The 288358-nt window shown below is 42.4% G+C and overlaps 1 protein-coding gene and 1 pseudogene across 1 annotated transcript; one reads left to right on the top strand and one right to left on the bottom strand.

Annotated features, from left to right (window-relative positions):
* The first annotated feature begins 111415 nt into the window (after nucleotides 1-111415).
* LOC124789716 lies at nucleotides 111416-237812 on the top strand. The gene is made up of 14 exons (XM_047257166.1): nucleotides 111416-112019; nucleotides 119320-119714; nucleotides 128224-128356; nucleotides 134397-134548; nucleotides 139632-139849; nucleotides 139951-140136; nucleotides 148931-149082; nucleotides 161084-161374; nucleotides 177698-177808; nucleotides 198471-198621; nucleotides 208921-209056; nucleotides 214493-214695; nucleotides 232803-232959; nucleotides 237651-237812. The coding sequence occupies exons 1-13, from the start codon at nucleotides 111822-111824 to the stop codon at nucleotides 232940-232942; spliced, it is 2466 nt and encodes an 821-aa protein (XP_047113122.1). The 5' UTR covers nucleotides 111416-111821; the 3' UTR covers nucleotides 232943-232959; nucleotides 237651-237812.
* LOC124790627 lies at nucleotides 150105-150222 on the bottom strand (annotated as a pseudogene).
* Nucleotides 237813-288358: the final 50546 nt, after the last annotated feature.

Here is a 288358-nt window from a genome sequence, read left to right as displayed (position 1 = left end):
AATAATGTATCGCTTGGCATGTGTAGTTGGTCATTCAACAGGATTTTCCTCTCTGCTTTGGTTTTCTGTATGTGGTAATTTTCTTGCATGGATAGGAGGCGTTTTTTATTGTTGATTCTAATTATTTTCATGTCATCTTCTCTAGTAGTTGGTTTGTCGTCATTCTCTCTCTAAAACTAACAAAACTCTACCGTTATAATTGCACTGATGATGCCTTAGAACAGGAGAAGGCGAAACGCATATGGGATAAATAAAGTAACTAGCAGCAGGAAAAGGCAGTTTTGTTTACAAAACAAGTATTTATATGCTTGATGCGGAGGATGGACACACAAACAAACTCGTAGTCATTTGTTTGTGTACACATGCACATCACATCAACCGATTTTTGTCCCATTCGGATGATTCCTTCGTGGTGCGTCCTTTTTTGCCTTAGGGTTTATTTTAACACCGGTCAGTATTGAAAGGCTGTCAAACTGCCATCTACGTATTATTTTAAAACCAAAATTATGGTCTCATTTGTTTCGTGTATTTCAATGTTTGCAAATGTGTAACACAACTGTGGCCGTAGGGTGGTTTTATCTGCTGCCAGTCTACCCCTTTGTGTGGAATTGAAACACCAATAAAAGGAAGAAAACCAAAGACTTTGGCATCTGTTCGTCGAGAATCGGCCACTGTCTTTCATCTGCAGATGGCGACCAGGTAGAATGCTGAAATACAGTGTAAGTTGGTTTTAGGATCAGACAGCAAACATCAGAAGAGTACCATGTTTATTTTTTATTTGCTTGATTAGATAGCTTAAATTAGATTGTTTAGTTTTATTATTATTTCTCAACTAACATACATTTAATAAAAACGTTTAATGTCAAATTTTATTGAAAGAAACACTCATACTCATAAAAGCAATACTCTTTCACGATTCATTCTTTACGCAAGAATTGTGTGGTTTAGCCTTGGAATTCCATGAGAACCTCCTATTCTTTTTCATTGTTTGCGCGACAAACTTGTTGAGAGTTATTAGCGCCACCTGTCTAGGATGCAGTGCTGGTGTCCTTCACTATCGGTCGAGGACGGCAGCTTGTTGGGATATCTTCGATGGCTAAGATCCAAGAGCATCCGTTCATATATCAAGAGCTTTTCACCAGACTGGAGAGGTTTGTGAAGAAGACGAGAATCATCTTTAATCGATACGATGTTCGGCATAAACCTTGCCTTCATACACCCTGAAAGATTGTGAGTCCAGTAAAGAAATTGGGTAATCCATCTTCAACGCTGTATCATACCTGTATGTGTCCTAAGCCGATAAGGATTTCATTTCAAATCAGGTATTTGTAACCGTTTCAAACGTGCATGTGACGCATTGTCGAGGATGTGGCTTTGCTTCTCATTTGGCAGCTGGACCCTTCATTGGATGTTTAGAGTTGTCAGTTGCTTCTTGTTAGTGTCATTGGAGTAGCATGTATTCTGACGTCTGATCGTTATTGCGGTGGTGTCTTGTATGTAAATCATTCGATCGTCCGACTGGAAGGAAGAAATGTGGTTACAGTAGCGTGTGTGTGTGTGGTTTGGGTATCTTATGGGCGCCCAACGGCGAGGTTATCAGCTCCCTAACGATGATTAAAATAAACGAATGTGGATAAGAACGAAAACTGTCGTACACGGATGCACCGAAATGACCACACAATTACTCTATCGCACAAAATAGCAAAATAGCAAAACACAGAAGAGCTAAAAGAACAGCACAGGGATATGTGACTGGCTGACCACTTAAACGTCCGTCCCCGATAGCTGATTGGTCAGCGCGACAGACTGTCAATCCTAAGGGCCTGGGTTCTATTCCAGGCTGGGTCGGAGATTTTCTCTGCTCTGGGACTGGGTGTTGTGTTGTCCTAATCATCATCATCTCATCCCAAAAAAAATGGTTCAAATGGCTCTGAGCACTATGGGACTTAACATCTGTGGTCATCAGTCCCCTAGAACTTAGAACTACTTAAACCTAACTAACCTAAGGACATCACACGCATTCATGCCCGAGGCAGGATTCGAACCTGCGACCGTAGCGGTCACGCGCCTAGAACCGCACGGCCACACCGGCCGGCCCATTTCATCCCCATCGACGCGCAAGTTGCCGAAGTGGCGTCAGATCGAAAGACTTGCACCAGGCGAGCGGTCTACCCGACAGGAGGCCCTTGTCACACGACATTAATTAAACCACTTAAACAAAAAACTTGGGTGAGACAGCCACCCTGTTGACACTTTCAAAACATCTCCCCAAAATCTTGTGAAAAACGTGGGACAATTCAAAAAACTTTAAAACACGAACCACATTCGTTTGATCATTGAATAACATAGATTGCAGATCCGCCGGCAAATCCACTGCCGTCCGCTGGTCAGCAGATAAAATGCAGTCCAATAAAATGTGGTACGCCGTGATCTTCACGCCACAAGCACCACACATCGGAGGGTCCTCTCGCCGGAGTAAAAATCCATGCGTCATAGTGCTGTGGTCAATGCGAAGACGAGTAATGAGGACCTCGTTGTCGGTCACTTCTGGCCACTCATGTTCCCAGCGATACAGGACTTTATACCGCAACAGCGAGGTGAGGGCATGCAGTGGGACGGCACATTGAAAGACCTGACGGTCACGACAAGCCTCCTTGGCTGCTCGATCAGCCCTTTCATTCCCCAGAATTCCCACGTGCCCTGGTACCCAGCAGAAAGACACCTCCTTCCCCAGTCACTGTCGTTGGAGGAGGGCGTCCTGGATAGTCTCGCTTACAGTAGCAAGCGACTACTTAGTCTCGCCTAGTCGACGACAATGTTATTAGAGACGAAGCTCTAGCTCAGTTGAATGAGGAATAGAGAAGCAAAAATCAGTACTTTCTTTGGAGAACCACCTGTCTGGAATGATTCGGGAAGCCCACTGGAAAATCTAAGCCATGTTGGCTACAGGGCCATTTTAATCAACATTCTATGGAACAGAGTCTTCAGGTGGATGCTCGATTGGCTCCTGCAACGGGTTCACGTGCAATAGCCTCTACAATTCTGTTACAACCTAGCGAGATGCTGCAGTGGCGAAAGTTGTGGACGAGCGTAGTTCAAATCCTTATACAGCCATTCTCATTTAAGTTTTCCATGCTTTCCGCAGATCGATTAAGATGAATGCCAGGATGGCTCCTTTGAAAAGTAAATACAGTTTGCCTACACTAGCTAGTACTTTTTCTCTAAAGACGACGATCAATCGAATTTTGTCAACCGCAATGTCCTATTCCTTGCTATTTCCATGGTAGCATATTGCCTCTCTCAGATCTGTCACATCCCATTATCGTCTACGTTTGCTTCTTTTCCCTCCTAGCTTGTCTTCAATGACAGAATTTTGCAGGGAACTTTTCTTTAAAATATTTCCGACCCATTTCGCTTTCCTAATTTTTATTTGCAGAGTGAACATGGACTCTACCGACAAAATTCCAAAAGTTATTCGAGTATATTTTTCTGAGTATTTTGGTATAAATATCCTCTGGTATCCAATGCCTCGTAACTGAAACATAATTTAACTACGATTTATTCGGTTTCTTACCCAGTTACCTTTATTGCTCTCAAAATATCTTCACAACAGTGAAAAGTACGTAATTTGCAATCACAAAGACATGTAACACAAAACATGGTGTAATGGGGTCGTCGTCGTTGCGGGTGCAGTCGTCCGCTGCTGTGGCCGAGCGGTTCTAGGCGCTTCAGTCCGGAACCGCGCTGCTGTTACGGTCGCAGATTCGAATCCTGCCTCGTACATGTATATGTGTGATGTCCTTAGGTTAGTTAGGTTTAAGTAGTTCTAAGTCTAGGGGAATTATGACCTCAGATGTTAAGTCCCATTGTACTTAAGCCATTTGAACCATTTGAGCGGGTGCAGTTCAGCACACAGCTTGGGGTAAAAAGTTCAGAGACTGATTTTATTGCTTGCATATAAACGACGTCAGCACTGTGAAAGATGTGGCTGCTTAAACTAGCAACTACAAACAACCGATGTGCATTCGACCAGCCAGTTGGAGCATACACTGTTAGACAATGGACGTGGGGCTGGTGTTTGTCAACGCCATTGTCTCACGAATCACAATGGAACGTCTCTAAATCAAGTGCTTAAGGCATTCTCTAGAATAGTTTGAATAACAGAAAAGTGTGTCCAAAGTTCGTCCCGCACTCTTTGACTCCCAAAACCAAAACAATGACGAGTGGACGCCTGACGCTGCTTGGCTGAAAAGCAAAACGTGAACTGTTCTGTCCCGGAGAAAATAATCACGGATGATGAGACTTGATGTTATCAACATGAACCTGGCTGAGAACGACATGAAGGGTCAACGCTTTGACGACATACGGGACATTCAAGCCAAGGTGGTGTGCGATTTGAGCATATTCCCATGGAAGGACATTTATGACAGTTTTACATGATTGTTAAATCTTTTGTGCGTAGTACTCATGCTGGGGATAGTACACAGAACACCGTAAGCATTCAAACCACGTATTTAATTTTTCTCTATTTTTTTTACTAACCCAGTGTCGAAAGTTTTTGAATATTATTCATAGTGGATATTATTAACCAGCGGAAAAATGCTGCTATCCGAGCACAAAAAATGCTAATATGCGTATGTACCTGTTTATTTTAAAAGACTCTGAGCGAAATGTGGGTTACCAGCTGCTTCTTTCTACCTTCCTCAGCACCTTAAAAAAATATCGGAACTATTTTGGAGAGTGAACATATTCAGTGACATGTGATATATTAAATTAAATTATTTACATTAAAATGTTGTGCTGCCCTTCCACTGCGCTCAATGAACTCATACAAGTGGTGGATATCTACCAATTATCCATGAACTCCTTTCATACTAATGTGCAGCGCTGTTAACGTACAACTAACACTACCGGGAAAGCAAGACTGGGCCAGAATCAAAAACGTGCCCGTTACTGTTGTCAACAGCAAGTACGGTGACCGAGTAGAACTAGTTTGAACTCCGCGATACATCATGGTCCCCTGGACATTACAAATGGCGAGACAAGGTTCTCAAAATGTTCGCGATCACCAAGGGCTGTGCAAGTGCTTCCATGTCGGCCAGAAGGTTGGTAAGGATTTCTTGTGAGAGGGAGTCCCATTCCTCCACCAGCATAGTTGACAACTGGTGGCTGGTCGTTGGTACACGTGGACGTGCTGCAGCATGTCCACCCAACGTGCTAGATGGGATTTAAATCAGCGGAGTGTGCAATACCACAATCACTTTTGGGATCCTGTATCCTTTTCCAGTCTCATCCCCACTCTCCCAAAGGGGGAGTATATATGCAACATCAGTAATTCAGAGCAATTGAAACTGCTGCTTTGACTGTGTCTTTTCTGGTTATCTGGATTCAAATACACCGTAGTTTTTTTGTGCAGCAAATTAGTAATTTGCTCTAATTTAAGCTATTGTTTTGACATTGTTTACGTTGAGCCTCACTAGTATGTAGAATGAAGGAAGCATTTTGTATTAAAAGCTAATGTACCCTCACAATTTGCACGTAATACGAACTACGGGCACATGGTAGGAATAAAATTGCTATTGTAATTATGGTGCAATTAATGATTAAAGTTCCGATATTTCTATGCTTTTTTACCTCAAAAAACTATTTGTATCCACAATAAAACATGGACGATAAATAGTTTAGACAAGAAGAGAATAGAAGCTTTCGAAATGTGGTGCTACAGAAGAATGCTGAAGATTAGATGGGTAGATCACATAACTAATGAGAAGGTACTGAATAGAATTGGGGAGAAGAGGAGTTTGTGGCACAACTTGACTAGAAGAAGGGATCGGTTGGTAGGACATGTTCTGAGGCATCGAGGGATCGCCAATTCAGTACTGGAGGGCAGCGTGGAGGGTAAAAATCGTAGAGGGAGACCACGAGATGAATACACTAAACAGATTCAGAAGGATGTATGTTGCAGTAGGTACTGGGAGATGAAGAAGTTTGCACAGCATAGAGTAGCATGGAGAGCTGCATCAAACCAGTCTCAGGACTGAAGACCACAACAACAACAACAACAACAATAAAAATATGACATGATCATTTTTCAGTCAGAATTAAGCATACTCACGTTTCAATTGGTGTTACTTAACAGAACTCTAATTACGACTATACAGAAATGTAAAACTTTACTCGTGCAAAATTTAATTAGTTGAATCTAGGCACTGGCCGCTGTGGCCGAGCGGTTCTAGGTGCTTCAGTCCGGAACCGCGCGACCGCTACGGTCGCAGGTTCGAATCCTGCCTCGGGCATGGATGTTTGTGATGTCCTTAGGTTAGTTAGGTTCAAGTAGTTCTAAGTTCTAGGGGACTGATGACCTCAGATGTTCAGCCCCATAGTGCTTAGAGCCATTTGAACCATTTGAATCTAGGCCTTCTGTGCAATAAAACTAATTGCTCTGTTAACCTGAAAATGATAAGATGATATTCCTTTAAGTCAGTAAAATAATATATGCAAAGTAAAGAAATACATCGTCGCAGTGATAAAACACCTAATTTATAGTCTTAATAGAAACAGATTCTTTCCTATCTTTGTATGATATTATTCACTTTTATTTGATGCAAATGTCTATGTAATTTGGGAAAATGTATGTAAAAACTTTAATTGTATAAATCCCAAATTCAATATGTAACAATGACAGTAATTGTTTAAAACCATAAAAATAGAGGCTATTTGTGCGCCGCCCTAGGTCAGTCTTAAGTCAGTCTTGGAGCGCATTTCGTTTTAATAGCATGTAGTCAGGCTTTGCAGTTTCGCCTCCGAACATCTAGCATGCGAAATAAAATTCTCTGTGAACAAGAAGTACTCAAACTTATTTCTACCATTGCATGATTCCCGTGTGGCGATGCAGTAAGATTAAGATGATCCTACAGCAGCATTAAGAAGCAGCACCCCGGATTACACAAGATACACATTATTTTATTGGTGGAGGATAAAACAGGCTATATTAATCATTATTTTTCTTGTACTAAGCAACGATACACATCCCAAACTTCACCCACAAAAACATGTTTTTTGCCATGTTATATATCCGAATATTCTCTCACTTCAAGAGCTCCTCTAGTTGCACTGTTCGATGCACTGAAAAAGAGGCACATGGGGGAAGGAGTACAGTATCACAATAACGTTAACCGATGATTGTAACATGTTGAAAGATTTGGAGGTCAGAACGCCCATGCAGTATCATCCCTCTCACTCCATTGTAGCTGGACCACCCAAACGATTATTTTGATAGTGTTTCTGGGCTCACTACCTGTTCCCACTCTCTCCTTCTGAGGGAACGTCCAGCAGTTATCAACTGCGCTGCAGGAAGAATGGCACGTCCTAGCAAAAAAACTCTTTAACAGCCTTTTGGCCAGCATGGGAACATCTTGCAGAGCATCCATTACGATCCTTGGGGACCACAGTACTACACAATCAAAAAAAGTTTTCCATCACCGCGGTTCCAAGAACTCCAGAACCTGAACAGATAATTGGAATAGAAATCAACATAAACATCATTTCCGCCCTTTTTATTGTCCATGAAAACCACACATTGCATGTTGTACCAACATGCAGCGAGACCTTCAGAGGTGGTGGTCCAGATTTCTGTACACACCAGTACCTCTGATACCCAGTAGCCCATCCCCTTGCATTGATGCATGCCTGTATTCGTTGTGGCATACTATCCACAAGTTCATCAAAGCACTGTTGGTCAGGATTGTCCCACTTCTCAACGGCGATTGGGCGTAGATCCTTCAGAGTGGTTGTTGGGTCACATCGTCCATAAATAGCCCTTTTCAGTCTATCCCACGCATGTTCGATATGGTTCTTGTCTGGAGAACATGCTGGCCACTCTAGTCGAGCGATGTCGTTATCCTCAAGGAAGTCATTCACAAGATGTGCACGATGGGGGTGCGAATTGACGTCCATGAAGACGAATTCCTCACCTATATGCTGCCGATATGGTTCAGTATCGGTCGGAGGATGGCATTCACGTATCGTGTAGATGCTACGGCGCCTTCCATGACCACCAGCGGCGTACGTCGGCCCCACATAATGGCGCCCCAGAACAGCAGGAAACCACCACCTTGCTGCACTCGCTGGGTTGTGTGTCTAAGGCGTTCAGCCTGACTGGGTTGCCTCCAAACACGTCTCTGACGATAGTCTGGTTGAAGGCATATGCGAGACTCATCGGTGAAGAGAACATTATGCCAATCCTGAGCAGTCCATTCGGTATGTTCTTGGGCCCATCTGTACCGCGCTGCATAGTGTGGTTGTTGCAAAGATGGACCTCGCCATGGACGTCGGTACTGAAAGTGCGCATCATGCAGCGCATTGCGCACAATTTGAGTCACGTATCCACCTATGGCTGCACGAAAAGCATTATTCAACATGGTGGCGTTGCTGTCAGGGTTTCTCCTAGCCATAATCCGTAGGTAGCGGTCATCCACTGCAGTAGCAGCCTTTGGGCGGCCTCAGCGAGGCATGTCATCAACAGTTCCTGTCTTTCTGTATCTCCTCCATGTCCAAACAACATCGCTTTGGTTCACTCCGAGACGCTTTCCTGCAAAAAGTAACAATGCGGACGCGATCGAACTGCGGTATTGACCGTCTAGGAGTGGTTGAACTACAGACAACGCGAGTCGTGTACCTCCTTCCTGGTGGAATGGCTGGAACTGATCCGCCGTCGGACCCCCTGCGTCTAATAAGAGCTGTTCATGCATGGTCGTTTACATCTGTGGGTGGGTTTAGTCACATCTCTGAACAGTCAGACGGACAGTGTCTATGATACAAAATCCACAGTCAACGTCTGTCTTCAGGAGTTCTGGGAACCGCGGTGATTCAAAACATTTTTTGATGTGTGTATTACGAACTATGTCCTTCCTTTTGTAATGTCCGTAAACTATCATGAACAACGGCGAATTCAACGTAATTACTGTCTTTGAATGAAAGTTTCATTTCTGTTCATCTCACGTGGTCCGAGTGTCATCGAGCTGTGTTACTCCGTAGTGACAAATCACGCCAACGTTACTTTGCGCACCAGCGTATTTTGTAGTAACAACGTTGTTTCCTGAGCACTACGTAATTGACAAGGCGGTCTTTTTTTGTGGGTGAAGCAGAACGCAGGGAATAGTTTCAGCTGTCTAATGTCATCTTCCTCATAGGGTCTATGGATGGCGTTCACACTTGCAACGAGATGACGAAACAAAGTAGCATGAGCATTTTGTGTTAACCATTTGCGTTCTCCTTTTGTCGCATAAGTGGGTACCATTTGCAGAATGAGATTTTCACTCTGCAGCGGAGTGTGCGCTGATATGAAACTTCCTGGCAGATTAAAACTGTGCTTCAAAGGTCCCGAGTTCGAGTCTCGATCCGGCGCACAGTTTTAATCTGCCAGGAAGTTTCATATCAGCGCACACTCCGCTGCAGAGTGAAAATCTCATTCTGGAAACATCCCCCAGGCTGTGGCTAAGCCATGTCTCCGCAATATCTTTTCTTTCAGGAGTGCTAGTTCGGCAAGGTTCGCAGGAGAGCTTCTGTAAAGTTTGGAAGGTGGGAGACGAGATACTGGTAGAAGTAAAGCTGTGAGGACAGGACGTGAGTCGTGCTTGGGTAGCTCAGTTGGTAGAGCACTTGCCCGCGAAAGTTCGAGTCTCGGTCGGGTACTATATATTTTACAAGTCGGCGCTGAATTTTTCAGTCCTCTGAAGAACACTCGGCTGTAGATGTACGTGTTCACAGGGAAATGAACAACGACTCAGAGCACACCAACGTGTCTTGGACGTTGCAGTGTCGTTTTGAGAAGATAGTAATCATACGTCGATATTGTCGTCAACGAATTGCTCAGTATAGTAGAATGTATTTCTAGTACCACGATCTTCCAGACATATGTGCGCTTACTCGCATTCCACGAATAAGAAGCTACTCGTAAGCTACATATGTCAGGACAGTAGAATCTCATTTCGTGTAATGAGAGATGGCAATGGATCTTGTAAGTACTGCGTAGCTGCGGGTTATCCGAAAAGCCGTGGTTGTTTATAGCTACTATCTGCGAGAGGTGGTGGGGGGGGGGGGGGGGGAGGGGGGGAGCAGAGATGTGGAAACAGGCACTTTCCTCGTTCTGAGTTGTAAAGAAACAACTGCGGTAGTGTGTCAGTTGCCATCTATAATTGGTGCTGAGAGAGACGAGAATAGACAAGGCGCAAGGCGGTGAACGCGGGGGGGGGGGAGGGAAGTGGAGCTTGACGGGAGGGAACAAGGTGCATCGCAGCTTTCAATTCTCAACAATATTGCGTGCCTCGTCTCGGTGCTCAGCAAAGTAACGCAAGTAACGCAAACAAAACTAGGTCGTTCGGCCAAGGTTCCGTAGCACGCAAAGCCTAACACTGGCGAACTTGCTTCAGATTCGGCAGTGGCTATCGATAATGTAATCCGCTCTCTGAAGTTGCTAATGAGAAAGCTACTTTCATAATTGGACAGTCAGTTCCTCTTTGTCTTAACGGGGTAAGCAGTCCAGGATGCCGCTCCATATTCACGTCTTTTTTTTCAGTAAAATAACAAACAAATTAAAAAACTGTCTTTAGACCGTTATTGTACAGTCTTAAGATTGTACCATGTATTATTAAGTGAAGAACTTGCACCCAGACGACACTGCACGACATCGACGAAAAGCCCTCGTGGAGTACGAGGGCGGCTGGTGGGATCTCTGAACGCCGTAATTTTCATCCGAAAGCAAGATTTCGAAAACTGCTTTGAAACTGATTATACTGTCTAAACTAGTACGTAGGGATATTTAGATAATAGTTTTTAACAAAATAGTGGCACTTGAAATAAAAGCCAATGTTTAAAAAAGTCGTTTTAAAAAAGTACACCAAAAATCGAAATTAAAATATGTTTAAAAATATTACGTGCTACATGAGAATAAACACCTACTCATAAGTTACGAAAGGTATAATGTAATTTCGCCAACTCGAAAAATGTTGTGAAAAAACAGGCGTTTAAAGTTTCAGCTTGTGTTTTTTAATGTTTAACCGGCAATGTCAGCACCGTACAGTTGGTCTTCTTTCGCCGAAGTCGTAACACTCTCATTTTGATAAAATTATATCGATTAACTAGCTTCCGCTTACTAATCGAAGGTTTTCTTTTTTCCCCATTGGAATTACTTTTCGAACCTTTTCTATCCGTATAAATACGTTCATTCGTCATTTTCAAACACTCACGTTTTACTTCGTACAAAGAACAAGCGAAATGACGAAGGTGAGCAGACGCGAGACAAGTACGAGCTTTCACACTGTTTGCCATAAACAAATGATGTTATGAAGCGAAATCTTGTTCAGAATAGCACTTTAGTTGATACTAATAACGTCTGTGATATTATCCGAAACTAACAGGACCTTTGTTCCGTTGGTAACTATTATAGTACTACATCAGCTGCATTCGAGCGCTCGGATGTGCCAGATCGAGATTCAGTAAATCACGGTTTTAACGTGTTTTAACGTTTGTGGCAAACTTTATATGAATAAATCGCAAAAATAGACTTTCTAAGGAACATTTTAAGCCAATAAAAACATTAAGCCCAAAAAATTCTACCCTGTCTACGCCACTAATAGAGAACGATGTTCGTATTGCACTTCAGGAACTATTGGCTTCCAACTGAGATGGTTTCATTTGTCTAAGAGTGGCATACATGCTGTTATCACTGCTTTCAGCACGCAGTAGTTCTTTATCACATGAGGGAATGGAGGAAGGAATTTAATTAGATGACTGCCTCAATACGGACGAAACGAAGTTCGGAATAAGAAAGTAGGAGAATCGAATTTTCAAAGGGACAACGCTGTCATTTCCCGTAAGAAATTTAGGAAAACCATGTAGAACTAAAATCCGGATGGCTGAATGTTATTTGAACCGCCTCTCAGAATCAGAATCCAGTGTCCATCCCTTCCCCACATCGCTCGTTAATCTTCAGCGTCACCTCTAAACGTAATGACGCTTGAGTTTAAGTATAATGAGCAGGCTGTACTGGAGAACAATATTCGTATCCTGCGTACTTGGCTGTAACTACAGTGCCGCCTTGATGTTTTGCATGGAGGCGTCAATGGAGATTTCAGTGACGCAGCTTTAGAAATTTTCTTTGCCGCGCGGTAGCCGCACGGTCTCAGGCGTCACATCACGGTTCGCGTGGCTCCCCCCGTCGGAGGTTCGAGTCTTCCCTCGAGCAAGGGTGTATGTGTGTGTGTGTTGTCCTTAGCGTAAGTTAGTTTAAGTTAAAGTGGTAAGTAAGCCTGGGGACCGATGACCTCAGCATTTTGATCCCATAGTCCTCACTACAAACTAAAAAAAAAAAAATTTTTATTTTCGCTCGTGAGCGGTGTCGGCAGTTAAAGGCTATTTTCTAGAGTAATATATTTTTTCTACGTGTATAAAAATAATAAAAGATACTGTTTCGGAATCGAGACGACGATGTGAATGGAAAATTAAATAATGAAATGTCATCGCGATGAAAACGCCAGTCTCTAGAAGATTATACAGTATCGGCAGAAATGGTATAAAAACTGATAAGGTTGCTGCACGGTGGGCAGAGAAGAGAAACAATTGGCTTCCGACAGGCACCTGTCTAAACATATTACTAAAATGAAAGTCTCCCGCCATGTTTTCCCGTCCGTGTGTGAAGGCTAATCTCAGGAACTACACCACTGACCATTAAAATTGCTACACCACGAAGATCACGTGCTACAGACGCGAAATTTAACCAACAGGAAGAAGATGATGTGATATGTAAATTATTATCTTTTCAGAGCATTCACACAAGGTTGGCGCCGGTGGCGACACCTACAACGTACTGACATGAGGAAAGTTTCCAACCGATTTCTCATACACAAACAGCAGGTGACCGGCGTTGCCTGCTGAAACGTTGTTGTGATGCCTTGTGTAAAGAGGAGAAATGCGTACCATCACGTTTCCGACTTTGATAAAGGTCGGATTGTAGCCTATAGCGATTGCGGTTTATCGTATCCTGACTTGCTGCTCGCGTTGGGAGAGATCCAATGACTGTTAGCAGAATATGGAATCGGTGGGTTCAGCAGGGTAATACGGAACGCCGTGCTGGATCCCAACGGCCTCGTATCAGTAGCACTCGAGATGACAGGCATCTTATCCGCATGGCAGTAACGGATTGTTCAGCCACGTCTCGATCCCTGAGTAACAGATGGGGACGTCTGCAAGACAACAACCATCTGCACGAACAATTCGACCACGTTTGCAGCAGCATGGACTATCAGCTCGGAGACCGTGGCTGCGGTTACCCTTGACGCTGCATCACAGACGGGAACGCCTGCGATGGTGTACTCAACGAAGAACCTGGGTGCACGAATGGCAAAACGTCATTTTTGCGTATAAATCCAAGTTCTGTTTACAGCATCATGATGGTCGCATCCGTGTTTGGTAGCATCGCGGTGAACGCACATCGGAAGCGCGTATTCGTTATCGCCATACTGGCGTAACACCCGACGTGGTGGTTTGGGGTGCCATGGGTTACACGTCTCGGTCACCTCTTGTTCGCATTGAGGGCACTCTGAACAGTGGACGTTACATTTCAGATGTGTTACGAGTCGTGGCTCTACCCTTCATTCTATCCCTGCGAAACCCTACAGTTCAGCACGATAAGGCACGACCGCATGTTGCAGGTCCTGTACGGGCCTTTCTGGATACAGAAAATGTTCGACTGCTGCCCTGGCCAGCACATTCTCCAGATCTCTCAGCAATTGAAAACGTCTGGTCAATGGTGGCCGAGCAACTGGCTCGTCACAATACGCCAGTCACAATACGCCAGTCACTACTCTTGATGAACTGCGGTATCGTGTTGAAGCTGCATTGGCAACTGTACCTGTACAAGCCATCCAAGCTCTGTTTGACTCAATGCCCAGGCGTATCAAGGTCATTATTACGGCCAGAGGTGGTTGTTCTGGGTACTGATTTCTCAGGATCTATGCACCCAAATTGCGTGAAAATGTAGTCACATGTCAGTTCTAGTATAATATATTTGTCCAATGAATACCCGTTTATAATCTGCATTTCTTCTTGGTGTAGCAATTTTCATGGCCAGTAGTGTAGTTTAAGAATTTTGATACTGTTTTTACTAATACACTGACGGAAAAAATCCAACACCAAGAAATAATTAATGCAGAGTAATGAAATTTCGGGTAAGGTATTTAAGTGATGAACGTTGCAAGTTCTCCGGTTAATGTAAAGGCGAGAAAAGCCATTGCAAATGTGAAATACCGACATATTATTGAGCGGTGTAACAAACAGACCCTTGAATGCAAACATGCAAACGTGCATTCTTTGTGTCGCGGAGGGGCCGGATGTCTGTCTGTGGGATGGAGTTTCATGCCTGTTGCACTTGATCGGTCAATACAGGATTGGTTGACGTTGATTGAGGATAACGCTGGTGTTGACGTCCCATGATGTCTCTTACGTGCTCGATTGGAGACAGGTCTGGTGATCGAGCAGACCAAGGCAACATGTCGACACTTTATGGAGCGTGTTGGGTACGTGGGCGAGCGTTATCCTGTTGGAAAACACCCCCTGTAATAAAATGCCGTGTGGCTAGGGCCTCCCGTCGGGTAGACCGTTCTCTTGGTGCGAGTCTTTCGAGTTGACACCACTTCGGCGACTTGCGTGTCGATGGGGATGAAACCATGATGTTAAGGACAACACAACACCCAGTCCCTGAGTGGAGAAAATCTCCGACCGGGAATGCTGTTCATGAATGGCATCACAACACGTCGAAGCAGCAGACTGACGTATAAGTTTATTGTCAGTGTACTTGGGATAACTACGACAGTGCTCCCGCTGTCATACGAAATCGCACCACATGCCATAACACCCAGTGTAGATCCGGTGTATCTAGGTTGCAGACAAGTTGGTTGCAGGCGCTCAGCTCCCATCCTTTTAACCAATATACGACCATCACTGGTGCCGCGGCAGAACCGTCTCAGCAGAAACCACAACAGACCACTCCGCTTTCCAGTGATCTCTCGCTTCACACCACAGAAGTCGCAAACTGCCGTGGTTTGGGGTCAGCTGAATATACGCCACAGGACGTCTGGCTTGGAAAGTAACCGTAGTTATGTCACTGTTGTCCCATTTGATGTTCCAACATCTGATGCAGAGGCAGTACAATGCGCCACAGCCAGAAGCCGAGTACGACGGTCTTCCATCGCAGCAGTGCCACGGGCCGTCTGGAGATCGGTCTTCTTGCAACCGCACCTTCACATCTACATCTACATCTACATCTACATCTACATCTACATGGATACTCTGCAAATCACATTTAAGTGCCTGGCAGAGGGTTCATCGAACCACCTTCACAATTCTCTATTCTTCCAATCTTGTATAGCGCGCGGAAAAAATGAACACCTATATCTTTCCGTACGAGCTCCGATTTCCCTTATTTTATCATGGTAATCGTTCCTCCCTATGTAAGTTGGTGTCAACAAAATATTTTCGCATTCGAAGGGGAAAGTTGATGATTGGAATTTCGTGAGAAGATTTCGTCGCAACGAAAAAAGCCTTTCTTTCAATCATGTCCATCCCAAATCCTGTATCATTTCTGTGACACTCTCTCCCATATTCCGCGATAATACAAAACGTGCTGCCTTTCTTTGAACTTTTTCGATGTACTCCGTCAGTCCTATCTGGTAAGGATCCCACACCGCGCAGCATTATTCTAAAAGAGGACGGACAAGGGTAGTGTAGGCAGGCTCCTTAGTAGATCTGTTACATTTTCTAAGTGTCCTGCCGATAAAACGAAGTCTTTGGTTAGCCTTTCCCACAACATTTTCTATGTGTTCCTCCCTCGGGCATGTGTGTGTGTGTTTGTCCTTAGGATAATTTAGGTTAAGTAGTGTGTAAGCTTAGGGACTGATGTCCTTAGCAGTTAAGTCCCATAAGATTTCAAACACATTTGAACACATTTTTGAACCTTCCCATTAAGTTGTTCGTAATTGCAATATCTAGGTATTTAGTTGAATTTACGACTTTTAGATTAGACTGATTTCTCGTGTAACCGAAATTTGAACACTTCCTTTTAGCACTCATGTGGATGACCTCACACTTTTCATTATTTAGGGTCAACTGCCAATTTTCGCACCATTGGGATATCTTTTATAAATCGTTTTGCAATTTGTTTTGATCTTCTGATGCCTAATAAGTCGATAAACGACAGCGTCATCTGCAAACAACCTAAGACGGCTGCTCAGATTGTCTCCAAAATCGTTTATATAGATAAGTAACAGCAAAGGGCCTATAACACTGCCTTTGTGAAAACCAGAAATCAGTTCTGTTTTACTATATGACTTTCCGTCAATTACTTCGGAACTGTGACCTCTCTGACAGGAAATCAGAGATCCAGTCACATAACTGAGACGATATTCCATAACTACGCCTCTTCACTACGAGCCGCTTGTGCGGTACACTGTCAAAAGCCTTCTGGAAATCCAGAAATCTAGAAATCCCTTGTCAGTAGCACTCAACACTTTATGTGAATAAAGAGATAGTTGTGTTTCACAAGAACGATGTTTTCTAAACCCATGTTGACTGTGTGTCAATAGACCGTTTTTCTTTGAGGTAATTCATTATGTTCGAAAACAATATATGTTCTAAAATGCTGCTGCTTATCGACGTTAACGATATGGGCCTGTAATTTAGTGGATTACTCCTACTACCTTTCTTGAATATTGGCGTGAGCTGTACAACTTTCCAGTCTTTGGGTACGGATCTTTCATCGAGTGAACGATTGTATACGATTGTTAAGTATGGAGCTAATGCATCAGCATACTCCGAAAGGAACCTAATTGGTATACAGTATGGACCAGAAGACTTGCTTTTATTAAGTGATTTAAGTTGCGTCACTACTCTGAGGATATTTAGATCTATGTTACTCATGTTGGCAGTGGTTCTTGATTCGAATTCTGGCATATTTACTTCGTCTTCTTTTGTGAAGGCACTTCGGAAGGCTGTGTTTAGTAACTCTGCTTTGGCAGCACTGTCTTCTATAGTATCTCCATTGCTATCGTGTAGAGAAGGCAGTGATTGTTTCTTGCCGCTAACATACTTCACATACGACCAGAATCTCTTTGGATTTTCTGCCAGGTTTCGAGACAAAGTTTCTTTGTGGAGCCTGTTATAGGCATCCTTCCCTTGACCACCACTGCCACTAATCATCTACATTGCCTACATTCCTGCCAAGTCTTTCTCCAGTATTGCAGATGGAACATAGAGCGTCTGCTAGCCCTATTACACGACCACGATCAAATTCAGTGAGCTGTTGATAACAGTGTCTTCGGCGTCTTGAAAGTGTTTACTATGTGCAATCTCAAAGGTAACTAAGTCTCACGGCCATCAGAACGGATTATGCATGTAATTTATAATTACAGTAGTGCTGAGTGTGTAATATACAATTATTCTTATTTACACCATATTTATTAAGCGTTTGGAGTGACATCTCGTAGCAATCATGGGAGTCATAAGATACTCAGCTACAGAGGAGGTGGTACCCCGCAGCTCCAGAGAGCCCCGAAGCCTGACCGGACTCTATACACACAGGAAATAGGAAAAGCATTCATTATCATGCCTAGTGTTGTGGACTGGCAAGACAGCCAATCCACAACGACGGGTAGCCGAAAGGCACGCGTTTAAGCTCACACAGAATGGCGTGAGGTCTGGAACAGGTCAGGGATATGAGACTAGCAAAAATAGTACGTATCTGTTGGAATACTTAACTTTAATCCATAATTGGTGAACATCGGTCTGACGGTACATGCATCACAAGATAAATAGCAAATTCTAATGGCGCCTTGCTAGGTCGTAGCAAATGACGTAGCTGAAGGCTATGCTAACTATCGTCTCGGCAAATGAGAGCGTAATTTGTCAGTGAACCATCGCTAGCAAAGTCGGCTGTACAACTGGGGCGAGTGCTAGGAAGTCTCTCTAGACCTGCCGTGTGGCGGCGCTCGGTCTGCAATCACTGATAGTGGCGACACGCGGGTCCGACGTATACTAACGGACCGCGGCCGATTGAAAGGCTACCACCTAGCAAGTGTGGTGTATGGCGGTGACACCACACCTAGTACGGTGCAGGATACCTGTTAGCATTCAAAACCTCTTCCATTCATTTCAGAATGGCTAAATACAGGTCCCGTATGGTTTCCTATAGAATCTAGTTTAGCATCCGACTGCACTATAATCTTCCGCCGCTAAGGGTGCCGCTAACGAAACAGTTTCATAGTAATTATTCATTGCCACAGTACGCAGCGGTTTAAAGAACTGCACGCTACCCAAATGGACTGAAAATAAAATGAGTACACCTTTATTCCAGCTCACTCTAAAAAATAAACTGCCGATTTTCACAGACATGGAATAAGCATAAAAAATGTGGCTCTGTTGTGTCTTAGCATGGTAAGTAGGTCCAACTTTTAACATTTTTACCAGTGTAGATATCTGTTGGTGACTGTAAGAAAAGGGGAAAAATCAGCAGCTGATTTGTATTTCACGTTTTTCAGGGTTTATGGAACGGAATTTAAGGCGAAAATCGTCTTCAGCAACGATATATAGCTTCCAAACAAATGAGTTGTTGTTGTCAGTAGTGAAAACATATTTGACAATACTTTTTTACATAATCCAGTTATTTTAGGCATTCAATTAGCGCAAACGTAACATTTCTGATAAATGTTTCAGTTCGTTCAGATATTTTTCAGCAGAGCAAAGGTGAGGCTTCGTTCTGATTCGTTCTTTTAGTTAAATGACTGCTAAAATACTAGACCCTGATTGGAGGAGATAGCATATAAGTAGTGCATTATGCAGCTTGTGTTTATGCAGTTTTTCGTAAATATCATAGAAATAATGCAGTTTTGTGTCATTTTTATGCATAATTTTAATTTTACGCCCAGGCAGTTGGAAGTCGAATGGAAGGGGTCATGAGGGTGTAAAATACAATTTAGCTAATTCTCCCATCTTGGATTTTCCAGCTGGCTGTTTCATTTTTAATACTACACCCTGATTGGGTGGTGGATGGAAAGAGGATGGAGAGAGGACTTTTAAATTTCCCATTATTATCTTTTTCATTTTCAGTACTTTACAGGCACTGGCTGGAGATAGGGATACACATGGATTAGTTCCCTTATTTTTGATTTTTTGATTAGTTCTTTCATTTTTAATACTACAATGTATTGATTGGCGATAGAAAGAGTGGAGAGGGAGACAGTTTTTAATTTACCATTAACACAACTCGATTAGTTTCACCATAATGAGTTTTTTATTGATTGATTCATTTTTAATACTTCACTGAGACTGGTTGGAGATAGTGGGACAGTGTGGAAGGGGAGAGTGGGTGGTAAGGGGCACGGCTTCCCACTGATAAGGGTGATGAAATCACTGAAATCGCTGATGATATCATTGCAACTGTCCCTGCATGAGGCAACCCAAAAGCAAAGGTTAATGTGTGCTGCAACAGTACAGCTTCACATCTGGAGAGGATCCAGAACTGAACCTTGTGGAGCTCCCTCCATGATTTCTCCTTGTCACTAAATTTTTTTCACTTTTCAACAGAGTGTTAATATGTCAGCACAGAGCATTTTACACTCTCTCTGTTAAATACGACTTAAACCAGGTGTGTGTAAAGACATCAGTTTCATAAAACTAAAAGTTTTTCTAACAGAGTAAATGATCTACACAATCAAACGCCTTGAAAAGATACGAAAGATATCAGCTGGCAGTATTTTGTTATTTATATCACTGTGTGAGACTACATCACAAATTACCGTTTGCAACATGTTTACTAATGCATAGTGCTTCTTATTTATACTCTTTCAGTGCCCATTTATGGTCGTTACAACCAAGACAATAGCCCACGCGGAGAGTTCCACACTAATGGCTGCTTCGACACAAAAATTGCAGAAGTGACAGATCTAAAAAAAACCTGTAGATGCAAAGCTTTCATAAATATTTACAATAACACTACATCATGATCCCTTGCTAAGGCTCCGAAACGACTGAAACACACTGTGTGTGGGAAACGTAACCGGAAAGAAGCGGCAGCAGCTTTTTCCTCCTAAACTACCTGCCACAGAGGGCGGCCTCGACCTCTGCAAACTGTCGCAGAACATTTGCATTGCCTGCTTGCACGCAACGCCGTAATCCGGCAATCTTCCATTGTTCCTCTCTGGCTGCGCGAATATTATTTTCCTCGGATGTTCCGCTAATTGCCGCAACAGTTGTATCAGCGGCAAACTAACTTCGAAACAGGGCTTCGTAATGGAATTTGCTGAGCGTGTGGCTTCATGTTGCTCGGAGAACAAGTGAGCGCAAGTTCTCAAAGAGTACCACTCTGATTGTTGCTAGACGTAGACTTCTAGAGTTGCCCATGGCCGCTGAACGTTCACACAAGGCAAGGTTTTTTGTTTTATTTAAATTCATCCGTGTTATAAGGAACTCAATGAGGTCAGCGCCTGTTTTACGAATTTTATAAACACCAAAATGTTCTTATCCAGCCATGTTTAAATAACAATATTTAACTTGTTGGGATGGTAACATTTCCAGCAGTAACAGTGTATGTGTTCGTATAACTTCTCTGGTTGTTGATAAAACTTCTCCAACGTTGTACTGTAGTTCCTCCTGCCCGGGTTTACCTAAATAGATTCTAAAGCCTTGGAAATATAGTATGTTTCGTATGTCTCCTACGTTGGTATCTAGCACTGTACAACTTGTCAGCTTCGACACAGTACCCATTTACTGCTCCTAACACAAAAATGCTATTACCTTGGTTATGTTTCCGAAGACTGCATCGATGCAGCTCTCCACGCTAATCCACCGTGTGCAATTGAAGAAGAATATAAAGCTAACTAATTCATATGCAAAATAATCATACTATAAAATTCACGAAGTTTCTTTTTCTAAACATTGGTCGTAATAGTGAATCAAACGAAAGAGGGCCATAACTCTGGACCACCATACTTCCTCTCGGACTGGTTGGTAGCGCTGCTTAGCGAATGCTGTCAAGAGGATGTATAGCACATTTTTCCTTGTACATATCCGCAACGTATTGTCTGCAAATTGTCTGTACTTTCTGCAAGCGATGTTTCCGTATGCATGGAATAATCACCCTGCATACTCGTACCTTAGCTCTTTGCAAGCAGTTTTCCGATGTATTATTTAAATTAATCGGTGTTATATGGAACTGGATGAGGACGCCGATTGTTTTACAACTTTTACAAACACCCTCAATTTTCTTATCCAGCCACGTGTAAATAAATTTCGGTGGCATAATACAGTTACTAATTATGCACTATTTCGTATGTTTACATTTACTACAACAGTTGTTGTTGTTGTGTGTGTGTGTGTGTGTGTGTGTGTGTGTGTGTGTGTGTGCGCGCGAAATTTCGTTGTTGCTGCCGCTTAACTACATTGTCATACATACACTCACAACAACGAGATATACTAGTATAATGCTTATGGCAAATATAGATGTACAAAATAATGTGTAATTAATTGGTTGGTACTTGATGACGGACCATGATGACGAAACACAATAGGACAAACTAGACTTTGTTACTAAAACTTGACTATGAATGGTGTCTACTCAGCCTCCTTAAATTATCTCTGACGTCTTTTGCATGTAGGTGTACCTTTATGCAGTTCTATTTGTTTTGACATTTCAATGATCGTTCACTTTGCTGACATGCACAATATACGATAGCATGCCTTGCTACTTTCCTCACTGCACATAACTATGGGCTAACAGTGAACAGATAGATAAGTTTTTTTACAAAGGTGAACATTGAAAATGTTGTGCGTACGAGTTGAAAGTTGAAAAAGCGACGAACAAGACGCAGTACCAGTAAACAAATAAGCGTTAATTTCGGAGTTCCAGCTTCATTTGCTATCGATATAAATGTAGTAAAAGTGGAATAAGATGCATTAGGAAAGCATCCTTTTCACATCACATCCTTCTCTGTTCGGTTATTAGAAATATACCAACAAAAACAAGCTACATTAACGAGGCCGAATGTGTCGTATTACTAGAGCAAATACAAATTCAAGAACAGAAAAATGTTCGAAATTGCTTTCATTAGACTATGTTATTCACGTAAACACTGTAATTTTTAGTATTTAAAACAGCTTGTAACACCGGAAATGCATGTCCTCCTATTTCCATCTATTGTACTGCAATTTTTTTTCCTTATTTTGTTACCTGAAGATATAACATTTCTGTGTCTTTGTATATTGTAATTGTTTTACTATTTGTATATATATATACATTTATGTCGATGTATAATTGGTTTGTTTTGTGAATATTATTTGTATTTATACGCTGGGTCTGGCCTAGGGAAAACTATACTATCGAACGAATACATCGATAGGTCGTGTGGAGAACGAAAGTGTTTAGGATCTTTGGCAGTGTTAACTCTGTCGCGTGGAGCGCGGGCAGAAAGGGTCTGGCTGGAGTAGTGCAGTGGAGCAGGTGTGTTGTGTGACGCTCCCGCGAGTTGCCGCGCGTTCGGGGTTGGGCAGCATGTAATTGCGTTCGACTGGCTATAACAGTTTCTAGCACGGTGTCGCGGACGGGAAGCATTAGCTGGCACACATCAAGAGCCCGTTTCGCCTGGTGACCGTGTCGAGAAGAAGGCGCGCCAGCATCCAGCTTCTGCAACAGCGACGACCGACAATGAGTGACTGTCGCCACCTCCTCGATCGACGACTTCAAACTTTCAATCAACCAACAAGGAAGACTAAATGCACGTAAAGTTTCAGAACTGTATGGCAGACCTCAGCTTTTAAAATTGTTGCATCACAAAATTACAGCAACTTAGCATGAACCTTTGTTGCTCATTGTCCCAATTGCATTGCCAAGCAGGGTCCCTTCCTTTTCCGAAATGAACCCGAGTGTCGTTGAAATTCAAACGCCAGCATTAAAATAATATAATTCGATTTCACTGCTTTAATTTCAAAGTCCAGTTAAAGTATTCATAGCTGGCTACAATATTTAGATTACACGAGCACAAATTAAGAGTGCGAGTTTTGTTAGCATATTTTAGCTTACCTGTGACTGCAGCTCAGCTTGGTACGTATTAAATTTTACTATTGTTAATTGTTCAGAATCATTTAATTCAAGTTCGAAGTTAAATCTCTTATTTCTAAATTGCGTAGATTCAAGTAGCTTTTGAAATGATTGTTGAGGTAGCCCAAGACTAACTGTATTTTACTGAATTTCGATGTGCTTCAGAAAGAAAGCATTAATTTCCACCAGTTCCATTTGCATTTTTCCTTTTCATTTAGATGTAACCCTTTCATCCCTCTTTACCGACAGATTAACTTCGGTGACGATTGGTTTTCCCAAATTTCCATTAGGTACACGCGGTTTAATTTTTCACTGTCATTAAGGACGATAAGTGAGGGGGAGGTTACAAGCTGTTGCCTACACATGACAGAAATAATGAAGAAGAAGCAGTCATGGGTTCGAATCCCGGTCCAGTACACTTTTTCGCCCGTCGCCGCTAATTTCACGTAATGTCTCGATGCAGCTGACGTCACTAATCTTCTTTCTTTCCTTTCCTCCCCTCTCCCCCCTCCCTCCACCTTCAATTTTCATATAATGTGCCTCAGCTGCGGATTCCGCGTGTTGTCTGTTCTTTCGGACATGTTACCTAGGAGGCCATTAATTGGTGATCCCATTGGATGTCCTTCATTTTGGAAATAAAGTTATTTGTTGAACATAAAGGATTTTGTGTCGTTATGGTCTTGAGTACAATTGCTATTTCATTAATGTGTGAGTCTGCTGTGTTGCCTTGTTGTTTTAGTCTTTGTATGAATAGCCTAATTGTTTCATTAATTGGAAAGCAAGTGAATACTGACGTGACATCAAACGATATGAGGCCTCCTGTGTTTGGTATGGAAATGTTCTTGATTCTCTCTACTAGTCCATTTCAGTTTTGTAGGTTCCTGTTGTTTTCAAGGGTGTATATTTTCTTTATAATGCGTGTGTATGTCGGGCTAGATGGTATGCTGGAGCATTTTTGAAGTTAATGACTGGTCTTGAAGGCCTATGTTCTTTGCACACCTTTGTTAGGGATTATAGAGTGGGTGTCTTTGTATATTTTTGTGTCATTCCTTTTATCTGACCCTTTTGAGGATGTATTTTTGATGTTTTTCAGTGTTTGTTGAATGTTTCTCTAGTGTTTTACTGTTTGGTCAGTTTGGTGTTGTTGTCCATCAAGAAAAAAGGGAACATTATTGTGATTATGAATGAAAAGGAATGAATAGATACAATATTAACGTATTCATGTATACTTGCGAAAACAACAGGAACCTAGAAAACTCAATGGAACTAGTAGAGAGAATCAAAAAAATGGCTCTGAGCACTATGGGACTTAACATCTGTGGTCATCAGTCCCCTAGAACTTAGAACTACTTAAACCTAACTAACTTAAGGACATCACACACAGCCATGCCCGAGGCAGGATTCGAACCTGCGACCGTAGCAGTCGCGCGGTTCCGGACTGCGTGCCTAGAGAGAATCACCAACATAAACATTCTAGAAACAGCAAGGCTCATAGCATTTGATGTCACATCAATGTACACTTGCAGTCCAATAAATGAAACACTCACCGTCATCATATAAAGACTAAAACAACAAGGAAACACACCAGACTCACATATTAATGAAATATCAACTGTACTCAAAACTACTTTATTTAAACAAAGAATTTTATTCCCAAGATGAAGAACTGCCAATTGGATCACCAACTAGTGGCCTCATAGGCCACATATTCATAAACGACTTACAGAATAAGATCTTCCCATACATAGTAAAACCGAGAAAATACAAAGTTATGTATTGGCACCGTTATGTCAATGACATAATATGCCTAAGTGATGATCCACACAGACACACGCACGCACGCACACACACACACACACACACAAACACATAGGAGAGCTACACAATGAAATAAGCAACTTGAATCCAAAAATTCACTTCACTTTACAAACAGAAACAGACAATACACTACGTTTTATGGATTTCACTGTACGAAAAACAAACAACACCCTTAACTTCATAATATCCAGGAAATCGACAATCACGAGCACAGCCATTCACATCTATCGGACCACCCGGTGGCACACAAGCAAGCACGCTTCAGACTCCACAGACTGAACAGAACACTCTTAGCAAACAGAATTACACACAAACAGCAGAGGGAAATGGTTACAAGTCCTATATGATAGAGAAATTAAACCAACAAATTTTCAAACAGAAAAGGAATGAAAGCACAACACACACACAAAACCTTACACAACACAGAACGACACATCACAGAAACAATGATCACATGCAAGACACAACTGTGCAAGAACGCACACACAAAATAAAATGGCACATATGTGACTGTAGGATTTCCCGGCGTAAACTATTAATGAAGGTTTCTCGGGTCTCCAGCCAGGTGATAGCGTTGATATCTCGCGACGTTTCGGGAAGTGTCATACTGCCCATCTTCTGGCGCATACTCACCTACAATAACAAAATTGTCCCCAGAATAGGCAACATATTGAGGAAACAGGGACCTGAAATGGGATACGGGACAGTTATCACAAGACAGAATTACTGACCACTTAATAGCTCGTAACTATCAACCCAACTACAATAGCAGGTCTTCAGCCTAGAGACTGGTTTGATGCAGCTCTCCATGCTACTCTATCCTGAGCAACCTTCTTCATCTCCCAGTACCTATTGCAACCAAAATCCTTCTGAGTCTGCTTAGTGTATTCATCTCTTGATAAATAAAAGAAGTTAATACCAACGATAAGTAGCGCTATAGTTGGGCAACTTGGGAGGTAATCTCCAAACAGCTGTAGTGAGGTCAGTAGCACGCTATGAGGGAAGCCGTTAGCAAAACCAAAGTGCGAGGCTCATCATGGGGCCGCAACCTATAACTGGAGTAAGTGGAGACACATTTCTCAGTCATTGGCTAATATTAAGTGTCGAAAACTTACCATAGAGGAAAAGAATCGCCAGCACAATTGTATTATAGTATAACAAATAGTACTGGAATAAATGCAGTTCATAAGTATGTTTCGTGAACCGAATTGTAATTATCTGCAATATACCAGTTATACAGAACTGTAAATTTTAGGACAGATCGCTGAATTGAAGTAGAGCTGTCAGTAGCATATCAGGAGGAAAAACGACCGGGCAAACAATGCGGCAGGTGCACCAAAGGGCAGAAACAATAAATGGAGTAACTGGAGACACAGTTCCTAATCGGTAGCTAAAGCGAAGTGTCAGAAATAACTATCGGAGAACGGAAACGTGGACATAGTTGTGTACTTTTGTTACAATGGAAGTAGTGCTGGAGGGAATTGACAACACGAATACTGCAGGGGTGTACATAATTCCGTAGGGTACGACAGCGTGGAGATCTCTTCTGAACATCACGTTGCAAGCCATCCCAGATATGCTCAGTAATGTCCATGTCTGGGGAGTTTGGTGGCCAGCAGAAGTTTTTAAACTTAGAAGAGTGTTCCTGGAGCCACTCTGTAGCAATTCTGGACGTGTGGGGTGTCACATTGTCCTGCTGGAATTGCCCTAGTCTGTCGGAATGCACAATGGGCATGAACGGATGCAGGTGACCAGACAGGATGCTTACGTACGCGTCACCGGTCAAAGTCGTATCTAGACTATCAAGGGGTCCCATATCACTCCAACTGCAGACGCCCCACACCACTACAGGGCCTCCACCAGCTAGAACAGTCCCCTACTGACATGCAGGGTCCATGGTTTCAGAAGGTTACTCCATACCCGTACACATCCATCCGTTAGATGCTATCTGAAATGAGACTCGTTCTGCCAGGCAACATGTTTCCAGTCATCAACAGTTCAGTGTGGCTGTTGACGGACCCAGACGAGGTGTAAAGCTTTGTGTCGTGTCTGCATCAAGGGTACACGAGGGGGGCTTCGGCTCTAAAGCTCATATCGATGATGTTTCGTTGAATGGTTAGCACGCTGACGATTGTTGATGGCCCAGCACTGAAATCTGCAGCAATTTGCGGAAAGGTTGTACTTCTGTCAGGCTAAACGATTCTCTTCAGTCGTCTTTGGTCCCATTCCTTCGGGATCTTTTTCCGACCGCAGCGGTGTCGGAGATTTGATGTTTTATCGGATTCCTGATATTCACGGTACACTCGTGAAATGGTCATACGGGAAACTCTACCTTCATCGCTACCTCGGAGATGATGTGTCCCATAGCTCGTGCCCCGACTATAACACCACGTGCAGTCTCAATTAACTCTTAACAACCTGCCATTGTAGCAGCAGTAACCGATCTAACAACTGCGCCAGACAATTGTCTTATATAGGCGTTGCCGACCGCAGTGCCGTATTCTTCCTGTTTACAAAAAAATGGTTCAGATGGCGCTAAGCACTATGAGACTTAACATCTGACGTCATCAGTCCCCTAGACTTAGAACTACTTAAACGTAACTAACATAAGGACATCACACACATCCATGCCCGAGGCAGGATTCGAACCTGCGACCGTTGCAGCAGCGCGGTTCCAGACTGAAGCGCCTAGAACCGCTCGGCCACAGCGGCCGGCCCTATTTACATATCTCTGTGTTTGAATTCACATAACTATACCAGTTTCTTCGGCGCTTCAGTGTAGTTCAGAAATGTGTACAAAGTCCTAAATATACTTCGTGAAGTAAATATAACCAGTGACATTTACATCAGCTATATGAAATAAGTACATCAGGTTTGACTTCTTGACCCTGAATGAGTAATAGTGTTTATTAACCGTAAACACTACTTTTCACTATAAATTAAAGTACCTCTAACTTAAAATAGAATGTATACGTGTCATTGTTTACATATAGCCATAGCAGAAACAAATCACCATCTGTATGCTGTAATGGCTTAGTGTCTGCAACAATAAATAGTTAACTACCTGGCAATGTAAATGGCTAACCACGTAGAGCTGAAAATTCTTCACTACTTAGAACGTAGATGCGTAATAACCTGTAACTATAGATCATCAAACTGCTCAAAATCTGTCTCAAACCGTTAAAAAATTAACTACATACATAAGAAACTTATCTATAGAAAAAAAGCTGACCAATTGTAGCTGTGAGCAGCTGCTTAAATTTGGTTCTATTTAGAAAACTAATAGCAACTAAATGCAAGAATCTGTGGCCTAGCCAATAGCGTGTAAGATACTACTGAAATTTACTCGTTATAAATATCAAATGAGTATCTATCTGAGTATAGCCACTTACTGCAAATTATTGAAACTAGTATATTGATCGTAACCTACTACCTGCAACTTAATGAATATAAATGCAGACAAATATTTGTAGTAGTGACAGTAACCTAACAAATGACAATATTCTACCTATGAAAATTAATAGGTTCATACAATTAACTATCTGCACCAAGGGAATCGAGTTATATATCAGAGGCTGATTGTACGGCGCTGAAGTCGTAACCGACCAATAACAAGAAAAATGTGAGGGAGGGGAGATCTGGGGAAATTGAGAGGCGAAAGGGTAGGGTAATTGGTGGAGGGAAGGGAGCAGGTTAGTTTCAAATACACAGAAAGTGGAGAAGAAAGAGAGAAGCGAAACTGTATACGCAGAACAGTGTGCGCAAAACATAATGTGTGTGGAATGGGAGAGGGGGGGAGGGGGGCGAGAGGGGATGGGTGGGTGGGTTTGGGTGGGAAGTTCTTGGAGGAGAAGGATGATGGGGGTGGGAGGGAGATATGGGGGAGACGTCATGAACAAGAACAAAATAGGCTTATAACAGCTAAATTCTTACAATAGTCAAGGTGTGGCAATCATGTAATTAGTTGCTTCATGATTATACCAACACACTGCAAACTATTGAGAATAACATACTAATTGTAACTTATGGAGTGTAACCTACTAATTATAAGAGCAATGAAATGATTATGGCATACTAAGTAATTACATTCTTCCTAAGAAGGTTGACAGATTCCTATATAAGTAATTATAAATAAGACAGGAATTAATTTTATATCTGGGACTGATCATGAAGCACTGCAATTACAACATACCAATTATGAAAAAATGGTGGGAGGGTAAGAAAGAGAGTGAAGATGTGGAAAGGTTTTTAAAGATACAGAAGGAGATAGACACAGAACTAATTGGTGAAACTCGGTGAGCAAGAAATGACATGTGATGCTGTGTGGTGGGCTTGTGGCAGGGTAAGATTGGGGGAGAAGTGTGATAATTGACTGGGGGGGGGGGAGGGAAGCGTTCTTGGAATGATGGGGGCAGGAGGGAGAAAAGGGGAAGAAATGATAAACAGGAACAAATGAAGAAAATTGGATTATAACAGCTAGATCCTCATGACTGATAATGTGCAGCTGGTGAGGTAACTAGTTGCTACCTGATTATACCAATTTTCAGCACTCTATTGAAGCTAACATACTAATCAGAAAATACTGGGTATAGTCTACTGATTGTAATTGTAGTTAAATAATAATAGCACTAATTGTGGTCAACTGTATGATAAAATTGTACCCATGAAAGTTAATAGGTACTTATAAATAACTATCTGTAACTTAGGAAGAAAATTTGTTATATATAAGAGATAGAATATGAAGCACTGTAATCATAGCAGAACAACTGAGAGACATTGTGGGAGGGAGCAGTTGAGAGGAGTTGGGAGAAGAAAATTACGGAACTGTCTTAAATAAACAGAAAGGATGAGGGTTAGGGGGAAGAAGGGAGGGAACAGCTTAATTATGTGGACAAAACTGCATGAGTAAACCACACGACGTGGGGGGAGGGGGAGGCTGTAAGGGCATGAGAATTTGGAGGGGGCTGAAATTCTATAAATAAGATTAATGTAAGTGATGTCTGCACTTAGAGTTTTACAAAAAACAGTTACAAACAGGAAGGTATAGGTTACAGTATCAAGCAATGTTGCTATGTAGTAAGCATACAAATTTAAAATAATAAATGAAGAGTCTCCTAGAAGTGTAGATATACAGAATCTTAAAAAAAACTGTTTTTAAAAGAGTTTGTTCATTTCACAAATGACATTCTTGTAGCTTGGGTTGCCTGTATATTTCTATTTCTTCCAGGAATTCATTTTTCCTCCTTCATTAAGAATCTAGTTTTAAATCTCTTTCAGTCTGGCTGATATACATGGCTGCACAGGTTTCACAATTCATTTAATATGTGCCAGATTCGTTTAATGCATTACATACTGGTTGCTCATTGTGAACTAGTAACGGACTGATTTTGTTCTTGGTACAAAAGGCTGCTGTTACAACATTTCTTAAAGCAGGTTGGCAATTTGCTAAGAAATATTGCTGAGAAAAGGAATAGCTATATAATTTGGTTTCTCTGTATTGTGGGCTGAAGTAATGGGTTTAGATGCATGTGTTCTTTGTTTAAATAACATCTTGACTAAATTTAGATCATAGCCCTTATTAACTGCCAAATATTCCAAATTCTGCTACTCTCTCTGAACAGCATCTGCAGCGAGCAGACTTTGAATAACTCCATCAATAATAGAATTAAAACAGCTAATTTTACGACTTTCTCAATGGCAATAGGGGCTGTTAACAATGTTATCTATGGTAAGAGGTTTTATTACCTTTGCTCTTGCTGGACAAATCTAAGTAATTAATACTGCTTGCTTCATCTTGTAATTCCCAGGTGAAATTGATACTATTATGCACCTTATTTAAAGTCTCTTGAATGTGTGGATTATTTGCAGGTGGCCCCTGGTGTATGATAAAATGTCATCAAAATATCGTTTATAGAACATAATATTTTTACCAGGGTTCACGAACTGATTAAAAATTTATTTTCCAAGATGTTAATAAAGATACTGGCCATGCACCCAGCTAGGCACTCGCTCATCGCTAATCCTTCTTCCTGTTGATGTAGTTTGCTATTGAAGGAGAAAATATTGTATTTAAGTGCGGTGTACAATGAATTAAAAAGTTCATCTATTTCATCTTTTGTGGAATATTATGATTTGGATAGTTTCCACAACAGGTATATTTGCATACAAATTTTCAATATCAAATGATACTAAGATAGAGCTGTTAGTCTGTTTAATGTTGCTAAGAGTGTCGATAAGTCCTTTACGACTTTTGATTGTATAAGTGTTTTCATATTTATAAAAGTTGTCTAATAAAACTTCTAGTTTTTTACATACCTGATAAGTTGCTATGTCAATAGAATTAACTTTTGCTATAGGTCAGTATTTTATACGAATCTTGAGTTGCACTCTGAGTGAAGTTCTAGGATTCGTATAAATAAGTTTATATTTATCTTTGGCCTGAAACAGGTGCTGACTAACATTAATTGGTCCTCTGATTTTTTTACGAGCATTCACCACATTGCTGTTTGCTAGCTTAATGTTGTTACCATTAAAAACATTCTCTGTTTATGCTGCATCGTCTTTTTTATACAAAATCACTGCTGTGTTCTTCTTGTCTGCTTTGATTGCTAGTGCATCATTATTTTTAAATTTCTTTTAATGTCATTCAATGGCCTCTGGTCAGCAGTACTGTTCTTGCTTCTAGAATCCACATTCCCATCAACAGTGACACTCATTTTGCATGTGACTTCATTTTGTTCTTTTCTAACCATTTTAAGTAAGTCCAGTCCTCGTTTAACATCAGAAAACAATTCTACAACACTATTTTGATTGAATGTTGATTTGATAGAATATTTCAATCCTTTATCAAGCAATTCAGATTCTCCATCATTAAATGAAATGTCATTCGTATTAGTAGTTCTACTATGAAATTCAAACTTATTTGATAAAACTTATGTGAAAGTCACTGGTTACATTTCCTTCACGAACTGTATATAGAACTTCGTATTCCACTGTAATGAAAGTGTACAATGATGCCCACATTTCTTTTCATCCGTAGTTATTTTTGACTCATCAGTTTAGCCACTCACGAGGAACTGTTTCACAGTTTATTCCAGTTATTGTTTCTCGGCTCTTTTCAGCGACGTGTTCTAAAACTTATAGTACCGTAAAATTGGTATAATGACGCTAGTTACAATTCTTTCATGAAACATACTTGCGACATGCATAGATTTCAGTACTAGTTGTTTCATTATAATATAATTGCACCCACGCTTCTTTTCCCTAGAGTCATTTTCCGACACTTAATATTAGCCAATGGCTCAGACATGTCCCTCAACTTACGCCAGTTACAGTTTCCAGCCCCATGATGTGCTTCGCACTTTGTTTTTGCTCACAGGTTCCCACCAAGCTTGCTACTGATCTCACTACAGCTGTTTGGAATTAGCTCCCAAATTGCCCATCTATAGCGCCACTTGTTGGTATTTTAACATTGGGTTTTTATGCACTACTTACTGCACTGCTTATGCGCACTTACATTTTTTGTTTATGCCATATGACAACTATAGTTGTGTAAGGTTTTCTTTTGTTATTTTATCATACCCACATCCTGACGCCAACCACAAGAAACGCATATCATGTCATTAGCTGATTAGCTTATGTGTGCCCTTGTTGTTTGGATTCTTTATACTATTTTTGCACACGAACTATGAACCACATATCAGCATTTACCAGCTCTCCTTGTATTAATGGATACATTATGGTATTACTTGTTGCTCTTTTGTCATTCATTTTGATACCGATATGTGGCATATTTTTCTGTATAACGTTCTGAAGAAGGGCACTAAGTCCCTGAAACCTGTTAAGGAAATAAATTTTCTTTTATACAGCTGGTTGCTGATTATTTCTATATCTGCATAGATATCTAAATCTACATAAACACTCCGCCAGCCACCACATGGTGTGTGGCGGAGGGTACCTTATACCACTACTAGTCATTTCTTCTCCTATTTCACTCCCAAATGGAGCGAGGGCGAAACGACTATCTACATTTCTCTGTACAAGCCCTAATTTCTCTTCTGTTATCTTTGTGGTCCTTAAACGTAATGTACGTTGGTGGCAGTAGAATCGCTTTGCAGTCAACTTCAAATGCCTGTTCCCTAAATTTTCTCCACAGTGTTCCTTGAAAACAACGTCGCCTTCCTTCCAGGGAGTCCCATTTGAGTTCCTATAGCATCTCCATTATACCTGTGAGTGTGTAGATCGAACCTACTGATAACAAATCTAGAAACCCGCCTGTGAAATGCTTCGGCGTGTTCCTTTGATTCGACCTTGTGAGGGTCCCACACACTCCAGCAGTACTCAAGAACGAGTCGCACTAGCGTTCTATACGCGGTCTCTTTTACCAATGAATCACACTTACCTAAAATTCTCCCAATAAACCGAAGTCGATCATTCATCTCCCATACTACAATCCTTACACCCTCGATCCATTTCATATTGCTACACAATGTTATTCGTTGATATTAAATCGACATGACTGTGTCAAGTGGCACATTGCTAATACTGTAGTTCAACATTACTGAATTATTTTTCCCACTCATCTGCATATACTTAATTTTTCAACATTTAAAGCTATCTGCCATCCATCACACCAAACAGAATTTCTGTATGAATCATCCTGTATCCCCCCGGCATCACTCACTCAACCATGACAAATTTCCGCACACCTCAGCGTCATCAGCAAACAGCCGTAAATTTCTGCTCAATTTATCCGTCAGATCGTTTACGTATATATACAATAAAATCGGTCCTATCACACTTCCCTGGGGCAGTCCTGGTGAAACCCTTCTCTCTAATGAACACTCGCCATAGAGGATAATATGCTGAGTTGTGGTACTTAAGAAGTCTTCGAGTCACTTATATAACTGGGAACCTAATCCTACTGCTCGGACTTTCGACAACAGTCTGGTGAGAGACACCTTGTCAAATGCTTTTCGGAAAGCTAGAAGTATGGAATCTGCTTGTTGCACTTCAATCATTGTTGTAAGGTATTATGTGAGAAACGGGCAAGCTGAATATCGCACGAGGAATGCTTTCTAAATCCATGCTGATTTGTGCACAAAGCTTTTCTGTCTCTTTTATTCTAACTGAGAAAATGCTTAAAAATCTGCAGAAAACCGATGTTAAGGATATTGGTCTGTAATTTGAGGGTCCATTCTTTTACCCTTCTTATCTGCAGTAGTCAACTGCGCTTATTGCAGTCCCCTGGGGCTTTGCGCTAGGTGAGAGATTTGCGATAAATGCAATCTAAATAAAGGGTTAATGCCGCCGAGTACTCTTTTAAGAGGAATTGGGATTCCATCAGGACCCGGCGGCTTATATGTTTTCAGTTCTTTCCGTTGCTTCTTTAAGCCAGGGACGCAAATTACTATGTCCTTCTTATGGGAGTCTGCCCAATGCTCAAACGACGGTATGTTTGTACTATCTTCCTGGATGAACGATTGCTTAAACGCGAAATTTAAAACTTCAGCTTTCTTTTGCTACCTCTCGTTACCACACCAGACTGGTCAACTAGTGACTGACCGGATTCGGTTTTGTAGGGCTGGTTGGAGAGCATTTTCCCAAGGAAGCGACTTATCCTCTACCACCTCCCCCACCGTTCCCCCATTTTGCCTCCCACGCTTTCACTAATCTCTAACTGTGGTACACAGTGTCCATAAATCACGTACAGCTTCGCACCCCAAGCGGCCACTACTAAATGTCAAACATTCTGCATACAAGCTGCTCTAAAATTCTCCTAGGATTTGTAGAGGGGACGGAGGAGACAATAATTTAAACTGGAACTCATGTTCGGACTGAAAATACACTACTGGCCATTAAAATTGTTACACCAGGATGATGACGTGCTACAGACGCGAGATTTAACCGACAGGAAGAAGATGCTGTGATATGCAAATGATTAGCTTTTCAGAGCATTCACACAAGGTTGGCGACACCTACAACGTGCTGACATGAGGAAAGTTTCCAATCGATTTCTTATACACAAACAGCAGTTGACTGGCGTTGCCTGGTGAAACGTTTTTGTGATGCCTCCTGTAAGCAGGAGAAATGCGTACCATCACGTTTCCGACTTTGATAAAGGTCGGATTGTAGCCTATCGCGATTGCGGTTTATCGTATCGCGACATTGCTGCTCGCGTTGGTCGATATCCAATGACTATTAGCTCAATATGGAATCGGTGGATTCAGGAGGGTAATACGAAACGCCGTGCTGGATCCCAACGGCCTCGTATCACTAGCAGTCGAGATGACAGGCATCTTATCCGCATGGCTGTAACGGATCGTGCAGCCGCGTCTCGATCCCTGAGTCAACAGATGAGAACATTTGCCAGACAACAACCATCTGCACGAACAGTTCGACGACGTTTGCAGCAGCATGGACTATCAGCTCGGAGACCATGGCTGCGTTTACCCTTGACGCTGCATCACAGACAGGAATGCCTGCGATGGTGTACTCAACGACGAACCTGGGTGCACGAATGGCAAAACGTCATTTTTTCGAATGAATCCAGGTTCTGTTTACAGCATTATGATGGTCGCATCCGTGTTTGGCGACATCGCGGTGAACGCACATTGGAAGCGTGTATTCGTCATCGCCACACTGGCGTATCACCCGGCGTGATGGTATGGGGTGCCATTGGTTACACGTCACGGTTACCTCTTGTTCGCATTGACGCCACAGTGGACGTTACATTTCACATGTGGTACGATCCGTGGCTCTACCCTTCATTCTATCCCTGCGCAACCCTACATTTCAGCAGGATAATGCACGACCGCATGTTGCAGGTCCTGTACGGGCCTTTCTGGATACAAAAAATGTTCGACTGCTGCCCTGGCCAGCACATTCTCCAGATCTCTCACCAATTGAAAACGTCTGGTCAATGGTGACCGAGCAAGTGGCTCGCCACAATACGCCACTCACTACTCCTGATGAACTGTGGTATCGTGTTAGAGCTGCATGGGCAGCTGTACATGTAAACGCCATCCAAGCTCTGTTTGACTCAATGCCCAGGCGTATCAAGGCCGTTATTACGGCCAGAGTTAGTTGTTCAGGGTACTGATTTCTCAGGATCTATACACCCAAATTGCGTGAAAATGTGATCACATGTCAGTTCTAGTATAATATATTTGTCCAATTAATACCCGTTTATCATCTGCATTTCTTCTTGTTGTAGCAATTTTAATGCCCAGTAGTGTATGTTTGCCAGGTAGGTTCGCAACAGGGTAGTCATGGTGTGAGCTGCTTACGTCGGATTGGCTGATGTCACTTGATGCCTGTCCTACGTCTGTGACCTAGTTCGACTCTTCTTCACATGTGTGTGAGTGTTAGAGTAACATGGTTGAGTACATGTTCGCAGAATACACCGATATGATCCCTCTGTATGGCGAAGCTCACGGTAATGGAATAACTGCTCGTCGCCTTATCAAGATCGTTATCCACCATGTCCGACACCATCGCGCACTTTTCTTGCCACAATTACGCAACGGATTCGAAAGGATGTACCTTCACTGTCAGCAAGCGTGACTGTGGTGCTCCAAGGAGACGCTGCATCACGTCAAAGACAATCCGTCAACGAGTACGTGAGCAATAGCGCATGTGATGGATGCTGCTCCCAGCGTGGTCTGGTATTTTCTGCATGAACAAGAATTACATCCTTACCGCCTCCAAAGGATACCGTCGATAATGGCAGCCGATCGTGCCCCACACCTTGAGTTCTGTAAGCAGTTTCTGCACCACTACGTCAATGAGGCCCTAATATTTCCACAGTGCATTCTCTTCACAGATGAATATAAATTTATTAGCGATTGTGTTCTTGATCCTCGAAACAGCCATGTCTGGGCAGACGAAAACCCACATGCCACGCGTATCCAGGGATTCCAACACAGATTTGGTATCAACGTGTGGCCAGTTATTCTGGATGGTCATGTGATTGCACCATACATGCTTCCACCCAAGCTCACGGGTCCCACCCACTTGCCCTTCCCACAAAAAGTTTTGGGCATGTTGTTGGATGCTGTGCCATTGAACGCCCATGTGGTTCCAACACGACAGCACATCCACTCACTTTTAATGTCATGTTCAGGAACACCTGGGCGAACGATTCACGAGGTGGTTCAATCACATAGTCTCCACGATGACTGCATTTGATTCCATAAGTCTTTTTCCTGAGGGATCGAATGAAGTGTTTGGTTTATAAAACTCCTGTAGAGGCAGATGAAGATCTGGCGGCACGAGTTGTGGTCACTGCAGGATAGATTACACAGAAACCAGGTGCAATAGAACCTGCGTGCCTCAATATCATTCGTAGGTACAATGTATGCTCCGAACGTGGTGGTCGCAACATCGAACCTAACTTGTAGTGGATCACAATGCTAACCCTCCTTTGAAAAGAACAAAAACGGTTTAAATTTCACTGTAAACAACAGTGTTTGGGAAAACTGATTAAGTTTCCTTTTTATTTCTTTCTTTATTAATGAGTGATATTGTCTAACAAGTGATGTGCTTGGTTCAGAGCATGATGCACAAATTACTGTGCTGCACATGTTAGCCCCGTATTTAGCCATATTTGTAATTTTTTCTTTAGGAATGGTCAGTTTCCTGAACGATTAAAGTACTCAGTAGCAAAGCCAGTTTATAAAATGGGAGAAAAGGATAATGTAGACAATTTTAGACCTATTTCTACGCCATCAGTGTTTGATTAAGTTATTGAAAAGACTGTGTATGTAAGGATAATTGATCATTGTTTTTTGTCACACGATTTGCTGTCAAGTGTACAATTCAGCTTTAGAAGTTGTTTAACAACTGTAAATGCTATTCTCTTTTCTCTCTGAGGTACTGGATGTGTTAAAAAAAAGGCTTGGAATGCTACGCCAATTTTTTGTTTTAACTAAGGTATTTGATTGTGTTGATCACAAAATATTACTCCAGAAGTTGGACCATTACAGAATATGGAGAGTAGTTCACAATTGATTCATCTCTTACTTTACCACCAGACAGCAAAAGGGCATTATTTACAATGTTGATAATGGCTGTGATGTGGGTCTGAGTGGGGTAGAGTCAAGTGGAGAGGGGGGGGGGGAGGTGCCCCAGGGATCAGTGTTGGGGCCACTCCTGTTCCTTATTTATATAAATTATATGCCCTCTTGTATTACAGGTAACTCTAAAATATTTCTGTTTGCTGATGACACTAGCTCGATAGTAAAGGATGTTGTGTGCAACATTGGCCCAGTTCAAATAGAGCGGTTCATGACCTAAGTTCATGGCTTGTAGAAAATTAACACTAAATCACAGTGAAACTCAGTTTTTACAGTTTCTAACACACAATTGACCAAAACCTGACGTTTGAATTTCACAGTATGGGCATATGATTAGTGAAACTGAACAGTTCAAATTTATAGGTGTTCAGATACATAGTAAACTGTCGTGGAAAGCCCGCATTCAAGATCGTGTTCAAAGACTTAATGCTGCCATTTTTGCTATTCGAACAGTATCTGAAGTGAGTGATCGTTTGACACGAAAATTAGTCTACTTTGCCTATCTTCATTCGCTTATGTCATATGGTATTATATTTTGGGGTAACTCTTCACTTTCTAAAAGAATATTTTTGTATCAGAAACGAGCAGTCCGGGCAATAAGTGGTGTTAAGTTCACGAACTTTTTGTCGACCCCTCTTCACGAGTCTGGGTATTTTGGCAATATATATATATATATATATATATATATATATATATATATATATACAGGGTGGCCCAAAAAGGATGGTCACATTTTAAATAACTATAACTCCATCAGTTTTACAAATTAATTTTATTCAATTACGTAACTAAATGCTCCCAGGCACCCAATTACAAGAACTAACCACAAAAAATCATGTACGGAAAATGACTTCCGGAAGATGGTGTCCTTCCTCGGTGATGCATTCCACAAGTCTTTCCTCGAAATTTTCCATCACTTTCACTACTGTTTCTTCTTGAATTGCCATAATTTCCGCACTGATTGCCTCCTTCAGATCAATTAAGTTTCGGGGCTTCTTTACGTAGACTTTTGACTTTAGGTATCCCCAAAGAAAAAAATCACAGGCTGAGAGGTCAGGTGATCTCACGGGCCAGTGGACATCTCCAAAACGCGAGATGATGTGGTGGGGGAACATCCGCCTTAAAACACACATGGAGTCATTGGCTGTGTGGGCCGTGGCCCCGTCCTGTTGAAACCAAATTCGATCTCGATTTACATGTAACTCTCGCAGTTTCGGCACCAAAAAGCTACGTAGCATGTTAACGTAATGTTTCGAGTTCACTGTGACTGTAGCGTTGTTCTCCTCAAAAAAATAAGGACCAACAATCCCCAATCTTGAAATTCCACACCAGACTGTTACCTTAGCACTATGAAGAGGCTTTTGGTGCAATTCTCTGGGATTATCTGCTGCCCAATACCTGCAGTTTTGTTTATTGACATAGCCGTCTAAATGGAAATGGGCTTCATCTGACATAAGAAGCACAACATCATTATTAGAGTACAAAATGTCAAGCATTGATTCACAAAATCGTCTTCGCTGCTCAAAATCACGATCATACAGCTTTTGCGTGATCATAATTTTGTATGGGTGAAACTGTAACTCACGGCTTAAAATACGCTGCAACGAACTACGGCTGAGGCCTAAAGTTTGAGCACGACGCCTAGTGGGACGACGCGGGCTTTGCAGCACTGACGCTCTAACATCATCAATGTTCTGTGGAGTAACTGCCGTACGTGCACGCCCTGTAGATTTACCACTTTTGACAGACCCTGTTGTCCGGAATGCAGTCACCCAACGTGATATGGATCTGCGATCTGGAATGGGTCCATCACGCGCTACACCAAAACGTTGTCGAAACAATCGTTGCACAGTAATAAACGATTCATCATTTCTGAAAAACTGTTCCACAGCAAAAACACGATGCTCGACCGTCTACTGCGCCATCTCGTGGCAAACTGGGTGTAATGGCCGACTTGCAGACGGCCGGCAGTGGTCCCCCCTCCTCACCTTTCAATGGTACTACGCAGTTCAAATCCGACCATCCTTTTTGGGCCACCCAGTATATATATATATATATATATATATATATATATATATATATATATATATATATATATATATATATATATAGAAGTGATCACCTTACTAACACGTTCGTTAATAGTTGTGGCAGGAAGCAATACGTTTTCGGAAATGGGTTCTAATTCAAAGCATCATCTAGTCAGTCCCCTCTACGAGTCCTAGAAGTCTGTAAATAGAATTTTAGGGGACCTAGTATGAAGACTATTCCGAAAGTAAGGTCCGATCGGTTGCGAAATGGAAACTACTGTGAGAAACAAAACCGCTTTATTTGCTACTGTTAGCTATAGCTTCCAGCTACTCCTCTACATAGTTGCCGCTCCGACTGAGACCTTTGTCCTAGCGGGTGTACCACCTTTCCAGTAGCCTCGTCATAGAAGGCAGCACCTGTGCTTTCCGCCTGCTCTCTACGCTTATGTACAGCTCGTTGACTGTGCCAAAAAGTTGTCTTCAAAGCCAGCGGTTCATGGGAGCGGAGGCAACCAGTTACTGATTGTATTGGGGGTGATCGAACACTTCCCATCGAAAACGCAGCAGGAACGTCTTCACTGACCCTGCAGAGTGCGGCCGAGAGAATTGTCATGAAGAAGGAACAGCATAACAGTTGTGTTATCCCCGCCTCCCCCCCCCCCCTAAATTCTATAAGTCCCTCCAGATCCTCCAGCGCCATGCACTCCACCTCGCCTTCCGTATACGCCTCTCGTCCCCCACGCAGATCCTCTATGACAGGCTGTTCCAACCGAGCTCCAGGGAGCTGGAGCGCTCCGGAGCGCTCACTGCGGCAGCTCGGAGCCCGCGTGGAGGGGAAAGCGAATTCACTGCCGCCTGGCCGCATGCAGCCGCAACTGACACGATAATCCGTGTTCAATGACAGCTATGACTAGCCGCGGGAGCCCTGTACCTCTATTGGAGGATACCTTTCTATTCATTGAGAGGGATGGGCGTCCGCAATGTCTTGTATGTCATAAAGTATTTAATTTTGCGTAAGGTACAATATACAATGACATTATACACGTCTTCACGCAGCGCACTACGATCAGGTAGAAGGTGTTGCACGCAGAGAACTGGTAGCCAGGCTTAAGAATGATGTACCAGGAGACGTAAGTTCAAAAACGATTTCGTAATACGGAGGGTATCAAAACATGCAACATAGTTCGTGTTCTGTAATGCGTTTATAGTTTTCAGGTGAATGAGAGCGGAGAAAACACTACTGAATCTGCAATTCGAACAAGCTACAGGGTCGCTCACATCATTGCGACAAGTGGCAAGCCATTTTCGGTGGGACCATTCGTAAAATCGTGCATGGTAGCAGTAGCAGAATGTTTAATTCCAATGGAGGTGCAGGCAATTGAAGGGGTTTGCCTGTCGAAGCAAACAATGTCTCGTCGAATGCTGGACACGGCAGCGGATTTAGAGACACAGCTCAGGAAAAAAGCGGAGAGCTTTGTTGCATTTTCGCTAGCACTTGACGAAAGCACCGACATATCGGACTGTGCTCAACTTGCACTCTTTTGTGCGAGGTGTCGACATGGAGCTGCAAATAACTGAAGAACTCTTGGATGTGCTACCACCGCAACAGGACGTGACATTTTTGAAGTTGTTTGTGAATCAGTGGACAATATGAATTTGCCGTGCAATAAGCTCCATTCTGTAGGGACAGATGGTGCACCACAAATGATCGGGCGTCACCAAGGTTTTGCCTCTCGTTTGAAAAATAAACTCAGGGACGAATTCGGGAAAGACATTTTGACTCTTCATTGTATTATTCACCAAGAGGCACTGTGTGCTGAAACAGTAGAGCTAGGTGGCGTAATGAAAGATGTCGTGAAGTGTGTGAATTTTGTGCGGCGTCACGGTGTGAATCACCGCCAATTCAAAGGATTCCTGAAAGATATGGAAGCGGAGTATGGGGATATGCCTTACCACAGTACAGTTCGTTGGCTGAGTCGGGGAAAAGTTCTTGATGTTTTCTTTGACATTCGTGAGGAAATATCCCTTTTTCTCGAAATGAAAGGGGAAGAATCGCGTTGTCTGAAAGATATAAAATGGATATCAGACCTGGCGTTCCTAGCTGATATAACTATGCATCTGAATAATTTAAATCTGTCATTGCAGGGCAAAGGGCAGTAAATCGTTGACATGCACGACCAGAGATCAAAGTGTTCATGGAAAAGTTACTTTTATTTGTGAGGCAGATGAGTAATGGACATTTAACGTTCTTCAATCGTCTTGCTTCTGTAAAACTACCTGAATTACTACTTTCGGCGATTACCAAGCACAGTTAAAGCAGCTCATCACGTTGTTTGAAACACGACTCCGAGAACTCACTAGTTTGGAAATGGAACTTCAGGCGTTCAGCACTCCTTTTTCAGTTTCCCCCGATGTCTTGTCACCGTCACTTAAATTGGAGACAACTGATTTGCAAAATTCAACTTTGTTGAAAGAGAGGTACTACAACACGTTGGATTTGTCACAATGGTATCGTTCATTACAGCAAAAAACATTTCCCAAGCTTCACAACAATGCCGCTCAGATCATGTCCATGTTTGGATCTACGTATTGTTGTGAGCAGCTTTTCTCAGCAATGAAAAGAGAAAAGTAAGGAACGATAGTTTCTTCAGGATGCAACAATGAAGGCTATCCTCCGCATTAACGCTGCGAACACTTTGACGCCTGATATTTTTGCTCTTCTAATGAAAAGAAAATGTCAAGCTACAGAGGCCCAATAAATTTAGTATGCAATTTCTTGTAAAACAGTTGTTTCTTATTTATTTCCTGGTGTAGCATGTCACCACGTCTTAGCAGCTAAGAGTATGAGGTTGTCGATCTTGTAAGACGCGGCTGGCACATCAAAACGCTTGCCTTGCCGCCTGCCTCAGCCAGCCGTGCCACGTTCCGGTGTGCCGGCCCACTTGAATGGTCACAGCGAGCGACACAGCTCCCTGGAGCAGGGAGCGCTCCGCGGCTCACAGCGGAGCCGACGAGCTGGAACAGCCTGCTCTATGATCTGATTCCTTTGCCCCATCTGCTCCTATTCCTCGAACATATCCGCATACTCTACACCTCCCGCCACCTTGATCCCCCTCAAACCTTTCCTTCTGCTGCACCTTCACTGTTGTGTCCCCCCTACCCTCCATCTCTACACCCTTCATCTCCTTTCCCAAGGTGGCTTCTGTCAACTTCCCCTCCCGGATGATGCGGTCTCTCCCTCCATTTATCCCTCCTATCAACTCTGATCCTCATCTCCCCCTCCTTTCCTCTGTCCTTTCCCAGGGCTCCCTCTCCCCCTCCCTTCCATCCTGTTTTTTCTCCACTTTACCTCTCTCTGCCTCTCCTTCCCCCCCTTTTCTGTGCATCTTTCCAAAGTGTTGCGAACAGAAATCATGCTGTCGCTAGGTGTGATTTTTATATCTCTTGCGAACAGAAACCAGACTGTCGCTATGTTTTTTAATTGTCTGCTTCCTGTGTATTTTATTAGCATCATCAACCCTTTGTTTTATGTTTTAAGTTCCACAATTTTCCGCCATTTTACCATTTAAGTCGCCGATTTTATCGCCTACTTTTATTATTTATTAATTTCATTTTTTGAAACAAATTCTGTAGGCTGAAGAGCGGCGTACTAAGCTGCTGCCAGCCCGCCCCCTTCGGGGGGAATCGAAAAAAAAAAAAAAAAAAACAGTTGTGCTATGTGAGCTGCAAGACACCAGGCGAAATCTCTCACTTAGTGGGAGACACTGTTTAGCTAGCCATCTTTATGTACTCGCTGTGCGCCCAGAACTGGAAAGAGCGATGTTAGGCGATCGACGGACACACTAAAGACAATGCCGAAAACATCTGTGCAACGCTCAATCGGATTTTCACTGTGGTTTTCATTTCGCGCCCAATTGGACCTTAGTTTCCGAATAGCCCTTGTAGAAATCTACAGTTGCGGTGCCTCTCTCAGCTTAGTGCTCAAAGATCGACTTGTGTCGCTCGTGTCTTAGACGGACCCCAAGTCCAGCAGAAAAGTGGCTGGTCTGCAGAGACAGGTCGAGGATATAGAGTCAGTGTGTAGTGGGAATGTCCGTGTTACTGATAAGTCGCATATATGTACAGTATTTAACAATCACTTTCTGAATATAGCAGGTGAACTAAATAGAATCCTAGTCCCAACAGGGAATTAATAGCGCTCTTAGAAAAAAGTGCTCTGACACTGTTACCTGAAATGCTCCTCCATGATACTGACAAGAGAGAGATTGAGTTAATAATTAAATCACTAAAGACCAAGAACTCTCATGGATATGACGGAGTATCTAACAGAATACTGAAGTATTGTTCTATGTATGTTAGACCAGTACTTAGCCATATCTGTAACTTTTCCTTTAGGAGTGGTCGGTTTCCTGACCGATTAAAGTACTCGGTAGTGAAGCCACTTTATAAAAAGGGAGACAGGGATAATGTTGACAATTATAGACCTATTTCTATGCCATCGGTGTTTGCTAAAGTTATCGAGAAGTTTGTATATACAAGGTTACTGGAGCATTTAAATTCACATAATTTGCTGTCAAATGTTCAGTTTGGTTTTAGAAATGGTTTAACAACTGAAAATGATATATTCTCTTTTCTCTGTAAGGTTTTAGACAGATTAAATAAAAGGTTGCGAACGTTAGGTGTTTTCTTTGATTTAACGAAGGCTTTTGACTGTGTTGACCACAAAATATTACTGCAGAAGTTTGACCATTATGGAGTAAGGGGAGTAACTTACAATTGGTTCGCCTCCTACTTTAAGAACAGAAAGCAGAAGGTAATTCTCCGTAATATTGAGAGTGGTAGTGATGTTCAGTCCCAATGGGGCACTGTTAAGTGGGGCGTTCCCCAAGGGTCGGCGCTGGGGCAACTGCTGTTTCTTATTTATATAAATGATATGCCTTCTAGTATTACAGGTGATTCAAAAATATTTCTGTTTGCTGATGACACCAGCTTGATAGGAAGGATCTTGTGTGTAATATTGAAACAATATCAAATAACGTAGTTCATGAAATAAGTTCGTGGCTTGTGGAAAATAATTTGGTGTTAAGTCACAGTAAGACTCAGTTTTTACAGTTTCTAACTCACAATTCAACAGGAACCGATATTTTGATCAGACAGAATGGGCCTATTATAAGCGAGACGGAACAGTTCAAGTTCCTAGGCGTTCGGATAGATAGTAAGCTGTTGTGGAAAGCCCATGTTCAGGATGTTGTTCAGAAACTAAATGCTGCTTTATTTATCATTAGAACAGTATCTGAAATAAGTGACACTTCAACACGAAAAGTAGTCTACTTCGCCTATTTTCATACGCTTATGTCGTACGGTATTATTTTTTGGGGTAATTCTTCTGATTCAAAAAGGGTATTTTTGGCTCAAAAACGGGCTGTTCGAGCTATATGTGGTGTAAGTTCGAGAACCTCTTGTCGACCCCTATTCAATAGTCTGGAAATTCTGACATTGCCCTCACAGTATATATTTTCTTTAATGTCGTTTGTTGTTAGCAATATTAGCCTATTCCCAAGAGTTAGCAGCTTTCACTCAGTTAATACTAGGCAGAAATCCAATCTGCTTGTGGAATGCACTTCCTTGACTCTTGTGCAGAAAGGAATGCAGTATTCTGCTGCATCCGTTTTCAATAAGCTACCACAAGAACTCAAAAATCTTAGCAGTAGCCCAAACTCTTTTAAGTCTAAACTGAAGAGTTTCCTCATGGCCCACTCCTTCTATTCTGTCGAGGAGCTCCTGGAAGAGCTAAAAAATTAAGCAAATTCCAGTGTTACATTGTTGATTTTCTTTATTTAAATTTACGACTTGCCACCTGAATATGTTTTTTTACATTTCGTTTTAGCTGTTTCCAGTATCGTGTTATAATTTCATGTATTGACTCGTTCCGTGACCATGGAGACTTCTCCCTAATTTGGTCCCACGGAACAATAAGTAAATAAAAAAAAGAAAAAGACAAAAAGAAAAAGTGTGTTGTTTGTAAGACAATAGTGTTTTAACAGCCCCCCCCTGTGAACCTGCTACTCGATGCTAGCGTCCGTTGCGTGACTTCTGTGACCTGAGCGAATTTACCGCAGCAGGTCGCCGTAAACTGGCGGAAGTGGGTAGGTAGGCTGGAGGGCAGGCCGTGAACTTTTTACGGCATCGCGGCGCCACGTGCGCCTGGGGCAGTGGGTCGCCTGCCAACTTGTCGAGTGCGACGGCAGCGTCAGCCTACCTAGGGCGAGGCCGGTGCGTGCGGCGGGGTTAGGGAGACGCCGTTGGGTAGGGCCCGTTGGTCCCTCTCTGAGCTTGGTACGGCCGGTTCCCCGCGACCCTCCGCCCTATTGATTAGGCCGCCAGCGGGCGACGCGGCGTCGCAGAGAACACAGTCGGCGCCGGAGGCCGCCACGGCGAGCGTCCAACAGCCACGGCGTCGCGACGCCTGCCGCCCTCACACGCTCTGCACGTGCACACAGGTACGGTCGCCATTACTCTGTTTAGCACGGTCTCTGCAAGTAGTACACGGCTGTAGCCTACACGCTGGTCACAACCGCTTGTTATATGACGTTTGTCACGTGGCGCTACAGTGTTGCCACATCCACTGCCACGTGCGCGTCCGTTAAAGCCCCGACAGCAGCGAGCGGGGCCGTAGAGTATAAATATCTATGGAGCGAGCATTCGGATGCGCAGAACGAGAATTCTATCCGCAATGTCTCCTGCAGCTCAAGTCACGTGATTTTCCGAAGGCGCTTTTTAGCGCGGATAGTGCTTAGCGTATTTTGGATGTTATTGCTTCGCTGCTACAGATAGATCACCTACACAGTTTCCGTGGCACGTGCACACAGGTACGGTCGCCTTTACTCTGCTTAGCACGGTCTCTGCAAGTACTACACGGCTGTAGCCTACACGCTGGCCAGAACCGCTTGTTATATGACGTTTGTCACATGGCGCTGCAGTGTTGCCACATCGACTGCCACGTGCGCGTCCGTCAAAGCCTCGACAGCAGCGAGCGGGGCCGTAGAGTATAAATACCTATGGAGCGAGCATTTCGGATGCGCAGAACGAGAATTCTGTCCGCAATCTCTCCTGCAATTCAAGTCACGTGATTTTCGGAAGGCGCATTTTAGCGCGGATAGTGCTTAGCGTATTTTGGATGTTATTACTTCGCTGCTACGGATAGATCACCTTCAGAGTTTCCGTGGTACTTTGTATACTCGTTTTATAGACGTCTTAACATTTTGATACTCAGTACAGAAGTTGGCTTAAAGATGTGAAGAGGAATGGTATTGTGTTTTTTTGCCGCAGTGTTGTTGTTGTTGTGGTCTTCAGTCCAAAGACTGGTTTCATACAGCTCTCCATCCTATTCTATCCTGTGCAAGCTTCTTCATATCCCAGTACCTACTGTAACCTACATCCTTCTGAATCTGTTTATTGTATTCCTCTCTTGGTCTCCCTCTACGGCTTTTACCCTCCACGCTGCCCTCCAATACTAAATTGGTGATCCCTTGATGCCTCAGAATATATCCTACCAGCCCATCCCTTCTTCTAGTCAAGTTGAGCCACAAACACCTCTCCAACTGTATTCAATACCTCCTCATTAGTTATGTGATCTAGCCATCTAAACTTCAGCATTCTTCTGTAGCACCACATATCGAAAGCTTCTATTCTCTTGTTGTCTAAACTCTTTATCGTCCACGTTTCACTTCCATACATGTCTACACTCCATACAAATACTTTCAGAAACGACTTCCTGCCACTTAAATCTATACTCGATGTTAACAAATTTCTCTTCTTCAGAAACGCTTGCCTTACCATTGCCACAGTGTTATAACTCAGATTACACTTTACGTTTGTTCGGATACTGGAAGATGTAACATCCAACATTTTTTTTTTCTTGTTCTATTGCACTTCTTCGTGTTGTCGAATCTCTGTTCTAATTAATTACGTTTCAATGATACTACGTAGGGCGCCAGAGTGTCACGAAAAAATAACGCATTTGGAACTTTTAAATTGTTATAATAAACACAGCAAGCATTTTGCACCTGCTTGTTCATTATTATTTTCAGTGTTCTGTTTTTAGCCGGCCAGAGTGACAGAGAGGTTCTAGGCGCTTAAGTCTGTAACCGCGCGACCGCTACGGTCGCAGGTTTGAATCCTTCCTCGGGCACGGATGTGTGTTGTGTCCTTAGCTTCGTTACGTTTGAGTAGTTCTAAGTTCTAGGGGACTGATGACCTCAGCTATTAAGTCCCATAGTGCTCAGAGCCATTTTGTTCTCTTTTTGTCCTTCTGCTTTTTACAGACAAGTATATTAGGTATATCACTTTTTCGCCATCTCGTCAGAAAAGTAAACTAATTCACTATGCACAAAAAATACATGGTCAGTGCTCAAATTTGGAGTACCATAAGAAGTGAGAGCCAACAATATTTCTATTAGGTTTGAAACGTCCCCTTTGAACAATTATACAAGACTGTGCTTAAACTGACACACAATATTTTGTTAGCGCAACGCAATCTGACTTTCAAAATTCCCTACGAAAGAATGGCCCTGACTAACATTAAACTATACCTTTCACAAATCACTTACCTCACAAAAATCTTCGCTGCTCAAGCTACTGCAATACAGCGAGCGCCACTACTGCCAGCTAAATAAAAGATTCAAACTATGGAAGGCACTAACTACTGATAGGGATAGTTAGCAAATGAAAGATATTAATAGAGAACAAACAATGTATTTACCTTGATATCATCATATATAAATATAGCAGTTCATGACAAATTTCAAAACTCCGCCATCTCTCTCCCCACATCCACCACTGCTGGCGGCTCACCTCCAACTGCCCAACGCTACGCGCTGTTCACAGCCAGCTGCCTAACACTACAATGGCGAGTATTGCAACAATGCAAAGCAGCCACAGACTGCACACAGCACAGCCAGTGATTTTCATATTGAGCGCTACGTAACGTTGCCAATAAGAAAACATAAACAGCCTACTTACAGGTTTTCCGTGTCCTGATTCATGTTGTCGAATCTGTTCTAATTAATTGCATTACGATCACACTGTGTGGGAAAGTGTCTCACTCAGAAATACTTAGATACCCACAAGGGTCTGACATTGGACGAAATAAACTGGAGGAAATTAATCAGACTGTCATGTATACATTTTATCAGCATGTGAACATAGCACCAATATGAATACAACGGCTGGCACTTTACTCAGACACACTTGTAGATTTATCTAGCACTTGCCTCGTAAACAAATGGCCTCAAAACAATACAAGACTTTGTAATACCGTGTCTCAAAGTTTTTCAACATTTAAAGTGCCTCATATTAATATGACATTTACAATTGTACATTTGTCGTATTTCCTACTCCTCTATCCAACCGTAGCAACGATAATACTGCATCTTAGCTGTTACTAAAACTCAAACGTGCAAAAAAATGTATAACATGCGGCGAATACGTGTAATATTCAAGTTCCACTATTACCGCAAGTTGTTGACAAGCAACGTTGACCCATAATCAAGTGACTAACTTAATTCGATGTTGAGAACACTCGCAGTAGGCTATGCTCACTCCATAGATATATATACTCTATAATACGGCAGACGGCGGTTTTGCCGTCTATGGATGGTGACAGTTGAAGGGGCGATTCACACACGCCCATCACGTAACAGTGCCCCGATCTAGCGGCGCTTCTTACGGCGAAGTTCAAAGTGTTCTTCTTATAACAGGGCTGGCTGTATTCGCGGGTGACCGCGTCGGTCCCAGAACAGCTCTCGATGTCACCTTGCAGCAGGACTATATCGGCTGGGGGGCAGGGGGAGGGGGGAGTTTGGTAAGATACGACCCCACCAAGGGCACACTCATAGAAAAATGGCTCTGAGCACTATGGGACTAAACATCTGAGGCCATCAGTCCCCTAGAACTTAGAACTACTTAAACCTAACTAACCCAAGGACATCACACACATCTATGCCCGAGGCAGGATTCGAACCTGCGACCGTAGCGGTCGCGCGGTTCCAAACTGAAGCGCCTAGAACCCCTCGGTCACACTGGCCGGCAATCATAGAAAAATCTACGTAAAAAAAGCAAGAATGTGGAAGGCTGTATTAAAAAAAAAAAAAATTCGACGAGCACTAGAGTAGCGAAAACTGAGCTTTGCTTTGCGAGTGCTAGTTTGCAATTCGACAATAACACCCGTCTTATCTGGCGGCACTTTGCATTGGAAAAGATTTCTGACTTTTGTAGGCTTTAATTTGATTAATCTGAACGTTTATATTTGACACGTGTAGCAGGTTCATATATCGTTGATTGGCGACTCCATGTTGTCTTGTGCACTACGACCAGATAACAGTCTGTGATTGCCGTAAGCTTAGTGACAACAGTGCATCCCAATTTAAGTTATACAATATAGCACTGAAGATGGTCACTCAGTGACAGAAAATCGATTTTGCGATAGTAAAAAATATACGACCAATGCTGTCTCTTTTTTCAAGGTTCATATATCAGCAAAATAAAACTAGTCTGATTAGCGATTATTCTAGGCTACCAGATAAGATCACGAAACTTGTACGTCTAATTTAAGTTAGTCATCTTTTTTAGACTGTAACCCTTTTCCTTTCTTAACTAGCTCAGTAAGTAAGTAAGTCACACGTATAGTTAATAGCTATTATCACATATTATCTGATCGATTCATAAAATCTAATGCTGTAATAGGACCTAAGCAAAACCTATCGCAGAAATCAGCTCTAACACAAAAGTGAACGCTATCCAGAAGTGCGACTAATAAAATTGCGGCTATATCTTTTACACAGCACGTTCGGAAATTTCCGTTACAAACTTCTAGGACCTGTAGAGGGCATTGAGTACATAACATTTTGAAGAGGATCCCATGTCCAGAAACGTACCGCTTTCATTCTAAGACGGTTTAATTCAGCTGTGTAACGCGTTCGCGTCTGCCGCACTAGAAATTGAAGAGACACGAGGTGGGATGGAGAGCGTGTACCAGCCCAGGCTTCGTAGGTATAGTGTCTGCAACAACGCTGGTGGTGGCCACATTGAGCCGCTATTGTATTGCATCAGTATTGTTCTGCACGTACAGTATGCTGGGTTCCTTTTTGTTTTGGAATAATGTGAACGTCTGATGTGTAAGCGTTAATACAATCAAATGCGGTTAAGTGATAAATGGACGTTTCGTTTTGTTTCCTTTCGAACTGGTACCTAATAGTTGTACTGCGTCACGCCTAAGTCAGTTCCTAGAACAGAAGAGGATGAGTTAAACATCTGAATTGAAACCGTAGTAGGACGGAAACCGTACGTTTCCGGACATGGGTTCCTATTCAGAATATTATGTATTCACTCCCCTCTGCAAGTCCGAAAGTTTGTAACAGGAGTTTCCGAACGCACTGTATTTTATAATAGTCAGGGAGCATGGCGAAAATGACTACAGCGATGTTTAAATTACTCACGCAAGCGTCTCTACAATCTACGAGCCGTGATTTTTTAAGTAAGGTCCGTTTGAACATAAGTACACAACGAAACGTTATATCAGAAAAGTAAATTTATTTTCAGAAAGTACATTCTTCACTTTATTTTTCGACATAGTTGCCAAGTTTGTTGAAACACGTATCATACCTCTCAACCAATTTTAAAATACCCTCTTCATAAAAACTTGCAGCCTGCTCCGATAACCAAGAGATCACTGCCGTTTTCACGTCATCGTCATCATTGCAACGGTTGTCACTGAGGTATTTTTGACGTGGAGGAACCGATGGTAATTGCTCGGCGTAAGATCAAGACTGTAGGGTTGGTGGTCTAAAACTTCCCAGCCAAAACTGCCCAATAAATCACGGGTCTGATCTGCAGTGTGAGGTCTTGCATTGTCATGGAGAAGGACAATTCCCTTTGTCAGCATGCCGAGTCTTTTGTTTTGAATCGCCCTGTGTAGCTTTCTCAGGGTTTGGCAGTATGCTTCTACATTGATAGTGGTTTCTCTTTCCTGCTTCTACCATCCCTTGTGATTTTGCTTCCCAGGTAGGTAAATTCCTCTGTCACTTCAAGCCCCTCTCTTCCAATCCTCATTCTCAGAGGTTCAAAAATGCTGCTGAGGTCATCAGTCCCTAGACTTACACACTACTTAAAAGTAACGTAAACTAAATTATGCCAACTTAGGCTAAGAACAACACACACATCCATGCCCGAGGGAGGACTCGAACCTCCGAGGGGAGGAGCCGAGCAATTCGTCACATGGAGCCTCTAAGCCGGCCGCTGTGACCGTGCGGTTCTAGGCGTTTCAGTCCGGAACCACGCTGCTGCTACGGTCGCATGTTCGAATCCTGCCTCGGGCATGGATGTGTGTGTTGTCCTTAGATTAGTTAGGTTTAAGTAGTTCTAAGTCTAGGGGACTGATGACCTCAGATGTCAAGTCCCATAGTGCTTAGAGCGATTTGAACCATTTGAATTTGACGCCAAATTTATTTGCAATCTTCGAATATGTTTCGCAATATTTAATACAGCTATGAATGGTCAGCAATATTTGTCCCTTCAGATATGCCAAATGAGCAGTATTCTCTTTTCTGCTTCTTTTCATTAGTTTCGTCTTTTTCCGCTTTACTCTCAATCCATATTCTGTACTCATCAGACTGTTTATTCCATTCCACACATCCTGTAATGCTTCTTCACTTTCACTTACACAAACATACCATTACGAAGCTTATCTGTCAACAAAAAAAATTCAGATGTGTGTGAAATCTTATGGAACTTAACTGCTAAGGTCATCAGTCCCTAAGCGTACACACTACTTAACCTAAATTATCCTAAGGACAAACACACAACCCATGCCCGAGGGAGGCCTCGAACCTCCTCTGGGACCAGCCGGAGAGTCCATGACTGCAGCGCCTGAGACCGCTCGGCTAATCCCACGCGGCTTATCTGTCAACAGTGCGCTTGGATACACAGCTGTAGAACAGAAATGGTTGTACTTGAGAGATGGGAAAATGTCTTCTTTACTCTGTTCGGCTAAGTCGGATCATCGTGCAAACAAACCTAAAAGAGATATTCTCTCAACCCTCAATTATAAGCATTTTTCTGGAATATCTAATTAGTAATTTTATGAGGAGCAAATAAACTCCGTTGCTTATTTTACATTTTACTACAACTAATGAAAAGTTGTTTTCGTAATCAATAGGACACAGATTTTGTTTTACTTTCATTTTTGTAGGTAGTTTACACAATTTGTTGTTTATTTACTATATGTTTAATCTGTTGTGTGCTATATTTTTCGTGTATACAGTCCATTTAATTAATACTTTTCAGTAATAGTTCACTTTCATTATACTTATCTTGCTAAATCCGTTGAGGAAAAATCGCCAAAAGATAATTTTACGGAAGAGGGAAAGGTTCTCCTGGTCTCCCAAGAGCGTACTATCACCTCCATAGGACTCTGCGATACAGTGCAGTGTCGGCGCATTTCCTGTCCTTGTCGTCATCACCACAGTGTGATTTCTTTCACGGCCGTGCGACTTGTAAAGTGGTACAGTTTTCAGATTATTTATGTTATAGGCTAGTGTATCATTTATCATCAGAAACAATAATGACAAAAAGTTTACTGAGTCGAATCGCAGCTATCTCGTGATGTATCAGCTGTCCAGTCGACAATACATGGACACATACTTGGAGAATTCTTTGTTGAGTAAGAGTGCAGTGTAAATGGAAACAAATGGCACGACGTTCATGCATATTTGTGCACTATTGCACCATTAGTAGCAACGCCTTAAGGACCAAGATTTCACCTCTGCCTCATACGGCGTATTTCAAACTTACACTAACTTATATCGAGGGGCACAGCATCAGGATTGAAGTTTCAGCGAATGTTTTCTCAAGAGAAATGCGTCCGTCATTGCGTTTCCTCCTTCAATATATAATTGTTCTGGTGTGTGACACCTGTTATTAAAATTGAGTTATTGCGTGATACAATTGCACATATGCAGTAAGCAACTGGCTAAAATTGTGTAATTCATGTGTTCTGGAAAAAGCCTGTATCGCCCTCTTGTAAAGTCTAAATTTTTCAGTCATAATACCAAAAATATTTTCAGATGTCCTCCTAGCACAACTCAAAGTATGAGTAAAGGTCGGGACACACACGTCCGGGCCGTGTCAGGGCCGAGCGTCGGACGAGTGACGGCCGTGCTCCGGTCCGTTCCTGCAGGGGCCGCACATGACCGGGGCACGTCCGTGTCTTTGTTGTTCCTTGTAGTGACTCGGACGCGGTGATCTGTGTTTCTGTTTGTGAAATCTGTAAAACATGTTCACTAAGTTTCGTAATAGTGGATTAGGACTTATAGCACTTGCTTTAGACGAAGAGGAAAAAGAACGAAAGCAAACAGGAAGAACAAAATTGTGGATCCACAGTGCCTGGAAAACAAGACCAGTACAGGCAGAGTTTCGAACATTATTTTATCATCTCATAGATGATGAGACTAAGTTTTATGAATATTTTAGGATGACGCAGTACACCTTCTGTGAACTTTTAAAGAAACTAGAACCAAGACTGAGAAAATACGACACTTTCTGGAGAGTATCAGTTACATCCAAAGAACGACTGGCTGTTTTTTTTAACGTAGGTTAAAGAAAAGTACACAGAACACAAATAAATATGAAGTTCTAAGGACAGCATTTTTATTTTATTACTTTAGTAATTGAAAGATAAATACATAAGTTAGTAAATAATACAGTTAAATTTCTACTACCCTAAGAAAAACAAATGAGGACTATTCAGTGAATTAGTTTCTGGAGCTGATGAGGATGCAGGGGAACTTGGAGGATGATGGCTTTGGTTATTTATATACGAATTGTGGGAATCCCTTTGCAGATCCAAAAGCTGCTGTGTAGGTTCTGTTGACTCGTTTTCCACAGGTGAAGGATATGGTGTTGAAACAGATTTTGCTGAGGAATTGGAGGATGATGGAGTGAATGGATGGACTGATACGTCTTTCATGAGTTGCTTCAGTTCAAAGTCTTGTACAATTGAAAAAAATCCTACTTTTAGCTTGATGAAAAAGTAATGGATGCAACGATTTTAGGACTGGTGCTATACCAGCCAAAAAAGCATCAACTGGGTTTTGTATTTCTCTCTGTTTTTCAGCTTTTTATTCTGCCAAAATGTAAGCCATGAGCTGGCTTGATGCAGATTATTGTGGTTTAACCTCACGCTGAAATTTTCGTTTCAGTGGTGGTTTCATAAACTTGTTCTTATTTGAAGTGACGGACGAATGAGCTGAGGACGTCTGGGAATGGCGAGTGCGCTCTATCAAATTCTCTGTTTCACTACCCTGGGTTTTAATGATCCATTCTTCATCTGCAATGTCTTCTTGTGTAGACTCTCTTTCGTTTTCAACAATAGACTGCTCCTCTTGGGAATCTGTATTTGATTCTTGTTTATGCTCATTATTGTCTTGCGTGTAAGGAACATTGGAAACTGTTTCTCGTTTTACCATGTAAGGTAGCACGAACTTTAAGAGATCTTCATACTTATATTTATGTTGATGAACAGCAGCTTCTCCTGAAACAGTTTTCCTTTTCTGCAGGGTCTTCCTTAGTTGGTCACGAACAGATGTCCATTTTTTTGCATTCCTCTATTCCACCTATAGCAAAAATATTTTAAATCGCGTATTTATATTACAAGATTTAAAATGCTGCAAATATTTTATAGATTATACAGTATTTCTCATCTTATACAGTTCAATTTTTTTTCAGGTTCCTTGCTACAGGAGATTCCTTTAAAACTATTTCCTTCAGCTACAGGTTGGGTGAATCCACAGTTGGAGCTATCGTCCATGACACCTCTAGAGCAGTTATCGATTTATTGTTAAAAGAGGTGATGCCTGTGCCGAATGAAGAAAAATGGAATGCTATAGCTGAGGAGTTTTGGACGAAATGGCCGTTTCCAAACTGAACTGGATCTTTATATGGAAAAAGCACGTAACAATACAGGCTCCAAACAACTCAGGAAGTCTCTATTGGAATTACAAAAAAACGTATTCCATTGTGTTTCTTGCTCTGGTTGACACACGTTATAATTTTATTGCAATAGATGTGCGAGCGTACGGAAAAAACTCTGATGGAGGCATTCTAGTAAATTCAAACCTTGGAAAGTCATTGGAAAACAATACGCTTAGCCTCCCAAAGAGTAATTTATGTTGAACTTCCAATGGTAATTGAAGGCGATGAAGCTTTTCCTCTCAAAACATACTTGATGCGACCATATCCTGGCAGGAACTTAACAAATGACAAGGCTATATTTAATTATGGTTTGAGTTGGGCAAGAAGAATATCCGAAAATGCATTCGGTATATTGCAACAGAAATTTCGAATATTTAGAAGAATTCTTCAGGGAGGTCCTAATAACCTTACAATGATTTGACGGCTGCGTGTGTACTGTACAACTTTATTCGAAAAATGGAAGGTTATAGGGTGCCCGAACAGAGCATGGATCAAAAGTAAACTGCTGAGCGATCCGGAAGAACATCAAACCTTCGAAACCTACCTCGAATTCGTGGGAGATCAACAGATGCTGCATTTGCTGTACGAGAAGAACTCAAAAAATTCCTGAATTCTCCACAAGGGACTGTGGAATGGCAAGAACATGTCGCCTTGGTGATATTACGATGACATAAACCAAACATCTGTTTGTAAAATAAAAAGTAAGTAAATATCTTTCGGGTATTAAACCTTGTATAGTTTTTATCTTACCTTTGGCTTGTAGATCTGTTGCAGTTGTCTTCCAAACTCTGTCTTTGTACTCGATATTCCTGAAGTTTTCACTACCCTGATCGTAAAGAACAGACGAACTCCTTCTATTAGTCGTACCACATCCATGTTTAGTACACAGAACAGTCTTGCGCAATTGCACAGCTCACAAGGCAATTCTACCGTCAGGCCGTGTCCGTCACGGGCCCCGGCCCGTTGACGTTCCCCGTGCACGGCCCGGTCAAGTGGGGCCCGCTGCATTTGTTTTAATGATGCATTTCGTTGTCCGGGTGACGGCTGATACTCGGACGTGTCTCGGCACGGACACGGTCCGGACATGTGTGTCCCGACCTTAAAGCGACGCTTCTGATCATCTAAATTGTTCCCTTCATAATATTTCATCACGTATGTTTCGAAACGAAATGCCTCGTCAGATACAATCACGAATGTAACTTGAGTGTCTGCGTTTGGTAGGGTCCAGTTCGCTGGAACATCCTTTGAGGTGACAAACACTCACCCATCACTACTTTTGCCGTATGCCTCTACACCAACACCAATACAGGCGGTGACGGCCCTGTAAAGTCACGGTTGTGTTTGTCTCGGCCTTAACTGGCTGCCGCAGTGCCTGAGAATTGGTACGTGTTTAATTGATTGATTAATTTGTGGTTGAGGGAGCTAAACAGCAAGGTCATCAGCGATGGTATGCGTTTACGCAGCAACGCTCTAACACTGCAGTTGAATTGGCCGTTTGTTGTGATGCAGCGCGAATGGCGGACAGATTGCCTGTGACGTTGGAAGCTCTGGCTGGGGGAGCTAACAAGGGAACGGCCCCCAGCTCTAACGGGTAAAAACTAGTGAAAATAATTTGCGGAGGTGTCTGTTCCACAAGTCAGCAAGGTCATTTATCCGCAAAAAACTGCTTTCGTGCACAATTGATGTTTGAAGATCAACGGGACAACAAAGCAACGGGTATTGATGACAACCCTGCAGACCTAATAAAGAATGCTGGTGACAGCATGAAAATGATGCTGCTTAAACTTACTAGGTCGATCTACGAGGGTAATCCCAAAAGTAAAGTCTCCTATTTTTTTATAAGTTCATAGACCTGTTTATTTCTACAATGGTTTACATCAGTTTACAGCTTGAACATTCAGCTATTTTTCGACATAATCACCATTTCTGTCAATGCATTTCTGTAGACGCTGTGGCAGTTTTTTATGCCCATGTCATACCAGCTCGCTGCCATGCTGCTCAGAAAGTTATGAACCTCTTCTTTCACCTCGTCGTTGCAGCCTAATCGCTTTCCGGCCAAATGTTCTTTTAACCTAGGGAACAGCTGATAGTCACTGGGCGCCAAGTCAGGACTACAGAGTGGATGGGTGATTATGTTCCACTGAAACTGTTGCCGAGAGCAATGGTTTGCCGAGCGATGTGTGGGCGAGCATTGTCATGGAGAATGTGTACGCCCTTGCTCAACATTCCTCTTCTCCGGTTCTGAATTGCCCGTTTGAGATTTTTCAGAGTCTCACAGTACCTGTCATCGTTGATTGTGGTCCCAGTGGGCATAAAGTCGACAAACAATACACCTTTCCGATCCCAAAGAACGGTTGTCATGACTTTACCGGCAGACTGTGTTTGTTTGAATTTCAGCGGCTTTGTCGAAGAAGGATGCCGCCATTGGCGTGATTGTTGCTTGGTCTGAGGTTTAAAGTGGTATGCCCAGGTTTAAACACCCGTGAGAACTGAGTTCAAAAAGTTGTCCTGTTCGGTTGCAAGGCGGTGACGAAATGCGCGGGGGGAAGCATCAACTCGTTGCCGCATGTGGTCCTCAGCACGCGTGGCACCCGTCTTGCGCACACCTTCCGGTGGTTCAATGTTTCCGTTTAAAATCTGTGAGCGGTGCTTCGGGAAACCTCAGGAACCAAGGTGCAGAGATCATGTAGGGTGATCCGCCGATCTTCACGCATGCTTTGCTCAAGCTTCAACACTGTCTCCTCAGAAATTGACGGTTTCTGGCTCCTTTGTTCCTCGTGAATTTCGGTCCGACCAGCTGCAAACTCTCTACGCCACTTACGAACATTTTTGACATCCATGCACGACTCACCATACACTTCCGTCAACTGGCGATGGATTTCAATCGGCGCAGTGCCCTTTGCGTTCAAAAACCGAATAACTGCGCGCATTTCGCTCTTGGCGATAACATCCAATGGGATCTCCATTCTCAAGGGCTGGCAAGACTGAGCGCCTCAGAGCGCGAAGCACTCTTTGTAACAATGTGACCAACTGCCACACCGTTCTGTACTTATAAAAAAATAGGATACCTTACTTTTGGGATTACCCTCGTATAACACAGGAGAGATACCGATAGACTTCCAGAAATGCATCGTTGTTCCCATACGAAAGAAGGCAGCCGCTACAAAATGTGAACAGTACTGAACTTTAAGCCTAATATCACATGCATCAAAAATTGTAATAAAAATAATTCTGAAGAGAATTGAAGAGAAGGTGGAGGATATGCTGCCTTAGTTTGGTTTCAGAAGGGGATTGAGAGCAAGAGAAGCGATTCTGGCTCTGAAACTCCTTATCGAAAAGCAATTACAGAAAAATAAACCAACTTATATTGGTTTCGTAGAGGTGGAAAAGGCATTTGATAACGATATCTTGCAAGAGACGTTCAGAGTAAAAGTGGAATGAAGTACAAAGACATGTGTGTGATGCTCAGTTTCTGTTAGAATGAGGTGAAAGTGATTAGGAACAAGAAGGATTCTATGATATCAGTATAGATTGAGAATAAACAAGAAAAAGACTAAAATGATGGTATGCAGTGCAGAACCAGAATATGAACCTCTGAGCCACGCGATGCGACCGCGCGGTTAGAGGCACCATGTCACGGATTGGTCAGCTTCGATGTGGTATCGCTGTTTACCATGGTTCCACTTAATGATGTATTGGAACAGCTGAATCGAATTTTTCCTGCCGATATTTTAGAGCTGTTTAAGTGTTGTTTGACGACCACATACTTCAAGTGGAATGAACAGTTTTATGAGCAAACGGATGGCGTGGCTATGGGAAGCCCCCTAAGTCCCGTAATTGCAAACTTCTTTATGGAGAAATTCAAAGAACAGGCCTTAGGTACTGCCAGCAAGAAACCAAATGTATGGTTCCGATACGTGGATGACACGTTTGTGTTGTGGAGACATGGTAGGGAGGAACTAAGCCGGTTCCACGAACATCTGAACATTATAAACTCAAGAATTCAGTTTACTATGGAGGAGGAGGTAGACGGCAAACTACATTTCCTCGATGTGCTTGTGTTTAGAAACGAAAATGGTAGTTTGGGCCACTCAGTGTACCGCAAACCCACGCACACCGACCGTTATTTGCACCGGGATTCGAACCACCACCCACAACAGAAGCGGGGTGTTATCAAGACGTTAGCGGACAGAGCTAGAAATATTTGTGAACCTGACTTGCTCGACGGTGAGATGGAACATCTCCACAATGCCCTAACGAAGAACGGATATTCGTCCGCCGAAATAAAACGTGCGTTGAGGCAGCCACGCAGAAATCATACTGACGTACAGGCTGCTGCCAAATCTAAGGTTTTCCTGCCGTTTGTTAAAAATGTAACGGAAAGAATAGGGAGGATCTTGACGAAGCGGAATATTACCGTAATTTACAAGCCCACCAGGAAGATACAGGAATACCTTAGGCCTGCCAAGGACGCTCGCAAACCATTGGAAAAATCTGGAGTGTATAGGATCCCATGCAGCTGTGGTGATGTTTGTGTGGGTACCACCAAAAGAACTGTTTCTAAACGTTTGGAAGAGCACAAGGGAAATTGTAGAAGAGGAGAAACGGAACGATCAGCTGTTGCGGAGCATGCTTTCCAGCCAGGGAACCACAATATTCGTTTCGAGGAGACGCAAGTACTAGCGGCCACGAGCGGATACTACGAAAGGCTCTACAGGGAGGCAATCGAAATCGCTAAACACCCAAATAATTTCAACCGAAAGGAGGAGGGCGTCAAATTAAACGGTATATGGATGCCGGTGTTAAAGAAGATGTGTACCACTCGTCCACTACTGGGTGATGGCAACGGCGATCGACGGCGACGGACAGCGGCCAATTGCACTGACGTTTCCAAAACACGTGACGTCACGCCGCGGCGCGGGGGCGCGCGGACACGGAATTTAGCGGCAGTCAGTAGCGAGCCAGTGTGTGTGTTGGACCTACCATCAAGCTACGGACCCCCTTGAAGATGTCTCCCGCAGTCGGAGACGAAACGTTGGGAATCACCTCAGAATTCATCAACCGACCACGGCATAACGGCCCGGATAATTATAATGGTCACGATATTTCCGGCCGTGAAAGTTTACATTTTAGTATTTAGAGGGTTTGTCGCATCTTCTAAAGTGTTCTGCCAATAAATCGCAGTCTTTGTTTCACCTTCCCCACAATATTAACTATGTGTTCTTTCCGATTTAAGTTGCTTGTAATTGTAATTCCTAGGTATTTTGTCGAATTGACAGCCCTTAGATTTTTGTGATTTATTGTATACTCAAAATTTATCGGATTTCTTTTTGATCGTCTGATGATATTACTAGACGGTAAATTACAGCGTCATCTGCAAACAGTCTAAGAGGGGATGGTCAGATTATCACCTAGATCATTTATATAAATCAGGAAGAGCAGAAGGCCTATGACGCTACCTTGCGGAACGCCAAATATCACTTCTGTTCTACTCGATGATTTACCATCTGTCACTACGAACTGTGAGCTCTCTGAGAGGAAATCACGAATCCAGCCACACAACTGAGACGATACTCCATATGCATGCAATTTCATTAATAGTCGCTTGTGACGAACGGTATCAAAAGCCTTCTGGAAATCTAGGAATGTGGAATCGATCTGAGATCCCTTGTAGACAGAACTCATTATTTCATGGGAATAAAGATCTAGCTGTGTTGCACAAGAACGATATTTTCTAAATCCGTGTTGGTTATGTATCAGTAAGTCATTTTCTTCAAGATGATTCATAATGTTCGAGTACAGTATATGCTCCAAAAGTCCTACTGCAAATTGAGGTCAGTGATATCGGTCTGTAATTCGGTGGGTTACTCCTATTCCCTTTCTTGAATATTGATGTGACCTGTGCTAATTTCCAGTCTTTAGGAACAGACCTCTCCTGAAGTGAGCGGTTGTATATGATTGCTAAGAAAGGCGCTATTGTGTCTGCATACTCAGAGAGGAACATGTTTGGTATACCATCTGGACCGCCTTTATTAAGTGATTTGAGTTGTTTCGCAACACCTAAGATATCTACTTTTATGTCACTCACGCTAACAGCTGTTCTGATTTCGAATTCTGGAATATTTACTTCGTCTTCTTTCGTGAAGAAATTACGGAGAACTGTATTTAGTAACTCCACTTTAATGGCACACATGAGGTAGGAGTACAGAGTCAGAACAACGTTGACCTGTTAGTGTACTATGCTCAAAGAGTTGAAGGTCAGTTCGCCTATGCAACATTATGCCTCCCCACACCATAACGCCTGGACCACCAACAGGATCATGTTCGACGAAGTTCCTGGGTGTAATACCTGTTCCCACTTCTCGCGGTCCAGACTGAATCTGCTGTTCTCCAAGAAGAGCACGACACCCCACTCTTCTTTGGTCCAGTTCCTATGCTATTGGCACCATCGCAAACGGGGCCGCCTTAGTGCGGGTGTCCACACAAGGTACTGGTCGCTGGGCGAAGACACTAGATCCACGCAGTCACCGTGTCATTGTGGATCATGAGTGTCTTGCAGCCCTCTTAAATGTGGTCGCAACTGCACCAGCTATTTGCCTTGTGTTCCTTCTTGCCTTTTGAAAAATGTGCGCACGTCTGCTGCTGTAGTTGACCGTGGTCAACCACCCCCTTTCCTTTGGGCAGCAGTGCCCGTGTTTCGGAACTCTCACCGTGCATGTGAAACAATGCTGTAAGTAGTACCAAACTCCAGTGCTTCACTCGTCACACTTCTTCCTTCTTCCAGTTTCCCAGTGATTCTTCCCCTGGTGAAGTCATCCAAGCACTGTCTACGGGCCTTGTTGTACGTCACTACAATGCACCGGAAACGCTCACTGACAGACACACACTGTCTTTCCCCGTTCCTTCAACCGCCTCATGTTGTGGGGCCAACCCCATTGCTGTCACAGTCGCGCTGACCTCACACCATGTGACGTCTAGCTTTTTGTGCACGACTGGGAGACGTCTGGCAACATGCTCTCGGACTTTCATTCAATTCTACTGTGTTAATATGTTCTGTTACTTCATCTTTCTCGTCGTCCGCCACCGGTAGCTGAGTGGATTAACCGGCATGGTAGCTCAGCGTGTTCGGTCAGAGGGTTAGCTGCCCTCTGTAATAAAAAAAACTGTGTTAATCGATCAACGACGAACTTAAACGGGTGTCTCACGACGTCTGCCCCGAGCAGATGAAACGAACGAAATCGAACAAAATGAGATTTTTTCTAAAAAGTGGTCAGCGCAACAGAATGTCAATCTTAAGGGCCCGGGTTCGATTCCCGACTGGGGCGGAGATTTTCTCTGCACAGGGACTGGGTGTTGTGTTGTCCTAATCATCATCATTTCATCCCCATCGACGCGCAAGTCGCCGAAGTGGCGTCAAATCGAAAGACTTGCACCCGGCGAACAGTCTACCCGACGAGAGGCCCTAGTCACACGACATATATACATCTGTCTTGTTGTTAAGTTTTGCAGAGAAATGTATGAACATCCAGCTGACACGTCGGTATTTCTTTTCTTGCAGTTAGTAGAAGTATTTGGCTCACAGATAAAATCACCATCACTCTCTGGGTTTGCCTCCATACCGCTAGAGTGACGAAGTGTTACATCCCTCTTGTCCTTTAACCGGTCCATAGCAAAGGCAGTGCCTATGGTCTGGTGACAATTAGTGGTGGCAGCGAGGCCTCAATGACTTGTTCTTCCGGTGGGGACTTCCACAGCTGGGGGCAGCGATACGATGTTCGTAGGCTCGTCATAGTTTATAGCCCATTCTGGTCTCAGTATGGTGGGCATACAGTGGGGGTAGACGTTGTACTCTTACATCTCTGGTGTGGAGGCGAGAAATTTTGGCTGGCAGAGTGTGAAACTCTAGGAGGCTGCCATCTGGGCATGGGCCAGCTGGGAGGCATATCCGGGAGTCGTGCGACTCTTGAGTGGCTGCCTGAGTCCTGACGAGGCGTAATGTCATTTAGCTGTCGTGACCAGAGCTGATTCTGACTAAACAGTCTGCGTGGCAAAAGTAAGGCAACTTGGCGGGTGAACAATGGGCTATTGTGATTACGTAGGCTTTTCCGGCGTAATAAGTCTTGAAAGTCTCTTCGAGTTTGCTGCAGGATCCTAAAATCATGCTGGAGGATTATCGTTTAAGATTGGACGAATTTTAAGGAATTTTAACATTAAGAGTGTGTTCCGTCCACCTTCTAAGATTAGGGCACTACTCGGCTCTGTGAAAGATGATTTGGAGTTTAAGAAACCCGGTGTGTACAAAATTCCGTGTCAATGTGGAAAAGCTTACATTGGCCGTTCGATTCGCACAGTGCATGACAGGTGTGTGGAACTTAGCTGTCATACGAGGCTACAACAGCCAGAAAAATTGGCAGTAGCAGAACACTGCTTAAATGAGGGACACAGTATGAAATTTGATGAAACTGTGGTAGTTGCCAACATTTCCGGTTTTTGGAACAGTGTCTATAAAGAGGGGATTGAAATTAGGTTGGAGGATAATTTAATCAACAGAGACAATGGGTTTCCTCTTAGCAAGACGTGGAATCCTGTATTGTCTCGCATCAGAATTGAACGTCCTTCGGTGCGGCCCTTAGTGCGATATATCGTTGCCAGCTGTGTTCCACTAAGGGCGGCGCCACCTCCCTGTCTTGGAGGGCAGCAACCGTGATGGGCGGCGCATGCGCCGTGTACTGAACGGTGGCCTATATAGGACGTCGATTTGCAGCCTGGCGTCAGTTCTCAGCGGCACTCTTCATCAGAAGCAGCATTTTCCTGAAGATGGCGACCAGGTGGATCGCCGAAATATCGAGTGAAGTTGATTTTAGGATCCGGCAGCAAATCCGAAGAGACTTTCAAAACAATGGGCTATTGTCAGATACGATGGTGTGTGGTGCTGCTTCTATGGTAATGACTATCACTAGTGCTGACATTGCAGCTGCTGATATTGTTGATGACATCCAGACGACATATGCGAAGTTATAAAAAGTATCTACCATGTGCAACAACATAGCACCCTTGAACAGGCCTGTAAATCGGTATCTATGCGGTACCATCGGTGATCGGAAGTAGGTTATGGAGAGAGATGTTGCTCCAGAATCACTAATGTGCATGTTGGGCAATAGCACGTTCAATGTCAGCACCAGTGCTCGTCCACTATACACAATGTCTTGCCAACTCGTTCGACCTTGACATTCCCAGTGTGCCTCATGCAGTAGTTTGAGGATGTACGGTAGGAGCATAGTTGGGATCACCACCCAAAAATCGGGTTCTTTTGTGAACAGTGACAATTTCCTTGATAAATATTGAATCTGTGCTGCACAAAAAATAGGTCCATTTTACCGGTTCCATGGTTTTTGGTAGGTGCTCCAGCCAACCAAAAATCACACAACATATTCCACTGTGGTGCCTCAGATCCTGATGCGTGAGATTCTAACAACCGTCAGGACTGCGACAGAGCATTCGCCCAATATGTACCTTATATTTTCATCAAGCTGGACATAAAGCGTCCATCGCTTACTGAACTCGTGATCAGGACTTGTCAACAGACGCGTCGGTGTGTCAGTATTTACGTGTTGAGCTGAGGGTCAGTAGCGCATTTCATAATGGTAATTGCTCAAAAATAGCACAGATTGCTGTAATCGTCCCGCTGTCTTATCTGGTAAGTTCCCTGGCCAGGTGTAATTTTATTCTCTATTAGAGAACACAGAATTTTTAACACTATAAATTACAGCAATAACCTTATTTTTCATTTCTGTATATTGCTATTAATGTTTAGACATTTATGCAATAAGTTTTTTCATGTGGACAAGGGACTTATATGATACAATAGTGTCTTACTCGAAATGTAGTGTCTTTGCTAGCTGGGGTAAATGTGGCCAGTTCAATAGTGAAGCTGAAACACCTTTCAAGCTTCAAGAATGCCGGCGAACCATTGATATTTGACTCCCTTTTCCTGAAGTAGATTGTGTTGGTATAATATCTGCACAATATGTAATATAGGTTTGCCATAGTAAATTACCTTGTCCAAGAGTGACTGGAGTTTCTTCAATCCTTTGTACTCAGAGAGATTATCAGTGACATTAGTGTGGCCTCACTTAATCCTGAAACACTATGTACTCAGTATGTGGACAAACTACTAAATAATTTTGAAAAAACTTCACTTAATTTACATTTGATCTCATCAAATCGATTAAATGGCTTTTTTAGGTTACTGAGGTGTTTGTTCCAGGTGGACCTAGTGACTGTAACGTCATCTGAATAGCCCACAGTTTGTGGCGCCCCTGTATGAACATCTCTAAGCATTTTTGAAATATTTCGGGAGCACTCATAACACCAAAAGTTAATCTATTATACTGACATAATCGGAAAGGTGTATTTATTACCGTAAAATACTTTGATTCTCTGTCTTACTGTGATTGTAGAAAAGCATCAGCTAAATTGTAGAAAAGAGCTAGTTCTCTGCTAACTTAGCCAGTAGCTCTTATGGATGTGTAGTCAAATAAACATCTTTATTAGACTGAACACATTGGTAGATACCTTAAAATCACCACAGAACAAAATAGTACGATTAGACTTTTCAGTTATCACCTAGATCGTCGCCCATTGGTTAGATGCGAATGGTGTTACACCACCTGATGTCGCTACTCTAAACGATCGAATTTCACTTTTACTGGTCCTTCATAGGAGAACGTAGGGGGTGTACCCTCCTGATATGCATCCTTAAAAGTTTTGTGTACAATCCAAGTTAGGTTCAAATATGTGTAAATATTCCTCAATATAGTGTCCAGATTACTAAACGTGATACTGTTAGATGTTGTTGTTGTTGTGGTCTTCAGTCCTGAGACTGGTTTGATGCAGCTCTCCATGCTACTCTATCCTGTGCAAGCTTCTTCATCTCCCAGTACCTACTGCAACCTACAGCCTTCTGAATCTGCTTAGTGTATTCATCTCTTGGTCTCCCTCTACGATTTTTACCCTCCACGGTGCCCTCCAATGCTAAATTTGTCATCCCTTGATGCCTCAAAACATGTCCCTTCTTCTAGTCAAGTTGTGCCACAAACATCTCCTCTCCCCAATCCTATTCAATACCTCCTCATTAGTTACGTGATCTACCCACCTTATCTTCAGCATTCTTCTGTAGCACCACATTTCGAAAGCTTCTATTCTCTTCTTGTCCAAACTAGTTATCGTCCATGTTTCACTTCCATACATGGCTACACTACGCACAAATACTTTCAGAAACGACTTCCTGACACTTAAATCTATACTCGGTGTTAACAAATTTCTCTTCTTGAGAAACGCTTTCCTTGCCATTGCCAGTCTACATTTTATATCCTCTCTACTTCGACCATCATCAGTTATTTTACTCCCTAAATAGCAAAACTCCTTTACTACTTTAAGTGTCTCATTTCCTAATCTAATTCCCTCAGCATCACCCGACTTAATTTGACTACATTTCATTATCCTCGTTTTGCTTTTGTTGATGTTCATCTTATATCCTCCTTTCAAGACACTGTCCATTCCGTTCAACTGCTCTTCCAAGTCCTTTGCTGTCTCTGTCGGAATTACAATGTCATCGGCGAACCTCAAAGTTTTTACTTCTTCTCCATGAATTTTAATACCCACTCCGAATTTTTCTTTTGTTTCCTTTACTGCTTGCTCAATATACAGATTGAATAACATCAGGGAGAGGCTACAACCCTGTCTCACTCCTTTCCCAACCACTGCTTCCCTTTTATGCCCCTCGACTCTTACAACTGCCATCTGGTTTCTGTACAAATTGTAAATAGCCTTTCGCTCCCTGTATTTTACCCCTGCCACATTCAGAATTTGAAAGAGAGTATTCCAGTTAACATTGCCAAAAGCTTTCTCTAAGTCTACAAATGCTAGAAACGTAGGTTTGCCTTTTCTTAATCTTTCTTCTAAGATAAGTCGTAAGGTTAGTACTGCCTCACGTGTTCCAACATTTCTACGGAATCCAAACTGATCTTCCCCGAGGTCCGCTTCTACCAGTTTTTCCATTCGTCTGTAAAGAATTCGCGTTAGTATTTTGCAGCTGTGACTTATTAAACTGATAGTTCGGTTATTTTCACATCTGTCAACACCTGCTTTCTTTGGGATTGGAATTATTATATTCTTCTTGAAGTCTGAGAGTATTTCGCCTGTCTCATACATCGTGCTAACTGGCTCTCCCGAGGCCATCAGTAGTTCTAATGGAATGTTGTCTACTCCCGGGGCCTTGTTTCGACTCAGGTCTTTCAGTGCTTTGTCATATTCTTCACGCAGTACTTTATCTCCCATTTCGCCTTCATCTACACTCTCTTCCATTTCCAGAATATTGTCCTCAAGTACATCGCCCTTGTATAAACCCTCTATATACACCTTCCACCTTTCTGTCTTCCCTTCTTTGCTTAGAACTGGGTTGCCATTTGAGCTCTTGATATTCATAAAAGTGGTTCTCTTTTCTCCAAAGGTCTCTTTAATTTTCCTGTAGGCAGTATCTATCTTACCCCTAGTCAGACAAGCCTCTACATCCTTACATTTGTCCTCTAGCCATGCCTGCTTATCCATTTTGCACTTCCTGTCGATATCATTTTTGAGACGTTTGTATTCCTTTTTGCCTGCTTCATTTACCGCAATTTTATATTTACTCCTTTCATCAATTAAATTCAATATTTATTCTGTTACCAAAGGATTTCTACTAGCTCTCGTCTTTTTACCTACTTCATCGTCTGCTGCCTTCACTACTTCATCCCTCAGAACTACCCATTCTTCTTCTACTGTATTTCTTTCCCCCATTCCTGTCAATTGTTCCCTTATGCTGTCCCTGAAACTCTCTACAACCTCTGGTTCTTTCAGTTTATCCAGGTCCCATCTCCTTAAAGTCCCACCTTTTTGCAGTTTCTTCAGTTTCAATCTGCAGTTCATAACCAATAGATTGTGGTCAGAATCCACATCTGCCCCAGGAAATGTCTTACAATTTAAAACCTGGTTCCTAAATCTCTGTGTTACCATTATATAATCTATCTGATACCTTTTAGTATCTCCAGGATTCTTCCAGGCATACAACCTTCTTTTATGATTCTTGAACCAAGTGTTAGCTATGATTAAGTTATGCTCTGTGCAAAATTCTACAAGGCGGCTTCCTCTTTCATTCCTTCCCCGCAATCCATATTCACCTACTATGTTTCCTTCTCTCCCTTTTCCTACTGACGAATTCCAGTCACCCATGACTATCAAATTTTCGTCTCCCTTCACTACCCGAATAATTTCTTTTATCTCGTCATACATTTCATCTATTTCTTCATCATCTGCAGAGCTAGTTGGCATATAAACTTGTACTACTGTAGTAGTCATGGGTTTTGTGTCTGTCTTGGCCACAATAATGCGTTCACTATGCTGTTTGTAGTAGCTAACCCGCACTCCTATTTTTTTATTCATTATTAAACCTACTCCTGCATTACCCCTATCTGATTTTGTATTTATAACCCTGTAATCACCTGACCAAAAGTCTTGTTCCTCCTGCCACCGAACTTCACCAATTCCCACTATATCTAACTTTAACCTATCCATTTCCATTTTTAAATTTTCTAACCTACCTGCCCGATCAAGGGATCTGACATTCCACGCTCCGATCCGTAGAACACCAGTTTTCTTTCTCCTGATTACGACGTCCTCCTGAGTAGTCCCCGCCCGGAGATCCGAATGGGGGACTATTTTACCTCCGGAATATTTTACCCAAGAGGACGGCATCATCATTTAATCATACAGTAAAGCTGCATGTCCTCGGGAAAAATTACGGCTGTAGTTTCCCCTTGCTTTCAGCCGTTCGCAGTACCAGCACAGCAAGGCCGTTTTGGTTAATGTTACAAGGCCAGATCAGTCAATCATCCAGACTGTTGCCCCTGCAACTACTGAAAAGGCTGCTGCCCCTCTTCAGGAACCACACGTTTGTCTGGCCTCTCAACAGATACCCCTCCGTTGTGGTTGCACCTACGGTACGGCCATCTGTATCGCTGAGGCACGCAAGCCTCCCCACCAACGGAAAGGTCCATGGTGCATTTGAAAACCAAATCCAGCAAATGTTATTTGCTCCTGGCAAAAACACAGAACGTGTTATTAGAATTATACATTAATACCTTAAGCTGCTGACGGGCGTTGATGTGTATCAACGGGGACAGGTGAAAATGTTTGCCCCGACCGGGACTCGAACTCGGGATCTCCTGCTTACACGACAGACGCTCTATCCATCTTTTTTTTTATCTCATTTTGTTCTATATTGTTCGTTGAACTTGTTCGTGGCGGACGTCCGATGACACTCGTTCAGGTTGTTCGTTGATCCGTTCACTCAGTTTTTTTATTACAGGGGGTAGCTAAGCTCTCTGACCAAACCCGCTGAGCTACCGTGCCGGCATTTATCCAGCTGAGCTACCGAGGGCACGGAGAGTAGTGCGACTACAGGGACTATTTAGCGCACGCTTCCCGCGAGAAAAAAAATGGCTCTGAGCACTATGGGACTTAACATCTGAGGTCATCAGTCCCCTAGAGCTTAGAATTACTTAAACCTAACTAACCTAATGACATCACACACATCCATGCCCGAGGCAGGATTTGAACGTGCGACCGTAGCGGTCGTGTGGTTCCAGACTGTAGCGCCTAGAACCGCTAGGCCACCCCGGCCGGCCTTCCCGCGAGACTCAAATTCTCACCGTATATGTCCACACGCTACATTCGTAGTGGCCCTGCCCAATACACTCATTACTCGTCGAAGATATTCCTACCAAGTCCCGTAAGAGTTCGGGTAATATGTGTGCATCCGCACAGAAGAAGAAGGTCATGGCCGGTATTGCCAGAACTATATACTTATATGGATAGACACCATATCCATATCGTTTAGGCTAACCGGCTGATGATCTTCTTCAGTGTGGATGCACACGGATTGCCTGAACTCTTACGGGACTCGGTGTATTGTCTGCTGCGAGTAATGGGTATAATGGCAGGGGCACTACGAATGTAGTGTGTGGACTATAAGTTGAGAATGTGGATCTCATGGGGAGCGCACCGGCGATAAGTCCTTCCAGTCACCCTATCCTCTGTGCCCTCGATGGCTCAGATGGATAGAGCGCCTGTCATATAAGCAGGAGATCCCGCATTCGAGTCCCGGTCGGGGCACACATTTTCACCTGTCCCCGTTGATATACAGGGTGATTCAAAAAGAATACCACAACTTTAGGAATTTAAAACTCTGCAACGACAAAAGGCAGAGCTAAGCACTATCTGTCGGCGAATTAAGGGAGCTATAAAGTTTCATTTAGTTGTACATTTGTTCGCTTGAGACGCTGTTGACTAGGCGTCAGCGTCAGTTGATGCTAAGATGGCGACCGCTCAACAGAAAGCTTTTTGTGTTATTGACTACGGCAGAAGTGAATCGACGACAGTTGTTCAGCGTGCATTTCGAACGAAGTATGGTGCTAAACCTCCTGATAGGTGGTGTATTAAACGTTGGTATAAACAGTTTACAGAGAATGGGTGTTTGTGCAAAGGGAAAAGTTCTTGACGGCCGAGAACGAGTGATGAAAATGTAGCACGCATCCATCAAGCATTTGTTCGCAGCCCAGGAAAATCGACTCGCAGAGCTAGCAGAGAGCTGCAAATTCCACAATCAACTGTATGCAGAGTCCTACGAAAAAGGTTAGTTATGAAACCTGAACGTCAACTACCCGAGGCGATGGATCGGCCGCCAGGCAGCCCGTGACAGAGCACTTCATCACTGGCCTCCAAGAAGCCCTGATCTTACCCCCTGCGATTTTTTCTTATGGGGGTATGTTAAGGATATGGTGTTTCGGCCACCTCTCCCAGCCACCATTGATGATTTGAAACGAGAAATAACAGCAGCTATCCAAACTGTTACGCCTGATATGCTACAGAGAGTGTGGAACGAGTTGGAGTATCGGGTTGATATTGCTCGTGTGTCTGGAGCGGGCCATATTGAACATCTCTGAACTTGTTTTTGAGTGAGAAAAAACCTTTTTAAATACTCTTTGTAATGATGTATAACAGAAGGTTATATTATATTTCTTTCATTAAATACACATTTTTAAAGTTGTGGTATTCTTTTTGAATCACCCTGTATATCAACGCCCGTCAACAGCTGAAGGCATTAATATATAATTCTAATTTCGTTCTAGAACAGACACCATATCTATATAAGTATAAACGTGTTATTGGTCCACATACATGTTTACAGGTAATGGTGATTGTTACGATGTCTTATAAACAATAGCTTGATTACCAAAGGGCGTTTAGTTTCCTCCACAGGTATACATCAATATGTTTCAGGGTTAATTAGGGATACGGAAGCTCTGGTATACGTTTGAAAATTGACGTCCGCGTTGTTGATGGGCATTGAAGTCATCTGTTTGAGTGTAGTTTTGGTATTGGGTGTTGGCACCGGTTTGTTTCTGTATAGTATGTGCCACACTGAGGAGCAGGTCATGGGCGGCTTTGACACAAGGCAGCCACGCACACGTGTGTTGCAAGCAGTAAACGCAGCATTGCGTTGTGACTGCAGAAACACTCAGTGCAAAGTTTTTGTTTTCGCTACACTTTGGAAACTGTCAATAGAATTACAAATATAACTTTTATTCTGATTGACTCGCGATCAACAACGCGGGTTGCAGACTTTCAGCGCCATAACACTAAAATCACCATGCTTTGGGTAAAGGAGCACCATTGTATCATGGGCAATGAAATTGTAGACTCTCTCGTTAAGAGTGCCAGGCACCACAGAACTAAGATGTGCTGACATGTTCCTTACGAAGACCTTCTGCAAGACGTTTTGCGGCAGATCAGAACCTTGTGAAACAAGACATTATGCAGCTATACTACGAAGTATTCCTTGGTATGTACCACAGAAAGTTTCTGTTCTGTCTCCGCTTTCTCCAAGGGCGGTTCCGACTGCACGTCTACTGGCTACAACTGACTGACTCTCCCCTATGTGATTGTGGCGTGGAGGAGAAAATGAACCACATCGCTTTCGGCTGTCCAAACCCAAATTTCTCCTTTGTTTAGCGCTGCGTGTGTAACAGCATTCCATAGTTTAAGAAGCGGTAGCAATCACTGACACAAGAAAAATAAGTCCAATTCCAGTAAACATCAGAACAACGCAAGCTGACATTTTTCATGAAACAGCTACGTCTCCACACAATCAAAGCACCCAACATGGTCGAAACTGGACACGAGCATGTCAGAGTGACGTCACGGGGAAGCAGCACCTCGGTGAACTATGGAGGTATGGAGGTTTGAATGTGGCGAACCTAGTGTTTTTGGCTACCTGAGATGGCGGACATCGGCTTCTAGTTTTTGACTTAATGACAACTCATTTCTTTTTTACCTCCATGATACGCGTCCTGCTGTCCCGTTTTGAACTCATTAAGCCAAAGACCTTACGATGGAAGCCTTAAACAATACAGAGATACACTGATTATAGATTTAGCCGGACTGTCAATACGTCGCAGATGCCAATAATGCTCATAATTCTATTAATAATTGCCTGCATCAGGTTTTACATTTTGTTTGTACACTAATAGACCAGCTAAGTTTCAAAGTCAGTGAATAACGCCAATAAAAGCAATTTTGAACATACATGCACAATTAACACTAATAAAACGAAACTTGCAAGCCGGCCGGAGTGGCCGGGGGGTTCTACGCGATTCAGTCTGGAACCGCGCGACCACTACGGTCGCAGGTTCGAATCCTGCCTCGGGCATGGATGTGTGTGATGTCCTTAGGCTAGTTAGGTTTAAGTAGTTCTAAGTTCTAGGGGACTGAGGACCTCAGATGTTAAGTCCCATAGTGCTCAGAGCCATTTGAACCATTTTTTGAAAACTTTCAAATTACCAAGCCAGCAAATATGTCAACTTGCCTTAAGAGATTTAAAATAATAAAAGCGCAATCATGTTGCTGAAACGCAATGCTGTGTCATTACAGGTTAATAAATGCATGACACCTTACATGCTATTCGAAATGCAGTGCGGTAACACTATCATTAGCAAATGCAACAAAGCAATTCAGGTACCTGGTCTTCCCAAGTCTGAATAAACACTGTGTCTGTGGATCTCCGCAGTTCATTATAACAACACGTGTCTCAAGATATTGATTCTGACTGTACCTCCGTATCTCTTTATTTTTTTTTTATAAATGAGTGAGGTAAGAACTTATCTGATGTACTGACATCAATATATTGTAATTATAATTACAAAAATGCATCTAAATAATAAATCATCTATGCCAGGGTCTGATCTGCCCTTATCGCTCTGATGTGAAACTAGATATTTTTGTGTGTGTGAAACCTTATGGGACTTAACTGCTAAGGTCATCAGTCCCTAAGCTTACACACTACTTAACCTAAATCATCCTAAGGACAAACACACACACCCATGCGCGAGGGAGGACTCGAACCTCCGCCGGGACCAACCGCACAGTCCATGACTGCAGCGCCTTAGATCGCTCGGCGAATCCCGCGTGGCCTTGTTATTTTTCTGGCGAATTAAATATTCGACGTGATTTCAGGATTGCAGTCGTAAACTTCACTCCACGATATTGCGACTGGACACCTGCCAGTCATTTTCAGATCAGCAATCGAAGACGGACGAAGACGTTCTCCGCTCCGCCCTCTATAGCCGCTGAGAGTATTGTCGCGCATGCGTCGGATTCACGGTGACGGCAGGACCACACCGCCCAGCGACATCGCCGTCGCTGGTGGGGGAAATGCGAAGATCAGCTGTCTTCGGCATCGCCGCTCGCTGCAACCATTGGAGTATTCTGGCGTCTTCGTCTGCAGCAAATCTCGGAGATGACGGGATTCCACGCATTATGCAGCTGGTAGCCGCAGTCACAGTTCATTAGGTTTTCCGCGATGCGTATTACAACAGAGTCTTTCATAACGGAGTCCCAAAAAGACGTTGCTGTAGTCAAAATTAATGTCTTATCAACTCCGCTGAATGTCCGTTGGTGATACAATGTTCCGCACTTGCAGACTTGCTGGGCTGGGTTGCAAAAGGCGAGTGCAACGTTTATTTTCTACATCTACATCTACATCCATACTCGGCAAGCCACCTGACGGTGTGTGGCGAAGGGTACCTGAGTACCTCTATCGGTTCTCCCTTTTATTCCAGTCTCGTATTGTTCGTGGAAAGAAGGATTGTCGGTATGCTTCCGTGTGGGCTCTAATCCCTCTGATTTTATCCTCATGGTCTCTTCGCGAGATATATGTAGGAGGGAGCAATATACTGCTTGACTCTTCGGTGAAGGTGTGTTCTCGGAACTTCAACAATAGCCCGTACCGAGCTACTGAGCGTCTCTCCTGCAGGGTCTTCCACTGGAGTTTATCTATCATCTCCGTAACGCTTTCACGATTACTAAATGATCCTGTAACGAAGCGCGCTGCTCTCCGTTGGATCTTCTCTATCTCATCCATTAACCCTATCTGGTACGGATCCCACACTACTGAGCAGTAATCAATCAATGGGCGAACAAGCACACTGTAACCTACTTCCTTTGTTTTTGGATTGCATTTCCTTAGGATTCTTCCAATGAATCTCAATCTGGCATCTGCTTTACCAACGACCAACTTTATATGATCATTCCATTTTAAATCACTCCTAATGCGTACTCCCAGATAATTTATGTAATTAACTGCTTCCAGTTGCTGACCTGCTATATTGTAGCTAAATGATAAGGGATCTATCTTTCTATGTATTCGCAGCACATTACACTTGTCTACATTGAGATTCAATTGCCATTCCCTGCAATATGCGTCAATTCGCTGCAGTTGTTGTTGTTGTGGTCTTCAGTCCTGAGACTGGTTTGATGCAGCTCTCCATGCTAATATATCCTGTACAAGCTTTTTCATCTCCCAGTACCTACTGCAACCTACATCCTTCTGAATCTCCTTAGTGTATTCATCTCTTGGTCTCCCTCTACGATTTTTACCCTCCACGCTGCCATCCAATACTAAATTAGTGATCCCTTGATGCCTCAGAATGTGTCCTACCAACCGATCCCTTCTTCTAGTAAAGTTGTGCCACATACTCCTCTTCTCCCCAATCCTATTCAGTACCTCCTCATTAGTTATGTGACCTACCCATCTAATTTTCAACATTCTTCTGTAGCACCTCATTTCGATAGCTTCTATTCTCTTCTTGTCCAAACTAGTTATTGCCCATATTTCACTTCCATACATGGCTACACTACATACAAATACTTTCAGAAACGACTTCCTGACACTTAAATCTATACTTGATGTTAACAAGTTTCTCTTCTTCAGAAACGCTTTCCTTGCCATTGCCAGTCTATATTTTATATCCTCTCTACTTCGACCATCATCAGTTATTTTGCTTCCCAAATAGCAAAACACCTTTACTACTTTAAGTGTCTCATTTCCTAATCTAATTCCCTCAGCATCACACGACTTAATTCGACTACACTCCATTATCCTCGTTTTGCTTTTGTTGATGTTCGTCTTACATCCTCCTTCCAAGACACTGTCCATTCCGTTCAACTGCTCTTGCAAGTCCTTTGCTGTCTCTGACAGAATTACAATGCCATCGGTGAACCTCAAAGTTTTTATTCCTTCTCCATGGATTTTAATACCTACTCCAAATTTTTCTTTTGTTTCCTTTACTGCTTGCTCAATATACAGATTGAATAACATCGGGGATAGGGTATAACCCTGTCTCACTCCCTTCCCAACCACTGCTTCCCTTTCATGCCCCTCGACTCTTATAACTGCCATCTGGTTTCTGTACAAATTGTAAATAGCCTTTCGCTCCCTTTATTTTACCCCTGCCACCTTTAGAATTTGAAAGAGAGTATTCCAGTGAACATTGTCAAAAGGTTTCTCTAAGTCTACAAACGGTAGAAACGTAGGTTTGCCTTTCCTTAATCTTTCTTCTAAGATAAGTCGTAAGGTTAGTATTGCCTCACGTGTTCCAACATTTCTACGGAATCCAAACTGATCTTCCCCGAGGTCCGCTTCTACCAGTTTTTTCATTCGTCTGTAAAAAATTCGCGTTAATATTTTGCAGCTGTGACGTATTAAACTGATAGTTCGGTAATTTTCACATCTGTCAACACCTGCTTTCTTTGGCATTGGAATTATTACATTCTTCTTGAAGTCTGAGGGTATTTCGCCTGTCTCGGACATCTTTCTCACCAGATGGTAGAGTTTTATCAGGACTGGCTCTCCCAAGACCGTCAGTAGTTCTAATGAAATGTTGTCTACTCCCGGAGCCTTGTTTCGACTCAGGTCTTTCAGTACTGTGTCAAACTCTTCACGCAGTATCGCATCTCCCATTTCATCTTCATCTACGTCCTCTTCCATTTCCATAATATTGTCCTCAAGTACATCGCCCATGTATAGACCCTCTATATGCTCCTTCCACCTCTCTGCTTTCCCCTCTTTGCTTAGAACTGGGTTTCCATCTGAGCTCTTGATATTCATAAAAGTGGCTCTCTTTTCTCCAAAGGTCTCTTTAATTTTCCTGTAGGCTGTATCTATCTTACCCCTAGTGAGATAAGCCTCTACGTCCTTGCATTTGTCCTCTAGCCATGCCTGCTTAGCCATTTTGCATTTCCTGTCAATCTCATTTTTAAGACCTTTGTATTCCTTTTTGCCTGCTTCATTTACTGCATTTTTATATTTACTCCTTTCATCAATTAAATTCAATATTTATTCTGTTACCAAAGGATTTCTACTAGCCCTCGTCTTTTTACCTACTTGATCCGCTGCTGCCTTCTCTACTTCATCCCTCAGAGCTACCCATTCGTCTTCTATCGTATTTCTTTCCCCCATTCCTGTCAATTGTTCCCTTATGCTGTCCCTGAAACTCTGTACAACCTCTGGTTTAGTCAGTTTATTCAGGTCCCATTTCCGTAAATTCTCATCTTTTTGCAATTTCTTCAGCTTTAATCTACAGTTCATAACCAATAGATTGTGATCAGAGTCCACATCTGTCCCTGGAAATGTCCTACAATTTAAAACCTGGTTCCTAAATCTCTGTCTTACCATTATATAATCTATCTAATACCTTTTAGTATCTCCAGGATTCTTCCATGTATACAACCTTCTTTTATGATTCTTGAACCAAGTGTTAGCTTTGATTAAGTTATACTCTGTGCAAAATTCTACCAGACGGCTTCCTCTTTCATTTCTTAGCTCCAATCCATATTCACCTACTATGTTTCCTTCTCTGGCTTTTCCTACTTCGAATTCCAGTCACCAATGACTATTAAATTTTCGTCTCCCTTCACTACCTGAATAATTTCTTTTATCTCATCATACATTTCTTCAATTTGTTCGTCATCTGCAGAGCTAGTTGGCATATAAACTTGTACTACTGTAGTAGGCATGGGCTTCGTGTCTATCTTGGCCACTGTAACACGTTCACTATGCTGTATGTAGTAGCTTACCCGCACTCCTATTTTTTTTATTCATTATTAAACCTACTCCTGCATTACCTCTATTTGATTTTGTATTTATAACCGTGCATTCACCTGACCAGAAGTCTTGTTCCTCCTGCCACCGAACTTCACTAATTCCTACTATATCTAACTTTAACCTATGCATTTCCCTTTTTAAATTTTCTAACCTACCTGCCCGATTAAGGGATCTGACATTCCACGCTCCGATCCGTAGAATGCCAGTTTTCTCTCTCCTGATAACGACGTCCTCTTGAGTAGTCCCCGCCCGGAGATCCGGATGGGGTACTATTTTACCTCCGGAATATTTTACCCAAGAGGACGCCATCATCATTTACCCATACAGTAAAGCTGCATGCCCTCGGGAAAAATTACGGCTGTAGTTTCCCCTTGCTTCCAGCCGTTCGCAGTACCACAACAGCAAGGCCGTGATGGTTAGTGTTACAAGGCCAGATCAGTCAATCATCCAGACTGTTGCCCTTGCAACTACTGAAAAGGCTGCTGCCCCTCTTCAGGAACCACACGTTTGTCTAGGCTCTCAACAGATACCCCTCCGTTGTGGTTGCACCTACGGTACGGCTATCTGCATCGTTGAGGCACGCAAGCCTCCCCACCAACGGCAAGATCCATGGTTCATGGAGGGAGGTTCGCTGCAGATCCTCCTGCATTTCAGTACAATTTTCCATTGTTACAACCTCTCGATATACCACAGCATCATCCGCAAAAAGCCTCAGTGAACTTCCGATGTCGTCCACAAGGTCATTTATGTATATTGTAAATAGCAACGGTCCTATGACACTCCCCTGTGGCACACCTGAAATCACTCTTACTTCGGAAGAATTCACTCCATTGAGAATGACATGCTGCGTTCTGTTATCTAGGAACTCTTCAATCCAATCACACAATTGGTCTGATAGTCCATATGCTCTTACTTTGTTCATTAAACGACTGTGGGGAACTGTATCGAACGCCTTGCGGAAGTCAAGAAACATGGCATCTACCTGTGAATCCGTGCCTATGGCCCTCTAAGTCTCGTGGACGAATAGCGCGAGCTGGGTTTCACACGACCGTCTTTTTCGAAACCCATGCTGATTCCTACAGAGTAGATTTCTAGTCTCCAGAAAAGTCATTATACTCGAACATAATACGTGTTCCAAAATTCTACAACTGATCGACGTTAGAGATATAGGTCTATAGTTCTGCACATCTGTTCGACGTCCCTTCTTAAATTCGGGGATGACCTGTGCCCTTTTCCAATCCTTTGGAAGGCAAGTTCCTTCGCGTACTCTGTGTAAAATCGAACTGGTATCCCATCATGTCCAGCGGCCTTTCCTCTTTTGAGCGATTTTAATTGTTTCTCTATACTTCTGTCATCTATTTCGATATCTACCATTTTGTCATCTGTGCGATAATCTATAGAATGAACTACAGTGCAGTCTTCCTCTATGAAACAGCTTTGGAAAAAGACATTTAGTATTTCGGTCTTTAGTCTGTCATCCTCTGTTTCAGTACCATTTTGATCACAGAGCGTCTGGACATTTTGTTTTGATCCACCTACCGCTCTGACATAAGACCAAAATTTCTTAGGATTTTCTGCCAAGTCAGTGCATAGAACTTTGCTTTCGAATTCATTGAATGCCTCTCGCATAGTCCTCCTCACACTACATTTCGCTTCGCGTAATTTTTATTTGTCTGCAAGGCTTTCGCTATGTTTATGTTTGCTGTGAAGTTCCCTTTGCTTCCGCAGCAGTTTTCTAACTCGGTTGTTGTACCACGGTGGCTCTTTACCATCTCTTTCGATCTTGCTTGGCACATACTCATCTAACGCATATTGTACGATGATTCTGAACTTTGTCCACTGATGCTCAACACTATCTGTACTTGAGACAAAACTTTTGTGTTGAGCCGTCAGGTACTCTGTAATCTGCTTTTTGTCACTTTTGCTAAACAGAAAAATCTTCCTACCTTTTTTAATATTTCTATTTACGGCTGAAATCATCGATGCAGTAACCGCTTTATGATCGCTGATTCCCTGTTCTGCGTCAACTGTTTCAAGTGGTTCGGGTCTGTTTGTCACCAGAAGGTCTAATATGTTATCGCCACGAGTCGGTTCTCTGTTTAACTGATCAAGGTAGTTTTCAGATAAAGCACTGCGAAGCATTCTTCCACTATGCGTGTTGACTGTCCTATATAGGCCATACCACAGTGGCAAGGTATTTTGTAACTTCCCGCCTTCCGAAATAACAAATTATCCTTCACTGATCCCAGTAGATCCGAAATCTTAGACGGTGGGCGGAAAATCACTTTCACCTGAAAATTACTAATGATTTTTGCTATTTTGAAGGAAATATTTCCAACGAAAGGAAGAAAATCTCGGGACTTTGCTGGCACTTTCTCCTCTCTGGCCACTTCTCCGTCCTTGGTTTCAGGTGAAAATACACTGTAAATTTGCCGGGTAGAGTGTTCATTGTTTCTGAACACTGCCTTTATATGCACAAGCCCGTTAGGCAAACTACCTGCGTACGACACTGTATAGGCTCCGTATACAAGGGATTTAAGCACACTCAGGAGTTGGGGTGGGTGATGGCGACTTGAAGAGTGTAAGTACAAATCAGGGTGAGTTGGCTCACGATAAACAGAATGTCCCAGAGAGTCGTCACTCTTCTGTCTAACCGAATCATCCAGGAATGGCAGACAACCATCTTTCTCAAGTCCCACAGAAAATCGAATGTTCTCATGAAAGATTATGTAAAACCTCCATTAACTTATCTTTTCCGTGAGGCCACACTATGAAAGTATCATCCACGTACCTCCAAAAAGCAGTTGGTTTAAGAACCACTATTTCAAAAGCTCTTTCCTCAAAGTTCTCCACAAAAAAGTTAGCCACCATGGGAGACAAGAGGCTGCCCATGGCGACGCCGTCAGTCTGTTCAAAATATTCTTGGTTGAACATAAAACAAGTTGAGGAAAGAGCGTGCTAAAACAAAGCAGTGTTGCTCGCCTGTTTGTATTCGGAGAAGATGTATGGCCCACTTTTTGGTACTATGTACAGCACGAGTGCAGCGGAAGACGTGTACACTCCTAAATTCTTCCATGTTACCTCCAGAGACCATCAAGCGGTTTAGACCACATATCAGTGTACTACCGACATTGTATGGTCCTCCTAAGATGCACAAAGACGGTCTTCCTTTATGGACGAAAAGTGTGAGGTCATCCACATGGCCGGCCGGTGTGGCCGAGCGGTTCTAGGCGCTTCAGTCTGGAACCGCGCGACCGCTACGGTCGCAGGTTCGAATCCTGCCTCGGGCATGGATGTGTGTGATGTCCTTAGGTTAGTTAGGTTTAAGTAGTTCTAAGTTCTAGGGGACTGATGACCTCAGAAGTTAAGTCCCATAGTGCTCAGAGCCATTTGAACCATTTTGTCATCCACATGAGTGCTAAAAGGAACTCGTTAAACTTCGGTTTTACGATAAATCAGTCTAATCTAAAAGCCGTAAATTCAACTAAATACCTAGGTATTACAATTACGAATAACTTAAATTGGAAGTAACACATAGAAAATGTTGTGGGGAAGACTATCCAAAGACTGCGATTTATGGGCAGACACTTAGAAAATGTAACAGTTCTACTAAGAAGACTGCCCACACTACACTTATCCGTCCTCTTGTAGAATACTGCTGCGCAGTGTGGGATCCTTACCAGATTGGACTGGCGGAGTACATCGAAAAAGTTCAAAGAAAGGCAGCACGTTTTGTATTATCGCGAAATATGGAAGAGTGTGTCACAGAGATGATACAGGATTTGGGCTGGACATCATTAAAAGAAAGCCGTTTTTCTTTCCGACGGAATCTTCTCACGAAATTCCCACCACCAACTTTCTCCTCCGAATGCGTAAATATTTTGTTGACACCGACCTACATAGGGAGGAACGATCACCATGATAAAATAAGGTAAATCAGAGCTCACACGGAAGGATATAGTCGTTCATTCTTCCTCGCGCTATACGAGATTGGAATAATAGAGAATTGTGAAGGTGGGTCGATGAACCCTCTGCCAGGCACTTAAATGTGATTTGCAGAGTGTCCATGTAGATGTAGATGTATTGATGCCCCCACATATGGTTTAGCCAAACATCTTGCTTTCTTGCTAAGAACATTGGTTGGCAAATGTCCACATAATATACGGAGCTCAGCCGGGTTTATCAACAGACTGGGGGTTCTCCACCTATGTAGTTCGGATCTTTTAGTTTGAGTTTTGATGTAGTATCTCTTTTTCAAAGGTAATTCTTGCTGATTCCTTGAAACTAATTGGCAAACAGTTTCAGGAGAGCATCACTGCTTTGTTTCGGTACGCTCTTTCCTCAACCTGTTGTCCTTATTTATGAATGTGCTTAAATCCCTTGTATATGGAGCCCATACAGTGTCGGATGCAGATAGTTTGCTTAATGAGCTTGCACATTTAAAGACAGTATTCGGAGACAATGGATACTCTACCCGGAATATTAACAGCGCATTCTCACCTAAAACCAAGAACCGGGAAATGGATAAAGAGGAGAACGTACCAGCAAATCCCGAGCTTTCCTTTTCTTCGTTGGAAATACTTCCTTCAAAATAGCAAGAATCCTTAATAATCCTCAGGTGATGATTTTCCGACCACCATATAAGATTTCGGACCTGCTGAGATCAGTGAAGGATAATTTGTTATTGCGGAAGGCAGGAATTTACAAAATACCTTGCCAGTGTGGTATTGCCTATATAGGACAATCAACATGCATAGTGGAAGAATGCTTCGCAGAACATAAACGTTACACTCGCCTTTTGCAACCCAGCCCAGCAAGTCTGCAAGTGCGGTACATTGTATCACCAACGGACATTCAGCGGAGTTGATAAGACATTAATTTTGGCTACAGCAACGTCTTTTTGGGACTCCGTTATAAATGACTCTGTTGAAATACGCATCGCGGAAAACCTAATGAACTGTGACTGCGGCTACCAGCTGCATAACGCGTGGAATCCCGTCATCTCCAAGATTTGCTGCAGACGAAGACGCCAGAATACTCCAATGGCTACAGCGAGCGGCGATGCCGAAGACAGCTGATCTTCGCATTTCCCCCACGAGCGACGGCGATGCCGCTGGGTGGTGTGATCCTGCCGTCACCGTGACTCCGACGCATGCGCCACAATACTCTCAGCGGCTATGGAGGGCGGAGCGGAGGACGTCTTCGTCCGTCTTCGATGGCTCTTCTGAAGATGACTGGCAGGTGTCAAGTCGAAATATCGTGGAGTGAAGTTTACGACGACCGGCTGCAATCCCGATATCTCTTCGAATAAAAACTTATCGCCCTGTTTAAAATGGATTGCTCATGGGACCTCGCAGTCTGTAACATTCTTTTGTGGTCACATACTTGCGTATTGGTTACAGACACGGGGTCAGACCAATGCATGCGTAAGCGGGTAAACTTGCTTGCCTAATCAAAATTTGATTTAAGGTGTGCCGCATGGGAGTGTCGTAGGAGCGTTGCTATTTGCTATTCACAAAAAAAAAAAAAAAAAAAAAAAAAAAAAAATATATATATATATATATATATATATATATATATATATATATATATATATATATATAAAAAAGACCTTGTGGATGACATTGAAGGTCACTGAGGATTTCTGCGGATGATTCTGTAGTACATAGAGAGGTTGTAACAATGGAAAATTGTACTGAAATGCAGGAGAATCTGCAACGAATTGACGCATGGTGCAGGGAATGTCAGTTGAATCTCAATGTAGCAAGTGTGATGTGCTGCGAATACATAGAAAGAAAGATCCTTTATCATTTAGCTACAATATAGCAGGTCAGCAGCTGGAAGCAGTTAATTTCATAAATTATCTGGGAGTAGGCATTAGGAGTGATTTAAAATGGAATGACCATATAAAATTAATCGTCGCTACAGCAGATGCCTGACTGAGAATCATTGGAAGAATCCTAAGGAAATGCAGTCCGAAAAGGAAGTAGGTTACAGTGCGCTTGTTCGCCCACTGCTTGAATACTGCTCACCGGTGTGGTATCCGTACCAGATAGGGTTGATAGAAGATATAAAGAAGATCCAACGGAGAGCAGCGCCCTTCGTTACAGGATCATTTAGTAATTGAGAAAGCGAAATGATAGATAAACTCCAGTGGAAGACTCTGCAAGAGAGACGCTCAGTAGCTCGGTACGGTCTTTTGCTGAAGTTTCGAGAACATACCTTCACCGAGGAGTCAAGCAGTATATTGCTCCCTCCTATGTATATCTCGCGAAGAGACCTTGAGGATAAGGTCAGAGAGATTAGAGCCCACACAGAGGCATACTGACAGTTTTTCTTTCCACGAACAGTTCGAGACTGGAACAGAAGGGAGAACCGATAGAGGTACTCAAGGTACCCTCCGCCACACACCGTTAGGTGGCTTGCGGAGTATGAATGTAGATGTATAAAATGAAAATTTAGCAGATTTCTCTCAGACATGTCAAACAGTATATGTTCTACAAACTCATCAAACAAAGCACCAAGCTGCCAAATAATTTGACAAACATGAGAAATTTGATAAATTGTTTTATCGTTTACGGGAACCTTTATGTTGGCCGATCAGCTCCTTGGTCCTGATTCACTAGAAATCGGTAGAAGTCGGATGCCTTCGGTCAGTAGTCTTTTGTTTTTTGTTGTAGCCAACATTACGTCGCTGATAGTAACGTGTGAGATAGCCATTGTTGTCTGCTGTGTTCCTGTGTTGTACGACAATCTATTTTGTACGGTTTCCTTCTCTGGTGATAAGTGTACGTAATTATTGCAGTTACGATCTTTATTAAACGTCTCAGTTTCGGTTACGTCCAACTTTTAAGTGATTTTTTTAAGGTCGGTGCATGACTTCTGCTTTCGCGGAAGTATGAAGCACAAGTGGAAACAGAAGTGCTGGCATTGGGTTGCAGACGTGAATCGTGTGGCAGCACTCCACTTGTAAGAATGCTGGACTGCACGCTAGGAATGGAGGTTATCGCTGAAACAGCCGATTTTCGGTTACAGTGTTTTTTTTTGTTTGTTTTCTGTTTAACCTCACTATTGAAACCGCTGAAAATAATCGGTTTCTGAAGTAACCGATTTTCCATTTTTTATTGATATTATTTCCAGTAATAAATGTAGTCTTCGAACAAAGATTGTAGAATGCTATTGAAGGTGAAGGAGTAGGAGATTTCGATCGATGTGGAATTGAGGATGCAGTAGAAACCAGTCTCAGTGTTTCCAGCAAAGGCTGCGAAGGTAAAAAAGAGACGGGGGCGACGTCGGTGAGAGAGAAAGGTCGTAAGCTGATAACTTTCCTGCATCATCACTTTTTGGTAATATCAATTTTTCACACTCAAGCAATCAAAAACTTAAGGGATTAGTTACTATCTCCAGTTTATAACACATCAATAAAATTATAGGTGTATCAGGCAAAGTTGCCTTCTCTTGCACGGAACATTGTGGTTGTTTTCTCCTTCTATGTCACAAGTTCCTTGTGCCCCCTCCAGTTTTTAATCCTTTAAAGGAAATCGAGCATTGCATTTTATTACTACTACAATTAGTAAAATACTTCAGTACTAGATAGGTACCTCTCTGCAACACTATCGATGTCCGAGGTGACAACGAGAATCTACCGCAGAGACTAGGTGTGGGCATATCTTGCACAGTGCACGTGCAGGCGACCAGCTAATACGCCACACCACCCGGCAACTGGTACATTAATGTCTCAGCAATGCTGTACCGATTCGTATTTCATGTGTTTGTTGCTCTTTGCTAACTGTCAGCTTGTTATGAAAACTGTACACATTGATTTTAAAGCAATGGAAACCTTACAAATAAACATCACTTGTTCTTAAAAACGTCTTATTCAAAAACCAAAAATTTCAGCACTGCTGCAATGGCAAATAGATATGCCAGTTTCTTTACCCGGGTATGAATAAAAAACCAAAAAAAAACTGGTACAATTGAGATCAAAAAACACCAAAAATAACAGTTATTCAAAACACGGTCAGCTTCTCCCATCCGTAGTATGGATCAAAAATGGTTCAAATGGCTCTGAGCACTATGGGACTTGACTTCTCAGGTCATCAGTCCCCTAGAACTTAGCACTGCTTAAACCTAACTAACCTAAGGACATCACACACATCCATGCCCGAGGCAGGATTCGAACCTGCGACCGGAGCGGTCGCGCGGTTCCAGACCGTAGCGCCTAGAACCGCTCGGCCACCCCGGCCGGCGGTATGGAGCACACGTTAAGATGGCAGACGGGGTTGTTCCCCTGTACGTAGGGTTGCCATCCGTCCCGGTATACCTTCTTGTCCCAATATCCCGACAAGACCCAATTTTGTTCCGCTCTTGCAAAATACTGTTGCAAGCTTGTATCAAGTACTGAAGTAACGCCATCGGTTAGCGCAACATGTACATGCAGCCTCAGTTTTATTTATATTAACAAGTTTATGTCGACAAAGTCGTCTCATAGATAGCGTTGCATGTTGTGTATCCTGTATCAACGATGCAAGCATCTTCTAGATCTAGCGCCGAAAATACCAAACTTCTCCAGGAGTACGGGACCTGATCTGTTTAAGCAGCGCCACGGGGAAGAATCTGGCAGATCGCGTTTGAATAGCGATCTGATAAGACAGTTCTTTCTAAACGTAATACGAACAACGAGTGCAAGTTAGTAAAGTCTGAAGTGTTTACTGCGGTTATATAGTGGTGAAGTGTATAGTGATGTGTGCTTTGATGACTAAAGTGCCGGTCGGTATGGCCGTGCGGTTCTAGGCGCTTCAGTCCGGAACCGCGCGACTGCTACGGTCGCAGGTTCGAATCCTGCCTCGGGCATGGATGTGTGTGATGTCCTTAGGTTAGTTAGGTTTAAGTAGTTCTAAGTTCTAGGGGACTGATGACCTCAGATGTTAAGTCCCATAGTGCTCAGAGCCATTTGAACCTTTTTTTGACTAAGGTGTTATTGTCGACTGTTTACGTCTAATAAACTTATCATAGCTGATGAAAATATCTAAGGATGGAAAGAGGAAGTGTGATTTTTCGAATAATGCACAAAAGAGTGGTCTTTTTGTCAAGAAAGGACGTGCAGATCAGGAAGCGTTGTGTGGGATTTGTAGCTTTGTCTTCGCAGTAACTAACGGAGGAAAGGCAGATGTGAAACATCGCGTTTCTTTGAAGAAATACAAATATATTCGCAGTAGCATCGACATCAAAGCTTATTTCTACATCTATGATTAAAGAAGATACTCGTGAAGAATTGCTCGTTGCTACTGCAAAACTAATAACAGCTTTTGAAGTTGTCAAGCATCATCAGTCCTTCAGTTCTTTTGACTGTAGCGTAAAACTGAATCCTATAAACTTGGCTTAGTTTCGAAAAAGATATAAAAGGCGTGGAGAAGAATAAAGTCTCGATAGTAGAAATAAGAAATATATTAATGGACACTCAAAGACGTCTGAATGAAAGGAAGACTGCCAGTTTTACTGACATGCAAACCAAGATGAATTTGAAGAAACTAAGTAATGAGAATCCTAACATAGAAATAATTACCTTGATTTCGAAATTTGAGGACGAAACAATGCCTTTCTACACCATAGTATTTGATTACTTAGAGAGATGGGCAGTTTCTTTTAATAAATATCAAGCATTTGATTGGATGACGCTATCTGAAACCCCAGATTGGGTAATGATTGAAAACGCTATTATGTACATGACTAGAAATGGTGTGAAGATTTCAGGCAACAGGTATATGAATCTGAAGAGCTTTTTAGAAGCTAAGTGTGAAAGAATGGAAGTTTAAGTACTCCGGAGAAGAAAGGTGGAGTACTTTCTTAAGAAAACCGAAAATCCTGAACGCAAATGTGAGCTGCTAAAATTACGAGAGTATTTGTTTTCTATTGGCGCACACAACGTCTCCGTGGAAAGAGTATTTTAGTTTACGTCGGCCCAGTGCACTGATGAAAGAAATAGACTGCTGCCAGGGACTGTGTACTCAATCTTTCAGTGCCAGTGTAACTAGTAGCTGACTTGCATGGAGTTTTATAAATACGTAAAAGGGAAAAAATACTTGCTGAAAAAGGCGAACTCCTCCGAAAAATATGATGTGCCAACCACTTCTGCCGCAACAAGTTCCACGTAATTGTATTCTAAATAAAAACTAATTATACTAAATAAATTTTTCACTTTATTTTTATATCCCCATCTCAGGGTGTCCCGACGACGTCTCATCAGCCGGCCGCTGTGGCCGAGTGGTTCTAGGCGCTTCAGTCTATGCCTCGGGCATGGATGTGTGCGATGTCCTTAGGTCACTTAAGTTTAAGTAGTTCTAAGTTCTAGGGGACTGATGACCTCAGATGGTAAGTCCCATAGTGCTCAGAGCCATTTGAACCATTTGAACGTCCCATCTAGATATGCAACCCTACCTGGGCGGCCCCTCACCCTGTGGCAATCTATTTGGGGAATGGACTTTCTTCCTGCGCTCCACATAAGCGCCCCCCTCCCCCTCCCCGTCAATCGTTGAACTTGTATTTAATATACTGTAGAGGGAGACCAAGAGATGAATACACTAAGCAGATTCAGAAAGATGTAGGTTGCAGTAGTTACTGGGAGATGAAGAAGCTTGGACAGGATAGAGCAGCATGGAGAACTGCATCAAACCAGTGTCAGGACTGAAGACCACACCAACAACAAACATTAGATTTTTACGAAAAATTGAAGGAGCAGAATTAAGGCGGCCAGTGGTTTATTCAGACACATTATACAACGAATAAATGTTGTCATAGTGATACTGTTCGACAAATATTATCAAACAGATGTACCGGCATTGGCTTACAGGCGTGAATCGTGTAGCAGCACTCCACTTGTGAGAATGCTGGAGTGTAAGCAATTACTGATAACTGCCATACAAGTTTGTCGGGCGAAAATACGACTGAGCTGCCACCCTCACTGGGACTTTAGTACGCTTTTGCCCAATAATATGAAGGCATGATGAAAAGTAAAGCTTCCAAATTTCTTATAAGAAAACTCTTAAGGCTTTTCAAATAAAACAAACTTTATTAACATTCTACTTCTGTATTCTACATGACTACATATTTATTTTTCAACATAGTCACCCTGGCAATTAAAACATTTCCCCCACCAGGAGACCAATTTGTTGATAACGTCACTGTAGAATGTTTGTTAACGGAGTCACAGCCTCACCTCTGCTTGTTCAACATCACTATCAAAGTTAAACCCTCGAAGGTTTTTTTAAAAATTCAAAACGGATGATGATCGGGTGGGGCCAAGTCGGGACTGTATGGAGGAAGATCGGATTGTTGAGAGATGTCAAATATCCTCTGTTTCAAGTCAGGAATGAGCATTCGCGGAACCCACCATACACTCAGTTTTCTGTACCGCAGTTCTGCAACGAAGGCCTGTACACGCTCTTGTGATATGCCACATTTATCTGAGAGCTATGTCTGCTTTATCCGACGATCTTCTCTGATGGGTTCATCAGCCTGATTCCGATGAGTCTCGCCGGTTGCCGCGCGTGGTTATCCACTCCGAGCTCTGCGACACAAGTTGAGGTTAGCACCTCCGTTTCCTTCATTACGAGCGAGAACAACCCAACGTCACACATTACAGATGTCGATACAACCACCGTCCTGCACAGATTTCATTCTTCCATGGATTTCGGGTGGAAGGAAGTTTACTGCGCTTGCAGACTCGATTACAGTGCACCGTTTCTCACGCACCGATATACATCGACGTGAAATAAATAACGGAACACCGAATAATACTGTGATGGACCTCCTTTTGTGACATAAATATTGCAGCGAATCGGCGTGGCGTGGACTCCACAAGTCGTTGGAAGAACCGTGCAGAAATACTGAGCCATGCAGCCTCTCTAGCCGTCCTTAATTGCGAAAGTGTTGCATGTGCACGGGCGATCCGGGTAGCCAAATCATTCTCTCGAATTGTGCAGAATGTTCTTCAAACCATTTCATCCACAAAAATTCCACCGTTATTTGCGAACATGAAGTCAGTGATTGGGTGCAAATGTTCTCCAACTAGCAAAACCAGCAAAACTAGCCAACTAGCAAAACCATTTCCATTCAATGATAGCTTCAGTTGGACCACATGACCCAGTCCGTTCCATGTCAACGCAACCCACGCCATTATGGAGCTACAACCAGCTTGCACAGTGCCTCTTTGACAAGCTAGGTCCATGGATTCGTCGTGTCTGCGTCACACTCGATAGAACCAGCTTGCACAGTGTCTTGCTGACAACCTGGGTCCATGGCTTCGTGGTGTCTGCAACACACTCGATACCTACCATCAGCTCTCACCAACTGAAACCGGGGCTCATCTGACCAGACCACAGTTTTCGAGTCACCTATGGTACAACTGATATTGTCACGAGCCCAGGAACGGCGCTGCAGGCGTTTCGTGCTGTTAGCAAAGCCACTAGCGTCGGTTGTCTGCTTGCCATAACCCATTAATGCCATGCTTCGCAGTCGGCACTGTCCTGAGTTTTACGTTCGTCGTACGTCCAACATTGATTTCCGCGGTTATTTCACACAGCGTTGATTGTCTGTTGGCGCTGATAACTTTACGCAAACGCCGCTACGCTTGGTCGTTTAGTGAAGGCCGTTTGCCACTGCATTGTCTGTGGTGAGAGGTAATGCCTGAAGTGTAGTATTCTCGGCGCACGCTTGATACCGTGGATCTCGGAATACTGAGTTCCTTAACGATTTCTGGATCGGGATGTCCCATGCGTCTAGCTCCATATACCGTTCCACGTTCAAATTCTTTTAATTCCAGTTGAGTGGCCATAATTACGTCGGGACATGAATCACCTGAGTAGAAATGACAGCTCCGCCAACGCACTGCCCTCTTATACCTTGTGTACGAGGGGCATTTGAAAAATCCGTGCCAAGTCTGATAGATGGCGCCACTAGCGCGTATCGAGATCATGTTTAGTTAGTAGCATCTTTGGAAAGAACCCACACCAAGTTTCAGCCATAATGGTCTATTTCTCTGTGTGTGACATTCGTGTGAACCAAGGAAGTCGAGTGATTGTCAAAAATTGGACGAAAACAATTTCGTGTGGTGATTAAACATTACTTTATGAAAGACACGCCTCAGGAGACTAAAGAGAAGCTTGATCAACATTACGGTGACTCTGCACCTCCGATTAGAACAGTTTGTAAATGGTTTCAAAATTTTCGGAGTGGCCATATGGGCACAAGTGGCCCTGAACGTTCTGGACGTCCTGTGGATGTTGCGACTCCAGAAATCATTCATAAAATGCATGATATGGTGAGGGATGACAGAAGAGTTAAGGTGCGTGAGATTGCTAGTGCTGTCGGCATCTCGAATGAACGGGTACATAATATTTTGCATAAACATTTGGGCATGAGAAAGCTATACGCAAGATGGGTTCCGCGATTGCTCACGCTTGACCAAAAACGGAATCGTGTGAAGTGTTGCGAGGATGGTCTGCAGCTGTTCAGGATGAATCCGCAGGGCTTTAAGCGTCGTTTCATCACTGTGGATGAAAGATGGATGTATTACTACACTCCTAAGACCAAACAACAAACTAAACAATGGGTTACCAAGGGAGAATCTGCACCAAAAAAGGCGAAGACCTTTCCTTCGGCTGGAAGGGTTATGGCGACTGTCTTTTGGGATTCGCAAAGGATAATCCTCATCGACTATCTGGAAAAGGGTAAAACTATTACAGGTGCATATTACTCATCGTTATTGGACCGTTTGAAAACCGAGCAGCAAGAACAACGCCGGCGATTGGCCCGACAAAAAGTACTTTTCCATCACGACAATGCACGAGCACACACCTCACCAGTTGTGGTCGCAAAATTAATCGAAATAGGATTTCAACTCTCGTTTCACATCCCGCCCTATTCTCCAGACTTGCCTCCCTCGGACTACCATTTGTTCCCCAATTTGAAGAAATGGCTTGTGCGACAAAGACTTTATTCAAATGAGAAGGTGACTGCAGCAACTAATAGCTATTTTGCAGACTTGGGCAATTCCTATTATTCGGAAGGGATCAACAAAGTAGAACGGCGTTCGACGAAGTGTATATGACTAAAATGAAACTAGGTCGAAAAGCAAAAAAGGTTTACCCCAAACGCGTAAGTAGTTATTATTTTTGCACGAACTTTTCAAACGGCCTTCGTACGCGACATTACCGCCATCTGAATATGTGCATATCGCTATCCCACGATTTTTGTCACCCCACTGTAGTTGGGTCAGACATCAGCATGTTACACGCTGTAATTCGGAGCCCTCTAACAATAGAGGGTTGCAAGTTGCGTCAGCGAAGCGATAAGTCTACCGCGTAATATGTATGACTTTAATTACCTCAGTCGATAATGAGAATAGAGCGAAAAATTCGGAGGCATTACTTTTCAGCACGTCCTCGTCTGTGGGTAGTCTAGTCGAGTATGTTATCCACTGTGTACGACAAAAAAGGCGAAGCGCTTCTCGCGCTGGCTATGAAACTTGGTGTAAGCGCACATGAGCGTCTTCCTGTGTGTATGTCCGCACACGTGGTGTCAGCGGCACGCACCCCGGCGCCGTCGCCGGCCGCTCCAAGCCATCGATTGCCGCCAGCTCAAGGTCCACAGTCGACGCTGAAGGCCACTGCAGTCCCATTCCCAAGGATATTACTGCCGTAGGCCCTACACACGTGCTGGTGCTGCTGCTGCTGCGGGGGCGCCATAAATCAGCCGTCCCGGCCAGAATGCCGACATTTCCAGATTGCCCCAACAATAGACTCAGAGCCGGGTCGCCCGATTCATCGACGTCACGCCGCCTTTGGCGTAATGCCCTTGCATTCGCAAGGGATTTTGCAGTGAGCGGCCTCTCTCCAAGCGCCCCGTGTTCCGAGAGAGACGATTCCGGTGGCGAATGTGGAAAAAACGTTCGACCCTGATAAAGGGGCGGTTCCTCGCTAGAAAACTGCGTGTTTATGTTCTGGCTGGTATTCCAGGCTTCTCTGTTGTGTCTCATTAAGTGTGAACATGTGACACTGCTACTGATCGCCCTGTTGGACAGGAACGTTAAGTATGCATCAGTTGATGTGTACGTGTTCCCAAGTTTACCCAACAACATGGTCAGTTACGATTGCAGTGCGCACGGAATCATCGAGATTGGACCGTGCCTCCATGGAGACTTGTCGCCTAGTCGGATAAATCATATTTCTCATTAAACCAGGTCTACGGACATATCGGCATACGATGCCATCTACACGAATGGCTGCTCGAAATACGCGCCACACTACGGACGTTGCCCGATGAGGGCAGCTTTATGCAGCGGGGGACATTCGCCTGAGCTTCTATGGTGTCTATGATAGTGATCAAGGGCACCATGATAGTAGTGGACAACGTGAACATTATTGCGACGACTTCAATCTCTTCGTGCTTTGTGTTTTCCCCGATGACGGTGGCATCTTACAGCAGGGTGACTGCCAGTGAATAAAGGGGAGAGGAACATGTGGGCTACCAAATTCGCCTTTTGGACTACATCTGGGATGCTGTCATTTCGCAAGCTTTTGGCCCACTAACCACCAGCCTGTAATTTAGGGATACTGGGTGACTTGTGCGTAAATACCTGATACCTCCGAAAAATTAACGAGGACTCATCGATCCAAAAATAGCTTGTGTATTGCGCACCAAATATGGACCAATACGGTATCAAACAGGTAGTCACAATTTCTGATTCTTCAGTCTATAGCAGCGTGAATGATACATTTGGTTAAAGCTCTGATGATGAAAGGAATGTTCGAGATCGATTCAGTTATGAAACAAATTAGTATTTTTATTATGCAGACGTCGATCGATGCTCTATCATCACTTTGACTTTTACTAAGTTCCTTAAAACCTTTATAGTTACAATCATGAGATCTCCGAAGCAACAATTTCATACGACTCTCCTTTTTCCTACCACCATCCAGAGGCTGCACATTTGTTTGTCTTCGACTATTAAAGATTGCTTCTTCAGAACTTTTTTCTCATATTTCCGATCTTATATTTCTTTTATTGCTCAGGGAGACTTATATCACTCTACATTTAAACCACATCCCTTACGTTTCGATTCGCACCGTCGAAAGTTTCTGCTCCATTTCATGACGAACTTGATGGCTAGAAGATGTAGTTTTATTCGCCTAGATATTTTTTCTTGCTTTAGAAGAAAAATGGTTCAAATGGCTCTGAGCACTATGGGACTCAACTGCTGTGGTCATCAGTCCCCTAGAACTTAGAACTACTTAAACCTAACTAACCGAAGGACATCACACACATCCATGCCCGAGGCAGGATTCGAACATGCGACCGTAGCAGTCGCACGGTTCCGGACGGCGCGCCTAGAACCGCGAGACCACCGCGGCCGGCTTTAGAAGCTACTGGATTCTATCAGATATCGGTGTAGATCAGGAGACAGAATTGGAACACATTTCTCTACAAAAATCATATTTCTTTTTCTGTGATCAGGAACATAGTGCAAGTCAAGTCAACAAAGACTGGGGATTTTATGCTCTCGTGCCGTAGACATACAGAAGCTAAACAATACTTGGGAGGATTACCTTGTGACAGCTCCACTTCCTTTAAAGATAATTTTGAGATTCAATCTCGTGATCTAAAGTCCATATAATTTCAGTTGTTATAGTCTGTCACTGCTGGACCATCGGTATAAGGGACGTAAAATAAAAATCCTCTGGAAAAATTAATTTGCCAGTACAAAAATCAGGACTGGGAACCTACAATTCACATCTGACTACTCTGAGTAATATTTCACCGCTCCGGGCGCTGGTAAGCATCGTAGAGCACTATATGACAAGGCAGAGGAAAGCATGCTCCCAACTTCACACAGCAATCCATGATAAGCCGCACAGTACATTGAATTACTGGAAACAAAATTAGAATGTTTTCGTTTCAGTTCATTTTGTAAAAGGCAACGACGGACTGCTGAGAATTAAACTTCATGATACTTTTTTAAGACATCAGTGTCAACTGCAATAGCACCAGCCTGGTGCAACTAAAAACTCGTGACTCCAAAATGGATACATTACCACGAACGTGGAACAATATTTTTCCAAAAATCATTAATAAAAGATGCAGAAAATGCTGAGATGCACCGATTGTTGCACTCTCGGTTCAAGAGACAGTTCGCAGATGTCGAGAAAGAAAAGTTACTGGAAATGTATGCATCCGTAAGAAGATCGATGCGCGAAGCATACAGCTTCCACGTTGTTGAGTGACTGTAGGAGGATACTGGAAGACTCAGACAGAATTTATAGTTAATGAGGTGAATAGCTGCTTGATATAAGTGTAGAAAAATGTAAAGTAATGCAGATTAGTAGGATAAACAACCCTGTTACGTTCGAATACAGCATTAGCAGCGTGGTGTTTCACACAGTCAAATGGATTAAATATTTAAGCGTAACTACAAGCTGCGACATGGTCGCGAATTGAACGGTGGCCCGAATGTAGAATAAATTTCCTTTACTTCACGTCTATGGTCACATAGAGGTGAAGTAAAGGAAATTTATTCTAAGCGTAACGTTGCAAAACGATGTGTAATGGAGCGATGACGTCAGGTTGATAGTAGGGAGGGCTAATGGTCGACTTCGGTTTATTGGGAGAATTTTAGGGAAGTGTAGCTCATCTATAAAGGAGACGATAGAATGTTTGGGATCCCCACCAGGACGGATTAAAGGAAGCAATTGAAGCAATTCAGAGGTGTACTGCTAGACCGCTAAGTTCGATCATCACGCAAATACGGTATGACGGATATGGTCAAATGGGAGTCCCTAAGGAGAAGATGACGTTCTCTCCGCGAGGCATTTTTGAGGAAATTTAGAGAAGCGGCATCTGAGGCCGACTGCAAAACGATTCTACTGCCGCCAACGTAGACTCTGGGTAACGACCACAAAGATAAGATGAGACAAATTATGGCTCTTACGGAGGCTCACAGAAAGTCGTTTTCCCCCTGCTCTGTTTGCGAGTGGAACAATAAAGTAAATTACTAGCAGTGGTACGTTGTACACTTAGTCATGCACCGTACGATAGCTTGCGAAATACATATGGGTATGAAGAAGCCAATTTCTTTCCTTGCACCATACTTCCATCACTCTGCAACAATTTAATATTTTCCTAGCTTAAATTTGAAAATAATAGTTTAGTACGAATTTGACTAAAAACAGACGAAACACGTGTGTAATCTGTACCCGTATCTAGGCAGCTAACGCGCGCTGGTTCACTTACACTCGAGTCAGAGGTATCCTAATGAATTTGTCATTGCCAGTATCTGGTCAGCAAGGGGATGAGAGGTGCTGACATACAGCCCTTGATCACCAGGTCTTCTTGTCAAACTAACCAGTTAAAATCCGAACCTTTCCTCAGTGTCACACAGTATACAGGTGTCCGAAACTGATGAGTCATCTGCCGGGGAATTCAAACTTCGTGACCTGTTTTGTATCGATCGAGAGGTCTAAGTTGCGTGTCAACACGGCGTTTCCGCCTCTAATTTTCTTCCTTGTAGATAATTACCCATAACAATGCAACACAATACCACACAGCTCAAGCAGTTATATCAGTTATTCACTCGATACGGAGACATGCTTGACACTTGTGTTAAGAAGTATTCTATCACTATGTAGTGCGATTTTTTTTCTCTTTGTCTGTCTGTCCGAACGTTCAGAACCATTTTTCTCAGGAACAAGTAGACGTACCAAATTGAAATTTATGTCACATACTAAGGTCTGCGATCCCTTGACGGTGTAAAAAATTTAAGCTCTAAGTCAATCAAATGAAAGTTGTGGTATCTGGTTCCTCACTTTTCCGACAGTCTTTTAAAGAGGCATTTATTCGCCTTTTTTGTGCTCTGACAGGTGCATTTTTCCGCTGGTGTTTTGTTATGTTTGTTATATTTTTTGATATTCACAAAATCACTTGTAAAACCCTTTACGATACTTCCCCTTGATCTAGAATCATGAAATTTGGCAAGAAGTAAGGTTTCACAATAAAAGTAAGGGGAAAAATCCAAAAATGGTTAATATTTAAGTGTATCACATGCAAAAATTTTTTGTCATTTGTTATATTCTCTATTTGTCCTCCTGTTAGGGCCGCCTTTTGTCAGGAACGGGTGAATGTATCAGGTTGAAATTTATGTCATATTCTAAGATATATAGCCCCTTATCGGCGTAACAAATTTAAACTTCTAAGTTAATGCAGTCAAAATATTTTGATACTCCTAAACTCACTCATCAAAGCCTATTGGTATTTCCCGTTTACCTAGAATCATGAAATTAGACAAATCATCTGAGCATGCGGTAATTCGCGCAATGAGTATTGTGAACACCTCAGACAACAAGTATGTTATAGGCATAATGATTGATATAGCACAGGTGTTTGATAATTTTTGGCAACCTATCCTGTTTAAAAGTCTGAAACAGATGGACTGTCCCAGTTGTCTCCATAACACTCTACAAGATTATCGCACAGACAGGCAGGTGCAATTAGATTGTCCAGGAAAGAAAATTGTGAAATACATCAACAACGGCTGTCCACAGGGCTCTATCTGTGACCCAGAGTTCTAGCTGGGACGTTGGCACAGAACAATCACTGAACCAGTTTCAGAATATAACAAACAGTAGAAGCTGTATCGCCTATGCAGATGATCTTCTAATTATAGTATCTGCCAGCACAACGACTAAATTAGAAGAATGTAGTAGTGTAGTTCTTGAAAAACTAAACAACTGATTCATAGAAAACAAACTAACACTAACAGCACATAAAATAGTCTATGTGTTACTAAAAGGTACGTTATCAAGAACGAAAAACCCCACAATCAGAATAGATGACCAGCCTGCGAAAAGAAACGAAGTATGTAGGTACCTTGGAATTAACATCAACGAAAAGCAAAACTCCCTGTACGTATAAAAATCATCCGTCAGAGAGGCATTAAAATTCTAAAGAAAACAGCAAAAATTGACCAAAGAAGTTTTCAGCTGCCACTGAGTGCAATAGGAACGTACCTCAACGCAATTTTACTCGCTGTTGTGGGCTACGGGTTGAGCTGCTGAGCTCATAGAGCCAGAAAGTCAAGGACAGTAGTCTCTACGGCGACCACAGAGATGTGTACCCCTGCGCCTGACAGCCGCATATAGAACATCACTGACTGAGGCGCTGCTGGTTATATCAGCATTCCTACATCTAGACCTAGCAGTAAGAAAGAGAGGTGCCCAATATTGGCTCAAAATGCGCGAGTATGATAAGGTAAAGGAGATACTGGGCACAAGAGCCGTATCGAAGAAGAAAATAAAAGCATGCATTGATAGATAATGGCAAGAAATGTGGGACCGGGTAGAAACAGGGAGGAGAACCTACCAGTTCCTTCCTTACACTTTGCCGTCCGGCGACACCACAGTGGTATCGTGCGCGAAATAGTGGTTAACGGCCGGCGACACCACAGTGGTGTCGTGTGCATAGTATCGCCCAGTGGCCGGCGACACAACAGTGGTGTCGTGTGCATAGTATCGCTCAGTGGCCAGCGACAGCACAGTGGTGTCGTGAGCGTAGTATCGCTCAGTAGCCGGCGACACCACAGTGGTGTCGTGTGCATAGTATCGCTCAGTGGCCGGCGACACCACAGTGGTGTCGTGTGCATAGTATCGCTCAGTGGCCAGCGACACCACAGTGGTGTTGTGTGCATAGTATCGCTCAGTAGGCGGCGACACCACAGTGGTGTCGTGTGCATAGTATCGCTCAGTGGCCGGCGACACCACAGTGGTGTCGTGTGCATAGTATCGCTCAGTGGCTGGCGACACCACAGTGGTGTAGTGTGCATAGTATCGCTCAGTAGCCGGCGACACCACAGTGGTGTCGTGTGCATAGTATCGCTCAGTAGCCGGCGACACCACAGTGGTGTTGTGTGCATAGTATCGCTCAGTGGCCGGCGACACCACAGTGGTGTCGTGTGCATAGTATCGCTCAGTGGCCGGCGACACCACAGTGGTGTCGTGTGCATAGTATCGCTCAATAGCCGGCGACACCATAGTGGTGTCGTGTGCATAGTATCGCTCAGTGGCCGGCGACACCACAGTGGTGTCGTGTGCATAGTATCGCTCAGTGGCCGGCGACACCACAGTGGTGTCGTGTGCATAGTATCGCTCAGTAGCCGGCGACACCACAGTGGTGTAGTGTGCATAGTATCGCTCAGTGGCCGGCGACACCACAGTGGTGTCGTGTGCATAGTATCGCTCAGTAGCCGGCGACACCACAGTGGTGTTGTGTGCATAGTATCGCTCAGTGGCCGGCGACACCACAGTGGTGTCGTGTGCATAGTATCGCTCAGTGGCCGGCGACACCACAGTGGTGTCGTGTGCATAGTATCGCTCAATAGCCGGCGACACCATAGTGGTGTCGTGTGCATAGTATCGCTCAGTGGCCGGCGACACCACAGTGGTGTCGTGTGCATAGTATCGCTCAGTGGCCGGCGACACCACAGTGGTGTCGTGTGCATAGTATCGCTCAGTAGCCGGCGACACCACAGTGGTGTAGTGTGCATAGTATCGCTCAGTGGCCGGCGACACCACAGTGGTGTCGTGTGCATAGTATCGCTCAGTGGCCGGCGACACCACAGTGGTGTCGTGAGTGTAGTACCGCGCAGTGGCCGGTGACAGCACTTTAGTATCTTTTTCATTCTGTTGTTTTATGGATAAAAAAATGCCAAATTTGTCGACGTTACGGGACCCGAACTTAGAAAATGGCGTGGGCTTGCTATCCTTATGGGAATTGCAAAAAAAGCAAGGATCGATGATTATGTGGTGTCACCGCCAGACACCACACTTGCTAGGTGGTAGTTTAAATCGGCCGCGGTCCATGTAGTACATGTCGGACCCGCGTGTCGCCACTGTGATCGCAGACCTAGCGCCACCACCAAGGCAGGTCTCGTGATACGAGAGTGGACTCGCCCCAGTTGTACGAGAGCCTAGCTACCGACCAGTTGTACGCGAACCTAGCTATCGCCCAGTTGTACGAAGCCTTTCTCTCTCATTAGCCGAGAGACAGAATAGCCATCAGCTAAATTAATGGCAACGAACTAGTAAGGCGCCAGTTGTATCAGTGCCTATAGCTTACGAGTATTCAGGAGAGATGTATTCCAAGGAAGCAATAAAAGAAAAGATAAGTACAAAGCATCTACATACTTTTCTTCTTATTCATTCATAAGTTCTCATGTTCCAGACTTCACGCCCGTCTGCGTAATGCCGAGCGTGCACTATCGGCTACCGCGTTAGTCTAGCTTTCTTTTCAGCTAAACTTCACTGTGTCGGTCCAGCTATCGATACTACAGATTACTGGTCAACGAATCCATTGATAGACACATCGATATTTCGCAAAATGATGTCCCGCAACCGATTCAGACAAATATTATCATTTTTACATTTTTCTGGTATCAACAATAAACCGGGTAATGCCGACCGGCTTTTCAAAGTGCAATTCGTTACTGATTATTTTCCAAAAAGTTTAAATAAACGTTTAATCTAAGCCAAAACATCTCAATTGGTGAAGGAATGATACCGTGGCGTGGACAGTTAAATTTTAAAGTTCACAATCCGTCGAAAATTACGTAATATGGCATACTCATTCGGATGCTGTGTGATTCGAGTACGGGATACATTTCCTCATTCAAGATATATTCCGGAGCTGGACAACCCTTAGCAAAAACAGTGATGGAACTACTGACACCTTATGAAAAGTGGCTTGAACTGTACATGGATAATTATTATAATGGTGTAGAACTTGCAGAGAAGTTACTTGAAAAGAAAACTCGAGTTTGTGGAACAATACGGCAAAATAGAGGATTGCCGGAAAAATTAAAGCATGCAAAAGTCTATGTGTTTGAAGCTTGTCTTCAAAGGAAAGGTGACAAGCGGCCGGCTGCAAGCCAAGTAATCCGAACTAGCGCTGCCGGCGCCAAACGAATAAAGTTGTACGAGACGTGCGAACAGTAAAGTGCTAACATGAAAAACAGAACAAGAATGCCATACTTGCTTCCGACCAAGGGATGACACTACCTGTCCGAACATGGTCCACATTCCAGCTACTTAGTAAAAATGTGGCAACGCACTACAGACATTTGTGTATGTGGAGCAATCGGCTACCCGGAACACATCGTCCGGGAATGTGCCATTAGACAAGATGTTACAGACTTGGACAGGAATGTCTTTGGTAACAGAACAGTCTGTAACAGAATAAGAAGCTGTGGCATAAGCTGAACTCGCTAACATCTAAAATAACAGCTTATGAGCTGCAAACTTCAATGGTTGAGAGACAATCTAGAAGAGGCCAAACATTATGACAACGAGACGTGACACGGTGCAAGATCCACCATAGACAACCTTCCCGAGGCAGTGAGGAGATGAGCTTTGGGAGAACCAGGAATGATTTCTTGAGACCCTGGTAGCCATACCACAATCTCTACACCTTGGGTGGCACTGCAGCATAGCTACTATGAATCCTGAGTTTGTGCTTGACAGCAATCCAGACAGAAAAAAAAATTCAGTTTGGTTCTGACACCAAGTATAGAAGTGTAGTATAGTGTAGTGTTCTGTAGTGTAGCGCTGTGTAGTGTAGTGTTCTATAGTAGTGTCGATCAGGATTATAAATTACAAAATTTGTGATCTATCAATGCACCAATGCTAAATACTGTAGCAGACCAGTAGCGTGTGTCTTGTGGATTACGGATGAACATATATCTGTGCCCCAGGTGGCCAAGCGGTAGTATTTTCTTTATTCCCTTTTTAATGATTTTTTAGTTATAATTCTTTTTTGTGGATATTCTACACAGGTTTTTTCTCTTTGAATAGTATAATACTAAATTATACTAACGCATTTGAAATTATGTTAAAATACTAGGACCGTCCAGAAAGTAAGTTCCGATCGGTCGCGAAATAGAAACCACTGTGAAAACCACAAACGTTTTATTTGAACACTTAGGTGCAACTTCCACCTACTTCTCTACATAGTCGCCGCTCCAACTTCGAGTGTTGTCGTAGTGTATCAACTTTCCAATATCCTCGTCACAGAAAGCAGCCGCCTGTGCTTTCGATCAGTTATCTGCACTGGGCTGCAGCTCGTTTTCTGTGAAAAAATTTTGTCTTCACAGGCAGCGGTTCTTGTGAGCAGAGATGAGACTCAGGCGGAGCCAATTACGGACTGTATTGAGGGTGATCAAACACTTCTCATCGGAAACGCTGCAGGAGCGTCTTCATTGGCCCTGCAGTGTGCGGCCGAGAATTGGCATGAAGAAGGAACTGCTCGGCAGTTGTGTTGTGTGGGCTGCATGACACAGGCGAAATCTCTAACCAGGCCCTCATATTTGGCGGGAGACGCTATTCCCTACGCATCTTTACGTGCTCACTGTTCATTCAAAACTGAAAAGAGCGACGCGACACGATCGACGGGCATACTAGAGACACTGCCCAACCCATCTGTGCAAAACTTAACCGGATTTTCCCAGTGGTTTCCATTTCGCGACCTTTCGGAACTTTCTTTCTAGTCAACCCTCGCATTATGTTCTATATTCACGCCGATTAATGTGCTATTCTTTAATATAGATAACAGATTAATGTGCTATTCTTGAATATAGATAACAGATTAAAACAAATCAGCAAATAAATAAATAAATAGATTATATACACTCCTGGAAATTGAAATAAGAACACTGTGAATTCATTGTCCCAGGAAGGGGAAACTTTATTGACACATTCCTGGGGTCAGATACATCACATGATCACACTGACAGAACCACAGGCACATAGACACAGGCAACAGAGCATGCACAATGTCGGCACTAGTACAGTGTATATCCACCTTTCGCAGCAATGAAGGCTGCTATTCTCCTATGGAGACGATCGTAGAGATGCTGGATGTAGTCCTGTGGAACGGCTTGCCATGCCATTTCCACCTGGCGCCTCAGTTGGACCAGCGTTCGTGCTGGACGTGCAGACCGCGTGAGACGACGCTTCATCCAGTCCCAAACATGCTCAATGGGGAACAGATCCGGAGATCTTGCTGGCCAGGGTAGTTGACTTACACCTTCTAGAGCACGTTGGGTGGCACGGGATACATGCGGACGTGCATTGTCCTGTTGGAACAGCAAGTTCCGTTGCCGGTCTAGGAATGGTAGAACGATGGGTTCGATGACGGTTTGGATGTACCGTGCACTGGCTGACACTGACGGCGGCGGTGCACAAATGCTGCGCAGCTAGCGCCATTCGACGGCCAACACCGCGGTTCCTGGTGTGTCCGCTGTGCCGTGCGTGTGATCATTGCTTGTACAGCCCTCTCGCAGTGTCCGGAGCAAGTATGGTGGGTCTGACACACCGGTGTCAATGTGTTCTGTTTTCCATTTTCAGGAGTGTAGATTAAATAGTGGCCAAGACTGCAGCCCTATATTACATCCTTTTTAATCCGAGCATGTTCTTTTGATATTCTGTTCTTATTTTCTTCTCTCAGTTCTTGTCTTAATTGTGTATTATCCGTCTCTTATTATGGATTACACATATTATTCTGAGAATTTTGAACATTGTTTATTATTTTTTTGTCGAATGCTTTTTCTACGTCGACTAATCCTTTGAAAGATTCTCGATTTTTCTTACGTCTTGTCTCCTTTATCAATCGCAACGCCGGAACTGCCTCTCTCGTGCGTTTACCTTTTCTAAAACCAAACTGTTCGTCATGTAACGGATCCTGAGTTTACTTTTCCAATCTTGTGTATATTATTTTTGTCAACAGCTTTGATGCATGAGTTGTTAAGCTAACTGTACGATAGTTTTCACACTTCTCTGTACCTCCTCTCTTCTGGATTCTCTGAACGTCATTTTTACGAAAGTCTGATGGTCTATTTCTAGTCGCAAAGATTCTGCAAACCAACTTGAATAATCGTTTTGTTGCCGCTTCCCTAATGAGTTTATAAATTCCGAAGGAATATTACTTATCCCTTCGCCCTTATTTGATCGTATGTCTTCCAAAGCAGCGTTAAATTCTGACTCTACTGCTGGATTCGCTGTGGTTTCCATATCGACACCCAATTATCTTTCAATTGCATCATGAGACAAATCCTCACCTTCGTAGAGACCTTCAGTATACTGTTGCTATCAATCCGCTCTCTCCTCTGCGTATAATACTGGAATTCCTATTGCTCTCTTAACATTGATGTCCTTGATTTTAATTTCGTCGGAAACTGTTTCGACTTTTCTATATGCCAAATAAGTCTCCACAGATCATTTCTTTTTCAATTTCTTCACTTTTTCCTGCTGCTTTTTCGCTTTGGCTTTCCTGCACTTCCTATTAATTTCATTCCTAAGTAACTTATATTTCTACAGTCTTGAGTCTCCATCAGTTTTGCACTTCTTTCTTTCGTCGATTAGTTAAAGTATTTCTTCTGTTACCTTAAATTCCTTCACCGTTATTTATGGTTGTCTGTCCAACTTATGTGATTGCCGTTTTTAGAGATGCCTTTTTCTCTTCAACTGAACTGCCTACTATGGTACCTATTGTCGCAGTATTTACGGACGTAGAGAACTTGAAACACGCATCACCGTTCCTCAGTGGTTCAGTGCGTAATTTCTTTTCACACTGATTCTTGAGGACGATTCTCTTAAACTTCAGCCGACACTTTATGACTACTAAATTGGGATCCGAGCCTATATCTGATCTAGGGTACGCTCAACAATCCACCATCTGATTTCGGAATCTGCCTCACCATGATGTATCCAACTGTAATTTTCCAGTGTCTGCAGACGTGTCCAAGTACACCTCCTCCTCTTGTGATTTGTGGAAAATGAATTTAAAAGATCTTTCTCATCTCTGACTCACACTACGGAGCGCATATTCTCTTGTAACTATTTCTTCTATTCCCTACAGCGTTCCAGTCCCCCCCCCCCCCCCTCTCCCCATGATTATTATATTTTATCTCACTTCACAGACTGTCTTATCCGATGAATGTTCTCATATACCTCCTCTACCTCTTCACGCGCTTTGGACGTCAGTACGTATATCTGAAATATTGTTTATGGTGTAGTTTCCAGTCGATTCTGATGAGAATAACCCTATCACTGAACTGTTCGCACTAACCCACTATTCCAGTTCGTGATGAATCCTACTCTCGTTATACCATTTTCTGCTGGTGCTGATATTAACCTATATTCGTCTGACCACAAATTCTTATATTCTATCCATTTCACCCCATTATATCTATAATGACTCTTTGCGTTTCTATTTTCAGATTTTCTAGCTTCCCTACCACGTTTAAAATTCAGACGTTCCGTTCTTCGACTCGTAGAATGTTACCCTTTCGTTATTTATTCACTCTTTTTCTCATAGCTACCTCCGTCTTGTCACTCCCCTCCCGGAGGTCCGGAGAGTGATTAATCCAACTTATTTTGCCAACGGAGAGACCATCATGACCCTTTTCCAACTGCAGAGCATATGTCCTGTGACATACTCATGCCACAGGTTATTGCTGATTCTTCCGCATTCCAATCTCAAGGGCAAAAGGAGGTGCCAATTCTCTGCCCAAAAAAATTTTGGGAATTTGTGGTAAGTTCCTATGGGACCAAACTGCTAACGTCATCGATCCCTAGACTTACACACTATTTAATCTAACTTACGCTAAGAACCGCACATACATCCGTGCCCGAGGGAGGACTCAAACCTCCGACGGGGGGACCCGAATGATCCGTGTCAAGGCGCCTTATACCGCACGGCTACCCCGCGCAGCATTCTCTGTCCACTCCTCCGCCTAGTTGACAAGACGTTTGACAGAGCGAGGGTGACTGCTTTTACCGGGATTGTTCGGCTGACATTGCTGATGATCATTTCAAAGTTTAAGCAGTGGCAGGGATCTAATCCGGAACTCCGAAAGTCAATGATTACCAGCCAAACAAGCTACACTTAGGTCACTTTTATTTTATTTTATAATTCAGTCCTCTGTACCACCCGTTCTAGCCGATCCTTACGCTTTGCAGGTACGCCTTCATGAGCTCCTCCGCTATATACAGGGTGAGTCACCTAACGTTACCGCTGGATATATTTCGTAAACCACATCAAATACTGACGAACCGATTCCACAGACCGAACGTGAGGAGAGGGGCTAGTGTAATTGTTTAATACAAACCATACAAAAATGCACGGAAGTATGCTTTTTAACACAAACCCACTTTTTTTAAATGGAACCACGTTAGTTTTGTTAGCACATCTGAACATATAAACAAATACGTAATCAGTGCCGTTGTTGCATTGTAAAATGTTAATTAAATCCGGAGATATTGTAACCTAAAGTTGACGCTTGAAACCCCCGACTTTCAGTTGCGTGTTGTAACAAACACGGGCCACGGTCGGCGAGCAGCATCTGCAGGGACATGTTTACGATGACGACCGTGTGTACGAGTGTGGCTGTAGTGCACTGTTGTGGTTTGGTCTAGCTGTCGCAGTGTCCGCATGTAGCGCTTGCTGCTATTGTTATTCTGCATTCTTCTCCGCACGCAGACCAACTGTAGTACACCGTGTTATCAGACGTCTGTGTAGTGTTGTAGGAACTGTGACCATGGTGTATTCGAACTCTGAAAAGGCGGAGATGATACTCATCTATGGCGAGTGTCGACGAAATGCAGCTGAAGCCTGCAGGGTGTATGCAGAACGGTACCCGGACAGAGAGCATCCAACGTGCCGCACATTGCAAAACATCTACCGCCAAATGTATGCAACAGGTATGGTCGTAGCACGCAAACGGGTCCGTAACAGGCCCGTCACAGGAGAAGCGGGTGCAGTTGGTGTGATAGCTGCTGTTGCCATGAACCCACACATGAGTACACGGGACATTGCGAGAGCCGGTGGACTGAGTCAAAGTAGTGTCATGCGCATACTGCATCGTCACCGCTTTCACCCGTTTCATGTGTCGCTACATCAACAATTACATGGTGATGACTTTAATCATCGAGTGCAATTCTGTCAATGGGCATTAACAGAGAATGCGTTGCAGTTCTACCTGTTTACCGATGAAGCGGGTTTCACAAACCACGGGGCAGTGAATCTACGGAACATGCATTACTGGTCCGTGGACAATCCTCGCTGGCTCAGACAGGTAGAGCGACAGCGACCGTGGACTGTAAATGTATGGTGCGGAATCATTGGCGACCACCTCATTGGTCCTCACTTCATTGCAGGGGCCCAAACAGCTGCAACATACATCGCGTTTCTACAGAATGATCTGCCAACGTTGCTCGAAAATGTCCCACTGGAAACGCGTCGACGTATGTGGTATCAGCATGATGGTGCACCTGCACATTCCGCAATTAACACTAGGCTGACCCTTGACAGGATGTTCGACGGGCGTTTCATAGGACGTGGAGGACGCATAAATTGGCCAGCCCGTTCTCCTGATCTTACACCTCTGGACTTCTTTCTGTGGGGTACGTTAAAGGAGAATGTGTACCGTGATGTGCCTACAACCCAGAGGATATGAAACAACGTATTGTGGCAGCCTGCGGCGACATTACACCAGATGTACTGCGGCGTGTACGACATTCATTACACCAGAGATTGCAATTCTGTGTGCAGCAAATGATGGTCACCAAATTGAACATCTATTGGCCTGACATGTCGGGACACACTCTATTCCACTCCGTAATTGAAAACGGAAACCATGTGTGTACGTGTACTTCACCCCTCATGGTAATGTACATGTGCGTCAGTGAAAAAGACCAATAAAAAGGTGTTAGCATGTGAACGTAATGTGCTGTTCCGGTCTCTTCTGTACCTAAGGTCCATCACCGTTCTCTTTGGATCCGTCCCTTTGGATCCCCTGCGATACACACGATCGAACAGCGGAGGAGGGGTACTCAAGCGTCTACATTAGGTTACAATATCTCCGGATGTAATTAACATTATACAATGCAACAAACGGCACTGATTACGTATTTGTTTATATGTTCAGATGTGCTAACGAAACTAACGGGGTTCCATTTAAAAAATCGTAGGTTTGTGTTAAAAAACATACTTCCGTGCATTTTTTTATGGTTTGTATTAACCAATTACACTAGCCCCTCTCCTCACGTTCGGTCTGTGGAATCGATTCGTCAGTATTTGATGTGGTTTACGAAAAACATCCAGCGGTAATGTTAGGTGACTCACCCTGTATACCAAAAACACTTTTTCTAGTATGTCATGTCAGTAATTTCCCTCCTAATCAATTACCTGTCTTCCTGTAGAAGAGAGATTAATAAGGAGAATTTGTACTTCTTCGTGACCTCGATTAAATGTAACGTATCCTAGTAAAATGAAAATCTTTCTTCTTGCTAGAAGTGCAACTTTGTCTGGCTACCGTGTTCGTGGCTTAGATCTGCTAAAAATGGATATATCAGTCTTCGTCACTTCTAAATTCAAAATTGACAGCAAAGTAAACAAATTTTTTCTACTATACTCCATATGATATGAGTATTTAATTAAATATTCGTCCATGGAATACAAAGAGTTGCCCAAAAAAATGGTTTCAGGTATAAAATTTGCCTTTGTACCTGACGGACAATTTATGTTATTAGGCAAACTACAAAATATTTCTGTGGCTACCTTCTGATTTCCCTTCAGAGCCACCGAGAACATCCGTAATAAGTAAAAAAAGTTTTTTCTTCTAGTGTTATTGCTGAAGACTTTACTATCCTTGTTAAATAACGATGTATTAGTTACGACGAATGTCGTTGGTGAGTATACATATTGCACAATAGCAGTTACAATGCGTCAGCTGTAAGTTGGCCGGTTGCCAAAGCTGGTTATGAGGAGCGGGAAAAGGAATTCCAGCTTCCACATAGACCACTACTGGGCGAGGGATCATGAGCTGTGAAGGGGGATGCGATTGTGTGTGTGTGTGTGGGGGGGGGGGGGGTGGATGGGGAAACCGCCTGCCTCCTGCAGTGCAGGCACCTTAATCTGCTGTGCTTCATGGTTCACTGAAAGCAGAAGTCACACGAGAAGGTAAAAATCACTTCATTTTGTTCGTAATAGAAACTAAAATTATTTTACGTGTTGAAAACGCTTAATAAAACCATTAACTGAAACAGTTACGCACACTTTTCGCAAGGAAAGACAAACAGTAACCTACGAAGCACACTGAAGTACAACACACTAACACAGCAGTCAACAAGGGTCACCTCACACTGTACTGTCGGCTAAGTAATGTGTGAAGTAAAACGTAACGTGTAACGTAAAACAAATGACTGTCAGCCGGAGCCTTTCGACTTTCCAGAGTTCAGGACTAGGGAGCTGATAGATCAACTTCCAGTTAACACAATGTAACATGCCAGACTGCTCGAATGGCGGTTACAATATGACTATGGCTAAGGATGCCCATACGATAATTTGTAATGGTAAAGGGGAGGGGGGGGGGTTAGGTCTGTGGATATGGAGTATTTTTAGTCTTTGGAAAACGAATGCGACTTTTAAGCAACCATAAAAAAGTTCCAGTTCAGACCCTGTTAAACACCTGTGTAGTGCCAACTTTTTAATCACTTTCTTGTAAGAAAAAAATGAGACTCCACCGTACGTTTTCCTTTCTCTTAGATCTGCTTGTACGCCACTGCTCGGTTTCTTGCATTCCAAATCTAGATGATAACTTACCCCAGAAAATTATACCATAAAGGTTGTGGAACAGAAATATGTTGATGTGTTGTTTTATTCGTTTCCCAAACTAACTGTTATGAGGAGAGTAATACTACTGAACTTAGCATTTGATAAGACAATATTAAAGTTTCTTCCTGTTCATATGATACATTGATTACCTGTGTTATTCTGTTTGTCATGCAGAACTGAATTTACTGTTTTCGTACGAAAGTAAGGGAAAGTTCATATGTAGAAAACCATTAATTAATTCCTTGAAACACATTACTGATATTTTCTTCTGTTGATGTCCTTCAACTCGGACTAATTATAACGTTTGTGCCAGCTGCAAAAAGTATTAAATTTGTGTGATGAATGTCAAGTGTAAAGTCGTTTGCATATATAAGCAATAGGGTGTCGACTCAAAATTTAACTCAATGAAATTACACAATGGATACACCCCAGTCAGTAAAATTTTCCTCCCACCCAGAATTATTCAGTACCACTCCTTTGGTTTTCCATGCGACTACGCACAGTGTGTTCACAAGCCCTGTCCGACAGTTCTACAGTAGACAAACTATGTACTGTAGAATATTTTGTAATTTGATGTTTTGTGTTACCGTTACGTATGTGTAATAGCGCGCATCACGTCAGAAGGCGACCCACTTCTGAGCTGTTCTAAGCATCTCCCTCGCCTAACTTGCGGCTGGCAATGGTAGATGGTCTGCACCTTCACGCCATGCAGTGAATAACGCTGGATGGCGTTAAGTGTTCTCCAGGAGACTGCGATGTGGCTATGCACCAGTGGCGATGTAGTTCTATTAACCGTTGTTCTTGGCAACAACTCGTAGGGTTCGGCAACATGGAAGGCGTTTGGTCTTTCTCTGCCGCCACGTGGAACGTAAACCCATCCCGTCCATGATTCCTTATAGCAATCAGTCCTAGAGCAGGCGCGCCTTCCGACGTGATGCGTACCATAGTCTTCAATACTTACATTCTTGTTATTACCAACTTCTTTCTTGTTTTAGGATGAGAACCAGCTGCAAGAATGTTCCTGCGAAGACGTCAGGTATCCCTACGAAAGAAATCTACATCAGATTGTGACGACACACACTGAAAGAAACTTCCATAATGTTGCTTGAGATGACCGACTGCATTTATGTCGATAAACACATCATTTCAGATGTATTTTTTATCGCCCCGTGTGCGCTCAACTTCAGAATAGGTGCACGTGCTTGAATGCCTGTTTGTTGACATACACATGTACATAGATATAAAATGTTGTGAGTACTCAAAACAAACAGAAACAATGTGGACAATATCAAATTTTATAAACCCCGAACCGGGATAAACAGACTCTCCAATATTTTGTAATATTCGACCAATTTTTTTTTACAAGTATTAAAAAAATTGATGTGTACTAAGGTCGAATAGAAACGTGTTCAGTGTATTACTGAGTGGTGTTGAAGTGCGTCTGTAACACTTACAAAGAGTCAGTGGACTTGTTTCACCGCAGTATGTCAAGGAAATGGAGACTGGTGAAAGATGAGGAAAACGCCGCTTTCTACAGCCACTGCAGGGAGTTACAGGACCAAGCGTCGATTCTCATCGGAAAGCTACAGAGCATTCTCCGCGAACTGCGACGCCTGGACATCCAGAAAAGCAAACCAAGAACCGCTTACAACAAGCATGACAAAGAAGACGTCGAAATTCAGGTATGACTGCACGCTCTTTCTTTCCTTGCCACTCATTTGTACAGGGTGATCAAAAAAATTTGAAAACTTAATAAACCACGGAATAATATAGACAGAGAGGTAAAAATTGACACACATGCTTGAAATGACATGGGGTTTTATTAGAACAAAAAAAAACTATTGCTAGACGCGTGAAAGATCTCTTGCGCGCGTCGTTTGGTGATGATCGTGTGCTCAGCCGCCACTTTCGTAATGCTTCGCCTCCCAGGTCCCCAGACCTCAGTCCATGCGATTACTGGCTTTGGGGTTACCTGAAGTCGCAAGTGTATCGTGATTGACCGACATCTCTAGGCATGCTGAAAGACGACATCCGACGCCAATGCCTCACCATAACTCCGGACATGCTTTACAGTACTGTTCACAACATTATTCCTCGACTACAGCTATTGTTGAGGAATGATGGTGGACATATTGAGAATTTCCTGTAAAGAACATCATGTTTGCTTTGTCTTACTTTGCTATGCTAATTATTGCTATTCTGATCAGATGAAGTGCCATCTGTCGGAAATTTTTTGAACGTTTGTATTTTTTTGATTCTAATAAAACCCCATGTCATTCCAAGTATGTGTGTCAATTTGTACCCCTCTATCTACATTATTCCGTGATTTATTCAGTTTTCAAATTTATACTGACTTTTTGATCACCCGGTACATCAATTATAACAATCGTTTGCAAGTTTGGATCACAACTGGAAAATGTACCCCTTTGAACTTCTAAAACAAGTAGATCTAGCAACAATTATGATGCCCCACAGGGAACTAAGACATACGAAAACTAATGTCTGTGCTAACTTTCCTTTTACTGAAGCAAAAACGTGAAGTAGGAGCAGTTGTTAAGAAACTTTACTCGTAATCCCGAGCAACAGGTTTCAGATATCCACCTGAGTTTTCTGTTTAATGTTGTTTTCTTTAGTTTCTCCAGATTATTGCTAGTCACTGCTGGGCGATTCTTCGAACGAGGCAACAGCCGATTTCTTTCCACCTACTTATTTGGGTCAACCAATTAATTTTCTGTGTTAACAGGGCTTTAGCCATTAATTTCCCTTCCTACCAATATGAACTGTCTTTACACATGTCACACGGCAAGAAAAATATATTTTGCGAATTAACATACGTTAACGAACCTTATTCGAAACTTGCACTCATCAGCGGGACTTAAGAGTATGTTTGATCTACGTCTACATTATCATTATCATTTTCCTCCTCCTTGCTCTTGAAAAACGAACTCTTGGTACTGTAAAGTCCACAATTTTGTTATTGCGGGATATGCATCTAGACAGCAGTAATATGTGCCTGGAATAGTTTTAGGACACCAGCTTTAGGCACTTTCAGAATAAGCTCTTATACTATGGAGTTTTCTTTGTAGTGTTTCACAATGGAATTTGTTGAGTAATAATGGAACTTTTTCGTGTGAGCCAGAAAGCAGGTGATGAGTCTCTTAGATCTTCTTGGATCGTCTCTCTATCCAGTTACAGTTAATCCACTTTGGTTCCAAAGATCTTTGATTTATAGAACCCAGATCAACAGACGCATGTCTGGATGTGCAGCCAACACCTTCCCAGAGAAGATTATCAGGGTATCAAAGACCGTGCTATAGCCTGCACACAGGGAAGGCATCTAATAGCTCTGCTTGTGGTATCTCGAGCCATGCAGAGAAGTGCTGTGGTCTCCCATCAGGAGAGAGAGACTGGCACCATCGGAGTCCACCACAGGAACAGAGGTAAGCAGTGGCAGTTGCTTGCCCACATGATGACAGATGACGATCTGCTCACATGCAGTGCTGGTTTGGCCTCCAGAAGGCCTGCTGGATGGCGACAGCAACAGCTCCACATCAGTGTTGTCTCAGCAATTGGCACTGCTGCACACAGTGATCAAGTCACTCCAGACAGAACCTGCTGCTCCATAGAATATCGAAGACGAGTAGATGAGCAAACGGTCGACCTATATAGGCCTCCCCTCTCCACAGAACAGCAGAAAAATGAGTAGAGCTCCACCAGAACAGAAGCAGTATCTATACTGGATGACCCCATGTGGCCTGCTGGTGACATCACTCATCCTGGTTTTTCCATTCAGCCAGCTCTCTTGTTCGCTTCAGGCTTTTACAACTTAGCCTTTCAGATGCTCTTTTCTGCTGTGTCAGTAAACTGAATAGTTACTCCTCCATCTGACTTAAGCATTCTTACAACATTTTGTGCAGTCACCGTTATGACGATAGCCCACCTTTGCCTTCATGCCATTTTACTGCGTCACTAGATCATGTGTTCATTCACGGTGTTGCAATAGTTTCCATGTTTGCCACTCCATCAGCAGTCCATTCTCATCATTCCACCTGGCTATTGACCCATTATTCTCTCCCTCCGGCGTTGCCATGGAAGAACTTTTCTGAGTCCCCCAAGCAGACTACTCTACTGCACAACAATATTATTAGAGATGAAACAGAAGATCTGATTGGAGAATGTAGTGGAAGGAAATTGGCTGAATCCTTTTTAGATGAACTATCACTTTATTTAACATAAGCAGATTTAGGAAAACCAAGGAGAATATAAATCTGGATGATTCCATCGGAATTTGATTCATACTCTTGCTGAAATAAATTAATATTGCATGATTACTGAGTGCACTTAAAAAAAAGAAAAAAAACCAACGGAACTGACTGCAAGAACGTTCAAAGATATCTTGCAAAACATATTAAATTTAAAAGCACAGAATCATCAGTGGCCTGAATAACAATCTCCATACGCTGTGGGTTAAACTTCCCATTGCACTCAACTCCCCACATGATACGAAACAAGACAAAATCGTGATTTGTCTGACCACACAACGCACATCCAGTCAACTGCTGTCCAATTTTTCTGTTGTCTGACCAACTCAAGACGCGTAGCGTTATGTGCCGCTGTGAGCAATGACTGTTTGCGAGGTACCCAACTCCTAACCCAGGAAATTGCTGGTCTCCTTTTAAGCTGTTTCATTGTATTGCTTCTTTTTCTTTCGTTGTATCACTCATCTACTTCTAGTGTGGTTTGTTCATAACTTTTTAATTGAAGAAATGTAATTATTTTGCAAAAGTTTTCTTTTACAGCTTGTGAGTCTTAAGAGTAACAGAAAAGTGTTTTGCAAAATGGGGACGTCTGCACGTCTTCAATTACAACGTTATAAATGAACCACCAAAGGAGTGTAAGTAGTGTGGCTCTGTAAGTAGGTAAGTAAGTGTCATATTATAGATCGAAAAGCCTAGGGTTGAGTTCTCATTTTCCCTGTCAGTTATTGCTCCTTTCATCCCTGCCAGTGATATGTTAATGAGAAAAAGCCAAATTGCACTTTGCTTCAGTGTCCATTTTAAACTTTAGGTTCCCTTGTATCTGATGGGGTAAGTCAGTTCATAGATTGGAGGACTTCAAGAGTAGGACCAGGTTGAAGATGGCTTTAACTCGTAAGTAATTTGCTTGTTGTATTAGATAGCACAGTAGGTGTAGATCACGCATGTTGATGTATGATGAAATTTATAATCCTTTGTCTTAAAGTTTTAGTGAGTATGTGATACATTGTTTTAATTTCATATTTTATCTTAGAGCATAACGTCTGCAGTCAAGCGGTTGGTGAAGCACGGCATTTTTATTTACAACAGCTTATGATGTATTTCAATTTGATAAACACATTTTCACAAATGACCGGCCTGTAGAACAAAAATCCATTATCTTTAAGTCAGGTATGAGGTATTCTACTTCCATATGATTTCCAGTTTTGTGTGTTTACAGTTGATTTAATATTATCATTTTCCTTCCACGATGTTTTGACAACTTCTCTGATTGCATTCAACATACGTTGGGTGTAGATTTATTGTTCACTATTTGGGCTCTCACCTGCCTGTGAATGAGATTCTGTGCCTCAGCCTAGCCATAGTTTTACAGTGCAGTTCAAGCCTCAGTCTGTCTCACAGAAATTTAAGACCAACTAAAAGACCATATCTTGAAAGCCGTTGCATTCGTAATAGAATCTGGTTCAGATGGAGTTGCATTCACCGACAGCAGCATTTCCTATCCAGTTTGATGCCGATTGTCAATGGCGAGACTTGACATTCATCTCTGGCTCCTGTCACTTATGATCTTTACAACGAGTGTTCTCTTGCCATGTTACATGGTAGCGAATGGTACACCATTCCTCGTAGACACGTTGGACAGTCCACATTGACAAACCAACAAATCGGCGACTTCATACATGGTGTTGTCAGGGGCACGGCTGAACATTGTCATGACGTATGTCAGCCGTGATGGTCACATGAGCGACTGATGACAGTTCTACGAGGTGCTATCCATAATTTTCGGGACTGGTGCTGCTATCTGTTGAAAACCTTACCTTTGGACTAATGGTCACCATCATCCTCGAAGTAGTTCCTATCCACACGTACACACCGGTCCCAACACTTCTGTCACTGGTCAAACGTTTTCCACAAGTCCTCTTCTTTGAGGGTGTTTATCACCGCCAGCGATGCTTCTTGGATTCTCTCTAGAGTGTCGAACCGACGGCCTTTCAACTTGAGTTTCAGTTTTGGGAATAGCGCGAAGTCGCAAGGTGCCAAATCTGGCGAGTACAGTAGGTGGGGTACAACTGCCATGTTGTTTTTTGCCAAAAGGATCATGGCGAGCAAGGACGTGTGACTGGGCGCGTTGTCGTGATGAAGCAGCCATTTCCCTTGACGCCTAAGTTAGGGCCGTCGTCGCCGCACGTTTTCACGGAGTCGTCGCAAAACGTCTCAGTAGTACGCGGAATTCACTGTTAAGCTGGGTGGGACGAATTCTTTCCGCACAATTCCCTTGATAGCAAAGAAAACGACGATTATGCTCTTCACCTTGCTCTTCACCTGTCTCGCTTTTTTGAGTCTTGGAGAGCCTGGGCTCTTCCACTGGGACGATTGTGGCTTTGTCTCTGTGTCATAGCCGTAAATCCAGCTCTCGTCGCCGGTTATAATCCATGGCAAGAAGGTTGGATCATCAGATGCATTGTGACGACGGTCCGTACACACTTCAACGCGCTGTGCCTTCTGATCCATCGTAAAATCGCCACACACTACACACAGAGTATTACGGAAATCACTGTGGACACGCAGCACGTCCTCCCAGCTGAATGCCACATCGCACACTGACTCATCAGATACGCAGCTCTCGCCACCTAGCGGTGCAAAGATCTACTACTCCTACTACTTTCCAGATGGCAGCACCAGTGCCGAAAATTTTGGATTTCATCTCGTATGCCATCTGCAGCATTCCAAAGTGACCAATAGGCTCTTTTTACGGGGTGACTAGTATTTTGTCCGATGAGTTTATACTGGTACCTAATTCCTGCACTTGTTAGGATGATTCTTCACGAATGGCGTTGTTTGGGCGACCTGTGGAAAACCTCCCGGAACCTGATGTTCCTCAGACTTGACAAACCGCCATCTGCTGTGTCTTCCTGTTGTCCCATTAGCCTTACCTCAGTCTTCAGCAAGGTCCTGGAATCCATCCTCATCCGACACATCCGTCAGCATCTCCACCAGCACCACCTCCTTCCCGCTAGCCAATGTGGCTTTCGTCCATCCTTCTCTGTCAGTGACTTTCTCCTTCACCTCAATCAGCTCCTCTCTGAACAACTCAACTCTCGTCACTCCACCATCTTTCTCTCCCTTGACATTGAACGTGCCTACGACCGTGTATGGCATTCTGGTCTCGTCTTCAAGCTCCAAACCTTCGCCCTTCCTATTAACTACGTCCGTCTGATCGCTCCTTTCTTTCCCACCGTCCTTCCTATGTCACCATCCATAACACGAATTCCTACGCCTGCTATCCCTCCGCCGGTGTGCCCCAAGGTTCCGTCCTCTCCCCCCTTCTCTACCTTCTTTACACGGCGGATATGCCGCCACCTTCACCTCCCTTATACCTTCTCCAGTACGCCAATGACACGGCCTTCCTTGCCCTCGTCCCCACCCTGCAACTCTCCCAGCCCTTCTCCAATCCCATCTTGACCGGTTCACCACTTGGTGTAGCCAGTGGCTGCTCAAGGTCAATCCTTCCAAGACCCAGGCGATTATTGTAGACACATCCACCCCTTCCTTCCATCTCCTCGATTTCTATCTTACTATCTATGGCCATCCTATCAACCTCACTCCCACCCTCACATACCTTAGCATCACCACTGACTGTCGCCTCTGCAAGACCCCCCATCTCTGGACGATCCAAGCCAAGGCACACTCCTGACTCTGGCTGCTCAAGCTCCTTTCTGGCCGCAAATGGGCTCTGTACCCCTCCACCATCCTCCACACCTATAAATCCCTCATCCACCCTAAGCTATGCCCATACTGGCTGGATCGCCGCCCCTCCTACCTTCTACAAATCCCTTCAAATACTGGAATGCCATGCGCTCCACCTCACCTATCGCATCCAGCTCCCATCCCCCAGATGGATCCTGTATGACTTAATTTCATTCCCACACCTCCTCCTTTTCCTCTAACGGATATGGATTCTTTACACCTCCCACGAACTTGGACCCCCTCACCCGCTTGTCTCTCCCATCCTTTCCCACCCCCACCTGCTGCCGTACCTTCACTCCCACATCCCACTCGCTCTCCATCTCTCCACACTCCATACCCTTGCCCAAGGTGGCTTCCCCCAGCTCCCAGTTCCTGATGATGCCCTACTCCCCTCCATCTACTCCTCTTACCAACTTTGATCCTCCCCTTCCTCCCCTTGTTTTTTTCCTCCAGGGAACCCTCTCTCACTTCTCTCCCTCCTCTCTTCCTCCCTCCCTCTCCTCCACCCGGGCTTCCAAACCCCCCAACACACTCTGCCCTCCCCCTCCCTTCTCCTCTCCCACTGGCATCAACACCCACCCCCTCTCCCTCCTACCCGCACCGCTTCCCTTCGGTAGGTCCTCGGCTTTGTGCATGAACAGTGCATCCTCGTGCGCCAGTGATCGTCTCCAGTGCTCATGTGTCTCTTCGCATCAGTGCTTCATTGTTTCTCCGTTTGCGCTCCTCCGTTCACGTGTGTAAACTCGTTCTTCCCCGTTGTATTTAGTGATGATCTTTTTTTATGCAAACTGTGAGCCCGTGAACTGCTTCTTTTATTTTACTATGTCTGTCTCCCGTTTTTGTCCACCATGTTTTTTTTCTGTCTTTCTGTTTCCCGTATGTGTTCACTGTGGCCGAAGAGCGGCATACGTAGGCCACTGCCTGCCTACCTTTATTGTAAAAGTATTCAAATAACAATCAAGAAAAAAAAATTTTTTAGGCTCTGCAGATAGCGGTGGATTTGCTGCAGAAGCTGTCAGGGAAATTCCAGAGCCTTTCGTACCAGAAGCAACCGGCGGAAAGTGCCAAGAAGGAGGAAGCCGAGGCAGAGGTCGCCAAAGAGAGGAAGCCGTCGCCGAGCGGCAGCACCGACACCAACACGTCCACGTCCAGCGTGTCGCACCGGAAGCGGAAGCCGCCTCCGCCGCCCCCGCCGCAGCCCAAGGTGTCGCGCGCCGTGTTCGTGTACAAGGCCGAGTACTGGCAGCGCCGCCTGCACACGGTGCGCATCACCGTGCTCTACCTGCTGCACCAGGTGGTCGTGGCCACCATGGCGCACTGCTGCGACGTCGCGCAGCAGAACCACGGCCAGCGCACCCTCTCCAACATGCTCAGGTAGGGGCAGTGGCGCACCGGCGGTAGGCTGAGCAGCTGTAGTCGTAAATTTGACAACGGCCAATCATCAGCAACCGCAGTGCAGACCAATACGACAATCACAAACGGCTGCCACTATTTAATGCATAACGATCAGAGATACAGTTCAATTTTCAATTAATTCAATTTATTGCTACGAATTTTTGACCTGTTATCTGGAAACTCTAGACAAGTCGTACATATTCGTTAATCACGGTGACATACAATGTTTGATATTATGTTGTTGTTGTTGTGGTCTTCAGTCCTGAGACTGATTTGATGCAGCTCTCCATGCTACTCTATCCTGTGCAAGCTTCTTCATTTCCCAGTACCTATTGCAAACTACATCCTTCTGAATCTGTTTAGTGTATTCATATCTTGGTCTCCGCCTACTATTTTTACCCTCCACGCTGCCCTCCAATACTAAATTAGTGATCCCTTGATGCCTCAGAATATGCCCTACCAACCGATCCCTTCTTCAAGTCAAGTTGTGCCACATACTCCTCTTCTCCCCAATTCTATTCAATACCTCCTCATTAGTTATGTGATCTACCGATCTAATCTTCAGCATTCTTCTGTAGCACCACATTTTGAAAGCTTCTATTCTCTTCTTGTCTAAACTATTTATAGTCAACGTTGCACTTCCATATATGGCTACGCTCCATACAAATACCTTCAGAAACGACTTCCTGACACTTAAATCTATACTCGATGTTAACAAATTTCTCTTCTTCAGAAACGCTTTCCTTTCCATTGCCAGTCTACATTTTATATCCTCTCCACTTCCATCATCATCAGTTGTTTTGCTCCCCAAATAGCAAAACTCATTTACTACTTTACGCATCTCATTTCCTAATTTAATTCCCGCAGCATCACCAGATTTAATTTGACTACATTCCATTATCCTCGTTTTGCTTTTGTTGATGTCCATCTCATATACTCCTTTCAAGACACTGTCCATTCCGTTCAACTGCTCTTCCAGGCCCTTCGCTGTCTCTGACAGAATTATAATGTCATCAGCGAACCTCAAACTTTTTATTTCTTCTCCATGGATTTTAATACCTACTCCAAATTTTTCTTTTGTTTCCTTTACTGTTTGCTCAATATACACATTGAATAGCATCGGGGAGAGGCTACAACCCTGTCTCACTCCCTTCCCAACCACTGCTTTCCTTTAATGTCCCTCGACTCTTATAACTGCCATCTGATATCTGTAAAAATTGTAAATAGCCTTTCGCTCCCTATATTTTACCCCTGCCACCTTCAGAATTTGAAGGAGAGTATTCCAGTGAACATTGTCAAAAGCTTTCTCTAAGTCTACAAATGCTAGAAACGTAGGTTTGCCTTTCCTTAATCTTTCTCCTAAGATAAGTCGTAGGGTCAGTAATGCCTCACGTGTTCCAACATTTCTACGGAATCCAAACTGATCTTCCCCGAGGTCGGCTTCTACCAGTTTTTCCATTCGTCTGTAAAGAATTCGCGTTAGTATTTTGCAGCTGTGACTTATTAAACTGATAGTTCGGTAATTTTCACATCTGTCAACACCTGCTTTCTTTGGGGTTGAAATTATTATATTCTTCTTGAAGTCTGAGCGTATTTCACCTGTCTCATTCATCTTCCTCACCAGATGGTAGAGTTTTGTTAGGCCTGGCTCTCACAAGGCTGTCAGTAGTTCTAACGAAATGTTGTCTACTCCCGGGGCCTTGTTCCGACTTAGGTCTTTCAGTGCTCTGTCAAACTCTTCACGCAGTATCATATCTCCTATTTCATCTTCATCTACATCCTCTTCCATTTCTATAATATTGGCCTCAAGAAAATCGCCCTTGTACAGACCCTCTATATACTCCTTCCACCTTTCTGCTTTCCCTTCTTTACGAAGAACACAATTATGTATGTAATAGTAAATCATGTTAACAGCAACCATTGATAGCATTAATGTAGAAGTAAAACAGAAATTTAAAAGATAAGAATCAGTTCTGCTACAGTATTCTACGTCACCCACGCTGTTATGTGCGTGACTCGGCAATCCTCGAGTTTATCCATACCCGTGTGGGTAGACATGGCATTCTTTCTTTTATTTTCATTTTATTTTCCTTTTTTCTTGAAGTTTCTCTTCGTTAAATTTACATGTGCCTATTATTATCTATAGTTGAAGGAACGCTTCTTGTGACCTGTTGACATTATTTTGATATTCAATTTGACCTTAAGGGCTGAAAGTGAAGCAGCTGCTTTTTAGGTACCTCATGTGCTGTCCGATTGCCTTTAGTCCACAAGTTTTGTTTGCTTACAATTGTTTGCCGCGCGGAGTGGCCGAACGGATTGAGGAGCCATATCACGGATTGCGCGGCCCCTCCCGCGTGAGGTTCAAGTCCTCCCTCGGGCATGGGTGTTGTGTTTTTCTTAGCATAAGTTAGTTTAAGTACTGTGTAAGACTAGGGACCGATGACCTTAGTAGTTTGGCCCCTTAGGAACTCACACACATTTGCACATTTTTGGACAATTGTTTGCAGATGGCATTCTAATTGTCTGTAGTCTCTCTCTGCATGAAAAAGGGGGCGTCAGAGAACGACATAGTCAGCTGAACCTTGTACATCTACATGGATACTCTGAAAATTACATTTAAGTGCTGGCACAGGGTTCATCGAACCACCTTCCCAATTCTCTATTATTCCAATCTCGTATAGCGCGAGGAAAGAATGAACACTTATATCTTTCCTTGCGAGCTCTGGTTTCCCTTATTTTATCGTGGTGATCATTTCTCTCTATGTAGGTCAGTGTGAACAAAATATTTTCGCATTCGGAGGAGAAAGTTGGTGATTGGAATTTCGTGAGAAGATTCCGTCGCAACGAAAAACGCCTTTCTTTCAATGGTGTCCATCCCAAATCCTGTATCATTTCAGTTACACTCTCTCTCCCATATTCCGCGATAATACAAAACGTGCTGCCCTTCTTTGAACTTCTTCGATGAACTCCATCAGTCCTATCTGGTAAGGATTCCACAACGCGCAGCAGTATTCTAAAAGAGGTCGGACAAGCGTAGTGTATGCAGCCTCCTTAGTAGATCTGTTACATTTTCTAAGTGTCCTGTCAGTAAAACTCAGTCTTTGGTTAGCCTTCCCCACAACATTTTCTACGTGTTCCAATTTAAGTTGTTCGTAATTGCAATTCCTAGGTATTTAGTTGAATTTACGGCCTTTAGATTTGACTGATTTATCGTGTAACCGAAGTTTAACGGATTTCTTTTAGCACTCCTGTGGATGACCTCACACTTTTCGTTATTTAGGATCAACTGCCAATTTTCGCACCATTCAGATATCTTTTCTAAATCGTTTTGCAAATTGTTTTTATTTTCTGATGACTTTATTAGTCGATAAACGACAGCGTCATCTGCAAAACAGCTGCTCAGATTGTCTCCCAAACTGTTTATTCCTCTCCATATTCACCGACTGGTGTGTTAGTACGTCCCACTCGATGCAGAAGTTTGAGATATGGATCATGACTTGTTAATAGGTGCACTACGCCTCGATCAGGGGCAACGTCGAGCAGAGAGTTACAGAGAATATAAACAGAAGATCAATTTCTTTTAGACATTTGCACAGGTGACCTACATGAACCCCTCTGGTTTCTCGCGGAAAGTTTAAGCGATATTCTGTTTATCGTCAAACGGTGTGAAGGACACACTATCGGACCAAAAGTGTATCCAGTCGAATATTAGTGTTCATTAATATGGAGTCTGTTCACCTGTCGCCTTTATGACAGGTTTCAGATATGCAGGGGACACTTTCAGTGAGGTGTCTGAATGCCTATATAGGAGTAGCAGCCCATTCCCTCCCACAAGCCGAAACCAGTGGAGGTATAAATGTTGAGCGCCGAGCACTAGAGTTAAGTCGACGTTCTAACTCATCCCAAAGGTGTGCCATTGGGTTCTGGTCGGGACTCTACGCAGGCCAATCCATTTCACGAATGTTACTATCCGTAAACCACCGCATCGCAGGTTATGCTTTATGACATAGTGCACTGTCATTCTGATACAATCATCTTCACTGATCTGTTCCCCTAGTCTACAGAGTACATAATGCTGTAAAATGTATTTATTTCTTACCTTATTTAGCATTTTCTTAACCGCGATAAGAGGACCACATTCTTACCACTACAAACATTCATAAACCATAACCCCACCTCCTCCATACTTAATTGTTAGCTCTACACGGGATGGCAGGTAACGTTTTCCAGGCATTCGGCAGATCCAAACCCTTGCACTGGGCTGCAACACGGTGTACCATGATTCATAAAATCACCCGTTTCCTGTCGTCCTCTGTTCAGTGTCGCTGTTCTTTTTGCACCACCTCAATAGTTGCTCGACGACTATAGAAACGTGTGGATTATGAGAAGATGCTCGACCATCGTAGCAAATTCTTATGAACTCTTTATGCATAACCATTATGCTAGCTGGACTGTTGGTACTACTTTGGAACTCAAGAGTGATCCCTTACGCTGATTTCATCCGAGTTTTTGCAATCATCTTTCCACAATGCTCGACAGTCCAAGTCCTTGCGTACATGTGATCTGTCAGGTCTTGATTTAATTGTGGTTGCATTCGCATTTCCACTTAACAATTACATCACCAACAGTCAACTTGCGCAGCTTAAGAAGGGTTCTAACGTCCCGGATGGATTTGTTACTTAGGTGTCATCCAGTGACTAGTCCATGTTTGAAGTTACTGAACTCTCTGACCGATCCATTCCACTGTTGCTGCTTCTCTCCTGACTACACAGTATACCCCACCTCCTTTTATACTCGCCAGTGGTCCTTCTCTCGCAATATCAAGTACTCAGTTCTGCATTACATAGGGTTGCCCAGATAGTGTATGTGCAGTCACCTATGCGAGCTCATTACAAATGCGCGTTTTGAGTTCAGTAATTGTCTTCGTCAAAGGAGTCACATACACAAGGTCTTCCACTTAACCCGATAAACATAAAAGCTTGGTGTCATGTCCAGAGATGTAGATGATCAACAGCAGAACGCATCTCGTCATGTCCAACGGTTTCGAAGACACCATAAATGTAAACTCCGTCCACAGGCCCTTGGGGGAGGGGAGGGGGGGGGGCATCGGTCCGACCGACCGCCGTGTCGTCATATGCCAATGGATGCGGTTTGGAGGGGAGTGGGGTCAGCACACAGTTTTCGCGACCTGGAACTGCTACTCCTCTGTCAGGTAGCTGCTCAATTGGCGTCACGAAGCTGAGTGCAGCTCGTTCCAGTGCTACCACTAATAATCCTTGGCAGTACCGGGAAACGAACCCGGGTGCTCCGCATTGCAGTCAGCCACGCCGACCATCCAGCTACGATGTCGGACGTTTTGGAAGATGCTGATATAAAAATGTACGAACCTCCACATCTCAATGTGAGAGTGCTTCATCTCGCTAAAAGATGTTGTCCGTGGAAACCGTATGAGGATGTGGTATCTGCCATTGCTCAAGTAATCCAGATAAGTGTTTGTTGACACAGCCCAACGAAAAAAGCTAAACCGTACAATTTTTGTGCTGGAGCTGCACACAATACATTAATGGCAACTTATCCAGGCGTCTTGTGTAATGATCAAACTTTAGAGCTATCTTTCATGTTCTCTATAATTCTTATCGGAACATCGCTACCCATTAGTAATAGTCATTTGTAATCACTATATTCCTTTTTATTTCCTATATCTGAACCTGTAAATAATTATCTCTAGTTTATTCTGATTGATTTTCGCAGGCTTTGTATGAATGTGGAAAAACAGATATAATAACAAAAATGGACCTTCTGTGTCGATTGGTATTTCCCATTTTCATCTCCTTTAACTATGTGAATAACTTCTTTTATCTCATGATACATTTCTTTAATCTCTTCGTCATCTGCGGAGCTAGTTGGAGCATAAACTTGTACTACTCTGCCGGCCAGGGTGGCCGAGCGGTTCTAAGCGCTACAATCGGGAACCGCGCAACCGCTACTGTCGCAGGTTCGAATCCTGCCTTGGGCATGGATGTGTGTGATATTCTTAGGTTAGTTAGGTTTAAGTAGTTCTAAGTTCTATGGGACTGATGACCTCAGAAGTTAAGTCCCATAGTGCTCAGAGCCAACCATTGTACTACTCTGGTACACGTGGGCTTCATTTGTATCTTTGTTACGACAATGCGTTCACTATGCTGTGCGTACTATCTTACCCTCCTTCCTGCTTTCTTATTCATTATTAAAGCTACTCCTCCATTACTCCTATCTCATTTTTGATTTAAAACCCTGGATTCAACTTACCAGAAGTCCTGTTCCCCCTGCCACCGAATTTCGCTAATTCTCACTATATCTAAGTTCAATTTATCCATCTCCTTTTTTAAAATTTTCTGACCTACCTCTCCGATTAAGGGAGCTAACATTCGACGGTCCGATTCATGAGACGCCAGTTTTGTTTCTCCTGATGACGATATTCTCCTGAGTAGTCCCTGCCCGCAGATCCGATTGTGGGACTGATTTACGTGCGAAATATTTTACCCAGGAGGAAACCATCATGACTTAACCCTGCAGAAGAGCTGCATCCCACAGGGAAAAATTGCGGCCGTAGTTTTCCCTTGATTGCAACCATTCGCAGTATAAGCACAGCTAGGCCATTTTGGTTGATGTTACAATGCCGGATCAGTCAATCATCCAGACTGTTGCCCCTGCAACTACCGAAAAGGCTGGTGCCCCTCTTCAGGAACCACACGTTTGTCTGGCCTCTAAACAGATACCCCTCCGTTGTGGTTGCACCTGCATTACGGCTATCTGCATCGCTAAAGCATGCAAGCCGCCCCACCGACGCCAAGGTACATGTTTCATGTGGGAGGGAGGGGGGGGGGGGTTAACTTACTTAAAGTTACCTTAGCCGGCCGCGGTGGTCGTGCGGTTCTAGGCACTTCAGTCCGGAACCGCGTGACTGCTACGGTCGCAGGTTCGAATCCTGCCTCGGGCATGGATGTGTGTGATGTCCTTAGGTTAGTTAGGTTTAAGTAGTTCTAAGTTCTAGGGGACTGATGACCTCAGACGTTAAGTCCCATAGTGCTCAGAGCCATTTGAACCATTTTGAATGTTACCTTAGTTTTTGCAATACATTTCGAAGTATGGCCTCATAATCATGGACAAAACTGGAAACAGAAAAACATTTAACATGAATACACAAAGATCTTAATAAAGCTGTTTTCTATCTGGGCATTTTTTGTTGATAGCTCTGTTCATAAGAAATGCCTGTTTTTTGCGGCGTTTTCTCCTTTTTCCTTGACCGTGACTATGTGGACTATTGTTGTTTCTTGTTAAAATCCTCATGAAAAAGAATTACAATATGTCGTTTATTACAATAAACACTTCTGTGCATTGTTTATTGCATTAGATGCCATCCAGCGAGTTGTGCCCTGTATGGGCCTTGCTCCATTCGTCTTTCGCTAGTTGCGGACTTTTGTTAAAAGTCATTAACCAGGATGGTTCACTAAAGCCTACTTGTCGTGAATCAGAGTGAAAGCGTGCGGCGCGCTGTTACGTGGGTGTTGCTGTTGGTGAGTAACGTAAATTCATGCTTTACTGACAACTTATCGTCTCATATTGATATTTCCCGTTATGTATGCACAAGCAGATCGTCTCAAAGGAACTTTGGCAGAGTTCTGCGGCTATTCTTATTGAGAAGCATTCTGAGAAACACTTTGTATGCAAACACAGTTGCTTTTAGGTATTCAAAATGGTGCCTAACAGAACGAGGAAATAATCGCAACCTTGTAGATCGGGTACATGAGAAAGTATCAGTATTTGGAATTAATTAACCATGATTCTTGTTTTTCGGCACTCCGATCAGTTGGTGCGGCTCAGACATAAAATAATTCCAATTTGACACAAGGACTGAAAGTCCGCAGAGTAAACAAGTTCCATTGTAACATTGCTGATGACTGTGAGCAATATTCTAACCGTAAAGGCAACTGTATACGACTTCTGCACGAGGCCGCGAATATTTTTCTCCCACGAGACGGTGTAGTATCCACCAACTGGAAACACTCATTCTCCTAACGTAAGACGCGCTTTTTGCTGTACAGCAGCTGTTTCTGGGAGCCCCACTTCGTCTTTCATCTTCAAGCGAATTTCTTGTGTGTCCGAATGGGTTAAATCAATTACATGTATTTGTCATGAAATACCGAATGCAGTTACTCAAGGCACTGATTCTGTCTTAGTATTGCCCTAAAACGGTAAAAAAATCATCGTGCACAAAGCCTCTCATTTCAGCTGCGTTGCTGGTTGAAAACGAGTACAGAGCTCATTTTCTTTCACAGACCTTTGATTAATATCGTTTTGTCAAAATTTACAATTGTTCAGAGCGAATGCTGGTATCGTGTGTTTTTCACGGTAGCGGAATAGTAGACTAATGCCTTGCCATTCTTTAAAATTTAGAGAAACCTCAATTAGTGTCATTCTCATCTTGAATTAATTTGTTTCTTTTCAGATTAGCAAGTCTCTATAACGACTTGTTGTCTCTGCCGTCTGCCGACAGAATTAGTGTAGCCACCATTTGTAGAAACACCTGCCCAATACTGTACCATCCCCTAAGGAAACTCTCGATTACCAAACTTATTCAGGTAAGTAAATCTATCTTTTTGTAACATGGTTCCATTTTCTCTGTATTTTCCACGTCTTTCATCAAAGTCATGTAAGAATTTATTATAGTGTAGCTGTTGTTTTCTGAAGATAGTGAATGTTATTCAAAAAACTTGTTTGTTTATTTAACGTACTAAATGCATACTTTTCAAGCAGGTAAGTTGGTTTACATTACATTTTTCATTTTCCTAATATTTACTATCATTCCGTTAGATGTGGTAATGCTTCTGAAGTTCGGATTCTCGCAAAGAATTCACGGATTTTATTTTCAGTTAAAACTGCCTGATGGGGTATCTTTTGCTGGTCTACCGTTGATTTCATAAGCTGGACAGCGTTCTATTTAGCCAATAAATGTAGAGACACACCGGAATTTTTATGCGAAATGAGCCTAGAAACGGTTCTTCAGCAACTGCATTAAATACGAAATGGCAATAGCAATCACATTGTATGAGTTTCCCTGGATCGGTACTTAAGCTGCGTCTCCAAAAATCCCCTGTCATTAATATAAATCTGTGAGTGTAACTACAGATTCTGAAATTACGGCAAAAATAAAGCGATTGGAAATTTTAATTCAGTAATGTGTGCAACTACTGGTGATGTATTTTGCTGATGGACACCGAATTCTTTGCGCCCACAAGGAGTCAGTGATTATCAACGCGTTAACGACCACACCTCAAAGCAATAGGGAGATGCAGTGATCAATAATCGTTGCAGTGGAAATACAGTACCACGAAATAAAGGGATTACGACGCACACATTTAACAGCAGTATGGGATTTTATAATGGCAATACAGCCAGTGGTGGGACTAGGTATTTCAATATACAGCTTTCGAACTCTATCACTCTATCATTATTCTTGTAACCAGGTACACAGGTCGTCAAGTGTACGCCAGACATTCTCGGTCGTTCTACAAGATATAGCATTTCGAGTTTGTTGCAAAGAACTATTACCACCAAAATATGCAGCACAAACAACTCCCTCACCAGAGACGGCGGTACATAGCCAATGTATCAGCATAATACTATGTCGATAATTGTAACTTCCGGCAATTTTTTTGTAGGTGTGAAAAATTCCAAACTGCACAACGATTATGATGCTACGTTAAATTGTGTGTAGCTCTACAACTAGATGATTATGTCATTTCTTAGGTCGGTGGTAGGAGAGGGTAGACCATCTCGAGTAGGACAATGCCTATCAAACACTATGGTCTTCAAACCAGCATTCGAGCTGACGATATTACTTTTATGTCCAAGTATCACACACAAGAATTATTGGTCACTGATAAGGAGCCCGTAGCCACAAAATTGATACTTCTGTAAAACGAAACATCACAGTTTTCTGTCACGGGATTCATCCGCTGTGAAGTCACCAACACAGTAAGCAGTTGGACGATCAGCTGATAAAATGCATCTTACGGTCAGGATTAAATAAATTCTTGAGATAGGATTGTAAATTATCTATATAATTATGCTCGTACCTCGTCTGGTGAAATGTGGGTACATTCTTCTACAGATCTTTACATAGTTGGTAACTCATTAGGTCCAGCCACACCAAGTGGTTGCAATAATGATTCTGCAGAATGTAACATTTAGTACCCCCACAAATTTTCGTTAGTATGCCAGATTGTGCTCCCTGTGGCAAGCTGAATTTAGTGGTTTGCAATTTTACTCGCCTCTCTACTCACTGCCTGACATCCTGGCTAACTGAATCACGCTTCTGCGTTTTGCAACTGGTCAGTGTGTGACTTTACTGATCAGCAGACTTCTTACGACCTCAGCAGAAGAGCCACTGCATTGGGGAACCACCTACCACAGTTTCTACCTGGAATACGCCGTTAGTCAGACGATATTGGAGTGCTTTATCGAATATGGTGTTTTGAAAGAAGAGATTGACTAACGATTGTCTGTCATTAGAGGGCCCGCTGTTTATCTCCAGTCTACAGGATTAAATAAATCTTCTAAACCACTGGACCGATTTCAGCCAAACTTGGTACACATATCACTTGTCGCCTGGAAAGAATAGCTGTGGGAGAAAGAACCACCTACTTATTAAAGGTGGATGGTGGGGGTGAAAACCAGGTGTGGCACACAACGCGCAAATAGCCATATTTCACTCATCCAGTATTACAGAATGAGTGCACTTAGCGCCTTGCAACAAACTTTACGCATAATTTCAAACCTTTGCCAAATTTGTCTCGATGACGAACCCCGCAAAATGAAGAAAAGAAAAATGTTTATCGCTTACTACTTTTCCGCCGTTCGTGCAGTAAAACTGCTGCATGAAGCGTGACATTTTAATTTATTACTTATTTACTACTAACTGTGTTCGTGGCACATTTTTCAAACAGTATTCATATGTACCAATTAAGGTACCAGAAAAATTATATCATTGTACGACACGTAGATTAGGAGATATGATATCATAAATACTGAGGCGCGTGAAAAACTCACGTGTCATGTAAGACGTTTAAATTTATTACTTCGTTGCTACTAACTCTACTCGCAACACTTTTTGCAGACAGTATCCAGACATGGCGCTGAATGTATCATTTTACGACACATAGCTCAGGAAATATGTCGTAAAAACCTTGATGCTAGAAAAACTACTGGAAGATGCATAACGTTTTAATTTGTTACTTATTTATTATTAGCTCTAGTGTCAACACATTGCACAGACAGTACCTACATATACCACTGGATGTATATGCAAAATTATATCAGTGTACAACGTATGGTTAAGGTGATACGATGTCATAAACGTTGAGCTGAGCGAAAATGAAACTGTATGACGATATTCGCTATAGATACAAATGAAATATATGTTCAAATCTGTGTGAAATATATGTGACATGTGCATACATGCGAAAATCCAAGGGTAAAAATCTTAGCCTAAAACCATGGAACGATTTCAATCAAATTTGCCACACAAATTAGTTACAATCTGGGAAGAAATAGTGTGGGGGTAAGAACTACCAGTTTCCTATAGGGGAGGGCATGATAACGTGGAGGGAGAACGGGGAGGAGGGAATAGACAGAGAAGGGGAGGGAGAAATGGACAGAGAGAGAAAAGAGGAAGAGATGGATAGAGAAAGAGGAGAGGAGGTGGAGGACAGAGACAGGGGAGGAAGAGAAATGAGAGGCGGGTATGGACAAAGAGAGAGGAAGGAGCAGATGGGATTAGAGGGTGGAGGAGGAGATGGACTGAGGGAGAGAGAACAGAAGGACAGAGGGGGGGGGGGGGGAGCAGATTCACAAAGAGAGGGGAAAACAGGAGATGGACGGAGAGAGCAGCAGGAGGAGATAGACAGAGAGTGGGTGTTAGAGGAAGAGGACAGAGAACGGGGTGGAGGAGACGGACTGATAAAAGATTGGAAGAAGCACATACTCAGGCAACGCCGGGTCTCAGCTAGTATGTGTTATTCGTTGAACATATACTGAGTTTGTCAGGTTCGGACAGGGCAACAACAGTGGAAAATATGTTTGAGGTATGAAATAAAAGCAAGTGTTTTTCTCATCCATAACGATTTGTTTTTAAGTAATACGAGCTTGATATGGAATCTGAAACAGTCTCGGTTACTCTAATTGTTGAAGATCAAAGGTTGTACATTAAGTTTGACACTTTACTTGACAAATACCAGATACAAATACACAGCTTTGTAAGTTGGGGTTGCGGTGAGTTGACAGTGGAGAATACGATGATCCAAGACAGGGAAGAATAACAAAACAATAGGAAGCGAACGAAGTTAAACACTTCACACATACCTCTTCAAGATCGTCGTACGATATGTAAATAAATGTCCATAAATGTAGCAAGAATTGCTGTACATCCCATGTAAACAAAGATTCTACGTTATAGGTGAAACCTTTCGATATCTAAACGATGCCACTGGTGAAGCGTGGGTTAGAGAATTCGAGCCGTAGTTGTAACCACCGTCCAGGGAATTGAAAGGTTTAACTATCCCGAAACAAAGAGATAAGAATCGAAAGGTTGATACAAAGACTAAGTAATTGGTAACCTTTGGTTATGTTCCAACGAATTAACTGCGCAGAAAATGTCACTGCAGTGTGTTATTGTGATTTTCTGCGAAAACCGTACAGAAAAATGTACAAAACTACTTTTTCTTAGACAGTGGTCCATTAAATGCGGTAAGAGAAAAAAATTGATTGAACACGTTTACTACAGTCAGGATAAGAGTCCACTCTAATTCGACTTACTTCCCAAGTTACAATAAACCTAGGCGTGGCAGCAATTTTCTTCATCAGAAGAGTTTTTTGCCGCCTTTACCTGTGCTGTTCCACAGAAAGGAGTGTCATGGACAGCACATAAAATAATGTACATTAATGTTCAACGTTCAGTGAACGGCTATGGCACTAGAAACGGTGCACTAGATCGGATCAGGGAATGATAATGAAATAAATGGAACCATCTCATAATTTCCTTCAGTCTATTTACAGGAACAATGGAAAACCTAAACATGGATGCCTGGACCCAGATTTGAACCATCACTCTCCCAATTATGAGCCCATTGTCTTAATCAGTGTGTCAGTTCGCTTGGTTATAGAACAATAGAGCTTATCAGATGTTGGATGTTGGTCAATGAAAAACTGTTAGAATATAATGACTAACTGTAAAGAGATACTGTAAAATAAATAAATAAGCATGTAAACAAAATATTGAACACATTCACTGTGAAATGACTCTAGTAATGTGACTTATTATGCTGCTTAGATAATCCCTTGGTGTCTACTATCCATGACCTGTGGCTATGCTTATTCATCAGTAGTTCAATTGCTAAGAGTGATGGTGAGTAAGTAAGCTATTTTAAGCACAATAACGTCAGCTTCCCTCACGTGTCTTGCTGTTCGGGTAAGTGTGGCTTGTGATGTGCCCTTCCCTCCCCCCCCCCCACCACCCGAGCCCCCCCCCCTCTCTTCCTGTCCAGCTCACGCACTCCTGTCCCCCTCAGTGCTACATGTCGCGATGTAGGCAGGAGTGCTCTTCTATGGATGGTGCTACTGAAGTAGTAATACATTATACAACGTGTACATTATGCAACAGATTTAATATTTTTAAACATTGCTTGTGTTCACTAGTGTAAACATAGAGGTTGCAATCCCTACTACACCCGCTTAGGGCCAGTTTTTTTGTTTTAATTTCTAAAGCAGCCTATGTTGTTCCTTACGGTTCAGGCAATACCCATTCCAAATTTCACCAAAATTCGTTCAGCATTTTAGTTGTAAAAACGTACGAGAGAGAGTTATTTTCACATTTAATATTATTAGTATGGAAGTATGGATTATCCACACTGATGACTGCATAATCAGTGTATTCATCACGATGAATCATATTATGTAGCGCTTAGCAGCCAATAAAAGAATTTTCATAAATAATTCAAAAGTCAATGAGTAAATAGCTCTTTCAGAGAGTAAGTATGTTTCCATAATTCTAGTTATATTCTTAAAATCAATAAATATCTCGTACTATACACTTTATAAAGTAGCCTATGTTCTCTCAGAGTTCAAGCTATCTACATACCAAATTTCGCTGAAATCGGTTCAGGACTTTGGTCGTGAAAACGCATCAGAGTTACTTTCGCATTTATGGTGTTGCTAAGGATATGGGTTAATGAAATATGAATTGAATTTATAACTTTTGGAATTCTGCTGACCGCAATATAACGTAAACAGAGCATTTAACGTTCTGCAAAATTAAAAAAGAAAGAAAATTTCGAAGAACCGTGTCACAATGTTGATAAGTGATCTAAACTGCCACTAAGTATTCATGTGTGCTGTCTAATCGCCATTGTATTCCCCCTGAGAGTGCAATATGAAATACTGGATGTGCGAAAATCAAAGTTTGATAATTTCAATCCATTTTCAGAATTGACTCTGAGAATGACATAGGAGTTACAAGACGTTTAAACTTTAAATGATTTGTGTTTTGTGGTTACTTTTTAGTGTAGCCCCAAAGACATAAATTATATGGCAAATAGTGCTTGTATTTCTCGCTGTTGGGCACAGATCCTGGCACAGCACCGAGCCGAGCGGAGCTGCTACAGCCTGGTCTACACGCTGATGCACAGCTACCAGGCTCACGATCACTCCGGGCTGGTGACAGGGGATGAGATGACCAGCCCTGAGCAAACGGAAAACTCCAGCCTGGAAGTCTACAGGTAATGGCCCTACCACTCTAATTTCAATTGACGTCTAGTTACGAGGTACTGCCAAGGCAAAAGGTTTCTCTGGAACGTTAGCTCGCTGATTCTACAGGGAAGTATGCTTTTACTTCAGGCAATGAATTTTGATATCACTTCTCTGACATACCTCATTAGTGCTTGATCATGTTTTGTTAATGTTCTAGCCTTTTCATCAAAACGTTTGTAGATTTTATAACATCACAAACGACGATTTTTCGTTTGTGCCTGTACATTAAGTTTCCTGAAGATGATATCTCAGTGTAAAAATACAGCGACCAGCCACTTTTTAATGCGTTTTATTTATGCCAATATGCATTTCGGGTTTGCACCCATCTTCAGCTGGCAAATTACATGTATCTTCAGTTTCTACAGTGGTAAAATAGCGACAGCAGTTTGGATGCTGCAGCTGGCCTATGAAAAAGCAACGATTCCAATCATTTACTTCCATTTCGCGAGTTTAAAGTTACGCACTATCAGTTGTTCATTTTACTTACATTCTCCTCTCCTTGTTTTTTCTTGGCCTTTCTTCTTTTTTGTAACAGCACAAACACTTTTTATCACGTATTTTACACAGGCGCACTGCGTTATCCGCCATGTTGTCGACTGACACTTTTGTTTACATACTCGTGGAGATAACATCTTGGACCTACTGATAACAAACAGACCCGAACTTTTCGACTCTGTATGTACAGAACAGGGAATCAGTGATCATAAGGCCGTTGCAGCCTCCCTGAATATGGAAGTTAATAGGAATATAAAAAAAAGGGAGGAAGGTTTATCTGTTTAGCAAGAGTAATAGAAGGCAGATTTCAGACTACCTAACAGATCAAAACGAAAATTTCTGTTCCGACACTGACAATGTTGAGTGTTTATGGAAAAAGTTCAAGGCAATCGTAAAATGCGTTTTAGACAGGTACGTGCCGAGTAAAACTGTGAGGGACGGGAAAAACCCACCGTGGTACAACAACAAAGTTAGGAAACTACTGCGAAAGCAAAGAGAGCTCCACTCCAAGTTTAAACGCAGCCAAAACCTCTCAGACAAACAGAAGCTAAACGATGTCAAAGTTAGCGTAAGGAGGGCTATGCGTGAAGCGTTCATTGAATTCGAAAGTAAAATTCTATGTACCGACTTGACAGAAAATCCTAGGAAGTTCTGGTCTTACGTTAAATCAGTAAGTGGCTCGAAACAGCATATCCAGACACTACGGGATGATGATGGCATTGAAACGGAGGATGACACGCGTAAAGCTGAAATACTAAACACCTTTTTCCAAAGCTGTTTCACAGAGGAAGACCGCACTGCAGTTCCTTCTCTAAATCCTCGCACAAACGAAAAAATGGCTGACATCGAAATAAGTGTCCAAGGAATAGAAAAGCAACTGGAATCACTCAATAGAGGAAAGTCCACTGGACCTGACGGGATACCAATTCGATTCTACACAGAGTACGCGAAAGAACTTGCCCCCCTTCTAACAGCCGTGTACCGCAAGTCTCTAGAGGAACGGAGGGTTCCAAATGATTGGAAAAGAGCACAGATAGTCCCAGTCTTCAAGAAGGGTCGTCGAGCAGATGCGCAAAACTGTAGACCTATATCTCTTACGTCGATCTCTTGTAGAATTTTAGAGCATGTTTTTTGCTCGCGTATCATGTCATTTCTGGAAACACAGAATCTACTATGTAGGAATCAACATGGATTCCGGAAACAGCGATCGTGTGAGACCCAACTCGCCTTATTTGTTCATGAGACCCAGAAAATATTAGATACAGGCTCCCAGGTAGATGCTATTTTTCTTGACTTCCGGAAGGCGTTCGACACAGTTCCGCACTGTCGCCTGATAAACAAAGTAAGAGCCTACGGAATATCAGACCAGCTGTGTGGCTGGATTGAAGAGTTTTTAGCAAACAGAACACAGCATGTTGTTATCAATGGAGAGACGTCTACAGACGTTAAAGTAACCTCTGGCGTGCCACAGGGGAGTGTTATGGGACCATTGCTTTTCACAATATATATAAATGACTTAGTAGATAGTGTCGGAAGTTCCATGCGGCTTTTCGCGGATGATGCTGTAGTATACAGAGAAGTTGCTACATTAGAAAATTGTAGCGAAATACAGGAAGATCTGCAGCGGATAGGCACTTGGTGCAGGGAGTGGCAACTGACCCTTAACATAGACAAATGTAATGTATTGCGAATACATAGAAAGAAGGATCCTTTATTGTATGATTATATGATAGCGGAACAAACACTGGTAGCAGTTACTTCTGTAAAATATCTGGGAGTATGCGTACGGAACGATTTGAAGTGGAATGATCATATAAAATTAATTGTTGGTAAGGCGGGTACCAGGTTGAGATTCATTGGGAGAGTGCTTAGAAAATGTAGTCCATCAACAAAGGAGGTGGCTTACAAAACACTCGTTCGACCTATACTTGAGTATTGCTCATCAGTGTGGGATCCGTACCAGGTCGGGTTGACGGAGGAGATAGAAAAGATCCAAAGAAGAGCGGCGCGTTTCGTCACCGGGTTAATTGGTAACCGTGATAGCGTTACGGAGATGTTTAATAAACTCAAGTGGCAGACTCTGCAAGAGAGGCGCTCTGCATCGCGGTGTAGCTTGCTGTCCAGGTTTCGAGAGGGTGCGTTTCTGGATGAGGTATCGAATATATTGCTTCCCCCTACTTATACCTCCCGAGGAGATCACGAATGTAAAATTAGAGAGATTAGAGCGCGCACGGAGGCTTTCAGACAGTCGTTCTTCCCGCGAACCATACGCGACTGGAACAGGAAAGGGAGGTAATGACAGTGGCACGTAAAGTGCCCTCCGCCACACACCGTTGGGTGGCTTGCGGAGTATCAATGTAAATGTAGATGTAGAAGCAGTTTATCTATGGACAGATTTATATTTTACGAAAGTTTTGAGGTTCTAGCTAAGCTACTGTTTACTAAACATTGACTTGGGTGATAGAAGTATTCTAAGTACGATGTAAACTAAGTTTTTTAGATAAACTGCTTGTATGTAAACAAAACTGTCAGTCGACAACATGGCGGATAACGCAGTGCGCCTGTGTAAAATACGTGATAAAAAGCGTTTGTGCTGTTACAAAAAAGAAGAAAGGCCAAGAAAAAACAAGGAGAGGAGAATGTAAGTAAAATGAACAACAGATAGTGCGTAACTTTAAACTCGCGAAATTGAAGTAAATGATTGGAATCGTTGCTTTTTCATAGGCCAGCTGCAGCATCCAAACTGCTGTCGCTATTTTACCACTGTAGAAACTGAAGATACATGTAATTTGCCAGCTGAAGATGGGTGCAAACCCGAAATGCATATTGGCATAAATAAAACGCATTAAAAAGTGGCTGGTTGCTGTATTTTTACAGTGAAATATCATTATCCACGGCCACGGAGCTCAACTGTCCAAATATAATGGAAAAATTGTGAAGTGTCGGCAGAAGTGCCAACACCGTGTTGTTTGAGGAAGCCGAAATGCACGCTATAAGCTCACGCAGGATGGCGTGAGGTCTGAAACAGGATACGTAATGAATGCTATAAAGAAAAGCACGTAGCTTCTGGAATACTTAACTTTGATCCACAATTGGTGAACATTGGTCTTGTTACTGTACATGCTTCATTAGATACATAGCAAAGGATAAATGGCGCCTTGCTAGGTCGTAGCAATTGAATTAGCTGAAGGCTATTCTAACTATCTTCTCTGCAAATAAGCGAGGCTTCGTCAGTGTTGCATCGCTAGCTAAGTCGTCCGTACAACTGGGGCGAGTGCCAGGACGTCTCTCTAGACCTACCGTGTGGTGGCGCTCGGTCTGCAATTACTGACAGTGGCGACACGCGGGTCCGTCGTATACTAATGGACCGCGGCCGATTTAAAAGCTACCACCTAGCAAGTGTGGTGTCTGGCGGTGACACCACAAATTGTTCCTGAAGATGTCTTTAAATTTTCTAATTATAAATCAGCGATCTACAATATTTGAAAGAGGGAATTCCTAGCAACATAACGATCCATAACTAAATAGTTTTGAAGGCATGAGACTAAATAATAGTTTTTATCATTACGAAAACAGTTTTGCAGTTTGTCACTGTGCACTATAAATCCTGTTGGAGTACGGCTTTACACTACTACAGTTTCATCGCACTGAAGAGGATCTCTGCAAAACGTCGGCTTTATAGTTGTACGTAATACCGCGACGTAATGTCCAAAAGGATTTTTTTTTCAAACTGGCGATGGACGTGAGAGCCTACGCACGTGTATGAAGCCACTCACGTAACTATTTTTTCTCATTTCGTGAAAAGTTATAACTGTGTGTCAGGTCGGGAGTCGAACCACGACCCAGGCCCGGATCGGAAAAGTATTAAAAACATAACAAAATATAAAAATAGATATTTTAGTAGAATATGTTCTTACATATTCAATTTCTAAATTTCTCGGCTAACTTTGGGAGAACAAAGCAGACAAAAATTGATATTCACGAAAATGATAGGGAATTCACGAGTTATATTTAAGGCAGGATACTTGTCAGTCGCTTGTGATGGGGCTTGCCCTTGTCGATGAGCCTGTGGAGAACTTTCCAACCAGGAAAAGCCGCACATTCACGGGCTTTCCATAACAAATCACACTCGGTGGTTTGTGACATCACAGCTGGAACTGGCAAACCACAGCATGTCAAGGACGGCCGTACATAACGGGAAAGACCTACTCTGACGCCGGCCGGAGTGGCCGAGCGGTTCTAGGCGCTACAATCTGGAACCGCGCGACCGCTACGGTTGCAGGTTCGAATCCTGCCTCGGGCATGGATGTGTGTGACGTCCTTAGGTTAGTTAGGTTTAAGTAGTTCTAGGTTCTAGGGGACTGATGACCTCCGAAGTTAAGTCCCATTGTGCTCAGAGCCATTTGAACCACTTTTTAGGCGTTGCCGACCGCAGCGCCGTATTCTCCCAGTTTACATATGTCTGTATTTGAATACGCAAGCCTATACCAGTTTCTTTGGCGCTTCAGTGCAGAAATTCCTTCTTACGCAAAACCTTATTTTCTTTTTCCTTTGCAGAGCACTGGCAAAACATATAACTCCACCCACAATTGGGTTTATACCACCTGGAAGCACCACCGTCCAACAGATTTTAGTACTGCCTGGAGGTAACATGTCAGCCATGGAAAGATTGTTAGAAATTGAGGAGGAGCACGTAGCCACACTCTTAGCTGTTGCTGCTTTCAGCGTTCCACAAATGCTGGGCAGCAGAGGAATAAAGCCTTCCAAATCCTCAGGTGAGATACCGCTTCTTACCATGTAGACTCTACTGCTTTCATAAGCAAAGCTGTAAGTGGAGAACTGAATTATTTTACTGTACGTAGTCTTTTGCAAACAGGTCTCCCAAAGGTGACGAAGGAAGTCCACACCAAGGTGGTGGAATACTACCAGGAGATACTGTGGGGAGAGGTCGGCCAGGTGTCGGAGCACGTTGCCCTGTGGTGGGGTCCGTCCGCGCTGGGGGTGTTCCCTGTCGAACACACCCAGCAGTTCCGGGCCTGGCTGCACAAGGTACAACTCGCAGGTAAAAATCTTTCTGTTTCGGACTGCGTGTATAATCATAACACGTTACACTGAACTGACTCATCAGTTTCCTGTCTTATCTGTGTATAAATTATGGCAACGACCTTGCCGCAGTGGATACACCGGTTCCCGTGAGATCACCGAAGTTAAGCGCTGTCGGGCGTGGTCGGCATCCTATCCGCATCCTCCACTGAGGATGACACGGCGGTCGGTTGGTCCCGGTAGGCCACTCGTGGCCTGAAGACGGAGAATTTAAAGTGCTTATCTGTGTATAAATTAAGGTGACAAAACTCGTTGGCTACCTCCTAATGTTGTGTCGGGGATCGTTTTATGGAGCGTAGTATAGCAACTCGTCGTGGTATGGACTCTATAAGTCGTTAGAAGTCCCATGCATAAATATTGAGCCACGCTACCTCTACAGCCGTCCGTAACAGCGAAAGTGTTGCCGGTGCAGGATTTTGTGCACGAACTAACCTCTCGATTATGTCTCACAAATGTCCAAAAGGATTCATATCGGGCGATCTGCGTGGCCGAACCACTCGTTCTAAGTGTCCGTAATGTTCTTCGCGCCAATCACGAACAATAGTGGCCGGTGAGATGGCGCATTGTCATCTGCAAAAATTCCACCCTTGTTTGGGAACATGAGATCCATGAATGGGTGCAAATGTTCTCCAAGTACCCGAAAATACAGAGGAACCAATCCATTCCATGTATACATAACTCACACCATGATGGAGCAGCCACTAGCTTGAACATCGCGCTGTTGATAAACTGGATCCATGGCTTCGAGGTGCTGCGGCACACTTTAACCCTCTATCAGCTCTTACCGACTGACGTCGGGACTTATCTGACGGGACAACGATTTCCTAGGGTCCAACCGATATGCTCACAAGACCAGGAGAGGCGCCGCAGGCGATGTCGTACTGTTATCAAAGACACTCGGTCTGCTACTGTCATAGCCCATTACAGCCTAATTTCGCCGCACTATCCCAACTGATACACTACTGGCCATTAAAATTGCTACACCAAGAAGAAATGCAGATGATAAACGGGTATTCATCGGACAAATATATTATACTAGAACTGACATGTGATTCCACTTTCACGCAATTTTGGTGCATAGATCCTGAGAAATCAGTACCCAGAACCACCACCTCTGGCCGTAATAACGGCCTTGATACGCCTGGGCAATGAGTCAAACAGAGCTTGGATGGTGTGTACAGGTACAGCTGCCCATGCAGCTTCAACACGATACCACAGTTAATCAAGAGTAGTGACTGGGGTATTGGGACGAGGCAGGTGCTCGGCCACCATTGACCAGACGTTTTCAGTTGGTGAGAGATCTGGAGAATGTGCTGGCCAGGGCAGCAGTTGAATATTTTCTGTATCCAGGAAGGCCCGTACAGGGACCTGCAGCTTGCGGTCGTGCATTATCTTGCTGAAATGTAGGGTTTCGAAGGGATCGAATGAAGGGTACAGCCACGGGTCGTAAGACATCTGAAATGGAACTTCCACTGTTCAAAGTGCCGTCAATGCGAAGAAGAGGTGACCGAGACGTGTAACCAATGGCACCCCATACCATCACGCCGGGTGATACGCCACTATGGCGATGATGAATACACGCTTCCAATGTGCGTTCATCGCGATGTCGCCAAACACGGATGCAACCATCATGATGTTGTAAACAGAACCTGGATTCATCCGAAAAAAAGACGTTTTGCCATTCGTGCACCCAGGTTCGTCGTTGAGTACATCATCGCAGGCGCTCCAGTTTGTGATGCAGCGTCAAGGGTAACCGCAGCCATGGACTCCGAGCTGATAGTTCATGCTGCTGCAAACGTCGCCGAACTGTTCGTTCAGATGGATGTTGTCTAGCGACGTCCCCAGCTGTTGACACAGGGAACGACACGTAGCTGCACGATCCGTTACAGCCATACGGATAAGATGTGTGTCATCTCGATTGCTGGTGTTACGAGGGCGTTGGGATCCAGCACAGCGTTCCGTATTACCCTCCTGAACCCACCGATTCCATATTCTGCTAAGAGTCATTGGATCTCGACCAACGCGAGCAGCAATGTCGCGATACGATAAACCGCTATCGCGATAGGCTACAATCCGACCTTTATCAACGTCAGGAACGTGATGGTACGCATTTCTCCTCCTTACGCGAGGCATCACAACAACGTTTCACCTGGCAATGCCGGTTAACTGCTGTTTGTGAATGGGAAACCGGGTGGAAACTTTCCTCATGTGAGCACGTTGTAGGTGTCGCCACCGGCGCCAACCTAGTGTGAATGCTCTGAAAAGCTAATCATTTGCATGTCACAGCATCTTCTTCCTGTAGGTTAAATTTCGCGTCTGTAGCACGTCATCTTCGTGGTGTAGCAACTTTAATGGCCAGTAGTGTATGTCCGTCGTACGCATCACATTGATTTCTGGGGTTATTTCACGCAGTATTGCACTAACAACTCTATGCCGACGCCTCTGCTGTCGGTCGTTAAGTGAATGCCGTCATCCACTGCGTTGTCCGTGGTGAAAGGTAATGCCTGAAATTTAGTATTCTCGGCTCGCTCTTAACACTGTGGGTCGTGAAATATTGAATTCCCTAACAATTTCTGAAATGGAACGTCCCATCCCAACCCCAGTTGAATGTCTGTTAACTCCCGTCGTGCGGTCATAATTATGTCGGGACATTTTCACAAGAATCACCTGAGTACCAACGACAGCTCCGCGATACAGTGGCCTTTTGCTCCTTGCGTACGCGATACTACCGAGATCTGCGTGTGCTCATATTGCTATCTCATGACTTTTGTCACCTCATTGTAAGATATTATGTATGAGACTTCAAGGACAGTTTCTGCATTTCACGGATATCGGGCAAATCACAGTCTTCTTTTTGTAGTTAATCCAAATTTTAGGCTCGTCGGTGTACATACGAAAGCCAAACTGTGGGCAACAAATGAGCGCACTCTGTAATACCTATGTATGCGGCAGTAAGACAGACGCATGAAAGTTAACTCCACATTGGTGTATGTATATCTTTACGTTCTTAGCCAAAAGTTTTCTTACATGAAAGACCGACAAGATTTAAAGTGAAAAGAAAACTAGGAAACGTAATTTTGTTAGAGGCCTAACCCACAATATCGCAATGTTCTCTATCAAGTGTTATTTGTTTTTCTGTCTTAAGCATGCAGGAGATTAAGAAAACTTTATATCATTCGCGTATCGCTTTTAATCGTAAAGGATCATCAATGGTTGTTGAGATTTATTACTCATTTTGTCATGTTCTAATGTCGGCGAATTTTTTCCTCGTCGCTAGCAGTGGAAAAAATCTTTGTTGTACCACTCTTCGCTATTCTTCGCCTTCTAGGAACACACTTTTTTTGCTGCATTTGCGTTCTTTGGACTTCACTTTTGTAAATGATATGTTAAGTGTTACCAATGTGAAATGAAGTGAAAAGCATGCAAACTCAAAAAAAGAAAAAGCCGGTGCTCGAATGCCAAAAAATCGCGAAGGGTGAAAGTGCAACAAAGATTTATCGTCCACAACCTTTGCTTCGACTGATGTAAAAAGGAGTCATGAACGTCAAACACTTCTGATGTTCTGTAAATAAAAACGAAACATCTCTGATGTACAACTCTCTTAAAATGCAGTACGCTCAAGACAGAAAAAAAAATAAAAATTTATGGATGTAGCACCTGTCCAGACAGCCACATTAATATGCTCTGTTTTCTATGTACGATTAACGAACAATACCCCTCGGACGTGCTCTATGTGGTAAAAATAGAAAGATGTAACAGCTGTCCAGACAGCCATATTAGTATGTTCTGTTTGCTTTGCACGATTAACGGACAATATCCCTTGGACATACTTTATGTGGGGTAGAAACCTGTTGAAAGATACGTTCGTGGCTGGTGAGGAGGTGTGAATAAGTAAGTTATTGAATACCACTATCGCTAATTAACTGCATTAGATGGGCTGGGCGTGTCGAGCGGGTGAAAAACAACAGACTTACTCGACAAGTGAGCAGCTATAAGGATCAGTTCAAGACGAATCTGAAGAGTCTAAACATTGACCCAAGTAACTGGAACGCCGCAGCAGATAATCGTAAACAATGGCGCACAGCTGCTTCAGCTGCTTACATTTTGAGCAGGAACGTCGGACACAGGAGAAGGAACAACGGCAGAGATGCAAGTTCCGCTAGATCCAGCCACGCCTTCCACCCTCTGTAATGTGTAATGCATGTTACCGCATGTTTCATGCCAGCATTGGTCTGCTAAGCCATCATAGGCATCTCCATAGCTGAACTGCCATGCAATAACGGAAATGCAGCAGAAAAATGAAAACTCGGGTACAAGCATCAGCTGACGACAACGACGATCGCTAGTTAATTTATTGCAAGTCATTCTGTTGTGGCCACTTATGAAAAGACGAAAATTCCAAATTATATTGCATATAAATATCGACATTGCAGCAACAATACGTTATCGTCCATAAGGCTGCTACTCAGTACTAGTTACAAGTACAGTACATTGTCTCTGTAATCGATTTTTCCATGACTCTGTGCGTTCCAATGCAGGCTGTAATTTGTTTTTCATTTCGTACGTAAAATGTTGTTTGCCTTAGCGTTACTGTCTATCACGTACATACCGTAATTAAGCTTGTATTTTCCTAATTTTCCCGTACAAAACTAATCCTCGTAATACTTATAATTTTTAGCGTGATCCAGTATATTACGCTGAAGCGCCAAATATTCAAGTATAGGCATGAGCATTCAACTACAGAGAGATGTAAACAGAATACAGCGCTGCGGTCACTTACATACGTCAACAAATGTCTGGCGCAGTTGTTAGATCGGTTACTGCTGTACAAAAAATGGTTCAAATGGCTCTGAGCACTATGGGACTTAACTTCTGAGGTCATCAATCCCCTAGAGCTTACAACTACTTAAACCTAACTAACCTAAGGACATCACACACATCCATGCCCGAGGCTGGATTCGAACCTGCGACCGTAGCGGTCGCGTGGTTCCAGACTGTAGCGCCTAGAACCGCTCGGTCACGACGGCCGGCTACTACTATACAAGGGCGGGTTATCAAGATTTAAGTGAGTCTGAACGCAGCGTTATAGTCGGCGCACGAGCATGGGACACAGCTTCTCCGAGGTAACGATGAAACGGGGATTTTCCCGTACGACCATTTCATGAATGTACCGTGAATATCAAAAATGTTTGCCGCGCGGGATTAGCCGAGCGGTCTTAGCCGCTGCAGTCATGGACAACGCGGCTGGTCCCGGCGGAGGTTCGAGTCCTTCCTCGGGCATGGGTGTGTGTGATTGTCCTTAGGATAATTTAGGTTAAGTAATGTGTAAGCTTAAGGACTGATGACCTTAGCAGTTAAGTCCCATAAGATTTCACACACATTTGAACATTTGATCAAAAATGTTTGTTTCGTGAACAACTCATCTTACACCTCGACATATTCTCCTTTCAGGTACATACGCTTGGTCTAGCGGTCCTCCAGCATTTTCATCCAGTCAGAAAAGTAGATACTGTCAAACTCTGCAAAATACTCGTTGACTAATACTATCACTCCCTTATTTGATAGAAATTTCTTCCCAGCAAGCCAAAATTTCAAGTTAGGTAACACGAAGAGGTCACTTATGGGTACGTCTGGTGAATAGGGTGGATGAGGAACCAATTCAAAGCCCAGCTCATGCACTTTCGCCACTGTTAACGTTGATGTGTAGGATGGTGCATTATCCTGGTAAAGGAGCACTTTTTAGCGTGCCAATCTTCGTCTTTTTTACAGCCAGCGCAGGTTCAAACGATCCGTCAATGAAGCATAATAGGGTCCAGTTACGGTTCTGCCTTTTTTCAAGTAATGTATGAGGACTTTTACTTGAGAATCCCAAAAAACAGATACCGTCACCTTACCAGCTGAGAAAATGGTCTTTGTCTTTTTTTGTGCATTTTCACCTTCCTTCGTCCATGATGGAACCACGTTTCATCAATTGTCACAAATCGGCAGAAAAGGTCTTGTGGATTGGGATGAAACATCGGCAGACATTGTGTTGAAATGTGCCAGATGCGCTTTTCGTCTGCTGCGAGCAATCGCGGCACCCACCTTGCATGCAGCTTCTTCCTAACCAGTTCTACGTGCAAGATATTATGCACTAGCTCAGTTGAGATACCTACAGTCTCAGCAATCTTACGGTGGTCCTGCGTTACCATATCATGGTTTTGTCAATGATTTCCCTTTTGGTGACTTCAACTGAATGGACAGAGCACGTTTAAATTCTTTATTCTCAAAGGAAATGCTCCCTAATGATGATGTCTGTGCAAACTTCATCCAGTTCTGTTTTGATTTGTGCGGCAGTCCAACAATTCAAACGGAAATTTTTAATAATAGCATGAAACTCCGTTTTCTCCATTTTCAATCGCAGTCGAGACACTGACCATTTCAGACGGCAGTCAACAATGAACTGCAGGCTGTACATAGTTGAAATTCTTTATACAATCCTTGGAATAATCCGGTTTACCAACCGTGAAGGTGTAACAAAAACATTCTTTTGTGCCGATTTGTGACTATTGATGAAACCTGGATCCATCATTACAGGCCCGAGTACTTCCATGGAAATTTATCAGACTTTTCAAACCACCCTCGTGGAATGTATCACAGTGTGCCATTCACGTATACTTGACATTAGTAGAAACTCTAGTGGCTAGCGTTGCCGCCTCTGGATCACAGGGTCCCGGGTTCGATTCCCGGCCGGGTTGGAGATATTCTCTGCCCTGGGATTGGGTGTTTGTGTTGTCCTCATCATTTCATCATGATCATTCTTGACAGTGTCTAGATTGGGCTGTGAAAAAAATGGCACCGTGCAAACGTTGGGACTCTGTACGGGCGCTGATGACCGCGCAGTTGAGCGCCCCACAAACCAAACATCATTATCATCATTAACAAAAACATAATACAAAACTGACTTCGACTTTCCATGGGTACGTAAGTCGCCCACTTTCTGAAGTTTCACAGTAAACAAATGGAAACGCAAGGAAAATACACACCGACAATTCAGTCAAACGTCGGGCTTGGTGGGTTAGTGGTAAGGCACATGTCTGGAAACCGAGAAGTCGTGGGACTGAACCGGGTCGGCCAAAGGAAATTTTCCATTTACTTTTAATCTATCCTTCACATCCCGACGATTTGAGGAGCCGAAGCCGGCTGGAGTGGCCGAGTGGTTCTAGGCGCTACAGTCCGGAACCGCGCGACCGCTACGGTCGCAGGTTCGAGTCCTGCCTCGGACATGGATGTGTGTGCTGTCCTTAGGTTAGTTAGGTTTAAGTAGTTCTAAGTTCTAGGGGACTGATGACCTCAGAAGTTAAGTCCCTTAGTGCTCAGAGCCATCTTTTTTTTTTTTTTTTTTTTTTTTTTTTTTTTTTTTTTTTTTTTTTTTTTTTTTGAGGAGCCGAGACGAACCTTGTTCGTATTCCACGTTAAAATAAGGGTCCCCTTTTCCCGGTTGGATTACTGGCGTCTATTAGGGACACACACAAGTCGCCGACGTAGCGTCCGATCGAGAGACCTGTATCCAGCGACTGAACCATACTAAATTATTATTACTAAGCCATCCGACTTCCGTTGAAGATGTGTGTGCAGAGAATTTACGCCAACGAAGAGGACATAGAAATACTACTCATTTATGGAGAATGTACGTTTATAGAACAGTACCCGCGATATCGTTTTTGTTTACAATCCTACAGTACTAACCAAGTACCTCCCAGGTCGATCATACATTTTGCCGTTGAGAGAGTGTGGCACATAGTCAGCCGTTTTGGTCTGCGGAACAATTTCGTGGCATTTCCTGCGTGATCTCCTAATTATGGAATGCACACAGTGTCAACATAAGTATGCATTTACTCTTGGGGACCATGTCCATCCCTACATGCAGTTTGGTTTTCTTCGGTACTATAGCATCTACAAGCAGGGAAATGCAACGTTTCACACAGCTCGAAGTGTACTTGCGTCGTTCGAAGAACACCAGTATGAGTTTACCATACCTTCCTGGCCACCAAACTCGCAGGATTAAAATCCAGCCGAGAATCGGTGGGACAATTTCAATCGGGCTGTTCGTGCCGTGGATCCTCAACTGACAAACATAGCGCATTTGGCCACGGTACTGGAGTCGGCATGACTCCATGCCCCTGTCGGTACTTCTCAGAACATCATTGGTTCCTGTTCTGCACGTCTCGTAGCATTCCGCACGGCAAATATGGTAGCGTCGTTGCATTTTGAGAAACAAAGTCCCTTTGTGACTATTAACTCTGTGAAAGCAGATTACCGAATCTTCAACAGGTGGAAACGTTACATCTTCACTATTTCCACTTTGTTAGATAATTATCGTATTGTAAGTATTATCCTTCGGCAAGGATGATCCGGATAATGTTCACAGAAGAAAACGGAAGCATCGTATTCCACCTAGTATATATTTGTGACAACCGTGATTGTAACACGAGTAAACATAACGAGACCATTAGACGGAGGCTACTCTGAAGTGGTATGGCCGACCGTTGTAGCCGAGCGGTTCTAGGCGCTTCAGTCTGGAACCGCGCGACCGCTACGGTCGCAGCGTCGAATCCTGCTTCGGGCATGGATGTATGTGCTGCCCTTAGGTTAGTTAGATTTAAGTAGTTCTAGGGACTGATGACCTCATATGTTAAGACCCATAGTGCTCAGAGCCATTTGAAACATTCTGAACTGGTATGTCATGTGATGCACTGTTTGTGTTGTGCCAGGTAGTGTGCCTCAGCCATTGACTGCAGCCGTGCAGAGCCTGATGGACGGGCTGTGTTGCCACATCACTTCAGCGTCGTGGGACCAGAATTTCAGGATGACAGTCATTCGGCGCAAGAAAGATCTGGAGCACATCATCTACCAGTCAAATCAGGTATTGGGACAATCAACTTATTTCGCAAATTTTTGTAGCTGTTACTAAAATTCAACTTCTTCCGATCTTCAGCAGAAGATCACACCTTATAAATTACGTTTCAAAATCGACAAGAAAAGGACCTAAAAGTTCTTGACTATCACGTTAGACGAGAGCTAGGCATTCTTTTCAAGAACTGAAGCTGTTGAAACTGAAATTATACAGGATGTTGGGAAATTCCTGTTACCAACTTATAGAATTTGTAGAGGGGAGTGATTGCATAATATTCTGAAGTGGAAGCCATCTCCAGTTTCCGTGCAACAACCATTTGAGAACTTGTTGATAACACAGCCACTTTTACCAGTAATTGATCAGGCGTGATCAGTGCATCACTTTTTTACAATTCTACTGATTAGTAGCCGAAGGGATTGCTCGTGTATTTGTTGATGAGTTCTCTTCAACTTGGTGCAGTATGGCCTCTACCAGTCCTAGTGTGCGGTGACTGGAGCCCCACAGTCGCGCCTGCTGATGTTGAAGGTGGTAGCCTTTCTCGACGTCGTTGCGTAAGTATGGCGAAAAGGGTATGCGATGGAGTCGTGGAGAACGATGTTAATAAAGGCGACGAGGAGCACTTTCGCTACCATGAGCCATGCCATTCAGAAGGATCATGACGGTGTATTCTACAAACGTGCAATCAGCCATGTTGTTCCTACAATCGCAGATATATGAATAAGGCTCGAAACTGGTCAGAGAGGTAGGACAGAGGTCAACTGACATCAGCTGATCCGACGTAACCCCCCCCCCCCTCCCTCCACATGACTACCACGTTACATACCTACATGCACTCCGTCTTCAGGCCACAGATGGCCCATCGGGACCATCCGACCGCCGTGTCATCCTCAGTGGAGGATGCGGATAGGAGGGGCTTGTGGTCAGCACACCGCTCTCCCGGTCGTAATGATGGTTTTCTGTGACTGGAGCCGCTACTATTCTGTCGAGTAGCTCCACAATTGGCATCACGACGCTGAATGCACCCCGAAAAATGGCAACAGCGCATGGCGGCCCGGATGGTCACCCATCCAAGTGCCAGCCACGCCAGACAGCGCTTAACTTCAGTGATCTGATGGGAACTGGTGTATCCACTGCGGCAAGGCCGTTGCCCGCATACCTGCATAGCAAACATGTTTTCAGACGGCTGTAGCACGGGATCGGTACGTACCAGGCATGGGTTCCTGTTCAAAATATTATGCACCTACTCCCCTCTACAAGTCCTAAAAGTTTGAAACGCGAATTTCCATACACCCTGTATTTTCATCTAGAATATGGCATGAAATTACCAGCGAGTTGCCTCTCAAAAACAGCAGATCTTAAGTTTTAAACTCTACTTTACGATGAGGTTATCAGCGACGGAGGACGAACCGGATTTGCGAAGGTTGGGGTAGAAAATTAGTCGTCTCATTTCCAAAGAAAACAAGGAAGACTTAAATCCGAGTTGACTGCGCTATTGACATTTGACTGTTCTTTTATTTACTCTTGGGCTCTGTAACGAATCCGGCCCCGTAGCCATTCTGAAGGGATCCATTATTAGCCTATTTTAAGTAGTTGCCATAGGAAAATGATGAATCACTTGAAAATGAGTATATACCCGAAATTTTAATACCATTCAGTAGAAAATAAGAGAACAGTCAAATGGCGAAAGGAATACGATTTAGACAATTGTACGTGACAGTTTATTCCCAAAATTAGAAAATTATCTAAATATGAATGCTCAGAAAGTGAGTTGAATCTCCATCCTCCTGAATGCGAGACCAGTGCCACTGTGTACCCTGACTCCTTTGTATGTGATTTATCAAAGTAATGTAGGTATTCTCATTCAATTTCTACTTCAATGTTTATCTTCCCCATGACCTATGCAATGTGTACATTGTGGTTCCTGTGCATAAGGTCATTCAAATTCGTCACAGAGGCGATTAACAAGAAATCAGCGCTCTACTTCTCTTAATTTTACGACTGCCAAAGACATCCAACGTAATATTCAAATAAAACATGGAACACTTATGAAGACATAATGGCCGGCCGCTGTGGCCGAGCGGTTCTAGGCGCTTCAGTTCGGAACCGCGCTGCTACTACGGTCGGAGGTTCGAATCCTGCCTCGGGCATGGATGGCTGTGATGTCCTTAAGTTAGTTAGGTTTAAGTAGTTCTACGTCTAGGGGGCTGATGACCTCAGACGTTAAGTCCCATAGGGCTTTGAGCCACGACATAATGCAGAAACACGATATTTGCATCGAGCACTGATAGAGTATAGTCAAGTTTATGATTTAAAGATACGCTTTAGATGGAGTGCGAACGAAGCACTGAGCATCAGAACGATGAGCTCACGAGAAGTGTACTTGACTTGCCGAAAAAGCTGTCTGTCGACTTGGGTATCGTACTGTGTTATTAAACGTTATAGTGATGCCAGAAATGCTTCGAAAAACACTATTCGTGCAATTAATTGAATTTCAGCGACGTATTATTGTTGGCTCGCAAGCTGTTGTACGGTGCTTTCGAAATATAGCCCATCACGTTGGCCTTTAGGTGTTAGCGGCTCTTATTAGTGTTGGTACCGGTGCTCCAAGGAAGATTCACGTGCTCGTCGTCTTCAGTCCGAGTAAGAGAAGCAAATAGATTTAGACATGGACCGGCGCATTATTCGAGCATTGGATATGCAATAACAGCAGCACATATTAAGGGCAATGTTGGTTGGTTGGTTGATTCGGGGAAGGGGCCAAACAGCGAGGTCATCGGTCCCATTGGATTTGGAAAGGGTGGTGAAGGAAGTCGGCCGTGCCCTTTCAAAGGAACCATCCCGGCATTTGCCTGGGGCGATTTAGTGAAATCCACTGCGCCACCTCGCTCGGTTAGGGGCAATGCCATATGTGTATGCTAGGACAATCAGACAACGTTTATTGCGCAGTAGGCTAAGAGTATAAGAGTAAGAGTGTGCCTTGGCGGAGGATGGGGCAGCGAAAGACACAGACAGTGATAGTTATTTGCAAGTTGGGGATCAATCAGGAGAGCAGATACTAACAGAGTACATCAGATAGCGACATGCAGGGCTAACTATGGACAAATGCATTGGAAAAAGATTAGTCCTCCCCAAGGAGGCATCATGCAAATACGGACTAACATCGACCATAGCTTGAATTCGATGAGGAAGAGAATCCACAAGTTTCTTCAGTTACGCCATATCCTGCTTTAGCCACTCATTGATGATTAGATGCCTAATAGCAGTGATAGTGATTGCTACGTGTCGCTGTTCCAGACATTTTAAGTGAAAGTAAGATCGGGATTTTGGTGGACAGTCGAGATGAGATAGGGTGCTTGAGTGTTCCTCAAACCAGGAACGTACTGTGTGCTTACAGCCCTGTTAATACTATTATTGTAATTTACACTGAAGAGCCAAAGAAACTGGTACACCTGCCTAGTATCGTGTAGAGCCCTCGCGAGCACGCAGAAGTGCCGAAGCACTATGTGGCATCGACTCGACTAATGTCTGAAGTAGTGCTTGGGGCAATTGACACCATGAATCCTGCAGCACTGTCCATAAATCCGTAAGAGTATGAGGAGATGGAGATCTCTTCTGAATACCACGTTGCAAGGCATTCCCGATATGCTCACTAGTGTTCTTGTCTGGAGAGTTTGGTGGCCAGCGGAAATGTTTAAACTCAGAAGAGTGTTCCTGGAGCCACTCTATACCAATTGTGGACGTGTGGGGTGTCGCATTGTCCTACTAGAATTGCCCGACTCCGTCGGAATGCGCTATGGACATGAATTTTTATGTACGTGTCACCTGTGAGAGTCGTATCTAGAAGTATCGGGGATCCCATATCACTTCAACTGCACCACGCCGCACACCGTTACAGACCCTCCACCAGCTTGAACAGTCCCCTGCCGACATGCAGGGTCCGTAGATTTACGAAGTAGTCCCCATACCAGTACACGTCCATCCGCTCGATACGATTTGAGATGAGACTTGTCCGAACGCCGGCCGCGGTGGTCTCGCGGTTCTAGGCGCTCAGTCCGGAACCGCGCGACTGCTACGGTCGCAGGTTAGAATCCTGCCTCGGGCATGGATGTGTGTGATGTCCTTAGGTTAGTTAGGTTTAAGTAGTTCTAAGTTCTAGGGGACTGATGACCACAGATGTTAAGTCCCATAGTGCTCAGAGGTATTTGAACCATTTGAACTTGTCCGAACGGGCAACATGTTCCCAGTCATCAACAGTCCAATGTCGGTATCATCAAGGGTACACGAGTGTACCTTCGGCTCCGAAAGCCCATATCGATGATGTTTCATTGAATGGTTCGCACACTGGCACTTGTTGATGGCCCAGCACTGAAATCTGCAGCAATTTACGGAAGTGTTGCACTTCTGTCACGTTGAGCGATTCTCTTTAGTCGTCGTTATTCCTTTTCTTGCAGGATCTTTTTCTGACCGCAGTGATGTCGGAGATTTAATGTTTTACCAGATTCCTCGTGAAATGGTTGTACGGCAAAATCCGTACTTCATCGCTACCTCGGAGATGCTGTGTCCCATGGCTCGTGCGCCGACTATAACACCACGTTCAAACTCACTTAAATCTTGATAATCTGCCATTGTAGCAGCAATAACCGATGTAACAAATGCACCAGACACTTGTTGTCTTACATAGGCGTTGCCGACCGCAGCGCCGTATTCTACCTGTTTACATATCACTGTACTTGAATACGCATGCCTATACCAGTTTCAATGGCGCTTCAGTGTAGGAAGACTGGAGTGTCTGCAGTATACACATCATGACGCTGTAGATGTTGAAATAAACGTCCTGGTTCATATCCATGGTGACCTGAATGAGTGAGGCGAAGCCATGGTACAGGAAGCACCCCCAAATCATAACAGGACACTTCCTATCTAAACTTGACCCACACACTGCAGGTAAAATCCATCAGTGCACTTGACGTCTTGCATCGTTTGGAAAGAGGTAAATTCGTGACTTGTCGGACCATACTGCACGTTTCCAGTCAGTTATGTCCAATTTATGTGTTGTCTGGGTCATTTAAGATGTGCACGTTAATGTGCCTCTACAAGCAATGATCTTTATGCGAGGTACCCGACTCAGAATATCTTGCCATTCGTGTTGTATCATGTGACGTGACTGGATGGCAGGACTGTCGGTAGTCCAACGTGTGCGGCCTAATTTGTCCAATTTTATCATCACATTCGAAGACATAACAACTTACCAGACTCTTCTTGTACGGTGCAGCCTTAGAATTTTATCAAACCTCTTTGTAACACATTATGTACTTTTTTTGTATATGGCTGCACGTTCAGAGACCGTGAATAGTTACAATTGAAAGAAAAACAGCCCTCGGTCACTATTTTTAACAAATTAACCTTGTTTCAACACCGCTAGGAGTGTCTTCCTCAGTAACGAGCAGCCCTTAGTGGCTCACCATCACAGTTTTCTTTATCTTAAATATCTTTGTGATTAATGACCTTTTGGCATATTTATTATTTTATAAATGACATATAAGTACTGCCAGTCTTTCACGATGATTCCGTACTTATATGCTATCATACGTTTTTAGTCATAATTCTGTGACCATGTTATAGAATATAGACCACTCTTTGATTTAAATTCTGAGGAAGACACTCCTAGCAGTGTTGAAACCAGGTTAATTTGTTAAAAATAATGACCGAGGGCTATTTTTCTTTCAATTCTGACATTACGTACTTTCCAAGTGTCTGTCACTGGAAATGGATGGACGTCTCTGAAACACTAGATTAGTTGACAAACACTAGTATCAATAGACACATCCAGTGTGGAGAGCGAGTACACTGGTTTCCAAGTGTAACTGTGATGACAATACAAGGAAACATGACACAACGGTGAAGTACTTTCTCAAATAAAGGCGTATTAATTGTTGTAATAAAGTCTTCGAAAAATTTACAGAAGTGAATGATAAGCTACACGAGTCATTGTTAATCCATAAATACAGACTGCCACGACGAAAACAATACAGAAATAGCATGCTTTTTGGTTTCAGGGGCCGGCCGCGGTGGCCGAGCGGTTGTAGGCGCTTCAGTCCGGAACCGCGCGACTGCTACGGTCGCAGGTTCGAATCCTGCCTCGGGCATGGATGTGTGTGATGTCCTTAGGTTAGTTAGGTTTAAGTAGTTCTAAGTTCTAGGGGACTGATGACCTCAGATGTTAAGTCCCATAATGCTCAGACCCATTTGAACCATTTGGTTTCAGGGATATAACAGCGACCTTGTTTTGTGCCCAGTTTACATTTGACGGAGCACATATGTTTTCCCGTGGTGGGGGTGGATTAAACAACGATGTTAACTACCTTGACTGCATTGGACGAAATTTGTGTTTTTTTGTACTGAAGCCTGGAGTACAACGTTGAACTTATTCCAGACCTTATTCTTCTTCTAATGAACACAATTTGCAATTACATACGTTGCATCACTTAATTTTCATCTTACACCGTCGTCGAGTGGGAAGCGACCGCAGTTCTACCGTTCTCAGTCTCGTCATACTGACGGATCGACTGCGTGAAGGCAGGAAGGCAGTATAGCATTGAAGCAACAGCAGCGCCATGAATTGTAAAGTATGCCACCCGCAACATTAGACTCATACTCGCTCCGTTTCAGATCTCTTTCAGCGGACCATAACTCAACAAGGTTACTATTGCATACAACCGATATTTCTACTGTGGCAATGCAGCTAATAAGTGCATGCTTGACAATGGCGTTATGATGAAATTACAGCAGCAAAATAAAAACTTCTACAGCAACAAGCGGAATATGACATCCTTTGAAGAAAAATGTGTTCCAGAGATGTTCAATCAATAATTCTGATGTCAGACGTTTCACGAGAGACTTATATGCTAAACGGGGGTTAGATGTTGAAATTCTGAGGCTGTGCGATCTATGAAAAGATGAGAAAGATATTACTTCCTGATGTAGAGCTGCACCTCAATAACAAATATGACAGTTAAATTAAGGAAAATAGACCTAATATGGAGGACTAACGAAAGTGACACGCACCAATCACAAATAGAACAGGTAAGAGAAGAAATGGCTCAAAAAAAGTAGTTCACAGACCCATAGTACCATGCATCAGTGACTGGGATCCATGTGATCGTCTGCCATATGGCGTCCTTTGGATGCAGTGTGGAGGAGTGTGTGATCGACACCACCCTCTCCCTGAGTTGTAGGCTATGCAGACTTTCGAACTACTTCTTCTTGAAGTAGTTGCTCAATTACGAGGATAAGAGCGCCACTTACAAGTCCTCCCAAAAAGGAAAAATAGTTGACACTACAGGGATTTCAACAGAGTTCGTCTGCATTGCAGTCACGCGCACTGACTGTTAAGCTGTGGAGGTACACTGAAATGGTTTATATATCCAAAATAATCACCACCACACACCTTAGGTAACTTGTGGAGTGTATGAGGGACGGTCGTGAAATTTAGGTTATCACCCAGAAAAACCCAAAGTGTGACCGTGAAATTTTTATGGTGTTAGTTTCTCTATAGCATATTCTTCAATGTGATACACTTTTCCCAGCGATGGATGAATTGGCTGAGATTGGTCGTAGAATGTACCTTGGTGTGCAAAACTTAAGCACGAAAGTAACTTTCACATGGTGTGTCACTGCGAAGTAACATAGTTCTATCAAACTTGAACCATACATGCAAAGAGCTCCTGAAGTATACCACAGCTCACTGAAATAATGCGGCGATCACAAGTGAGACTTTTATCCAAAGACAGTAATTGCACTTAAGCCACTGTGATTTATGGTGGTCAACTGGACATTACATAAGGCGGGACATTGTTCTTAATAGGGTGTGTATTACTAGTTTATTAATAGGTTGCACAGTTTTGTTTTGGATCCTCTAGCGCCATGCTACAGTATTGCTGTGTGGTTATTTCAATGTGTACCAATATAGCAGAAAATATAGCAGACATGTAACTTCGAACAAACATAAAATTAATAGACTAACTTTTTATTCGAGGTGATAATTAATTTTTTATGACTGCCGCTTGTAGATGAAGGTGAAGAATGGGCTTTACACGTTACTGAAATTGTTGTCGTATACAATCTTCCATATTTGTATGACCCTGCGATGGCTGTCATATACGAGGTGCATTCAAGTTGTAAGGCCTCCGATTTTTTTTCTCCGGACTGGAAAGAGATAGAAACATGCGCATTGTTTTAAAAGGAGGGCGCGTTCATTGTCAATACGTCCCAGAGATGGCAGCACCGTACAACAGATGGAATTTTACCGCCAGCGGCGAGAATGAGAACTGTTTTAAATACTTAAAATGGCGACGTTTTGGGGGATCGCCGAATGACTGTTGAACAGATCGCCTCCAGAGTTGGCATTTCTGTGGGTTCTGTGCACACAATCCTGCATGACGACCTGAAAATGCGAAAAGTGTCATCCAGGTGGGTGCCACGAATGCTGATGGACGACCACACGGCTGCCCGTCTGGCATGTTGTCAAGCAATGTTGACGCGCAACGACAGCACGAATGGGACTTTCTTTTCGTCGGTTGTGACAATGGATGAGACGTGGATGCCATTTTCCAATCCAGAAACAAAGCGCCAGTCAGCTCAATGGAAGCACACAGATTCACCGCCACCAAAACAATTTCGGGTAACCGCCAGTGCTAAAAAAATGATGGTGTCCATGTTCTGGGACAGCGAGGGCGTAATCCTTACCCGTTGCGTTCCAGAGGGCACTACGGTAACAAGTGCATCCTACGAAAATGTTTTGAAGAACAAATTCCTTCCTGCACTGCAACAAAACCGTCCGGGAAGGGCTGCACGTGTGCTGTTTCACCAAGACAACGCACCCGCACATCGAGCTAACGTTACGCAACAGTTTCTTCGTGATAACAACTTTGAAGTGATTCCTCATGCTCCCTACTCACCTGACCTGGCTCCTAGTGACTTTTGGCTTTTTCCAACAATGAAAGACACTCTCCGTAGGCGCACATTCACCAGCCGTGCTGCTATTGCCTCAGCGATTTTCCAGTGGTCAAAACAGACTCCTAAAGAAGCCTTCGCCGCTGCCAGGGAATCATGGCGTCAGCGTTGTGAAAAATGTGTACGTCTGCAGGGCAATTACGTCGAGAAGTAACGCCAGTTTCATCGATTTCGGGTGAGTAGTTAATTAGAAAAAAAATCGGAGGCCTTAGAACTTGAATGCACCTCGTACTGTGCAACCTGTATGATACGTAAACAGAACTAGATTTAAGAGGCAGCGCGCCACGAGGTTTTTATGCACTGATCAGCCACAATATGACCACCTGCCTAATAGCCAGTACGTCCTCTTTGGCGCGGATAACAGCGGCGACGCGTCTTGGCATGGAGGCAATGAGCCCTTGGTAGGTCACTGGAGGGAGTTAGCACCACATCTGCACACACAACTCACCTAATTCCCGTTAATTCCAGGATGGTTGGGGGGGGGGGGACGATGAACTCTGGCGCCATGTTCAACCACATCTCAGATGTGTTCGATCAGGTTCAGATCTGGCGAGTGGGAGGCCAGCACACCAACTGGAACTAGTCACGTTGCTCCTCGAACCATTCCATCACACTCCTGAGCCTATGACATGGTGCATTATCTTGTCGAAATATGCCGCTGGCTTCGTGAAACAAGATCTTCATGAAGGGGTATACGTGCTCTGCAACTAATCTACGATTCTTCTTGGCCGTGATGGTACCTTGCACAAGTTCCAATGGAGCCATGGATGCCCTCGTGAATGTGCCCCAGAGCATAATGGAACTGCTGTCAGCTTGTCTTCGTTCCGCAGTACAGGTGTCAAGATGTTGTTCCTCTGGAAGGCGACGGATTCGTACCCTCCCATCGGCATGTCGAAGGAGGTATCGGCATTCATTCATCAGACCATGCAGCGCTCTGCCAACGTCCAGTGCCGATGGTCACGTGCTCATTTCAGTTGTAGTTGCCAGCGTCGTGGAGTTAACATTGGCACGTATATGGGTCGTCGGCTGTGGAGAACCATCGTTAGGAGTGTTCGGTGCTCTGTGTGTGTTCAGACACACTTTTTCTCTGCCCAGCATTGAAGTCTGATGTTAGTTCAGCCAAGGTGGCAGCCTGTCCTATCTCACCAGTGCACCCAGCCTTCATCGTCCGAAACGTGTAAACGTGTAACGAGGAGGGGCCTCCCGAACCGCAACGTCTGTTTCACCTTGGTTTTGCCAGGTGATAAAGTCACTCACCACAGCAGTCCTCGAACATTCGATAAGTCGTGCAGTTTTATAAATGCTCGTGCCGGGCCTCCAGGCCATCACAATCTGCTCACAGTCAGATTCAGATTGCGCACCTTCCCCATTCTACACACGGACAGCGCACACACTAATACTACATGCATCGTTCGTGTGTCTGACTAGCAGTCATTCCTCACCAGGTGACGCTGCTATCGCCTGGACGGATTTACATTGATAGCAGTCGGTGGTCATAATGTTCTGGCTGGTCAGTGCACCTGGAATTAATTCTCGCTGTTGACGTAGTGGGGCAGTAATTTTAATAGTGCAACGTGGCAGAAAGCAAGACGAGACTTATTTAACAGCAGAAACATTAGGGTTTCTGATCACTGTGTGACTTTGGAGTGGAATGAAAAGAACATACCTATTTAGTGCCTTGAAGATGTGGGTTTTTGTACCTAGAAAACAGAATTTGCGGTAAGCTTTACTCTTCTGCTTTCATTTCAAGAAATCTGCTACGGAAATCCATCGTTTGCTAATAGAAACATATGGAAAACATGCTCTATCGGAAACATCGTACAGAGATTCGTTTCGATGATTTAAAGGCAAAGATTTTGAGGTTATTCACAAAATTAGTTCTGGTGTGGTGCTCCACGATGTGTTACCCTTCATTCGATCCCTGCGAAACCCTACATTTCAGCAAGATAATGCATGACCGCATGTTGCAGGTCCTGTACGGGCCTTTCTGGATACATAAAAAGTTCGACTGCTGCCCTGGCCAGCATATTCTCCAGATCTCTCACCAATTGAAAACGTCTGGTCAATGGTGGCCGAGCAACTGGACCGTCACAATACGCCAATCGCTACTCTTGATGAACTGTGGTATCGTGTTGAAGCTGCATGGGCAGCTGTATCTGTACACGCCATCCAAGCTCTGTTTGACTCAATGCCCAGGCGTATCAAGGCCGTTATTACGGCCAGAGGTGGTTGTTCTAGGTACTGATTTCTCAGGATCTATGCACCCAAATTGCGTGAAAATGTAATCACATGTCGGTTCTAGTATAATATATTTGTCCAATGAATACCCGTTTATCATCAGCATTCCTTCTTGGTGTAGCAATTTTAATGTCCAGTAGTGTACATGCATATTATTACAAAATACGGCTCAGAACGACAGACCTCACGAACATTTGTTTGGCTGCAGTTTGGTGACCACTGCGTGAGAGGTTTAAAGCACTCTTCTTCGTCATCGTCAACTCTGATCGGTGTGAAAAGAATGTGCAGATCCAGCTCACGCCACTATGTGTTGACGGTGATACCGACCACTGCTTCAGTCCTCTGTGTTGCCACCAGGGCAGTGAACAGATAAAGATGCTTGTGTCGTTAAACTAGTAAATAAAGCAAATAATACGACATCTGTGGCTCTTTTTCTGGATATTAACTAGAATGGTCGCTGTGTCCCCTGCAAGTGGTGTCTACGAGTGCTTGATTATTTGTGCAACGTATTTTTCTGACGTGGTGACTGGGAAACAGTCCCAACATTTGACGAAACTACAGTGGAAAATGGCCTAAAACCCACAATCTGGCGTGTCGGTGTACCAGACGAATGGTTCATAATCCAGTGCACAGATGCTATCTGGATTTGGCTGACCTCCCTGTCCCACACGCTGGCGTGCTGCACATTACGCTATGCGACCTGGTTTAGATGCAGATAGTGTGTGTTAGGTTTTTACGGGCGTTCCCTGTTTGTCGGCAGCCGCAGGGCACGCACACGGGCCAGATGTACTCGGACATGCTGCACGGGCTGGTGGCGCTGAGCAACGAGTGCGAGAGCAACGCCGAGTGGGCGATGGGCGCGCCCGTCGAGGAGCTGCCGCTGGTGGAGCAGATCCCCGTGCTGCACCGGCTGGACCACTCGGTGCACACGACGCGCCTCTGGGCGCTCGCCAACGCGCGCCGCCTCGCCTCCGCCTGGGACGTCGCCAAGTTCTTCCTGGTCAGCCAGGCCGACATCGCGCTCTGTATGCGCAAGCTCCAGGAGCTGCACGTGAGTTCGCACCCGTAGCCAGAGATACTCGGGCAAAGTGGTGATACACCTGCCACTGAAACCCTGTGTGCTATTTGTCTTACACTAGATGCCCCACAAGGTTCCATCTTAGCGTCTGTACTTTTTCTGCTACACTCCTGGAAATTCAAATAAGAACACCGTGAATTCATTGTCCCAGGAAGGGGAAACTTTATTGACACATTCCTGCGGTCGGATACATCACATGCTCACACTGACAGAACCACAGGCACATAGACACAGCCAACAGAGCATGCACAATGCCGGCACTAGTACAGTGTATATCCACCTTTCGCAGCAATGCAGGCTGCTATTCTCCCATGGAGACGATCGTAGAGATGCTGGATGTAGTCCTGTGGAACGGCTTGCCATGCCATTTCCACCTGGCGCCTCAGTTGGACCAGCGTTCGTGCTGGACGTGCAGACCGCGTGAGACGACGCTTCATCCAGTCCCAAACATGCTCAATGGGGGACAGATCCGGAGATCTTGCTGGCCAGGGTGGTTGACTTACACCTTCTAGAGCACGTTGGGTGGCACGGGATACATGCGGACGTGCATTGTCCTGTTGGAACGGCAAGTTCCCTTGCCGGTTTAGGAATGGTAGAACGATGGGTTCGATGACGGTTTGGATGTACCATGCACTATTCAGTGTCCCCTCGACGATCACCAGTGGTGTACGGCCAGTGTAGGAGATCGCTCCCCACACCATGATGCCGGGTGTTGGCCCTGTGTGCCTCGGTCGTATGCAGTCCTGATTGTGGCGCTCACCTGCACGGCGCCAAACACGCATACGACCATCATTGGCACCAAGGCAGAAGCGACTCCCATCGCTGAAGACGACACGTCTCCATTCGTCCCTCCATTCACGCCTGTCGCGACACCACTGGAGACGGGCTGCACGATGTTGGGGCGTGAGCGGAAGACGGCCTAACGGTGTGCGGGGCCGTAGCCCAGCTTCATGGAGACGGTTGCGAATGGTCCTCGCCGATACCCCAGGAGCAACAGTGTCCCTAATTTGCTGGGAAGTGGCGGTGCAGTCCCCTACGCACTGCGTAGGATCCTACGGTCTTGGCGTTCATCCGTGCGTCGCTGCGGTCCGGTCCCAGGTCGACGGGCACGTGCACCTTCCGCCGACCACTGGCGACAACATCGATGTACTGTGGAGACCTCACGCCCCACGTGTTGAGCAATTCGGCGGTACGTCCACCCGGCCTCCCGCATGCCCACTATACGCCCTCGCTCAAAGTCCGTCAACTGCACATACGGTTCACGTCCACGCTGTCGCGGCATGCTACCAGTGTTAAAGACTGCGATGGAGCTCCGTATGCCACGGCAAACTGGCTGACACTGACGGCGGCGGTGCACAAATGCTGCGCAGCTAGCGCCATTCGACGGCCAACACCGCGGTTCCTGGTGTGTCCGCTGTGCCGTGCGTGTGATCATTGCATGTACAGCCCTCTCGCAGTGTCCGGAGCAAGTATGGTGGGTCTGACACACCGGTGTCAATGTGTTCTTTTTTCCATTTCCAGGAGTGTATAAATTAGTGAACTTCCATCAATATCAGTCACTACGCTAAGACTGGCTCGATGCAGTTTTCCAGACCTGTCACTTCTCAGTTATTCATTTGAGCTGTATGTCTTCATCAGATGTGACACGCCCCACAAGGTTCCATCTTAGCACCCATATATTTTTTTCTCTGAAGTAAGGCTTGTTATAACTATCAGTAATTTATCCTAAGGTTGCTCCGATGCAGTTCTCCATTCCTGGTGCACACAAGATATGCATACCAGCTGTATGTCTTACATGCGACTTCCCATAAGGCTCCATCTTATGACCTGTACTATTTATTTAGTCCGCGATTTATAAGCAGTATCATTCATCTTAAAGTTGGTTTGCCGTAGTTCTCCAGTCATGTCACTTGCCATACATCCATTTCATCGGCTCCATCCTACATCATCAGCAACCTGCCTTATTTACCCCCTCAGTCCAAAATAATTTCTAGACTGGATTAATAATAATAAAAAAAAGAAACAGAGAAAAATTGAAATAGTGGTTTTATCCAAAATAATTTCTAGACTGGATTAATAATAATAAAAAAAAGAAACAGAGAAAAATTGAAATAGTGGTTTTAATGCTTGAGGAGTCCTACATAGCCTCCGTCCCACCTCCTCCCACTCCACACCCCAACCCCCCTCCACTTGAGTATGACGCATAGAATGCTGGTTGGTTCGTGTTGATGACGCCGAGCCTTGTCATCTTTTCCAGAAAAAAACTGTTCGCATTTTGCATTTCAATCAATTCACGGCAAGCGTCCATGTGTCGTTGTTTCTTTTCAAGAGACATGATGTGCGGAACAAACTTTGTACACACTTTTCTCTGCTTCAAAACGTTCTGGAGAGTGTCTTGAACACTTGTTTTAGAGATGTTGCGTTATTGAGATTTGTGGCACAACATTGTTGACACACTACGGCCACACGTCCACTACTTAACACAGCCTGCGCACAAGTTTATGGTCGAATGCACATCTGTTGCTTACAGTTGTTAGTTGTAGCAGCCACCGTACTTATCGCGCTGACGTCGCTTATATTACAGGACTAAAATCAGTCTCGTGACTTTCTGGACGGACGATGTATTCCTATTTAAGTCTATCTCTGAAATTCTTTCTTTCCACCGTCCACTGGAAGGAAACACTCATTGTATTCATAGATTTTGAGTAGGCTTGTGAAAAGATGAAATAAAATGCCTTTCAGTTTTAGGCGTTGTAATGTCAACCGAAGTTACTAAAACGTAGAGTAATTTCGTTCATCGTATTCATTGTTTTAGAAAAAATGGCTCTGAGCACTATGGGACTTAACTTCTGAGGTCATTAGTCCCCTAGAACTTAGAACTGCTTAAACCTAACCAACCTAAGGACATCACACACATCCATGCCCCAGGCAGGATTCGAATCTGCGACCGTAGCGGTCGCGCGGTTCCAGACTGTAGCGCCTAGAACCGCTCGGCCACCCCGGCCGGCCATTGTTTTAGAAAAGCCTGCAGCATTGTCATTCATGATTTAAATAATGAAAAACTGCACCAATTACTTATTTTTTATGCTTAGCACAACGCGTTTCCAGAATTTACTCTAATTTTCAGCTGCATTTGTTTACATGAATAATTTTGGTGATGTTGGCATGTGCAGTTCTCAGTGTCAAACTAGACAGTGAATATGATAACTGCTGAAACTGTCATAACTGTTTACGTTTCTCAATCGATAATTCAGTAGTCAATGGTAGCAGAAATAAATTTTATAGTTGACAGCTTTATGTGTACAATGTAATCCTAAAACACTGTAACATTTCTGACAGTGTATAAACTCTTTGTGAAACCATAGTGTTGTAATATCTTTGTAGCTTGTTTTGATTACTATACCAGACAATGTAAGTGATGATTGACGTGCGTGTGTGACATTCTGTGTAATGGAGGAGGCACAATGCCTGTAAGTAGATAAACAAAAACACTAGCATAAACAAAAACATTAGCATATAAAAACACTCCAGGGTTTACTTTGTCCGAGTTTACGATTGCAGTATAACCTCAAAAAGACATCTATAATGAATGAAAGAGAGGGAATCACACATGCAAACATCACCAAAGTATTCATGTAAAGAAATGTGTTTGAAAATCAGAATAAATTTTCGAAATACTTTGTGCTAAGCGTGAAAAAATAAGTAACTGGTGCAGTTTTTCATTATTTAAATAATACTTAAACATGTGTGCTTCTGTAACGGACTGGTGCAATAGGTCAAACTCAAGATAGGTTATGGCAGAGTTGCTCATTGTTATCACTGCTGTTTAAGTCGTAAACTGGTGAGCCACTGAGGAAATTGAAGCACTTTTTCGGCGTTGGGATTGGTTGTCATAGAAAATAGCATCATACTGGTCGCTAATAAGATATCATGGTCGTCTATAAATAAGAAAAATTTACTTGTGTACTTAATGAAATAGAACGTAAGCTAGGTGATGGCTGTAATCTGTACATAAACCAAAGGAAAACTAAAGTGATCGTGTGAACAGTACATATGTATATTGGATAGCTAAATGTTATATTTGGGCACGAGACTTCTTATTCTGAGCTGCACTGAGCAAGGCGACGAAGTCATTAACTTACTGGATTAGTATTAGAGAGAAGTGAGGTTCAAATCCTCATCAGATTATATTAATTTAAATTTTCCGTGGTTTCCTTAAATTTCACGTCAGGTGATTTACGGGCCGATTCATTCGAAAAGGCCACGAACGGATTTCTGCGCCGTCCTTGTTTAGTCCGATCACAATGACTTCGTCGTCGACTGGGTATTAACCTCTAGTTTTTTTCTGCAATGGCTGACAGCTGATGAGGAATCATTTAGCATCATATATAAGTCCGTAAAAGTGGCACACGAATATGCATTGTACAAGAATGGCGCAAAAAATCAGATCTGGTCTTTCTCAAAGAACCATCCATTTTAGTGATTTAGAAACACAATGGAAAACTTGTACTTGGATTACCAGATGGAGATTTAGTTACACTACTTCCAAAATGCTAGGTCAGCGTCCTAACTACTGCCCTACCTCAGTCGCTGCTTGACAAGGGCGTATGCACTCAAGGGTCAGTCTGTGGTCCAATGTTTCTGTCTCTAATAATTGAACTCATCCTCCGAATTTTGGAACAAGGCAAAGGTAGACAAACATTCGTTTCATAGAGAGATGATATAGTAGCGTTGGTTTAAGGGACTCCAGGTCTGCTCTGGAAGAGAAAGCTTGCGGTATGCTGTAATGCGCGAAAGAATGGAGTCCATAGAAGAAACCATTGGGAGTCATAAAATCATGTAATTGGTACTGAAGAGGAAACGTGAGAGAAACGCAAGTTAGGGAATGTAATTAACTGTAGCTAGGAGTGTATCTCTAATGGGAAAGGAATTTTATCGAACATATTAAAGTACTGTTAGAATGAACCAACAAGCTACTGAAGAAACTAGCCACACTTGGCTCTGAGACAGACTGCCCAGTCCAAATATACTTCAGCGCTATCTGCAACGCAGTCACCAGCTCTCCGGTCAACGTATGAGCATAGGAACCCCGCTGCGGTATTCACAAAGTGATACGCCACAGATTACAGAAAGGTGCGCCAATACAGCTCACTCGTGTGTTTGGAACCACCCCAGTAGGCTTATTACTGTTCATCAGTGAATCTAGATAATTCATGAATGTAATAGATACTGGCTGTGTTGTATCGTCTAAAGAAGGCATGAAGACTCTGCCTAGTTGACCTACGATCAAGAAGAAAACATCGGCTAGTTAAGACACAAGAGTGACTCACGTCATAGAAATACACTGTCATTTGTACGTCACGAGAAGAGTTTTGTAAAGGAGACCATCAAGTGATGCATTAATATTTCAAGACAGTTGTGAGTATTCGGCAAATTCCTGTGGCTGATAAAGTTACGAGGTGTGTGAGAAAAGTAATAAAACCGACAGCACTGCGAGCTATCTGGCAACGTTGTGTTGTCGTACCTGTATAGACCAGTGTGTTCATCGCTTCCATATGCTCAGTCCGAGTTTCACCTCCAGACAGCCATCTCGTGATTTTTGAGAGCGTCATCAGTGAATTTGTGTTTTGTTGAGCGTTACGAAAATGGAAGAGCGGAATTCAGAACAACGTTATGCCATCAGATTTTGTGTTGAACTTAGGGAATCCACGATTGTGACCTTTCAGAAGTTGAAACAGGCCTATGGAGAACATTCCTTTTCAGCTGGCACAAATCGTTTTTGGAAGACCGAGAACACGTTGAAGATGATCATCGCTCACGGAGACTTTCAACTTGAAAAACCGACAGAATCGTCGAACGTGTGCGGGCTCTTGTGAAATCAGTAGCTCTGCAGAAGTTCCGGACGGGTGTGGCAAAAGGCATTGGTCTGATGTCTGCTAAGGGTGTGGAGAAAATGATTACGAAATTCGGGAAAGACACGTTCTTTTGAGATGCAGTGTGGCAGAAGGAGGAAAGCAGTTGATCTGATGTCTGTCGAAGATGTGGCCACAGCATTGCAGGAGGGATTGAGCTGTGGTATGCAAATATGCAGTGCACGGACAACTGGCCGCACGTTGGACATGCTTGCGAACAAGGTGCATAAAGCCCTACGAAACATCTTGCATTATAATTCATACAAAATCACCCTTGTTCAGGAGTTGCTTCCTACTGACCTGCCAGAAAGACAAACGTTCGCTCCTGGGATATCTTGCTTGCATGACAGCGGACAATGAATGCCAATGCAATATTCTGTCGACAAACGAAGTCCGTTTCCATCTCCAAGGACCTGCCAATACGTAAAATTACAGAATGTGGCCAACGGAAAATCAGCACGCATTTCAACCGATACCATCCATTCTGCAAAGCTGATTGTGTGGCGCAGGTTGACTGCATCGTTTATCGTAGAACCATATTTTTTTCGAGGAGATGAACCCTGCGGGTCCTGTTATCTTTCCCGTCACTGGTAAACACTATGAGAGCCTTTTGCGTACCAACTTCATTCCAGGCCTTCAACAGCGCGGATCTGTAATCAGAATCATTTATAGAAAGATGGCGCTGCTCCACGCATTGCACGGGCAGTGAAGCTGCTGCTGCAGAAGCATTTTGGAAACGACAGAATTATCAGTCATCATTTTCCTACGGGCTGGCCGTCCAGATCACTTGACCTCAGTCCATGTGGCTTCTGGCTGTGGGTTTATCTGAAAGAAGTTTTGTTGCGTGCTCCAACTAGGAACGTAGCTGAACTGAAGGCACGCATTGCCCCTGAGACACTCTGATCTGTTGTGGAACATACGGTTTCTCGATTTCAACTTGGGGCACAAAACGGTGGACAGCATGTTGCGTTTTTCTTGCGCCCATCTCACTGCAATTAGAAACCTATGTAATTTTGCTTTTTATGCGGTTTTTGGTCTCAGGTTGATTAAAAACCGGTTTTCCCCCATCCGCGGTGAAGGGGCTTACCTTACTAACAGCACCACAACTGTGGACTGCCGAACTTTAACACTCACACGAACGGTGTAATTCGCAACTCACACCATAGCCGTTGTATTGCGATTTATCTGTCGTATGTAGCCTACCCCATTTACGTTAAGACGCTTCACCGCCATCTGTCGGTATTGGTAATTTTCTCTCTCTCTCTTTCTCTCTCTCTCTCCCTATCTCTGTCTTTTGTTTTTTTCATGTCGTTTCCCCCTGCGTCAGTAATATGCCGTTCAAATTTGACGTCAGTATGAGGATTAGCGTTTTGAAACTGGAACTTTAATTACGGACGCACTGTATATGACGTGGCTGAACAATCCTGCGTGCCAAGCGAACAATGTGTCTATTCTCTCAGGCGCCAGTCGCTTGGGGCCGTTGAGATGCTGCACGGTGTTGAGTGTGGCCCTTCATAACGCGTCGTTTCCGTATTCGCGTGACTAGCAGCGATGTTGCGGACCGATAAACCCCAGTTTACACACCCCACGATTCTGCTGCTGTCGAATTTCGACACGTCTGGTAGCCTTTTCTCCTTCGTGCACGGGAGATAACACTATGTTCTTACAAACAAGGAACAAACAGATGCGATTTGTGAATGAGAAACACGCTAGATAACCTTTACTGATACACAGAATGCAGAAGGTGTTACTCCTACCTGCTTTGTGCGATTGCTCAGAAATGTTAATCAGTTGAATATCCAAGCAATCCATTCTGACGCTTGCTGCATGCCGTCTTGGGGCTGTTGCAGTTTTAATGGGCGGTAGTGTAATTTACTTAGAGTTAAAAGGCGACGTAGATGAACATATGAATGAAGGAAACACAGCACTTCCGAGCACACAATCACTGACCAAACACAGCACGACGCATACGGAACGTCAGTCTACAAGAAACTTCGTGAATCTGAATTGTTCATTAGAAACTCAATTTAGAGTAGAAAACTTCGAACCACTTGTAGACGGAATAAGTCAATTGTTCTGCAGTGCTTCCTAATGATGTGTAATGAGCCACTGCAATTGACTGTAATGCCAGAATAGCTGCTGCTGCACCTCACCGATCACCACGAACGTCACACTTACACAAGTGACTAGGGAATACAGCCTCACGACGACAGCATCAGAGGAACACAATGTGAATGCGATCTCAAGGCAGGATGTAACATTAAAAAAGCTGTATTTAAAATGTCTGGATTAATATTTGAGAGAAGACCATATTATCAAGTGTATCTTAGTTAACTGAGCAACACCTGTTGTTTCTACATCTACATCTACATTTATACTCCGCAAGCCACCCAACGGTGTGTGGCGGAGGGCACTTTACGTGCCACTGTCATTACCTCCCTTTCCTGTTCCAGTCGCGTATGGTTCGAGGGAAGAACGACTGTCTGAAAGCCTCCGTGCGTGCTCTAATCTCTCTAATTTTGCATTCGTGATCTCCTCGGGAGGTATAAGTAGGGGGAAGCAATATATTCGAAACTTCATCCAGAAACGCACCCTCTCGAAACCTGGACAGCAAGCTACACCGCGATGCAGAGCGCCTCTCTTGCAGAGTCTGCCACTTGAGTTTATTAAACATCTCCGTAACGCTATCACGGTTACCAAATAACCCTGTGACGAAACGCGCCGCTCTTCTTTGGATCTTCTCTATCTCCTCCGTCAGACCGATCTGATACGGATCCCACACTGATGAGCAATACTCAAGTATAGGTCGAACGAGTGTTTTGTAAGCCACCTCCTTTGTTGATGGACTACATTTTCTAAGCACTCTCCCAATGAATCTCAACCTGGTACCCGCCTTACCAACAATTAATTTTATATGATCATTCCACTTCAAATCGTTCCGCACGCATACTCCCAGATATTTTACAGAAGTAACTGCTACCAGTGTTTGTTCCGCTATCATATAATCATACAATAAAGGATCCTTCTTTCTATGTATTCGCAATACATTACATTTGTCTATGTTAAGGGTCAGTTGCCACTCCCTGCACCAAGTGCCTATCCGCTGCAGATCTTCCTGCATTTCGCTACAATTTTCTAATGCTGCAGCTTCTCTGTATAGTACAGCATCATCCGCGAAAAGCCGCATGGAACTTCCGACACTATCTACTAGGTCATTTATATATATTGTGAAAAGCAATGGTCCCATAACACTCCCCTGTGGCACGCCAGAGGTTACTTTAACGTCTGTAGACGTCTCTCCATTGATAACAACATGCTGTGTTCTGAGGACTTCTGCAGTCAATTGTCTATGAATAGATAAGAACAGGGAGGTTTCAAAACCACAGTAAATCGGTGGTAGGAAAACAATTGGATATGTTGATTAGGCATTATTGTACTCCCTTTCTTTTGATTTACTTAGTAGTTTTCCTCTTTGTTCTATACATGTTTTCTCTGTTAAGCTGTAAACTCTTTTCATTCCAAACTGATTTTGTACGTTGATTCTGAACTGTTCAAATTTACAGTAACTAAATGTAGCTCAGTATAATATACCAAGAGAGTAGGCCAAAAGTGATGCACTAAATACGAGGGCTATCGATAAAGTGACAGACGTTTTGGTCTATCACGGCGGTGGACTACAACCGCCATCTTTGTGTCGTAAGTTTCCTACACTCAGTGCGCATCCAGCGTTGGTAGAGTGTGGTCTGTTTATGTGCAACTTTGCTTTCTGTGACGTGTTGAATTGTGCGCTGCAACAGAAAATCCCGCCACTATTTTCTTGTAAGATGGGGCAATACCTCATCTCGCTCGCAGAATGAAAGCTCTGCTTCCTACCAACGTCTTATCTCCAGAGGTTTTCCAGATGCATGGTCAGTAAAATCGTCTGATCTGAATCCATGTGACTTTTGGCTCAAGGGATATCTAAAAAAAAACGCGTTTACCAGGGATACGTTCGGTCTCTACCTGATCTGAAGGCCAATATGCAGGAACACTTGGCCCAGGTTCCACCGGAAGTGCTGCGAGCGATAGTTGATCACGTCATTTTACGGGTGCAGCATCTCGTCGACGTCTCTGGTGCTCATATTGAACAAATTGTTTACGCGGCAGAGAATAATAGAATCAATGTTATATCTGTAGTGTTGGCAGAAGAGCCAACACTGTTTTTCTAGAGGAGGCCGAAATGCATGCGTTTAATTACACGCTGACTGGCGTGAGGTCTGGAACAGGACAATATCTTGAGAATTGCAAATAAAGTAAGTACTTGATATAATACTTAACTTTAATCCACAATTGTAGAACATCTCTCTTGATGATACATGCTTCACATAATAAATATCAATTGAATACGGCGCCTTGCTAGATCGTAGCAAATGTAGCTGAAAGCTATGCTAACTATCGTCTCGGCAAATGAGAGCGTAGTTGTCAGTGAACCTTTGCTATGAACGTCGGCTGTACAACTGGGGCGAGTGCTAGTACGTCTCTCTAGACCTGCCGTGTGGTGGCGCTCGGTCTGCTATCACTGACAGTGGCGACACGCGGGTCCGGCGTATACTAATGGACCGCGGCCGATTTAAAGGCTACCACCTAGCAAGTGTGGTGTCTGGCGGTGACAACACAATATCTTTCTCACTTGTTTGACCTTTTCTTCCCACGTCCCATTCCTACTCCGTTATATGTGGAAACATTTCTATACGCCATTCTTGCATTCAAAAAAATGGTTCAAATGGCTCTGAGCACTATGGGACTTAACATCTGAGGTCATCAATCCCCTAGAACTTAGAACTACTTATACCTAAGTAACCTAAGGACATCACACACATCCATGCCCGAGGCAGGATTCGAACCTGCGACCGTTGCGGTCACGCGTTTCCAGACTGTAGCACCTAGAACCGCTCGGACACACCGGCCGGCTCTTGCATTCATAGCGCCGGATTTGCACCTAGTGGCCAAAATTGGAACTATTTTTTTTCCTAGCGTAAATCGGCTCCTCATTAACGCTTTAGAATATCTACAAAGTTTCGCTGTCATACGATAATTACAGCTGACACTGGACCTCTGTGAATAGCTACACTTTAATTATAACCACCCAGTGCATTACCGCTAGAATGAACACAAAGGTCGGCGTCTAGAATTACGCAGCAAACAAACTCACTCCGATATTTGCGTTGACTCGGTCTGACTTACGTCGCATACTGTGCCTGATATTATATACACTCCCATGCACAGACTGAAGGGTGACGCGTACAGAGGTACGAACGACTCCACCTCAAACGCATGTCCCCACTAACGGCACACAGAGCATAGACGCTCAGTAGTATCTCGAAGTGTGGAAGGAGGTTGGCTGGATTTACAGGTCGCTGCTCATGTCTATACGAAATTGGATTCTTCTTTGTTCTTGTTGTTGTGGTCTTCAGTACTGAGACTGGTTTGATGTAGTTCCCCATGCTACTCTGTCCTGTGCAAGCTTCTTCATCTCCCAGTACCTACTGCAACCTACATCCTTTTGAATCTGCTTAGTGTATTCATCTCTTGGTCTCCCTCTACGATTTTTACCCTCCAAGCTGCCCTCCAGTACTAAACTGGTGATCCCTTGATGCCTCAGAACATGTCCTACCAACTGACCCCTTCTTCTAGTCAAGTTGTGCCACAAACTTCTCTTCTCCCCAATCCTATTCAATACTTCATTAGTTATGTGATCTACCCATCTAATCTTCAGCATACTTCTGTAGCCCCACATTTCGAAAGCTCCTATTCTCTTCTTGTCCAAATTATTTATCGTCCATGTTTCATTTCCATACATGGCTACACTCCATACAAATACTTTTAGAAATGACTTCCTGACACTTAAATCTATACTCGAAGTTAACAAATTTGTCTTCTTCAGAAACGCTTTCCTTGACATTGCCAGTCTACATTTTATATCCTCTCTACTTCGACCATCATCAGTTATTTTGCTCCCCAAATAGCAAAACTCCTTTACTACTTTAAATATCTCATTTCCTAATCTAATTCCCTCAGCATCACCCGACTTAATTCGACTACATTCCATTATCCTCGTTTTGCTTTTGTTGATGTTCATCTTATATCCTCCTTTCAAGACACTATCCATTCCGTTCAATTGCTCTTCCAAGTCCTTTGCTGTCTCTGACAGAATTACAATTTCATCGGCAAACCTCAAAGTTTTTATTTCTTCTCCATGGATTTTAATACCTAATCCGAATTTTTCTTTTGTTTGCTTCACTGCTTGCTCAATATACAGATTGAATAACATCGGGGAAAGGCTACAACCCTGTCTCACTCCCTTCCCAACCACTGCTTCCCTTTCATGTCCCTCGACTGTTGTAACTGCCATCTGGTTTCTGTACAAATTGTAAATAGCCTTTCGCTCCCTGATTCTTCTTATATAGTACCTTACGAAGAGCGAAGCGGTAAATGGCAACTAGTACACACATCTTCTAGATCAAAACGAGACAGTCCCTTTCATGAAGGCATAAATCATCCCACAAAGATGCTCTTGCAATGGGCAAAATGAGAAATTGTTCGCAGCTCGCGGGCCGGCCGTAGTGGCCGAGGGGTTCTAGGCGCTGCTACGGTCGCAGGTTCGAATCCTGCCTCGGGCATGGATGTGTGTGATGTCCTTAGGTTAGTTAGGTTTAAGTAGTTCTAAGTTCTAGGGGACTGATGACCTCAGATGTTAAGTCCCATAGTGCTCAGAGCCTTTTGAACCATTTGAGCAGCTCGCAGTCTAGGGGCTAGCGTTGCTGCCTCTGGATGACGATGCCGCAGGTTCGATTCCCGGCCGGGTTAGGGATTTTCTCTTCTCGGGGACAGCGTGTTTGTGTTGTCCTCACCATTTCATCATCATCATCACCATCTGTGAGAGTGACTAGATTGGATTGTGAAAAGTCATAATTGACTTGCAAGTCGTCGATGTTGCGTAACGTAAAAAGGACTTGCAATATGGCAGCCGAACTCCCCAGAATGGGGCCTCCCGGCCAATAATGCCATACGATCATTTCATGTGAAAAGAAAATGGAATATGTAAAAATTGGGACTTTTGAGCGCATCACAAACCAAACGTCATCATCATCAAAATGAGAGACTTCTTGTATTATTTTCTGAAACATGCACTGTCCAGCCACAGTAATGTGATCACATGTGAAAAGCGTGAATAACCACTTTTTGCAGCGCAGACCGCTGAGAGACGTCCTGGGAGTGTCTACGAGGTTCTGGAACGTACCGTCAGAGATAAGGAGTCATACTGACTCCAGTGCCGCAGCCAGCTGCGCTGGGTTTCTCGGTTGGGAATCAATGTCGCGAACAGCCCAGTCAAGGTGATCCCACAGATTCTCATTTGTGTTATATCCGGGGAGTCTGGTGGCCAGGGGAGTACGGTAAACTCACCCTGATGCTCTTCGAACGACTCACGTACACTGCGATCTGTGTGATACGTTGCACAGTCCTGCTTCTAGATGCCATTGCGCCGAGGACAAAGCAAACTTCATGTCGCGGTGGACATGGTCCCCAAGGACAAATGCAAACTTGTGTTCACCCATTGTCCATCCCAGAATGGCGAGATCAAGCAGGGAATGCCACGATAGCAATCCCCAGACCATAACGCATGCAGGGTGTTTGCTTTCAGACGTTTGATGCCGTACACGCCATCGGCCATTTGTCTGATAAGCATGAGACGTGATTCATCTGAAAACACCACCTGTCACCTCTCAGTAGACATTCAGTTGCGTTTCTGGCGTGCAGATTCCTGAACAGCAGCCAGCACGGGTGCATGAACCAGGTGCCTACTGCGGAGGCAAACACACAGCAACGTCCGCTGAACGGTCGTTGAAGAGCACCGTTCATAGCTCCTCGGCTCATCAGGGCGGTCATTTGTTCAGCAGTTGCTTGTCTATTCGCCCGTACAAATTCGGCAGCCGTCGTTCACCCCTGTCATACATGGCTCGTGGCCCACCACAGTTGCCTCGGCGCTGGTTTTGCATAGCGCCATTTTTCCATTCAAGCTATGCTTTAACCGCAGCGGCACGTGAACAGTTTACAAACTGGGCCGTTTCGGAAATGCTTCCTATCTTGGCCCGGAAGCCAATGATTATGTGCTTTCGGACGTCACATTAATTGCTCCGTTCCCGCATTCTACACTCATCCTCATAAATTAAGGATAATGGTGATACATGGTGAAACAACGCTCTGGTGGGCGGTTTGCGTGTTTTAATCACCTCGGGGTATGACCATGCGGTGCATTTGACCTGCGGTCGTCGCACGGTGGCGCTGGAAGCAGTCCACATACGCAGAGGTGTGTTGGTGCATGTCAGAGTACGGTGCAGCGAGTAAGTGTGCAGATGTTTTCAGTCGTGCTAATGGTGACTGTGTGTTGAAAATGGCTCAAAGAACACATATTGATGACGTTATGAAGGGTAGAATACTAGGGCGACTGGAAGCTGATCAAACACAGCAGGTCGTAGCACAGGCCCTCCGTGTGCCTCAAAGTGTGATCTCACGATTATGGCAACGGTTCCAGCAGACAAGAAATGTGTCCAGGCGCTACAGCACGGGACATCCACAGTGTACAACACGACAAGAAGACCGATATCTCACCATCAGTGCCCGCAGGCGGCCACGGAGTACTGCGGGTAGCCTTGCTCGGGACCTTACCGCAGCCACTGGAACAGTTGTCTCCAGACACACAGTCTACAGACGACTGAACAGACATGGTTTATTCCCACGGAGACCTGCAAGGTGCATTCCACTCACCCCTGGTCACAGGAGAGCCCGTAAAGCCTGGTGTCAAGAACACAGAACATGGTCATTGGAACAGTGCTCCCAGGTTATGTTCACGGACGAGTCCAGGTATAGTCTGAACAGCGATTCTCGCCGGGTTTTCATCTGACGTGAAGCAGGAACCAGATACCAACTCCTTAATGTCCTTGAAAGGGACCTGTATGGAGGTCGTGGTTTGATGGTGTGGGGTGGGATTATGATTGGTGCACGTACACCCCTGTATGTCTTTGACAGAGGAACTGTAACAGGTCAGGCGTATCGGGACGTCATTTTGCACCAGTATGTCCGCCTTTTCAGGGGTGCAGTGGGTCCCACCTTCCTCCTGATGGATGATAATGCACGGCCCCACCGAGCTGCCATCGTGGAGGAGTATCTTGAAACGGAAGATATCAAGCGAATGGAGCGGCCTGCCTGTTCTCCAGACCTAAACCCCATCGAACACGTCTGGGATGCTCTAGGTCGACGTATCGCTGCTCGTCTTCAAACCCCTACGACACTTCAGGAGCTCCGACAGGCACTGGTGCAGGTATTGGAGGCTATACCCCAGCAGCTGCTCGACCACCTGATCCAGAGTATGCCACCCCATTGTGCGGCCTGTTTACGTGTGCGTGATGATCATATCCCATATTGATGTCGGGGTACATTCGCAGGAAACAGTGGCGATTTGTAGCACATGTGTTTCGGGACGGTTTTCTCAACTTATCACCAATACCGTGCACATACAGATCTGTGTCGTGTGTGTTCCCTATGTACCTATGCTATTAGTGCCAGTTTTGCGTAGTGCCACGTTGTGTGGCACACATTCTGCAATTATCCTTAATTTATGAGCATGAGTGTACAATGACTCCAGTACGTTCCGCGTCCGCCCGACACGCTTTATATAGCATCCACTGCTAGTGCTGCCAGCTGCCCTCTGTGAGCGGTTATTGCACGTTGATGTCGAGCACAGGCGGGGTCACATTGATGTGGCTGGACCGTACGTAATCTATAATCTGACTTCCACATGCTGCGATAAACAAAGAAAACTGTGGCTGGTAAACGTCCAATGAAGAGGTATGGCCTCTGTGTATGGGAAGTCTGCAGACCTTCCAGAATCACATTTCGATAATGGGATCCATTTACTGAAAAACCGTTTGAACACTTTGGACAGACTCGAATTGTGACTTCGACGAAGCATATATGAATTTCCGACAGTGCATAGCCCAAAAAAGTTTTACCTTGTTCTCATAGCATTGTACGTATTTATTCCCCTTGATCTATTATTCTTTCATTGTTTATTTGTGAACAACTGCAAACAAGAGTGGTGGTAAACTGCAAGGCTGCCTTAAAACTAAATTGTCTTCCTTGGTTTCCCACTATTATTACATGCACTCTTACAACAAATATGTCCAGATCCGAGACGCATCAAATGTTCAATGCTGTAATACATTGCTAATATGTAGATGATTCTCATCATTATCCCATCTAAATGTCCCTTCGAAGTTCAAGTACTGAAATTTAAGAAAGTTGTTTAACAGCGAGAGAAATATCAAGTGATTTCCTTTGTTTTCAGTTCGCTGAACATAAGGATCTCAGCAGCGTGTCCAGTGAGCATGTCATGGTTTGTGCGAAGATGCGAGCGAAACTCGTGTCAGAAGTCAGGAGCAATATAGAAAAACTTAAGGTAAGGGAACTAAATTTCTAAAAAAAATGTATAAAAGCTTTCTGTTTTGTATGAGCACCTGAGGACCACATGAAATAACTTTTGTCTTTTGTCTTTTCTCCTTCTGCTCTTTCCGGTAGCTTGTCATTGTTTCCCTAAGTTGTCTGTTCTTTGTTTTTCGGTGAAAGCCATTCACAGCTTTTTACTTTTGCTCTGATTTTTCCCCTTTTTCCTATTTCTTTCCCCGTTATTTTCATTTCCTTCACGACGGCTTTAACTTCTTTGATTCAAATCACTGATATTTTTGGGTTTTGTCAATTTTTTAAAAAAAATTTCTTTTCTTGGCTAACCATTTTGATTGTCCATAGAAGACAACACATCGCTTCCTCAATGTGTCCAATATTCGTTCTTTTGTTTCAACTACTTTATTACTTCTTAATTTCACCGAGACTTTCCTGATTACTTTCCCTCTCTTCTTTTCTATTTCACCTAATTGTTTGACTGTGTTTAACGGAAGGTATGCTGAAGAATAAAATCATTTTGGTCTAATGTCAATGTTTAGTGTAGGATTGTATTTCTTTTTATGCAAGTTTTTTGTTAATTGAGAAGCCACTTTCGTTTTACTTGCCTTCTCTAAGTAGTTTCTTTGTACAAAACATTCTGTTCTATTACTTCAACTAGGTATTTAAATATTGTAGCTTTTTTTGTTCTTCTCTAATCTGTTTCCATGTATTTCCTTGCCTCCCTGGAATCTGTCACACAGTCTGATTTTTTTTTTTCAAAAAATATACATGGCCTTGCATTTGAAGCTGTTTGTCGCATTGTTGTATCTTCTATAGATTCACCTAATATTGCTGGATCGTCGGCAGAATCCAAACAATCATGTCTCAGATTATCCCCTATTCTCATAAATATGATTTTTTAAATTCCTCCTACTTTGTACTTTTCCTCCTGTTTACCTTTTATAGTCGACAACTGAACGTGTGTAACATATTACTGCACCAGTACAACGCACACACAATGTTGATGTTAAGGTTTTGTAATATTTGGCGACTTAGTGTCTAAGTAGTAGTCGTCCTGTAGTGTCGGTGTACAAATCCTAAACGTCCTTGATTCAGTCCCCTTTCGGACCAACCCTTTTTTCTATTACTTAATGCTCCTTTGGCCTCTTGCAATGATTTTTACATGTAAAATAAGCCGAGTTACACCGTGGTTCGGGGTCAGCGCTAAATTTTAGGTTCCGCTGTAACTTTCTGATTACATCAAGTCAAAGTTTGCTGCAAATCAAAAAGCAAAATCATTCAACCTCGAAGAGTTACACGTAGGATAGCATGGTAATGTTCAAACAAACCTTGGAGCAAATTTATAGGAGATTTGGGCAGTTTTTCGTACTAAATGTCCTAAATGGTGTTGCGATGCTTCTGCATTTTAAAAAATGACATAATGTTAATGTCGACGATATTACCTCGGTAGCAGAACACGATTCTTTCACAACTATTTAAAGCTTATGGGTCATCTGCGTCAAAGGGGTTCCAGTGCACCGTTGAAGTCGTTCCCACAAACACTGTTCGTCGAAAACACCTGCAAATATTCCCAAAATATGACGCAGAGTTGATTCCAAATTACTATTGCCGACTCATTTGAGAATTAAAATTCAATTAATCGCGTATTACCCTGAGACATACGTGCAAGGTGTGATGAATTGTAGGCAAGTGGTCTTAAAAACTGTAATTCGCCACCTGTCTAACTAAAGCTAAATTCTACCAAATCTCATAGAAGAAAGAAGTACTAACTAATTACTCCAAGTCCCACAGCGTTTTGAGTATGGAGTCTAGCTTCACCCCCAGAGCAAAGTTTCTTCAAAAGTATCGCGGGATACTTATCACACGCGTAACAAAAAGACTTTCCGAAAGTTCCAAGTCCTGAATCTAGCACTTTTCATATTTTACCAGCGCAGCTAAACTGCCGCCCACTCCGACACTGGTACCTCGTGTAAGTGCGTCTAGTATAGTAGTCCGCCCCCATTCGCTTCACGCAGTTTATACCCTCCCCTCCACCCCTCCCCACCAGTATGAGTCTCCAACGGTCACTGCCATTAATCATCAGTCTAGGAAAGTTCATCTCTTTTGAACAACACATACGAGAATAACTCTACCATGACATAAACGCTTAATTTGTAATCAGGATGATAATAAACACTTTATTAATACTCTATGTGTTATTGTGGTTTATAGCATTTGCATGAAGTACAAATCTTCGAACAGTTAAAATAAACACTGAAGCGCCGAAGAAACTGGTATAGGCATGCGTATTCAAATACAGAGACATGTAAAGAGACAGAAGGCGGCGCTGCGGTCGGGAACGCCTACATAAGACAAGTGTCTGGTGCATTTTTTTAGATCGGTTACTGCTGCTACAATGGCAGGTTATCAAGATTTAATTGAGTTTGAACGTGGTGTTACAGTCGTCGATGAGAATTGGGATACAGCCTCTCCGAGGTAGCGATGAAGTGGGACTTTTTCCGTACGACCATTTTACGAGTGCACCGTTAATGTCAGGAATCTGGTAAAACATCAAATCTTTGACATCGCTGGGTCCGGAAAAAGGTCCTGCAAGAACGGGACCAACGACGACTGAAGAGAATCGTTCAATGTGACAGATGTGCAGCCCTTACGCAAATTGCTTCAGATTTCAATGCTGGGCCCTCAAAAAGTGTCAGCGTCCGAATCATTCAACGAAACATCAGCGATATGGGCTTTCGGAGCCAGAGGCCCACTCGTGTACCCTTGATGACTGCACGACACAAAGCTTTACGCCTCGCCTGGACCCGCCGATACCGACGTTGGACTGTTCATAACTGGAAACATGTAGCCTAGTCGGACGAATCAAGTTTCAAATTGCATCGAGCGGATGGACATGTACGGGTATGCAGACAACCTCATGAATCCATGGACTCTGCATGTCAGCAGGGGACTGCTTAAGATGATGAAGGCTCTGTAATCGTGTGGCGCATGTGCAGTTGGAGTAATATGGGACCCATCATACATCTAGGTACGTCTCTGACAGGTGATACGTACGTGAGCATATTGTCTAATCACCTGCACCATTCGTGTCCATTGTGCACTCCGACGGACTTGGGAAATTCCTACAGGACAATGCGACACCCCACATGTCCACAATTGCTACAGAGTGGCTCCAGGAATACTCTTATGAGTTTAAACCCTTCCACTAGCCACCAAACTCCCCGGACATGAACATTATTGAGCATATCTGGGGTGCCTTGCAGCGTGCTGTTCAGAAGAGATCTCCACCCCGTCGTACACTTACGGATTTATGGACAGCCCTGCAGGATTAATGATGTCAATTCCCTCCAGCACTATTAGTCAAGTCCATGCCGCGTCGTGTTGCGGCACTTCTGCGTGTTCGCGGGGGCACTTCACAATATCAGGCAGGTGTACCAGTTTCTTTGGCTCTTCAGTGTACATTAATTTATGCTACTGCGACATGTAAGGAGCCTTTCGTATGGAAAAAAAATCCTCTCTCACCAGTCGATCGCTTCTAGTTCCCCCATAATTGACGGTAATACAATAATACACATTTATCATAGTCTAACTCTGAGCTTAATTTACACAGAAGCTAGAATTTATGTTTCATCTTATATTTCGGTATTAATATTAGTTCATGCTTCTAGGTGTAACATTTTATTAATTATATAGCTTCTCAAAAGTGATTAATCAAATATGGGAATTAGTAACGCCTACTGCCGGCTAAAAAACATATGAATGACATAAGTTCAAAAATGGTTCAAATGGCTCTAAGCACTATGGGAGTTAACATCTGAGGTCATCAGTCCCCTAAACTTAGAACTACTTAAGCCTAACCAACCTAAGGACATCATACACATTCATGCCCGAGACAGGATTCGAACCTGCGACAGTAGCGGCAGCGCGGTTCCGGACTGAAGCGCCTAGAACCGCTTTTTTTTTAATCTCATTTTGTTCGCTTTTGTTCGTAGAATCTGCTCAGGGCGGACGTCGTAAGACATCCGTTTAAGTTCGTTGTTGATCGACTAACTCAATTTTTTTTTACAGAGGGCAGCTATCCCTCTGACCGAACACGCTGAGCTACCGTGCCGGCAGAACCGCTCGGCCAAAGCGGCAGGCGAATGATATAAGTGAATATATGTATAGCTCTCACAGAGATTTACATATTGACACCTTGCTGAGTGTCACACTACTTCTATTAACAGAGTTAATTTATTTCAAAGTATAGTAACTAGTGATTGCCTCCCACCAACTAAACAAATATGATAAGAATACAAGAGAGTACGAGTATATCTGTAGACAAATCTGGTGGAGACCTCTCTATTGACACATCTCTGAGCGTTGTCTCAAATTTGTTAATTAATTTCAAAATGGAGTAGTAACATATGTTTTTTGATCGCACTGACGCGTCGTCTTACGAAGGCTTCACCCTGTTACCTCGCAATGTCCAGTCACTGTAATGCCCTCTTCTGCCGAACGTCCCAAGGAAGGACGGAAGTTCTCCACCCGTGAGCTTGGTCTCCAATAGCCACTGAAAACTCAGGCGTGCAACGTGTAGCCACACTAGACGTGGTATGCTAGGTCATCTGGGATAAGTCGTGCGTTCAGTCTTTTATGGGAAGGAACATCTCTCAGCAACAAAAAGTATGTAGTTCGTAGTGGATTGCATTCATCATAATCTCACGGAAGAGATATAATAACAAAATTTTCTTGCTATCATCAGTCGGCACTTTCATAAGATATTTATGGTAACGGCCTCAGTTGCAGTTTTACACACATGATAACTACTTTCGACCACTCAATCAACATCCTCATATTTAAAAATAAAGTAAAAGTATAACGTTAATAAGAATTTACTTAAGTAGATAACATAGGTTGACAATATTGATAATTCTTAAGATTAACCTGATTAGTCACGAGTTTCGAAATTCAATTTTCTTTTATAAAAGAACAATTATTAACTGTAAATTACCCGTAAAATGAACAGAAATGAAGTAGATATGTGATAACATTAGTGGTATCCAGTATTTCACCAATCCTACACTGGTTCATGGACGAAAGGGTAAGACTGATACTAAACATCTAAGGTCATCAGTCTGTTATTCACCCCTCCCTCTCCCTCTCCCCCTCCCCCCCCCCCCCTCCGCCCTCAGGATGGAATCTGTTCAAATAGTTCAAATGGCTCTGAGCACTATGGGACTTAACATCTATGTTCATCAGTCCCCTAGAACTTAGAACTACTTAATCCTAACTAACCTAAGGACATCACACAACACCTAGCCATCACGAGGCGGAGAAAATCCCTGACCCCGCCGGGAATCGAACCCGGGAACCCGGGCGCGGGAAGCGAGAACGCTACCACACGACCATGAGCTGTGAGCGATGGAATCTGCGTACCACATCTATCTGCGGATGGAGTTAATCCGATGTGCTAGTGTAAGAACGCGTTCTAAAAGTTTGCGTAGCGTGCTATCTGAGGCTTTACGTGAGCTCCAGCACGGTATTCACCTGCTGAGATATGGGAAACCACCTAGAAACCACATCCATGCTGGTCGCCTTACCAGCCTTCATCGTTAACCCGGCGAGTCAAGCTTGCCTGCCAGTGTCCCGGAAGCAGAGCGTTAACGCGCTCGTCTATCCGGATGTCTGACAGGTAAAGGGAAAAGGAGGGAAGGAGGAAGGTGGGAAGTGAAGTGGATAGGCAACTAATACTGTGCGGTTAACATATAACAATGACATTATCCATTACATGTACTAAAATTAATTTAAAACTGGTAACCCATTTGGATAAACGCACCTAATCTTCAAAATAATACATCTTGTTAAAATTCATAATCAAATTAAAACATAGGGAGATCTGAGGTGCGGCGGGCTGCTAAGGTCGTCTTCCGCCTTGTACTGCTGTAGCAGTCCTGGAGATTTGGTGCTGACCGAGCCGTCTGTCTACTTCGTGAAAATTCTTGAAGAACACAAAATTTTTGAAGATTGAATATATTAGCTGACTCTTTCAGGTGAAATCCACAGATTTCAAGTACTTCCAGGATGTTCTGTAAAATTTCAAGATGCATCTCTATTGGTCCTACCGAGTGTTTGTCTTCATTTAGATGGCCTCTGGAAGCTATCTTATTGTTTCACCACGAAGAGTGTTCTTGAAATCGTATCTCAAAAGTTCTGCAAGTCTGACCTACGTACTGTTTAGAACAGGTCGTTGCATTTCACCTTACACACAACTGATACACTAAATTTACGACTTGATTTATTTATATCTTGTTTTAATTTAAAACAAAGAGTACCGTACCACTAGTCCGAAAGTCTATTTTTAACCCAATTTTTCGAAACTGTTAGTCTACTGTGTCTGACACCCTTCCTCTGTATTCTATAGGCATATAAAGAACATTTTAATCCCTCTTACTTTGGCCATCGTAAGGTATGTTGCTGCTTTGTTAACAGAAGTTGTTTCCTACTTTTAGTATCTCTTTAGGTAAACTAGTTCCCTCGCCATAATATGGTTTAACCATTCACTCCATTCATCTTATCGCTCAGGTCCTTTAACGTCTCTGAAACAATTAAAATGCCTTTGTCAAAACGCATTGCTACAAGCTATGTCCAGCATGCGTTGCAATCCCTCTTTTTCTTTCTAAGTGGTCGCACATACAATGTGTCCCATGAGGAATAGTCAGTATGCTAGGATATGACAGGAAGGATCATTCGAAATAGACTGATGACCTCAGAGTTAAGTCCCATATTGCTCAGAGCCATTTTTGATCATTCGAAATAAAAAAGTCCAGTGAACATTGGTTCTAAAATGCATACCTTAAGAGCTATGAGCATCTCTTCCTCTTCTGTACTGTGAAACAAATCTCTTCGCCTGCAAACCGTCTGCTTTCCATATCCTGGGAGGAAGTAGTGTGGACCAAAACAAGAAAAAACTTTCCAGTAAACTTGGGCTCTGAAATCCGTACCTTAAGAGGCATGACACTTGTCCAGTTGAAGAGGTGCGTTTCACAGTTTAGAAGATGAACGAGTCCTCATAGCTCATAAGGTACGCATTTTAGAGTTCATGTTATTAGAAGCCGATGGGAGTGGCCGAGCGGTTCTAGGCGCTACAGTCTGGAACCACGCGACTGCTACGGTCGCAGGTTCGAATCCTGCCTCGGGCATGGATGTGTGTGATGTCCTTAGGTTAGTTAGCTTTAAGTAGTTCTAAGTTCTAGGGGACTGATGACCTCAGAAGTAAAGTCGCATAGTGCTCAGAGCCATTTGTTATTAGACTTTTGCTTAGACTGACCGTTCCTATTATATACGTGAATACTGGCCATTCCTCCTGGTATATAATTGTACACAGCGTACCCATATCCCATGCATTTGCACACGCACTGGGCGAAGGAGGATTCCACCGACGTTGTCAGGGGTACCTACTGGGTATTTTTGTATAAGAAATGCACGCTCAACGGCCGTTCGTTTCAGAGAAATAATGTGATTGTGGTTTATTCGGTTTGCTACCGCATTCACCCTTATCCTGTGAAGATATCTTCACAGTAGGGGAAAAGCTTGTAATATGCAGTGACGAAAACGTACACTGCTACGGTCGCAAGTACGAATCCTGCCTCGGGCATGGATGTGTGTGATGTCCTTAGGTTATTTGGGTTTAAGTAGTTCTAAGTCTAGGAGAATGATGACCTCAGATGTTAAAACCCATAGTGCTTAGAGCCATTTGAACCATTTGAAAACGTACAACACGAAACACAGAGCAGCGCAACAACCCTCAAATACTGTTCTTGCTGTCGCTGCAGGAACAGCCCAGCGGAGCGACGTTCTGCCACTCTTCCACTCCATTCAGTGAAACCGCACACGAAATGCATATCGGCCAACTCTTCATATGAAAACCTGTCCACATTGCTCTGTATCACTGTTAGAGTATAACTAATACTGCCGGAAAACCAAACCCGAGACGGAATCGAGCGATATTGAATGGCACCTTGAGGGCGAAGAGTAAAGTGGCCGTACTCTTCTCGGCACCGCAGTGCTTAGTATACTTGACCCGCGATCGGGAGGACGACGATTCAAACCCACATGCAGCCATCCTGATTTAGGATTTCCGTGATTTCCCTGAATCGCTCCAGGCAAATCTCGGGATTGTTCTTTCGAAAGGGCACAGCCGATTTCCTTCTCCTTCTTTTCTAATCCGAGCTTGTGCTCCTTCTTTAAAGACCTCATTGTCGACGGGACGTTAAACATTAATCTCCTCCTCCTCCCCTTGTCGGCAGCAACTAAAGTTGTGGTATCGATAGTAACGATGTCACATAGTTTCAAAGGTTGGCACTAGCACGAGACACCGACGGCAGCGCCCTGTAGCTGGTGCTGTGCAGCTCTACGAGCTCTGGTACAGATTCTGCCCATTTGATCAGGTGCAGCCAGCCAGGACACTGCGCTTCAGCATCGCACCTCATTCCAAGTTATGCATTCTTATTGCCTGAGTAAAGGGGATTTAAATTCATACAGCAGTAGCGACGTGTTTTACCTTTTCCTGATCCAACCCACGCGCCGCCTTCCAGGCGGGATACAAGAAAAGTGACTGAATGAAACAATTTTTATTAAAAATGAAATTCCTCCAGCGGTACTTAAAATTTTTTATTTACTTCACTACTAGTTTCGGCGATGAGTCAACGCTATCTTCAGGCCCGTACACTTTGATGAAATCAGTTGTGGGTGGCTCAGTCTTCTGTCCCCGTTGAGTTACTGCCCGCCATCCATGTGGAGCACGTGTTGATCTCACCGCGGACTTCTAGAGTGAACCACGCACAACTGATTTCATCAAAGTGTACGGGCCTGAAGATGGCGTTGACGCAACTCCGAAACTAGTAGCGAAGTAAATAAAAAAAATCTTAAATACAGCTGGAAGAATTTCATTTTTAATAAAAATTATACCAGCTGTGTCCCACCTTCATCCAGTTTAAATGTGGATGTACGAAGATTGAATGAAACAAGATTGTCTTCAAACAAAACACGCAGCGCATACCGTCGACATTTGCACGTTTGTGCGGATATTTTCAGTGCAATATCAGGAATCCAATATATTGACATTTAAAAAACTGCCTTTATGGGTTCGCGATACATCAGGAAAAAGTATCGATATATCGACGGAGAGAAAATATGGACCTACTTGCCTATAAAAAATATCAGCTGCATACTGTAAATATACTGCCAATTCTAGAACAGTATATTTAAGTATTGATTTACTATTAGATACTCTGTACATCAACAACCTAGCAGCCTGCCTGTCCCCCTTTAGAGCAAGAGTTAAAAGGAAAACGACGCACTTTCACGCTTGGCGATAACCACTTTGCTGACAATGGTAACTGCATATAAGTGGCACAATAAAAGGTGTCCGATGGGTCCGTCGTTCGGTTTCGTCACATATCGGATCTGTCCGTAACACTTCAAGTCGACTTCACTGTTTTTCCCTTTCTGCCAACGCAAGCGACCTAGCAGTAGTAGTGTCAAAATTGCGTGGTGAATTTAAACGTTGCAGTTTCTGTTGGTAGCGCCCATTACGTCGGCATTTTCCCTCACACGTATCCGCCCACCGTAAGACAAATCTTCTCATTTACATTTTTGTTCACCATTTTAGTAACTGTTTTTGAAGGTTTCCGATGTGAAGATATAGCACACTAGTTGCTTTAAACACTGTTTCTTAACGCAACTGGCGTCCTATTTCTTCACATCGGAAACCTTGTTATTCCATCACTCGATATTTCCATTTGATATCGATATGTTGACGGATCTATCGCCAACTTCTATCGACACTACCTGATGGCATATCGATTTGTCGTTTTATCGATACTTTACCAGGCGTCCTAATACTAACACCAGTGATGAACGGAGGCAAGAAACCAATCGAAATGCAGTAACTCTGTAAATAGGCGGTGGAGATCGTTGTTCCCTTATACCAAAACACTCAAAAGGTATCCCTGAACAACCCATCAAAGTTTGTCCGTGAAATTTTGGTTCACCCTGTATATGTTTCACATGCTTTAACATATTTCGCACATATTTGTATACATATTTCACCCGTATCACTAGCGAATTTCGTTCTGCAGTTTCATCTGAATTCTGAGAAAGCTTTGGTAGTTCTTATTTTCGACATGGCAGCGACAACAGCAACTGTTACGAAATTGTCTCGAATGAAAAACAGTCCACAGTCGCACTAAATTACGTTAATTTTAAACCTTGACCATGGTTTCTTCTATAATAATACAGCCTTCTTCAGAAATCCGAAAAAATGATCAAAATAACATCTAGACCAGTGATACAATCTACACATGAACTTCAAAATTAGGTACGTGATAACATTTTACTTACATACACACTAATAAATGAAAAATGTCGTAGCCCATCGGCTGCGTCAAGACCAATAAAATAACTACAACAGACATAAGCCTGTTTCGAACATAAGTAAAATTACATATGGCACCGTATGTCCTCCGCCACTACCACTGTTATACTGGGCGCACGGTTGTCAAATTGACATTTGACAACCATGACTTGGTAGTTCTGCCACTAACTTATTGTTGTTTCGAGAAAAAGGACTGTCGCTGACAACTGTCCTATTCTCCGCTATTTTAGATGATACGAGTCTAAGGAGTACGTTAAATTTATCTTTAGTATCTAACCATGTGGCATTATCTTTGGCCCCGAAACACGCTGGCAAAATTATTACCCCGCTGCAGCGCTCAGTTTTAGAATGTGGTTGATGCACTGACCAACAAAACTAAGAGCAGATTGCGCTTGATAATTTTAAGGTATTCCAAGTGAACTACTTACAGGTAAGAAATACCAGCAGGTCGTTTCCAATGTTTCTAGACATCCCCCTTCTCATTATGACCCCCTCCCCTAGCGATAGTAAGGATAATGATATGTGTGTCACTTTTGGTACAAATAACTTCAAGCGTTACACAGACGTGCTGATACGTCACTGTCTTGAACCCCCACGCCGTACCTACCACCCACCTGCGCAAGCTCTCTAGGGATGAAAGACATATTAACAAATATGGTTCAAATGGCTCTGAGCACTATGGGACTTAACATCTATGGTCATCAGTCCCCTAGAACTTAGAACTACTTGAACCTAACTAACCTAAGGACAGTACACAACACCCAGCCATCACATATTAACAACCAACAAGTCTAGCGACCCCTAAAACAGTGGATTTGATACTGACATCAGTCATTATCGAATATTTTTACATGTCGTGTCTTCCGAGCCCCATCCCTAGGGATGACTGTGGTGTGTTACCCCACCATTTTTTATGCAAATAATGAATCATTCATATAAAAAATTGGTCGAAATTACTTGAGATGTTCCTTACATCAGAAGATATTGTGTTGTCAACAACGACGTAAACAAAGTAGATATCTCGCACCACAATAGTCACGTGCTCGATTTATATCACTTGAAACGGATCTTGAAAATTACCCGGGCGTTCATACAAAAACTCAACAAATTGTCATCGCCACTGTATGAATGGTGTAGCAAAGCATGGAACACGAATTAACAAACAAACTAATGTTCATTTTCATATATCAGATTTTGTTCGAAGTAGTTGATGTCTCAGAAGAAGTAGTAATTAATTGTCAATGGTGGGTAACTATCGGGAAGAAACACTCACCTTTCAGGAAGAACAGCCTCGATGCAATCAGCCGTTCCACAAAAGTCGTCAATCCCGTAACTGCGTGCCACCGTCGGCGAAGCCGCCGATAGAATTCCGTACAGTTCACCAGTGCCCTTCCCTTTAACCGTCACATTAAATTACCAAAAATTATCTAAAATCAGCGAGAGCCTGTGTCATTAGCGGAGCTGTAACGCCAGGCAATGTCGCTATCGTCTGTTCCCTCGGTTGCCGGAGAAACGCCTCACGAACTGCAACAACAAAGAATCTCCTTTCAACTTCCTTTGTTTCCAAAAGGACGCCGATTCGAATAATAAAAGAATACAAAAAGAACGGTGAGGGGGAGAGGGCTGTTTCATGTCTCAAACTGCGTGAGCGGTATGCGTTGCAATGTTTCTTTTTGTTTCTAAGACACATTTACATGTACAAATAATGAGTGACATACAGTATATAAAACCAGTTGCATTTATGCAGCTGGTTGCTGATTATTTCAATGTATACAATTACAGTTGCTGAAGATGGTTAAAATACTAATATCAGTTTTGGTTGTAATTGGTTTAGGAGTCCGTTTTATTGCCACAGTATTTTTTTTGCAATCGTACGTGTACCAATTTCTGAAGAAATTACTTCAGTGTCCCAGACGTGTGTTAATATATTACTGTCTTTGCACCCCGCCCCCACCCTCCACCGCCCCACCCTAGGTATCATCACTCCTAGGGTTTCAAATTTATCGGGACTGTCAACAATGAGCTAAGCGATTCTGAAAGCTATGGACTCTTGTAAATGTCGGTCGTTATCGAATACTGTTACATGTCATAACTTCTCTCCCCAACACCCACCCGCTGAGGTGGTAGGTGTATAGTAAGCGACAGCAGTATTATACAAATAATTATACAAATAATGGGTCATGTATATACAAAATATCCTGAGTTATGCTGCTATGTCACCCGTTTTTCATCACATCTTCTACCCCTATGCGAGATAGGCGGTTCTCGCACCTTTAGAAACCTTCGGGGGCGTGCCCACAACAGTTCATATTTTCGTCGCAATCAGATGATTTGTATAGGAATGCATAGAAGACGAACCAACAATCATTTATTTTTATACTTTAGACTAGCAGTGTCTGGCATGTTTTGCATAGCCTCTTTTTATTTCTAAGTACGTGGGCGATGCAAAGCAGCCACATTAAATGCGCAAAATATGTGAAAGACAATCTTTTTCGTGTACTAAATTAAATTTGAAAAAGCTTATTCAAGAGTTTTGGAAGATACTTATTGTCCTTCCTTCTTCAGTTGTTGTTGTTGTTGTAGTCTTCAGTCCTGAGACTGGTTTCATGCAGCTCTCCATGCTACTCTATCCTGTGCAAGCTTCTTCATCTCCCAGTACGAACTGCAGCCTACGTCCTTCTGAATCTGCTTAGTGTATTCATCTCTTGGTCTCCCTCTACGATTTTTACCCTCCACCCTGCCCTCCAGTACTAAATTGGTGATCCTTTGATGCCTCAGAACATGTCCTACCAACCGGTCCCTTCTTCTAGTCGTGCCACAAACTCCTCTTCTCCCCAATTCTATTCAGTACCTCCTCATTAGTTATGTGATCTACCCATCTAATCTTCAGCATTCTTCTGTAACACCACATTTCGAAAGCTTCTATTCTCTTCTTGTCCAAACTATTTATCGTCCATGTTTTACTTCCATACATGGCTACACTCCATACAAATACTTTCAGAAACGACTTCCTGGCACTTAAATCTATACTTGAAGTTAACAAATTTCTCTTCTTCAGAAACGCAGTCTTTGCCATTGCCAGTCTACATTTTATATCCTCTCTACTTCGACCATCATCAGTTATTTTGCTCCCCAAATAGCAAAACTCCTTTACTACTTTAAGTGTCTCATTTCCCTATCTAATTCCCTCAGCATCACCCGACTTAATTCGACTACATTCCATTATCCTTGTTTTGCTTTTGTTGATGTTCATCTTATATCCTCCCTTCAAGACACCATCCATTCCGTTCAACTGCTCTTCCAAGTCCTTTGCTGTCTCTGACAGAATTACAATGTCATCGGCGAACCTTAAAGTTTTTATTTCTTCTCCATGGATTTTAATACCTACTCCGAATTTTTCTTTTGTTTCTTTTACTGCTTGCTCGATATACAGATTGAATAACTTCGGGGAGAGGCTACAATCCTGTCTCACTCCCTTCCCAACCACTGCCTCCCTTTCATGTCCCTCGACTCTTATAACTGCCATCTGGTTTCTATACAAATTGTAAATAGCCTTTTGCTCCCTGTATTTTACACCTGCCACTTTCAGAATTTGAAAGAGAGTGTTCCAGTCAATATTGTCAAAAGTTTTCTCTAAGGCTACAAATACTAGAAACGTAGGTCTGCCTTTTCTTAATCTAGCTTCTAAAATAAGTCGTAGGGTCAGTATTGCGTCACGTGTTCCCGTATTCCTACGGAATCCAAACTGATCTTCCCCGAGGTCGGCTTCTACTAGTTTTTCCATTCGTCTGTAAAGAATTCATGTTAGTATTTTGCAACCGTGACTTATTAAACTGATAGTTCGGTAATTTTCACATCTGTCAACGCCTGGCTTTCTTTGGGATTGGAATTACACTCCTGGAAATTGAAATAAGAACACAGTGAATTCATTGTACCAGGAAGGGGAAACTTTATTGACACATTCCTGGGGTCAGATACATCACATGATCACACTGACAGAACCACAGGCACGTAGACACAGGCAACAGAGCATGCACAATGTCGGCACTAGTACAGTGTATATCCACCTTTCGCAGCAATGCAGGCTGCTATTCTCCCATGGAGACGATCGTAGAGATGCTGGATGTAGTCCTGTGGAACGGCTTGCCATGCCATTTCCACCTGGCGCCTCAGTTGGACCAGCGTTCGTGCTGGACGTGCAGACCGCGTGAGACGACGCTTCATCCAGTCCCAAACATGCTCAATGGGGGACAGATCCGGAGATCTTGCTGGCCAGGGTAGTTGACTTACACCTTCTAGAGCACGTTGGGTGGCACGGGATACATGCGGACGTGCATTGTCCTGTTGGAACAGCAAGTTCCCTTGCCGGTCTAGGAATGGTAGAACTATGGGTTCGATGACGGTTTGGATGTACCGTGCACTATTCAGTGTCCCCTCGACGATCACCAGTGGTGTACGGCCAGTGTAGGAGATCGCTCCCCACACCATGATGTCGGGTGTTGGCCCTGTGTGCCTCGGTGGTATGCAGTCCTGATTGTGGCGCTCTCCTGCACGGCGCCAAACACGCATACGACCATCATTGGCACCAAGGCAGAAGCGACTCTCATCGCTGAAGACGACACGTCTCCATTCGTCCCTCCATTCACGCCTGTCGCGACACCGCGGGAGGCGGGCTGCACGATGTTGGGGCGTGAGCGGAAGACGGCCTAACGGTGTGCGGGACCGTAGCCCAGCTTCATGGAGATTGTTGCGAATGGTCCTCGCCGATACCCCAGGAGCAACAGTGTCCCTAATTTGCTGGGAAGTGGCGGTGCGGTCCCCTACGGCACTGCGTAGGATCCTACGGTCTTGGCGTGCATCCGTGCGTCGCTGCGGTCCGGTCCCAGGTCGACGGGCACGTGCACCTTCCGCCGACCACTGGCGACAACATCGATGTACTGTGGAGACCTCACGCCCCACGTGTTGAGCAATTCGGCGGTACGTCCACCTGGCCTCCCGCATGCCCACTATACGCCCTCGCTCAAAGTCCGTCAACTGCACATACGGTTCACGTCCACGCTGTCGCGGCGTGCTACCAGTGTTAAAGACTGCGATGGAGCTCCGTATGCCACGGCAAACTGGCTGACACTGACGGCGGCGGTGCACAAATGCTGCGCAGCTAGCGCCATTCGACGGCCAACACCGCGGTTCCTGGTGTGTCCGCTGTGCCGTGCGTGTGATCATTGCTTGTACAGCCCTCTCGCAGTGTCCGGAGCAAGTATGGTGGGTCTGACACACCGGTGTCAATGTGTTCTTTTTTCCATTTCCAGGAGTGTATTATATTCTCCAGTATGAACAAATAAAGTTTTGGCTGTCCCACTCGTCAGCATGCAATATGTAATTGAGATGTGAAACGCATGAATTTTACAGATTTAATCAAACTCTCGAAGCGACCGACCTTTTTTCGCGTTGATTGTGCTTGAGAATGGAAGGCAAACGCAGAACTCAGTTAGAGGCCCAACGGCATACCGCTGAGAATGATGGGAATACGTGAAATCAGCACAGCTTCTCCTTTAACTTGCATTTCAGAATTATCACTTCGATGACGTTTGACATCAGTTTGTTGACAGCGAGCCTGATTCCACCGCACAATCGTGTCACTCCTTTTCACCCAAAACCCTCAGCCATATGTGGACTAGGGGCGTCCTACTGTCACAGCAGATTTTTCCCCACAGCAAATGATACATGTACTAATTTTGCTAGAAATTTCTTGAGGCGTTATAGAGATATGTGCTGAACTGCCAATACATTGCGCTCCCTTCCCCCACCCCCTCCCCCGTCACTCTTGTCCCCATCTCTAAGAGTGAAGCGTCATCTTTACTGTCACCAATAAGTCTCACAACCCTAAAGCTATGGATTTTATGTTAATACTTGCCGCTATCGTATATTTTTACATGTCACATGTTCTCATCATCACCCCTATTTCTAGCGATCGTTCTGGTAGATTATCGCCACAGTGCTTTTATGCGAATAATTGTGCAAATAACGAATCACATAGTACGATATTTGATTGAAATTGCTCCAGACCTTGATGAGCTAAGCTTCTATGCCACTCCCTTTTCACCCCCAACCCACAGAAACCTTCGCGGGCGTGTGCATAGCAACTCACCAAAGTTTCATCGCCGACCGATGATAGGTATGAAGCGCATTGGAACAAACAAATATTCTTTTTTGTACATTAAACAGCTTCTGGATTTTAAAGAGAGTATTAAAGTCATCAGTGTCAGTAGCTTTTTATGTGCCTGCAACTGCTGTAAATGTGGATTTTCATTTCTTTAAAATATCTCCTAAGACAAGTTGCAGGGTCGGTGTGACTAGCATATTCCTCCATCTCTCCTAAATCCAATCTGATCACCCCTGGAGCTGATTTCTGCCATCCGCAGATAATTAGTGCTACTGTTTTACAACCATGTCATATTAAACTGCCAGTTCACCAATAAATCTGTCATCTAATCTCCATTCATATCAATAAGCATAAAATGATTTCTAATAACAGTTGCACTCGTTAATATTCACAGTTTAAACTCCCACTCTCAAAAATCCATCTCTTTACTTCTCTTCCCGATTTCATTCCTTTTGTCACTCACGTTGTTCGCGCTATCCAAATCGCCCGAGTCGGTCATGTCATTAATTTTAAAAGCATTGCTCTGACTTCTCGGCATCCTATCACCGCACTTGCCTGTACATGCATTCGCCTCAGTGTTTATAATTCTACTTTCTAACCATTCAATATCGGTTACCAATCAATCAATTGATATGCTCCAAACAACAGGATCCATAACCCAAATTTATTAAATACTGAAATATCCTAAAAAACGAAGAATGAACAAAGTAGGAATAACTGAACAAATACAATAAACGAGACAGCAGATGTGGTACGCACTAATGAGCCAAAATATTAATGACCACCTGCTTAATAGGAGTTCGGCCTATAGCACACAATATACTAGCGATTCTGCGTGGCGTGGGTACGACATGTCCTCCTTAGTCTTCCGGGCGTATGTAGCACCAGAAGTCTACGCACAGGATACGCAATTCCCGTAAATTACGTGCCGGCCTTTTGTAGGCGAGTAGTTGGCGTTCGATAGCGTCTCTGACATGTTCTAGTGGATTCAGATCAGGCGAATTTTGTGGCCAAGACATCAGCATGACTTCACTGTCATCCTCCTCAAACCACTGCAGCACAGTTCAAGCCGTGTGATATACTGGGTGATTTTTTTCCACCGTCTTCAAACTCTGGGGATTAATCGATGAGAGAATATGGGACAAAAAAGGTCTAATGAACTTACGTCCGAAAATGCATGACTTCCATGCTAGAGACCATTTATTCAATCATACTTTGTTACAGAGACTGCGGTCTAATGTGCGCTGTGACATGCAGCCACAGTTGCAGCATGCATGTTTTCCTCCAAGAGGGTGGTAATGTTCCTCATACGTCATATTCTCGCGCTTCCCGTGCCATTGGTAATGTTGTGTCCGATTCACTTCTTATTGTGTCTCACTGTTTAAAGGCACAAAACGCGTGGGTGTTTTTCAGCTCGTTACTAAATGCAAATAAGTAGGAGGCCGAGTTGACAGGAGCTGAAGGAGTCCAGGATGCAATAATATGCGGTACTGCACACTGTTAGAGAGAAGGATTATTATTCAGGAAACACATAGTACAATGAAAATTACTTATATTCAGTAGTTTGTAGGACTGCAGCTACGGCTGTAACTAACACAACATATTCTCAGGGACTACGCCTGATGGATCCTCCTCAGAGAATCAATGCAAACATTACAGAACTGGCTGAGGGCCGATTATGAAAGTGCGTCTGCCTAGGTTGAAATCTAGCTAAGAAGTGAACGAGGCACACTCCAGTTCCGTCGAGCTGCACAGCCCGCTAGAGTGCGCTGTGCTCGGCAGACGACGGGCTGCGAACCTTGCGTTGGCGCGGCGTTGTAGAAGTATCTGTGGCAATGATACTACACTTCTCTTGCTGACTCACCTTTTAGTGGACGTGATACAGCGTTGTACACAATAGTTTCGTACTCAAATCGAGAGCTTGCCGACATGGTGTTCACTTACGGAAAGGCAGATGGCAACGGGCGGCGGGCAGCAAGGTTGTGTCAGGAGACCTATTCCCGCCTACAACAACCACAGAATTCAATGTTTCCAACAGTGTTTGGCCGTCTGTCTGAGGCAGGGTCGTTTCAGGAAGCAGGAAATCATGGAGGACGTATCAGAAATGTTCTGACACCAGACTTGGAGGAAAATATGATTAACGCTGTGGAAGGCAATCGCCGTGTCAGTACCAGGCAGCTGGCCCGTCAGTACAGGGTAAGCCAGACGAACGTGTGGAACATTCTCCATGTCAATTATTACTACCCTTATCACTTACAGCGTGTCCAGGGCTTACTAGTGGCAGACTTTCCACATCGAGAGCAGCTTTCTCACCGCTTTCTTCACCAGCCAACCACGATTCCAGGATTTGTGTCATCCATCCCATTCACAGATGAGGCCACCTTCACGCAGAGTGGTATCTTCAGCTTTCATAACAGTCATCTGTGGGACAGTAAGCAGAACAACCACAGCGAATCATCAGCATCGGTGCAGCCGGAATGTGTGGGCCGGCTTAATTGGCGATCGTATTTTGGGACCAGTCTTTCTTCCACGTCGCCTAACAGTCCGGAACTATCGGCGTTTCTTGCGGGTGACTTTGTCTCCCCTGCTGGAAGAAGTGTCATTGATGATTCTAAGGGTCATGTGGCTGCTACATGATGGTGCTCCAGCCCACTTCGCCGTTAACGTCCGGACGCACCAATCGTGTCTTCTCTGGTCGATGGATAGGACGAGAGAGTCTAGTTGTATAGCCAGCTAGTTCACCAGATCTCAACACGTGAAATTTCTGGTTATGGGGCCATCTCCAAAAAATATCGTGTATGCAGAGCCGATTCCAGATGTGGAGACAATGGAGCCTGCTGCCTATGACTCAGTTCGGATGCAGCCTGGCCGATGTGAACGTGTGAGACACAACATGCTACGGCGCGTACACGCATGCGTTGAGAGACATGGAAACCAGCTTCAGCACATACTGTAACTGGGCTGCATGATGTAACGCGTATTAGACTGCAGTCTCTGTAACAATGTATGATCGAATAAATGGTCTCTGGCATGGAAACCGTGCATTTCCGGGCATAAGTTCATTATACCTTTTTGTTCCGTATCCTCTCATCGATCAATCTCTACAGTTTCTACACGGTGGAAAAAATCACACTATAGACAGCTGTACAGATTCCAACGCCATCGGAGTACGCACCAAGCATGAAGGGATGCAGGCGGCCCGCAATAATGTTTAAATATTCCACAGTTGCCATGGTACCTTCGATTACTACCATGGAAGCCCAAGTGAATGTTCCCGCACCCTGGAGCGGTGCACGTTTCGATCACCCATTCGCCTGGAAAACGGCGTCTCCGGACATGCCAACTGAGATGGCGGGTAAGAAACATGGTTCATCCGCTTAGACGTCTCGTTTATACTGAACCACGGTCGAATCTTCGTGATCCAGTTTGCACTGCAGTCGTAATTGAAGGTGTTGTTGGGTCAACAGGGGAACACGTAGGAGTCGTCTACTTCGGATCTATGTGCGCTGAATGATGTGCTCTGAAACACTTATCCCTATACTAGCATTGTATACTGTCGTCAGATTTGCCATAGATCGCCACTTATTCTGTTTCACAGACCAAGCAACCCTCCAACTTCCACGTTTTGCCCTCACCTTGTCTCCCCCTTGTGATTTAAGTGTCCTTCAACCACTTTCCCTAGATGCTCACGACAGTAGCACGCGAGCAGCCGACCAGTTTCGCCTTTTCCGACTTGTCATCGGCCCTAACTATCTTCCCTTAGACAAAGTTACATGTATAAAAAGTGGATTTTCCCGTTTGCGTCCCGAATTATCGCCAGAACGATTCCCCATTCGTCTCTGCTCCGCTTAGGGCCTATACTCTTTTCAAACCGCATCACGTACCCGTGACGTCATCGGGCGGCATTCGGGCTCATTCATTTGTGCTCTTGAAGTGTAACAAACTGCCGTGTTTACGTTGCCATACTTTAGAAGTTTCATGTCAATAAAATAATTCAATAGCTATTTTTAAGACATTCTTGCACTTACTATTGTCAACAATATGTGATTCATGTTTGTTTTTGTTCTCACTCTCTTGCAGCAAGTTCCTGATGAATGCATTTCTGTTTTGGCATCAGTCTGTCGTACCATCAGCTTAGCAAATCTTCACATGTGCTTCCCAGAGGCGAAATACTGGCGCCAGTCACGATCGATGCCAAAAGCTGCGAGTCCGTATGTGGAAATTTATCTAGGTAAATATACGTTTTACAGTTTCAATTTGTATATTCCTTAGTATCTCCACAAATCAAAAATTGTTTTGAGAAATGCTCAGTTTGTAAGACGTAATATTAAACCACATAAACACATCGGACATAACAGCCATGTGTCTCAATACATCAAATGTGTAACTTGGAAGTAATAACGATAATTTACTATTGTTATCTCACAAAGAAATGGTGATGTGATGTCTGTGTCACTTTCTTACGTCCGGAGGTGATTGTACATCTCATTGTGAACCCAAAGGTGCGTCTGGACCTCTATGACTCTCTCAAAAGAGTTATAGCTCCCACATGGCGTCTACATGGCTGCCCTGCAAATCACACTTAAGTGTTTGACAGAGTGTTCATCGAACTACTTTCACAATAATTCTCTATTACTCCATTCTCGAACAGCGCGCGGAAAAAACCAACACATGTGTCCTTCCACGAGAGCTCTGATTTTCCTTGTTTTATTATGATGATCGTTTCTCCCTCTGTAGGTCAGCGTCAACAAAATATTTTCGCATTGGAAAGACAAAGTTGGTGATTGAAATTTCGTGAGAGGATCCTGCCGCAACGAGAAACGCCTATGTTTTAATGATGTCCACCCAAATCCTGTATCATGTCCACGACATCCTCTCCCCTATTTCTCGATAATACAAAGCGTTCGCCTTCTTTGAACTTCCTCGATATACTCCAGTAATCCTGTCTGGTAAGGATCTCACACCGCGCAGCAGTGCTCTAGAAGAGGACGGACAAGGGCAGTGTAGGCAGTCTCTTTAGTAGATCTGTTGCATCTTCTAAGTGTTCTGCCCATATTTGTTCTTTCCAATTTAAGCTGTTTGTAATTATCGTTCCTAGGTATTTCGTTGATTTTACGGCCTTTAGATTTGATTGGTCTATCGTGTAATCAAAGTTTAACGGAATACTTTCAGTACTCATGTGGATGACCTCATACTTTTCGTTATTTAGAGTCAACCGTTAGTTTTCGCACCATACAGAAATCTTTTCTAGATAATTTTGCAATTGTTTTGGTCTTCTGATGACTTTACTAAACGACAAAAGACAGGAACAACCTAAGACGGCTTCTCAGATAGTCTACTAAATTCCTAAATCGTCTACATACGTAAGGAACAGCAGAGGGCCTACAACACTACCTAGGAACACCAGAAATCACTACTGCTTTACTCGATAACTCTCCATCAGTTGCTACGAACTGTGACCTCTCTAACAGGAAATCGCGAATCCAATCACATAACTGAAACGATATTCCACAAACACGCAGTTCGATTACAAGCCGCTTGTGAGTTACCGTGTCAAAAGCCATCTGGAAATACGGTATCAATTAGAAATCCCTTGTCGAGAGCACTCAACACTTCGAGAGAGTAAAGAGAATGTTTCACAAAAACGATGTTTTCTAAGTCCATGTTGACTATGTGACAGTAGCCCGTTCTCCTCGAGGTAATTCATAACGTTCGAACACAATATATGTTCCAAAATCCTTCTGCCTATCGATGTTAATGATATGGGCGTGTAATTTAATGGATTACTCCTATTGCCTATCTTGAATATTGGTGTGACGTGTGAAACTTTCCAGCATTTGGATACGAATCTTTCACCGAGCGAGTGGTTGTATATGATTGTTTAGTATGGAGTTATTGCATCAGCATACTCAGAAAGCAACCTAACTGGTATACAGTCTGGACCGGAAGACTTGCTTTTATTAAGTGATTTAAATTGCTTCACTACTCTGAGGATATCTACGTCTGAATTACTCATGTTGGCAACTGTTCTTGATTCGAGTTCTGTAATATTTACTTCGTCTTTTTTGCTGAAGCAATTTCAGAAGGCTAGGTTTAGTAACTCGGCTTTAGTAGCACTCTCATCGGTGGTATTTCCTTTGCTATAGCGCAGAGAAGGCGTTGATTGTGTCCTGCCGCCAGCATACTTTACATATGACCAGAATCTCTTTTGATTTTCTGCCAGATTTCAAGACAAGTTTCGTTGTGGAAACTATTACAAGCATCCCGCATTGAAGTCCGCGCTGAATTTAGAGCTTCTGTAAAATATCGCCAGTCTTGGGAGTTTCGCGTTCGTTTAAATGTAGCATGCTTTTTTCGTTGTTTCTGCAACAGTGTTCTCACCTGTTTTGTGTATCTACATCTACATCCATACTCCGCAAGCCACTTGACGGTGTGTGGCGGAGGGTACTTTGAGTACCTCCATTGGTTGTCCCTTCTATTCCAGTCTCGCATTGTTCGTGGAAAGAAAGATTGTCGGTATGCCTCTGTGTGGGCTCTAATCTCTCTGATTTTATCCTCATGGGCTCTTCGCGAGATATACGTAGGAGGGAGCAATATACTGCTTCACTCCTCGGTGAAGGTATGTTCTCGAAACTTCAACAAAAGCCCGTACCGAGCTACGGAGCGTCTCTCTTGCAGAGTCTTCCACTGGAGTTTATCTATCATCTCCGTAACGCTTTCGCGATTATCAAATAATCCTGTAACGAAGCGCGCTGTTCTCCGTTGGATCTTCTCTATCTCTTCTATCAACCCTATCTGGTACGGATCCCACACCAGTGAGCAGTATTCAAGCAGTGGGCGAGCAAGTGTACTGTAACCTATTTCCTTTGTTTCCGGACTGATTTCCTTAGGATTCTTCCAATGACTCTCAGTCTGGCATCTGCTTTACCGACGATTAATTTTATATGGTAAGTCCATTTTAAATCACTCCTAATGCCTATTCCCACATAATTTATGGAATTAACTGCTTTCAGTTGCTGACCTGCTATATTGTAGCTAAATGATGAAGGATCTTTCTTTCTATGTATTCGCAGCACATTACACTTGTCTACATTGAGATTGAATTGCCATTCCCTGCACCATGCGTCAATTCGTTGCAGATCCTCCTGCATTTCAGTACAATTTTCTATTGTTACAACCTCTCGATATACTACAGCATCATCCGCAAAAAGCCTCAGTGAACTTCCGATGTTATCCACAAGGTCATTTATGTACATTGTGAATAGCAACGGTCCTACGACACTCCCCTGTGGCACACCTGAAATCACTCTTACTTCGGAAGACTTCTCTCCATTGAGAATGACATATTGCGTTCTATTATCTAGGAACTCTTCAATCCAATCACACAATTGGTCTCACAGTCCATGTGCGCTTACTTTGTTCATCAAACCACTGTGGGGAACTGTATTAAACTCCTTGCCGAAGTCAAGAAACACTGCATCTACCTGAGAACCCGTGCCTATGGCCCTCTGAGTCTCTTGGACGAATAGTGCGAGCTGGGTTTCACACGATCGTCTTTTTCGAAACCCATGCTGATTCGTACAGAGTAGATTACTAGTCTCCAGAAAAGTCATTATACTCGAACAGGAGGGGGGGGGGGGGGTCAGCTGTGCCGATACTATTTCTTTGAATTGAAGCCACATCTGGTTTACACTTACATTGTTAATTTTGAAGGAGTGGAGATTGTCTTTCACGAAGGCGTCAAGCGAATTTTTATCTGCTTTCTTGAACAGGTATATAGTTCCTTTATTTTTGGTGGATTTGGTAGTTACGATATTCAGTTCGCGACGACAGATCTGTGTTCACTTATCGCTTCATGCCTTTCGATGCACGTTATTTGCTCAGAAGTATTTGAGTTGCTAAGAGATCAGGTGTGTTTTCAGAACCGTGTACTGTTCGAGTGGGCTCATGGACTAACTGGACGAAATAATTTTCAGATAATGTGTTCAGCACAGTTCCGGATGATGTTTTATCTGTACCTCCGGGTTTAAACATGCATTTCGCCAACATATAGAGGGGTAAATTTAAGTAGCCACCAAACATCATTGTATTAGTCGGGTATGTGTTTGAAATTAGACTCAAGTTTTCTTTGAATTTTTCAGCAATTGTATCATCTGAGTTGGGAGGTCAGTTAGAAGATCCAGTTACTATTTTATTCCGGTAGCCAAGAAGGATGTCTACCCCTAATGACTCAGAATTATCTACTTCAATTTAGCTACTTCTAACAGCTTAAATCACGCCACTGCCAATTGTATTTTGCCTCTCATTTCTGATCACCGTTGGGTACCTCGTAAATATTTAGGCTTAACTTATCTCCGGCTCTATCCAGCTTTCAGTGCATTTGAGCATCAGTGCTTTCTGTTAGCGCTTGGAGCCCTGATACTTTTCCAGCAGAATTAAGGAAATTTACATCTATTATACCGATGGTTTCCAGATCTACGTCTTTCGTGTGTTCGACTGCACACTTTGATAGAGAAGTCCTTTCTGTTTCCCCAGGCCCTCTAACACAAAAAACCGCCCAGTCCATGCCACACAGCCCCCGCTATCCGTGTAACCGCCTTCTGCGTGCAGTGGACTCTTGACCTATTTAGCGGAACCCGAAACTCCAGCGCCCTATGGCACGTCGAGGAGTCTGCATCCTACACGGTCGCAGAACCCTCTGAGCCTCTGATTCAGTCCCTCCTCTCGGTTCTGTACCTGAGGTCCGCAATCGGTCCTGTCGACTGTACTGCAATTGCTGAGCTCTGCTTTCATCTCCAAGACGGCAGCCTTTACCATTTCTGATAGCTACTAGAATCCAGAGAGAATCTCTTCCGATCAAACGCGACAAACATCGTTGGTAACGACATGTGCCACCACCTACAGTTGGCTGCATCCTGTGCTCTTCATGGCATCTGGAGGAACCCGTTCCACGTTTGGAGTGACGCCACTTGGTATGCACACAGAGTGTACATCAGTTTTCTTCCCCTCCTTGTCAGCCATGTCCCTACGGGACCCCATAATGCGCCTAACATTGGAGTTCCCAGATATCAATAATCCCATCTTCTGTGACTGCCTGGATCTTGCAGGCTGAGAGGTTTCCTCTGGAACAGGGCAAGCCACTGCGTCTGGCTGCGGGACATTGATAGCCACAGACAGCATCTGGAATCTGTTTCTCAGACTAACCAGGGATGCCTTACACTCGGCGCTCCTGAAAATCTTTCACAGCCTGCCACACCCCAAGGTGACATCACACTCAACCGTGGGGAGGGGTCAACCTCAATACAATTAGTAACTGGGCTGGCCACTGGCGAGGACCAATCAGCGGACTCGTGGGTCGTGCTGGACATCCATTGGATCCCCCCGGCTAGTCCACAACACTGATGCCAATCCACTGCAGCCTCAAGCTGTATAACTGAAGCCAACACAACCTGGATTTGAGAGCGAAGTGTCACCAACTCAGCTCGCTTCTACATACGATAATCACATCAAGTAAATATAATTTTTGTCATTGATAAAGTACTCGTACCTTCCCACATAGCAGTTACTAGGTGAATACACATGTTTAAAAGATATAACGGAGGATAGCTTATATTGGGTTAAGTCATGGCAGAGAGGGGCAAGGGAGTACATGTCAAATTTTCGAAGGTGAAGCAAAGAAAACTCTTATTGGGCACTGAATTTTCCTTACAGTATCTCTTAATAAGCTACTCAAACATAACAGGAAAAAGTTTCATAAATGAAATAAAAATTAAATTCTTCCATCAATAAACTCCACGAACTCACAATTTCTATCCTGTCACCCAATTATCAAACAGAATACCAAGTCGCCCTTGTTATGTGAACACTTGAGAGAGAGGGCAACACGGTAACATTTAAACACCATAACACACCTAAGGCAGTGACAATGAAATTTGTGAGTGGATTGAGGATATCTTGACAGGGAAGAATGATTCAAATGGCTCTGAGCACTATGCGACTTAACCTCTGAGGTCATCAGTCCTCTAGACTTAGAACTACGGAATCCTAACTAACCTAAGGACATCACACACATACATGCCCGAGGCAGGATTCGAACCTGCGACCGTAGCAGGCGCGTGATTCCATACTGAAGCACCTAGAACCGCTCGACCATAGCGGCCGGCTTGAACGAAGAGTCATCGACAATGTAGAAGCAACTTCAGGGTTCCTCGAGGGAAATATGTTGGAAGCATTCCTGTCCGTGTTGTAAGTAAATGACATGGCAGACAATATAAATAGCAACATTGGAGTTTTCGCAGATGATGCAGTTATCTATAATGAAAAGCTGCATGAAAAATGTTCTTGAGATACCCATTCACATTTTGATAACATTTCAAAATGGTACAAAGACGCAACTTGCTTTAAAAGTTCATAAATATAAAATTTTATAATCCACAGAATATAATAACGTGAAGGAGATGTGAATCAAAATTTGGGAACACCAAAAATACATCACATTGCTATGCCTCGTCGGCATTCAAAACACCTTCCAGTCATCTCGGAATGGAAAAAATTACGGTCCTGTATGGTACTCAAAGGAATCTTACGCCATACCTCCAGCAAAGTAGTGGCAATTTCCGGTAAAGATGATGGAGGTGGATAGGGATCACGCGCCCTTCTCTCCAACATAGACGACAAAGGCTCCATGATAATGAGATCTGGTGACAGTAGTTGCCAGGGGAGATGCGACAATTCACCCTTGTGCTAACAAAACCAGTCATGGACGATGCGATCTGTGTGTACAGGCACTCTGTCTTCTTGGAACTCATCATCACCATTGGAAAACAAATATTGTACCATGATCAACCAAAATGGTCACGTAATTCTTGGAAGTAATGTGGCCTTGCTGAGTAACCATGGAGCCTATGGAATACCACGAAATATCTGCCCAAATCATCAGCCAACCCCAGCAATGCTTCACTCTTGGCATCAAGCAGTCTGTGTCATAGCTTGGGCGTCATACGCCAGACATAAACTGGACCAGAAGCTGGAAACAGTGTGACACAAGGCTCATACAACAAACGACTCTCTTCCACTGCTCCACACAGGTTTTATGACTTTGGCACGAGGTTTTCCTGTTAAAGGGCCGGCCGCTGTGACCGAGCGGTTCTAGGTGCTTCAGTCCGGAACCGCGCTGCTGCTACAGTCGCAGGTTCGAATCTTGCCTCGGGCATGGATGTGTGTGATGTCCCTAGGTTAGTTAGGTTTAAGTAGTTCTGAGTCTAGGGGACTGATGACCTCAGATGTTAAGTCCTATAGTGCTTAGAGCCATTTACGCACGTCCTGTTACAGGAATGTTCATCACTGATAAGTGGTTTTGGAATTCCAGCTCGTCTTGCAATTCTCAGCTTATGGAGCTCCCTTCATGTTGTTTTGGTGCTGAAAGGGTTCGCGTGTGCGACATTCATTTGTGCAATGATTTCTGCAGCTATTGTCGTCTTATTTTTCGTCAAAGTTCTCTTCAACGACCGTCCGTTACACACTCTTTCGTCTGCGTTGTGACTTAGCAGATGTTGGTTTTCAGCTTGCCCTTTATGCAGTGTAGATCTTCGGTACGACGCCTCTTGAAATACCACGCTCTTCGGTCACTTTGATTACAGAAGCACACAACAATTTGCCCGCTTTCGAATTCACTTGACTCCGACATAATGTACTCACAACTACCCAGAACGCTGTTATGAAACACTGTTATGACCACGACTGACACTCGCAACGTATTGAGGGCATTGCACAGGTGCCGTTCGTGGTCAAATACAGCAGCGCCCCCTGCATACTTAGTTGCTTGGTTTATTTGGGGAAAGGGACCAAACAGCGAAGTCATCGGTGCTGGGGAGGGAAGTCGGCCGTGCCCTTCCAAAGGAACAAACCTGGCATCTGCCTGAAGCGATTTAGGGAAATCACGGAAAACCTAAATCAGGATGGCCGGCCGCTGGTTTGTACCGACGCCCTCCCGAATGCGAGTCCAGTGTGCGAACCACTGCACCAACTCACTCGGTTTTTGAAGAGAGGGAAGTCTTTTGGTGCAAGATCCCATTATTCTGCTCGGTCAACAATCTCGGTACCCACCGTGTACAAGTTTTGAAGTAGGCCAGTTTTTCAGTAATGGCCATTACTCTGCCTTTGCTGATGGATAACTAGCGGCTCAACCCATCTGTTGCTACCCAGCGGTCTCCATGGACGATGTAGTCGACAAGCTGGATGTTGTGCGATGTCACTGCGGTCCCTGGCCGGTCGTTCCGCTTTGAGTCAATCATTTGTTTTTCCCTTCAGCTTCTCTACAGCTACGGATCCATCGTTTAACTGTGTTAACGTCGACGGCAACTTCTCCATACAACTTCGTCAGCTTCTCATGATTACGATTGAGCGTATTATCTTTTACAGTAAGGAATTCAGTCACAGAACGTTGTCTTATATGTAAGTCAATATCGGAAATTTTCTAAACTTATACAGTGCTGTCACCTGTTGATGGAGGACACCGTTACTATAGTGGACTGTAGAAGAAGATAAGCGAAACTGCGCCAAATTCATGATTACTACCAGGTGGTAATAATCGAAGTGCAGCTATGCAAGGAGATCTGGTGTTGCTGGTGTTGGCTGTAATTCCAGTGTAGCAGCGAAACTTTGGAGATACACTAAGGCGGGGATGTGGAACCAATTAACATGGGGAAAAAAATTAGCTCCAATTTTGACGACCAGGTACCAATCTGGAACTGTACGGCATGTCGTCAAAATATCCAGCGCTCATAGTGAAGAAATTGTGTTAGTGGTAGCTAATAATAAAATCAACTTTGCGTCTTTCTCACTTCTTTGACCATTTCTACCCACGTTCCTGTTCCTAATCCATTACATATGGGAACATTTCTGTACGTTATATTAATGCCTGGTGTCTCTTCTTTTGGACATGTCTGAAAGAACAGACACCACGTGGGATCCACAGCTGAGATACATATCATGTCTGAGTGGAGATGGCGAAAAAGGAAAGGAATAACAGCGAAATCTAATATGAATGCGAGGACATGTCCGAAAGACAGACATCACGCATTTATATAACTGATTCGCCTTGATGGGCAATGAATCTACATCTTTCATTGCAGATGCACGTCTACGTTCGACATCCAGTGGGAATGTAAAATCAGCGAACGTGGAGGACATGGACGGGGGACGGGGGATAGGTGGCGCTAGGAAGAAGTGTAGGTCGGTCGGGGAGCTTACCGAGATAGACCACGCGTTTACGATAAACACTGTGTCTAGGCGGCTCAGTGGTTAACGCTAATGCCTAGTAAGGAAGAGACATCGAGTTCGAGTCCCAGTCTGGCACACATTTTCACTCGTCGCCACTGATCACGCAGTAAGTCCTGATGCAGCTGATATCATTAGTTCCTTCCCTTTCCTTTCTCCCCTCCCCCCCTCCACCTTCAATTTACTTAATTTCTGTACGTCATTTCTGCAGTCAAAGCGACAGATTGGCACGTGGTGGTCAAAATTAGAAGACATTTTTTTCAGCGTAAATCGGTTCCGCATTAACGCATTAGAACATCAACCAAGTTTCGCGGTCACACGATAATTGCAGCCCACACTGGACGCCCGTCAGTAGCTTCCCGGTTCATTACCAGTTTAATAATGGAGACAAAAATACGAGACATTACTTTCTGACTACCTTCATATCTGGAGCTTGGAGACAAAACGGTCCCCCCACCCTTTCCCAACTGCCCCACCTCCCTCGAATGCTCAAGAAACCACGTCTGACGACAAAAGTATAATAGTTTATGGGTCTTGGTTTGGATGAAATGACGTACGGAACAGATTGGCATTCTACGAAACCGATCTCACCTCAAACTGCCTATAGTTAACTATTTTTTAAAAGTATTTGCGGATTAGTCGTTTGCAGCGCTCGCTTTTGACCGACCACCACTGGGAATTTCATGCGAGGAAGTGATAACTGGCTGGGTGAATCACTTCGGAGGTCGGAGAATTGCAACAGTATACTCCTCCAGCAGGACCATGCCTAGTAAAGCACTACGGTGTTCAAATCAACCTTCGGGTTCGTGACAGCTTTGCCTAAAAATACTGGGTTTCACAGATGAATGATGACTTAATCCATACCAACAGTCCACTGACAAATTCATCCACATAAGCCCATAGAAAGGATCACTTCTCATTGTGTTGCGATTAAAAGAGGGCCGGCACAGCTCTATTAAAATTGATTTTCTTTTCTTTTTTTTGCGGGCGATTGGTTGCAACCTTTATAGCCTACACGAATAAATGCGGCTCTGACGCTCACTAAACGAAATTATGAAGAAACTCATTGCTCTTCTTTGCATTTTTTCTACTTACTCTGTCAATACTACATAGTGGTTGCATGAGGTCGTCACCACAGTTGTGATACTACACTCCAGTTCAGAGAAGAAGTCGCATAAGGAGAAGAATTTTTCTGATTCCTAAAATGTTCAGAGTGTTTTTCTGTTTGCTAATTCTTTCATCACGTTTCCAGATAATGTGCTGAAGCCAGTACTGAAGGCGATGTCTCCCCTGCCAATGACCGTGCAGCAGCATGTTGGGGCTATGGTTATGAGAATACTGTGTGAGGCCTGGCTGGACCACATCTACATACATCGCATCAAATTTAGGTAACTTGATCAATGTTCCACAAGAAACATACAGACAAACTGTAGTGACCTAGAGCTAGAGGGAGCTGTGTCACACGTACAAAAAATAATGATTTTTGGGCCATTTTGACAGTCCAAGTATTGTCTTGAAGAGTGTTAAAAATCTCTCGCGATTTATATATCCCACTTGTCATCTACAACCATATACAGACTGAATCACCGAAAACTTGCATCTCAAATATTACGGAAATGCAAAGTGCTATTGGTGTGAGATTTTCACAGAATGCATTGGTAATCAGGGGCTCGTGTTCTTAGCCAACATACAGATTGTAACAATGCTTAGAAAGTGTATTTTTTGTACAAACGTACACTTTTTAAACAGAACAATGCCTATTGGTATTAACAAACTAAATGTAGGTAAACCAGAATGTCAGTGGTGTTTGTTGCAAGACTCTACTGCGAGTCGTTTACGAGATATCGTATTTTGAAGTTTCCGTACAGACACTTGTTTGTGTCATTCAACCTGTGTTGTTTCTAGGTAAGGTACCGTTATGTTTGCTTACGGTACGCTTGTGTGTTCCTTGAGTGCATTGCAACTTGCTAGTTAGTGCGTGAAAGTCCAAGCAGTAGGTCGTGAGTGGACGACAGGATTTACCAATGCAGAAAAGCCGACATGCACTTGGTGTATGGAGAGTGTAGAAAGAATGCAGTTAGTTCTTTTACGGCGTATGTGGTAAGACATCCCAATAGACGTCAACCACCTCGTGGTCGTGCGGTAGCGTTCTCGCTTCCCACGCCCGGGTTCCCGGGTTCGATTCCCGGCGGGGTCAGGGATTTTCTCTGCCTCGTGATGGCTGGGTGTTGTGTGCTGTCCTTAGGTTAGTTAGGTTTAAGTAGTTCTAAGTTCTAGGGGACTTATGACCACAGCAGTTGAGTCCCATAGTGCTCAGAGCCATTTTCAACCACCTCGTCAATTATTTATCAACCTCTTCCAGCAATTATTTGAAAGTGGTAGTGTAACACACCTAGACAGTATAACGGAAGGAAACAAACGACGACAGAACAGGGTCCGTATCTAATAACCTCGATGTCAATGGGACGTTAAACCTAATCTTCCTTCTTTTTTGCACAAAAGGGGGGAAATTAATCTTGTTGCTGCTGTTGCAGTTGATCTGCACGTTAGCTCCCGCACAGTTGCACGAGAAAGTGGCATGAGTCAAGAAAGTATACAACACACTCTCCTTCGACATAGGTTCCATTCTTATCACATCTCTCTCCGTCAAGAGCTGCGTGGAAACGATCATGAGAACAATTATGGCCAGGTAAATCACCACAACGTTCACTGTTGGTCCGCTGCCAGACCCCGACGTCTTCATCAGGTGGAACGTCAGCGTCCATGGTGGTGTGGGGGAGTGGACCATCGGCTCATAGGCCCGTTTTACATATATTCATATACGGAACACTGAATGCGCACAACTATTGCAGCCACCTAGCAGACCATCCTCCGCGGATGCTAGGAGACGTTCCTCTGAAGACTAGGAGGAACCTATCGTACCAAAATGACAGCTGTCCGCCTCGGAGTGGCCGCGCGGTTTGATGCGCCATGTCACGGATTGCGTGGCCCCTCCCGTGGAGGCTCGAGTCCTCCTTCGGGCTTGAGTGTGTGTGTTGTTTTTAGTTGGTTTAGGTAGTGTGTAAGACTAGGGACCGATGACCGCAGCAGTTTGGTCCCTTAGGAATTCACACACACACATAGTGCACGAAGTACTATAGCATGTCCTCACGAATTGTTTCCAACTCGTTGGATTGGACCCAGAGGACTTGTATCTTGGTCGGCCCGTACCCCGGATTTGACGCCTGTAGCCTTTTTCTCTGGGAAAAGCTGAAAGACGCTGTCTGCTAAGGCATATCAACTACAACTGGTGATATGCAACGACGCATTACTGCATCCTACTCGGACATCTCCGCTGAAATGCTAGCACTATGCTGCAGTCGTCCCATAACAGACTGGAAGCCCGTATTACCTCTGCCGGTGAAAACTTTGGACATAACCTGTGATGGTCAGATGCCTCGTTACTGGTCAGAATCCACATAACTAGTGTGCGCAGTTGTGTTGTTCTTTAATGTGGGCTACCACACGTATCGTAAAGGTGTCAGTCAGGTAATTTTTCAAAATGTAATATCTCGTAAACGACCCGCTCTAGAATCCTGCAACAAGCACCACTGACGTTCGTTCTAATTTATCCTACTTTTATTTTGTTAATATCAATAGGAATTGTTCCATTTAAAAAGTGTATGTTTGCAGAAAAGATACACTATCTAAGTATTAATAGAATCTGTTTATTACTAACAATACGAGCCCCTGACTACCAATCCACTCTGCGAAAACCGCACATCAGTAGCATTTGCCACTTCCGGTGCAAGTTTTAGGTGATTCATCCTGTATACAAAACAACTCATTTTGAGTTGGTAAGTCTCACAGAGTAAAATGGAGTTATCACACATCTGAAGTTACTGAGTTGTAAAATTCGTTTCCGCCAACAAAACAACATTTTGAAAATGTATTTTTAATTCTGTAGAATAAAAATATACGTAGTACCATACAATTTCATGGTTTAAACATTACTTTAGTGCCTTATAATATAAAACTAATGTAATCCTGTTGTTAAAAAGATTAATGAAAGTTATAATATTTAAACGTTACAAAGCAAACGGGAAATGAAAACTACAGGTAAACATTTCAGCTGCTGTTGGGAAGAGACGAGATAATAAACAGTTACTGTAATGATGACGCTGGGCAACGTGAGGACACGTTCGAGCACTGAAATTACGAGTCACAGCCCATCACACCAAGTCACCATTCGTTTTATGTTGGCTGAAGAGCATCAAACAGTGGCTGAAGAAATTTAATATTGTACATTTTACTTGTATTTTCAAAAACTTTAAAATTCCATTCGTAGCACCGATTTAACTTCTTACAAATTAAATTTGTTTCGAATAAGTTAAAATAATAAGTATTTTTCAACGTCTTCTATTTTCCAATCATCTGCAATGTGCGGAGGACATGCAGAACACAAACGCTTAACAATATAACATTTCTTGTCAAAAACTGTCTCTCTTATTTAAACGCGTTTTGGGCAGCTTCCGCTAGTACTAGGTTCCTAAGTATCTGTACAGCTCGCTCTGAGGTTTCGTAATGATATAAATGTTACTTTTGAAGGTAGATATTTTTAGGTTACGCTTGTAATAGCCAGTACGTCGATAGCACAAAAATACAGTATAAAAATAGATTCTGTGCAACAGCTCATTGCACTTTACCTTGTTACTTGTGAATTACTTGCCGTATGGAAATAATTATAGTTTTTTGTTTGCGAGATGGAAAAACCAATAATAATTGCTTTATACACTACTGGCCATTAAAATTGCTACACCACGAATATCACGTGCTACAGCCGCGAAATTTAACCGACAGGAAGAAGATGGTGTGATATGAAAATGATTAGCTTTTCGGAGCATTCACACAAACTTGGCGCCGGTGGCGACACCAACAACGTGCTGACATGAGGAAAGTTTCCAACCGATTTCTCATACACAAACAGCAGTTGACCGGCGCTTCCTGCTGAAACGTTATTGTGATGCCTCGTGTAAGGAGCAGAAATGCGTAATATCACGTTTCCGACTTTGATAAAGGTCGGATTGTAGCCTACCGCGATTGCGGTTTATCGTATCGCGACATTGCTGCTCGCGTTGGTCGAGATCCAATGACTGTTAGCAGAATATGGAATCGGTGGGTTCAGGAGGGTAATATCGAACGCCGTGCTCGATCCCAACGGCCTCGTATCACTAGCAGTCGAGATGACAGGCATCTTATCCGCATTGCTGTAACGGATAGTGGAGCCACGTCTCGATCCCTGAGTCAACAGATGGGGACGTTTGCAAGACAACAACCATCTGCACGAACAGTTCGACGACGTTTGCAGCAGCATGGACTATCAGCTAGGAGATCATGGCTGCGGTTACCCTTGACGCTGCATCACAGACAGGAGCGCCTGCGATGGTGTACTCAACGAAGAACCTGTGTGCACGAATGGCAAAACGTCATTTTTTCGGATAAATCCAAGTTCTGTTTACAGCATCATGATGGTCGCATCAGTGTTTGGTAGCATCGCGGTGAACGCACATCGGAAGCGCATATTCGTTATCGCCATACTGGCGTATCACCCGACGTGGTGGTTTGGGGTGCCATGGGTTACACGTCTCGGTCACCTCTTGTTCGCATTGACTGCACTTTGTACAGTGGGCGTTACATTTCAGATGTGTTACGAGCCGTGGCTCTATCCTTCATTCGATCCCTGCGAAACCCTACATTTCAGCAGGATAATGCACGACCGCATGTTGCAGGACCTGTACGGGCCTTTATGGATACAGAAAATGTTCAACTGCTGCCCTGGCCAGCTCATTTCCAAATCTCTCACCAATTGAAAACGTCTCGTCAATGGTGGCTGAGCAACTGGCTCGTCACAATACGCCAGTCACTACTCTTGATGAACTGTGGTATCGTGTTGAAGCTGCATGGGCAGCTGTACCTGTACGCGCCATCCAAGCTCTGTTTGACTCAATGCTCAGGCGTATCAAGGCCGTTATTACGGCCAGAGGTCGTTGTTCTAGGTACTAATTTCTCAAGATCTATGCACCCAAATTGCGTGAAAATGTAATCACATGTCAGTTCTAGTATAATATATTTGTCCAATGAATACCCGTTTATCATCTGCATTTTTCTTGGTGTAGCAGTTTTAATGGCCAGTAGTGTAATTTCATTTTCTGTTAGACACCTGTAGCAAATTCCTAATTAGTGCTAGCCTGTGGAATGTGTATTCCGTGTTCTGGTAGCGAATAGTGCTTTCCACTAGAAACAAGATCACAAAAGCTGCAGTCAATCGTTCACATCATCAAATGTGTCATAATAAACCAGCAAGAAGGAAAGGAGGAAAATTAGTGTCAGTCATCCCATCGGTTATTAGTTATTAAAGATGCAGCACAAGGCCAGTGTGGTGAAGCACTGGGAATGAGGGACATTTCCAGTATTCGCCTGAATAAATTCAGGAATAGCATGGTAAACCTAGCTCTGGATGACTTGTTTCCGAATAGGAACTGATTGTGTTAACTGCAGCAGCCACCTTGCTCAGTAAATAATAAGAAAAATGGTAATTGTTATTGTTTACCTGTAGTCTCTTTTTATACCATCGTTTTACACAAAAATATTAGCAGTTGAAATACCTTTATGTAACGTAGGGCTGTGTAAATTGTTGAAAAAAAACAAACAAATAGTTGCGTCTTTATAAGAGTTACAACGTAAGCATTCTTCTGCATTTTTTTTTTTTTTTACTTTGATCCAATGTTAAAGTAATGCGCTATCCACGCTGCAAGAACAGTTCAATTTGCAACTTTAATTTTCAGCGAATGGGGCGCAGTTCAGTTGCTGATGGACTTCGCCGCGATTCCTACCTGGTTGGAACAGCAAAAGGACGTTTCGTCTAGTATACAACATTACCTCATGAAACACGAAGTGCTGCGACGTTGCGAAGGAGTTGGGCGTTTGCTACTCAGGCGCCCAGGCGAACCAATACCTATGGTGGAACACAAGACCCGATCGCGACAAGGTAATGTCGATCATTAAAGTGAAAGTGATCTTCACAGATTAATGCTTATAAGCATCGCTGTTAATTCAGCTGTTTTATTGGGAAATAACTCAGTAGAAAGTGCCTAATTTTTATTCCATAAGCATCAAGGGTGTCAGCGTATATATTAACTACATACCCAAACAGTCAACAATGGTTAATTGGTTTGATAAACGTCGTCTTGTTGTGCACTGTGAACTGTACTTCGGAACTATTTATTAGCTAGACCGCTGTTCTGGCGTACAGCCCTTCGTTAGTGACATCCGATACAGAAGATAAACAACAAGAATAGACTATACTAGGGGAGGCCACGGCATTGGGATCACGGATTTATTTCAAACTTTCTGTACCGTTAATAGGCCATTAGAACAACGTAATGTGCAAGCATTAAGGTGCATTACACGAACAGTTTCGAGAAAATCGCAATAGAAGTTTAGAGCGTCTATTATGTAACTGATGTACTTGTGCGAAGGTTCTCGTGGTCAAAAGTCATTGTGGTAAAGAGATTAGCGTCTGCGATTTGCAGGAGAGTCTGGATGAGGCGATGGTTCGAATCCTGTCTTGTCATACTTTTTAATCTATTTTTTCATCATTGGTCACATTATTTAATTTATATGGCATTTGGATGCGTAATATAGAGAAAAAAACACGTGCATTTTCATAAAGCTGTAGTGAATTTCGTATGTTATTTGACTACTTACTAATTTTAATTAAATTTTCAAGGAAGAGGGACAGGTTTGGAAAGCCCAAGTCAAGCCTCGATAAATAATAATGCAAAAGACGTTATTCACAATCAGTAATATCAAATGGTTCAAATGGCTCTGAGCACTATGGGACTTAACATGTGAGGTCATCAGTCCCCTAGAACTTAGAACTACTTAAACCTAACTAACCTAAGGACATCACACACATCCATACCCGAGGCAGGATTCGAACCTGCGACCGTAGCAGACGCGCGGTTTCGGACTGAAGCGCCTAGAACCGCTCGGCCACCACGGCCGGCAATCAGTAATATAGTAAGTCACAATGTGCCAGGCCACGAAAGTGCTCTCGACATTACACGTTGCAGGATGGTACTTGGGACATGGAAAATATGAGTTGAAACGGCATCTACTAAATCGAATGACTGCAGTTTTCCCGCATTTGCAGGGAATGTTTAGACTTTCTAAGGGAAAACTCACTTCGTTGATATTTTGAAAATTAAATAATATGATCATTGATAAAAAAAATAGATTAGTAATAAAGTCTGAGCGGCAATCGAACTGCCCCCTCATATACTTTCGCCTTACGGAGCTCAAACTCTAATCACGTGACCACCACGAACTCTAACGTCTGGCACCTACGCACAAATACATAAGTCACGTAATAGACGCGTCAAACTTCTCTTGCGTTTTTCTCGGAATTGCCAGAGTAGCACACCTTACTACCTGGACATTGTTGTTTTAATGGCCTACTAAAGGTATACAAAGTTTGAAGTAAATCTGTAATCCCAATGTCGTGGCCTCCCTTTGTGAGAGACAAAAATTGATGCCATTTGTCTATTTTTTAAAAAAAGGAAAAGAAAGAACATATCTGACATGCACGTCATTTGACGTAGACCGCACAGCCTGAAAGTAATCTTGAGTTTCTGCTTCAGTGTATACAAAGTGACCGCGTCCTGTGGCCAACAACGTCCTCAGAACTGGCCGCGACAGAAAATTTGTAGTACAGTTGAAATTCGATTAACCGCCATCTTCGGGACCGTGGTCGTGACGGTTGAGCGAATAGACGGATAACAGAAACACTGTATTCCTCCAAAACATAACCTCAATCAATTATTTTATGTATAGACACATATCACTCTCACAATAACATAATAATATTTTGGAGCGAAAACAAATTAAACACGATTGTAATAGCAAATAAAACTATTTATTAAATGATAAAAACATCCGTGCAGTAACTACAAAAGTTGCAAAATACGTAATGTGCAGTACTGTACTGTACTATAAACTTACAGGTGAAATAGTTTATCTAGCTTGGAAATAGTCAGTCAATTTCTTCTGCCTTTTTGATGCTCGAGCTTCCACCGCGGCAATATTTCGTATTTTTCGGAGCAGTAGTGCCTGCGTTGCATTAGTCTCTTCTTGACTGTCAAACCATTCTATACACTTGGACAGCATTATTTCGGCCTCTGAATGGCTAATAGTTTGTTTTTCTTCATGGTTTGAACACTCGTCTTCATCGGGCCCTTCTTCTTCTTCTTTGGTGGCACTTATGCTGGCAACAATTTCGTCATCACTCAAAATTTGAAAATCCCCGTGCACTTTGTCACACTCTAACTACTCTGATACTTCTTCTGACGTCAAATTTGTGCTGATTTGTAAATTATTGCACAAATTGACCATCTCGTCAACTGTCACACACTCAGGTTCCTCCGATTCTTCACCTCTAGGTTGAGGCCAAAGTTTATTCCAGCCGTTCTTTAGATTTGACACTGACAAATCACTCCATGCACTGGCAACATTGAAAATGGCATCTTTAATACTGTAAAACCGCCAAAACTGTTTTAAAAATGTTGATTCATCAACTGAGAGCAAACTTTCGATAAATATTTTTCTATAACGACGTTTCATGTTTTCGATGATTCCCTGATCCATGGGCTGTATAAGTGTGCTGGAAGGAAGAGACATGTTATGTTGCCGTCATCACTTTTCATTTCATAAGTAGGGTGCGATGGGGCATTGTCTAATAGCAATAGCGCTTTCTGTGACAACTTTTTTTCAGCCAAATGTGCTCTAACTTGAGGTACAAATTGTTTGTGAAACCAGTCAGAAAAAATTGATTGATCCATCCAAGCACTCTTCTGGGCGTAGTATTGTGCAGGGAGAGCAATCAAATTCAAATTCTTGAATGCACGAGGTTTTCTTGATTTGCCAATCACAAGTAGGGGTAGCCTATGATTGCCGGTCGCATTTGTGTAAACCATAGCAGTGATGCGATCTTTTTGTACTTTGAAACCTGGAGCAGCTTTTTCAGAGAGTGATGCTAATGTCTTTTGTCGTAAAGCCTTCCAATGAAGCCCAGTTTCATCACAATTGTAAACTTGCTCCCTAACAAGATTCAATTCAGCCATTTTTTCTTTAAATTGTTCCCGGAACTCAGCAATTACAGAGCTATCCACGCTGAGTTTCTCTCCACTGATATCAAGTTGGCGAATGCCATAACGAAATTTAAACTTGTCGAGCCATCCGATACTTGCCTTAAAAGACGAGTCACCATCAAATTTGTTGTTCATTTCAACAGCTTTGGCCATTATTATAGGCCCTGAAAGTGGAATCCCCTGACTTCTTACTTGTATAAACCATCTGTACATTGCAGTGTCCAATTCATCATATTTTGCAGGTTTCATTGTCTTTCTTGTTCGCACATCTCCATCCATGCTCTGCATTGTTGACACATGTTGTTCTATTTTATCAGCATCACGTTTTATATCGTTAACTGTTGTTCTTCCAATACCATAAATCAGCGCTACACTTGTCGCAGTTTCAGCCTTTCTTAAGCGTTTTATAATTTCAAGTTTTTGATTAAGTCCTAAAACAACACGTTTACGATTTCCAGACATTTTATCAAGTCACTGTATCACACACACCTGCACTAAATACGGTAGTGTAAAATATTAGTCAATAAAGCTTATTCAAGTGGAAAAAACGTAACACGGCACAGTCCGATAGATACACTGGGACAGTTACAGTCTTCTCGCCACAACTGGAAACCGATCCAGTGGTGATTGTTGCCTCACAAGTGAGACAAAGACAAGAAAAGGGGGAGATGTGTTAGCACGTCAATTGAAGGTCATATTTTATGTATCATTCTACGGCGGGCGGGTACATTTACCTCCCGCTAAAATAGAGTAAATAAACAAAGCGAACGCGTCACTGCACCTTAGAGAATTCTGTGATTACAGTATTATTATGCTGTTACAGCAGTGACGGTTAAAAGAAACTGACGGTTTAAAGAGTGACGGTTAATCGAGTTTTTACTGTACCGGCTCGGATGTCAACTCCGTTCCAGCGCCACTATGCAGGATATCAAGAAGCAGTTACAACGGTTGCCTCAGAAGAGTATACAACGGTTACACATCGGAGAGGTGGAAAGTAAGTTTCCCCTGTCGACTGTGGTCAGAGTTCTGCGTGAAAGGAAAAAAAAAAGAGAATGAGACATTAAAGATAATACATTCAGAGATTTGTCATGCCGCTTTATAAGCTTCAGAAAGCCTTCCAGGAAAAAATCAGGGCGTTCCATACGTAAGAAGCATTGAACGGCTTGTTTGACGTCAGCATTGCTGCCAAAGCGCCTTCCGCCGAGAGTCTTCTTCAAAGCAGGAAGCAGATGGAAGTCACTTGGTGCGAGATCCGGACTGTAAGGCGGATGGTGTAGGCGCTCCCAACCAATAGTTGCATTATGGTTTTGCGTTGCCGTCACCGTGTGTGGTCTCGCATTGTCATCCAACAGGAGAACGCCAGATCTGAGAAGGCGAGGCTGCTTTCTCCGAATCACCTCTTTCAATTTCGACAGAGTGGCACAGTACCGCAGCATTGATGGTGTAACCTCCCCACAAAAATTTTAAAAGAAAAAGAAACATAATACTTAATAGAAATGGGACCCAAGTGTAACGTCCCCACAATAATTTTGAAAAGAAAAAAGTATGGACAATACTAATTAGAAGTGCTGATGGACATGGCTCTAAGCGTAACCTGCCCACAATGAAATGTACTGACAATGGCAACAAAAATGTGAAATACGCAATCTGACTCAAATATAAATTCTTCACGAAATTTAAGGTCCGTTCAGTGACAAGAAATTACAATTAAACCGAAATATCGGTCTTTGGCCCTGTGCAAAACAATCAGAATTAAAGTCTTACCTCAGAATAAATGGATGTCACATTTCTGCTCTTGTTGTTGCGCAGCGCTTGGAGGAACTGCATTGCAAATAATAATATTCTCTTTTTTTGTGATTTTAGTGAAATTTTTCTTCAAAAGAAGTGGAATGAAATGGGAAGTGCAACGAAATCTTTAGTTCAATAAAAAATTAAATTTTTGAAAAATGCTTTTGAAATAAAAATTATTATTGGGGAACTTGTTGGAGAATAATTACAATAAATAAAATTTTTCATTATCTAATGATTATATTAATTAACAGTATACCTTATTCACTATCTTGACCAGTGTTGCCGACCGCCTACATCACACAACCGCACTGGGCTGCGACTGCTGACCGACCGCTCTGCATGACGACTACAGACTGAGTACTGCTCTCAACTAGACAGAGCTACAAACTCGCAACGACTGAACTGACAGACTCGCAACGACTGACTGCCTCGCAACGACTGACTGACTGCTACTGACTGAGAACCGCTCGCAACACTCGCGCGGTCAAGCGCATACTCTCTGGTCACAGATGCTACAATGCCTCGCCATCGCTGCTATGTTACATACGTGTTTCATAACCCTCCACTGGGGGGGCAAAAATTTGGCAGCGATGGTGAGTCATTTGGACTTGCCAATCGCGGCAAAATTTTTCTTTAATTAACAAAATCCTACAACTTACAGAATATTTAAATGTTGTGCACACGCACTAAGTACAAAATATATCAGACAAAGACAAAATGTGAATACTAAACATAGTAGCAAATCAGAAAAAAAGTATGTACAAATTTTTTGACAGATAAAGTGCACAGGCACTGAAAAAATTCTTTAGCATATGCAGAACAAATAAACAGACTGGCAAGAATAATTAGATGTAGTACATAAAGTAAATGTTGTGCACACGCACTAAGTACAAAATATATCAGACAAAGACAAAATGTGAGTACAAAACATAGTAGCAAATCAGAAAAAAAGTATGTACAAATTTTTTGACAGATAAAGTGCACAGGCACTGAAAAAATTCTTTAGCATATGCAGAACAAATGAACAGACTGGCAAAAAATATTATGTTGACAAGTGACATAAGTGTATTCGCATTGGAGTTCAGCGAATCGAAAAATGTATAACCTATGAACTATGTGGCAAGAATCAGGATAGGAAAGGGAAGGATTGCATCATGGTTGTAGCACTTTAGATTGCACACAGCTGCTCTGAAAGTCCATATCTTCCACAGAAGTACAACACCAAGTGACACAACTTGAAGTTCTTTTCCCATCAGAATTTATCAGTGTAGCCAAGACACTGAACTGTCGTAGTAATGTTCCATGTTTTCATTTTGGCAGTACATTACGTACACCAAACAGTGGGACCATAATAACGTCTTCATTGCTCACGGTGGTGGACAGCATGTCGTGTCAACACCACACTCTTACAAGGCACACCAACGTAGAATTAGTGCAAAACCAAATATAGTGCTCCATGATCACTAGGATAAACAGGACAAATGGACATTGCAGTAATTCAGGGTAGTTAGCTCATAAGGTGAAGGACATTAAGTCACATAATATTGTCAATTACAGTAGTAGTGTGCGGCATTCATAGCCCAGTTATTGAACATTTCTGTACCATGTATGTAGTATTACAGAAAAATGTTCATTAATTGTTTTACATACAATCAGTAATCTTCTTTTCCTAGTTACAAAGCATTATTAAATAATCGCATTCTTTTCCAGTTACAGAGTATAATTAAGAATCATTAGCCTTTTCCTAATTACAGTTAATTAATCATTTGTCATTAATTAATCATTTGTCTAATTACAGTTAATTAATCATTTGTATAATTACAGTTAATTAATCATTTGTCGTTAATTAATCATTTGTCTAATTACAGTTAATTAATTAATCATTTGTAGCCTTAATTAATTACAAAGCATTATTAAACAGTACCATAGTTAATTAATTATGTGTCATTCCAATCTATTAAGAATCATTAGTCTTTTCCTAATTACAAAGCATTATGAAACAGTCACATTCATCTCCAACAACAAAGTATGGCATCGTTAATTAATCATTTGAAATTCCAATATATTAAGAATTATTAGCCTTCTCCTAATTACAAAGCATTATTAAACAGTCACATTCATTTCAAATTACAAAGTATCAACATTGGAAACAAGAGCTAATCAATGGCATAATTAATCACAATTCGTGGAGTGACATTAATTATTGGCACTCAGTGGCCAGCAAGTATTGAATAAAATCATCATTCAGTATTATTCAGATTATTACGAAGTCATTATTAAAAATCAGTTAATTACAGTCATAGCATTAATAATCATGGGCATTACAAGTACTCATTACAATAAACAGTGTTCCTCATTCAGTAGTATTCAGATCATTACAAAGGCATTATTAAAATCAGTTAATTACAGTCAAATCATTAGTAATCACAAGCATTATAAGTGGTAACATTACAATAAACAGTGTTCCTTCTTCAGTAGTATTCAGACCATTACAAAGTCATTATTAAAATCAGTTAATTACAGTCAAATCATTAGTAATCACAGGCATTATACGTAATATCATTATAATAGACAGTGGCAGTTATTAGCTAGTGACAAAGCATTATTTTGAATATAGTCTCATTAAGAGGTCATTAATCAAGTGACATGCTATTCAGAGTTGATCAGTATTATTCAGAATTATCATAAACTAGTGACATTATGTGGGACTGGTAATACATTTCTTTGGTAGCAATGCATTGCGTTGGGATCGATAATTAATTGCTGAGGCATAATACTTTTTGCTTTTGACCTATTGCTGCAAATGAGGATAGGTAACGTCATTCGTCATGAGTCAGCTGTAGCAAGATTATGTAACAAGGCAGTACATGTGATCACATTTATAAACGATAGACACAAATGGGTAAAAATATAAAAATGCAAGTACTAGAACAGGTATAATAACTAACAGGTTTAGTAAGTATCATGAAAAGCTTCTCCTGGAAAAAATACAAAAACGGATTATTGACCTGAAAGAAGAAACGCACACTATGCTGAAAAGTAGTGAACTTCGAATTAACAAGTAGTGAAATGTGTATAAAATGTGTTCCATAGCTGTCCTTTCCAAAACTTTCAGTCATCCTACTATGCAATGTAACACCTGCTGTCAAAGCAAACTGCAACAAATACTTAAATAACTACATAACATAAATACATAACTTCAACATTATCCTCATCTGTAAAGAAAAAAACTTCATTATACATCTCATCATAACACCATTATCATCATCACCTGTAAAGAAAAACTTCATTATTCATATCAGCATATTCTTCATCATTATTCATCAGTATTCATTATCATCTGCAAAAAATCACTTCATTACTCATTACATAACTATTCCTTATCTCTAGCATATTTCATCACTAAAACTAAGATGTGTAGTTCTCTCTGACAGCCTGCATCAATCACCTTGTATTCTGAAAGAAAAAATTAGTTAAGACTGCTATTCTTCGATGAGTATAGTATATTCTTGTTAATGTTTGTTAATCCTGATCCATTTACTCTTCCTCATAAAGTTATTGCATCTCCTTTCGTTTATTCCGTAGGTGAAATTCCATTTATGTTAAATTTATTTCTTAGAATCATCATTCCTTTCTGAAATTGATGAACAAAGATTAATGTCCTGCATTTAAATCATATACCCACTAGATAATGACTGGTTTATGGTAACATAATTAACCCTACAGCATAACATGACAGAAAACGTAATATGTTAAAGACGTTGACAGTGTTCAGATGCAAAAATGTACACAGAATAATACAATGCAGTAGCAAAAAAAAAAAAAAAAATGTGAAACAGTCACGATGTTGAGATGTCATAAGGCAAAAAAAAAAAAATGTCAAAGTCGACTGGTGTGTGTTATATCTTAACTATTTCATAGTGCATACAAACAAAACTGGAATACAGTCATATACACAAAAAAAATGGAAAATGTGCACGGTCTGATGTGTAACGACAAGAAGAGCGACCTGCTAACCTTACCTTGCCGGGCACTTGCCAAGAAAAAATACGATAATCATCAATAAGTAGTCACATAAATATAATTGCAGAAATAGTCGTAAATGTGTAAATTCATCTGGAAAAATATGCATGGTCTGATGTGTGACGACAAGAAAAGCGACCTGCTAACCTTACCTTGCCGGGCACTTGCCAAGAAAAAATACGATAATCATCAGTAATTAGTCACGTGAAATAATTGCATTAGTAAATGGCATCATAGTGTGTTGAATCATACAGTGGTTTCACTCAATAAACGGTTTAATGTTTGAGATATGGTGATTGCCTTTCGATTTTCTGGTTCTCAAAGTTTCGACGTGTACAACATTGGGGTGAGGGATGCTGCGAATCCGATACGGACCTGCGTATAGAAGTTCAAATTTACTGCACTTACCTTTTAATTTACTGGATAAATAGTGTGTACGTACTAGTATCTTCTGTCCAACGTGAAAGTCGCGGCGTGTACAAACCTGTTTTTGCTGTCTTCTCCGGCGCTCTGCGGCACGTTTGATGTTGTTCAGCGCAATGTCAATTATTTCGTGGTGTCGTAGGCGACGACTTTTGGGAAATTCTATTAATTCTTTAATTTTGTTCGGTGGTTCAACGTTTTTCAGTATAACAGTCGGAGATAGCATAGTGGATTCATTTGGAATGGAATTAATTACATCTTGGAATGAGAGTATGTGTGTATCCCAATCAATATGTCTTTTGTGGCAGTATATTCGGCACAGCTTACCAATTTCTTTCATTAATCTTTCACAGGGGTTCGAAGAAGCGTGGTACTTGGATATATAAATCGGAGAAATGTTTCTGGCTCGTAACATGCGTGTCCATACGCTACTACGAAATTGAGATCCATTGTCAGAAATTACTTTCATTACATGCCCTACCTGAGATAGAAAATGTTTTACAAATGCTTTCGAAACAGTTTTAGCAGTAGCTTTGCGTAATGGAGTGAAAGTAACAAATTTTGAAGTGAGCTCAACAGCGACAAAAATGTAGCAAAAACCTCTGTTAGTTCTGGGAATCGGACCAAAAATATCTATAGCGGCCATGTGTCTTAATTTAACAGGTATAATGGGATATAACGGAGGAATATGTGAAGTGGTGTCTGATTTAGCTTTCTGGCAAATTTTACAAGACGCTAAAACTCGTCGTATACGTTTTTCCATGTTAGTAAAATAACAGTTCTGTCTCAGTATAAGAAAACATTTTCGTGCTCCGTAATGTGCGTAGCTTAAATGAGTGTACCAAATTAATTTGTTGACCAGTTCGTCAGGAATGCATACTAACCAATTGTTGCTGTCAGGATGAGAGCGGCGAAACAGAACGTCATTGCGTACAGTGTAATGGTTTCTAATCGTAACATTATTCCTATCTTGCCAAAGGTGTTTAATTTCTTTCCAGACATTGTCTTTGTTTTGTTCTTGTGCTATGTCCTGTAATGACGATGAAATAAAGTTTTCAAATGCAACTTGCTGAATGTACATGACACTGAAATTTGTTTTGCAGAAGTTGGTTGCTACGTCTTGCTGATTGTTGCCGAGAGAACGCGATAGTGCGTCTGCTATAACATTTTGTGTACCGGGAATGTGAACAATCGTAAAATTAAATTCTTGTAAATATAGTTTCCATCTACTTAATCTGTCGTGAGTAAATTTAGCTGAAAGCAAAAATTGTATTGCTCTGTGGTCTGTGTAGACAGTGGTATGTCTGCCATAAAGAAAGTGCCTAAATCTCGTGAAAGCCCATACAACACATAATGTTTCTAATTCTGTAACGGAATAATTTCGTTCAGCGGGTGACAAAATGCGACTTGCAAATGCGATGTTTTTAATTACTGTTGAACCATCTTCTTCTATTTCCTGGAAAATATGTACACCTAAAGCGGTGTTGGAACTGTCGGTGGCAATGGAAAAATTTCTGGTAAGATCTGGGTGCGATAAGAGTGGAGGATTCAACAAAGCATGTTTCAAATAACATTCTCGTGAGCAAAATTCTGCGTGTCAAAAATAATGTTTACGTTACTGTAATATGCAATCTGTGCTGTACTGGTTAAAATCTATCGTATGTGTCGTTATTTATTTTACGGGAGGATGCTGTGGCATATCCACTATATGAACTGTTCTGTTATTTCTTACTGACGTATTACGCTATCGATGACACCTATTGTCTGTTTCATTCATGATTATTCGTTGTTGCTGCTGAAAAGATCGACTGTTATTGAATGTACGCTGAAAATTGTGCTCATAATTATTTTTTACGTCTGTCGTGATAGTAATTTCTATACGGCGCATTGCGATACGAGTTGAAATAGAGTGTTGTCTGTACGTAGTTATTTCTTTGCTGCCATGCGTTACCATTTGTTGGAGCTGGGACTATACGTGCACGCGGCGAAACATTAAAGTTTGGTTGACCTTGTAGACTGCATTGTTGGTTACGTATGCTAAGCGGTTGACTTTCATGCTATTGTGGTGAAAAGGTCTATTGTTACCAAAATGTGGTTCCTGTTACTAATAATTTTACACATACTGATGATTACGATTTTATCTGTAATTAAAATTACGGCGGTAGTTGTCATTACGGGAGTGCCTACTGAAAATTGTCACATTCGGTAAAAGATTTGTCATATCGGGTTTTCAGTACAATATTTCTTAATTCTACATAGAGCAATAGTTAAAGAGCAGTTTTGATAGATATAAAGGATAGTAGAAGAAAAGGCAGCAGTGCAGAAAACTAAAGATGAAACAGCACTACTACAGCTCGGGGCCCTATGCTCGCTACGGCACATATTCATTAAAGCGTAATGAATCCCCTGAGGTCAATTACGCACTGCAAATAAATTTCAACTTTTGCGTTACAGGCAATAGCGGTATAAATTCAAAAGCAAATAGCTGTATTCTTGCTAATTCCAGTTCCTTCATTATAGGCAATGCTGTTGTAAATACAAAAATAAATTGTCGCATCTGCTTCAAAGCTAGTTTTTTCATTACAGGTAATAGCGGTGAATGTACAAAGATAAATTGTCGTATACAGTGCAAAGCGTGTGCCTGTACGCTGTCATTATTAAATTCCTTAGATTTTCTTACAAATGCAAATTGCTCGAAATCTACGTTCTCGTCACTTAGTTTGATAATACGTTCAGGTTTGTGTGAAAGTCTGTTTGTCTGTGTGATTTCGGATTTCAAGTTGCGTAGCTTTTCAGATTTTAAGTCGCGTGGCTTTTCGGATTTTAATTCGCGTATTCCCTGTAAATTGTTCACATTATACACGCTGCGTGACTCTGACAAATGCTCACAACGTGGCGAATTCTGTGACGTATTGGTGACTGAAATAATTGTTAATTCTGTTACTTTAATACTTTCGTCAATCTGGTTATCGTGTCGTTCACTTTTCTCGTCAACTTCCGTATTCGGAGTGTATGAAACTTCCACTGACTCTAAATCATCGCGAATCTGTACTGCGTTTTTAGGGCATTGTTCGGTGACTGCATTAATTTCGTGTATCTGTGTTTCGTTCGCCAAACATTGTTCAGTGATTGCATCAATCTTGTCTTTATGTGACTGTGTTGTGCCTACACGTGTGCTACTTGATTCTTGTGCAACAGTGCCAACTTTTTCATTACTGTAATTAGCACAAGCCTGAGTATCCTCACGTAATTGTTCTTTATTGTCCTGGCATTGCACGGTAATAGCTGTATTCTCTTCACTAACTTGTCTGCTCCGTTCGTTAAGGTTGTCTTGTTTCTCGTTCGTCAGTTTGAAACTTTCATTAATTGTTTCGCTAAGTTGTTTGAAATAGTTGTCAATTTTCTCACTTTGCTGTTGTAGCAATCTTGTCACAATTCGTACCAAGTCAGAATTAACGTATATACTATCTGTACTGTTTAGTGGTGGATCTGGAATTGTCTCGCTTTCCGTGACCATTTGGTCATTCTGTAATTTACAGAAAGGTTTATCAGTCGGACCTACACTGTCACTCACTATTTCGGAATTAAATAAATCCGTCGTACTTTGTGTATCCTGTTCATTTTCATTACACAAATTCGTCTGTACGTCACTTGAGTTTTCCAAATGGGGTGTGTTAAGCTGGGCAGCGCTCATTATAATAGGGCGTCCCGCGTCATCAATTGTCGTCAAATTAACAGACGAGACAATTGGGTTCGTTTGTTCATCATCAGGGTAAAAGTCATCACTAGTGGTTGGAATGCACTGATTGTTAGTGAACGCAGGATTGTCATCATTACACTGCGTGTCGCAATTACTATCGGTCACGCTGTTTAAGTCGGTAATTTCATTCAAAATACCTCGCGATACACTATTCACAGTCTTTCGCGGCATTTTAACAATAGTCAAAATTATTCACAAAATAAATAAGCACAATGCAAAAGCAACACACAAATACAACAAAGCAACAAATTGCCGTTGACCTGTAGAGAGAAAGTCACAATATTATTAAAAGCGTTGCGCTAAATCCTAATTATATCTAAGCAAACAAGAGCAGATATCTGACTGTCGCTCAAAAGACTCTCAACGAAATACGATCCTGGACTGGGTGTCGCCAAGTGTAACCTCCCCACAAAAATTTTAAAAGAAAAAGAAACATAATACTTAATAGAAATGGGACCCAAGTGTAACGTCCCCACAATAATTTTGAAAAGAAAAAAGTATGGACAATACTAATTAGAAGTGCTGATGGACATGGCTCTAAGCGTAACCTGCCCACAATGAAATGTACTGACAATGGCAACAAAAATGTGAAATACGCAATCTGACTCAAATATAAATTCTTCACGAAATTTAAGGTCCGTTCAGTGACAAGAAATTACAATTAAACCGAAATATCGGTCTTTGGCCCTGTGCAAAACAATCAGAATTAAAGTCTTACCTCAGAATAAATGGATGTCACATTTCTGCTCTTGTTGTTGCGCAGCGCTTGGAGGAACTGCATTGCAAATAATAATATTCTCTTTTTTTGTGATTTTAGTGAAATTTTTCTTCAAAAGAAGTGGAATGAAATGGGAAGTGCAACGAAATCTTTAGTTCAATAAAAAATTAAATTTTTGAAAAATGCTTTTGAAATAAAAATTATTATTGGGGAACTTGTTGGAGAATAATTACAATAAATAAAATTTTTCATTATCTAATGATTATATTAATTAACAGTATACCTTATTCACTATCTTGACCAGTGTTGCCGACCGCCTACATCACACAACCGCACTGGGCTGCGACTGCTGACCGACCGCTCTGCATGACGACTACAGACTGAGTACTGCTCTCAACTAGACAGAGCTACAAACTCGCAACGACTGAACTGACAGACTCGCAACGACTGACTGCCTCGCAACGACTGACTGACTGCTACTGACTGAGAACCGCTCGCAACACTCGCGCGGTCAAGCGCATACTCTCTGGTCACAGATGCTACAATGCCTCGCCATCGCTGCTATGTTACATACGTGTTTCAATGGTTGCATCCTCCAGTAAGTCCAGCAGCAAAACTCCTTTGGCGTCCCAGAAAACGGCGAGTAGCACTTTACCTACACACGGAGTGCTTTTGAACTTCATTCGGACAGGTGATGGCGGATGTTTCCACTCCATGGATGCGGCCTTCGATTCGGACGTGTAATGGTGGCCCCACGTTTCATCCCCCGTCACAATCCGAAACAGATGGTCATTGCCAGATTCAAGGTAACGCACGAGCTGTTCCAGGCTGAACGCCATGCGTTGTTCCATGTGTGTCGGGGTCAGTTGGTGCGGCATCCATCGTGCTGATACCTTCCTGTGTCGAAGAATGTCGTGGATGATCTTGTGAGCTCTCTCATGTCCGATTCCAAGTTCTGCCGCTATTCCATCGATGGTGATACGCCGGTTCGCTCTAATCATGTCATCCACCATCCTGACATTTGCATCTGTAGTGGCCGTGCGCGTCCGTCCAGGTCTCGGTGTGTCCTGCACTTGCTGACGTCCATCACTGAATTGCTGGCACCATCTCAGCACCATTTGCCTCGACATCACACCTGACCCATACACCTCAACAAGGCGGTTATGAATTTCTGTGCCTGAGGCTCCACCTGCCCATTCATAGTGGATAACAGCTCTCACTTTCGCCTTTGACCACGACTCCAAAACTCACCTTCTCTTCATAGCTTCGGGAAAAGACTGAGCGACTGGCCTCCGCTTTGCGCAGGCACTGCGCCAGCGCCATCTGCTTGATCGCGGTCTACTTCTACCCAATGATGTATCGGTGTCTTGCACGTGTGCGTTCACCTGCCGTGTCGTCTTTCGCCCATATCACACAACTCTGCCCACAGTCGACAGGGGAAACTTATTTTCCAACTCCTCCTCGTATGACACGCTTCCTAACCGAAACAGCGCACATATCCAGGCGAAAGGGAATGCAAATTCGTACTGATTAAGCCGGCTATAGCCAGCTACATGCGGTAAAAAATGTGCAAATCTTTTTCGAAGGTTTAGGGTACAAATGTTTACTTGATCTACTCGTTCGCCTCACATGTCGCTCAACGAACATGCTTCGGATATGTTTTGGTTGGTAGCTTGCCTGACGCGGACCTCCAGTAGCCACTGTTGAAACTTTGTTGGGCCGGCCGTAGTAGCCGTGCGGTTCTAGGCGCTTCAACCTGGAACCGCGTGACCGCTACGGTCGCAGGTTCGAACCCTGCCTCGGGCATGGATGTGTGTGATGTCCTTAGGTTAGTTAGGTTTAAGTAGTTCTAAGTTCTAGGGGACTGATGACCACAGATATTAAGTCCCATAGTGCTCAGAGCCATTTTTGAAACTTTGTTATTAAGATAGAAACCACGTGGAGGGTCGTCCCAGTTTGTTTTCATGTTCTTCAAGCTCTGCTTGCGGCGTATAAGGAGATGATGGTTACACTAGTCTCGACTTCCCAACGAAAAGATGAGCTACAGTTTTGCAATATTTTAATGAGTTGTCTATTGTCATGTTCGTGAAAAGAAGTTAATTTCATTCACATCACATTTTAGCATCTCCACTTCATTCGGCCCGTTTTATCATAAATTACAAGGAGACGCCTTAAACGTACTATAAAAGAACACGAGTAGTACAAGTTTTTTTTTTTTATCGGCACGACTACGTTCGTACGCAAGAGAAGCGTAAACGGCCCATCTGTTTGACGGAAGGTGGAGTGGGTCGAACTGAAAGCATTACAAAACGGAGACTGCTCCATGGTGGGAAGATTCAGACTTCTTTTTTAACCTCAACTACCCTGTTTGCCAACAGTTCAAACAACGCGGCGAGTTTATTGAGGTTGTTACTATGGTGTCAGCTTTAACGAGAAGGGAGGTCGCAGAAAGTGTCCTTGCTGTTGCAATTTTCGCAAATGCAAGTGTACTTTATCAAAATGTGTAATGTGTTTTAGGCATTACGTTAAGACAGACTGCAGTAACAGAGCTCCCCGCTAGGAAAAGTCAGTTTCGCAATAAATGTGATTACGATCCTTTATTGGATGACTATGTATTTTTAAAGGCTTCTACTCAGCTAGAAAATCTAAGAAGGGCAGTTTTCACCTTCCTTGGAGCAACTAGTTCATTAAAAAATTTCTTACACAATATTTGCGTTGCGGAAAACATCGAGGCTACATTTGTCACTTGTGCTATTCAAAGTAGCGCGTTCATTTTGGGCATTCCATGCCTGTCGCTAGTTATGGAGAAAATAGATTCTTTCTCGGGAACGTTGTTTTCATTTTGATATTCATGCTGTTTCAGGTGTTCGCAAACTTGATGTTTTTTTCCGAATTTGGCATTTAAATTACAATAGTTTTCCTTGATTTATGTATTTAACGATTTATTGACGTACAGTCAGCACGGATTCAGAAAATCCGTCCTTGTGAAACACAACTAGCTCTTTATACTCATGAAGTAATAAGTGCTATTGACAGGGGATGTCAAATTGATTCCACATTTTTAAATTTCCAGAAGGCTTTTGACACTGTTCCTCACAAGCGTCTTCTAACCAAACTGCGTACCTACGGAGTATCGCCTCAGTTTTGTGACTGGATTCGTGATTTCCTGTCAGAAAGGTCACAGTTCGTAGTAATAGACGGAAAGTCATCGAGTAAAACAGAAGTAATATCCGGCGTTCCCCAGGAAAGTGTTATAGGCCCTCTATTGTTCCTGATCTATATTAACGACATAGCAGACAATCTGAGTAGCCGTCTTAGATTGTTTGCAGATGATGCTCTCATTTACCGTCTTGTAAAGTCATCAGATGATCAAAACGACTTGCAAAATGATTTAGATATCTGTATGGTGCGAAAAGTGGCAGTTGACCTTGAATAAAGAAAAGTGTGAAGTTATTCACATGAGTACTAAAGGAAATCAGCTAAATTTCGATTACGCGATAAGTCACACAAATCTGAAGGCTGTAAATTCAGCTAAATACTTAGGGATTACAATTACAAATAACCTAAATTGGAACGATCGCATAGGTAATATTGTGGGTAGAGCAAACCAAAGACTGCGATTCATTGGCATAACACTTAGAAGGTGCAACAGGTCTTCTAAAGAGACTGCTTACACCACGATTGTCCGCCCTATTCTGGAGTACTGCTGAGTGGGGTGAAATCCGTATCAGGTGGGACTGACGGATGACATCGAAAAAGTACAAAGAAGGGCAGCTCGTTTTGTATTATCGCGAAATAGGGGGAGATAGTGTCACAGACATGATACGTGAATTGAAGTGGCAATCACTAAAACAAAGGCGTTTTCGTTGCGACGGGATCTTCTCATGAAATTTCAGTCACCACTTTTCTCCTCCGATTGCGAAAAGAGTCTGTCGGCACCAACCTACATAGGGAGAAATGATCATCACGATAAAATAAGAGAAATCAGGGCTCGCACAGAAAAATTTAAGTGCTCGTTTTTCCCTCGTGCCATTCGAGAGTGGAACGGTAGAGAGACAGCTTGAAGGTGGTTCATTGAACCCTCTGCCAGTCACTTCAATGTGAATAGCAGAGTAATCACGTAGATGTAGAACTGTTTATTACATACCATCTACATACCATCCTGATGACTAAATGCTTCGTAGTGGTTGCTATCCCAGTCACTATATATTGCCTGTCTGAATACTTTACAGTACCTGAATCGCCAAATGGCTCCAACGCCTCGGAAGCAATGGACACACTGCCAGCGGAAATGTATGTCCCCAACCAGGAGCAGTGGCTGGAACTGCGGGCTCCTCGCTCCAAAGGCCTGTCCTTGTGCTGCAGCAGCTGACGACAACAGAGCTTCTGGTAACTATATGGCGTATTCTTGAAAAATATTTACTACAAAAAGGAAAGAGCTAGCGAGAAGTAGAGTAAGTCCGCATATTATGGAATATCATTTACTGTGGTAGTTGAATCTACCAACTCAACTCATTCTTGGCTCTCAAACACACTTCATCGTAAACTTCATCCATTTGGCAACAGGTATTTGTATTTCCCTAAATAAAATGTAAAAAAGTTAGCACAGTAAGAAGTGGAAAAGACAGTTGCTCTCGAACGTTAACGTGGAATAGTCGGGAAATATCAATTATGAAACTTCCTGGCGCATTAAAACTGTCTGCCGGACCGAGACTCGAACTTGGGACCTTTGCCTTTCGCGGGAAAGTGCTCTACCACACAGTTTTAATCTGCCAGGAAGTTTCATATCAGCGCACACTCCACTGCAGAGTAAAAATCTCATTCTGAATTTTAAGTATGCTAGTAAAAATGAAGATAATCATGTAAATTTGGGAGAAAATATTTATTCTGAGATTGCTCTTGTTTTCACTCTTTAAAAAATTGCTTATCCGTAGCAGAAAAAAATAATCTTATTCGATAACAAATCTGTAAATTTATCAATTTCAAAACAAAATTATGAAACACTTATTTGTTTATCTGATAGAGGTGATTTGTTTTACATTCTTTTTTTTATTTGCATTCTTCTAATACTGGTTCTCAGCATCTGCGCAGTCAACGAACGCTAAGTATTCCACGTTGCCCAACACAGCATCTTGGCTTAACAACATAACAACAAAACTAACTGTATCCATAACCAAAAACTGAGCAATTCATAACAATTTACCGTATTTTACGGACTATAAGACGCAATTTTTTCTTCGAAAAATTGCCTCTCAAGTACAGGTGCGTCTCATACTCGAAATTAATATAAAAATGTACAGTCTATAACAATACCACCACTTGCAAAGTAGGTTAGAAATCAGATTAATAATGTTGCTCACGCAGCATATGTTCGCTTTATCGAGCAACAACAAAGTTCTTGACTGTGGATGGTATCGTCAGAATGGAAATAATGAAGTCACTGTAAAAAAGTCATTAATTTTGGCACTTATCTTGAATGGATTCCCACCTAGATTTCGTCAAAGTTGTTATGGCTCATCTTGTTGATTCTAGGGTGATTCCATTTTGACTGCTAGAAGGCCCAGATCTGTATTTTAGCAATATTTGAAGACCTAACAAATGCGTTTTTCAGGAAATTCTTGATGATCAAACAATCCCAGATCAGAACAATGGTATGGTAGAAATAATTTTTGACTTGGTGTTCACGATCCACATTTTTATTGAACTTCTTGTAAATTCACATATACTTCTTCTTAATTGGCACATCATCAAGAAAACTGTTTTGTATCAATCTTCATATATTTAATTTCCATTTTAACTAAACACAAGACTCGACTGTTCTTTTACAATGCGAAATAACAACTTAACTTGTGCAAAGTGAAAGAAAGACTGCTCTGTGCGCATTCGCGCCAAAACGATTATAAGTAAGTCAAAGATTATGAGAGTCTCGCAGAAATGAATACACACAAGAACCATATCACTGTAATATATCGATGCATCGCAGTACCTATACATTAATAAAACCAATGTGAATATTGTCACAAAAATATGTCTGTTACTTCGCAGAAAAGTAGTACGATATTACTGATATCGAGAACTGGGGTTATAGTGCTGTAATGGTGACGTAAATAAAGAACCATTACAAGTGTTACATTCAAAACTTCCTTCGGTCTTAAAAATAGCCATAAATTCGACGCCGCGGGGAACCTATCTCTATCTGTCAACACTGGAGTCAACTGGTAGCAGCAGTGCACCGAAGCGACGAACGTGAGTTGTGGGGATTCGCAAACTTGGTAACACTGTCTCTCTCCCGCCCCTCCATGACAAATCCAGAACACTGTGTAGCCTATGATGCGTCATTGCCGTCTACGGTGCTAAGAAACTTGAATTGAAAGTGATCTGTGTTATAGGTAATAGTACAATATTTTTGTTAGTAGCTAGTTTCGTGATGGAAAAATTAAAGCTATACATGTTTTGCGGGCTTTAAATTCAAAGTAATAGCATGTGTAGAAGAACGTGGAAACGAGCACCTGAGCGGCATTTCGACCCTCCGCCAACAGAAAAAAACCATTCGCGATTTGTTTGCTGGCAAAGAAGAACTGAAATATATGAAGAAAACTAAATGTGCAAATAGATGACTGAATGCAAAATGTCCAAAACTAGAAAATGACGTACTGAACTGAAGTCAAGCACACCGTCTAAATGGCACTGGAGTTAATACAGAATGATTCAAACACACGCTCGTAAGCTAGCGCTACAGTGGAACTTAACAGACTTTAAGGACAGAGTTGGTTGGCGCTATAGATTTATGAAGCGTCATGGACTTAGCATGCGAACTAAAACCAAGATATGTCAGAAAATGCCACAAGAATGTGAAGAGAAAATATTATATTTCCTGGAAGTAAGCCAAATAGCGAATATCAACGATATTCCTCTGACATTTGATGTGTCAAGTAACGGAACTGTTGCCATGAAAGGCGCTAAATTTGTAACTGTAAAAACAAGACATGAAAAATACACTAAATTGTTGTCCTTTCATATTGTGCTGACGTTACTGAACTTAATTCAATGATCATTTTCAAGCGCAAAACAGTACCAAAACCTTCCGAAATACAGCCAGATGTTGTTCACGTACGTGACAAGGGTTGGATGGACGAGGCTGGTATGAAATTATGGATTAACAGAGTGTGGGAGAGATGAAAGGTGCTTGATTGAAGAAAAGTACTCTTCTTGTGCCAGACCAATTTAGAAGACATTTGAAAAATTCTGTGCAAGAGAAACTGAGACAGGGAAGTACAGAGCTTGCTCTTACTTCGGGAGGACTTACTTCACAACTGCAACCTCTTGATGTCTCGATAAATAGACCATTTAATGTACATATGAGAGAGAAATGGAATGGATGACGGATAAAACCAAACATGAATTCACGACTAAGGGTTCTTTAAAACGACCTACAATCAGCGTCAGTGGATTAAACAGTCGTGGTCTAAAGTGAGAGAAGACATTATTGTTAAACCATTCAAGACGTGCGGCATAAGTAACGCTGTCGAAGGCAGTGAAGGCCAGCTTATATGTGGAGAGGACAACGATGACGACGAAAAGGAGGAGGAAGAAGGAGAAGAATAAAGTTCAAATGACGATTTTCAGGGATTTTAAAGGTCAGTTCGGTTTTATGAACTAAGAAATTTTTTTTTTAGTCTGGCATTGCAATCTAATAATAAAAATGATAAAAATGTTAATTTTACAAAACTACTTAAAATTAAGGTGGTATTTTAGTCCGTAAAATACGGTACTACTCTTTTCCTTATTAAATGGTATAGTTTTAATCGTTAGCGTATATTTTCATAGTTATTACATCGTTTTGAAACATTACATGCAAAAATTCTGTAAAACAAGCAATCGTCGTATCATAGATCCTATAGTTATACCGCCTACCTAGCTTTCTATCCTTTCGTGAACGACATTATCTCCTGTACACAGGTTTGTGATACACCTTTTGTCTAAAACTAAAATTTACTCTTTGTCTTGCATTCCACTTCTTTACCTTCTGTTCCTCTTGAGATAATTACTTGTATCTGCGACAGAATTTTGCATGTAGAAGTGAACTATACACGGTTTATTTTTTCATGCTGTTCTCATATGGGGCTTAGGTTTCACAGTCACAAAGTATGTAGATTTTGTGTCACTGTACTGGGAGCTTGAATTAATTCTTGCTGTTGACTAAATTGCTCAGTAGTTGTACTAGTTCAGGGACACGAGACGCATTTCACAGTAGAAACATTACACTTTAAGATCTGTGTGTGACTTTCGAATGGAATGAACATAATATACCCATTTAATGCCTTCAACATGTCGGGTTTTGTACCAACAAAATAGTAGTCTTCTACGTTTATCTCAAGAAATCTGCTGCGGAAAGTCACAGTTTGCTAGTGGGAGCGTATGGACAACATGATCTGTCGGAAACAACGTCCGAGATTGGTTTCGAAGATTTAGAAACAGCAATTTTGAGGTGCGTGACGGAACTCATCCTTGTCGCTGTGGTGAATCATGAACTACTGCAACCGGTAAAAAGGCGAATTCTGAACGTTGAAAAGCACAATTACTCAACCCGAGTCGCACATTTGAAGACAAACGCCCGCAGTAGACTTATGCACAAGACAAAGTCATTCTGTTTCACGACATGTTGCAAACCGAGCTTGAAGGAACTTCGATAGGATTTCTTACCCCATTCGCCATATTCACCGGATATCGCCCCTTCCGACTACCATTTGTTTTAGTTCATGCAGCATGGCGTCTACGAACAACACTTGACACATTTTAAACATCTTGAAAACTGCCTCCATGAGTCGATCAGCTTCAAAAGAATCTGAACATTTTATCAAGGAATCCTTTTGTTACGTGAAAGGATATTACTTTCAGTAAATTGTCTTACGCCGTTCAATAAAGTATAAATGTTTTCTGCCCAATAAACAGCAAGAATTAATTCAAGTACGCAGTAATTTCCAGTTTTATTTTTTATGTATGCGTCTTTGTATGATTTATGTATTATAACTATGTTGCTTAGCACGTCTTTCCCACTGACTGTGATATTTATTTTGCAGATGTCCTCGACAACACCCAGTGAAGTATAAAGTCAAATCGAAAGGAATCATTTTACATTGATATACATCTATTTTCTCCTTACATCAATGGCAGTAATTCATTGTGAACTGTTAGCGTGTTTATAATATTATTTTTTACTAAATAAACTCTTTGTAAGAATATTTATTTACCTCGTAATCTTCCTTCAAAAATTCGTTTGACCAGTATTCTTTCGTCAGTATCCAATCATTCTACGTTTAATGGTGACAGCTGCATGAACTACAGCGTAAGTTAAGTAGGGCAGTAGTGGAAATGAGGGAGGAGGGGTAGTCACTTGCCTGTAGCTACAGGTACAAATTGTGCACTGCTGGATCCCTAAGCCACGTCTAATTTGTTACATTCTACAAAGTCATTATCTACTGCAAATTAAGACCGCATATACCATTCAGTTACAAGTACAATGGTATAATGGCAAAGAGAGACACTTTTGTCCAGAAAGTGACAAAATGTATTCCTTGACAAAAAAAAAAAGTACTTTGCTTTTAAGCCAATGGATTTTATGTATTTTGTCCATAATGGATGCAGTTAAACTCCGTAACTGTTCCTTTATAGAGTGTACAATAATAACAGCTACAGTGACAATAAAAGCTGATTTTATTTAATACACACCAGTTTCGGGCTTGTGGTATACATTCAGGTACTTGCTTCCACACTCAGTGTTGGAGACCAATGAAACTGGTGTATATATATATCGTTTTCACATTACATTTTTGACATTTTTGTAGCAAGTATTTCGTTTTTTTTTACGCGTTACCTGTATTTTAGTAACCATGTTTATTGTTGGCGCTTCCATATTATGTTTTTGATAAAGCAGTGGCACTTTAGGTGTTGGTAACTTCTGACACAAATGCACTCACAACATGTTTCAGGGAACAACGTCGTGAGTGCATGTGTGTCTGAAGTTACCAACATCTAAAGCGCCACTACTTTACCAAAGACTTAATATGGAAGCACCAACAATTAGCATGGTGACTAACATAAAGTTAATATGTAAAAAGCGAAATATTTTTGTGCAAAAATGGGATAAACGTAAAGTGAAAACGATATGAATACACCAGCCATACTGATCTCCAACAATGAGTATGGAAATATGTACCTGAATGCCTAGCTCCTGAAGATTCGCACAAGCCCGAAACCAGTTGCGTGTAAAATAAAATCACCTTCAATTGTGACTGGTAGAGGTTATTACTCTGCACCCTATTTCAATGGATTTAGATTAATGTTTTGTTTTCGTAATGGGTAGATTTGATCCCTGATGACCTAAATTAAAATTTCAGTCAAGTATTCGTCGTCAGCTACCATAAATGAAAAAGAAAAGAACATGTGGCATCGTTGTCCGGGATATCCCGAGGGGATGTTCAGCCACCTTACCGGAAAGGCTTTTCTTCCTCCGCACACAGTGTCCCCTTTCCACTCGGTTAGTGATAGATGTGTCTCAAGTGTATCTGCTGAGTGTGAATATTGTAGTATCTAGAGTAACACGGTGGCGGTGGTTGTACCTGAAGGGATGACGACGGTTCGAAGCCTCGTCCAACCGTTCAGATTTCAGTTCTTCGTAATTTTTCTAAATGACACGGCCGATTTCCGTCCCCATTGTTCCATAATCTGAGCATGCGCTCCGTCTCTATGACCCCCTTACCGTCAGAACGTTGATCTCTAATCTACTTACATACGTACCTTGAAGCTGGGTAGGGAACCAAAGTTTTTGATGTCACATTTTTACATGAGAGCCTTACAGGAAAATTGTTTTTTAACTCTCGTCTCGATGTACCATCCCAATAAAGTATACTTCAAAAAAGACTTTATCGTAAAGATATACAGGTTACGTGATCAGAAACTCTTAAAGCCAGACGCAAAAATACATTGCAAGTACAAAAAAGAAGACGACGTGTGGTATCGATAGTTCCGCTGCCACAGCGTAGGTTGGCACTACGAGAGCGGAAGATCTTCGCCGACCACAGCACTCTCTAGCCGACCCTGTGCAGCTCTACGAGCGCCGCTCCACTTTCGCCCAGTTCATGAAGAGCAGACGGCCGAGAACCACCGCTTTAGCTTAGCTTGCTATTGAGACTTTCTTATCCGGACTTTGGCTGCACACCTACGTACTCATCTGTACAAAGATACGTATTCAGTTGTACATGTTCATACACCAGTAACAACCTCTTTTACTTTACTTGCGTTACCGACGTGGTTTATCTCACCTGCTCCTAGTCGCTTCCTTTTCATTCGGCCTCTTTGTCAGATTACAGGAGCAGACCCACGAGCCGCCTTCCAGGCGGGATACAAAACACGATGAATCACAAATTAATTATTCGAATAGGCCGAAAATCGGTAGACGTGATGGTTCAAATGGCTCTAAGCACTATGGGACTTAACATCTGAGGTCATCAGTCCCCTAGACTTAGAACTACTTAAACCTAACTAACCTAACGATATCACAACCATCCATGCCCGAGGTAGGATTCGAACCTGCGACCGCAGCAGGAGCGCGGTTCCGGACTGAGGCGCCTAGAACCGCTCGACCACCGTGGCCGGCGGTAGACGTGATGTACATGTACAGACAGTCAAATGATTACAATTTCAGAAAAAAATTGCTGATTTATTCAAGAGAAACAGCTTCTGATTTATTCAAGAGAAACAGCTTCGGAAATTCAGTAAATTAACAATGCGTTGGTCCACCTCTTGTGCTTTTTCAAGCAGTTATTCAGGTTGGCATTAATTGACAGAGTTGTCGGATGTCCTCCTGAGGCACATCGTGCACAATTGTGTCCAACTGGCGCGTTAGATCGTCAAAATCCCAAGATTCTTGGAGGACCCTGCACACAATGTTGCTAACGTTCTCAATTGGGGAGAGATGCGGTGACCTTGCTGGCCAAGGCAGGCACTGGCAAGCACAAAGACAAACAATAGAAACTCTCGTCGTGTGCGGACGGGCATTATCACGCTGAAATTTAAGCCCACGGTGGTTTGCCGTGAAGGGTAACAAAGCGAAGCGTAGAATATCGTCGACGTACTGCTGTGCTGTAAGGGTACCGCGTATGACACCAAAGAGGCGTCTCTATGAGAAGAAATGGCACCCCAGACAATCCTGGTTCTCGGACTGTATGACGGACGACAGTCAGGTTGGAGTCCTACCACTGTCCAGGGCGTCAGTCATGTCTTCGGCCTGGAATCTCAGTGACTGGAGCGGAATCTACCACTGCCAGAGTTGTGGAGAAGAGGAGCAGGACATGCGCATCACACTTCAACCGTGGCCAAGAAGCCTAAGAATGTACAAAGTGTTCGGAAGAAGAAAGTGCTGTTGCTAGGTAGTAGCATGGGCGAGGTGCAGGCCCTTAGTTACAGGAAAGTTTAGGGGCAGCGTACCAGGCCACCAGTATCTTCAAGCCAAATGCAGGACTAATTCATGTGATAGAGGACCTAGGGTCTTTATGTAAGGACTTTACAAAAGAGGACCATGTAGTGATTGTGGGTGGGGTGGGAAACTGTTTGGACAGGGATGGGGCATATGACATAGGTGGTGACCTGGACAAGATGGCTTCCCTGACTCATGGCACCAACATAAACTTTGTTGAGCTGTTCCGGCGCCATGATCGACCACACCTTGATGGAGCTGTGAGGCGAATCAATGTGGGGTTAGGGATGGCTCTGAGGACAGCCAACTTTGCTCATGTTTCTCTGGTGCCCATCGGGACTATCAACAGAAGGGGATTCACTAGGCATGGCCTACACCTAAACAGGACTGGGAAGGGAAGATTCATGAAAATATAGGGGGTGGATCTAGGGCCACACATGGTCAAATACCTGTTGTCATAGGTAGGAAAAGTAGGTCTTTTTTAGGATAAACCCATACAACAGGTTTCCCTGCCTAAAGAGTATCTCCAGCACTTTAAAAATTACTGAAACAATCACTCACAAGACACATTTTAACCCCTCAAATATCACATATACCAGATGTCACAAAGAGAAACAAGCCATTGGAAAGAGTAACATGGGGCATTTCACAGACTTAACAATCCACCATCAAAATATGCAGTCAATAAACAATAAAATACAACTATTAGAAGTTGAACTCCAATCTTTGAGCTGCACAGTAGTTCGTATTACTGAGCACTGGTGTAGAGACACATAAATGCAACATGTAGTATTATCATTGTATAAGAGGGCAAATTCTTACTGCAAACTACTTCAAGGGTCAGAGGATCATGCATTTATATCAGAAAAGGAACACAGTTCAAATCAAGACATGACCTCAGTACCGTAAGTGAAGAGAAACACTTTGAAATATCAGCTATTGAATTAACAGGGCTGGATATCACCAAAGAAATTAATCATTTTGTGTGTGTATAGATCTCCCAGTGGTAGTGTGGACACTTTTTTCAATAAATTAACGGAAATTCTAGATAAAGTCTCAAGCACAAAGGTCAACATAATTCTGTGTGGGGATATTAACATCAACACTAACATCATAAATGAATCCAGCAGCACCTTCATAAACATCCTTCAAAGTTTTGGCATGTTCCTATTGGTCAATAGTGCAACAAGGGTTACCACAATGACTTCATCAGTAATTGACCATGTGGCCACAAATATGGACAGGGAAAAGTGTAATGTGGCTGTAAAAGATCTCAGACTATCAGACCATCTATGTCAAATAACAACAGTATAATCAGGCATCAAATCATTCCCTAAACTACAAGCCTACAAATGACGTCTATCAGAAATCAAAATAAAAGATTTTCCAAAAGAACTAGGAGGACAAAGCTGGGATGAAGTGTATAAGGAAACCAATGTGAATATGAAATTATCTAAATTCTCCACATTGTTTAAATTGAACTTTTAAAAGGCCTTTCCAAAAGTATGCATGTCTGTATCAACATCTCACAAAAACAGATGGATAACAGCAGGTATTAAGAAGTCCTCCCAAACACTTAAACAGCTCAGTTCCACGAAAAAGATTCACAGTGATCCAGAATTCTTAAATTTTGTCATGGATACAAAAAGATCTATAGGAAGGTGCTAACTGCTGCAAAAAATCATTTAATGACAAAATAATATATAATGCAGAGAATAAAAGCAAAGCAGTCTGGGATGTTATAAAAAAGGAAACAGGGAGAGGCAAAAATGCAGAATAACATACTGCTAACGGAGGGGGATAAAGTAATAAATGATCCACAGCACTTAGCAAACTATGTAAACGAGAATTTTTCGAGTATTGGAGAGAAGTTACAGGAAAAATCCCCCAAACAAATACAACACCTGTAAATAATGTTGCACTAAAACAATGGTGTTACTTCCAACCACAGAGAATGAAGTCAGAAAAACAATTAAAAAACTAAAAAATAAAAAGTCAGTAGGCTTAGATGAAGCACCAACGTGCGTACTGAAACAATGCATAGGTATTGCACAAGGCCCCTTAACAAATATAATAAATTAATCCTTCAGATTGGGGACATTTCCAGAGCAATTAAAACAGGCAAGAGTTGTACTTTTGCTTAAAAAAGGTAATGCAGAAGACATAGAAAATTACCGGCCCATTTCCCTGCTGTCAGCATTCTCAAAAATAATAGAAGCGGTCATGAAAGAAAGATTAATGAATTACCTAAATAAATACAATCTTTTAAGTAAATCACAGTTTGGTTTCCATAGTGGCAAAAATACGGAGTCAGCCTTAGTATAATTCACAAAAGTTGTACTTGGTGCTCTTGATAAAGATGACTATGTCACAGGCATATTTCTGGATCTTTCTAAGGTGTTTGTAACAGTCGACCACAAGATTCTATTAAATAAATCAGAAGCATTAGGAATAAGAGGGGTAGCTAATGACTGGTTTCGATCATACCTAACTGATAGGGTACAAAGAGTAGAGAGATAACACATACTTCAAATAGATCCAAACATTTAGTAAAACACTTATCGGAACAAAAATACGTTAATATAGGGGTTCCACAAGGTAGCATATTAGTACCAATACTGTTCCTGATATACATCAATGACTTTCCCAGTAGTGTTACTCATGGTGAAAAAATCCTCTTCACTGATGACGGCAATATTATAGTCACTGAGAAAACAAGAGAAGTCCTTGACGAGAAAGCAAATGAAACTCTCAAGGAAGTTTATGATTGGTCAATAAGTAATAAAGTGACATTAAACATACAGAAATGCCATGAATTTCAGTTTGAAGAGGAAAAATGACGATGTTAAATTAAATATAGATGCCACCTCTATAGACTGTGTAACAAACGCAAAATTTCTTGGAATGAATATTGATTCTCAGTTGAAGTGGTGTGAACACACAAAGGTACTTACAAACAGAATGTCATCAGCATGTTATGCCCTTAGAATCCTATCATCATTGTGTAACATGCACTGTCTTTTAGTTACATATTATTCATATGTACACTCAATTCTTAGCTATGGCATTCTTTTTTGGGAACAAATGCACAAAATATGAACACAATTTTCAAACTTCAGAAAAGAGCCATGAGAATAATAACCAAAAATACTAGTCAAGCTCATTGTAAAGATCTGTTCAGAATTTTAACTGCTCCATGTGAATACATTCACCAGTCAGCTGTACACATCAAAAATAACATTGGCAATTACTGCACAAACAGCTCTATCCATGACCAAGCAACAAGAGATAGACTCAACTTACATTTATCAAGAAAAAATAAACATAAAACTCAAAACAGCATTTTCTACCAAGGACTAAAACTGCACAATAAGTTACCAAAAGATATTAAAGAAATTGCAAAAATACACTTACTTAAAAAGGCAGATAAAAAGTACCCATTATGCAATACATTTTATACATTGAAGGATTACTTAGATAAAACAGAGTAGGGATTCAATAAAAATGTTAAAAAATAAATAATAATAATAATGAATATAAAATATCCAACATTCCACATAAAACCTTTACTTTATGGTTTTGCCTTCTTTTTTTCCTTTCTAGAAATACTTACCCCCCCCCCCCCCCCCAAGCTATTCATAGCACTATAGTAACACCTCTTCCTCTTTCTGAGCTTAACATCTCACTTTTTATGGAGGGATGCTGACTCAGTTTTTCAGGATAGCAAATGAGAAGTTGTGTGTGTGTGTGTGTGTGTGTGTGTGTGTCTGTGTGTCTGTGTGTCTGTGTGTGTGTGTGTGTAGTGAGTGAAGTGTTATGAAGCAATGTGTGTATAGTGTGTGCAGTGATTGATAGTGGGATATGAGTGAACAATGTGGCATTACATTATTTAATAAGTTGTTTGTAAAAAAAGTGTTGTATACCAGGAGTAAATCTAATGATTGTCTCTAACTAGAAGTCTGTAAATATATGTATATACAAATTAGCTTATTTTAAATTGAACTAAATTTGTAAATATATCTAAAAACAAAGATGATGTGACTTACCAAATGAAAGTGCTGGCAGGTCGACAGACACACAAACAAACACAAACATACACACAAAATTCAAGCTTTCGCAACAAACTGTTGCCTCATCAGGAAAGAATAACCAAAAATACTTTCTTTCCTGATGAGGCAACAGTTTGTTGCGAAAGCTTGAATTTTGTGTGTATGTTTGTGTTTGTTTGTGTGTCTGTCGACCTGCCAGCACTTTCATTTGGTAAGTCACATCATCTTTGTTTTTAGATATATTTTTCCTACGTGGAATGTTTCCCTCTATTATAACCATATCATAAATTTGTAAATATTTTGACATATCTTATATCCTTGTAAAATGTGATCTACGGATGAATAAAGCTACTACTACTGCTACTACAATATAGTGTTGGGCCATCCTTAGCCTTGATGACAGCTTCCACTCTCACAGGCATACATCCAATCAGGTGCTGGAAGGTTTCTTGGGGAATGGCAGCCCATTCTTCATGGAGTGCTGCCCTAAGGAGAGGTATCGATGTTGGCCGGTGGGGCCTGGCATGAAGTCGGTGTTCCAAAACATCCCACACGTGTTCTATAGGATTCAGGTCAGGACTCTATGCAAGCCAGTCCATTACAGGGATGTTATTGTCGTGTAACCACTCCGCCACAGGCCATGCATTAGGAACAAGTGCTTGATCATGTTGAAAGATGCAGTCAGCATCCCCCAATTGCTCTTCAACAGTGGGAAGCAAGAAAGTGCTTAAAACATAGACGTAGGCCTGTGCTGTGACAGTGCCATGCAAAACAACAACGTTTGCAAGCCCCCTACATGAAAAACACGACCACACCCTAACACCACTACCTCAAAATTTTACTGTTGGCACTACACACACTGGCAGATGATGTTCGCTCGGCATTCGCCATACCCAAACCCTGCCATTGGATCACCACATTGAGTACCGTGATTCATCACTTCACACAATGTTTTTGCACTGTTCAGTTGTCCAATGTTTCCACTCCTTACATCATGCGAGGTGTTGTTTGGGATTTACTGGCATCATGTGTGGCTTATGAGCAGCCGCTTGAGCATGAAATCCAAGTTTTCTCACCTCCTGCCTAACTGTCATAGTACTTGCAGTGGATTCTGATGCAGTTTGGAATTCCTGTGGGCTGGTCTGGACAGATGTCGGCCTTTTACACATTACGACTCTCTTAAACTGTCAGCGGTCTCTGTCAGTCAACAGATGTGGTTGGCCTGTACACATTTTGTGCTGTATGTGTCCCTTCACGTTTCCACTTCACTATAACATCGGAAACAGTGGACATAGGGATGTTCAGGAGTGTGGAAATCCTGTGTACAGACATATGGCACAAGCAACACCCAATCACTTGACCACGTTTGAAGTCCGTGAGTTCTGCATTCTTCTCTCTCACAATGTCTAATGACTACTGAGATTGCTCATATGGAGTACCTGGCAGTAGGAGGCAGCACAATGCACCTAATATGAAAAACATATGTTTCTGGGGATGTCCGGATCCTTTTGATCACATAGTGTATAAACCATCACTTAATCATATTCACTGAAGGGAGCAAAAGCCAGCACAGCTAGTTTAACCACACCAAAGTGCAATCGCAGATTTTTTCATGAAAGGATTTTCAGTAGTTGTGAAGGAGAACTCTCACATGTCAGTAAGTAGTCAAGGCAGTTTAGAGGTTATGACACAAATGTAACATTTATGAAGAGTGGCACTGAAATCCCAATTTATAGTTTATTTTACAAGAAATCTCTCTTGTCCAGATAAATTATTGCTCAATTTGTAATTATTTTAATGAGATGCAATGTAAAACTTAGTTTCCTTTCTCCTTCCAGCATACACAGAAACCAAAGGACACTGGTAGAGAGAAACAGCCATTGTGTGCATTACCTGTTTTGTACACAGATGACTAATCATATTAATTATTCGTTTATAATAAAGAGCATTAAGAGTCATTGATACATTACAAGGTGGAGCTGTACAGTAGATTAATGAACCTATTACCTTCTGCATTTTTGCCTTCTTATGAACATGTCATAATTCAGAATTTTCAAAGCCTTTGAAAAATGATTTTCTAAATTTCGCAATTACTGTTTTAAGAGATCTTTTTTACTTGTAAGAGTGTATTAAGATTTCGTGACTGAGAAGGTTTTTTTAAGAACCTCTTGCTGGATAAGGTCATTCCTTACTATCAACATTTCTAGAATAATTGAAATACAAAATTTAAACTGGATTAGTAACAAAAACCCTCAGCTCAATTTACTTCACTTTTAGAAATTGATTAAGAATAGTAATGGAACAAAGAAAATTCTGTGCTTAAGAATTTTTTATACTCTACAACACTTGCCTCCTTTTAACAGTAAGTTACACTGCCAGAAGCAGAGTTCGTTTTGTTTGCAGATGATACAAGTATTGCAATAAATAGTATGTTGAGTGTAGTTCTAGAAAGATCTGCTGATGATATTCTCATGGATATTAATAAATGGTTTAAAGCCAACTCACTGACATTAAACTTCGAAAAGACTCACTATATGCAATTCAGAACCTGTAAGATGTTTCCACCCAACATATGCATAAAGAATGAAGAAGAGCAGATAGAAGAGGTTGACAGTCTTAAATTCCTGGGATTACAACTTGATAATAAATTCAGTTGGGAGGAGCACACCTCAGAACTGCAGAAACGCCTTAACAAATCTGTATTTGCAATTCGAGTGTTGGCAAACATAGGCGACATAAAAATGAAAAAGCTTGCACACTTTGGCTCCTTTCGTTCCATAATGTCATACGGTATAATTTTTTGTGGTAACTCTTCAAGTCAAACAAAAGTTTTCAGAGTCCAAAAGCATGTAATATGTATTATTTGTAGAGTAAATTCACAGACGTCCTGTAGAAACCTCTTCAAAGAACTGGGTATACTAACTACAGCCTCTCAGTATATTTACTGCTTAATGAAGTTTGTCCCAAATAATATATCTCTTTCTCCGACAAACAGCTCAGTTCATACATACAATACCAGGAACAAAAATGATCTGCACAAGGATTTAAAAGCACTTACTTTAGTTCAAAAAGGGGTCCACTATTCAGGAACACTCATCTTCAATAATTTGCCAGAAAACATACAAAATTTAGTTACAAATGAAGATCAGTTTAAAAGGAGCCTGAAAGACTTACTTGTGGCCAACTCCTTCTACTCCAGTGACGATTTTTTTAATAGAAACAAATGATGTATTGTATATACTCATACTATTAGTATTGTTATTTCAACTTTTAAAATTTTTTTAAAAAGTATTGACATGTTCCACATCCATGAGGATCTCCTCAGCATGGATCTATGGAATGAATAACTAATCTAATCTAACACTGTGAAAACAATTACAGTAATACAAACTTTTTTTTTTAAATTAATGAACTGGGATTGTTGACACGGGGCCCTGAGGTATGTTCAGCAGCTTAATCAGAAAGATTTTCTTCCTCTGCACACAACAACCCCTTTCCCCATGATGTATGAGACTTGTATCTTACCTGTATTTGTTGAATATAGGTGACTAGTGGGTGTGTATGTAGTGTGGTGTCATGTTTGTGTCATATAATGGTGAGAAAAGGGAGAGTGTGAAACTCAGTGCCAGCACATAGCCTTCTTCACTCATGTAGCACCAAGGCGTCACATCCCCATCTGATGGACAGATCATTATCAACAGAGTCATATGCCCTCATTTCAGGAGACACTTTGGAGAGGTTTGGAATTCAGTCCAGAACATTGGTGCGAAGTCTAAAAAACTGTATAAGTTGGATGATAGTACTGAAAAGACAAAAATGTTTAAGTGAACCAATTTGTTTAAGACCTTTGTAATGTTGTCATCAGTATTAGTGCAAAATATACATAAAAATCACTTTTGTTGAATATAATAAGTACAAAAATGCCTAGCAATTGAATGATAATATTAATGAACAAGTGTTATTTTTTGTTCTGCTAACCAAAAAATGATGGGGAATTTTACAAATTACATAGACGAAGATCACATAATGTATGAGGAGCATTCAGTAAGTAATGCAAAACATTTTTGTCTGAGAAGCATGTTGGTTTTTATTCAGGATTACAATACACCATGTTATTTCCCCCTCTTTTAGCTACAGAACCCAATTTTTCAACATAATTTCCATTCAATGTAACAGCCTTGTGCCACCTTACTGGGAGGGCCTCTATGCCTGCATGGTACCACTCTACTGGTAAGCATTAGAAACAAAGCCTTGCTGCATCAGAAAGCACCCCATCATCCATGTGCTGCTTCGTGTGGAGTGCATCCTTCCTTGGGCCAAACAGATGGAAGTTGGCAGGTGAAAAATCCGGGCTGGAAGGTGGATGAAGAAGAACAGTCCAATGAAGTTCTGTGAGCTCTTCTTGGGTGCACAGACTTGTGCGAGGCCTTGCATTGTCATGGAGAAAGAGAAGTTCATTTGCATTTTTGTGTTGACAAACACACTGAAGAAACTTCTCCAGTTTCCTGAAGGTAGCACAGTACACTTCAAAGGTAATCATTTGACCATGTGGGAAGACATCAAACAGAATAACCTTTTCAGAGTTCCAGAGACCTTAGCCATCACTTTTCCAGCTGAGGGAGGAGCTTTGAACTTTTTCATTGGAGGTGAAGTGGTGTGGTGCCACACCACGAACTGCCATTTTGTTTTCGATTCAAACTGATGAACCCATGTTTCATCACCTGTAGTGATATTTGACAAGAAATTGCACAATGAGCCTCACAATGCACATGCAATTCCACAAAAATGGTCCTTGGTTACTCTTTATGGTCTTCTGTTATGTGGCTAGGTACCCTGTGGGCACACACATTTGAACATTTGAATATCCCAGCTGTAGGACAAGTGTGTCAGCACTGCCAACAGATATGATCAGCTGTGAATCTGTTGATCACCTGGATTGAGAGTGTCTGCAAGTTCCAACATTGTAGGAGCCACAGCTGTGCATGGTCAGCCAGAATGTGGGAGATCAGACAGTTTGCATGCCCTTATTGTTATGATGACAGACACCTTGCTCAACGACTCTCCACACTTTTTTTCACTATCTGGTCTCTGTGCACATTCTCCAAGCATCAGTCTGGTTTTCTTCCAAAAGAAACTCAATGACAGCTCTCTGCTTGGGCTACACCTCTGTTACAGATGCCATTTTGAAGGCTATAAATAGCCCTGCCACCTATCGGGAGTTCATGAAAATATAAGAGCTAAAGCAGGCCAATTCCACACTGTCCCACAACAATTTTTGTTTGCGTTTTTCAACCAAAATAAAATGTGTTGCATTACTTGCTGAACACAATCTTATGTTGGGCAATAAAACTCCCTTTGACATTGTTGAGAGATGTTAATTTATGGTTCTACGTAAAACTGTTAACAGAGAGGCCATGATAACAGCAGCTACTTTGCAACAAGACTCATATACAGCATATCAATAATACATGGTAATGAAAAGAGTAACCCCACACAGGCATCATGAGAATGTTCACTAAATCATCTGGCTCACCCTATACTATTTGCAGTTTCTGTAGAATTTGCTACTAATCAACTTCCCTTTGTGGAAACTGTCCTTCCATGACCCTATATGGATGACATATGTCTGCAATTCCTATGTGACCCACTACCTCCTCTACTGAAAGTACTGCCTTTGGTAGTTCTGGCTCCTGTAGAAGCTAGTCCAGCACATATCAACATTAGTATGTGGATGTACTTTGACACTGCTTGCCTCATCAGTCGATTGGACAACATATTGCAGCTAGATGTGTCACATAATCAAAGGGCCCCAAGATTGTTGGGAACTACAAAAGGTGTTGTATATGCAGAATAAAACTAAGACATGCAGACAAGAACAGTTTGTTCATGCTGCCTGTGACGATGTTTCAGTGCAGGTTGTCATATATTAAACAACACTCTATAATACCTATGGGGGCAATCCTGAAAACTCCCTCTAGATAACATACTCACTCTTAGGGACAGAAAATAAATGTCTGTGTAGTGTAACACTGAAGATTTATTTGACTACGTTTAGAGAGTCTGGCTGTATTAGCTGGAATGTTGTAATCCTGTAATCCAGACAGACAATTTATGTGAGTTTCTTGACATGTTTTAATTTATAGCAGCTGCCATTTTTCTGATTCATCTGTGTGGTCACCTTATTGTAGCTGTAAGCATAATAGTTCATCTGAGCTTGTAACTGAGTTAATCACTATAATGAAAAAGAAAATAATGATGGAAAGATCTTTACATCTATCCATGTAATTTGGTTGGACAGTGCAATTGGTATTGCAGTGTCAATGGAAGTCATGATCCAATACACAATTTTAACTCAAATGATCAAAAAAAGTGTGTGATAAATGAAACTACAGTAAAATACTGATGGAAAATGTTACATTAGCCACTCAGTAGCAGAAAGGTCCACAACAAAAAAGTTACAAAACTGCTAGCTTTGAGAAGTGTTTCAGTAAATAAATCAAACTTCAGCGCATTTTCGGTTACTACTGTGGCACCTCTCTGCTCTAAAAGTTTGTATTCTCTGTTTTGTGTATGCTGTGGCACAGAATGTGTTGTTTATGTATGTCCATGTCACTATATACTAGTAAACTGCTCTATTCTTAAAAATGCACTTTCTTTTCTTACCACAAATATATCCTCAGTTTGCCACAACAGATTATGTGCCCAGATTGAATTCTTCAGGATGTGAGAATTATAGTAATTGTCCACTAGCCTATTTTTTTCATTTACTAAGGATGTTCATGAGATGGTGAGGTTTGTTGAACATGACTAACACAAAACTTCAACAGAATGATGACAGTCGTTGTACCAACACTTGAATATTGTCAAGATAACATCAGTGGGAAATATGGAAATGAGAGCTTCATCTTTTAAAGGAACATCGTCTTTATTCAACTATAGATGATACATATTAATGTGCATCATTAGTAGAAGGAGAACAACTGTCTGATGCATTTTGGACTAGCAACAGGAGAACACATGGGTGGCTCATATTATTGGAATGCCATTGAGGGAGAAACCTGGTATTCATGTATAAAAGAAGAAGCAAAGGCCTTCAAAGAAAATGTACCTGGGTGTTGGTAGAACTGCCTAAAGGTAAACATGTTATTGATGATCAAAGGGTACTTTGGTAAAATATGAACTGGATGGATCGACTGATCGATACTATGCTTACTGGTTGTTTGGAGGATGTTTCAATGTACAGAACTTGGCTATGATGAAACTATTAGTACAAATTGGTTGTTACAATACTATTCATCCCTCAATAGTCACTGTAGCTGAAGAATACTTGAAGCATGGTCAATTTTAAAACAGAACTTCATTTTTGTTTGGTGAATTGGTCACAGATGTATATATGGCTCAACAGGAAGGTTTCATTGATGGGCCGGATCATGTTTGTTGTCTCAAGAAAACATTATATGGGCTTAAGCAAATCACCTTGTTGCTGGAGTAATAAGTTTCATTTATGAAGGAAAATGGCTTTATTCATTTGACAGCAGATCCTTGCATTTACATTCAGCAGTGCAAAATGAAAAACTGCAGATTGCTATTTACATCAGTGATGGTCTGGCTACAGGATCAACTCAAAGTGCAGTGAATTCTTTCTCAGATTTGTTAAAGTCAGAATTAGAAATGGCAGTGGCCTCTTTAGACTCAGTTTGAGGCATGTAAATGGAACAGTGAGTCTGATGTGTTTATTTGAGAGCAAGGATACACAGACACAATCCTGCATCATTTTAACATATCTGATTGAAAAAAGATTCCATGTAATAATGAATAATCAGTCAAGAAATCTAACAAAATTCTTGACAGCACCATTCCTTATAGTTTAGCTGTGAAATCATTAATGGATCTGACATGTGCAATTCATCTACTTATGCCATTTCAAAAGTTGCTCAATTAACAGCTAAACCCACTTCTTCTGACAGAAATGTCGTAAAATGCATTTTGAGATATTTTCGTGATACCTCAGATTAGTGGAACAAGGGACTTGCCTGTATTATTCATTGATAATGTGAAGGCCATTGCATTGGTGATAAATCCAGAAATCCAAAAACATCCTAAGCACATCAGAGTATGTTTTTACTCTGTGTATGAACTGTATCAAAATGAGAATATCAATGTGGAGTATATGTGTTCTTAAAGTCAGCTATGGAAATTCTTACAAAGCCTTTCAACTCAAAAAAATTTGGAGTAATGTGTACTAAGATAGAACTTTTGAACTTTTTAAGTAACTGTGTTTTGTTATCTTGTCATTTTGTTTTCCTTATTTAAAAGTATTTTCTGCACCACAGTTTGATTTAGGGGGAAGTACCAAAGAAAATAAATTGGATGTTGATGTGTTCTGTTCCCTCCAAGTGTGACACCTTTCTCCTCTAAGAGTGTATTCTTTGTTTTGTTTATGAGTTGGTGTACTGTGTGTTGTTCATGTATGTCATGTTGCTATATTCTAGTGAAGCACACCATTCTTAAAAGTGTCATGTTGTTTTCTTGCTACTGATATAACCTTAGCTCACCACAAGAAGTAAATGATTTCCCTCTGTTATTTGTTGCTAGCTTCAGTAACAATCCATTCCATCTTCACTATTTGCTTTTTCTCTTCTTTTTCTATTACCCTTTTGAATTTTTCCTACTTAATCTGTATCTGATCTGTGCCTAATCCATGTCCTTGAGCACTTCCCTCTTTTTTCCCAAATGTAAAGAACATCTTTCTCCAGAATATGGTGTTTATCTAACTTCCTCTTTTGCTTATGTTCGTTGCCAATAGCATCTATCTATGTTTGACTTTATTCTGTTAAATAACTGTTATGACAGGGTATGATGCAGCTGCATGACTTATTCCCTACCAAAGAAGCCACAGGCTTGAAAAACTGAGATCTGTTGCTTCTGCTACTCGTAACCTTCTTATTAATTCCAGTCTGTGTGCCATTTCTTTTATAAAACTTAAATGTTTTTCAGCTACAAGCCTTTGGGATTTCATAATTTTTTATTTGCTTTTAATCTTTTCTTTGTTCTTTGCATTCCTCTTTTTCTTCCTCATGTTCATTGGCAATTGCTGTGTAAGAGCACAAGAGCACATGAACACCCTAACTTTTGACACCTTGCGGGTTTATTGCTTATTTTTCTTCAAATGTTGTTCAATGTAATGTGGATGCGATAATCTGCAATACACTGCACTAAATGTACTGCACTATACTACATTGCCACTCCTCTGGACTCTATGAAACTTTGCATCAGGGTCGTGAGCACACCTTGGGTTGTGCACATTTTAAGAGCCTTTTGCATGTACGCAACTGGCATGACGTACCGGTAATGCCTGACAGGCCAAATACACATGGAATTGATGAACAATGTGCACTGTTAATGGCATGCACAGCTAACCCTTGTACTCTCACCTAAACGTTTACATCAATGCCACCAGATGGTAGCACACTACAGCAGATTTTTGTCCACTTGCCATAAGTCATGCTAGACAGTTGCGTACTCCCTAGTTGTGCCAATTCAATCACTATAAAATGAAATTAGTGTATGTGATCTTGGCTATTGAAAGTTTTTCCCAAGCAAAACATAGATTGCTACTTCTGAGTTCTCAATATGAGAAAATTCAGTCCAGATTTGTATTTCCATTGCGAATAAAGGAAGAATTTGCAACACCAAAGCAACTTCTACTTTCATTTCATATGACTTTATACCCAGTATATATTACAGTTATACTTATTAAAAAAAGCTACTTTGTGGGGACTCTGAATGAGATACAGAATATAATGTTTTGGATTTTATCATACTGCAATCCATCTTAGGCACTGAGAACCATGGAACCATGTCGATTGTGAGACTGTAGCATATATTCATGCTTCTGACATCAGTTGATCTTATGGTGAGTCAGGTTTATCTATGCTGAAGGCCAATATTGTATATATGAACATTCACAAAGAGTTGTCTCATTGGTTTCTCTCATATTCACTTAAATGCTGGATTGATGACGCTGTGCTTTTGGCCCTTGTGGTTCACAGCACCTCATTTGTATTCTCGTCAGGTGAGCATGTTGATAGATATTACTGCTTGAATTTAATCATTTTCACTAACAGCAGTTAGTGTATGGAGTTGTTTTTTTACTGTGCAGGAATCGGCATTCATGTGCATTGTCAGCATGAATTCTGTTGAATCTGTTTTAAGAGTTAACAGAAAAGAAAATTTGTAGGAAAAATTAGCTGCAAAGCAACTAGGGTCTCCCAGACTAGACACTCTGACTGAGGAAGTGACAAAATAAAATAATCATGACTACTAATGAACATTTAACAAAATTGTTTACAACAAGTGTAAGTTGCTGCATGGGTACAGTGTAAGAATATCTGATTTTCAACCTGGAAGTTAATTCTTTACCTAATACAATGTGTACATAAAGTCCATGAACACTTTCAATTATTTATCGCACAAGAACTAAACACTGTACAGATATCATACACACTGCATTTCGAAGAGAAACTTTGAAGGTTTTTTTACAAGTATTTTATATGCGAACCATGAATGACCCAGCAGATATCAATATGATAATTGAATTCTTGCCATACCCGTCCCAGTATGGCATTGTCGAATGTGGCAGTTGCTTCCCATATTCTCTCCCAGAGCTCTGCTACATCATGTGGTAGAGGCGGTACAAACACCAGCTCTTTAATGTGTCCACACAGAAAAAAGTCACATGGAGTGAGATCTGGTGGAAGCCATTTTATGAAACAGCTCGCTCCAAACATGAACCTCCCATGCAAGCGACTAGCACTGACTGTCATCAAATTCCAAGCCTACACTGTGGTGGTACACGAAAAAAACATTTCGGGGTTTCTCTTCAAAATGAAATATCTATGACATCTGTACAATGTTTGGTTCTTGTGCAATAAATAATTGAAAATGTTCCCAGACTTTATGTACACTCTGTACGTGTGCTAGGGAACTTTTATATTTGTCCAAAAAAATTAAAAAGCACAAAGCTCTCACTTACACAAAAATGCAAAAAAAGAATAGTGAAAGCTTAAACATTATTTCTTTCTTGCCCTAAACTGTAATTACTTACGTACAAAACAGCAAGGTTCACAAAAAAAATTATTTCTTTATTCAGACAAGTTATCCATATTATTATTAATATAGTCAGTGGCTGTAATTGTGTAAATATGTTGATAAGCATAGCTGTTATACAGCAAATGCGATTAATTTCACTCTCTTATACTTATCTGCCCTCCTCCCCCCCCCCCCTCGCCGCCCATGAACCATGGACCTTGCCGTTGGTGGGGAGGCTTGTGTGCCTCAGCGAAACAGATAGCCGTACCGTAGGTGCAACCACAATGGAGAGGTATCTATTGAGAGGCCAGACAAATGTGTGGTTCCTGAAGGGGGGCAGCAGCCTTTTCAGTAGTTGCAGGGCCAACAGTCTGGATGATTGACTGATCTGGCCTTGTAACACTAACCAAAATGGCCTTGCTGTGCTGGTACTGTGAACGGCTGAAAGCAGGGGGAAACTACAGCCGTAATTTTTCCCAAGGGCATGCAACTTTACTGCATCATTAAATGATGATGGCATCCTCTTGGGTAAAATATTTCGGAGGTAAAATAGTCACCCACTCGGATCTCTGGGCGGTGACTACTAAGGAGGACGTCATTCCCAGGAGAAAGAAAACTGGCGTTCTGTGGATCGGAGCATGGAATGTCAGATCACTTAATTGGGCAGGTAGGTTAGAATATTTAAAAAGGGAAATGGATAGGTTAAAGTTAGATATAGAGGGAATTAGTGAAGTTTGGTGGCAGGGGGAACAAGAATTTTGATCAGGTGAATACAGGGTTATCAATACAAAATCAAATAGGGGTAATGCAGGAGTAGGTTTAATAATGAATAAAAAATAGGAGTGCGGGTAAGCTACTACAAACAGCATAGTGAACGCATTATTGTTGCCAAGATAGACAAGAAGCCCATGCCTACCACAGTAGTACAAGTTTATATGCCAACTAGCTCTGCAGATGATGAAGAAATTGATGAAATATATGATGAGATAAAAGAAATTATTCAGATAGTGAAGGGAGATAAAAATTTAATAGTCAAGGGTGACTGGAATTGGATAGTAGGAAAAGGGAGACAAGGAAACGTAGTAGGTGAATATGGATTGGGGGTAAGAAATGAAAGAGGATGCCGCCTGGTAGAATTTTGCACAGAGCATAACTGAATCATAGCTAACACTTGGTTCAAGAATCATGAAAGAAGGTTGTATACATGGAAGAAGCCTGGAGATACTAGAAGGTATCAGATAGATTATATAATGGTAAGACAGAGATTTAGGAACCAGATTTAAAATTGGGCAGATGTGGAGTCTGAGTCTATTGGTTATGAACTGTAGATTAAAACTGAAGAAACTGCAAAAAGGTGGGAATTTAAGGAGATGGGACCTGGATAAACTGACTAAACCAGAGGCTGTGCAGAGTTTCAGGGAGAGCATAAGGAAACAATTGACAGGAATGGAAGAAATAAATACAGTAGAAGAAGAATGGGTAGCTTTGAGGGATGAAATAGTGAAGGCAGCAGAAGATCAAGTAGGAAAAAAGACGAGGACTAGTAGAAATCTTTGGGTAACAGAAGAAATATTGAATTTAATTGATGAAAGGAGAAAATACAAAAATGCAGTAAGTGAAGCGGCCAAAAAGGAACACAAACGTCTAAAAAATGAGATCGACAGGAAGCGCAAAATGGCTAAGCAGGGATGGCTAGAGGACAAATGTACGGATGTAGAGGCTTATCTCACGAGAGGTAAGATAGATACTGCCTACAGGAAAATTAAAGAGACCTTCGGAGAAAAGAGAACCACTCAAGAGCTCAGATGGAAACCCAGTTCTAAGCAAAGAAGGGAAAGCAGAAAGGTGGAAGGAGTATATAGATGGCCTATACAAGGGTGATGTACTTGAGGACAACATTATGGAAATGGAAGAGCATGTAGATGTAGATGAAATGGGAGACATGATACTGTGTGAAGAGTTTGACAGAGCACTGAAAGACCTGAGTCGAAACAATGCCCCAGGAGTAGACAACATTCCATTAGAACTACTGACAGCCTTGGGAGAGCCAGTCCTGACAAAACCCTACCATCTGGTGAGCTAGATGTATGAGACAGGCGAAATACCCTCAGACTTCAAGAAGAATATGATAATTCCAATCCCAAAGAAAGCAGGTGTTGACAGATGTGAAAATTACCGAACTATCAGATAAATAAGTCACAGCTGCAAAATACTAACATGAATTCTTTACAGACAAATGGAAAAACTGGTAGATGCCGACCTCAGGGAAGATCAGTTTGGATTCCACAGAAATATTGGAACATGTGAGGCAATACTGACCCTATGACTTATCTTAGAAGATAGATTAAGGAGACAAACCTATGTTTCTAGCATTTGTAGACTTAGAGAAAGCTTTTGACAATGTTGACTGGAATACTCTCTTTCAAATTCTGAAGGTGGCAGGGGTAAAATACAGGGAGCAAATGGCTATTTACAATTTGTACAGAAACCAGATGGCAGCTATAAGAGTCGAGGAACACGAAAGGGAAGCAGTGGTTGGGAAGGGAGTGAGACAGGGTTGTAGCCTCTCCCTGATGTTATTCAATCTGTATACTGAGCAAGCAGTAAAGGAAACAAAAGAAATATTCGGAGTAGGTATTAAAATCCATTAGAAATAAAAACTTTGAGGTTCACTGATGACATTGTAATTCTGTCAGAGACTGAAAAGGACTTGGAAGAGCAGTTGAGTGAAATGGACAGTGTCTTGAAAGGAGAATATAAGAAGAACATCAACAAAAGCAAAATTAGGATAACAGAATGTAGTCGAATTAAGTCAGGTAATGCTGAGAGAATTAGATTAGGAAATGAGACACTTACAGTAGTAAAGGGGTTTTGCTATTTGGGGGAGCAAAATAACTAATGGTGGTCAAAGTAGAGAGGATATAAAATGTAGACTGGCAATGGCAAGGAAAGCTTTTCTGAATAAGAGAAATTTGTTAACATCGAGTATTGATTTTTTGGACAAGAAGGAAATTCAATCTTTCAAAATGTGGTGCTACAGAAGAATGCTGAAGATTAGATGAGTAAATCACATAACTAACGAGGCAGTATTGAATAGAATTGGGGAGAAGAGGAGTTTGTGGCACAACTTCACTAGAAGAAGGGATTGATTGGTAGGACATGTACTGAGGCATCAAGGGATCACCAATTTAGTATTAGAAGACAGTTTGGAGGGTAAAAATCGTAGAGGGAGACCAAGAGATGAATACACTAAGCAGATTCAGAAGTATATAGGTTGCAGTGGGTACTGGGAGATGAAGAAGCTTCCACAGGATATAGTAACAGGAAGAGCTGCATCAAACCAGTCTCAGGACTGAAGACCACAACAACAACAACATATTTATCTGCATCTAAAAATTTGTGAACATCCAGAATGCATACTCACAAGCCACCACTGGTGCTGTCGCTTTAACAGGTTTTCTCAAATTACGTTCTCTAAAGAATTATTTTTCGTAATGTCCTATAATTTGTATGCAGGTTTCTTCTTCCTGATTTACTTTACTGTTACATACCCATTCATAATCATTATAGTGTTTAATTAGCTAATAGATGCTGCAGTCAAGGTATTTTTGTATTACAAGAGAACAGAGTAGAGAACCAGTACCAGCAGTGTTGTCTGTAATGGTAACTGATATCCATATTAAGAGCTGCTTCATAACTCCTTTTATTATTTTCTTTATGCAAGCAGTTGACTTCTGAAGAATATTAATCTACAACAACTGAAACTGTCAATTTCGTTCATATATTTTATTTGTATTCTTGAAGCTATGTTCTGCAAAACACTCTGCAAATTACTGAAGAGTACTTCAGCAGAAATAGGGCATTACCATTACAATTCTGTACCTCTGTGAGATGGTCATTGGACGAATAAAAATGAATAAAAAATATTTAAGTGAAATGAGATAATGTGAGATAACAGTTTACGACATTTATTTACAAAGCTGCATTTCACATACTTGGTCTAATGCCATCAAAAATGTGATTGTGTTTATTAAACAAAACTGTAGAGGTTCACTGTTAGCTGAATGATTACATCTGCAGCACCCATGAATATGAACAGATGGATCTACATTCAACTAATTAAGAAAAAAATGGCAGTCTTTCCTTATTGTATGACATTTAAATGACAATAAGCAATGTTAAAATTAATCTTTGCACTCAATACAATTCAATACACAATTAATGTATAGTGACAATCCAAAACACAGGATTTTTGATGCATTGTCATATTTCAACTATAGCTACTGTTGATCTGACATTATAAGATGGGATTATGAACCTCATCTTTAGAGTTGACCAACACAAAGAATACGCTCCCAATAATTATCATAAAATATTTAACTCAGTAAAACACAAATAAATAATAAAAAACAATAATTTATGTTAGTTATTTACATATCTCACTTAACACAATATTTTTGTACAAGTATCAAAAATAAATTACTTCATAAAAACAAGAAGGAGGTAAACACAGTCCCTTAGTCTAAAATCTTGGAAGTCTGTGAAACTGCCATGGGTATTTCTTCACACCAGGTGTAGTGATGAAGAAGTCACTTCTAGTAGGAACAGTGTACAAATCACTCAAGACTTTTGTTCCTTGTGTTGCTTGCCAGTGAGGCACATAACCAGTGCGATATGGATGATACAGTGAGATATAAAATGGAAGACATTTGTGTCCTGTGCAAGGTCTTGAAGCAGCTTTGGAATGGTCCATGGAAAATTTGGCTTCCTTTGATTCTATATTTTTCTTGACATCATAATTCTCCGTTGCTTGTTGGATTTCTCTGCTTTCTTCCTCTACAAAGAATTGGTCATTATGGTATTTGTTTTCTGAATATTGATATTCATAATTCATTGGTTCTTTTGTATGAAAATGGTGTTGCATTGCCTTATGATCAGGCAAAGGGAAGTACTTTGTTATAGGCCCATATTTTTCTGAGAACGGTACAGAAGTATCTTGTATGCCAGGATCAGCATCCGTTAGTGTTACTTTGAAATTTTCTTTATTTATAAAAGGGGCCTCACCTTCATAATGGGTGTCATATTTGGCTACAGCTGCAGACATTAATTCCTTTTTTTGGAGATCATCAGCTTCTGTTAGATGTTGATTGTAAGTTTTACTGCCTGCATAGTTCCATGCAAATCCTTCATTATATCCATAAGGTGATGGATGTGGAATGCCGGTTTTTTCTTCATAAATGTGTTTTGCATGGTCAACTTCATAATTCATTTCTTCATTGTACATGGACAGTATATCTTCTGTTTTGTACTGTACTGCACTTACAACATTTGAATCAAAAACTGTAGATTCAGTTGGTAAATCTTGAAAACCACCATTATTTTTTAAATATTTGGTGTCATGCCCCACATCAGAGTTCATTGCAATATTGTCCTCTATCAATTGCTTATCATGAGTGTTTTCTAGTAACACTGCAGAATCTAAGTCCTCTACAATTTTATTTTCTTCTAGGACTTCATTATCAATGTTTTCTGGTACTATTACAGGATCAGCTTCCTCCAAAATCTGATCTGTTATTACAGCACTACCTTCAGCCTTTGCAAATTTGTCAAGGTGATGTCCTATTTCCACATGATTTTCTTCTGTTTTATAGAAGGATGGAAAATCAATATCAGCATCAACTTCATCACTGTCCTCATCCAAAAGTTTCACTTCATCATATTCACTTACTTCCTTAAGTAAGAATGGGCGAGTGTAAGGGATGTCACCACTAATTTCATATGTTTCACTCTGAGGAATGTCATCTGTAATGTCTTCCTGATTCAACAGAGCAGCTTGTGTTATTGTGGAGTCATATTCCGTTTCAAATTTTAAATCTCCTGTGTGTTTGGATAAGCTGATTTCGGATTTCTCTTCATAAGGTCCAGGAATCAAATAACTTCCTTTTTGAGGAATATCCTCTATTTCCTCAGTCACCCTATATCCATGTGAAATGGTATGGCCACTCTTTGAAGGCAGTTCTGTTTCATGAAATTGCATTATTTGATTACTGACACTATCAGATTTAGTTTTGAGAACTTCTGTGTAGTCACGATTTTCAGTGTCAACAAATATTTCTTTCTTTTCCTTGTCTTGAATATAATGGGGATGATATTTTTGAGGAGAATTACCTACTACTTCTTCTAAATTTTTTTCATTTACCATAGGTTTATTTAAAACAATGGAGTGAAAGTCTATAACTTTTTCTGTTTCTTGGGGCTTAATTATCTGTTCATGAAATGTGCCAGTTATTACATGATCATTTTTAGTAACTCCTGCATGATAGTGGTCTCCAGTGTAATCGAAAAATTTCTCTTCTTCAAAAGCATAATCATAGTGAGGATGGTACTTAATTCCTGTATCTGCCACTTCCTCCATTATTTCTTCATCTAATATAGGTCTTTTAGATGCAAAGGCTTCTTCTTCATTGAACTTAATAGCTTGGTTGAATTTTACTGCTGAATCTACTGCTTTCTCTACTATTTCTTCAGTTATCATAGGTTTGTAAGAAATAATTTCGCTTACTGTAGGGAGCTTAATTATGTGGTGATTTAGAGTACCAGCCTCCACATTTTCTTTATTAGTAACTTTCGTGTATTCATTATATCCTTTGTAATCAGTCATGCTATCTTCTATAGGACCATTAATGTCGTGGGAATGGTACCTTCCCTCTGAATCTACTAATTTCTCCATTATTTCCTTATCTTTTGTAGGTTCCTCATTAACTACTGTATTCATCTCATGAAGCTTAATTATTCTGTCATTGAGGGTACCAATATTTAAATTATCTTTTTCAATAATGCCTGTGGGATCATGGTTTCCAGTAGAACCAAAAAAATTTTCCTCTTCCAGGCTGTAAGTATTATGAGGATGATATTCATGAACAGACTTCTGTCCTACAGCCTCTATTATTTCCTCATTTATTTTAGGTTGATCTAACATAACTGTGTCCGTTTCCTGGAGCTTAATTACTTTGTCATTTAGAGTAGTATCCTCCAATACATCCTTTTCAATAAATTCTGTATGGCCATGATTCTCATCATTACTGAAAAATTTGCCCTCCTCTATACTGTCAGCAGACTGGGAATGAAACTTATGAACAGACTTATGTGCTGCTTCCTCTATTATTTCCTCTCTTACTTTAGGTATGTTTGAATCAAACGTTGCAAGGTGTGAGTCCATTTCTGTTTGATGAATATTGATGCTTTGATCATCAAGGGTATCACTCTTCAAACCAGCCTCATGAATAACTTTAGTATGGTCTTGTTTATCAGTGTAATCAACAACTTTATCCTCTTCATAAACATATGGATAGAATTTTATTTTTGAATCATGTTGAATTTCAGCTGATGTGTCATATACAGTCACTTCATCACTCTCTGTCAAATCATTGTGTAATTTGTCCTGTTCTTGAAGGAATAGGTAAGGCTTTGGAGGCCTATACATGGTGTCATATTCATCTTTATTTGTCGTGTAACTGTCATAATACTTAAAAAGACCAGCTTCATCAACATCTTTGTAACAAAAGCATTTGTATTTTCCACTGTTATGATATTTGTCAAGCAAGTAATGATTGGTTTTGTAAATATCTTCTGCTGTAGCAAATGGAGTGTATTTTTTGGCTTCTGAACCGTGTATTGGTTGTGACGCAGTCTTCACTACTAAAGAATCTGAATGTATTCTTTTGTTATTACTATAAAATGGTTCATACCATGGACCTGAGAACAGTTTCTTACTTTGACTGTCCTCATTAATGTTTTCTGCTGCAAAATGTATGACGTTTTTCTCTTTCACAAAATTGTTGGGATCATACCTCTCTAGTGTTTCATGTGATGTAATTTCGTCTTCAAATCCAAAACTAGTCTTCATAGAATTATGGTTTACAGGTAACCATTGATGGAACACATTTTGGTGAGCTTTAATGAGCTCAAATCTTTCTGGTTCATCTATACTGGCGTGTCTCTTATAATAAATGTCTTTCTCTAGAAGAGAGCCATCAGTTAGTGGAGCCAGTTTTTCACCTAGCTCGTCTTCCATGCCCTGAGTGTAAGAAACATATTTAGCATTTTTCAGGGGATGATAGTGATGACCATTGTGTAACTGAACTCTGTACAGCAAAGGATGCTCTTGAATACTTTTAACTTCATAGCCATTGACAGGAAAAAGGTAAATTACTGAATAAGTAGGAGTCTTGCTAACAGGTACAGGTGCAGGTTTCTTCATGTGCCTACTGCCAAGCAGTAAATGCTCATTATATATGTCACCATCTAAATAATCTTCTTTTGTGGTAGATAAACCTTTATAAGACTTACGATAATATGGCAGTGCTACTGGCTGTTTGTAGTAGAAATTATTGTCAATTTTATTTGATATACCAGTAATCTTCTCAAAAACATTATCCTCATCATAATACTCTCCTGAATCTATGTACCAGTGTGGTTTCTGGACATCTCTGCTATATCGATCATTGTACATTACTCTCCTCTTCTGACCCATTATACTTCCAGGTGTAGTGTTTATTCCTTGCCTGTGTTGACTCTGGCTATTGCCTATAAATATGTCCTTCAGTTTTGTGGATTCCTTTCCTGTGTTAATCAGTCTCTGCTCCTGATGCTGACTCTCGATATCTTCCATATTTTCTGCTTCACTCATTGTATCATCTTGTTCACCTGGATTCATAGACAAATCTTCTTTCTCAGCAGTAGATTCATCTTTAACAGACACACTTTTCGTATTCTCCACAGAACCACTATCTGAACTATGGTAATTTAAAAATTTTGTATTATGCCAGTCTTTCCCTCGAAGCACAGAAATATTCTCCGATTCTTCAGCAGACAATGTTTCCTGTAACCAACCAAACATTTATGTTAGTCATACTGCTGTTAAGCTGTATAATAGAAAATAGTTCCTCTTTTTCAACTGCCATTGCTCGTAAATTTGACAAAAGATTGCTAATGTAAGGAATGAGCTTGGTGTTCTTCTATCTTTAAGTCTCTTATTGCAAAGTTATAGAAGTTTCATTGGTGGATATTGTGACTCTTGTTTTGTCTCTTGACAGAATACGAGATACCGTTATCTCCATGACAACCAAAGATTTCACGCAAGCCCGTAAACTATGGACTCGACAATAATTTCGTTCGTTTTGGATTATTTTCACATGTCACACCCTTCACTCCCACATGTACGCCCCTACGGGTGTCTCAACGCGCCAGTATTCTTTTCCTGATAATCTCTGTGAGTAAAAGGAAATGTCCTGAATGACTGACTAATCATCGCTGGGACCAAATCGCTAAGGACAGTAACTTCAAATTTGGCGAGGGTGTTTATCTTATACTGTAGGAATCGTTTAAAAAGAGATTTTTCGAAATTCCACCCCAAATGGAGTGAAAGAGGAAACTATAGGTTTTTTGAAAATTGAGTCCATTTTGAAGCGAGAACTACGAACATTGGTATTTGATTTCTACATCAGAAATAAAGATAAACGCGTTTCAGCATTTTGGAAATTTAACGGGTATAGGGATGAAATTTTAGTAAAGGCTTTTTTTGAAAATAAATCTTTATTAAAGAACTAGTAAAACATTCTGAAAGCTACGTCTATAAAAGTAGTATATGACTTCTCCGTTAGAAATAAAACAATGGTTTCTATGGATATATTTCAGACCAAAGGATTTTTGAATCTAAATCTCTGAAAATTTGTACTTGGCTTCTCGCTTGGAAATAAAAAAATTCGTGTTTCAATGTTTTTCGGAAACTCAACCCCGTAGGCAGTGAATTGTGGTACGGAAATTTTTGATAATATTTCGTTATATTAAAACATTTTTAAATCTAAATCTATGAAAATTGGCTTTTGAATTCTAAAGAAATATGTGTTAGGGGATGAAAGTTTTTATATGGAAATATCACTGAAGAACTCAAAAGGCAGGATTAACGAAGACCTGACATTCCAGTGAACACAATTGCTTTTTGGTCAGAAACACATGTGAAAAAGACCATGCTTCTATGACCTTTTTTACTGTGAAAAGTTTCGAACAAGTTGCAGTTTGTGGACAACATGAAAATTCGATTTAAGAAAAAACAAAAACAAAAAAAGTGCGCGCACCATACAGTCAATGCGAGCGAAACAGCAGGCACAGATCTAGATGCACCAAGTTTGCCTGAAATTCATCAGGCTTTCTAGATGTTTGCTTACATGTCATCACTTCGTCACCCCACAAATACGACTGCTAGAAGTGCCCGCCATGAACCATGGACCTTGCCGTTGGTGGGGAGGCTTGCGTGCCTCAACGATACAGATAGCCGTACCGTAGATGCAACCACAACGGAGGGGTATCTGTTAGAGAGGCCAGACAAACGTGTGGTTCCTGAAGAGGAGCAGCAGCCTTTTCAGTAGTTGCAGGGGCAACAGTCTGGATGATTGACTGATCTGGCCCTGTAACACTAACCAAAACGGCATTGCTGTTGTGGTACTGCGAACGGCTGAAAGCAAGGGGAAACTACGGCCGTAATTTTTCCCGAGGGCATGCAGCTTTACTGTATGATTAAATGATGATGGCGTCCTCTTGGGTGAAATATTCCATTCGGATCTCCGGGCGGGGACTACTCAAGAGGACGTTGTTATCAGGAGAAAGGAAACTGGCGTTCTACGGATCGGAGCATGGAATGTCAGATCCCTTAATCGGGCAGGTAGGTTAGAAAATTTAAAAAGGGAAATGGATAGGTTAAAGTTAGATACAGTGGGAATTAGTGAAGTTCGGTGGCAGGAGGAACAAGACTTTTGGTCAGGTGAATACAGGGTTATAAATACAAAATCAAATAGGGGTAATGCAGGAGTAGGTTTAATAATGAATAAAAAATAGGAGTGCGGGTAAGCTACTACAAACAGCATAGTGAACGCCTTATTGTGACGAAGATAGACACGAAGCCCACGCCTACTACAATAGTACAAGTTTATATGCCAACTAGCTCTGCAAATGATGAAGAAATTAATGAAATGTATGATGAGATAAAAGAAATTATTCAGGTAGTGAAGGGAGACGAAAATTTAATAGTCATGGGTGACTGGAATTCGACAGTAGGAAAAGGAAGAGAAGGAAACGTAGTAGGTGAATATGGATTGGGGCTAAGAAATGAAAGAGGAAGCCGCCTGGTAGAATTTTGCACAGAGCATAACTTAATCATAGCTAACACTTGGTTCAAGAATTATGAAAGAAGGCTGTATACATGGAAGAACCCTGGAGATACTAGAAGGTTTCAGATAGATTATCTAATGGTAAGACAGAGATTTAGGAACCAGATTTTAAATTGTAAGACATTTCCAGGGGCAGATGTGGAGTCTGACCACAATCTATTGGTTATGAACTGTAGATTAAAACAAGAAACTGCAAAAAGGTGGGAATTTAAGGAGATGGGACCTGGATAAACTGAAAGAACCAGAGGTTGTACAGAGTTTCAAAGAGAGCATAAGGGAACAATTGACAGGAATGGAAGAAATAAGTACAGTAGAAGAAGAATGGGTAGCTTTGAGGGATGAAATAGTGAAGGCAGCAGAGGATCAAGTAAGTAAAAAGACGAGGGCTAGTAGAAATCCTTGGGCAACGGAAGAGATACTGAATTTAATTGATAAAAGGAGAAAATACAAAAATGCAGTAAGTGAAGCAGGCAAAAAGGAACACAAATGTCTCAAAAATGAGATCGACAGGAAGCACAAAATGGCTAAGCAAGGATGGCTAGAGGACAAATGTATGGATGTAGAGGCTTATCTCACGAGGGGTAAGATAGATACTGCCTACAGGAAAATTGAAGAGACCTTTGGAGAAAAGAGAACCGCTTGCATGAATATCAAGAGCTCAGATGGAAACCCAGTTCTAAGCAAAGAAGGGAAAGCACAAAGATGGAAGGGGTATATAGAAATTCTATATAGGGGCGATGTTATTGAGGACAATATTATGGAAATGGAAGAGGAGGTAGGTGAAGATGAAATGGGAGATACAATATTGCGTGAAGAGTTTGACAGAGCACTGAAAGACCTAAGTCGAAACAAGGCCCTGGGAGTGGACAACATTCCATTAGAACTACTGACAGCCTTGGGAGAGCCAGTCCTGACAAAACTCTACCATCTGGTGAGCAAGATGTATGAGACAGGCAAAATTCCTTCAGACTTCAAGAAGAATATAATAATTCCAATCCCAAAAAAAGCAGGTGTTGACAGATGTGAAAATTACCGAACTATCAGTTTAATAAGTCACAGCTGCAAAATACTAACGCGAATTCTTTACAGACGAATGGAAAAACTGGTAGATGCCGACCTCGGGAAAGATCAGTTTGGATTCCGTAGAAATGTAGGAACACGTGAGGCAATACTGACCCTACGACTTATCTTGGAGGAAAGATTGAGGAAAGGCAAACCTACGTTTCTAACATTTGTAGACTTAGAGAAAGCTTTTGACAATGTTGAGTGGAATACTCTCTTTCAAATTCTGAAGGTGGCAGGGGTAAAATACAGGGAGCGAAAGGCTATTTACAATTTGTACAGAAAGCAGATGGCAGTTATTAGAGTCGAGGGACATGAAAAGGAGGCCGTGGTTGGGAAGGGAGTGAGACAGGGTTGTAGCCTCTCCCCGATGCTATTCAATCTGTATATTGAGCAAGCAGTAATGGAAACAAAGGAAAAGTTCGGAGTAGGTATTAAAATCCATGGAGAAGAAATAAAAACTTTGAGGTTCGCCGATGACATTGTAATTCTGTCAGAGACAGCAAAGGACTTGAAAGAGCAGTTGAACGGAATGGCCAGTGTATTGAAAGGAGGGTATAAGATGAACATCAACAAAAGCAAAACGAGGATAATGGAATGTAGTCGAATTAAGTCGGGTGATGCTGAGGGAATTAGATTAGGAAATGAGACACTTAAAGTAGTAAAGGAGTTTTGCTATTTGGGGAGCAAAATAACTGATGATGGTCGAAGTAGAGAGGATATAAAATGTAGACTGGCAATGGCAAGGAAAGCGTTTCTGAAGAAGAGAAATTTGTTAACATCGAGTATTGATTTAAGTGTCAGGAAGTCGTTTCAAATGGTTCAAATGGCTCTGAGCACTATGGGACTCAACTGCTGTGATCATAAGTCCCCTAGAACTTAGAACTACTTAAACCTAACCAACCTAAGGACATCACACACATCCATGCCCGAGGCAGGATTCGAACCTGCGACCGTTGCGGTCGTGCGGTTCCTGACTGTAGCGCCTTTAACCGCTCGGCCACTCCGGCCGGCCGAAGTCGTTTCTGAAAGTATTTGTATGGAGTGTAGCCATGTATGGAAGTGAAACGTGGACGATAAATAGTTTAGACAAGAAGAGAATAGAAGCTTTCGAAATGTGGTGCTACAGAAGAATGCTGAAGATTAGATGGGTAGATCACATAACTAATGAGGAGGTATTGAATAGAATTGGGGAGAAGAGGAGTTTGTGGCACAACTTGACTAGAAGTAGGGATCGGTTGGTAGGACATGTTCTGAGGCATCAAGGGATCACCAGTTTAGTACTGGAGGGCAGCATGGAGGGTAAAAATCGTAGAGGGAGACCAAGAGATGAACACACTAAGCAGATTCAGAAGGATGTAGGCTGCAGTAGGTACTGGGAGATGAAGAAGCTTGCACAGGATAGAGTAGCATGGAGAGCTGCATCAAACCAGTCTCAGGACTGAAGACCACAACAACAACAACAGAAGTGCCTTATCCGCACTGTACTTTTGTCCAGTCAGTAAGCCATATTTTTACAAAGTTTGGTTGACATTAGGACCAACTTTCCCCATTCCGCAGCTATGCTTAATTATGAAAGAGCTTTCTCCGCTTCTCCACAAGTCCATCCATGGCCATCCGAGTCCCAAATTATCTCTTTCCAGAGAGTAAGTCATGACTGTATCAAGTTTATTTGAAATTTATCGATGCATTCCAGAATTATGCTTTACATATATAACTCACCTTCGAACAACCATCCGCTCTCATAGGTGTTAAATGTCATACGGAATGCGAACAATCAATTCGGTAACCACAAAAACTAAGGACTAATAGAGTTGAAATTCATAATTTTTACAAATCCACCAGACGTACCCCATCTTCAGGGAACATTCAAGTGGGACAAGAACATTTTTCCATTCAGCCTTAGCTTCTGGAATAGTAATTGAACTTCTAAACCTGCTGCCTGAACTGGATTGTACAAAGTTGAGTATTTCTGTTTTCGCATTTCTTTTTGGTATAAGACAAATTCATTGGTCAATTATTTCTTGCTCATTTTTCTCCCCCTCTTCATTTCTTCTTATTACTCTCATTGTGAGAGTTCTTCTAACGCGTTATGTCGTTCTAGTAAATAATTTCCAAATGCACTTTCTAATTTGTACCCGTCAACAGGAGTTCTGGTGTTCAGTGCATCAAATCCATTGTTCACGACTTTAAAGCCTCACCAACATATCTCGGGAAGGCTCTGACGAATAGCTCTCCCTACAGTGAGAGAAAACAACTCAGCTGCATTCCTTGAGTATTGCATTTTCGTACCAGAGAATAACTACTGATTCATTGTTACTTTATAGGCATATTGTAAATCTACGAGTGTTTCGAAGTTCATCTAATTAATGAACGGTTCTTTTGTGAGCAAATTGCCAAATTTTAGTTGATAACCATTGTCAAGCAAATGATTCCGTAACAATTTTAAGGCATGAGGCAAATCACAAAAAACCCATACTATCCTGCTTTGATCTGATAGATTTTCGAATCCTGAATTATCAAATGTAACCCTCAGATTCCCTTTTAAGTTTTTTGTTCGTTGGCCCCAAATCACACACAAATGCTCTCACTTTAAATTCAACATTTTCTATTACCTGAATCGTTTCAACAACAAGTCTTTAGAAACGACTGTGTCGAGGTTATAATAAATAGGCTGTAACTATTTTCCCGCCGAACCTCTGATCACTATAACTTGAGCACTGTTGTGTGTTTGTTTTTCATATTTAACGTTCTGTCCAGTAGTAATTTCTTCATTAGTTGGTAATATATCGACCAGTAAAATACCTTCTATTTCTTTAGAGTAGCATCGTTTTTGTGCCTAAAAGTCACCATGCCATAAATCAGTGCTAGTGGATGCCAGATTTAGTTCTGAAACACCATCAGTCTTCAACTTGTGTTCCGATGGAATATTCAGCAGTTTGCTTTTCAAATCCCTTTCATAATCCAAATCAGTTAAATACATTTAGCAGACACGAGCGTTTTCAGTTGAAAACGAATCTGCACGTTTAGAAGCATTTCTCTAATTTCGTTTCTCTTGGTTTTTAGGAAATATATGGAAGTTAATTACTAACTTGTCTTCTATGATTAATATAGCTGATGATCGCGCAGCTAACCATTATTTTTCACTTAATAACTTACTTTAAAAATTCCTCAATGCGCCTATAATTACGGCGTGACACTGAACTATATCGCCAGTCACTAATAAAAATTCGCACTGCAGTAAACAATCTTGCTTGCGCTCGTAAACGCAATTTCAACACAATATATTATGGTAATTACGGAGAACTGAGCGCTGGTTGGGTTCACTCTGACGTCAGGGGCTCAGCTTGCTGCTGTGCAACACGTCGTGATCCGTATTCTACATTGTGTTCATCATAAGAATAAACTTTATGTAAACATTACACCATATATTCTTTCGTGTTTGCTGGAATTTCATTGGATTGCGTTCCACGAGGAGCTATGCAGCTCTCTACGCTACTCTACCCTGTGCAAGCCTAATCTCCAAATAACTACTGCAAACTACATTCTTCTGAGTCTGCTTATTGCACTCGCCTTTTGGTCTCCTTCTACGATTTTTGCTCCCTACATTTCTTTCCAGTACTAAATTGGTGATCCCTTATATCTCAGAACGTGTCCTACCAACCGTTCCTTCTTCTAGTCAGGTCGTCCCACAAATTTCTTTTCTCCACAATTCAGTTCAGTGCTCCCTCATTAATTACATGACCTACCCATCTGATCTTCATCATTCTTCTGTAGCAACTGAGCTTACCGCACGTCACTGTACTAACAAACTGTCTCAGAAAGAGGAAAAAACAAAAACATAAAATAAAAACAAAAATAACGCATGTAGAGGACCAGGAACACAGAGTGGTTGCAAAATAAAACTGTTATCGTTCCCCACCAGCAATTAGTTAACAAAACGCATTCTATTTTTTAAAGGGGTCAACAATAGGAGTTGGGTACTGTGCATGTAACTTGTGGCAAGTTACAGACACGACTTATGAAAAATTCCTTACTACAGTCCTAGAGCTATACATTCGAAAGGAACGTTTCACTGGTGCTGCTCGATTGTAGATGGACAAAACAATTCCTTTCCATACAGTTAACTACAGTATTTTACTATCCGGAAGAAAATGTAAGGAAGTTTGGGTTTAACTCCCTTCGACTACAGAGCCATTAGAAATAGAGCACAAGTTTGCATTAGGGATGAATGGGGAAGGAAATCGGCCGTGCCCTTTCAAAAGAATCATCCCGACAATTTAGAGAGAATTTATGGAGAACCTAAATCTCGATGACCAAACGAGGATTTGAACCGTCGTCCTCCCGAATTCGGTTCCAATGTGCTAATCAATGCATCACCTTACTAGATTTACGGTGCAGTGGAAGAAAATGTGGCAACCTATACCTCGAAAGTGCAGCTATCTGAAGCGTGCGCGCCGCTTCGGTCTGGAACCGCGGGACCTCTAAGGTCGCAGGTTGGAACCTTGCCTCGGGCATGGATGTGTGTGACGTACTTAGGTTAGTTAGGTTTACGTAGTTCTAAGTTCTAGGGGACTGATGACCTCAGATGTTAAGTCCCATAGTGCTCAGAGCCATTTGAACCATTTTGAAGCGTGCGCCTTCGTGTCCAGCCAAGCAATATACTAATCTGACAAATTTAATGAAGAGATTTCAAAATGCCAACCTATCAAATGCTCAATGTAGTGAGATTTCAGATCGAAAGCATGGTGTAAAATTATACTCTTTAATTCATCATAAATTATCAGCATCCATGTTTATTGCGATGGTAAAACATGCATTATTTGCATCGAAACTTAAGCCTAACTCTATTTTAAAAAATCTGCAATGTTAATCAGATCCGTTTCACTGCGGAACTGGCTGCACAATAAGACTTTTTCCAGACTGTGCACCCTCGCTCTCCCGAATGCATCCAGTGTGCCACAACGACGCATCACCGAGTGTCTTACACGCAGAAAAATTCCGGGAGTGTCGTGCACTGCTTCCGCGGCTGTGATAATCCTAGCAAGCAGATCCATGTGAGTAATGGACATGGAACAACACAGCCGTATTTTCAAAGTATTTATTATTCAAATGGCTAGTTTCAGAGCTACATTTGCATCATCTTCAGGTGCTACTTTTAACCAAACAAGTACTTCCAGTAACTGGCTCATGTATCATAGGACCTACACAATAGCTGTGTGCTGTGGACTGCTATTCATCAGGAATGTACACTGATCTTTATGATACATAAGCTAATGACTGGAAGTACTTATATGATTAATAGTAGGACCCAAAGATGATGCAAATGGAGCGTTGAAACTAATCGTCTTAACAATAAATACATCGAAAATATTGCTGTGGTACTCCATTTCCATTACGTATAATGTCAACTGCTCTCCCACGTTCACGAGAGGTATGGACTTTTTCTTCGCAATGTCCATATAAGTGTCAACCCTACTTTCTTAGACTAGGCTCTGTATACACTGAGGGGGGGGGGGGGGGGGAAATCCAACCCCAAGAGTTGTGCGATATCAAAGAAAGTTGATAGGCGTGTTTCTACATCTGAAAGATGTTATCAAAGAGGGTGCGTCAAATGAAAACCGTAAATTTGTAATAACGAATCGAAATTGCGCGACGTTATCCAGTAAGTTGGTAAGCGTGCTACAAACAGCGTGCAGAATGGCCTGTAGGTGGCAGCATAGTGCAGATGCACACATACCGTCGCAGTACCAGTATAAAGATGGCCGCACCACTTACGACTTGCACCAGGGATGAACAGCGTTCTGTTATTCGGTTTTTGCGTAGTGAAGGTGTGAAACCTATTGAAATTCATCGACGAATGAAGGTTCAGTACGGCGATGCATGTTTGGCACAGCAGCAAGTCTACGAATGGAGTAGGAAGTTTGCAAATGGATTGACTTCAGTGGAAGATGCTCCTCGTCCAGGTCAGGCACAACGAGTTGTGACTCCACAGAACACTGCAGCAGTTGAAGCCATAGTGAAGGAAAACCGCCGAGTGACACTGAATGACATTGCAGCATATTTTTCCCCGGTTTCGATTCCCGGCGGAATCAGGGATTTTCTCTGCCTTGTGATGACTGGGTGTTGTGTGATGTCCTTAGGTTAGTTAGGTTTAAGCAGTTCTAAGTTCTATGGGACTGATGACCATAGCTGTTAAGTCCCATAGTGCTCAGAGCCATTTGGAGCAGCATGTTTACAGATTAGTCATGGGTCAGCACACCACATTGTGCTTGATGTGCTGCAGTTTCACAAGTGTATGCAAGATGGGTGCCACGGCAGCTGACTCCTGAAATGAGAGAACGACGTGTTGATGCTTGTGAAGAACTTCTTCGGCGCTTTGAACGAGAAGGTGATGGCTTCCTTGCAAGAATCATTACTGGAGACGAAACCTGGGTTCACTTCCACCAACCTGAGAGGAAGAGAGCGAGCAAGGAATGGCGCCATTCCTCATCACCAAAACCAAAGAAGTTTCGGACAGGACCATCAGCAGGGAAGGTTATGCTGACTCTCTTTTGGGACGAAAAAGGCGTCATTTTGGAGCATTACATGCCTAGAGGGAGCACTGTCGCCAGTGCATCATACACAGATCTCCTAAAAAATCATCCGCGGCCTGAAATCAAAGCAAAGCGACGTTGTCCTCTTGCAACACGACAATACAAGGCCCCACACTGCCCGTACAACAGTTGCAACAATCACAGACCTGCATTTTGAGTGTCTTCCTCATCCACCATACTCACCAGACCTTGCCCCAAGTGATTTCCATACGTTTGAACCACTGAAAGACGCAGTGGGGGGAAAGAAGTTCCGTTCTGATGAAGAGGTACGCCACGTGGTGCATGAGTGGTTGCGCAGACTACCAAAAGAATTTTTTTCTAAGGGAATTTATGCACTTTGCAAGCGCTGGAGGACTTGCATTGAGCGTGGGGGAGATTATATTGAAAAGTGATACAGCTTTGTACCACTTCTTCGCAGTAAATAATATTTAAGGTTTTCATTTGACTCATCCTCGTATCAAAAATTTCGCGCCAGCCGCGAACGAGTAGCTCTAGTAGCGGGTCAATAAGGATGCAAATCAGGTTTGCTTTAGATACATGCAGTAATGGTCTTGAGCGTTAGTACCCTTTCAGATTGGACGTAGTGAGCTGATGTTAAGTCAAGAATGCATTCAAGACGACAAAGACGACATTGTCAACTGCCCTCTGATTTTAACAAGGTCGTGTAATAGGGCTACGAGGAGCTGACTGTTCCTTCTGCGATACTGCAGAAAGACCTGGCAGGAATACAGGCATTGTACATGATACTGGCGGCGGTGATCACGGGAAGGTAAGGTCGCAAGAAGTCCGGGCTCCGGATGGCCACATGGCGCTACCGAGAGGGAAGACCATCGTGTTCGTCGTATGGCTGTGGCGCCTCGTACTACATCTACATATATACTTCGCTAGCCATCAAGCGGTGTGTGGCGGAGGGCACAATTCGCGCCAAAGTCATATTTCCACTCCTCTGTTCCACTCGCGGATCGCGCGAGGAAAAAACGACTGTCTGAACGCCTCAATACGAGCTCTAAGCTCCCTTACCTTTGAATGGTGATCATTGCGAAATTTGAAAGTTGGTGGTAATAATATATGCTCTATATCCTCGGTTAAGATCGGATTTCGGAATTTAGTGAGCAGCCCCTTCCGTTTAGCGCGCCGTCTACCTGCTAGTGTGTCCCACTTCAAACTTTCTATGAGATTTGTAACGCTCTCGCGATGGCTAAATGTACCAGTCACGAATCTTGCCGCTCTTCTTTGGACCTTCTCAATCTCTTGAATCAGACCCAGCTGGCAAGGGTCCCATACAGACGGACAATACTCCCAAGACTGGACGAACTAACGTATTGCAAGCTATTTCCTTTGTTGAAGGACTGCATCGCTTCAGGATTCTACCATTAAACTGCAATCTAGAATTTGCCTTATCCGTTACTGATGTAATCTGATAATTCCATTTGAGATCATTTCGAAGAGTCACACTCAGATAGTTGACGGATGTTACCGCTTCCAAAGACTGGGCATTTATTTTGTACTCGTACACTAATGGCGATTTTCGACTTCTTATACGCAGTAGGTTACACTTACTAATATTGAGAGATAACTGCCAGTCATTACACCACGTATTTATTTTCTGCAAATCCTCATTGATTTGTTCACAACTTTCGTGTGATACTGCGTCCGCAGCAGCAATTCGAGCAGCAGTTGTCACTACAGTGCCACAACGAACAGATGCCCTGTAGTTTGCATTTCACTGACACCACAACACCGTCATTTGCGACTTCAGTCGTATCAAAAAAATGGCTCTGAGCACTATGGGACTTAATAGCTGTGGTCATCAGTCCCCTATAACTTAGAACTACTTAAACCCAACTAACCTAAGGACATCACACACATCCATGCCCGAGGCAGGATTCGAACCTGCGACCGTAGCAGTCGCGCGGTTCCGGACTGAGCGCCTAGAACCGCTAGACCACCGCAGCCGGCTACTCAGTCGTATCAAGCGAGAGCTCACTGAAGGGCAGGGAGGAGGTATGATGTGTTTTCTGATGGATGACGTATCTGCCTCGGTGCCAATGATGGCCATGTGTTGGTTAGTAGGAGGCCAGTTGAGGATCTTCAACCAATCTGTCTGCGTGCTAGACACACTGGACCTACACCTGGAGTTATGGTCTGGCGTGCGATTTCGAATGACACAAGGAGCACTCTCGTGGTTATCCCACGCACCCTGATCCCAAAATTGTACGTCGATCTGATGATTCGCACTGCTGTGCTGCCATTCATGAACAGCATTCCAGGGGGTGTTTTCCAACAGGTTACTACAGGATCTTACAGCAGGATCCTACCAGAGGACAGTCCTGCAATTACTTTTATAATTAACAATAAACAACTACATGAGGATATAGGTGCCAATATTTATCCTGAGAAATATTGACTTGCCGCGCGGGATTAGCCGAGCGGTCTCACCGCTGCAGTCATGGACTGTGCGGCTGGTCCCGGCGGAGGTTCGAGTCCTCTCTCGGGCATGGGTGTATGTGTTTGTCCTTAGGATAATTTAGGTTAAGTAGTGTGTAAGCTTAGGGACTGATGATCTTAGCAGTTAAGTCCCATAAGATTTCACACACATTTGAACAATTTTGAACATATAGACTTGCTCAAGATAGATTAGCATGGAGAGCTGCATCAAACCAATCTTGGGACTTAAGACCACAGCAACACCACGTAATCATAATTTAAAGCAAAGTCACAGGATAACGAAGATCTTCTCTCAAAACACGTCAAGCTAGTGAAAAGCAAAAATGAAATAATGAAGACTGTATAGTGAAATGCCATGCAGACCCCATAAATGCAACAAAGAAAATTAAATTACTTTTATTTCTGTATCACAGGACGATGTTTGCAATAACCTGTTTGTTTATGAAATAATTTTTTCAGTTACAAAAAAATGGTTCAAATGGCTCTGCGCACTATGGGACTTAACATCTGAGGTCATCAGTCCCCCAGAACTTAGAACTACTTAAACCTAACTAACCTAAGGACATCACACACATCCATGCCCGAGGCAGGATTAGAACCTGCGACCATAGCAGCAGCGCGGTTCCTGACTGAAGCGCCTAGGATCGCTCGGCCACAGCGGCAGGCGAGGACTATTTGCTGGGTGTGATAGTGAGGTTATGTACTGAAATTCAACCTTGAACAGAAATATTGGTTTATTTCAGTGTATACCTTATGTGAACTGCATGTTTAAATAATTTAACTGAAGTCTTTTCTTGCATTTTTGCTGGAAATTTATGTGTGTGGCACACAGAGTACAACAATAAACACACCACCACTTAATATTTTCACATTCAAATGTTTGCCGACCAGAGACATTTAACAGCCAAAAGAAACCTTCTTCAGTTGCTATATTACATTAAATGTATAAGGGACGCCAAACAGACTTGTATGAAGAACTAAATATTTTCGCTCATGGCGCAGTACGTTGAACAGGTTGCTTAATGATAAGCTGAAAAGTAACAATGTAAATTTCTTCAAAAATTTTTCCACTTGGATATTTCTGTTCATTAATATAAATATTTAAAGAAAATATTGTGTTAACATTTTTAAAGAAACAAGAAATACCAAATAATCATAGTCAATACATAGTATACAAGTAAGTGTACAATGTGCATGCCTCTAAAACTCAGAAACAAGTCCCGGTACGATCAAGGGAGTAACATGGTGTGGTAGCCCTCTGCCCCCCATCCATGACGAAAGTTCCCGTTTTTACTTGTAGGCTGTGCGTTCGGAGATAGAAGGGATGGGGAGTTTCGCCCTCTAGAGATTTCTAGAACATTCGAAAATATTAGAGAACATTCCAGGAAATTCGAGAGCATTCCACAACATTCCGGAATGTTCCACAATGATCCGGGATGTTCTGGAATGTTCAGTAACATTCTGAACCGTTCGGGACCACTCCAGAATGTTCGGGAACATCCCGGAACATCACAGGGCATTGTGGAACATTCCAGAACACTCTCGAATGTTGTGGAATGTTCTGGAACATTGTGGACCATTCGAAGCCTTTTTGGTATGTTCTGGAATTCGACACTGGTGAAGCTACCCATTGGTATGAGTATATAAAGCAAGACCCGTCGTGTGTTCTAACGTCAGTTGCTTATCAGTGACGGAGGGAGAAACCGAAAAAGTAGTGCAGTGAGTGAATAAAGAGAAATAGTGAAGTGTGAGCAGTCAAATGATACAGTGACTGAATATAAATCGAAAATAAAATGTGAAAAGTGTACTCAGTGTATTTGTTAATAAAAAATTGATATATATTTTACATCACGCCCAAACGTAAAAGAGGAGGAGATCTTGCCAGTTCTGAAGCAAAACGACGAAAACAAAAAGAACAGGGAGAAAACGAAACAGACGAAGAGCGTGCCAAGCACATTTAAATATCAATGACGAGAATGAATGCGGCGAGAAGCAGAGAAATCGAAGAACAACAAAATGAATTGAAGAATCAAGAATTGCCACACAAACTTATAATAAAAGACTGTGAGCTCAAGGCAACCATGAAAATGTCACCCTACGAGAAGCGCGGAGGAGGACAAGTAAACAAAACAACCTAACAAATGAAGCACTCCCCTACGACCCGACGAAAGAATATAAGAGACACTACCACATCGTAATCGGAAAAATGGATAACATCTGACAACTTTGCAACGCGAAAAAATTCAGCAGAGAAACACGAGGATTCTGTTGCATGAATGGAAAAATTCGATTACCACCACTGGAGGCACCTCCGCAGGAATTTTTACATTACATGGCCAGCCAAACTCCAGAATAAAAACACTATCTTCGAAATATAAAAGCGTACAACGCCCGCTTCCAAATGACTTCTTTCGGTGTCACTTCGATCAACGCTAACAGAGATGAAATCGATTGTCTTTTTTCCATCCAAGGGCAAATCTGTCACAACATGGGATGATTACTAGCACTACCCAACGAAGACTATAAATTTCTGCAAGTCTATTTCATCGGATATGAAGAAACAGAAATTGATCAACGATTTACAAATATCGGTGGATTGAGACGAGAAGTAGTCCGATATGTACAGAGGATCTTACACGAATACAATCAACTGATTCACATATTCAAAACAGCACTAGACTGAATGATTTATGATGACTGTGAAGCTATAATTCGAGCCAACAAAAGACCACATGGAGAACATAAACGTCGATTTAAAGTATCTCAGACAGACGAAGTCGCCAACGTTATTGTGAACAATGAAAACACAAGCTGTGACATAATTGTACAACGAAGAAGAGGAGGAACGCATTACAGAGACATACCGTTCCGATTGTCCTCCAATATTCATTAATATTTCTGCACGAGAGGACGGATATCATTTTAATTTGAAACAAATTCAAACTGAAACAGGCATAGAAACAAAGAAGTCACTTCCAATGAGTTATATGCTTACCGCTTAATGATCAGAGACAACGAAACATACAATCACATTCTCAACACTCGCCGTTTATTCCACCAATTCTTGGCAGATATGTGTGCAAAAATAGAAGTGGAACGGAAGCTTTACATAAGGCTGAATTAGAAGAAACTATACACAGAAGAATGCATCCACCTTCGGGACGCAATTATAAATGATGGACACATTATCGACATTAACTCTCATCATACATAGGCAGTCCGAGACACTAGCACGAATACACTCAAGCTGCCATGACCTACATTAGAAAATATGGACGATCTGATCTCTTCATAACATTCACATGCAACTTGTCGTGGCCAGAAATCAAAGAACAACTAAGATACGGACAAGCCCCCATGCATCGACACGACATAATGGCCAGAGTTTTCCGACAAAAACAAATGATATTTATTGAAGTCATCGCAAAATACCACATCTTTGGAACCGTTAGATACTGGATGTATACAAAGGAATGGCAAAAACGTGGACTGCCTCACTCACACAGTTTCATATGGCTACGCGACAGAATTCATCCCACGGATATCGTCAAAATCATCCAAGCTGAAATTCCCGATCCACAAGAAGATTCGGAACTATACGACATAGTTGTGAAAAACATGATTCGCGGACCATGTGGGCCAATTCGCCATGTACTAGAGATGAAAAATGTACAAAAAATACCCAAAACCATACTTTGACGACACACAAACCGGAGTTGATGGCTACCCCAAATACAAAAAACGATGACCTAAAAACAGTGGCTTCACAACAAAAATACGAACACGAGGCAGTGACAAACAGGAAATAGATAACAAATTGGCAGTACTATATAACACGCTACTTTCCAGAATGTTCCAAGCAGACATAAACATAAAATAGTCCAATTCAGTGAAATAATTCAAAAATGTCTGCAAGTATGTGAACAAATGCAGTGATACGGCAGTATTTCATATAGCCACAGACAGCGAAAAACAAAATAGGAACGACGAGGTCCTCATGTACCAAATGGGAAGATAAATCAACAGTAACGAAGTGGTGGGGCAGACTTTCGGGTTTCTCATACACCAACTACGCAACATCTAGCAGTACGTTAGGAGAATGGTCAGAGAGCTTACTTCACAAAAGATACCGCCAGAAAAATTACAAGCGAACAACCTCAGAACACAACATTAACAACTTCTTACCAACTGGGCGAAACGGATCCATGCGCTAAAACAATACTATATACCGGCGTCCCTAACTAACGTACGTGGAACACAACAAGAAACATCTTTCAACGACGAAAACAAAGAATTCCAGTAGAAGATCATCCAGGAATCATGAAAACGCGCACTAGGCCGAGTATACACCGTACCTCTGAACAACGCCGAATGCTTCCATCTCCAGATGTTGCTACACTAAATACGGAGACCAACAGGTTTCACAGATCTCAAGACTATTGACAGTTACCTACTCCAGAAGTACAGAGAAACATGCCAACGCTTAGGACTACTGGAAATTAACAGTACAAGAAGCGTCACTCACAGCCTCAGTTGAACAAATGAAAGACTTATTCGCCATAATTCTAACATGTAACCCATTTAATTCAAAGCAGCTTTGGGATCCCTTCAGAGAGAGTAGGCGTGATGACATATTGTACCAAATCCTACAAGCTCATCCAGAACTGATCATAGAGTTCAACAACGACATCTTCAGTGAAACACTCATTCGCCTAAAAGACAAATGTTTAGTAATAAACAACCGGCCCTTAGTACAAATTGGGATGCGAGCACCACGAAAAGAAGCTATCAGTGAGCTAAGCTTCGAAATTACAAACGAAAAAAGCTGCAACGTCAACGAAGTACTTCAATACATTGCTCACAACAAACCATTCCTCAACGACAATCTAAAGGAAATTTACAACGTTATCATGGACCGGATCGAGACCAACACTGGTGGAATTATTTACTTGTACGCACCATGCGGCATCGCGAAAACGTTTCTAATAAATCTACTGCTGACGGAAATACGTGCTAAACAACATATCGCACTTGCACTGGCATCATCCGGCATTGCAGGCACAGTCAGGTAAGGAGGATTAACTGCCCATTCTGCCCTACAACTACCGTTTAATATAGGCGAACAACAATTCCCAGCATGTAAAATCTCAAGAGCATCTTGGCGGGGTGAACTTTTATGGTAAGCTAAAATTGCCTTCTGGAACGAATGCACAATGGCACATAAAAAATCACTGGAAGCCATGGGAAAAACATTACAAGACTTGCGAGGAAACTCTGAAGGGATGGGAGGAGCACTGCTTATACTCTCAGGAGATTTTCGACAAACACTTCCAGTTATCCACAAGCCAACACCAGCAAACTAGATCAATGCTTGCTTAAATAAACCACATCCCGGCCATATACAAATACTACATAAATATGCTTACATTAAAAATTGTATTTCTATTGTTTGTACTATCTTAGCAACTGCAATAAGCTTATCTCAGCAGTCAACAGTCTTTGGACTGCAAACATCTGAGTGTGAAAGTGGTAAGTGATGGCGTGTTTATCACTGTGCTCTATGTGCCAGACAAACAAATCCAACATCTATATAAATAAAGACAGTAATGAATTAATTTAAACATGGAATTCACACTGGAATAAATGAATCCTTCAGTACAGGGTTAAACTTCGGCACATAACCTCACTGGCACAGCAAATAACCCTAATCGCACTTCAGATTCTGCATCTACATCTACATCTTCATGATTACTCTGCCTGTTCCATTCAAAATGGTCGAAATTTGACTTTTTTTGTAATTGCAGTTTTGGAAAGGTGTATGTGTCTAGAATGTTGAGGCGAAAAGGTTTTTTAATCTGTGCATTATAGAAGTTTCTACAGTCCATTGTTCGAAGCAGTGTCTCGGCCGCCGTGGGAAGCTCTCAGCCGTAGACGTTCGGCTGAGGTAAAAAACATGTCGTGCCTTGACACACGTTCACAAAATGATTTACATTGCAGTATGCATGCAAACATATTCGCCGAAAAAGCTGACGAACAACGTGCGCAAGCTGCCGAAAGCAGCATATCCAGCTCAGCCAGGTCGGCTTTTCTCGCCACGAAGAACGAGAGAATTGTTCTCTAGGAACAATTCGAGTTAGAGGAATTTCTGACTAAACGTAAGTAACGAAAACACTTTTTGTTTGGTTAAATTTTGGCTAAAACTGATCAAAACATAATTTTTAGTCCACCATATTGGATTAGCCGTTTTGAATTGTGAATCAGCAACATCAAAAATATACAATAACATGTAGTTTATACAAATTGAACTAATAATACATATAAATGTATTCCCTAAGCTTTAAACAGGTTTTTCTCGAGCAACGATTTTTCAAAACAGCGCACGGCATAAAATAAAAACCTATTAAATTGTACCTTTGACCCCGAAAAATAAACACTTTTCATGGAAGCTTACACCTTCAATGTATGAATTTTTTTAATATTAACTATTTTTTGTAAAGCCATAGAAAGTGAAACAAACCCCAAAAAATCGAAATAAAAGTTCGAATGAACACCATATCGTTAAATTTAAAGTTACTTCATTGTGGTTGGGTATAAGTTGCCATAAATTTAATGTAGTATCTACAGATGTTATCCACTTTTGGTGTCCTAAGGGGTTACACTGCACGGAGTCTGCGTACTTCAAACTCGCAGGTCCTTGATGAAACCATTATTACGGGCACCACTTTGTTTCTTGTTTTTGTATTGAAAATCTAAAATAATGTTCGTAACGTGATAAGTTACATTCCCCAAACAGATCCTTTGTATGTCTTTTCATTGTCTCAAAAAATTTCCAAACTACGCGTATTTTTTGTTCATTGAATGAGAGCCTCATCTTAAGCTACTTTACCGACCCAATCTCGAACAGCGAGGAAAAAACGAAACATAAATCCTCCGGTGCGAGCTCTGATTGCTCTTATTTTATTGTGATGAGCATTTCTCCCTATGAAGGTGGCGCCAACAAAATATTTTCACATTTTTAGGAGAAAGTCGGTGATTTAAAATTTCACGAGGAGGTCCTGCTGCAGCGAAAAACGCCTGTGTTGTAATGACTCCCGCCCCAATTCGTGTGTCATATCCGTGGCACTCTCTCCCCTATTTCGCGATAGTAAAATACGAGCTGCCCTTCTTTGAACTTTTTCAAAGTCATCCGTCAATCCTACACGATGTGAATCCCACACCGCACAGCAATATTGCAGAAGAGGGTGGGTAAGCGTAATGTAAGCAGTCTCCTCAGCAAAACCTATTTCATTTTCTAAGTGTTCTGCTGACAAAAGGCAGACTTTGGTTTGCTGTCCCCACAACATTGTCGACGTGGCGGTTCCAATTGAAGTTATTCGCAATTGTAATCCGTAAGTATGTAGTTGGGTTTACAGCCTTTAGTTTTTGCGCGATTTATCGTGTAACTGAAATTTAGCGGATTATTTTTATATCTCATGTGGATGACTTCACACTTGTCAGGATGTAGAGTCAATTGCCACTTTTCTCACCGTACAGATATCTTCTCTAAATCATTTTTGTAATTCATTTTGATCACCTGCTGACATTACATGACTGTAAGTGACAGCATCATCTGCAGACGATCTAAGACGACTGCTCAGGTTGTCTCCTAAGTCGTTTATGTAGATAAGGAACAGCAGAATGCCTATAATACTTCCTTGGGGAACGCCAGAAATTATATCTGTTTAACTCGATAACTTTCTGTCAATTATTATTGCACTTGTAACTGTACTGGGCCTGATTATGGCAGAATGTTGCCGAAATGCGTTGTACTAATAAATATAAGTAGGAAGTGACTGAAGCAGAAAAACTAAATTCATAAATTTATAACACAATCGCTGACAATTTTCCATATATCACGGATGAATTAAATAAGTTTGTTGGAGTGGCCAGTTTCCACAGTGCGTACATAAATGTTCTTTTTATAAATTGAGACATCTTTTTTTGATGAAACATAATATTTACTTGCATTTAAGATGTATTTCGCCTATCACGTTAAAGAGGTCTTCTGTGGATTTTTCCCAGGAACAGTACAGTTTTATTTTTGTATGCAAATGTTTCGAATTTTTAAGTATCCCACGTAAAAACGAAACTAACGAAAGATTCCTGAAGATGCCTTAGATATCAAATGAGAAATGCGTCTGGGACTGTAAATAAATGTTGTACTGAAGCAAGAAAAAAAGAACTTGAATTTATTAAACGAATGTTTATAGTATTTCTCAGCACTACATCTTGGCAACTGGGCACTTTTACTCGAAATAAACTAATTGAAAACTAAAACAGTTTGGCATCTTTACCTTGAGAACAAGCACCGCAAGTACGAAGGCGAGCAGCCGCCACGGCGCCATGGCTACGTGACACACCGGCTACCTGCTCCTCCTATTCCTGGAGTAAACAGCACCGCTAGGAGCCCGGTTGTTAATTCGCAAGGCGCAGCGCGCCGTACCCCCTATTATAACCGCCTCTGCTGACGCATCCTTTACGAGCGGGCGCCAGTTTGTTAACCAGTGCACCTTGTTTTCAAAATACGGAAGCGTGTTCTGCGGTGTCAGCGCCAAGCTCCGCTTCCCAGTACATGCGCGCTCCCTGTCACGAATGATCGTCCCTCAGCAATGAGTACTGCTGTGCTGTGGCGGTTTATACGTGTAGCGCATACAGCGGGGCCTCGCCCTGTCGTTGGCCCAGTGATCTGCATCTACATCTACATCATACTACTCAAACCACCTAATGGTGTGTAGTGGAGTGTACTTTTTGTACCACTAACTGAGTCCTCCAACCTTGTTCCATTCGCGAATAGCGCGTGGGAAGAATGATTGTCGGTAATCCCCTGTATTGGCTCTAATTTCTCGAATTTTCTCCTCATGGTCATTATGCGAGGCATGTATTGGGGCGGGGGGGGGGGGGGGGGGGGAGGAGTAGAGTGTCCGACTCTTCCCGGAGCAATTTCGATAGTAAATCTCTCCGTGATGCACAACGCTTCTCTTGTAAGGTCTGCCAACGGAGTATGTTGAGCATCTCCGTAACGCTCTCCCGGCAGCTAAACGATCCCGTAGCTAAACGCTCCGCTCTTCATTGGATCTTCTCTATCTCTTCTATCAGTCCTATCTAGTAGGGATTCCAGATAAACGAACAATAGTCGAGAATGGGTCGAACAAGCGCCTTATAAGGCACTTTCTTCGTGGCTGAGTTACATTTCCTTAAGATTCCTCCTGTGACTCTGAGTCTGGCATCTGCTTTTCCCACTATCTGTTTTATATGGTCATTCCACTTAAGGTCGCTCCGGATAGTTACTTCTAGATATTTTACGGCAGATCCTGTTTCCAGTGGTTTGTCATCAATAGTGTAGCTATACAATAGTGGCTTTCTTTTCCTATATTTGTGCAATATGTTAAATTTATTTATGTTCAGGGTCAATTGCCAGAGCCTGCACCAGTCATCGATTCTCTGGAGGTCATTCTGCATATCTTTTGGCATTACTACTTTGTTATAGACAACCGAATCATCTGCGAACAATCTTAGAGACCACCCGACGCTTTCTGCTAGATCATTTATTTATATTGTAAACAGTACAGCGCAGGCTTTTCTCTCCAGGATCATCAATCGTTGGGTTCTTTATATTGAATTCAACAACACTGCTTAGGGTTATGTGCGCACGATTGTACAAAAATGGTTCACGTGGCTCTGTGCACTATGGGACTTAACTTCGGAGGTCATCAGTCCCTAGAACTTAGAACTACTTAAACCTAACTAACCTAAGGACATCACACACACCCATGCACGAGGCAGGATTCGAACCTGTGAGCGTAGCGGTCGCGCGGTTCCAGACTGTAGTGACTAGAACCGCTCGGCCACCCCGGCCGGCTACGATTGTACAGTATTTTTAAAGCTCTGGATGTAATAGGTCAGTGACATGTAACTGCATGTATTTCTGACTGAATGTAAGAGGAATACATTTGACTGGGGTCTACTTTACTAAACAATGTTTTACGTATTAAGGGTTGACAGAAGAGTATTATTAGATGTTCTGTTCAACTGACACATGCTGTGCTTTACTTTTAAATTCTTCTTCTTCCAGTAAATAAGTACTCAGACTGGTATCAGCTGGACGTCCTCCATGTCTCTGTACTCTGAGCATCCTCCCTCATTTGCTTGTAACTTCTTCCTCTTTTCACATTTGTAGTATCTCAAACCATCTCCTTCTTCTTCTTTTTTTCCTTCTGCTTTTCGCTCTGTGATTCTGTGTAGTACATCTACATCTACATGGATACTCTGCAAATCACATTTAAGTGCCTGGCACAGGGTTTATCGAACCACCTTCACAATTCTCTGTTATTCAAAAATGGTTCAAATGGCTGTGAGCACTATGGAACTTAACATCTGAGGTCATCAGTCTCCTAGAACTTAGAACTTCTTAAACCTAACTAAACTAAGGACGACACACACATCCATGCCCGAGGCAGGATTCGAACCTGTGACCGTAGCGGTAGAGCGGTTCCAGACTGTAGCGCCTAGAACCGCTCGACCACTCCGGCCGGCCTCTATTATTCCAATCTCATATAGCGCACGGAAAGAACGAACACCTACATCTTTCCGTATGAGCTCAGATTTCCCTTATTTTATCGTGGTGATCGTTCTCCCTATGTAGGTCGGTGTCAGCATCATATTTTCGCATTCTGAGAAGAAATTTGGTGATTGGAATTTCGTGAGAAGATTCCGTCGCAACGAATAACGCCTTTCTTTTAATAATGTTCAGCCCAAATCCTGTAGCATTTCTGTGACGCTCTCTCCCATATTTCGCTATAATAC

This window comes from Schistocerca piceifrons, chromosome 3, assembly GCF_021461385.2.
Source record: "Schistocerca piceifrons isolate TAMUIC-IGC-003096 chromosome 3, iqSchPice1.1, whole genome shotgun sequence".
Lineage (NCBI taxonomy): Eukaryota > Metazoa > Arthropoda > Insecta > Orthoptera > Acrididae > Schistocerca > Schistocerca piceifrons.
This window is presented reverse-complemented; position numbering and strand designations above follow the sequence as displayed.

What these genes read in the sequence shown, in the direction of transcription:
- LOC124789716 (XM_047257166.1), top strand. Translation starts at nt 111,822, where the DNA reads ATGTCAAGGAAATGGAGACTGGTGAAAGATGAGGAAAACGCCGCTTTC. An exon ending in TCCAGCCTGGAAGTCTACAG is followed by an intron (nt 134,549 to 139,631) that starts GTAATGGCCCTA and finishes TTTCCTTTGCAG; the next exon opens with AGCACTGGCAAAACATATAA. An exon ending in GTATGTGGAAATTTATCTAG is followed by an intron (nt 198,622 to 208,920) that starts GTAAATATACGT and finishes TCACGTTTCCAG; the next exon opens with ATAATGTGCTGAAGCCAGTA.